Genomic DNA, 288358 nt, shown 5'->3' on the forward strand with positions numbered 1-288358 from the left:
GGACACGAACTCCAAACTGGCTTTATGTGGGGATGAGAAATACAAAACACATTCATATTTTAAAAGATACACAATAAGGAACTCATTATTACAAATTTGGCTTAAAATTAAAAAACAACATTATATGAAGATACCAAATTGGCTAGCACCGGCAGAATCAATTAGGCACCCAAATTTAACAGATAAGACAAAAATAATTAGATATAAAGATATAATTGACTATCAAGGCAAATTAAAGACAAAACAACAATTGGAGACAGATTTACACAGAGAAATAGACTGGTGGATTTATACTGAAATACAATCCAAATACAGAGAACATATAAAAACATATGAAATTTATAATCAAAAACAAGAAATAGATAAAATTATATTAGATTCAGAAAATAAATTAATTAGTAGAATTTATAAATTTCTTCTACGCTATAAATTGGAAGAAGAGACAGTCAAAGAAACGATGATTAAGTGGGCCCAAAATATTAAACACACAATACCTTTGGAAAAATGGGAAAAGTTCTGGCAGGCAAACCTAAATTTAACGAAAGCAACGGCATACAAGGAAAACCAACTGAAAATGTTTTATCGGTGGCATATGTCTTCAACCAGATTGGCAAAAATACAACCTAAAAATAGTCCGATTTGTTGGAAGTGCAAAAAGGCACAGGGGACTTTCTATCATTTATGGTGGACGTGCCCGGCAGCAAAGAAATTTTGGTCTAACGTCAAAAAATAGTTGGAACAAATAACAAAAACACAGATTGAAAAAGAACCAGAAACATTTTTATTAGGAATCTTTAACAAATCATACCCTAAGGATATCAAATATCTCACAATTCACATATTAACTGCTGCAAGAATAACCTACACAAGAAATTGGAAGCAAGAAAAAATACCAAGTGAAACAGAAGTAATAGGGAAAATTTTAGAATGCGCTGAAATGGATAGGTTAACCAAAGAATTACAAGAAAGAGAAGAATCAGACTATTATAAAATATGGAATAATTGGTACAATTGGTTAAAAATCAGAAATATACAAAAAATATAGGGGAAATATTACCGATTTAAATATATATATATATATATATATAATAAAAAATATTATTAGCTTAAGGAGAGGTGAAGGAATATATCATAAGTAGAATTGTAGCATGTCACTCTGAAAAAATGCTTAAGAAGAAATTACACTCTTTTTGTGTATATGTTGTATAAATGTTTGTTTTGTATATGTTACGTATGTCTTTTTTAATATTTATATTCAATAAAAACTATTTTAATTAAAAAAAATAAAAAATAAAATAAAATATGAATCTTGCTCCAAAATTTATTTGCTTTATCACATGTCCACTGTAAATTATAAAAAGTCCCTTCTTTACTTTTACACTTGCATCATTTATTTGACATACCTTTATACATTTTAGATAACTTATCTGGTGTTAAATTCAAGTGATACATCATCTTATAAAAAATTTCCTTTAAATTTTAGTTTAATGTAAATTTTAAACCCTTTGTCCACATAGTTTCCCATTGTTCAAGCATCACTTTATATCCAAAATTCCTTGCCCACCAAATCTTACAATGTTTTACATGTTCACTTTCCAAATTCAATTTCAATAACATTTTATAAATCTTAGCAATAATATGTTCATCACTTCCACACAATTTCCAATTCATTTTTTACAAAATCAAACCCTTAACTCTTTTTATCCAATTTAAATCTTTCTTTTAATTGTTGGTATGTAACCAATGACAAACATAACCTTCTGATTCAAGTTCTTCCCTCGACTTTAGTATAGGGTCACCAGAGTTGAAAGATAAAATTTTGCCATACGTCTACCAGTCTGGCTTCACCACCATTTCTTTTCTTAAAAAAGCTTCTTGGGTGACACTTCTGTGTGGAATAGGACAACTTGTTGCACCCAGCTAGCTTCCATCCCCAAGTCGCCTCTGCCATCTCATCATAGCCGAGTTGTCACAGGACAACACATCATAGCCAATTTGCCATGGGGTTAATTCACCATGGGCAGTTGGAGGAGAGCTAGGAGGGCAGGCAGAAGAGCAAGCTGGTGGGCAGCAGAGCAGTGGCAATGGCCAGGGGCTTCCCACTGGAAAGAGAGCTTGGCAGGCAGGAGAGCGAGCAGAAAAGGCAAAGCTCAAAGCGGATGGCAGTGGCTGAGGTCTTCCCATTTTCATACCCCGCTGCTACTGTTGCCATTCAGAGTTCCGGCAAGCTCTGGGCCATTCAGAGTTCAGGCCATTCACTGTCGGCAGTGTTGTTTGGGCCATTCAGGGGCAGCAATGGTGGATGCGGTGGGTGATGGGGAGGCAGTTGAGGCCAGGTGCATCCCATTTTCACATCCCCCCACCGCCAAATGGTCTAAATTTCAAATGGTCTGGGACTTGATGTGGTGACAGTGGTGGCAGAGGTGTGTGAAAATGGGGAGCCTCTGGCTGCCTCTGCCTCACCACCCACCACCGCCACCCCCAAATGGTCCAAACTTTGCCACTCTTGTTGAATGGCCCTAACTCCAAACAGCCTGGAGCTTGGTACAGCAGCAATGGTGCGGCAGCAGTTATGGCAGTTGTGGCCATGAGAAACCCCCGGCTGCCACCACTCTGCTCTCTGTCCACATGCTCATCCATGTAGCTCTCTCTCTCTGCTGGGAAGCCCCAGGCTTCTGCTGCCACTCTTCACTTTGCCCATTCACTCACCTGCCCAGCCTTCCTCCGGCTACCTATGGCTTGTTCCTGCAGAAATTGCTGTGTTGAGTTGTCCTGCCACTTGGCAGCAGTGAGTTGATAGAGGTGACTTGGCAGTGGCAAGCTGGCTGTGCCATGCTTGCTGAGTTGGCTGTGTCAAGTTGTCCTAGACTCACTTCCATAATATGTGGCCAATATAGTTATATGCTGAGGTGTATGTGATGCTGTTACCTTTCCACCAAAGTGGTACCTATTTATCTACTCGCATTTGCATGCTTTGGTACTGCTAGGTAGGAAGGAACTGGGGCAAGTAGCAGGAGCTCACCCCATCACATGGCATTTGGGTCTTGAACACAGGATGTCAGCTTTCTAGCTGACAAGTTCAGTGACTTTAACCACTAAGCCATACTATCTGTACATCAACAGTAACCCCAGATATTTTAAAAACAAACATTTGATAACTAACATGTAGGAGTTGTCAACATTTGGCAACATGTGACACATAAAAACTAACTCATGCCTGAGATACAGTATGTGCAGTGGAATCTCAACATAAATAAATCAATAAAAGTGAATGCACGCTATATTTGTGAGGTTTTGAACTGAAGAAAGGCACAATGCACAGCTAGTGGAAACCAACACAGGTGTATGACTTGGTCAAAAATGGTACAGCAGCAGGGAGCCTGCTTTTTCTCTATTTGTCAGCAAGGACTCTCAGGGTAAAAGATCAGTTCTCAAATTGCTAAGTATGCAGGGGACAGTGTTGAAACTAGATGCCTGCCTGGTCAGCCATTATCAGTACAAAAAATCACATGGTCCCTTGCTAGTTGGCCATAAAGCCCCTGGAAAGAAATTGCAAGATTTTGCTCTAATGTCATAGGAGATAAATTAGATAAATTGATATTTTTGTAACCCTTTGCATTCCTGTCATTAAAAAGACACTAAGCCAGTGTTTTTCAATCTTTTAAGATATGTGGCTGCTGCCTAGGGAATTTGGGGAGTTGAAGTCTACAAATCTTAAAGTGGCTAAGATTAAAATGTATTACTGCAAATGATTTGATCCAGGAAAAAAATATTTCTGGACATAATCACCTGACTGGGAGCTGCCCTGGGACTGCAGGAGGTAGGGGGCAGACACTCTAAATTATGGATGGGGATTTAGGCTGCTTCATTGGACTTGGTACATTTGATTGACTTCACACATTAGGCTAAGGTTTGATTTGTTTATGCATGGTTAACTAAACAAACACAATTGCTGGATTTATATGACACATCAAGCTATAAAACATGGTTTCAAAATCCCAATGGCTGAGGTCATGAAGAACTGGGAACCAAAATAACAATATTTAAAAAGGTTAGTAAAATTTATGTATGTGCAAACTCTTTCAAAGACTGAGAGAATGATCTGGACCATTTTTAACTTTTGAGGTTCCCAGTCACAATAATAATAAAAATATATCCACAAAAAGATTGAAATGAAATGTAAATATTTTTTTCAGTAAAAAAAAATAAGTGTCTCAATTTGAGGCCCAATTAGAATTTGATCTTCAAATGTCACTCCTTAACCCCTCCTTTCTTCAGATTTGCTCTATGAATGTTATTCCACTGGGGAGAATTATGGGCACACACCAGTGGTGGTATTGCTGGCTAGCCCCGCCCCACCCAGCCACTAATTACTGGCAGAGGTGGGATTCAGCCAGTTTGGCCCAGTTCGGTGAACCGGCTGATCCCACCACTGGCTGGCCCCTCCCCAGCACTCCTCACCTGTGCCAGCCTCTCCTAAGGCCATTGTGGCATTTCGGCGCTCCTCAAACCGCCCTCTCCCCCCACCCTCCTCCAAGCAAGGACATCTGCGCAGGCAAAAACCGAAGGCAGCTCTGACAAGGCACTCAGAGGGAAGGGCTGCAACTACAAAACAGGCGCCCAAGCTAAGTGCCTGAAAGACCCCATCTCATCATCGGGAGTCCAGGTGCGCCTCAGCAGGTAGCAGGTGAGGCCTCAGCTGAGCTCCTCGACAGACAATGGGTTTCACAGGGGGCCAGTCTAGAGCCCAGAGCCGCTCTGTCCTAAGGAGGCTAGGGGCATCATTGGGGTTCCTGGGAAGAGGGGCTCAGGCAGGCCCGGTCCCCATGTGGCACCATGATCCACGAGCTGCGGCTAGTGCTGCGTGGCTACCCAGGCACCCTCTTCATCGGTGGCGGCCTGCAGGTGGGCGCCCCTTGCCCTTTCCCTCCCAGGCCCAGCCAACTACTCCTTACCTGGCCTGAGAAGATAAGCCAACAGCAGGGGAGGGAGACCAGCAGCTCCCGGCCTGCCACGCTTGGCCAAAGTCATCTTGCTGCCCTGAAAATACACAGCGATCACTGTATCTCTTCTCAGGAAAGAGCTCCGTTCCCCACCACACACACAAAGACATACATTTAAACTTAGTGAAAAGTGACTTCCGCTGGCTCCGCGAGCTTTGAAAGACGTTCTTTTGAGAGCGTCTGCTCCCTGGCTCCGTTAAAGCCCCAGAACAGCCGACAAACGCTGTCTGGAGGCTTGAAATTCTCCCCCCGGGCAAAGGGGAGAGAGAAGAGCAGGCAGGTGGAGGTAGAACCCCCCCGAACGCCCTAGGAAAAATCCTGGGGCGCGAAGGGCGCGCGTTCCCTAAAAGCCTGTCAAGCCGCTCCAGACCAGGGACGTCTCCGCTAATTAGCTAATTAGCGGAATTAGAAGCCGCGACTAATCTTGCTGAATGGAAATGAGGGAATTAACATCTTGAACTAACAGCAGGCGGAACGAGCAAGGAGAAATCAGACTGCAAGTATTTTTTACCTAACTCCAATGCCTAGAGCCTCCTTCGGAAGTAATCACTTAGTACTTTGCAACAATATGGCGATTGAAGCTTGAAAGGGCGGGGGAAACGGAAAGTTACAGGAAAAGTTTCGTTTTGCTGGCAGCCCTTCGCTTGGAAAAAAAAAAGCTTTTGTGCTGACAGAAGGAGGACTTTAAACGTTAATTAACATTGGGAAATCTTTTGAGGAACTCTTCTTTTTGACTCTGATTAAATATAAAGACTAATTTCAAACTGGAAATGGCCTCAAAGTCTGTAAAAACTGTTCCTACTAAAGGAACTGGGAGTGCTGGTAGCTCCCCAGCTCATATTCCTAGATCACAAGTTTCTGCTCCTCCAGCGGATCCACAGACTTTAATGTTGGAAATGTTGCAACAAGCTCTCCAAATCACCCAAAATAAAATTGTTGATGTGATTGATGAAAAAATTAAGGAAACTAATGAAAAAATTAAGGAAACTAATGAAAAGATACAGGCTGTGTCAGATGAGATTGCAATTCGCAATCAGGGGATTAGGGATGATATATTAATGGCATTTAAGTGTCTGGCAAGCAATATTGAGATGGTGGATGACAGAGTTGAGGAAATTAAACAATCTTCTGAAATTTTGGATAGCAAAATAGGAGAAGCTCAAAACAGAATTCAAAGGGCTGAAGACGATGTAATAATGGTACAATACAGAGATATGGAATTTGCTTTAAGATTTAGAGGGGTGAAGGAGAATAAACAAGAGAATTTGAGAGAAATGATGTCTGAGGCATTGGCACCGCTGGTGGGGGAGTCCAAAAATGATCTGGGCTGGCAGATGGACAAGCTGTACCGTGTTAACTCCTGGATTGCTAGACAGAAACATCTACCAAGAGACATTGTGATATATTTTACTACAAGGAGAGTACGCAACGAAATTTTACAGGCTACTTTTAAAAACAAGCTTCGGGTGGAAGGCCAGGAAGTAATGACAATGAAAGAAATCCCCCCTAAGATCTTGAGAGCTAGAAGGGAGTATGCCTTTCTGGTGGATGAACTGAGAAAACGTCAGATACAGTACAGATGGGAGGTGCCAACTGGACTAGTGGTGACTTATTCAGGAGAGAGATATCGGCTTAACACAATTTGGAAAGCAAGAGATTTTCATACTAATGTATTAAAGGCTGGCACACCCAAATCAACTAAATCACCAGAAGGCAAAAGAAAGAAAGAAGTAATGGAAGCTGAGACAGAAGAGCTCTTGACAGTAGTTCAGGGGGGAGCTTTGGCTGATCAAGAAGAAATACAGATTCAAATGGCTACTCAAGAGTTGGCGCTGATTGATTTCTCGCAGTTACCAAAGGATCAAAGACAGACCAGATCGGTGACAGCTAGACTCAAGGAAGAATTAAGACAGCAACAATCCCAGATGGCAACTCAAGAAATGATTCAAGATACTACTAGAACAGGAGCAGTGGGGGGAGCAAGACCTAAAACTCAAATGAGATCAGAGCATCAGGACTTGCTTCAGAGGCTCCAAAGGCCCAGAGATGGGAATTAGATTTTTGACTTGGAACGTTAATGGCTTGAATTCTCCACAGAAAAGAAGAAAAATATGTGGGGGGGTGGGGGGGTGAAAATGTTTGTATTTTTCATAAAACTTTTCAATAAAAAAAAAATAAACTTAGTGAAAAGTGAAAAACATGTACAGGAATCAAGAGGCTTTCTCTGTCTCTTCTCCCACACCCAGCGCTCTTAAACCGGTTGCCATGAAAAGGAAACTGGCGCACGTTCCTCCACCCTCCATAAACCCTCACTACCAGTAATAAACTCTCTGTGCAGAAGCGGATGAAGTTCCTCAGAATCGTGCCATATGCCAAAAATGCAGCTTCTGAGGAATTGTAATGTGCTGGCTCTGCAAGTTGAGGGTCAGCTTGCCTGGGCACAAGCCTGGCTGGTGGAAGCACTGCCTACGCTCCTCAAACACAGCATGCTTGGAGAGCACTGTGCACTGAAAGTGAAGCACAACCTCCTTTCTGGCTGTAGTGGAGCCAATGAGTCAAAAGAGGGCCAGGTGTGAGGGGCAGTGAGGGCTCTGTGAGCAGGGGGGAACAGGTGGTGAAGGTGAGAAGCAGCACGAAGTGAGAAAGGTTTTGTGTGCGTTGTGTGTTGCTCTGCCCTCTGCCTTCCTAGCCAGGCAATGAAGCAAACTGTACGCAGCTGGCAGCATGATTTTCACTCATCTTTTTTTGGGCGTGGAGCTTCTGCTTGTTAGCACCGGCAGCAGGTAGAGGCAGAAGCATGACGGAGGCACGGCCGTAGGCAAGCTTGTTCAGTGAGGCCTCAGGCAAGCTGAGAGACAGTGGGATGGAGTGCTGTGGACACCCCTTAGTCGCTCCTTTGCCTAGCTTCCCTCCTCCCACTGCTTGTGCTCTCCCTTCCCAGTCTACCTTGACACAGGCAGAAGCTCACAGTTCTCCTTTCCAAGCCCGCTGTTGGTGAAGCTGGGCGCTGGTGAGGGCTGGCTTTTTGCCTAGGTTTGTCCGGCTGTCGGGGGAGGGAACAGACAGGGGGCTGGGGATTTTCCCCCCAACAGCCAGACAAACCTATCTGAAGAAGCTTCTTGGATGAGAAGTGAAATATCTTCAAAGAAAAACCACAAAGTCCAGTTGCCTCTTGAAAAAGTACCTTTGCTGGTTCTCAGAACTTGCTGGATTTCACCCCTGCTTTACAGGCATATTTGGACCCTTTAATACTGGATTTCTCAACTTCAGCTACTTTAAGATGTGTGGACTCCAACTCCCTGGGGAATTCTGGGAGTTGAAGTCCCCACATCTTAAAAGTGAACATGGTTGAGAAACGCTGCCTTGGAAAAAGAATCCAAGTTGCAAAAGGGATGTTTTCTACTGCCTCGAAAGATTTTCCCCAAAGATTGCACCGCATATCTGAAAGGGAGTTTGGGAAGAGCATATAGGAGAACTGGAGCAAACGGGACATTTGGGGAAAAATTCTCGCTCGACAAGGAAAGCTAACTGGAGATGATCAAGTCCTGCAGAAGTGGCTAAATGGAGGGCAACACTTATCAGATATATATTGATGGTCGTGCTCATTTGGTTCTATGAGGAAATTATTTGGTCAATAAGGTTCAAAAGGTTGTTTTTATTATTTATAAATATATACATGCATACGATAATGAACAGGGTGTCCTGTTACATTTTTACCCTAACTGTATGACTCAGATGTTGAGAGGAGAGAGAAGTTCACGTATTGTCTCGCTGAGAGATAGATGAGAGAGAGAGAAAAAGGGAAGATATCCAAGTGGTTTCTAGGTAAGAGTCCAATAAAAGAGTTCATTGGCTGATATAGTCACATGTGATGTCTGTACAGACTTAACCCCTTCTAGTCTCTGGTGCATCATATGCAGGCAATATCTGACAACACTCACCGAAACAGATCCTCGAGGCCAGAGCTGCAGGAGGCTGCTGAGAAGCAGCTTCATTATGGTGTTTCCCAAAGAAAAGAGCAACAACAGAAGTTTGGGGCTTTCAGGTTTCTACCATAAGTCTCGGATTGGAAGAAACCGCGTTTTCCAATCCGCCCCCTTTTCTAACCTTGGGGGGTGGGGAATTTTTTTTTTTTTAATTTGATTTATTTGCCACCCTTCTCCGGAGACTCAGGGCGGCTTACAATGCGCTAAGCAATAGCCTTCATCCTTTTGTATATTTATACAAAGTCAGCTTATTGCCCCCACAATCTGGGTCCTCATTACAAGGAACAAATCAATTGCAGCAGAAAGGAGAAAGTTGCAGACTTGTAACCAATGGCAGGAAAGAGGGAGAATTTTGCAACAGATAGAAATTGGAGCAAGTCTCTCACTTTTCCAGTTCCACTTGATAATGGCATTGTTCTCTTGTAAGTGATAGTAGGATTTCAGAAAGTGGCTTTCAGATCAATGGGCATGCTGATGTTTTCCCATCTAGAACACGTTTTAAGTTATTTTCCAAAAGTGGTTTATGAGTGTTTCTGGTGCATTTCTTCCTTTCCCTTTCTTTTACCTTTTAAAAGGATTTTTTACTACCGTTTTGGGCGAATAGGTAGTAAAAAAAATGCTTTAAAAAGTAAAAAAAAAAAAAAAAAGGCTCCGATGATTGTGCAGCACAGCTGTGATCGTCAGAGCCTTTTTTTACTTTTTAAAAGCATTTTTACTACTTATTCACCCAAAACGGTAGTAAAAAAATGTTTAAAAAGTAAAAAAAAAGTTCCGACGATCAGCTGAGTGATACACGATCTGAACTTTTTGTTTTTTACTTTTTAAAGCAGTTTTAACTACTGGTTCCAGAGTTCTGACGATTGCATGTTGCTCAGCTGATCATCGGAATTTTTTTTTTTACATTTGCTTAATACCGGTTTGGGGAACCAGTAGCATTTTTTGCTACCATGTTTCTCTGAAAATAAGACCCTGTCTTATATTTTTTTGAACCCGGAAATAAGCGCTTGGCCTTATTGCCATGCACTCAAAAGCCCGATTGGGCTTATTATCAGGGGATGTCTTATTTTGGGGAAAACAGGGTACCGGTTCAGGCAAACTGGCCTGAACCGGTAGCACTTCACTCCTGGTCGTGAGTCTGTGAGCTCCCAACTTGTGCATTGGATCCATCTGGGGTAGTGCAACTCTATCCAGAGTTAATGATGATAAACAGCTGGATCTAAAGGTCTGCTGCATCCACAGCCATTCCATCTTGCCTATTGTCCCCCATCCAGACACTTACAGGAACTGAGAAAGAGTGGATTACAGCATTGCTTGGATCACCAGGGATGGAGATGTAAAGCTGTGTAGCATCCGCATACTGATGATATCTCATCCTATGGTGTTGGATGAGTGGCTTCATGAAGATGTCAAAAAGGACCAGGGAACACACCAAGATCTATGCCCCCAACACACACAGGAGTGGCCATCAGCTGCACCTCTCACTTCCTATTAACAGTAATTGAGACTGGCCTTGTTGAAAGAAATTGAACCAGCACAATGCTGGGCTGCCCAGCACCAGCCCCTCTAACCAGCCCAAAAGGATACCATGGTTGATGGTATCAAAAGACACTGTGAAGTCAAGGAGAGCAAGAATGGATTCCCTACCCCATCCCACTCTCACCAGAGATCATCCAACAGCACAACCAATGCTATTTCTGTCTTATAACCTGGTTTGAAACCTGACTGAAAGGTGTCCAGATGATCCATTTCTTTCAGGACCCACTGGAGCTGCAAGGCAATCACTTTTTTCACCATCTTTCCTAGGAAGGGGAGGTGAGAAACTGGACAGAAATTGTCCCGAGAGCTTGGGTCCAATGATAGTTTCATGAGGAGGGGGCACATTAAGGCCTCCTTAAATGATGCCAGAAACACTCCTTCTGCAGCTCTGTGTTAATCACCACCTGCAAGTCATCATCCTGGAGGCTTTCACCAATCAGAGGAACAAGGATCTAATAAATAAGTAGTTATCTTAACTATCCGAGTGATCCTGACTATTTCCTCAGGTCCAACAGAATCAAACTATTCCCAGATAATCTGGCAAATTCATTCCCTAGGCATGTCCAATGGATCTGCTCCATGCTTGGTCTCAAACTGAAAATAGATCCCAGCACATTTAATTAATCAGGTATTTAATTTCTCACACGGTGTATTGGTGCACTAAGCCAAATCTCCGAACACCAAACAGATTAAGCCTGTTGCTTGCCACCTATTGCTTGCCAGAGAATTCCTATGTATCCACTCCACTTCAAAGGATATAAACATATATTTAAGGCATATGTTCAATTCTTATTGGATATTAACCAAGTTCTTTGAATTCTATAGTCAATATTATTGTCAGGTATTCAATAAATTCCTCTGCATGGCCCTGTAAATGATCATCCTCCTTCCCATCTCCAAGGAGGGACCAGATGGACTTCAACAGAACTGTCCGTTCTGGATGCAATAAGACCGGAGCAATATTGACATTTTGCAGCTTTTACTGCCACAAGATAGGTCTTAATTATGGTTCTAACCCATGTCCAGTTGAATTCATTCTTAGTTTTTCTCCAGTGGTGCTCTGGCCGTCTTTTGGCAGCCTTAACTCCTCCATAAACATGCAGAGTTTTGGGACCAATAAACCCGGAGAGGGCACACAGGCATGATCCTATCAAGAGTCTTTGCCTCTTTCTATTCTAGGTTCTCGTCAAAGCCTCCACAGGGCCATACAGCAGCTGTACCTGGGATGTCTCCCAGCCCCTTCTGAAACCTGAGTAGGTCCATTAGTCACCAAGAGTAGACCATTTGAATAGGTCCTACCTCACTGCGGCAGAGGGGGGGTTGAATTGGGAAATCTCACAGCCACTTGGACTGTGATGGCAAACCTATGGGACATGCCAGAAGTGGCACGAAAAGCCATCTCTGTGGGCACACGTGCCATCACCAGCTGCTATTCTGGTTTCTGAAAAACGGCCCAAAAATGGCTGAAAAACAGCCTAAAAAGCCTAAAAAACAGCCTGAAAATGCCCCAAAAGGTTTCACATCTAGAAACTTATGGAGCACCTCAAAGACCAAAAGAGATACCTGACGATAATATTGACTATGGAATTCAACAAGGCCATGCAGAGCAATTTATTGAATACCTTACAATATAGACTATGGAATTCAAAGAACTTGGTTAATATCCAATAAGAATTGAGCATAAACCTTAAATATATGTTTATATCCTTTGAAGTGGACTGGATACATAGAAATTCTCTGGCAAGCAACAGGCTTAACCTGTTTGGTATTTGGAGATTTGGCTTAGTGCACCAATACACCACGTGAGTAATTATGGCACTCGTAATAAACTATGGTTAAGCAAGGTATACTTTATTGCAAGGGACCTAAAGGAAGAACATATGCAATATAAAAATGAAATTTAGAGAACCGTTATGGCAAAAAATATAGAAAGAGATGGAAAATTGGAAAAAACTACAATTGTCTTTGCTGGGAAGGATAGCCGCAGTAAAAATGAATGTTTTACCAAGGTTTTTATTTCTTTTTCAAATGATACCTATACTTAAAAAAGATGAAAATTTGAAGGAATGGCAGAAGGGCATCAATAAATTTGTTTGGGCAGGGAAAAAACCGTGAGTAAATCAAAAGATAATGCAAGATACACGAGAAAGAGGTCTTAAAATGCCCAATTTAAGATTGTACTATGAAGCTGCTGCCCTCTCAGCAATTACTGATTGGATAAATTTAACGGAGGAAAAGATATTAATTATTGAAGGATATGGTCTGGTCTACAGCTGGCATGCTTATTTAGTGTATGATAAGAAAGTAGATAAGATTTTTAAAAGTCATATATTAAGAAATGCTCTATTGCGTGTCTGGAAAAAGTATCAATACAAATTAAATGATAAGTTACCAATATGGACAGTACCCAGACACACGATAGAGAATATAAATTTGGAGCAAAAGCAAGATAAGACTACATACAAGGAACTCCTTTATAAAGGAGGAATTAGATTACAATTAAAACCTATGGAGCAATTAAGAGAAGAATGAATAATTAGAACTTGGTTTCAGTATGGGCAGCTGCAGGCCAGATGGAGAGAAGATCAAAAAATTGGTATTTTGCAACAGGATGAGAATTTGATAAAACAAATAAAGAGACAAAAGTCAAATGCATATAAAAAGGTTGTATAATGTGTTAGTGGAAATAGATTCAGAAACAGAGCTAGTTAAGGACTATATGATAATATGGGCACAAAATATAGGAGAACCAATAATGATGGAAACATGGGAAAAGATATGGGTTAGAAATGTAAGATTTACACAAGCCCAAAACTTAAGAGAGAACTTTTATAAAATGTTTTATAGATGGCATTTAGATCCAAAAAACTAGCCTGTATGTATCCAAACTTACAACCTAAGTGCTGGCGATGCGAATGTGAAGATGCTACGTATTTTCATATATGGTGGACATGTAAAAAAATTAAGGCTTTTTGGATAAAAATATGGTGGATTATTCAAAATATTAAAAAAAAAAGATTAAATTTACACCACAGTTTTTTTTGTTGGGAATAGTTATGGACTGTACTGTAATAGAAACTAAGTTGGTTTTGAATTTAATAACAGCTGCCAGGTTACTGGTGGCACAGTATTGGAAGAAGGAAGATCCACCTACTATTGAGGAATGGACACTAAAAGTTGTGCATTTGGCAGAGATGGCAAAAATTTCATCATATCTTAAAGACCATTCAAACGAAAGATACATATCGGAATAGAGAAGATGGATCGACTATATTCAAAACAAGTATCAGACTAAGAAGATTCATATAGCTTATGAGTGAAACATTTTCTTTTCTTTTCTTTTTTTTTAATATACTTTATTGAGTTTTCTAGTATTTAAAAAGACAAAATACAATCTCAATCTTGATCCGGGGTACGGTGTTTACACATTTCATAAGTCAAATATTGGATGGATTCCATCCATAACTATCACTATACATTATATTATACAATACTATATAATTCTCTACATTTCTATACAATTGAGTCCATTTCTGGTGTTTAAGCAACTATAGCCTATTATCATACTTTTATCCTATTCTTTAACCAATTATACCAAATTCCCCATACTTCATAGTGCTTTGAATTTTCTTCATTTTTTAGCTCGTTTGTCAGTTTAGCCATCTCTGCGCACTCTAGGATTTTATTTATTAATGTTTCCTCAGAGGGGGTAGATTTAGATTTCCAAAGTTTCGCAAAGGCTATTCTAGCCGCAGTAATAATTTGAATTGCCAAATGGGTTTTATTATTGTTGAGACCATCTTCCGTCATACCTAAGAGAAAAGATTCCGGGGCCAGGACTATCTCCTGTCCCATTATTTCAGAGAGCCAGAGTCGGATCTTTAACCAAAACTTTTTGGTCTCAGGACAAGTCCACCAAAGATGATAAAAGGTGCCGACCGTTTTTCCACATTTCCAGCATAAAGCAGAAGAGTTTGGGAATATTTTAGCCAGCCTGTCCGGGGCTAGATACCACCTATGCAGCATTTTGTAGTGGTTTTCCCTGAATGTTGCCAATTTTGTTATTTTGAGATTCCTATTCCAAGCTGTCTCCCAGTCATTGAAATTAAGGGCATATCCTAAGTTTTTCTCCCAAATGCTTAACTGTTTTTTAGCTATCGTCTCCGCTCTATCCTCATCTAATATAAAGTTATAAATTTTGGATAGCATTTTCTTTTCTGGACCCCAAATAATTTTGTCAAAATATCCATATTTCATTTCAATACCCCTTCTATCTCTATCTTCTTGAAATCTAGATTTAATTTGGAGATAGTTCCACCAATCCAGATTGAACCCCTGGTCCCTCAATGCTTCCAAAGGTTTGAGCTTCCCTTCTTCGTCCAAGATATCCTTATATGTGCCCAGTTTATAGTTTCCTCTCCTATTTGGGACCACTAGAGCTTCTATAATCGACAACCAACCATGATCTTCTAATTCTTTCATTTGTAGGTTTGTCATATTTTTCACGATTATTTTAGTTTTGTTCTTATTAAGTTTAAGGCCCGCGACTTCTCCATAGTTCTGGACTTCCTGCATTAATTTTGAGCCGGTGTCTAATGGGTCTTCAATTATAAAGGCGACGTCGTCCGCAAAAGCCTGGGTTTTAAATATTTCCTTCCTAATCTTTAAGCCTTTGATATCTTCATTTGCTCTAATCTTTCTAAGTAGGACCTCTAGTGCTAGAATGTAAAGTAAGGGGGATAAGGGACATCCCTGCCTGACTCCTCTTTGGATCTGAAATGTCCGAGTTCTGTCTCCATTCACTAGTATGTTTGCCCTCTGATTATGATAGATATTCTCTATCATCCTCCTAAAGTTAGTCCCAAATCCCATTAAATCTATTTGATTTATCATGAAGGTCCAGTTTAAATTGTCGAATGCCTTTTGGGCATCAACAAACATTAAAGCCATCTGTTTTCCAGGGTGTTGTTCATAGTATTCAATAGTATTTAAGACTGTTCTCAAGTTGTCTCTAATCTGTCTCCCAGGGAGAAAACCATTTTGATCCTTGTGTATCCATCGGTTTAGAATTTTCTTAAATCTCTCCGCAATTATAGTCATAAATAATTTATAATCTGCGTTGAGCAGTGAGATGGGTCTATAGTTAGAAATCTGTTTCGGGTCGGCACCTTCTTTCAGAATGATCGTCAGATAGGCTTCCCTCCAGGAGTCTGGGATTGTTATACCAGCAATAACATCATTTAAAATTTCTAGCAGTTCCAATTTCAGGGCATCATCAAATTTTTGATATAGTTCCCCAGGGAGACCATCAGGGCCTGGGGTTTTATTCTTCTTTATTTTAGATAAGGCAGATCTTAACTCCTCTATGGTGATCTTTTCATTTAACATTTCCTTTTCTTCTTCCGAAATTTGAGGGAGGTTGGCTTCCAACAAATACTGTTCAACCTTATTTAGCTCAATTCCTTCGTTTTTGTAAAGACACTCATAAAATTTTCTTATACTTTCTAATTTATCTTCTTCCTTTGTCAACAAGATGCCCTGCGGGTCTTCTAAAGCTAATATTTGGTTTTTTTCCTTCTCTTTTTTTAATTTATACGCCAACCATCTCCCCGACTTGTTAGCATTCTCGAAACAATAATGCTTAGATCTTCTTATTTTTTGAGCCATCTCCTCCTGGTCCAATAAATTCAATCGGTGTCTCAACATCAACCACTGTTGTTTCGTCGCCTCATCTCCCGGTCGTTGCTGTAATTCGGCCTCAGTTTGTAATAATTTTTGAGTAAGTTTTTCTCTACTCTTTCTTTTTTCCTTATTTTTAAAGGCAATATATGAAATAGCTATTCCCCTGACATACGCCTTCATAGTGTCCCACACCACTTCTTTGGCTGTCTCTCGATTCCCATTTTCTAAGAAGAAGCGTTTGATTTCTTCATTCAATTTTAGTGTAAACTCTTTTTCGTTTAAGAGATTGGTCCTTAAACTCCATCTCTGTTGTATTTTCTTCATATCGTGGGACCAACTGATTTCTAGGAGCTTATGATCTGCCCAAGTATTAGAGCCTATATTAACTTTCTTAATTTCTAAAGCCAATTTTCTGGTAGCCCAAACCATATCAATTCGGGACCAGGAGTTCTGTGGGATGGAATGAAATGTAAATTGTCTGTCCTGGGGATGTAAGGTACGCCACATGTCAATTAAATTTATCTCATCTACTAAGTCAAAGAAAGTCTTTGGTAGGGGAGATCTTTTATTCTTTTTTGTTGTATCGCTCTTATAGTCAAGCTTTGGATCCACAATTCCATTAAAATCCCCTAGCATACATATTTCAAGATGTGCCCAATTTGCCAACTGTTCCTGCAATTTCCTGTAGAATTTCCCTTGTTTTTTATTTGGTGCATAAACCCCTACCAATAACAGCCTAGCATTGCCTCTCGTTATTTCAAGTATAAGTATTCTCCCTTTTCCATCTTTATATTTGCATTCTGCCATTATTCCTTTCTTAACATAGATGGCGACCCCCCTTTTTCTTTTCTCAGCTAATGAGGAGAATACTTTACCAAATTTACAATAATTTAGATAATCAGCCTCATCTTTTTTTATATGAACTTCTTGGATGCAGATAATATCAGGGTTTTGTTTCACCAATTTTGACAATATTATCCTTCTTTTTTTGTAATCATTTAAACCGTTCACGTTTACCGATATGATCTTAGTATCGTTCATTTCTAAAATTAATTTCTAGTCTCTTGTTCTTATTTGCCTTTTAAAGTTACGGCTCTCACTGGTCTTGATTTTTTTCCTCTTTCCTCAGTATCCTCCTTTTTCTTCTCCTCTTCTATATCTTCTCTAGTAATTTGCTCTTGGGATATCTCTTCTTCCGTATTTACTATCTCGTTATCCACCTTACTAGTTTGTTCCTCCTCTCCTCCCCTTAGTTGTTCTAAAAAGTCCTGAGCATCACTTAGACAGTCAATTCTTATTTTCCTCCCTTGCCAGGAAATTTGCAATCCTTCTGGCAAAAGCCACCTAAAAATTATATTCCTCCTGTTTAGATGGTTTGTCAAGAACCTATAATTTTTCCTCCTTTCCCTCACTCTTCTCGGAATTTGTTTCAGAATATTAATTTCTTTTCCTCCATAGGTAATTTTTTCCTCCCGGGCTATGTTATACAGGATGTCCCTAACTTTTTTCCTAGCAAAACGCACATGGACCTCCCTGGGGAGTCTGTTCCTTCTTACGTAATTCGTCTGGACTCTGTACACCTCGTCAATCTCAGGGATTATTTCCTGCTTATCTTGCTGCAGAGTTTCTGCAATCAATTCCGCCATCTTATCACCTAAGTCCTCCTCTTTTTCCTCCGAGATGTTCTGGAAACGCAAGTAAAACGAGGCCTTATCCATCTCAAGTTGGATCAGCGCATCTTCTGTTTCTTTATTTTGTGCCGACAAGGTTTGGTCCACTGTGTCCAGTTTTTTCTCATTTTTTTCAATTCTTTGTTCTGCTTTTAGAATTCTGTTTTCGTTACTAGCAATAGCATTTTGGATTTCGTTCATTTTAAAATCAAGAGCATGGATATCTGATTTTAGTTCAGAGTGGCTATTCAAGAGTTTTTCTTGCATCGCAAGCATTGTTTCTTGGATTGACTGAAGGGATGTTTGCACCGTTTGCAATGTAGGAGTTGCAGGGGGTTTGTCTAGTTTCTGAAGACCTTCCACTGATTTCTGGGTAGCTGGGGAAGACATCGCTAGGGTAGGTATAGATGTCGCTTTTTTACCGGTTTTCGCAATTGTGGAGGTCAAACTTGCCATATCTTTCAGGACCGATTTTTGGTCTTTTAATATCTCCTCTATCTTTCTCCAGATTCTCATCCAGTGGCCCTAGCCACTTTTTCTCTGAGGAGCTTTCTTATATCTTTATTTCACTCCTTTGTTGGTCCTCCCTACACTCTCAATAATTCCCACTTAATAGTAAGTTCTAGGTTTCTAAGTTACTGTGGTAGACTACTATACACTTTCCAGCGATTAACAGTCACTAATTATATAATTATGTAATTAAAATTATATAGTTCTCCTCTAAATAGATTAAACAGAATATCAATCCTAATCAATTAATCACTTATAAAGGTCTAAATTCACTCTTAATATAAAATAAGTAATATAAATAGATTGTACAAATAATTATTTTAAGTTAATAAATTCTAAGTTCTAATCCTAGTAAAGAGTATTGGTGTAGGTAAATACAATAAGTTAATGAAGTCTGAGTTCAGGTCTTAATAAAAATTGAATATAGATAAATATGATAAATATAAATAGGAATAGATTACAATAAATATAAATAAATATGAAATACTATATAATACTGTACTATGAATATAAGCACTATATAATGATTAATTAGTAGGATACAATTCCCGATTCTTGTATATGATCAGACCCTTTTTTTTTTTTATCTAGTAATACTTATAGAGGTCTGAATTCTCATATATAATCAACCCCCTTTTTTTTATATTAAATATATATATATCTATATATATGTAATTTTTTCCTTTTGTTTATATCTATAAGATAGCTTAACAAATCTAATTTTTAATATTTATCAATTTGAAAAGAGAAACAGAGTTCAATTATTACTATCCCAGATATTCAAGAGAAGGATAAAGAAAATGTTAACATATATGGAAATGTGGGTATAAGTGTGTTATTTTACGGAGTTATGGGGTATAAATAGGAGGTCTTCAGTTTCTTCAATTTCCCGCTTTGCTGGGATCCAGCCAAACTCTATGATATTAGTCTCTGCCAGAACGTCTTCTTGTTCAACCACTGCTCTTCCACTCTTCCGGATTAATGGACGTACTTCCTGTTTGATAGGAGCCTCAAACAGCCAGTCACTGTATTGCTCCTGCTCTCTTCCACTCGATCCCGATATAAAAAGCCAGTCCCAGCAATGGACTTTCTTTTCTCCTTTGCTCCCTCGCCACACCGCACCTTCCAAAACTCCTTACAGATACGATCCACTCCCTCGTCTGCTCTTCGGCTTATCAGATCGGATCGCCGGGAGTACAGGCTGCTCTGTCCTCTCTGTCACTGCCTCTCGCCGCTCTGAGCGCTCCTCTCCCAGCTCCACCGACCTCCTCTTTACCGCACGATCTCAGGTATAGGGGAATAGGCTTAAATCCGTCACCGCACCTCCGATCTTCTTCTAAGCTTCCTGTCTTTGTTGGTTATTGCTGCTTCGTGCCCGCCATGAATGGCCGCTCACCGCGTTGGCTAGGCAGAGCCGCCTGGTCCAGCGAGAGGTGATCGCACCCACCTCCCGCTCGTCCGGCTTCCTCTTTTGCCCGCAGGGCTCTCCGGGTCCCGCGTCCCCCAAGGGGATCCCCAAAACGCGATGCTAAAGGGTGTTGAGGAGCAGCAAGCACTCACTCACACCCTGTCACAGCAAATCGCCAACCGGAAGTCCCTCGAGTGAAACATTTTCAATCTTTAGCTTATGTTTATAGTGTTTGAGCTATAAGGAGTTAAAGACCTAGAAAGAATTTGAAGTCAACAATTTGTTAGCATATTTTAGTTTTATGTTTGTGAGTGCTATACCCTGTGCTTGTTCTGGGAAGTCTAGGGAGTGGGGTGGGGGGAAGGGGGATGGGGGATGGGTGGGAGGGCAAGGGGGAGGAATGGGGGAGGGGGGAAGGGTGGGGGGGAGAAAATGTTTGTATTTCCTATAAAACTTTTCAATTAAAAAAAATGAAATTTAGAGGAATTATTTGAAGGTATATACACATAGCAGTAAATTTGTCCCTTGAAAAGGCAACTAGCAGGACATCAAATTTTCAAAGAATGCTGCTTGTGAAGTAGAAAACAATTACTCTCTCTGCAGTGTGTATTGGATGTAATTGGCATACAAAACAATATAATTCAGGGGAACAAATACATAGAGATTAAAGCAGTTACAAGGTTTCCTATATGTCATGCTAAAAATGTGGCAGGATTTTTGAATTGCTATACTTCTAGATCTCAAATATCTCTCAGATAAAGGCTTTTCCCTGTTATTGCAGGAATCAGTTTTATAGAAATAGACATAGTCCTCAGTTGCCAATGGTAATTGTGACCTAAGTGCCCTTAAATGCAATCATTTAAGGGAAACATGTGACCACATCAGACCTATAGCATCGCTCCCACTGCAATCATTAATCAAATTACCCATGCTTCATTAAGCATCAAGTGATTCCAATTTGGGTGATCGTACTGTCAGATTCTGTTGACTTCACTTATTGGAAGTCAGCTATGAAGTGGCCAAATAACAATCACGTCACCATGGGACCCCACAATGATCATAAATGTCTGCAAAGCTCCTGAATTATGATGACATAACTCCAGGTATGATGGTTGTTAAGTCCAAGGACTTCTTGTAAAGTTACATTTTTGATTCTATCACAGCTTTAAACAGTTGCTAAACAATTATTAAGCAAGGACTACTTGACCTGCTAGGCAGTACATTTCTTACCAGTTCAGTATTGTTCCAGCTTTCCTGCTTTCTGCTCTAGATCCTATTGGATAGCCTCATTTTTGTCTCCAATTCCCATTGGCCTGGCTCATGCATGTTTAGCTGGATGAGGTTTGTATGGTTTTGACTTAGTGTCAAAAGCATCTTATGCCAAAACAGTGTTGGAAGAAATCTCCATCTGGGTTCAGTTCTAAGTGGGGAGAAAGATACTGGAAACATGGAGGCTATTTGGAAAGATGGTTTAATGGTGGACACGACCACATGATTTGAGGTCCTGGGCAAAATTAGCACACGGGAAAGAGAGAGAGATTTATACCCTCTTTTGGGCCCCACCTTGGAGCTTCCTGTTCCTGTATTCTGATTGGTTGTCAGACTCCCATGGGACCATGCAGGGGTAACTTTGTAGTGTCTTGAGTCCCAAGCTTGGTTGAATCTTGCTGGGTGATGCAATCCCCCCCCGATACCATGTGGTGAGTTCTGTTGCTAGATGGGTAGAGGGCTAATCCTATCATGTCCTGAGGGCCATGTCTTAATCCCATCACCCTGTAGCTGAAGTGGGGGGGATAGGGAGCTTCTTTGTCTTTAAAACATGTTTTTCCTTTTCTCATCCAGGGAAATATAATAATCTGTCTTTTTAATATTTCCTAAAATATTTCGTTCTTGTAGGAGGGGGTGGGTGCTAACTTTCTTCAGTCCCCCCTTTGGGCCATAAAAGTGTAGGTTGAACACTTTTTCAGGCCCAAAATTAGGAATTGACCTGATCAGAGAGACTTGATGGGTGTTTTTAATTTTTCTGGTGCAAAGGGGAAGACATTGATAGAGGCAGCAGAAAAGGATTCCTTCAGTGGCTCCCAAAAGGAGAGCTTTCAACCATGAAGGTCTGGCAGCAAGGGCAAAAGTTCTGGAAAAAAAATTACAGTATCCAATTTTCTATGCGAATTATTTTCAGAGGTGAGGTATCATTTTCTGTGAGCTTCCAGTCAGATTTCAAGCAAGCACAAGACCCAAAATTCTTCGCAGCCATGGTTTTCCTTTAAATAACTACAGGCTGCCCACTTCCAGGGATCGATTACTGAACCTGCCCTAGCTCTTACTTTAGTGCATCCAGGACTTGAGAGTCCAAATTGAGGTTAGCCATTGTGCAATCCAGACTATTTAGTATTTTTAAAATTACAGACAATGAGTTGTGGGACTCCTACTAATGAGACCACCAGCACAACTTATCCTACTTAACTGAGCAGCTGGGCAGCATCATTTGTGAGTCACAGTCGGGGCTTGGGTTTTGGAGATCTCTTCTGCTATTTCTTCAAGTGAGGGAATTGCCTGAGGGGATGCCCCTCCCCCATGGAATTAGCAGGGAAATATGACTGCTTCGGCCTTAGTGTCACAGAGCAAGCTTTGTGTTGGAGGTAGGTGAAGAGGATAGTTTCAGTCTAATTCTGAATTGTGTGTCTCTGTGTGTGTGCTTATGTATGCATCAACTTCTAAAATACAGGCAATACAGACATTCTGGACAAATTTCCCTCCCACCAGACTAACGTTCAAGGTGTTCAGAACTTGCTGTGGCAATCATTCCCAAATACAATCCCCCAGAGTCCATTTAACTGACTACAACATAAATGAGACAAGAAAGAAAACTTTACAATGAATTTCCATCCTCCCCCATACTCTTTCTAGCTGTCTTCTGGTGATTGAAAATAGTCTCTTAGTCTTTTACTTGTCCATTTCAGGTCCTTTCTTTCATGTCTGCTGAGTGACATTAGGCTTGACTTGGTGGTAAGGGTGGTCAGTCAGGTTGGGAAGGTCTGCTCCACTCTGGTTGCTGTGATGACTTTCTAGTGGAGGGCTGGATCCAAATTCAATTCCTGGCTCAAATGGATGGAAGGTCTCCTCTGGAGGCAGCATCTGGGTCAGCTTCCACAGGTTGCAGAGTCATCTGTGCAGGGCTGAAAGACATGAGAACAAGACCCTCTCCCCCCTTTGTGGGTAATCTTCCAGGAAAGACACTGTAAAAGGATTAGAGATGGGGGGGGGGTAGATAGCTTGCAGGCAGAGTTTGGGGGTGGGGGAGAAACCATCAATACTACAGTTATTAAACACATAAAGCAATTATAACAAAAAGGGCGTTGGTCCTACCTGATACGCCCGTTCTTTCCTGCGGGAGGGAACGGCAGGCAGCGCTGGGTAGGCTCAGTCTGTAGAACAATCAGGACTGGGTCTGCAATGATGTTTAGCCCCGCCCTTCCTGCTGCTCTCTCCAGTTTATCGGCAAGGTAATCACTGCAGACTGGTGCGTGTCTCCTGCTGATAGTAAGAAAAGATAAGTACGACCCACCCCGCCCCGACACCCGAAGGCTCAGCCCCAAAAGGGAGGGGGCTGCCTGCTGTTCTCTCCCGCGGGAGAGAACGGGCGTATCAGGTAGGACCAACGCCCTTTCTCCTCCCTGGTTGGGAATGGCAGGCAGCGCTGGGACATACCAAAGCTTGATGTTCCACGGGAAGGCAGTGCCAGGGCGAGCCTCAAATCAGGAAGGATGAACCCGTTGCAGAACCCGTCTGCCGAATGCCGCATCAGCCGATGCGTAGACGTCCAGACGGTAGTGTCTAATAAACGGTGTCGGGGTAGACCAAGTTGCCACCTTGCAGACTTCCTCCAAGGATGCTTGGGTAGCCCATGCAGCGGAGGTGGCCGCACTCCTGGTGGAATGAGCGGTTATGTGGCCGGGAACCGCAAGTGATTGCGACTCATATGAGAAGGCTATAGTGGCACGGATCCAGCGGCCCAAGGTCAGAGCAGAAACCTTGTTACCCATCGTGGTAGGTTGAAATGAGACGAACAGGGCCTCGGTCTTACAGAAGGAAGCAGAACGAGAAATGTAGATCCGTAAGGCCCTGCGTACGTCGAGAGTGTGCCACAGCTTTTCAAGTCGGTGAGACGGGCGAGGACAAAAGTTGGGCAAGGCGATTTCCTGCGAACGGTGGTAAATAGAGTTTACTTTGGTGATAAACGTAGGGTCCAAACGGAGGACCACCTTGTCGTGATGGAAAACACATAAGTCTTGTCGGATTGACAGAGCGGCCATTTCGGAGATCCGACGGGCAGAGGTCACCGCCACCAGAAACGCCACCTTAAAGGAGAGAAGTTTCAAAGAAGTTGCCCGGAGAGGCTCGAACGGGGATTGTGTTAGGGAGGCCAAAACCTTTGAGAGGTCTCAAGAAGGGAAACGGTGAACGACAGGTGGACTCAGGTTGGAGGCACCCCGCAGAAATTGGCAGATCAAAGGGTCCTTGGTGACAGAAGTCAAGGAAGCACATGCTGAGACGGAAGCCAAGGCCGCAACTTGTCGCTTGAGAGTGGACGGGGCCAGACCGGAATCGAAGCCGTCCTGGAGAAAACCGATGACATCAGCCACCGAAGGAGAAGTTGAAGAGATGTGGCGGGCCAAGCACCATAATGCAAAGGAACGCCAGGTCGACTCGTAAATACGAGTGGTAGACAGGCGCCGAGAGGCCTGGATGGTCCTGATGGCGGCAAGTGGAATGTTGGCTCTCGTTAGGAAACCCCGCTCAGTCTCCAGGCGGTTAGTTGTAGCCATTGGGGCTCGGGGTGGACTGGGGCCCTTTGCTGAAGGCAAATCCGATCGTCCGGGATTCGCCACGGACTGGCCGTGGACAGGGAGACCAGGGCCGAGAACCTGGGCCGGCGAGGCCAGTGCGGGGCTATGAGAATCAGTTCCAACTTCTCCTCTAAGAGCTTTCTGAGGACCTTGGCGATGAGAGGCAGAGGAGGGAAAGCATAAAGAAGTACACCCCGGGGCCAAGGGGACCGGAGGGCATCCACCGCTTCCGCGCCTGGAGCCGGAAATCTGGAAAGGAAACATGGAACCTGATGGTTGACGTGGGAAGCGAACAAGTCCACTGAGGGATGGCCAAAATGGTCAGACAATTCCAGGAAAAGATCCGGATGGAGCATCCATTCGGAATGGTCCACCAAATTGCGACTAAAGGAATCTGCCTGAATGTTAGATTTGCCAGAAATGTGAGCCGCCATTAGAGAGGCCAAATGGGACTCGGCCCAAAGGCTGAGACGAAGGGATTCATGGAGGAGCTCCCGAGAACGTGTGCCACCCTGCCGGTTAACATGGGCTTTTGCAGAGACATTGTCAGTTAACACGAGCATGTGCTGACCTCGAATCAAGGGCTGGAAATGTCATAAGGCGAGAAAGATCGCCCGCAGTTCTAGAAGGTTGATGGAAAAGTCCTTTTCCACATCAGACCAAAGCCCTTGAACCATATGGGAATTCAGGTGCGCACCCCAGCCAGAGAGGCTAGCATCGGTAGTAAGAACCAACCGATGGGGCTCCCTAAACAAAGTACCTTTGGCAATGGCCGGAGAAGACCACCACAGCAAGGAGTCCAGAACTACCGAAGGGAGAGAAACCTTGCGCAACGAGGAAACGGAAAGGGACCATTGAAAGGGGAGTAGGAACCATTGAAGGTGCCTGCTATGTAACCGGGACCAAGGCACAATGTCGAAAGAGGACACCATTTTGCCCAGAAGACGAGAAAGAGCGAGAACAGACAGAGGCCGGCCTTCCAAGCCTTGAGATGCCAGGTCAGATAAACTGGACTGGCGAGACGGGGAGAGGAAGACCATGGATGAGACAGTGTCGATGACAGCCCCGAGATGCTGGATACGGGTTGAGAGGGTCAGAGAACTCTTGGCCCAATTGATTAGGAAACCATGAGCTTCAAACAAACGGATAGAAGTAGAAACATCTTGCTGAGCCCTGGAAAGGGAGGAGGAAAGGAAAAGAATGTCATCCAGGTAAAATAAAATACGAATGTGGAGGGACCGGATATGAGCAACAAGGGCCGCCATCAACTTAGTAAAGACTCTGGGTGTAGAAGAAAGGCCAAAGGGGAGAGCCCTATACTGATAATGGGAGTCCCTATAATAAAAGCGGAGGAATTTACGGTGGGGAGGAAAAATGGGAACGTGCAAATAGGCCTCGGTAAAGTCCACCGAGGCAAGGAAGTCACCCTGACGAATGCACTCCAAAATGGTGTAAAGTGAGTGCATCTTGAACCGGTGGTAGGTTATGAACCGGTTCAAAGATTTCAGGTCCAGGATGGCCCGCCAGCCCCCCAAGGACTTGGGGACCAGGAACAGACGGGAGTAGAAACCGGACCTGCATTCCGAAGGAGGGACAGGTTCAATGGCCTTGATCTGAAGAAGATGGGCAACAGCAGAGGCCATACGGGCACGGGAGGGGGGGTCATGAGAGAGGGAACAAGGAACAAAAACCCGAGGAGGAGGAGAACTAAACTCCAAACGAAGACCCTCCCGAATGGTAGAACGAACCCAAAGGTCCGAGGTAGTGGCATCCCAAGAGGCCGAGAAAAGGGAAAGACGGCCCCCCACCAGGGAGTTTGGAAGTCGGTTAACGAGGTTTGCGGAAGGGGCGGCCTCTGCCGCCATGGAAGGACCTCCTAGGGGGGAATCTAGAATTGAATCTGACCTGGAAGTCTTGACTGTGTGAACCTCTGGCGGGGAAGCTGCGAGAGGATCGGTTGTAGGAGGAGCCACTGTCAGATGGACGAAAGGACTGGGTCCGATAGGGTTGTTGACGAAAGTCCGACCTACGAGATACAACTGGGAAAACCTTCTTGTGATCTCTGGTTTCAACCAAAATAGGATCGAGAGAGGAACTAAACAGATTAGTACTCTCGTAAGGAGAAGCTGCTAAACGCCATTTATTCCTGGCATCTGCTTGCCAGTGGCGGAGCCAGAGGAGCCTCCTGGAAGAAACAGAGGATCCAATGGCCTTGGCTGCAAACGGGCCGTATTAAGGGTCGCATCGGCCGAGAATTCCACAGCAGCAAGGATTTTATTAATGTCTTGGTGAGAACGTGTGTCCGAGGCCGGAATGCGATCCTGCAGTTGCTTCAACCACAGAATGGAAGCTCTGTTGAAGAAAGATGCCACCGAAGCGGCTCTTACCGCCCATGCAGAGGCTTGATGGCCTTTAATCAGGGCTCGCTCGGCTCATTTGTCTTCAGGACGCAAAGATTCATCGGGAGGACCAGCCAGGTGAGTGGAAGAAGCTAAGGCTACAACTGGTGCATCCACAACTGGCACCTGTAATAAGTCAGAAAATTCATTAGTGATAGCATAAAGCTTCTTGTCCTGAGAATTGGGCAAGGGGCCAGTGCCCGGAGAAGCCCATTGCCTCTTCACAACGTCGGAGAACATTTTTGGTGCAGGCAAGGTATCCACTCTGGTAGGCTGTTCTGCAAAGAGAGAAGCAGATGGATCATCAGTGGCTGAGGCCGCCCCCTGGGAAGCGGAAGCAGGTAACATTTTGGTAACAGAGAGAGCCTTGAAGAGCAAGGAGCGGAATAGGTGGGGTTTGAAAAGGCCAATGAAAGCCGGCTGATCAAGACCTCAAGACCTTTGTCATCAGACCACTCCTGGTCAAGGGCAAGGTCCTCAGCAGAAAGAGAAATCTGGCTAGCAGAGGCTGGGGAGGAAGGCCTGTCCAGGAGGGGCGAAACCTCCCTCCTGTGAGATAGATGGCTGACATGACTGGCATAGTCCGACACCTCCGACTCTGCATGCTGGTTGAGGCCTTCTGATATCCCCTGGCGAATAGCTGTTGCAATGAGGGAAGCCAGAGCAGGTGAAATAGTGGCAGGAAGAGAATCAGAAGTAGCAGGATCAGCAGGGGGGGTGGAGGGGAGGGAGGAGGAGGAGGAGGCGGAGGCGGAGGGGGAGGGGGCTGGCAGACAGATGAGGCTGTGTCCCCTCGAACTTGAGAACCAAGGTTGGAAACATTGCCATCTTGGGGCAGCGTGGCAAACAAAATGGCTGTTGTGCTGGAAGGAGGAGAATCCCCCGTGTCAAGCCTGTCCGGTGAAAGAGAGGTCCTGTGAGAGGCCTGGGCCTGGGCATGGTGAAGGGGTGCCTCGGAAACAGGCTCCTGAAGGGAGGGCTGAGATGAAAGAGCCATGGCATTTTTTGAGGCTTGAAGCTGCGCCCTCTGGACAGCCCTCTCCAAGGCCCTATGCCTGCGCTGCTCGTCCTTTAAGGCCTGCACTGTTTTAGGCTGAGGGACAGAAGCCACCTTGGTCTTTTTGTGGCTGCGCTGATGCCCTGAGGTCCCCTCCCCGGGATCGCTGTTATGGCGTTTTCTCGAGTTGTGGGAAACCGCCCCACGGCCAGTCTTAGAAGGACGGGAATCCGCCATCTTGGAATAGGCCTTTTGGCGCCAAAAACAAAATGGAGGGAGGCCCCTGGTTACTCACTGTGCTCCTCACGGCCGGGAAGAAAGGCAAACCAGCGGCAAGCAGATCAATCAGTTCGGAGCCGCTAAAACACTTAGAGAAGGGCTGCTAAGCAAATGCTTTGAAAATGCAGCCAAAAGCTCGCCAGAAGCAGCGACAAAGCGAGCGCGGTGCAGGACAGGGCTACGGAGCGAACTCGTGGGCCCAGTCTGAGGGACTGCTCGCAGGCAGTCTGAAGCCTCTAGCGATCGCCTGGGAAGCCAGGGAATCCTCCAAGCCGAAAGCGCAGCCAATTAGCTCCGATAGCTCTTAAAAGAACTGTTGTAGTAATATTTCTATTTTCTTTGTATGCAGAAAGAAGCAGGAGACTAAACTGTCCAAGTCGACTGAGTCGATAAACTGGAGAGAGCAACATGAAGGGCAGGGCTAAACGTCATTGCAGACCCAGTCCTGATTAGTCTACAGACTGAGCCTACCGCTGCCTGCCGTTCCCAACCAGGGAGGAGAATGGAGACATCACAGATGAGGAAGGAAAAAAAACTGGATTCATATGCTTCAGAAAAAGGATAGAGAGATGAAACCATTTAAACACACAGTAAATGCAAGAATGATTTTTTTTCTTGTAAATGAACTTAAAACATTTCCTCATAAACTTGGGCTGTACTTAAGGGTAAAGAGAGGGAAGGAGAAAAGAAATAAAATGAAAAGTTCTCTTTACTCTGTTCTTGTTGGCCAGACAAACACAGGGCAAAGGCTCTCTTTCTCTCCCCCCACCCCTTTTATTGTTTCAATCTTTTTTCCTCCCCTAACAATTTAAAATTCTCGTCTGTAGGGATCAAATATATTTAACAGTTACAATTACCTCAAGGGCACAGAAAGACTTAGACATACATGTTAAGGATATTGGTGTTGTGTTACCAACCAGCAGAGTAAATGCACAAGGAAACGTTGCTGAGAGCAATGAATAAGAGTTATGCAAACTGGTTTATCAAAAGCTTACTTTATAGTGGAAAAACAATCTCATAGTCTTTAAACAAATTCCAAGTCTTTGCCAGTTAAATCAGTCCAGTAGTTACAGATATCTTCTTACCAAACAGACAGTAGCTGGTTAGAATAACAAACTCACTCTGGTTCACAAACCACGATGGTTGCAGATCCATCCAATGATGATTAGCAGATATCAACTCCTCTCAATGGTAGCTTATCATATCAGCTCCATACACAATGGCAGCATATCATAGCAGCAACTGAACACATTACAATACCTTGCTTAAATACTCTCACAACCAGTGATTACCTAATTACAGTATGACTCAGCATTAAAGTCACATAATACATTTACAGATATATTGTATCTGTATTTACAGATATACAGTACACATATATTGCCTGGACAACTAGTTAGGCTCAAACCATATCCTAACATTCTCCCCTTTGGACAGGTCAATATATACAGTTTAGATTCTTAATCCGTAGCTTTCACAACATGTTTTATGTTTGATAGCACCTTGCACTTTGGTAAAATTATCAGCAATATAGTCTTCCAACATACAATATTCCAACTTAATCATGTTGCTTTGAATACACTGACGAACTTTCAGATACCTAATGTCAGTATACTTAGATCTAGTTTTAACTGCTAAATTTGTTGCCATTTTTATAGCAGCTTGGTTGTCCTCATATATTACAATTGGATAATCCATCTTTAAACCAATATCCATCATTAATTGTTTGTAATAAATCAGATCAGTACAAACTAATGACAAACATGAGAATTCTGCCTCCATAGTAGAAAGACTAATGTGTTTTTGACGAATTGATTTCCAGCCAATCAAACAATTGTCTAACATGATAGCTATACCCGATGTGGACTTTCTTTGGTGGTCACATCAGTAGCAAAACTGGCATCAGCATATGCTCTCAATACTAAGTCATTGTTAGGTTCTAGATACAATGCATAATGCATCATCATTTTCAGATATCTTAATATACGCTTTGCAGCCTGCCAATGCCTATCAATTGGCTCTGCATTATATCTCGCTAACTGGTTTACTCCAAATGAAATATCGGGTCTTGACCAATTGCTTATATAAGATAGACTACCTATAAGAGACTGTAGATCTCCTTACTAAATTTAGGACTTTGGATTTCTCCTTGTTGAAAATCCTGTGCCATAGACGTTTTAGCTGGCTTACATAGCTCCATGCCATAACGTTTCAACATTTGGCTTATTTTGCTAGATTGAGATATTTTATAACCTCTAGCTGTTTGATCGATATCTAGACCCAAATAATGCCTAATATTTCCTAAATTTCTGATCTTAAATTTGGTTTGTAACTGTTTAACAATATCTATGGCTTCATTGTCAGTTTTAGTTATTATGGCAATATCATCTGTAAACAATAACAAGAATGATACTACACCATTATTTTCTCTTTTAAAGAGACATTTATCCGCTATACCTTCATGAAAACCGATCTTATTTAGTTCTTTCACTATACATTAGTTCCACTCAAACCCTGATTGTCTCAAACCATAAAGGCTTTTATTTAACTTCCAACAATCAGTGTGGTTTTGTGTTTCAACTCCTAAAGGCTTCCTCATATAGATGGTGTGTCTCAATGGAGCATGCAAGTATGCTGTCTCTACATCTATATGGTTAATACTATATTTATACTTAGCTGCCCATACTAGCATTGTTCTTAAAGTACTAGCTCGTAAACTAGGAGCAAAAACCTCATCAAAATCCTTTTCGGACTGAGAAAAACCTTGAGCTACAAGGCGAGCTTTATGGGTTACTGTCCCATCTATGCTTTTCTTAATTTTGTAAACCCATCTACAACCTATTAATTTTTCACCAGGTGGCAATTTCACAGTTTCGTAAACACCTAATTTAGTTAAAGAATTAATTTCCTTACTTATTGCCTTCTTCCAAGCATTCTGCTCCTTTTCAGGATAAAGCCTGATATCTTCATAATTTGAAGGTTCAATGTTAACCTGGCAAACTATGGTTGCTTTATATCGATCAGGTGGATGCCTTTCCCTAGTAGATCTTCTAGGTAATATAGGACTTACAGCAGATAATTCATCTGACTCCTCCCCTAAAACTGCATCCTCTAAACCTACTTCCTGTTCTTCATCCTTGATAGAGAATTTTACATCATCTAAATTCTCAGGAATATCATCAGGAATATGATGTTCTATACTAACAGTATTATTATCATGTCTATAATCTGCACACTCTAGTTTATCTCATCCTTCATGCTCTAGAAATGTAGCACTTGCACTACAGTAAACACTAGTAGTTCCCTGTGCCCAAAATCTAAAAGATCTATGATTTGATTCATAGCCAACAAAAAACATTTTTCTGGCTCTCTGTTGATCCTTTCTCCTTAAACTAGATGGAATATGTACCCAAGATGGGGTTCCAAATGTGTGTAAGTAACTAAGATTTGGTTTCCTCCCATGCCATAAGGTGAATGGTATTTCTCCTGTAGAGGAATTAACCACGTTGTTTAACACATGGTTAGCACACATAACAGCCTCACCCCATAAATTTTCAGGCAAACCAGAATCTGCCAACATAGTTCTAGTCATGGCTTGTAATGTTTGACCTCTTCTCTCGATATACAAATTGTGTTGTGGAGCAGACCGTTTACACTGGATCCCTGCATCCTGCAAAAACTTTTCCAATCTTTGGTTGGTAAATTCTGTACCATTATCAGTCACTAAGCATTTAACCTTAAATTTCTGTTTCCTTTCCACAAAACATAGCCAGTTGTTAATATGCTGGAATGTTTCACTTTTTGTTTTCATTAGATAACAGAATCCGTATCTTGAATAATGGTCTACTATGCTCAGGATATAGCAGGCACCTCCTATGCCGGGTTTCTTGGGTCCAATTAGGTCTACAAACACTACCTCTAATGGATTTTTGGTTTTAAAACCATTAACACGGTTTGCTGGTGTAACCCTACTTTTCTGCTGACTACAGGCATTGCAATTCAGATATTTACTACATGCTTTTAATTTTATCCCTTCAGATAACTGAACTGTTTTCTTTAACATCCTGAAATTTAAATGCCCAAGTCTCCGGTGTAACAGATGAATACATTCATCATGTGGTTTAACATTCTTATAAACAGACTTAGACTTAGCCATCAATACTGGGTTATCCCTTAAAATAAATAAATCATTTTCTAAACTTGCAGTAACAACCTTGCCATCTTTCTCAATAAATCACTTATCATTTTTAAATGTTACTGTAAACCCAAATTTCAATAATGATTTAACAGATAATAAATTGAATTTTAACCCAGGAATATATAACATAGGCAATGGTTCATTACTAAATGACCAACGAGCAACACCCTCTCCAGCTACCTTAACCTTCCAGCCATTTGCTAGTTTAACCTGTTGGTTACTCTTCTCCATTTTAACAAAAAAATTTCTATTTCTAGAAATAGATTGAGAAGCACCACTGTCAACAACCCAACAATCCTGGTTAACATCAGTAGTTGAACTGGATATAGCTAAATTACAACCCTTCTTGGGTCTAGTATTGTCCCTAACAGACATTTTCTTATTCTTATAATACTTAGCTATATGCCCTTTAGCCCCACAAGCAAAACAACGTTTTACAAAATAGGCAGTTGAATACATTTTTTCTTCTTTTGGTTGTTGCACTCTCAACTGATCCCTTTCTTGTCTTCTTTTGGATTCTTCCAATAACCTACCGGTTATGCCAGCCAATGTCAGTTCATCTCTGGACAAAACCTCTAACGAAGAAACATAGTTGTCATAACTATCGTCCAAGGAAGAAAGAATTATATAAACTTGTTGTAGTTCTGAGAAAACAAATTCCTTTTCATGCAGCTCCTGGAAAATTCTGGTCATGGATTCCAAATGAGCCATCATATCTCCACCTTTAAGAAGATTTTGTTTAAATAATCTCCGTGAGAGATAAATATGAGCACCCACAGAGTCATGAACATATAGTCTCTTCAACTTGGTCCAACACCTAGCAGCAGACTCTTCGCCACGAATATGGACAAGCTGCTGATCACCCAGTGTTAGTCCAATAATGCAAAGAGCTCGTTCATTGTCTCTGTTATACTTGGCTATTTTCTTCGCATCTTCCTCATCAACAGGATCCCATGCTGTTACATCCGGTGGATTATTAACTATATCCCACAGTCCTTCTCTACGCAGAAGTAGATTACATTTTGCAGACCAGGATACATAGTTTGTTCCATCCAGCCGGGTTATCATGGAAAAATTTGCTGCTTGTTCTAGTGCCATCTTCACTTGGATTGTTTATCACAAACACAGTTTGTACTATTCACATTAACTCTCAGTTTAGCTTTTAACAACCCTTGTTAGTTCTGGTTGGCTCTGGGCCCATAACCAATGTTAAGGATATTGGTGTTGTGTTACCAACCAGCAGAGTAAATGCACAAGGAAACGTTGCTGAGAGCAATGAATAAGAGTTATGCAAACTGGTTTATCAAAAGCTTACTTTATAGTGGAAAAACAATCTCATAGTCTTTAAACAAATTCCAAGTCTTTGCCAGTTAAATCAGTCCAATAGTTACAGATATCTTCTTACCAAACAGACAGTAGTTGGTTAGAATAACAAACTCACTCTGGTTCACAAACCACGATGGTTGCAGATCCATCCAACGATGATTAGCAGATATTAACTCCTCTCAATGGTAGCTTATCATATCAGCTCCATACACAATGGCAGCATATCATAGCAGCAACTGAACACGTTACAATACCTTGCTTAAATACTCTCAAAACCAGTGATTACCTAATTACAGACTCAGCATTAAAGTAACATAATACAGTAAAACAGATATACAGTACACATATATTGCCTGGACAACTAGTTAGGCTCAAACCATATCCTAACAACACACACACACACACACACACACACACACACACAAATAAGGAAGAAAAAGGAGGAAAAAAGAACTCTCTGGTTTACACACACACACTGGTCATTCCCACCATAAATCTCAGTTAAATTAGGGAAGGCACAAATCTTAATAAACATACCACGTGGTTGCATGGAAGACAGAAAGGAAGAGAGAGAAACAAACAAGCAGACAAATAAACAAAACCCCCAACATTTTCTCTTTTCTTTTAAGTACCTTTATTTTGCCAAATTGGTTTTCCAGCTTCACCTTGTCCCTGAGCAAAGTCCACTTCTTACACAACCTTTTTCTTTTTTCCTTTGTCATGCCCACCTGGACAGGCAATTGCCTCTTTTCGTCCTAGGCATCAAGCAAGTCTTTCATTGGGGAGTCTACCATGACCCTCGAGCTACAGCATCCCATGTTTCCCCTCCGATGTAGGGATTCAATTTAGCTCTGCCAGGTCCTGGCAAACTGAGTCTCCTAGTGAGACAACTGCCCAGCAGTTTTCGGATCAAAAAAAGAGATGCAGGAGGACTCTGGTACCCTATCAGAGTATGGACACTTCCTGTAGGGATTCTCCTACCTAGCAGTTTTCAGACCAAAAAGGGATCTGGGAGGACTGCACTGGTCTCCGCAGTGAGTATGGATACCTCCTGTCACCAGCTTTTCCCTCGCTCACAGTTTTCAAACTCAGGAGAGTCCGGAAGGACCTCTGCTTGCTTCCAGAGGTAAGGGCCCCTTCCTCTCACAGGGCTTTTGTTCAGTGACTTCCCTGCTGGTTGTCCAAATTTAACTCTCTCATTCACTATTCCATTCCATTTCCACACACTCTCTCTCCTTTCCCTAACAGGAGGTCCTGTGCTCTGGCCTGACCTCCTATACTTTCCAGGTTCTCACACACAGGAAGCAAGATCCAGCTGTGATTGGGAGAAGGATCCCCTCACTCACACACATGCAGGCATACACACATTTCTCATGTTTTTATGGACTATAAAATTAAAATTTAGACATATCCACCTTCTTTCTAAGCAGCCTTTGAGCTCAACACTCAAAACCCTTTTAAAACCTTTGTTCCAAATGGCCAAGGTCCAGAAAAACTCACCCACAGGTCTGTGCCGGCAAGGGAGGCTTATCAGGGCTAGGTCCATTGGTTTGGTTAGGTTAGCTTGGAGTTCCATCTTTGGGAGCCAATTTGTTGGAAGAAATGTCCATCTGTCCATTAGTTCCAAGTGGGGAGAAAGACACTGGAAACATGGATGCTATTTGGAAAGATGGTTTAATGGTGGACAGGACCACATGATTTGAGGTCTTGGGCAAAATGAGCACATGGGAAAGAGGCCCCACCTTGGCTTCCTGTTCCTGTATTCTGATTGGTTGTCAGACACCCATGGGGCCATGCAGATGTAACTTTGTAGTGTCTTGAGTCCCAAGCTTGGTTGAATCTTGCTGGGTGATGTAATCTCCCCAGGTGCCATGTGGTGATTTCTGTTGCTAGATGGGTAGAGGGCTAATCTTATCAAATCCTGAGGGCCATGTCTTAATCCCATCACCCTGGAGCTAAATGGGGGGGGGAGGGAGCTACTTTGTCTTTAAAACATGTTTCTCCTTTTCTCCTCCAGGGAAATATAATATTCTGCCTTTTTAATATTTCCTAAAATATTTCATTCTTCTAGGAAGGGGGTAGGTGCTAACTTCAACAGCAATCCCCAAATCTTCTCACCTTTACAAAATTATTGTTATTCCTTCAGGCATTTGGGACTGATTGATTCTGGTATCCCCTCATGGTTGGCTTGCTGTGAACTTGGTCACCATTTTACATTTTGTATTTATCTACTATATTAGCTGTTTATAGTTATTTTGTTTTTGTTTTTTCTTCTTTTTGTTTGATACTGTGTACCTCACACTGTTTGAGTTGGGTATCTTATAAATCTTAAAAATGAATGAATGAATGAACAGATGTCTATACACAATTGCAATGTGTGATCCAGTGTCCTCATTAGAGCTTTAAAGTTCCAGAGACGGGACTTCCTGCTTGCTTCTTGTCGCTGCCAGATGGTCCCTCGGGACCGCCAGCCCCATCGCCTGTAAAGAGCCGCCTTTACAACAGAAAGGCGGCTCGAAAAACTCCATTTCCAGGAGGAAATGTGAGATAGAGCAGGTGAGTGTAGGTAGAGCTTTCCGTGAAACCCCCAGAGTTTTTTTTTTACTCTTGGGGGCGAGCGGATGAGGCTCTCTATATCACTCGCCATTCGCTCCAGGCGTTGGGAGACCTCTGCTTTTTTGCAGAGCAAGGTGATGAAAACAAGCTTTTCAAGATAATTAACAGACTAAGTAAAGAGGAGGAGATCTGGACCTGGACCTGTGACCCTAAATCGCAAGTATTTACATTTATTTTGTAAAGGATACTGAACAAAGTAAAAAAGAACTTTTAAAATGGCGACTGCCGAAGTTTGAGCAGGGAAGCTGAAAAGGGAAAGTCCTTCCATTTCTTATTAAGCCACAAAGTATCGGAATAAATACTCCTGGCTACAATTGAAGAAAAAGCTCCACTTTTGTGTTTTCTCTTTCCTGGAGATTTGGTATTGATCTTGTTTGGAAAGAAGCTTTTTTCTCTTTCTTTGTTTTTCTTTTCTTTTCTAAGAGAGTTTGTCTGTGTGGAAATATGGTGTTCAGACTTACAAAGCTGGACAAACAAGCAGTGAGGGGGTATTCCCCCATCTATAAACTACATGAGCAAGTTCTAAACCTACAGACTCAGAAAACTGATTTTAATATAATTGAATTTCTCTTGGAGGAGATTGTAAGAAGGGATGAGATTGTGAATCAGAACTTTGAAAAATTTAAGCAGGAAATTAAAGAAATGGTGCAATTAAAGTTTGATACTTTGCAACGAAAGATTGCAAAAGTGACTAATGGTTTTTCAGAAATTGTTATGAAGTTGGGTACAAATATTGACTTATTAGAGTCTAAAATGGAGGAAATTGAGGATAATTTGGACAATAAAATACAAAGAACTGAAAATGATTTGATAAACACTCAAGATAATAGCTTAGAAGAAAAACTTAAGATGGAAGCTGATTATAAGACTTGTAATGCAGAAAATATAAAACAACGGATTGAAAAAGAAGTTTTAATGATGCAATATAATCTCACAGAATATGCGATTAGACTGAGAGGATTACAGGAAAGCAACAGAGATGACTTAAGAAAAATATCTTCTGAAATTCTGGCTGGGATCTTAAAGGTTCACCCTGAGGAAGTATTTTGTAGGATCGATAGAGTTTATAGAATAAACTCCTGGATTGCAAAGCAAAGTCAATTGCCAAGAGATGTGGTGATTTATTTTACAGACAAAGAAATAAGAAATAATATCGTGCAAAAATCTTTTAATTCTACTCTGCATTTGTTTGGAAGAAAGATTTGGATATACAAAGAGCTACCACCTAAGATGTTATTGGAAAGAAAGAAATTTGGTTTTCTGGTGACTGAGCTTAAAAAGAGAAATATTATATTCAGGTGGGACACTCCAGTTGGTATAATATTGAGATATCAAGGAGTAAGATATAAATTAAATACTGTTGAAAAAGCGGAAGAATTTTACCAAAAAATTTTGAAAATGAGTCCAACATTTTTATGCACAACACAAGATAAGCAGAAGGAGTTGGAAATAAAGGAAAAAAATCGAGCTACAGAGGCCTCTGTAGATGAATTGCCTTTGGATTCTTTAGATACCTCAGCTGGATTATCCACAAATAAAAGAGATGTGGCATTGGATTCTAATATGATGATTCATCAAGTCACAGACAAGCATGGAAATCAATCAGTTGATACACAACTTATAGAAAAGAAATATGAGTCACAAAAGCAAAACCAACAAGATCAAGCTATAAATCAGAATGAAAACCGATCAGTCGATATACAACTCGTAGAAAGGAAATTAGGATGGAGACCAAACCCACAACAAGTCAAGAAAAAAAGAAATAGATCTTGCAAAAACAAAAATTTCTAAAATAGGCAACAGTAAAGCCAGTTATTTAAAAGATGACTGAATACATGAAAAGATAGTTGAGGCGAAGTATTGGTCAATATTATCCTGAGGAGAGTGACAGACCTCTGCAGTGCTGTAATTTTGGGATGTGAAAAGGGCCTTAAATTGTTGGATTGGAATTATCCATTTTGGATTTTTTTTTTTTTTTGATAAATATATCATGCTTATCCTGAGCTATATGGCAAGAGAGTTATGCTGGGGCATGCAGAAGATCTGGTTGTTACCCCATTATGATGGTGGGAATTAATAATCCTGAAGAAATCCACTACTACAGATATTATATGGAATATAATTATAATGTCACTCGGGTGGTTGTTTTCCTTTTTTATATACATGAAGATATTTATTGTTGATGGGGGCAGATGATAACTGAGGATTTTTTGAACACTCTGTTGCAATCAGGATGCTATGTTACCCTAATATGGGCAATGGAGCTAACAATCCAGTGGAGAGACATCAAAGAAGATATTATATTATATGGATTATAAGTTTAAAGTCATTGATTTTATCTATATAAGGGAATATATTTTTTAGTAGGGTGGGCAGAAGAATAAAGATATTAAGAATTGTTATGTATGGTAATTTTGTAGGAAAGTGGGTGGAGACAGGTTAGTTTATTGATTGTTTAGTTTAAGAAAAGGGACATTTAAGAGATACATTTATGGGAGTGGAGGAAATGGATAGAGCTGAATAAATGTTAAATTAGGATTTATTATATAGCTTTTTAGGGGAAGGCTGCTTTGAAATGTTATATTAATATACATTAAAGATTAAATGTTAAAATAGGATTTATTATATAGTCTTAAAGTGGAAAGTTGTTTTGAAATGTTATATTATGTTATATTATAAATGTTATATTAATATATAGATATATGTATGGGGAGGAGAAAAAGGGCAGATTATTGCTAAATTGGGAGTTAAAATAATGTTATTATGCTAAACTAGAAGTTATTATACAATGTTACAGTAGAATGTTATTTTGAAATGCATGGTAAAAGGGGGATGTAATAATACTATTAGAAAGAAAGGGTCAGTATTTGAGGGATGGAGCAAGGGGATGGTAAAATATTATATAATCTGTTACGAAGTTGGATTTTATTTTGAAGAAGTCACAGGGGGACGGGTGGTAAGGGGGGGTTAGGGAGGAGGGGGGGAGAAAAAAAGGGGGAAAATTTGTATTTGAAAAACTTTTTCAATAAAAAAAAAAAAGTTCCAGAGACAAAATGGATGGAAAGCTAAAAATGTTATGTGCCTTCTATCTGCATCTCAAAAATTTAAGTCCCATTGACTTCAGATTGTGACTAAATCTGGTTCTAATTTATTCAAAATAAGCAATCTGTTCAAACAAAATCCTTAACATGGTGCCAATTTACTAAATACCAGCAATCATTCTTTTAAAATTTTCAGACAATGACATGTAAGCCTACTTGGATACCAGAGACCTATTTTTATGGGGAAATTATACTGTGCTGGCATAGAAACAGTTATGAAATGATCCTAGAATGTGCAAAGATCCTAGAATGTTATACAAAGAAGGCCTGGATGCTAATGTATTCATAGTAAAATTCTGTTCATCTGTGTCCTGCTTAACAGTTGCCTCCAGATTTTTCCAGTGCTATTTGGCTCCTTAACAGCTGGAATCTGGCTTCCTGCCTGGCTCCGCAGCTTTGAAGACGCTCCTTTTTGAGCGCCCGTTTTCTGGTTCCGTAAAAGCCCCAGAACAGCCGAAAAACTGCTGTCTGGAGGCTTGGAACCCTCTCCCCGGGCAAAGGGGAGAGAGAAGAGTTGACAGGTGGGGGTAGAGCCCCCCAAGTGCGCTAGGAGAAATCCTGGGGCGCAAAGGGTGTGGGCTCCCTATTGAAGCCTGTCAAGCCACTCCGGACCAGAAACGACTCCGCTGAAGCGGAGCTAGAAGCTGCGACCAGAATCTGCAGAAAAATCAACAGGGGGGATTTTTAACATCTTTACTTCGATCGCAGACGGAGCAAATCAGGAGAAAACAAAAGGAAATTTGCAAGTAACACTTTAACTCCGCTTTAATATGCAGAAAATGGCGCCTGAGGGCGGGAGGAAGAAACTACCAGGGGAAGTGCTTGTTAATGGCTTGTTAACACTTTACAGCTACTGGATTACACCCTAAGAGAAAGTTTTAAATGGAAGCGGCCAGGAAAAGAATTTGGTATTGAGGAAAAGAATTTGGTACTGACTTTAACTAAAATCTGGTCTTTATACTGTGTGGAAAAAAGTTGAATTGTTCTCCTGATAGCTGGATAAATACAAAGTAGCTGAAATATGGCTGACAACAGGGCTGGTGAATCAGCAAATTCCCAAGCCGTGACTGTCCAGGCTTTTCAAGAACTTTTAGACTTTTTTACCTCAGCTCTGCTGAATACAATCGAAAGGGCTTTTTCAAAAAATAGCTTGGGAAATTATAAGCAGGAAATTATTCAGAAGAATTTGTTTTTGGAAGATCAGGAAATGGACAGGATTAAGAGATTGGCTGGTACAGCTGAAATAAAGGTTTTGGTGGACGTTTCCATTCCAATGACAGAAAAGCAACAAATGGTTTCTTTATTGCAAGCTGACAATCTTTATGGCAACAAATTTTGGCTATATGGACAAAGAAATGGATTGAATGATTATACAAACCAGAAGAGACGAGATGAGGATTTTAAGTTAGAAAAGCTGACTTCAAGAAGAGAGAGAGTATTTCAGAAACATCAACCTCAAATCACTATTTTAAAAGTTTCCAAAATAAAACTGGGGGGATTGTTGAAAGAATTCATAAAAAAAAAGGATTGGAAAAAATACAAAAAGAAGTGAAGAACAGAAGATTAAGAAAGATATTCTCCTGTGGATTTTGAAATTGGCAACGGGCAAATATGTGTTTTAATGGTATTAAAAGATTTTTAAAATGTTTAACATAAGGTTATATTATTCTACAAGATATATGAGATAAATTGTATAAGCTTTTAGGATGTTTAACCCTTTGAAGCGAAGAGGATTAATGTTAAACTCAGAATTTTATTGTAAACTGATAATTAGTTTTGGATAGTTAAGCGTTGTTCTTTTAAAAAAGTTAGAGGTATTAAGACGGTTAATTGAAAAATTGAAAGATACCCTCCTATAGATTCTGAAATTTATATTTGGTAAATAAGTGTTTTAAAGGTATTAAGAGATTTTTAAAATGCTTAACATTAGACTATATTATTTTAAAAGATATATGAGATAAAATGTGCAAGATTCTAAGATGAAAATTTTTTTTCTGGTATAGAAATGGAATTTATTCATGATTTTTATTGCTTGTAAGACTGCTAAAGTATTGGATTATGCATTAAGAAAAAGGTTTTTTTTTCTTTTTTTTCTATATAAGTAGGAAGAATGAATTTAATTTAATTGGTATTGAGAATTTATAAAAGGGAGTTAAAGAACATGTGGGAGCTTTGAACTTTATAATTTGTTAGTTTATTTTAGCATATGTTTGTTAGATGCTATACCCTGTTTTTGCTCTGGGAAGTCAGGGGTGGGGTGGGGAGGGGGAGATAAGGGAGGGGGGGGAAAGTGATGAATGTTTTAGCAGAAGAAAGTGTATTCTATAATATAGAAGTTGCTCAGATACTAAAGGAGGAAAATATTTCACAGCAAAGAAGTTAGAAAGGAGAGAGGAGGAGGGGGTAGGAAGAGGAGAGGGAGGGAGAGGAATGGAAGAAAGGAGAGGAGGAAGGGAAGGGAAGGGGACAGGAGTAGGAGTGAAGGCAGAAGGGGGAAAAGAAGAGAGAAGTGAGGGAAAGGGAAAGGAAGTAGGATGAGGTGGGAGAAGAGGTAGGAGGGAAGAGGAGGGAGGGATGGGAAATAAAGGAGGAGGAGAAGAAGGTTTGTTGTGGAATGAGGGAAGAAGGAGAAGAGCAACTCCGAATATAATTAAAATGTTTTATTTTAATGCTTTCTTTAAGGGAAACATGTATATGGAGGATTTCTTATGTATAAGAAAATGTATAATTTATGTGGGGAAGGGGAAGGGTGGGGGGGAGAAAATTGTTTGTATTTCTTATAAAACTTTTTAATAAAAAAAAAACAGCTGGAATCTGTTCAATACACAGGATTTGAGATTTTAAACAATCAGTTTAAAAGGACACTTTGCAGGATTGCTTTTATATATTTCACTGAGCAACACTTATAAGCAACACAACCAGGGGGACTCATTTCAAAATGAGCATGTGTCAAATTCAAAGACATTAAACTCAGATTGTACTTCTTTTGTTAGCAATGATGATTTAAGCAATTTGTTTTATGAGCATTGTTATAAGCAGTTTGGATACTAGTAGGGGTGAAATGCTCCCGGTTCAGACCGGATCAGCCGATCTGGTAGCGAGCGTGGCGGGTGGTTTGGAGAACCGGTAGCGATCCTGGCACGAGGCTCCGCCCACCCGCCCAGTTGTCGTTACTTCCTGGTTTTAACCAGGAAGGAATGTGTTTTGTACCCTCTGCACATGCATGGGTACATGCCAGAACTGGTAGTTAAAAATTCTTTAAAAAGTAAAAAAAAAAAGATCCGACATCGCTCAGCTGATCGTCAGAACTTTTTTTTTTTTTTACTATTTAGGCATTTTTTTACTACTGGCTCAGGCAAATAGGTAGTAAAAAATATTTTGAAAAAGTAAAAACAAGGCTCCGACAATCATAGCTGTGCCGCACGATCATCGGAGCCCTTTTTTTAAAAAAGTTTTTTTTTACTACCTATTCACCTGAGCTGGTAGTAAAAAAAAACTTTTAAAGTTAAAAAAAGGCTCTGAGGATCACAGCTGTGGCGCACGATCATCAGAACCTTTTTTTAATGGGGGTCGGGGTTGTGTTTTTGAAAGAAAGAGAGAGAGAGAGAGAGAGAGAGAGAGAGAGAGAGAGAGAGAAAGAGAAGAAAGAAAGAAAGAAAGAAAGGAGGGAGGGAGGGAGGGAAGGAAAGAAGGAAGGAAGGAAAGAAAAAGGAGAGTAAGGAAGGACTACAAACCTGGCGCTAGACGCAGCTTCAGAGGATAATCCAGGGCTGGAAGGGACTTGGAGGTCATCTAGTCCAACTCTACTCCAGCAGGACATTCTTAGTGAGTTTTTGTCTTTAGATCCCCCAGTCACATGTTTACATAGCCATGCCCACCCAGTCACATGACCCTCACCAAGCCACACCCACCAAACTATGCCCACACAACCGGTAGGAAAGAAATTTAGATTTTACCACTGGATACTAGTAATGTTGTTAATGCTGAAAATCAAGCCACTTGAGTAAAGCCATAAACCCTAAAATGATTGTAATATTATTATTGTTGTTGTTATTATTATTATTATATTACTCCTATTAATAGTATGGTAGTTGTAGGTACAAATATTTTTGGGCACAGATGTTTTTGTATGCAAATATTCCCCAGTGTACAATCCTTCAATGTCCTTCATCTTATGAGACTGTAGGAGCCATACTGTTTTCTGTAGAGATATCAAGGCCAGTATCCTACCCATAATTTCAACATGGCAGCAAAAATAAGGCATAAACAAGTAACATGTTGTTTAGAAATGAAATATATAAAGGGCTAAATCAGTTTTTCAGTCTTGGCAATTATGTGTGGATGGCAATTCCCAGAATTCCTCAGCTGGTATGAGTTGGAATACTCACATCTTCAAATTACCAAGGTTGGTCTACAATCCTAGACAGGCCAAGTCAAAAAATGCCAAGGAATTTCTAGAAGCCTGGCACTCTGACAAATCAGCCATCAATAGACACATAGACATTAACAACATCTATAGACTATGCAAAAGAGACAATAAAAAGGAAAAAGGGAAAAGGCTCCAGCACCTCTCCCCCAGGAATCAGCACTCAGATCAGCATTGATTAAGTCCAAGGTCAACTTCAGACCAACAGTCAAGTAAGCAACACCCCAATCAGGAAACTGCCAAAGAGCCATCAGTAAACAGCCCAACTATAGAATCTCTAAGACCACCCACACAGACAGGCAAGACACTAGAATATAACCTGACAGCAAATAGCAATCCTTAGCACTGATGAGGTTACCTAGTTAGGGTAATGAAATGTCTGCAAGAAAAATATTGGCAAGACATCAAAAAAATTATTGAGGAAATAACGAATTTACAAGTTGAAGATAGTCCAGAATTCTTTCTATTTGGCATGATAACAGCACAATACTCCAAAGAGATTAAATACTTTATTACACATATCCTGACAGCAGCACGATTACTATTTGCTCAAAATTGGAAATTAGACCAACTCCCAACCAAAGATAAAATTATCTCAAAGATAACAGAATGTGCCGAGATGGACAGATTGACGCTGGAATTCCAGGACAAGGAAGAAAGTGACTACTACCATGTGTGGCACCAATGGTACCAATGGCTGGAAAGGAAAATAAACATAACCGTAGACGATAACAACTAGGGTGAAAGATTACAAATAATAATAATAATAATAATAGTAATAATAATAGTAATTATTATTATTATTATTATTATTATTATTATTATTATTATTATTATTATTATTATTATTATTTTATTTCTATACCGCCCTTCTCCCAAAGGACTCAGGGTGGTGTACAGCCAATTTAAAAACACAAGACACAACAATAATTAAAAATTAAAATAATTAAATAGATTTGGCCGATTTAAAACCCCAAAAATTTAAAATACCCCAATTTAAAATTATTATGTTGATAGCCCGGCCTGGCGGAACAACAGGGTCTTCAATGCGCAGTGAAACGCCCGGAGGTCGGAGATCTTACGTATTTCCGGGGGCAATTCATTCCAAGGGCTGGGGCTCCCACAGAGAAGGCCCTCGCCCTGGGTGTCGCCAGCCGACATAACTTGGCCGATGGCACCCTGAGGAGACCCTCTCTGTGGGAGCGGACTGGTCGGTGGGAGGCTATTGGTGGCAGAAGTCGGTCTCGAATATTTAACATGTATTGCAACTCCTATTTTCTTTTTGTGTGCGAGTGTTGTATAGAGTGTCCCTATTTTTGCATTATCTAACAATATACTGTACTCTTTTTTAATATGCACTTCCTGTATGTATATCAAGTCTGCCTCCAACTTCCATAATTTAGCAAATGTTTGTGTTCTTTTTCTTGGTATATTTAATCTATTTATATTTACAGAAAAGAGTTTAATTGCCTCTCCCATTATATATATATAATATCACATATATATATATCTGCAAGAAAACAAGCAAGCTCATAGTAAGCGTATGTTTTCTACCTTCCCCTTTCTCCTAGTCCACTCTTACTTTCCTGCTGTTTGAACTTTTTTTGTCTGTCTTGTCTCTCTTTGTGTCGTCGCTGTTCCTCCTCTTCCTCGGTCCTCCTTTCCGTTCTTTCTGTCACTTTTGCCTTCATCTGTTCTCATATTATCCTCTTCCTGAGATCCTCCAAACTTCTACTTTCTACCTCCCCCTCCATATCCAAATCCGCCATATTAAGTTGTTGTTCAAAAAACTCTTTATCATCCTGCAGGTTCCTTATTCTAATTCGTCTATCTTGCCAAGTCACCAGCAGTCCTTCCGGTATGAGCCAACGGTAGGGGATTGCATTCTTTCTCAGATGTAAAGTGAGAAATTGGTACCTCCTTCTCTGCTCTCTGACCCGTCTCAGAATTTGCTTTAGGATCATCACATGATGGCCCCTATAAGTAATAGTCTGGTCTCTCATGCGTCGGAAAAATTCCTCGCATAAGGCCTTCTTATTAAAACGCACATGAACTTCACGGGGGAGATTGTGCCACTTCGCATAACTAGTAAACACTCTGAATACTTCGTCGATATCACATTGTACTGAGGCTCTGTCTACTTCCAGGACTCCTGCTACCATCTCCCCCACGATCTCGTCCAGTCTCTCTCCCTTATCTTCTACCATGTTCTGGAGCCTAAGGAAAAAGGAGGATCTTTCCATCTCGAGAAAGATGATCTCATCTTCAAGCTCCCTATTTGCCATCACTTGTTTTTTTCCCCATCCATCTATCCATTGTTTACACCTTTCTGTCCTTGTCTCCACCTCTTGCATCCTTTCCTCCTGTTTAATTATTGCCTGTTGCAGTTCTCCAAGCTTCTCACCCATTTGTTTAACCTCTTCTCTGACTCCTCCCATTTCACTCTTAACATCCACTCTCAAATCATTGAAATTCCTAGACATCATTTCCTGATTCTTGGTCATTGAATCTTGGAATACAGCCAAAGCAATGATGAGGGGATTGGCAATTAAATATTTGGCTGGAAAACATAAGGCTCAAAGAAAACAGAGGGAAGCCTTCCTGAGCAGCTTACAAAAAGTTGAAGAGGCAATGCAAAGGGGTCAGGAAACTGGAAATTGGATAGAAGAGAGGAATTTCTGGCAACAGCAAATTAGACTGTTGGATCAGGAAGAACTAGCCAATAAAATAAAATGGGCAAAGCAAAATCACTTTGAGAATGCCAACAAGCCAGGGAGGTGGTTAGCCTATCGTTTAAGAAAGGAGAGAGAAAATCAAAGAATAGAGGGGTTAAAAGATCAGGGTGGAAGGTTGCATGTTAATATGGAAGGTAAGAGAAGGGTGGTGTAAGAATTTTTTACTCAGTTTATAAAAGGGGTGAAGAAGGAGAGCAAGACATTTGGACATATTTGGAGAGCACAGATTTGCCAAAAATCACTGGGACAATGAAACAATTGCTTAACGCAGAAATTACTGAGGGTGAGGTAGAATTGATTATGGGAAAACAAGCGAATGGGAAGCCGCCAGGGATGGATGGATTACCTGTAGAAGTATACAAGATGGGTTTTGAGGTGCTGGGTAAGCACATGGTGGAACTATTTAACGGGGTGTTGAAAGATTTCCAAATACTGGCATCTTGGTCAGAGGCCTATATATCTATTCTACCGAAGGAAGGCACTGATTTGACACTTATTAAAAACTACAGACCAATTTCATTGCTTAATTCGGATTATAAAATATTTATGGCACTTCTAGGCACGAGACTTGGATGTTTTCTTAACCAATTTATTCACCCAGATCAGAATGGATTCCTGCCCAACTGACAGCTACGTGATAGTATGAGAATGGTGATGAACATTTTAGAGTATTATGAAAATTGTCCGGACAAACAGTTATCCTTGATTTTTGTCGATGCCCAAAAGGCGTTTGACAGAGTGAGCTGGGACTTCATGATTTCCCAAATGAAATATATGTATTTCGGTGAGAAGTTCATGGGAGCAGTGCAAGCAATCTACCGCGAACAGACAGCAAAAGTATTAATCAGTAGGGAGGAAACAGAGAAGATTTGGGTTGGTAGGGGTACACAGCAGGGTTGTCCACTTCCTCCACTATTATTTGTGCTAACGCTAGAACCATTGCTTAGAGAGATTAGGAGGAATACGGAAATAAGAGGAATGAGGGTTAGGCATGAGGAGGTGAAAGTTCAGGCATAGGCAGATGATTTAGTCTTCATACTGGAGGACCCATCAGAATCAGGACCAAAACTATGACAGGTACTCAGGGATTATGGGAGAGTAGCAGGATAATTAATTAATGAAGAAAAAATGAAAATATTAGTTAAGAACATGACACAGAGGCAGAGATGCCAGTTGGAGGGACTCCTGGGGATGCAGATAACTAATAAAATAAAATACTTGGGAATTTGGTTGACACCAAGGTGTTCTTCGATAAAGGAGGATAATTATGTTCCCCTTAATAATCAGACAGTCAGAGATTTGGAGAGGTGGAAAAATTTATAACTATCACTTATGGGAAGGATAGCTGCCGTCAAAATGTACATCCTCCCCAAATGGTTGTTTTTGTTCCAAACTGCCCCGGTAAGTCTGAATAGGGAATTCTTCAACACCTTGAACAGAGTTATTTCTAAATTTATTTGGCAAGGTAAAAAAATTAAGGATTAATTTTAGGATGATGCAGGAACCTAGACAGAGGGGGATTTGGACTCCCAAATTGGAGCTTTATCATCAGGCAGCCATTCTGATATGGGTGAAGGATTGGATCACCCTGAAAAGCAGGCGGCTATTGGTGGTAGAAGGCCATGGCCTTCAACACGGTTGGCATAACTTTTTATGGCTAGGATAGTCAACCTGACCGAGGTATTTTTGGAATCATTATTTACGTAAGACCCTAGGGCAGGGATAGGCAAACTTGGCTCTTTTACACCCTGTCAGACAGCTTGGCTGACTCAGGGATTCTGGGAATTGAAGTCCACAAGGTATAAAAGAGTCAAGTTTGCCTACCCCTGCCCTAGGGGATACCTGGGAAAGACTTAGGAGAAAGTTGTATCTGAAGATACCATATTGGATTTCGACCCAGGAGGCCCTGGTATATCTGATGTTATATAAAGGAGAGAAGATCTTGACCTATGAAGACATTTTGGATGCTCAGGGCAGACTGAAGATACGGGAACAATTGAGGTCGGAGGGGTGTAATATAGACTGGTGGGCCTACACCCAAATACACTCAAGGTGGAAGAAAGATCAGGAGAGTGAACGGATATATCATGGGAAACAAGAATTGGATAAAATATTGTTAGGTAATGACAGGAAAGTTTTATCGAGATGCTATTCTTACCTATTATCATTGAAAGTGGAGGAGGAGGTCGTCAAAGACTCCATGATTGCCTGGGGGCGAAATATGGGTTATTCATTGGATTTTCAAAAATGGGAGGAGATTTGGCTTAAAAATTTAAAATTAACTATGGCATCCTCTTATAAAGAGAATGTTTATAAGGTGGTTTATAGATGGCACCTACCTCCAGCAAGATTAGCTAAAATGTTCCCCAGGACATCTCCACAGTGCTGGAAATGTGGGCATAGCAATGGAACCTACTTCCACCAATGGTGGACATGTCCGCTGGCAGCTAAATATTGGATGAAAATACAACGATGGTTGCTTGAAATTACACACTGTAGAGTGGAACTGAAACCTGAAACCTTTCTGCTGGGGGTTAGACCCGCAAATATTGGATTGACTAAATGGTATCTGATGCTGCACATAATCACTGCAGGGAGACTGACATTCGCACAAGAATTGAAGAATGAGGACTTACCAATGGACTCAAAAATAATTTATAAAATAATGGAATGTGCGGAGTCCAACAGACTTACAAAACTGATGAAGGGTAAAAGAGACTCAGAGACTTTTATAGTAGTTGGAACATGTGGTATGATTGGATCCAGAAACGATGGGAGAGAGATAAAGGATAATGTTGGATTATAATTATAGATGATGGTATAATTATGGTAATCAATAAGTATTGGAAATGTAAATTTGTCAGATAAATTTAAGGACACATTGATTTAGCTTTTTAAAGAAATTGTTGTCTAATCTAGCTGGTGCTGTATAAAATAAATATGTCCATTTTGGGAGGATATAGGATTTTATAATTGCGATCCTACCTAATAGAGACGTCTGAAGGTTCTTCCATTTCTCTAAGTCCTGTTCTGTTCGTTGAAGTAATTTCAAGTAATTATCTTCTTTGATTGTTGAGCATTTGGCTGTTAATATAATACCTAGATATAGTAATTTATTGACAATTTGAAATCCCAAATTCGCTTTTAGTTCCTTCCCCTGCTTTGTTGTCAAATTTTTAATGATAACCTTAGTTTTTTCCTTATTTATTTTTAAGCCCGCTACATTTCTGTATTTTTCTAACTCATAGATCAAATTTGGGCCCAATAGAAAGAACGTTGTCTTACCTGAACGTTCCTTTCCAGGGCACTGCGACTGCAATCCATAGCTGGGTTGTTTCCTCATTGCTTAACTTTGACTGGGTGATATTTTTTCTATTATCTCTCTCTGTGCTGTGGCCACGCCCCTCTTTCCCATAATGCCCGTCTTTGAAACGAAAGTGCGACCACCTATGTAAGGAATCAGAATAAACGGTAAACAGTAGACGAACCATGAGAACAGGAACCAGGGCAAAGACCAATAACAGAGAAAAAAAGGGGGGGGAATGGATTGCAGTTGCAGTGCCCTGAAAAGGAATGTTCAGGTAAGACAACGTTCTTTTTTCAGTGCACTGCTCCTGCAATCCATAGCTGGGATATACCCAAGCTCAGATCCCAAGGGCGGGAGACAGATTGCTCCGTAAGTCCTGGACCACATGGACACTCTGTAGGACTCGACGGCCAAAGGAAGCCTCGGCGGAGGCAAAGGTATCAACCCTGTAGTGTCTTATGAATGGCATTACAGAGGACCAAGTGGCAGCTCGGCAGATGTCCGAAACCAACGCCTGCGTAGCCCAGGCAGCCGAGGTCGCCGCACTGCGTGTAGAGTGAGGTAAGATCCCGGTAGGAACTGGCCGTGCCTTTTGTTCATATGCCGTAGAAATGCACGCTTTAATCCATCCAACTCGTTGCGCCCACGTGACACCCCTCCTGCGCGAGCTACACTGGCTCCCAGTGGTCTTCCGGGTGCGATTCAAGGTGTTGGTCACCACCTTTAAAGCGCTCCATGGCATAGGACCCGGGTACCTTCGAGACCGACTTCTGCCACCAATAGCCTCCCACCGACCAGTCCGCTCCCACAGAGAGGGTCTCCTCAGGGTGCCATTGGCCAAGTTATGTCGGCTGGCGACACCCAGGGGGAGGGCCTTCTCTGTGGGAGCCCCAGCCCTGTGGAATGAACTGCCCCCGGAAATACGTAAGATCTCCGACCTCCGGGTGTTTCGCTGTGCACTAAAGACCCTGTTGTTCCGCCAGGCCGGGCTATTAACATAACGATTTTAAATTGGGGTATTTTAAATTTCTGGGATTTTAATTGGAGCCTAATTATTTAATGATTTTAAATTTTAATTGTTGTTTTGTTCTGTGTTTTTAATAGGCTGTACACCGTCCTGAGTCCTTCGGGAGAAGGGCGGTATAGAAATAAAATTATTATTATTATTATTATTATTATTATTATTATTATTATTGTTGTTGTTGTTGTTGTTGTTGTTATTATTATTATTATTATTATTATTATTATTATTATTATTATTATTATTATCTGCCCACGGTGGATGGAGATATCTTTTGGCCCAAGGAAGTTGGATGAAAGAAAACCAGTAGGGCTTCTGTCCTTTGGAAAGATTCCATCCTGCGAATGTAGCGACAGAGAGCCCTGCGAACGTCAAGGGTGTGCCAATCTTTCTCACATTAGTGCTTGGGTGATGGGCAGAAATCAGGAAGGATGAGCTCCTGAGCGCGATGGAAATAGGAGTTCACTTTAGGCAAAAAAGCAGGATCCAGGCGAAGTATCACAGTGTTAGCCTGGAAGATGCAGAGGTCCTTTCTGATCGACAAGGCTATAAGCTCTGAGACTCTTCTGGCCGAGGTAATTGCCAAAAGAAAGGCCATCTTAAAGGACAAATACTTGAGGGGTACTGACCCCAGAGGCTCAAAAGGAGGAGACATAAGCGCCTGAAGGACAAGAGAAAGATCCCAGGTCGGGTATCGATGAACAGGCGGCGGGCGTAGGTTCATAGCCCCATGTAAAAAGCCTTTAAGCAGCGGATGCAGAGACAGCGAAGAGTAAGGCGGACACCTAATGATAATGGAGAGCACAGCAGCCTGTCGACGAAGAGTAGATGGTGACAAACCTCTGTCCAGGCCGGATTGCAAGAAGCACAGAACGTCAACAATCTGAGCCGAGGTAGGGTCCACCAGGTTGGTAGCGCACCAGGAGCAGAAAGTCCTCCAGGAAGACTCGTATATTCGCGATGTCAAAGGTCTCCGGGAAGCCTGGATCGTATCTATGACAGAGTCAGGGAGATGGTCCTTCCGCAGGATGACCCGCTCAAACGCCAGACGGCCAATTGGAGCCACCCTGGATCTGGGTGGCTTATGGCCCCCTGACGTAGGGAGAGACGGTCCAGCGGAATCACCCACGGATGAATGACGGACAGTGACACAAGGTCTGCATACCACAGTCAACGTGGCCAGTTGGGAGCCACTAGGAGAAGGTCCGCCTGTTCCTCCAAAAGCTTCCGAATCACCTGAGGAATCAGGGGAATTGGAGGGAAAGCGTACAAGAGACCGGAGGGCCAATGGCATCTGAGTGCGTTGTGATCCTCCGCCGTCTGGCATGGGTAACGAGTCACAAATCGAGGAAGCTGGGTGTTCGACAGGCTGGCGAACAAGTCTATGACAGGCATGCCGAAGATGAGGGTAGCCTCGTGAAATAGACTGGGATGTAGCTGCCATTCTGATTGGTCAAGACGTCTGCTGAGCCAATCGGCTCGGACGTTGTCTACACCCGAAATATGATCAGCCCTCAGCGAGAGAACATGACGCTCCACCCAATTCAAGAGCTTCTCCGCCTCCAACATCAGTGCTCTCGACCGTGTGCCTCCTTCTTTGTTTATATGGGCCTTGGCTGTAATGTTGTCCATGAGGACAAGGATGTGACGGCCTCTCAACTGAGGTTGAAAGTGACAGAGGCCAGTCGAATCACCCTCAGTTCCAAGAGGTTGATGTTGTGACCTCTTTCTGAATCGGACCAGCGTCCCTGCACTACCTGATTGTGGAGATGAGCCCCCCAGCCTAGAAGGCTGGCGTCTGAGATCAGTGTCAGTCATTTCGGGAGCAGAAAATATGAGCCCTGCTGAAGTGCCGGACCTATCCACCAGTTGATAGGCGAATTTGAGGTGGAAGCGACACCTTGTGAAGGGAGTCGCTGTGGCCTGTCCGTTGGAAGGGGAGCAGGAACCATTGTAACAGTCTCGTGTGTCGGCGAGCCCATGGCACAATTGAGAAGCACGAGACCATTTTCCCCAACAGTTGGGAGAGGTGGAGAAGGGGGACGGAACGAAGTGACAGAATTTGATGGACCAATTCGCAGATGCTCTGGATTCTGTCCGGGGAGAGGAAGACCTGTCCCTGAATCGAGTCGATCACCGCCCCCAAGTGCTGTAGAGTAGTGGACGGATAAAGGTGACTCTTCGGAAAATTTATTGAGAATCCGTGGTTCTGAAAGATCTTGATGACGAGCTCCAGATCCCGAGACGCTTGACTCCTGGAAGACAGAAGCAGGATGTTGTCAAGATAACACAAGACCCTCACTGGTATCCTTCTGAGAGAAGCCGCCACAACTGCCACTAACTTGGTAAAGGTCCTTGGAGCTGAGGACAAACCAAAGGGCATGGCGCAATATTGATAATGGTTGTTCCCAATCTGGAATCACAGGTACTGCCGGTGTGCAGGCAGTACCGTGACATGTAGATATGCCTCCCAGAGGTCGACAGATTGGAGGAAGTCCCCTCGTCGTACCCCTCCAAGAATGGACCGCAGGGAGTGCATCTTGAATCTGCGGTAATAGACAGACAGATTCAGCTGCTTTAAGTTCAGGATGGCCCTCCAACCCCCCGAGTGTTTTGGAACCAAGAATAGAGTTGAGTAGAAACCCTTGCCACGTTGATCCAGTGGAAACAGTTCTATTCCATTGATACGCAAGAGGTGGAGAACTTCCTCCCGTAATAGACGCTCCTTTTCGAATGAGAGGGAAGGTGGACAACAGACTGGCGAGATGGAGGGTGACCCAGGAACTCAATGGACAGGCCGGAGGACACCGTACGAAGAATCCACGCATCTGTGGTTGACTGTTCCCATTGGTGTCGGAAGAGTTGCAGGAGACCTCCAATAGGATCCTGCAATCTGTAGTCATTTTCCCCAGCGGGATTGTCGGAAACCTGAACCTTGGAAGGGTCGTTTGGCCGTAGAGGTGTTTCTGGGCCTGTCCCGAAAATGCTGTCGATCTGAGGAACGGTCAGCTCCGTGAAAGAACGAGCGCTGTGAATAGGGATTACCAGACCCCGACGAAGCCCGAAAGGGCTGGCGCTGGGAATAGGGTGTATAGCGCTGTTCAGGTCTGCGATACGAAGATGTTGGCATAACTTTCCGTTTGTCCTTGTCTTCGACAAGAACAGGGTCGAGGGCGGAACCAAAAAGGTTCGGTGCCTTGTATGGAGCCGCTGCTAGTTTCCATTTGGCCTTGGAGTCTGCTCCCCAATTCCTGAGCCAAAATAAGCGGTGCGATGTCACAGAAGAAGCTAATGCTCTTGAGGCGAACTACACCGAGTTCAAAGAGGCATCCGCTGAATATTCGGTGGCAGTCACGATTTTGTTTACATCTTGGTGAAGACGCGTATCCTCTGGCGGTAGCCTCTCCTGAAGTTGCCGCAACCAAAGCAGCGAAGCCCTATTAAAAAATGATGTAGCAGTAGCAGTCTTAATCGTCCAGGCAATGGCCTGATGTTCCTTACGAAAAGAGAGCTTCGATTTCCTGTCCTCTGATTTGAGAGCATCCAAGGAGTCTGTGGACAAAAGCGAAGATGAAGACAGATTCGCTATCGGCGGATCAACCACAGGCAGTGTCAACAAGGTGTCCAACTCTGGAGCTGCGCAATACAGTCTTTTGTCTAGACTATTGGGGCCCATCAACGAACCAGGTTGAGACCAGGGAGACTGTAGCACATCAGAGAAGAGTTGAGGACAGGGAATGAAGTCCCTGCCCGGCTTGGATGACAAAAACAAGGCCTCATGGGGAGCCGATGAGGAAGAAAGCTCGGAAGGTAACGAGGTTGAAGCACCCATGTTAGTGGTCTGGTGTGCTTTATGTAGAAGAGACTTGAATAAGGAGGTCCTGAATAAGCCAGAAAAGGCAGGGGCATCTGGTGTTAGGCCCTCATCTTCCGAAGATTCCAAGTCCTCCATTGCGTCGTCACCATGATCAGACTCATCCGATGAAGCAGGCGATAGGCGACAGGGAGACTTGGAACGAAGAGGAGCAGCCTAGTGAGAGACAGGTAGAGGCACCAACTGGGCCTGCTGCAAAGAGGACTGTTGAATACCAGCAGCCAGCAGGGAAGACAAGGCATTTGATAGCATAGCCTGGAAGTCTACCTAGGAGGACAGGAGCTGACCATCTGAGCCCCGAAGGCCTGCAGAAGTCGGGGTAAAGGTCGCCTCCGGCCAACGTATAGGCAGAGGATTAGGCTCAACAAGGCCCACTGCTGAAGCATCTGGTAACGATAGTGAAGCCCTCTTAGAAAGTCCCCTGGAAATACCTGATGGTGCCACAGTGGCAGCAAGAGCACGTGCCGGAGTGGAAACCGGGACTTGAGAAGCTGAAACATCAGGTGCCAAGGAGGAGTGTCCGTGAGATGGCAACGGATGGTCAGTTGCAAAAACGGAGGCCAAAGTGGCCTGTCTGGCCTTGGCATACTGACGCTCAAGCACCTTGTGGCATTGCAGGGTGTCCTTTTCCACCGCCAATGTGGATCTGGGCTGGCGAGAATCATTGGAAACAGAAGCAAGTCTCCCCCATGACTTTGACTTGTGTTTGGCTGGAGCCCTAGGTGGACTGGGCTTGTGGTCGAGGTCAGAAGACAGGGAGGAATCCGCCATCTCTAGTTCAGGTGTCAGAAATCACTGAGCCTCTTTATTTATTTATAAGGTTTTTAATTTTATTGAATTTATTTATTTATTTATTTATTTATTTATTTATTTATTTATTTATTTATTGGTAAATAAAATGGTATAGTAACAGGAACTATGTACAATCAGTCACCAGGAGTCCTGTGTGGTGATGGCTGAGATAATAATCAGCAAGAATCAACAACTGAGGCGGCTAAGAAGATTGACAAAGCTCAGGGATTTTCTCCAGGATATTAGAGCATGCCTAGGGACCCGACGCTACTGGGACAGCAAGGTGGCGGCAATAGTGAATGAAACAGCCGACGGGATGACACAAGTTACACCCCTGATCACGTAGAAGGTAAGTATCAGGCCGCAACAAAATGGCGGCCGACATTCAAGGTAAAATGGCTGGCGCAATAAAATACAGGCGATTCTGATCCGGTAGTTGGCAGGGATCAAGCCTCAGCAAATGGCCGCCGAAATCCAAATCAAAATGGCAGCTGCAATCAAAACCAGTCACTACGGAACAGCCAGATGTCAGGGGCGAAAGCTGCAAGTGAGGGAATCCCCAAATGGTTGGCAGGTGATCAAAGGTGAGAATTAAATAATGGCGCCGCCCAAAGGATGGGCGCCCACTGCGCTCACCACTGGCGGGTATCAAACGCCCTTGGGCGATCCTGGCGGTGACAACACTGTCTCCCAAGTCAGCCGATGTTGGAGCGGAAAATCTTCGAACAAAAGGTCAACGCCGGAAAAGCAAACGCGGCAGAGAGGTCTCCCCTCAGAACTGAAATGGCGAAAGAGACAGTATGTCAGAGCCTGCAGGGCGAACCAAGCGGTGAGCTCCGGAGCTACCTCTAAGAGAGCCAGGAAGCCTTCAAATGTCGAGAAAAATAGGCAAAAGGTGTGGGAGGGTATTACGGTGAACCGCAGACCCCGTGCTCACACCAGCGGCTGGAAACAGACGGGGAACCGCCCCGAAGGGTCGGAATCCCCGAGCTGCGGTCTGACAGCTGTCAGAAGTCCGTGCGAGGGACGGACTGGAGCCCGGGACACGTCTCGCGCGCCCTGCAGCTATCTGAATAGGCTCTCACCGAATTAAAAAAATAAAGAAAAAAACCTAAGTGCAATAAATCTAAAATAACACAAAACTTTCACCACGAAGAGAAATCCACACCAGTCCTGTCAGCAACTGAGTGAAAAGACTGGGGAATTATGGGAAAGAGGGGCGTGGCCACAGCACGGAGAGAGATAATAGAAAAAATATCACCCAGTCAAAGTTAAACAATGAGCAAACAACCCAGCTATGGATTGCAGGAGCAGTGCACTGGAAAATAGGATCTTCCAATATAAATATTAGGTCATCAGCATATGCTTGTACCTTATATTGTTGATCCTTAATATGCAATCCTTTTATCCCTGAGTTGCGCCTAATTTCCCTCAATAAAAGTTCTAATGTTAGGATGAATAGCAACGGAGAAAGCGGTATCCCTGTCTAATTCCTTTCTCGATGCAGATTTGTTCAGATACATCTCCATTAATTAAAATTTTGGCAGACTGCTTCGAATAGATTGTTCAAATTGCCCGGATAAACCTTTCCCCGATTTGCATATGTTGTAATAAGCCCACTAAAAAACTCCAGCTCAGGTCAAAGGCTTTTTGCGCATCCACAAAAACCAAAGCCAATTGTTTATCAAGGTGGGTTTCATAATGTTCCAAAACATTCATGATTATTCTCACGTTGTCTCTAATCTGCCTACAGGGTAAGAAGCCATTTTGATCTTCGTGTATAAATTGACTTAGGAAACCTTTTTGCCTCTCTGCTAATACTGCCGCAAATAGTTTGTAGTCTGCATTAAGGAGCGAAATAGGTCTATAATTCTGGATTAGGGATAAATCACTACTATCCTTCGGCAAGAGGGTTATTAATACTTCTGACCAGGAGTTCAGGATCTTTCCCTCCCTGATTACCCCATTAAATAGGTCTGTCATATAAGGGTTTAAGACTTCCCAAAGTGCCTTATAATATTCTATCGGGAGACATCCGTACCGGGAGTCTTTCCTGTTTTTTGTTTTCCCATAACCCTTTCAATTTCCCCTTCCGTTATCTCCCTGTCCAGTATTTCCCTAGACAGATCCGATATTCTGGGTAGGTCAGATTCTTCTAGGTATTTCCTTATTTCCTGCTCAGGCTTATCTTCTTTTCTATATAAGTCAGTATAAAATTCCTGCGCTATTCTTTTCTTCCCTTCTTCCCCTGTGATCCAATCACCATTTCCATCTCTCAAGTTGTGAATTCTACTCTTTTCCTTTTCTTTTTTTAATCGGTATGTAAGCCATCTTCCCTGTTTATTTGCATTTTCAAATTGTCGTTGTTTCATCCACCTAATTTTTTTTTCTAAATCCTCTTGGTCTAGTATTTCAATTCAATTTTATTTATTGATTAGCCCTTTGGGCCATATCAAGTGCAGAATTACAAAGACAAATCATTACAAAGGTTTGGTAAAACAAATTAAGTAAGATTGGAATAACTTGCAATTAAAATACAATTAGAATAAAATACGATCTAAAATAAAATCGGGATAAAATACAATAATTTAAAGCACCATTTAAATATAATTAAAATTATATTATAATGTCGCCCCTGCATCTACCCAATCAGTGTTAACTGCTCTTAAAATTACATTGTTAGATCAAGTGATCATTCTTACAATCTACCACATTTTGCTGCACCAACTTTGTCCTCCTTCCCATCAACTTTACCACAAATTTAGCAATCCATTTTACCAACTGCAAGTTGGGACCTAACAAACAATATCGCAAAAAGTGCTCTTTAGACTTAGGGGTGCTGGTATAAAAGATCCTGCCCAGTTGATGTTCCCTCAGGTCTGAATATAGGGGACAATCAAAAATTACGTGGGACGTTGTTTCGACTTCCCCCGTCCCACATAGACAGACCCTTTCCCTTACAGGAATACCCTTATATCTACCCCAGAGTATATTTGTTCCAAGTTGGTCCAACCTCAATTTTGTAAAGAATCTTCTCAGGACGGGAAACAAAGGCACAGCTAAATATTTTTCTATTTTGAAAATTTGTTTATTGGCTGATAACCAGGGGCAAACTTTTACTGCTGTCACCTTGCAATATCTGATTGGGCACTTATGTCCTTAAATCTCTGTGCAATCCAATTTTGGATCTGCCTATAGTCGTACTGCTGCCAATTTAAAGGGATACCAGAGCTAGATACCTGCTTCAGAACTCTTGATAACCAGTTATTTTTATTACTTGAGATAATCTGCTCCATTAGCGCTAATTTTGGTAACCTCCCTTTCTCCATCTCGATTATTCTCAACCAATAATAAACAGTCTTCAACAAGGCCCTAGTGCCAGTCGCATGGACTCCTGTTTCTGCCCTTACTACACATGCTGGGGTTCCGGGGGACACTGCCAAAATTCTCCTCAGGAACTTATTTTGAGGGGTTTCCAGCCCAGGCAGCTTAACTGACCCCCATATTTCTGTCCCATAGGTAAGTACTGGTTCGATTTTCGCCTGGAAGACCTTTAGCACTGGGATTAATGAAGATGGAGTTTTCTCTAAAATAAGTTTGTTTAATTGAGCCATCCGAGCCATGGCCTTCCGAGCTCCAGCTTTTACCTGCTTATTCCATTTGCCATTTGTTTGAAATACTAGCCCTAAATAGGTAAATGACTCAACTTGTTCTATTCTTCTGTCATTTAAAACCCATCTCCTTATATTTTGTTGCCATTCCAGGGGAGAATCCCCAAACAATGCCAAAACATCACGGCTAACCGGCAGGGAAAGGGGGGAGGATGCCCGACCCACTGTTGAGTGCAAAGGCTGGCAAAATCCGTCAATCTTCTGTTGCTTTTGAGGATTGGTTCCACCTTCCTTACTGTTTGGAGAGCAATATGCCATCTTTCTTTTCTTCCCCTTGGGAGAGGCCATCCAGACTCCAGTCAAACACAGCTGCAAAGGTTCTTCCCTGGGGCAAATCAGTCGCTATATGACTAAGCCACAGTCAGGGATCTTAGGTTGTCTGAGCACTGGATGGCTGCCATGGATAGCTGGTTTGCTTAGTAGGGAAGACTTACTTCCTCTCATTCACTAAATGCTTCACCAGCTGGAGTAAAAGCTGAGGTAAAAAGCCGGGATAAAAAGTGAACCTTTCAAATAGTAAAATTGATAGCTAAAAGTTAAAAAGTTAAAAATTAAAAATTAAAATTGAGAGTTAAAAATTAAAAATAAAAATAGAGAATAAAAAGTAAAAAGGGGAAATAAGGGTTAAATTTGATTTAAAAGTTAAAAGAGTATTTTAAAAGGATTTAAAACGGATAAAAATAGAGAGTAAAAAGGAGAGCAGGCACAAAGCTGCTACTCACTCCTCTTGGTCTAGTAAATTAATTTGGTGTTGCACTAATTTCAAATTTATATTAAGTTCTCTATTGTTTGGGTCCTGTTGCAATGCAACCTCACTTCTTGTCAGGTCTTCTAATAATTTGTCTCATTTAGCCTTCTCCTTCTTCCGTTTCCCAGCTGTATAATTTATCACTAAACCCCGAAACACTGCTTTAGCTGTTTCCCATACATTTAAAAAGTTTGCATCTTCATTATTATTTTCCCGGAAGAAAAAACCCATCTCCTTCTTTACATAAGTTAAAAATTGTTTGTCTTTGAGGACCCTCATGTCCATTCTCCACCTAGGCCTTGTTTTCAACCCTCCCCATGATATCCAGAGTGGATTATGGTCTGCCCACTCATTGACACCTATCTCTACTTTCTGTGTTCCCTGCCGCAATTCCGACATCCAAGCCGCATCTATCCGCGACCAAGATGAGTGCCTGGCGGAGAAGTATGTGTATTGTCTATCTTCTGGATGTTTTTCTCTCCAAATGTCTTTAAGTTCAAACTCCTCTTGTATTTGATGGCAAATAATAGGCAGTCTTTTCTTTACAGAGCTCTTTTTCCCCTCCTGTTTCCTGTTTCTAGATATATAGTCTTTATCTTTATCATCTATGGCGTTAAAGTCCCACACTACACAAATGTGTGAGTAATCATATTCTACCAATTTACTATAGAGACTCTGAAAAAAGTCTTTCTGATTCCCATTGGGTGCATAAATACAAACCAGTAAGCATTTTTTACAACAAATTTCTACTTCAATCATTAGAAGTCTCCCTTCTTCATCTGCAAAAATTAATTTCGAGTTTATATGCCTTTGGACATAAATTGCTATTCCTCTTTTTTTAGTTTCCGCTAAAGACGTATATAATTGACCCAGTTTGGTATAATTCAATAAATAAAGATGATCCCTTTTCACATGTACTTCTTGAAGGCATATTATATTCAGACGTGCTTTTATTAATTTATTAAAAATCTTTTTTGTCTTATTTGGGCTATTCAGCCCATTGATGTTAACTCCCCCATCCCTTCTCCCTTCTGTTGCCCTTACTTGCCTTCTGCTTGGAGTTTCTTTTTTGTTTGCCTTGTTTCTCTCTGGCTCAGTCCCTCAACTCCTATCTCTGCCTCTATTTGCGTCTGTCCTCTTCCTTTCTTTCTCCTGCCTAGCTGTTCTGGTTCCCCTCTCTCTTCCTCCTCTAATAATTCTTCCCCACTCTTGCTCTCCGACTCTTCTCCCACATCCGATTCTGAGGGGTTCATATATCTGATAAGAAAATCTCTGGCATCTCTAAGGTTGTCAATTCTCACTTTTTTATCTGCCCACATAAATTGTAACCCTTCCTGTAATAGCCACCTATATAGCACTCTGTGTTTTCTTAGTTGAGCAGTTAAGAAATGATAATTTCGCCGTAATTCCCATACCCGTCTGGGGAGTTGTTTCAGAATTATTGGTTGTTTGTCTTTATATGTTACCGTTTTGTCTCTGGACTTCAAAATCACTTCTTCCTAAGTGTTTTCTTGGATAATCTAACATGGACCTCTATCGGAAGTTTCTGCCTCCTGGCGAAACTCGTATGTACACGGAAAACGTCATCAATATCTCTCAGAACATCTTCCTTAGCTATCTCCAGAATCCCAGCCAGAATGTCTGCCACTATATCTCTTAGAGGCTCCCCCCGTTCTTCCACCACATTTTGTATCCTCAGATAAAAAGCTGATTTTTCCATCTCGAGAAAAATAATTTCTTCTTCGAGGGCCCTATTCACTGAGAACTGCTCTCTTTCACTTCCATCCAGTCTCTCCTTACATTGTCGCACTCTCTTCTCTACATCTTGTACTTTACTCTCCTGTTGTGTCAACGCCCCCTGCACACCTTCCAGTCTCTCGTTCAACATTTTAATATCATTTCTGACAGCTCCCAGCTCCCCTTTAAGATCTGATGTTAAGTCCTCTAAATAAAAAGCCCAGAATTAAACTTAAAATGCTTCAAGAGGTGAAAGAAAGAGGGGGATTCAGTTTACCAAAATGGGAATATTATTATCAGGCTGCAAACTTAGTTTGGATAAGGGAATGGATCCTGCTGAGAAGAAGACGATTGTTGATTCTGGAAGGTTCAGAATTACAACAGGGTTGGCACTATTTTCTTTGGCAAGATAAGGTTAAAAAATATATGAGCTTTGCAGGTCATTATGTAAGGAACATCTTAATTGAAACAAGGAGAAAAATCAAGGGTAAATTCTACTTCTTGACCCTGTCTTGGTTGGTCCCACTAGAAGCTATAACATATAGCTCACTTTACAATAAAGAAAAACACCTATCTTCCCGGGAGCTATTGGATGCTCAAGGCCATTTAAAAACAAGAACTGAGTTAGATCTTCAGGGAATAGAATTGGATTGGTGGTTTTATGCCCAGATCAGCTCTAAACATAAGAAAGACAAGGAAAAAGGTGGCATAGATATGACCCAGCTAGAAATAGATAATATTATATTAGGAAAGGAGGAAAGAATGTTATTCAAGATTTATAAACTCTTAATAAATTACTAGATAGGGGATGAGATTGTTAAAGATTCAATGATTGCCTGGGGGAGAAATATTGGTTACTCAATTGAGTTGGTAAAATGGGAAGAAATATGGACGAAACAACTGAAACTCCTGATGGCAACCAATTACAAAGAAAACTTGTATAAGATGGTGTATAGATGGCATTTCCCTCCTACCCAACTATCTAAAATGTTCCCAGTACTCTCCCCAAACTGTTGGAAATGTGGGGAGATAGGTACTTATTTTCACGTATGGTGGACCTGCCCCAAGGTAATTGAGTTTTGGAGAGTTATACAGGGATGGATATTAGAAATCACTGGATATAAATTACAATTGAAACCAGAATACTATCTATTAAATATAAGGCCAGATGAGATAGGCACGAATACATGGTGTTTGATTGTATATATCACAACTGCAACAAGAATATGTTTTGCTCAATATTGGAAGGGGAAAGACTTACCGGCTGAAGATTTGATTTTGGGAAAAATTATGGAATATGCAGAAGCTGACAGGTTAACAAAAATTTTGAGAGATCAAAAGGATTCCGCATATTTTCAATGCTGGGACCCAATGGTATACTTGGTTGAATAATAGAATAAAAAGAAGATAAGGTTAGTGTAGATTTTATATCTTACTTGTATATTTTGACTGAAGTTAATATATTGTGTAAAGCTCCCGTCGTGATCTGTATATGAGTAAATACTTTGTTTGTAAAGAAATAAATAAAAATTTAAAAAAAAAAAGAAATATAAATTTGTATATAAGAATATGTAAATAGTTTCTATTTATACTTTCTGATTATTGATGAATATATACAGGGATATTTTGGGGATGTTACACCATGACAGAAAAATTATTATACATTTGTTTTTGTTTTTTTGAACTGTAATCAAAATTTATTAATTAAAAAAAAAAAACAAGCAAGCTCAGTAAGCATCAAGGACCCCTCATATAATCTCTCTTTCCCTCCCTCCCTCCTCTCTCTTTCATTGGGAGATAGCCATTTTCCAAAGACACTCCATTTGGGAAGCATGGATGCCTTCCAGTGATGGGATTCAAGTAATTTAACAACCAGTTCTCTGCCCTAATGATTTCTTCCAACAACCAGTTTGCCAAATTGCTCAGAAAGTTAACAACCGGTTCTCCCGAAGTGGTGCGAACTGGCTGAATCCCACCACTGATGCCTTCCCTCCTGACTGATGTATTACTGATAGTATTACTGCTATCTGCTGATGCTTTAGTTCTACACATTTGGGGATAACTTTGCTTTCTAGACAGATTGAGTATGAATACAATATAAAGATGATGTCTTTTTAAAAATCTATAATATTGAACCTCTAATGAGGTTAATGATGGCATCTGTATATATGTATATATTCAATGCAAATTGGTGTCTTCGTTGTTGGCAATGCATAAATATCATACTCCAAATAGTAATTTCTTCATAATAAAAACTCCATTGGAGTGATGGCCTGATGCAGATGGTTTAGTGATGTACCTCATGCAAATTTCTAGAATTCTGATTGTAAATAGTGAATGACTCCCTTCAGGCTTTATTAGAAGGATGTTGGAATTTTTAATTCTTTAATTCTATGTAAATAAATGTGGAAGAATATAAGGAAGCTTTTGAAATATTTTTTTCATCATATTCTCAAAATAACTCTTTACTAGTTGGTTTTTCATTTCAGCACCAAAGAGTTCAACTATAGCTGCACTTACTTATCTGTTTGTGTATTACACTGCCCAATATTACCATAGTTTTTGCATGCACATTAACAGTTAGACCTTGAAGAACCTAACAAGGAGTTCATATTTCAAAAAACAAATGAGGAAGTACCCCTTGGGCTTTATACAGAACTTCAGAAATGGTCTGCAAATTTATTTGCCTTTTGGAGGATTGCCAGCTGCAAACATCAGGGTGAGACAAAACCAATGATATACATCTTGCTTAACAAAGATTACAACCCTCTTAAATTATTATATTTAATTATATTTTTCTGGTTCAACATCTTTCTTTGTGGCAGGTCCCAATCAGTATTGATGGGGAGTGAGAGGTGGTGTACTTTCTCCACTCCTTTCTAACATCTGTATGAAACCTCTGGGTAAAATCATGTCACCATGGGTTGACATATATACTGTATGCTGATGACTCCCAACTCTATATATCGACTCTTGGTGACCCAAGTGTTGCACTGGTCATCCTTTCACGGTGCCTACAGGCTGTGGTGGCCAGAATGGGGGTTAGGCTTCAACTAAATCTGGGTAAGACCAAATGGCATGCATTTTGACTCTGGATGAGGTGATACTGCTCCAGAAAGACACAGTCCACAATTTGGGTTTTCCTGGACTTGCGATTCCAGTTCGAGGAACAGGTGGCAGTCGCAGCTAAGAGAGCCTTTGCACAACTTCGTGTTGTGCTCCAGTTGCATCCTTTCCTGGACCTGCACTCAGTCATTCAGTCCCTAGTAATCTCATGGTTTGACTATTGTAATTCACTCTACATGGGGCTACCCTAGAAGAGCAATTAGAGCTATAGCTGGTGCAGAGTGCTGCAGCACAGCTAGTTTTGGGGGATCCAAGAATGGCCCCTATAATATCACTGCTCCACATGCTGCATTGGTTACCAGTCTGGATGCAATTCAAAGTGTTGGTGATCACCTTTAAAATCCTTCATGGAGACCTCAGTCATCATGGAGCGGCCAAGGGAACGGAGCTCCATACCCAAAACCTGAAAATCATCATGGAGCAGCCAAGGGAATAGAGCTCCATACCCAAAACCTGAAAATTCTATGTCAGGAGCCCTTTAAGGGCAATACTGATCCCGGAGAGATAGGTAAAATAAAGAGGAAACTCTGAAGACGCCAGGTGAAAAATGATATTCCATGCGGATGGGGCAACCGGCAGCGAAGGAATCAGCCTTCAAGGCAGATCTGGAGTGATGACAGCCGCATGAGCAGGAAGCAAAAAGTGGAAAACAACAGCTTCATTTGGTGGATGAGAAAACCCCAGAAAGGAGGTGAGGACTGTTTTGTGGACTGAAGGTGTGGAAAGAGTTAGGCTCTAAGGAGACGAGCAGAGTGTGTCCAGAAACAGCAGCGACTAAAATGGAGTAGAACAGAGAGTGGAGTGACAGAGTGGAATGAGATTAGTGTGAAGAAGTGAAGAGCCCAAACAGTGGATTGTACAAAACGTGAAAGATTAAAATTAATTGTCACAGGATTATAAAGGAGTAAAAAGACTATAAGAAGTGGAGAGTGGAGAACACGAAGATAGACAATTGGAGGAGATAAGCGGTGATTAAGAGTCTTGGAAAAACTGACTATATAGGACTAAAAACAGACTTTAGAAAAACGGAGAAAGCTAATACCTGGTATTGAAACTTTCTGTGGGAGAGAGAACATTAATATAACTATTATGGATATATAACTATGAACTATCACAATTGAGATTACTGGAATATTGAATATACAGAGGCAAAGAAAGAAGGAAGAGGCGCCATCTTGTGGATTTGATCAATAAACTGTGTGAAAAACAGAAAGTAAGACTAATGCAATATTGCAGCATATGGACATAAGCAGAAATTGAACAATAAGAAGAAAAGGTGTGAGAATAAAGCAAGAGCTTTTATAAATACAAATACTGAAGAGATAGAAGGAAATGAATTAATGCAACTGAATAATTACAATAATAAGTAATTGAATTGAGACAATAATTGTAATATAGTAATGAAATATAGATGAAGTTGATTATTTAAATTTACTTATAAACGTATATAGGACTGATATTGGCTGAGATCTAGAGCAGTGATAAAATACTGGGATTCTAGAATAATATATTTATATGCACTGTGGTTAGAGCTATAGTATTTTATATTAAATATACTAAGTGTATCATTAACTATATAATATAATATTAGGATAAGAAAAGATATAATTTTATATACTGATGTTATAGGTTTATACACTGCTGAATAATTAGATATATATATAGTATATTTATAAAATAAGTATAGAGTGTATTGATTGAAAATTAACTCAAATTATAAAAATAATTTGTTATTAATCATTATATGTTATTGTGGAGAAATATCAGTCAAGTGATAAAAATGATGAGCACAATGACCATATCTAAGGTAGGGGAAAAAACAGCTACAAACCCCATACTTATGACAATGTCGCCTTCAAATAAAAGAACACTAGAGACATGTTGGGAAAAGAAAAATCAGAGTCGGCATTGAATGTTCAGAGTATGCAGTTCACCCTGAAATTGATTCAAGGAACGATGATGAAGCCGGAAGAGGCAATAGCAGACAACCATGAGGAAACGAAAACACATCATAAAGAAATTAAGAATGAAATCAGAGAAATGAAAGGTGATATTAAAAACATGAATGACAAAATAGGGATTATTCAGCAAGCTATGATAGAAAATGATCAGAAAATAAAAAGGGCAAAACAAAAATGGACAATATTGACTGTAAGATGGAAATGATGGAACAGAAGTCTATGCAAGTGAACAGAGAATTGGCCGAGTCAATAGCCTTCCTTGAGATGGAAAAAGCGTCTTATTATTTACGATTTCAAAATATTACGGAGGAAAAAGAAGAGGATTTGGATGAGAAAGTGATGGAGATACTTGCTGAGATGTTGCAAAAAGATAAACAAGAAATAAGAAGAGATACAGACAAAATTTACCGAATGCATACGAATTATGCACGAAGGCATAGATTGGCCAGAGAAGTTCTCGTACAGTTTACTAAACGAACAATAAGGGATGAAATATATATAAAAAGCAAGAAAAGAACCGATAATATACAAGGGCAAAGAAATCATAACATTGAAACCAATACCACGTAGGATACAAAATCAGAGAAGACTGTTTTTGTTAAAGAAGAAGAATTTTTAACAACCCAATTAGCAAGATCTAAGGTTATGTTCAGATGGCTGGTGCCGGAAGGTATACTTATAACTTGACAAGAAAATTTTTTTAAGATAGATACACTGGAAAAAGCGCAGGAGTTTTATGAACACTATTTCACACAAGAAGACCAAGAAAGCAGGGAAGAGTCGGAAAGTAGAAGTCAGGAAGAAAATCAAATAGAGGAAGTAGAGCGAGAAAGAGAAGCAAAAAAGACACAAGAAAGAGAATGAGTAGAAAGAGAAGGCGCAAAAGTAAGGGTATTAAGAGAGACCAAAAAAACACAAAAAAGCAGCTTAAGTAAGAAATGGGAGAGGCAATTAAACTCTTTTCTGTAAATATAAATAGATTAAATATACCAAGAAAAAGAACACAAACATTTGCTAAATTATGGAAGTTGGAGGCAGACTTGATATACATACAGGAAGTGCATATTAAAAAAGAGTACAGTATATTGTTAGATAATGCAAAAATAGGGACACTCTATACAACACTCGCACACAAAAAGAAAATAGGAGTTGCAATACATGTTAAATATTCGAGACCGACTTCTGCCACCAATAGCCTCCCACCGACCAGTCCGCTCCCACAGAGAGGGTCTCCTCAGGGTGCCATCGGCCAAGTTATGTCGGCTGGCGACACCCAGGGGGAGGGCCTTCTCTGTGGGAGCCCCAGCCCTGTGGAATGAACTGCCCCCGGAAATACGTAAGATCTCTGACCTCCGGGTGTTTCGCTGCGCTCTGAAGACCCTGTTGTTCCGCCAGGCCGGGCTATTAACATAACGTTTTAAATTGGGGTATTTTAAATTTCTGGGATTTTAATTGGAGCCTAATTATTTAATGATTTTAAATTTTAACTGTTTTGTTTCTGTGTTTTTAAATAGGCTGTACACCGCCCTGAGTCCTTCGGGAGAAGGGCGGTATAGAAATAAAATTATTATTATTAATTATTATTATTATTAAAGAAAGAATAAAATTCAAATTAATATATTCGGATGAAGAGGGCAGAATTTTGATGTTAGAATTGGAAGTGGAGCAAAAACTTTTATTTATGGTAATATATGCACCAAATAAAAATCAATATGAATTCTTCAAAAAGATACATAATAAAATAATGGACTTGGAATATGAAAATATTTGTATAATTGGGGACTTTAATGCAATAGTCGATGTTAAAAAAGATTATAAAAGTAATAAGAAGAAGAAAAAGAAAAAGAAAAAGAAGAAAAATATACTACCAATATCATTTTTCAATATGGCATCAGAACTGAATCTTCAGGATGTTGGAGAGAGACACATAGGACAAATAATCAGTACACATTTTACTCACATCCGCATTAATCTTGGTCCAGGATTGACGTGGCCTGGATGACATCAGAATTACGAAATGGGATAGATGAAATAGAAATAGGAATCAATGAGTGGGCAGATCATAACCCAATAAAAATAAAATGGAAAGGCCAGAAACAGAAAAAGAGATGGACAATGAATCAAAGCTTTTGTAAAGATAAAGAATACAGACAGATGTTAGAAAAGGAATTGACATTATTTTTTATGGTAAATAAAAAGGAAGACACTTAGACACAAAACTTATGGGACACTACAAAAGTTTATATACATGGATTGACAATAGAGTATAAAGCCAGGAAAAATAAGGAAAGGAAATTTCAACAAGAAAGACTACAAGAGGAACTTAAAAAAGAATATGAATTACAGAAGGACCCCCAAAATAGTAAGATAAAAGAAAAACAGGGAATTAAAATCAATTCAAGATTTGAAACAACAAGGATTAAATATGGAATGGTAGTCGTATTTACAAATAAAAACCAGATTCAAAAAGGATCAGGACCAATATGGCATATACAGAGAACAATTGGATATAGATAAAATTTTATTAGGATCAGGGAAAAAATGATCACAAAAATTTACAATTTCTTATTAAAATACAAAATGGAAGATGAAACCGTAAAAGAAACGATGATCTGTTGGGCAAAAAACCTTGGGCACAATATAGAATTAGAAAAGTGGGACAAATTGTGGGATAGAAACTTATTAAAGAAGAATATAAAGTCCAAGCATTCACTAACAATTTGGTATTTATATTGGAAGACTGACTAGAATCTGGCCTAAAACTGATTCAAAAAGTAGAAGAATTTGGTGAGGCAACAGGGCTTAAGATCAATAAAAATAAATCCAAATTAATAACCAAAAACCTTACAAAGAGACAAGAAATTGAATTGGAAGATAAAATAAAAATGCAAATAACCAAGAAAATAAAATACCTAGGGATTTGGCTAACAGCTAAGTGCTCCTCAATCAAGGAGGATAACTATGATAAAATATTACAGCAAATAAAAAAAGATTTGGAAAAATGGAGAAATTTACAGATTTCATTTCTTGGGAGGATCGCAACTGTCAAAATGAATATACTGTCGAAAATATTATTCTTGTTTCAGATTATTCCAATAAAACTAGGGAAAACATTCTTTGAAGACCTAAATAAATTAATTACTAAATTTATATGGCAGGGGGAAAAACCTAGATTTAAATTAAAACTTTTACAGGACACTTGGCATTACCGGAGTGGGAAATATACTATCAGGCATCTATTTTAACTTGGTTAAAAGATTGGATGGAATTAAGAAATAAAAAGGTTTTAGCTATAGAAGGACACGATCTGCAAGCAGGATGGCACACATTCCTTTGGGATGAAAACTTTAAAAGTCATAGCTACTTTCAAAGGCATATAATAAAGAATGCTCTTTTACAGACTTGGCAGAAAATTTTTAAAAAGCACTATATAAAAATTCCAACGTGGTTATCCACAATGGAAACATTGAAACATCCAAACTTAATTAATATAGATAAGGTAATTAGATATAAGGATTTGTTAAATGAACAGTGCTGCGTCCAGGCTCTCCTCCAGTCTACAGACGCAGCCGTGCTCTGATTGGCTGATATATCTTCAGGTTATTTACATGTCTAGATAGTAAATTGACAGGGAGAGATATATCAGGTCTGGTCCAATTAGCTATATAAATAAATATAGAGCAATGAACCGATTGTTGATTGATATAGTCTATTTTCATTAAAAGTTTCATCATCATTATACATATTTCTTATAAAATCAGCCTGCATAGGCATATCAGATAGTTTAGCATTGGTCATGTTGCATTTTAATAACAATTCTAAAAAAATTTCTTTTTGTGATAGTATGAAACCATTCTCAGTTTTGGTAATTTGAACTCCCAGGTATTTATCAATCTTTCCCAATTATTTTAGTGAAAAATGTTCATTGAGTTTTTGAGCAAATTGATCACACTTGGATTTACTTTTACCGATGTATAAAATATCGTCAACATATACTAATACCTTTTCATAGGAACCCTGATCTCTCCTGACAAACACACATTTGTCAGCTGATGTGGCAGTGAAACCTATCAGCCCAAGTTTTTCAGAAAGACAATCGTACCAACGCTTACCCGATTGTCGCAGACCATAGAGACTTTTCTTTAATAACCATGTTTTGCCCTCATCTTGGTCAATTCCTGGTGGTGCTCTGACATAAATTTCTTTATTTAGTTGTGTGTGTAAGTACGCTGTCTGTACATCAAATTGAAACACATGTTCATTTAGAATTGATGCAATGACTAGTGCAGTTTTTACACTTTCTGACCTGACAGTAGGAGAAGTATGTGACATAGCCTCAGAGTCTAATAACCAGTAATTTCCTTTCTTACCCCTGTTAAGGATGGGATCAATATCCCTGAATCCGTTTACATATTGACTATTGTTCCTATCTTTTTCTCTTTCGGATACTCTACCCCTTCTTGGACTAGGTGATTTCTTGCCCCTTGAGTTAATACTTATTCTTTGATTACTATGAGTCCTGTCATAATATCTCTGCCTGGAATTAGATCTCTTTCTATGGGCATTGATATTGTGTGTTCAGACATATTCATTAATTGGTCTTTCTCTAAAATTTCTTGGGCAATCTTTCTTAAAATGATCCTTTGAACCACATGTATAGCACCCTTGTAGGACATTTACTTGCTCATCAAAATCCACCCTCCTTGTATTTCTGTTTCCCCTACTCATTAATGCTCTATCCCTTCTGAGGTTATCCTCAGCTATTAATCTTCCAGATAGACTTTCAAGAGATAAATTTCTGTATTCTGGGTTATCTAACTGATTAAGAAAGTTGTCCCAGGATGAATCGAGGGAATTGATAATAATACTAATAAAACTCTCTTCAGATATAATTTCTCCCCTTTGTAATGCTATGAGATCTCATAGCATTTAATTTAAGCAAATGTTCATTCATGCTCACAGCTGGCTTTAATCTGGCAGAGTGAAATTCTCTAGAAATTCTAGAGGTAGTACTTCTGTTTTTGCTGTGGAAAAGATTACAGATTTTTTTCCATATTTTGAATATTGTAGAACTATTGGGTATAATGTAGTAAATAGCTGGTTCAAGTGAGCTTAGCAATAAACATAATGCTTTATGGTGGACGCAATCCACTTCTAATGACCACGGTTTTTCGGGTGGACTCAATATGAGGAAAAGTGTGTTTTCTCTCATTAAAGCAATTTTAAATTGTTGGGCCCATTCTATTAAATTATTACCTGTGGCGCATAATTTAGGGAAACCGTTTGGCAGAATGTTAGGTTGTGTACCACTGTTATTCACAAATTATTGTTGAAGGTGACCCTGAACGCAGGGGTGAAATCTAAATTTTTTTGCTACTGGTTCTGTGGGGGTGGCTTAATTAGTGGGCGTGGCTTGGTGGCAAGGTGACTGGGTGGGCGTGGCCAAGTCAATGTCACTTCTTTGCCCTTTTTTAACCTACAAAACACAACACAACACAACTGGCTCACTGTCACATATAAATGCCTAATATATCCATAACACCCCTTGTTCTATATTGTCAAGGTTAACACCCACTTTCTTATTTCCATTACCACTCCCTCTTACATTTGACCACGCCTCCATGGTATATAAGGGGCATACGCGAGGCACTGGCTTCTTCTTCTTCTTCTTCTCCACCTGCAAGTAAACAGAATTGGATAAATAAATAATGATTGATACATACCATTGTCTCTGAGTATTTATTGGGCTAGATCCTTGTACATTAACACTCACCCACAATGTAAAAGCAGCTGTGCTAGACTCAAAATGGCCCCGCAACAAGCAGGAACCTCACACAGCCACAAAAAGCCCCCCAAAAAAACAACTTTCACACTTTACACACACACAACACAACACAACACAACTGGCTCTCCCACAATGTAAAAAGCAGCTGTGCTAGACCCAAAATGGCCCCTGCAACAAGCAGGAACCTCACACAGCCACAAAAAGCCCACACTTTACACACACAAAATTCCACATACAGCTTTGTGAGATTTTGTGTGTTTGTGTAGTTAAGAGTGAAACACTACAGAAACACACTAAATCTCAGAAAGCTGCACAAATATTATTTTATTTTTATTTATTTTTATTTTTATATAAAAGCAGCTAAATTTAAAACTTCCTAAACTTTAAATGGCTAGGTCTAAAAAAAGAACAACTAAAAAAAACCCCAATTAACTATTTTTTTAAAGCTCCCAAAGGGGAAAAATCTTACCCAATAGAACAGGGGTCTCCAACCTTGGCAACTTTAAGACTTGTGGACTTCAACTCCCAGAATTCCTCAGCCAGCTTTGCTGGGAGTTGAAGTCCACAAGTCTAGGCAGGAAGGCAGGAAGGCAGAAAGAGCTGCTCACCGATGAGCTTGATTGCAGGCAGGGAGATTCAGTTGCTTGCTGATGCATGGATTGCGATCATCATGTGATCAGCAGCTAAGGTAAGCAAGCTGGAGGCTGGGGAGGGGGGAGAAAAAAAGAAACTTTTTTTCTTTTACATGGCTCTGGCGATCCAAGCTGAGTTGCCTGATTAGCAGGCAACTCAGCTGGGATCGTCAGAGCTTGGCTGGTCAGAGCCATTTAAAAGGAAAAAAAGGCTCTGATGATCGTGGGGCTCAGCTGGGCATGGGGGGTGGGGAAGGGATTTTTGCTACCGGTTCTCCGAACTGCCCGCCGCCATCGCTACCTACTCACCCGAGCCAGTCTGAACTGGGAGCATTTCACCCCTGCCTGAACGTGAGAATATTGACAGAAGGGTATGGGTATACATGTAGTAAGGTTTGAAAATTCTGTTGGTCTTCTTTCTTGACAGGTGATCGAATTTTGTTGAAGTATACAATGATTTATCTTGTGTTGATTGCTGATTGGAGATATTCTCTGTGTGGTTGCTGTCAGATGTGGCATTTCAGAAGATTGTTGAATGTTTGGATTCTCACCTTTCAAATTCAGTAGAAAAGGATTGTTGCCTGAAGATTGACTTTGTTTAGCAGGGTAGAATCTTTGCATATAATAATCGCCCTGTTGATGTAGATTGGATGACATCATGGGTACAGTATTATTAGGTATGCTTCCATGAATGGTTTGATCTCCTGAAGTAGTTGCAGTCATTGCTTGAGGTTTTGTTGAAAAAATGCGATAAAACTGAGAGATATCTTCAGTAAACATTGTATTCATTCTGAGAACCTCAGCTGAAGCTGGGTCGTTGTTTACAATGTTGCTTTTCGAAGACGTTTTTGTCTGAGTTTTCTTTAAAAACCTGGCTGCTTCTTCTGTCTTCTGAGCTGTTGTTAGTGAGGTACCTGAATAGCGATCTGCTTAAGTTTCTCGCCAAAATGGAGGCTGTGCATTCTGAGGCAACTGAACAGAGGGGGACACAGTGGAAGAAGAGGAGGGAGATGTAAATCGCCTCAGCCAACCCAGAGACCGGAAAGACAATAAGGAAAAAACAACAAGCCAGATGTCCTGCCTGAGCTGTGCAGGACAACACACGAGAGCTACCTGCAAATTTCGGAACACAGACTGTCTGAGGTGTGGTAGAAAGGGCCATTTAGCTAAGGTGTGCAGAGCCACACAACCAATTTCAAAACCTTTTGAGAGGCCAACCAAATTTAAAAAATTACAATTCAAAAATTTCAACAAGGGTGAGGACTGCTACACTGTAAACAAGGATAGCTACCTCCCTGAGAATATAATTGAAAATGCAATTGAGAACAGGAAAAAGAAAATTTTTGTCACTATCTGATTTGAAGGGTCCCCATGTAAAATGGAGGTGGACACAGGGTCCTCCATGTCCCTGATGTCCTGGCCTACAATTAAAAGACTAGTTCCTAATTTTTCCAAAAATAACATTAAAGCCATAGGCACTAAATTAAGAGACTATCAGGGCAAAATTATACCCATTCTAGGGACTTGCCCCTTCCATGTTCAATATGGAAGTTTTTCAGGATTTCTTCCCACCATTATCGTGGAAGAAGAATGCCCCAGTCTCTTAGGCCTGGAGTGGTTTCATTCCCTGGGCCTCTCTATTTCAGGCATACATCAAATACAAGAGCCCCTTCTTACCAACCTCATACACGAGTTCAGCGATGTCTTCACCGAAAGCCTCGGTAAGTACAAGGGCAAACCCCTTTCATTTAATTTAGATCCCCAAATAGCTCCTATCAGACTTAAATCCAGGAGAATGCGTTTTGCTTTCAGGCAAAAGGTAGACACCGCCCTAGACAAATTGATTTCTCAAGGGATCCTTGAGCCTATAAACTATTCCAAATGGGAGACACCCATCGTCACCCCAATAAAACCAGACGGCTCAGTCAGAATATGTATGCACATTAAATAAAGTACTCCAAAATTCTGCCTAACCAGTGCCTGTTGTTCAACATTTGCTTCATTCATTAGGCCGAGGCAAAATCTTTGCTAAATTAGACCTGACACAGGCTTATCAGCAAATTCCAGTAGACAAAACAACAGCAGAGGCACAAACCATAGTCACACACAAGGGCGCCTTCAAATGTAATAGGCTCCAATTTGGTGTCATTGTGGCTCCAAGGTATACCAGGTGTTGTTCCTTATTTTGACGATATTCTGATCACTGCTAAAGATACAACTCAATTAAGAGATCGCCTGAGAGCTATCCTAACAAAGATTCAAGGTGCGGAGCTCACTTTAAAGCAAGAGAAATGTCAAGTAGCTGTAAAGGAAGTAGAATTTCTGGGATACAGAATAGATGCCTCTGGACTGCATCCGACTGAGGCTAAGGTCAGGGCTATTCACAGGGCCCCTATTCCAAAGAATAGAACAGAGTTACAAGCCTTTTTGGGCCTCCTAAATTTTTATAGTCTGTTTCTGCCTCACAAGGCTTCAGTAGCACAGCCTTTACACAGGCTCCTCGATTCCAAAAGACCTTGGTTGTGGGGCTCTCGAGAGACAGCCTCCTTTAAAGCCGTTAAACATCTTCTCACCTCTGACAGCTTACTAATACAATATGACGAACAGCTTCCATTGATTTTAACATGTGATGCCTCCCCTTATGGCGTAGGTGCTGTTCTAAATCACAAGCTGCCTAACAACCTAGAAGCCCCTATAGCATATTTTTCAAGAACCATGTCCCCCACAGAGAGGAATTATGGATAAATTGACAAGGAAGCCTTGGCCTTAGTCACCGGCATCAAGCGCTTCCATGCATACTTGTATGGAAGACATTTCACTTTGGTAACTGATCATAAACCATTACTTGGAATCATTGCAGGAAACAAACAAACACCCCAGATACTATCCCCAAGAATGACAAGGTGGACAGTCTTATTAGCTGCTTACGATTATACCTTAGAACACCGCCCCGGAAAACATCTAGTACATGTGGATGCCCTGAGTAGATGCCCATTTCCCACAGCTGTAGAGGACCCCATCCCTGTTTGCAATGTGTTACTAATTGAAGAAATGCCTACACCACTGATGGCTAGAGACGTGGCTAGACACTCTGCCAAAGATAAGATAATATCAAAGGTTTTGGACTGGACTAAGAGATGTTGGCCATCAGGACCAACATATAAACCTTACAAGGAAAGGCAATTTGAACTGTCTACAATGCAGGGTGTTCGTTATGGGGACATAGGGTTGTCATTCCTATCACACTACGGAAGCAAGTGCTAACCTCATTACATGACAGCCACCCTGGCATAGTTCGAATGAAATCCTTGGCCAGAAGTTACCTGTGGTGGCCAAAACTGGACCACTACATACATAGAGACCAGAATGGGTTCTTGCCACATAGTCAAATAAGGAATAATGTGAGGATGATAATAGATACAATGGAGTACTATGAGACGTTTTCGGATAAAGAAGTAGCATTTATTTTTGTAGATGCTCAGAAGGCCTTCGATAGGGTTAGGTGGAAATTTATGTTTGCCTTGTTAGATAAGATGGAATTTGGAGACAATTATATACAGGCGATAAGATCGATTTACTCAACTCAAATAGCTAGAGCTTTAATAAATACCTCTTAATGGAACATGCCACCCCTTGCCCCGACAGTAATCTAAGCCCAGCTGAACTCCTGATGGGAAGACGCATAAAGACAAACTTGGACAAACTACACCCAACATACGCACCCGACACAACCAGGGTAACCCATCCAGGCCTCAGAAGTTTCAAATCAGGGGATTCTGTCTATGCAAGGAATTACTCAGACCCTCCACTATGGCTCCCTGGGATAGTGACACAAGTTACAGGCCCCAGGTCGTGTGTAATAACCCTGGGGGATGGAAGAATGTGGAGAAGAAACATAGACCAATTAAGGAGGCGAAACATTGACTTAAATGATTCAAATAATAAAGCACAACCACCAGATAAAAGGTTTCTTACAGATGAGTCCAGCAAGCCGGAGTTGAAAGTCGAGGACTGCGATGCAACTCGAGGCGAGGACAACTTACTGGGACCCGAGACTTTATTCCAGCGACGGCACCTGTCCAAGCCGAAAAAGAACCTACTGACACCACTTCAGGGACTTCTTCGGTGCTTCCACCTAATCCACACGAACCAGAAGGCCTTTGGAGGTCAGGACGTGTCAGGAGAAGGCCGGCCTACCTCGAGGACTATGTGTGCGTCCTCTAGTGACGGAGGGATGCTGCATCCAGGCTCTCCTCCAGTCACAGACGCAGCCGTGCTCTGATTGGCTGTTTCAATTCAGGCACGAGTATAAGCAGCTGTCAAAGGCTGACAGCTGCTGCTCCTGTTAGCCGAGCAGCCTTGCTGGTCACAATGCTAACAAACCTGTTAGAACAATGTTAGTGAAATAAATCCTATTAGCTTTTACCTCAATCTGTCTTGCCTCAGTCTGTTCGTTCCTAACAGGGACATAACAAACAGGGAAATTTGAAAACAAAACAAGAACTAGAGCAAGATCTAGGTAGGGAGATAGACTGGTGGACATATACACAAATTCACTCTAAATAAAAAGAGAATATAAAATTATATGAAATTCAAAATGGTCAGCAAGAATTGGATAAAATTATACAAGGAACAGAGGAAAAATTAATTAGCAAAATATATAAATATTTATTGAGATACAAGATGGAAGATGAGGTCAACAAGGAAACAATGATAAAATGGGCACATTTTTAAAGATATAATATAGAATTGGAGAAATGGGAAAAAATGTGGGAAACAAATATAAAATTGACTATGTCTGCGGCACTCAAAGAAAACCAGATCAAGATGTTCTAGAGATGGCATCTCCCACTGGCAAAGCTTGCCAAGATGTTTCCAAACATTTCACCAATATGTTGGAAATGTAAAAAGGCGTATGGAACATATTATCATTTTTGGTGGACATGCCCATCCGCAAAAAGGTATTGGACCAAAATTAGAAAATGGTTGGAAGAGATAATCGAGCAACCGATAGATTGGAAACCGGAGATATTCTTATTGGGAATATCCACCAGGAAATATACCAAAGAAATACAATACCTAATTTTGCATATAATAACAGCAGCAAGGCTAACATATGCACAGAACTGGAAAAATAATATTTTACCGACTGAGGAAGAACTGATAAGAAAAATTCTGGACTGTGCTGAGATGGACAAATTAATGAAGGAGATAAAAGAAAAGGAGGATACATCAAACAGTATAAAACACAAAACATAAATAACAACATTATATAATGTTTTACAATTTTCTGCATCGGCAATTATCTTTAGTTTTGAATTCAATCTTCCTAATCATTCTCTTATTCTTGTATAACCATATTGAGCATTCTTATAAACTAAATTGCTATATATACTTACATCCTATTTATTAACATAGTCAATATTTTATCCTTGCCAGTATTCAATACTCTTAGATTCCAATTAATCAAATTTCCCAATTTACATTCTTATTTGGTTTTTTGATTTCTGTTTTCTAGCCACGAATAGAATTTATTCCACACTTTATATTAGTCCGAATCATCTCTTTCTTTAATCTCTATTGTTATTTTATCCATTTCAGCACATTCGAGGATCTTTTTAATTACTATTTCTTCAGGTGGTGTATTGATCTGTTTCCACATTTGCGCCAGAGCAATTCTGGCCGCCGTTAGTATATGCAATGTTATGTAGTACAAACTTTTCTCCATTTTCTTTTTTTTTTTTTTTTATTGAAAAGGTTTTCAAATACAAATTTTTCCCCCTTTTTCCCCCCCCTCCCCCCCCTCCCTAACCCCCCTCCCCACCCTTCCCCCCCTGTGACTTCTTCGTAACAAAAAAAAAAACCCTAATTCATAACAGATTACTTACTCCCTCCTCAAAATACTGACCTTTACTTACTAAAAGTATTATAAATCCCCCTTTATCCATACATTTCAGAAAAGAAGAAGAGAAAAAAAAACAAAACAAAAAAAAACAAACACATTATACTATAACTATTATAAAATAACTCTAATTTAGCATAATAGTGTTTTATATCTATGCATTATTGCAACAATTCAAAACCACCTTCCACTTTAAAACTATACAATAAGTCCTACTTTAATAACATTTCAAAGCGGGCTCCCCATAAAATCTAATTTAACATTTATTCCACTCTATCCATTTCCTCCACTCCCCTAAATGTATCACTTAAAAATCCCTTTTCTTAAACTAATCAGTCTGTAGCTAGCTTATTCACCCACTGTCTTACAAATTTACCATACACAACAATTCTTGATATCTTTAATTCACTGCCCACACTACTTAAAAATATATATATATATATATTCCATTATATCTAAATAAAAAAAAGAAAAGACAATAACTTTAAATTTATAGTCCATATAATATCTTCTTGAAGTCTTTCCACTGGATTGTTAAAACCAACATCCATAATAGGGTGACATAGCTTGCGGATGCAACAGTTTATTCAAGATCTCCAATCATATCTGCCCCCATCAGTAGTAAACATCTTCTTATATATATAAAAGTAAAAACAACCACCCGAGTGACATTATAATTGTATTCCATATAATAATAATTGTGGGTTTCATCAGGATTATTAATTTCCATCATCGTATTGGGTAACAACCCGATCTTCTGCATGTCCCAATGTGATTCTCTTGCCTTATAATTCAAGATAATTATAATATATTTATCAACACAAAAAGAAGTTTCAAAATAGATAATTCAAAACCATCAATTTGAGGCTCTTTCCATGTCCCAAAATTACGGCAATGCAGAGATCTGCCACTATCCTCAGGATGATATTGACCAATATGTCGCCTCCTCTATGTTTTCACATAATCATTCATATTTTAAAATCACTGGCTTCACTGTTGCTTGGGTTAGAAATTTCTATTTTTGTACAACCTATTTCTTTTTTTGTTTTCTTTTTGTGGGTTTGACCTCCATCCTAATTTTTTGTGTCTCGCATTTCTTTTTTATCCCTTGTATATCCTCTAATTGGTTTCCATGCTTGTCCTTGCCTTGATAAGTCGTCACATTAAAATCAGATGGCACTTCTCTCAAATTTGTAGATAATCCAGCTGGGGTATCCGATAAATCCAAAGGCAATTTATCTGGTACAGTCTCTGTCTTTAGTTCCAGCTCCTTCTGCTTATCCTGTATTATATCTGAAGACGTTAAATTCATTTTCAACCTATTTTGATAAAATTCTTCCGCCCTTTCAACAGTATTTAACTGGTATCTTTCTCCTTGATATCTCAATATAATACCAACTGGGACGTCCCACCGGAATTGAATATTTCTCCTTTTTAACTCAGACACCAGAAAGCCAAATTTCTTCCTTTCCATTAATATCTTAGGTGGGAGTTCCTTGTAAATCCAAATCTTTCTTCCATACAATTGCAAATTAGAATTGAAGGAATTTTGCACAATTTTATTCCTAATTTCTTTATCTGAAAAATAGATTACCACATCTCTAGGCAATTGCCTTTGCTTGGCAGTCCAAGAGTTTATTCGATAAGCTCTGTCAATCCTACAAAACACTTCCTCAGGTTGAATCTTTAAAATCCCAGCTAGAAATTCAGAAGATATTTTCCTTAAGTCATCTCTGTTATTTTCCTGCAAACCTCTAAGTCTTATTGCATATTCTGTGAAATTATATTGTATCTTTAGAACCTCTTTTTGAATCCTCTGTTCCAGATATTCTACATTACCAGACTTTTGGTCAGCATCCATTTTAAATTTTTCTTCTGAACTATAATCCTGAATATTTAACAAATCATTTTCAATTTTTTGAATTCTATTGTCCAATTTATCTTGAATTTCATCCATTTTTGACTCTAGTAAATTAGTATTTGTATCCAACCGAATCATGAATTCTGGCAATTTTAAAATTTTTTGCTGCAAAAAGTCAAACTTGGATTTCACCAATTCCTTAGTTTCCTGCTTAAATTTTTCAAGTTGCTGATTCACAATCTCATCCCTTCTTTCAATCTCCTCTAAGAGAAATTCTATTATATTAAAATCAGGTTTCTGGGACTGAAGAGTTAAAACATATTGCTTTAAATTCTTGGTGGGGGAATCCCCCCCACCTATTTGTTTGTCTGACTTCACAAGCCTCAGTGCCATGTTTCCGCCTAAGCAGGCTTTGTTAGAAGAAGAAAAAAAAAAAAAACAAGACAAAAGACTTCCAGCCAGCAACACTCAAGCCTCCAGGGAAAAAAGAGAAAAACAAAAACAGGAGCGGAGTTTTGTCTACAAATGTAGCCAGTGGTATTTATTCCGCTACATTGTAATAATAAAAAACGGAAGAACTTTCCCTCTCAAACTCTTCTCCAGCCGCGGCAGACGCCATTTTAAAAAGAAACTTTTTTCCTCTTTCTCTTCCTCTATTCTCTTAAGTAATTTTTAAAAGATAAGTAAAATACTTGCGCTTCAGTATTACAGGTCCAGCTCACATTTTCTTTGAGTAATCTGTCAAATTCGCAAGCTTGCTTTTGACGCCTGGCTCTGCATTAGCAGAGGTCTCCCAAAGCCCGGAGCAACGGCTGGGGATATGGGGCATCTCATCCGCTCCATCCCAAAAGTAAAAGAAAAACTTTTGGGACTCTGCAGAGAGTTCTACCCACCCCTGCCGGCTCTATCTCCGTTTCCTCATGGGAACGGAGTTTTTTCGAGCCGCCGTTCCGTTGTGAAGGCGGCTCTGACAGGCAGTGGAAGCTGACGATCCCTAAGGAACGTCTGGCGGCGGCCAGCAGCAAACAGGAAGTCCTTTTCTCCATTTTCTTATCAATCATTCTTAGAAGAAACAACTCAGGTTTGAAATCAATCTTTTGGAGTATAATCTCTTCTAATCACCTTCTTTTTTCTTTTCTTTTTTCTTTTTCTTTTTAGGTTTTTTTTTTTGTCTTTTTCTATTATGTTTTTGGTTCTAAAAATGTAAAATATTCAATAAAAATTATTTTTTTAAAAAAGAAAAAAGCAGGATACAGAACACTATGCAGTATGGAAAAAATGGTATAGTTGGCTGGAGATTAGAAATAGTAAATAAGAACGAATGAGAAAATGTCACAAAACAGATAATGTTTGTAAAATAATATATAGATATAATATTATAAGTTATATACAGAAATAAGGAATAAAGGGACTATAAAGATAAGTATAGTTAAAGAAGAGCGGGGGGAAATGTAAATAATAGAAGAATACAGTTATGAAACTGTTGTAAAAAGGAAATATATGTTTTATGTTTGTGTTTGTCATGTTCTGTCCTTTAAAAAGTAATAAAAAGACTTAAAAAAAATAAAGTCCTTCATGGCATGCGTCCAGGTTATTTGAGGGACTGGCCCATATCACTCATGCTGGCAGAGGAGGCACACTGTGGGTCCCAATTATCAAGCCCAATTATGCCAGTTGGTGGGTCTAGGAGGAGGGCCTTCTCTGCTGATATTCCTGCCCTCTGGAATATCTTGCTCCCCAAAGGGAGATTGGTCCCAGCCCTTCTATTTTATCATAATGGCCAAAAGGCTTTGCCAGTCAGCTTGGGGCCCCAGTGAAGGAACAGTGCAATGAAGGTGGTTGATTAATAACAGATCCCACCTCTCCCCTATCCTGCCCTCACCATGTGTTCTTGATTTTAATAATGTGAAGTATTAGTACCAGTGGTGGGATTCAAATTTTTTTACTACCAGTTCTATAGGCGTGGCTTTCAGCAGGTTCTGACCAGTTCTGGAGAACCGGTAGTGGAATTTTTGAGTAGTTTGGAGAACTGGTAGTAAACATTCTGACATTCCGCCCCCATCAATTCTCTGCCTCCCAAGTCCCAGCTGATCGGGAGGAAATGGGGATTTTGCAGTAACCTTCCCCTGGATTGAGGAGGGAATGGAGATTTTACAATATCCTTCTCCTGCCACGCCCACCAAGCCACACCCACAAAACAGGTAATAAAAAAAATTGAAACCCAGCACTGCTTGGTGGGCGTGACGTGGCTTGTTGGGCGTGGCAGAGAAAGGATACCGCAAAATCTCCATTCCCACCCCACTCCAGGGGAAGGATACTGCAAAAATCTCTACTCCCACCCCACTCCAGGGGAAGGATACTGCAAAATCCCCATTCCCACCCCACTCCTGGGGGAAGGACTTTGGAAAAACTTCAGAAAAGAGCAACTAAAATGATCAAAGGCCTGGAGACTAAAACATATGAAGAACAGCTGTAAGATTTGGATTTGGCTAGTCTAAAGAAAAGAAGAATTAGGGGTGACATGATAGCAGTATTTCAGTATTTGAGGGGCTGCCACAAAGAAGAGGGGGTCAAATTATTCTCCAAAGTACTGGAGGGCAGGGCAAAAAACAATGGTTGGAAATTAATCAAAGAGAGAAGCAACCTGGAATTAAGGAGAACTTCCTAACAGTGAGGACAATTAATCAGTGGAACAGCTTGGCTCCAGAAATTGTGGGCGCTCCATCACTGGAGGTTTTTAAGAAGAGTCTAGAGCAGTGATGGCTAACCTTTTTGCCATCGTGTGCCAGGAGGAGGGGCGGGAGAGGTTCACATGTGCACGTGCCCACACTCATAATTCTACATGCCCCGCCCTGCGCATGCACGTGCAGTCTCCTCTCTCCCCCTGCTCCTGGCATGCGATGGCCCGGTAGGCCTGTTTTACTTTCTCACCTGGCTCCAGATCCTCTCTGTGCATCTAGGGAAGGCGAAAACAGCCTTTCCCATTCCCTTGGAGGTCTGAAAGGGCCCATTTCTCAATTCCTGGTTGGACAGGAAGTGACATTTTTTTCCTGTCCCTAGCCTCCAGAGGCCTCTCTAGGAGTCTCTGGAGGCTGGGGACAGCAAAAAACATCACTTCCTGTCCCACCAGGAGTTGGGAAATGGGCCCTTTCAGCCTCCAAGGGAATGGGAAAGGCTGTTTTCGCCTTCCCTAGATTCAGAGAGAAAATCTGGAGCCAGGTGAGAAAGAAAAACAGGCCTTCCCCACCACCCCAGGCTCTCCGGAGGCAGGAAACGGATGTTGCTTACCTGAACGTCCCTTCTCGACGCGCAGCTGGAGAATCCAAAGCTTCGGGTAGTTCAGTAGTTGGGTAGCCTACACTGAGTGTGTTCCTTTAAGAATTTCTCTTCAGACACGCCCACTTGCTCAACAGAGTCCCAGTTTTGTTCACGAAGTAAGGAGCAGTAGAGCGTAAGGAAGAAATGTTCAGCAGCCCAGCTGGGTGGGTTGGATTCTCCAGCTGCGCTTCGAGAAGGGACGTTCAGGTAAGCAACGTCCGTTCTCCAACGCGCAGCTTGGAGAATCCAAGGCTTCGGGATTTACCCAAGCAAGTTCAGACAGGGGGGGAAACTGGCTGCTGCACGTCATCTGAAGAGTTGCATACAGCTTGGAGCACCTGGCGGCCAAAGAATGCCTCCGCCAAGGCAAAGGAGTCCACCTTGTAGTGCCTGATGAAGGGATTTAAGGATGACCAGGTAGCCGCTCTGCAGATGTCGGAGACGGAGGCATTGGTGGCCCAGGCGGCCGTGGTGGCTGTGCTCCTGGTGGACTGTGGAAGGATCCTCTGCGGAACCGGTCTGTTCCGAGCCGAATAAGCCCTGGAGATGCAGCATTTAATCCATCTCCCAACTGTTGTGGAAGAAACCTTCCGGCCCATGGAGGCGGGCAGAAAGGAAATGAAGAGCGATTCAGATTTTCAGAAATGTTCTGTTCGCTTAATATATCTGCGCAGAGCCCTTCGGACATCTAGGAGGTGCCAGTTTGCTTCCCGAGGATGTCGAGGTTCCGGGCAGAAGTCTGGTAGGATCAATTCCTGGGCTCAATGGAATGAGGAATTTACTTTAGGCAGAAATGTAGGGTCTAGTCTCAATACAACACGATTAGTGTGAAAGACACAGAGGTCGCTTCTTACAGACAAGGCCGCGAGTTCGGATATACGGCGGGCCGAAGTAATTGCGACCAGAAACGCCACCTTGAGTGTCAGAAAACGGAGGCTGATGGAAGCGAGAGGCTCAAATGGGGGATGCATGAGGGCCTGAAGGACCAGAGACAAATCCCAGGTCGGGTAGCGATGAATAACTGGTGGACGCAGGTTGGCTGCTCCTCGAAGAAAGGAGCGAATCGTAGGGTCCTGCGGGAGAGGAAGGGTTGCGGAGGCAGAAAGGACAGTACTCAGTGCAGCAACCTGGCGACGAAGAGTGTTAGGTGTAAGGTGCTTGTCCAGACCTTCCTGTAGGAATCCCAACACTTCAGGAACGGATGCAGGCGTTGGGTCCAGGTGGGATTTGGCACACCAGGAACAAAAGGAAGTCCAAGTTGCACTGTAAATGCGGCACGTAGACGGCTGCCTGGACGCCCGAATAGTGGGAATCGCATCGCTAGGCACGTTGACTCTCCTCAGCAAGATCCGCTCAAGCGCCAGGCGGTCAACTGCAACCATTGGGGATCTGGGTGCAGAATGACCCCCTGGCTGAGGACAACCCTGTCCCCTGGAATCCGCCATGGCCGTGCCACCGATAGGTCCATCAAATCCGCAAACCAGGACCTCCGAGGCCAGTGAGGTGTGACCAGAACGACGTCGGCCCTGTCTGCTATTATCCTGCGGATCAGACGAGGAAGGAGTGGTAGAGGGGGAAAGGCATAGAGGAGACCTCTGGGCCAGGTAGAGGTGAGTGCGTCGACTCCTTCCGCCTGGGGACACTGATACCGGGTGAAGAACCTGGGAAGGTGTGTGTTGTCGCGGCTGGCAAACAGATCGACCAGAGGCATGCCGAATCTTTGAACAATCTCGGCGAACAGATCCGGGTGTAGGCGCTACTCGGCGTGGTCCAGGTGTTGCCTGCTGAGCCAGTCCGCTCTGATGTTCGTGGTCCCGGCGATGTGCTCCGCTGTCAGGGACAGGACATGCGCCTCCGCCCAGATCAGAAGCAGAGTCGTTTCCTCCATGAGTGGTCCCGAGCGGGTCCCCCCTTGGCGGTTCACGTGCGCCTTCGCTGTTACATTGTCCATGCATATCAGGACATGATGCCCCGACACGATCTGCTGGAAACGTTGGAGGGAGAGGCGAATCGCACGGAGCTCCAGCCAGTTGATCCCTTTGCGGCGATCCTCTGTTGACCACATACCCTGGGCGACGTGAGAGAGAAGATGACCTCCCCATCCCGTCAGGCTGGCGTCTGTTGTCACCACCAGACGCTGTAGGTTCTGAAAGTAACAGCCCTGCTGTAGACTCTGGGAAGACCACCAGAGGAGGGACATTGAGACGTCCGGTGGGAGGGATACTCGAGTGGAAGAGTTGCTTCGTCTGGTCCTCTGAAATGGGAGGAGGAACCATTGGAGCTGGCGGGAGTGAAACCTTGCCCAAGGGACGACGGACAGGCAGGATATCATTTTGCCAAGTAGGCGGGACAGGAGCAGCAATGTCACCCTCCGAGAGGAAAGGACCCGGGATGTTAATGACTGGAGACTGGAGCACCGATCCGTCGACAGGAACACCTGGCCCTTCACTGAATCTATTACTGTCCCGAGGTGAAGAATTCGAGTAGTGGGCTGCAATTGGCTCTTTGGAATGTTGAGGGAGAAGCCATGATGACGAAGGCAGCGACACACCACTCCTAGGTCTCGAGAGGCCCGGGCCGGGGAAGGGGAGAGTACTAGGATATTGTCCAAGTAGCAGTGGAGCCGTACTGGATGTTGACGTAGGTGGGCTGCCACTGCTGCCAGGAGCTTCGTAAAGGTTCTGGGGGCGGAGGAGAGGCCGAAGGGCATTGCCCTGTATTGGAAATGCCTGTTATTGTAGGCAAAGTGGAGGTAACGACGATGGGACCGTCGTATGGGCACGTGGAGGTACGCCTCTTTCAAATCGATAGACGTCATCCAGTCTGATGGTCGAATGGAAGCCAGGATCGAGCGAAGAGACTCCATTTTGAACTGATGGTAGATGATAAAGTTGTTCAGTCTTTTGAGGTCTAAGATGCCCCTGTAACCCCCAGACGCTTTGGGAACCAGGAAGAATATGGAGTAGAAGCCGGTCCCGCGATGATGGGGGGGAACCGGTTCTACAGCCTGGATTTGGAGCAGGTGATGGATCTCTGCCTCCATCAATTGATGCTTGGCGAAACTGGACGAGAGAGGACATTGGACGAAGCGAGAGGGAGGACGGGAACGGAACTCCAGGGTAAGGCCTAGACGGATCGTTTGGAGCACCCAGGCGTCCGTTGTCGAAACCTCCCACTGAGAAAGAAAATGGGTCAAACGGCCGCCGATGGGAAGGTGAGTGTAGTCATTTTCCTCTTCTGAAGGCACGGGGGCCCGTACCTCGGAAGGGCCGTTTGGGCGCTGGAGCCTTGCGTTCTCGGTCTCTGAAGGAAGGCCTATTGAAAGATCGATCAAATCCCTGAGAGTAGGATCTGGAAGAGAAGGACCCGGAGGGTCCGGCATCATTGCGAAAGGGCTGCCTGGTGGAATAAGACGAGGATTTACGATCGGTTCTTCTATAAGAGGATGGCATGACCTTTCGTTTATCCTTGTCCTCCAAAAGGATGGGGTCCAATGCGTCTCCAAAGAGGCGGGAACCCTTGTACGGAGTTGAGGCAAGGCGCCATCTGGACTTTGCATCAGCCCTCCAATTTTTAAGCCATAATAAACGGTGCGATGTAACAGATGATACCAGAGCGCGTGAAGCGAACTTCGCGGCATTCAGCGAAGCGTCCGCCGTATATTCAGTAGCCGCCACCAGTTTGTTGACATCTTGGCGGAGGCGTGAATCATCGGGAGGGAGGCGCTCCTGAAGTTGGCGGAGCCAGATCAGTGACACGCGGCTGAAGAAGGAAGCCGAAGTGGCGGCCCTCACTGCCCAGGCGGCCGCATTGTGTGTACGACGAAAGGTAAACTCAGCCTTCCGATCTTCCGAGCGCAGGCCGTTGGCGACGTCGTTGGAGATTACCGAGGAAGCAGTCAGATTGGCCACGGGGGCATCTACAGTAGGCAACTGAAGAAGATCCTGGAGACTAGGTGCTGAACAGTAAAGTTTTTTGTCCAGACCCGATGGAGCAGGTAAGGAGGAGGGTGTGGACCAGGAACGTTGGACAACCTCAGAAAAGAGTTGCGGGCACGGAATGAAGTCTGCTTCAGGCTTGGGCGCCATGAACAGGGCCTCGTGTTGTTGAGAAGGACCCGGTTGATCGACCTGCGGGGCCGGATCTGCCATTTTCATGGTCAATTTTGCTTTGTGCAGAAGGGATTTAAATAGTGAGGGCCGGAAGAGTCCAGAGAAGGCCGGCTTTTCCGGTGGCATATCAGCATCATCGGATAAGTCCATATCTAATAGGTCGGCCTCGTCCTCCTCCGAGGACGACTCCCCACCATGTCCATAGTCTGGATGTGAAGTATTCCCATGTGTCATGGGGGAATACTGGCAAGAAGCCTGCTAGGAGGCCCGAGACAGATGCGGCGGCGGAGGATATCGTGGTTGAGGCCAGGCTGCATATTGCCCTGGATGTTGAGAGTTTGCTGCCAGAGTGCGGGATACCGTCTCGGAGATGATCTGGTGAATGTCATAAGGGCAAGGCGGTGGGACCGGCCCCGTGGCACGCAAGCCAGCGGCCGTGGGGGTAAATGTCGCTTCCGGCTGAGCCCTTCGAGTATGGGATGTGTTGCAGGAGAGATCCACCGGTCCCGTGCAATGGGCCGGAATTGCTCCAGAAGAACAGTCCATGCCAGGTTGTTGATACAAAGGCTGCAGTGGTAGTGGATCGTCCTGATGGAAGGGCTGATCGCTTACTTCAGCCACAGGTGAAAGTGAGACTGGTAGACGAGAGGACGAAGCTTGATCGGACTGTTTGCGAGCCTTCTCAAATTGTCGTTCCAGAGCCCTGTGCCTCCTGGAAGCGTCCTTGACTGCAGCAGATGTGGACCTGGACTTCTTAGAAGATGGGACATCAGATGAAGTATGCGAAGAACGTTTGCGAGACGTCTTACGCTGCCTGTTCTGCTCTGGGCGACGTTCTGGGGAACTCTGAAGATCTTCCAGGTCAGAAGAGAGTTCACGTTCTGCCATGATGAGAACAATGTGGGACAACTGGAACAAGGTTGGTTGTTATTATTATTATTTTTTTAATTAATTTTTATAACTGAATGTGAATTAATTTGGTTTTTTTTTTTAAAGGTATAAACAGATGCTGAGACAACAGTAGAAGAACTAAAGGTAAGCACAGCAGGTAAGTCCAAAGAGAACAAATGAGAGAAGTAGTAACTATAACAGTTTCACCACAGAGGTAATGCCATTAACACTAGATATTGCTAGCAGAAGGCTTTTGGCTTCCAGCAGCCAATTGCGCATGCGCGAAGGCAGTTGCTGGGCAGAAAAAGGCAGCCATTGATTTCCTTGCACAGAGGGTGGAGGGAATGGCGTCAGGAGAGGGCTGCAGAAGGATAGATGATTTGCGTGACAGGAATCCCTTGCTTATCGTCTCCCCTGCTGGTGGAGGCGAGGTGCCAAGCTTGTAAAGAGGATTTAACGAGGCTCGCCGGAGGGACAGGCAATCTGGCATGAGCTGTCACAAATGGCAGCTCTGAGCGCTGAGGCGGGTGAAATAGGCGCGAAAATGTCAAAGTCCCTTAGCGCCGCCGCCCAGAAGCGAGAGGACGATGAGAGGAACCAACGACACGAAGAAAGCAGCTGAAGCCTCAGAAGAACTTCCAGCGCTGCGTGGGACGATCGGAGGCGTGAAAAACTGCTTGCGGTGTCAAATTGCGGTTGACGATTGAAGGATCGGCAAGGGGAAGTTGCGGCGCTGTCCCTGTGCTTCCCAGGCGCGCGATCGCTCAGAAGAGTTCCCAGCGCCAATAGCCAAATCAAATTGTAATGAGAGAGTGCCGCTGAGAGCAGGGCAACAATCTCAAGCCGCTTATGTCCGAAATTAAAGTCCAAGGGGCGGGGGCGGTGTTACCGGCAGGCCGGGAAACCTACCCACACGCCAGCGGCTATAAAGTGGAACGTAGATTCAGATAATTGGCCAGGCCCCGGAGAAGGTAAAATGTCCCAGACAGCCTGCCTGAGGCAGCAGGCAAACTCACCCCTGGCCAACCAATCGAAGAGGGAAAAATCCAACAAAAATGCAGAAAAAAATACTTAGAAGAATCCAAAGCTTCAGGAACAGTTTAGTAGAGAAAAAACAGAGAAAAATTCAGACAGTGTCACAGGCTCAACTGAGTGAACTAAACTGGGACTCTGTTGAGCAAGTGGGCGTGTCTGAAGAGAAATTCTTAAAGGAACACACTCAGTGTAGGTTACCCAACTACTGAACTACCCGAAGCTTTGGATTCTCCAAGCTGCGCGTTGGAGAACAGCATGTTTCCCTACTTCTGGTGGGCCTAGAAGGCCCGAAAATCAGCTGGCTAGTGCGCACATACACGCCAGAGCTGAGCTGGCATGCCCAGATATGGCTATGCAAGCCACCTGTGGCACGTGTGCCATAGGTTCGCCATCACGGGTCTAGAGTCTGTACGATTGGAGTTTGTGTTTAGTACATGAAGTGTATAAAACTGTTAATGTAACTATAAAGTAAGGAGAGTTTCCCCCCCCTAAATAGTAGTTTCAATAAAAGTTATTGGTATTCCCTTTATTTTGTGCACATCCCTGGGAATACTTAATGACAGCATCTACAGTGTGATACTAATTTCTTGAAACTAGGATTTTTAGCTAAAGACATTGGAGAAAGAGGAAATAAATGAAAATGGCTGTATAAAAATCTCCTACGAGATCTTTGCCAGTGAAGTCTAACAAATCAAGAAAGGGGAATTAAATATGATTTTAGAGTCTCCCTTGTTCACTACCTGTATTTAGCTCCTTTCTCCCTTTTTATTAGCTTATTTATCTCAGCAAAATGGAGTTTGTACAAGCAATTAATTACATCAGGTATAAAGGAGCCACATTCATACTTTTTGCATCCTCATGTATAGCAATATAATATCATACTGACTTTGGGGTATTTCTTGTTATTAACGAGAACAAGCAAGTTGAAACCACATTTGGCCTGTTCACAAATTGTAATTTAAATCAGTCATTATTATTATTGATATCATAGGGACCCACCTTGGGCCCCTATGATATCATATAAAAAACATTCATACTTTTTGCATCCTCATGTATAGCAATATAATATCATACTGACTTTGGGGTATTTCTTGTTATTAATGAGAACAAGCAAGTTGAAACCACATTTGGCCTGTTCACAAATTGTAATTTAAATCAGTCATTATTATTGATATCAATAATAATAATGACTGATTTAAATTACAATTTGTGAACAGGCCAAATGTGGTTTCAACTTCATTATTATTATTGATATCATAGGGACCCACCTTATATAAAACTGAATATTATTAAGATTCAAGGACAGAGTGTGAGACTTGGTCCTTAAGTTTTCTTTTATATCTAACATGAGACAACATGAGCAAGATATGGCAATATAGAAGGGTTACTTTGGTATATTCCTGTATGATACACCATGATTTTGAATCAGTGATGTTGTAGAAATAAGGAGCTGAAGCACATTCCTGGGTCAGACTGTTTATTTGTGCAAAGATTCAGGGCTATGTTTGAATTTTGCAACCTGAATGAAGATGGATCATTTTTCTATTACTTAAATACGTTTTCAAGACAAAGAGTTCCATGAGCCTTTTCCGGCTTCCATATATAGTTACATTAAAAATACATTTCACTTACATTACACTTTACTAATTATCAAACCATTACCTACTACTTAATACAATTATTTTGGCTATACATTTTCACTACTCCATGATTAAACCATTACAACTCTAACTAACCCATCACTTTATGTTTTACAACTGTTCTTTAAAAGCTGTAATGTGTAAATGCAGAAATTATGATTATACTTTTAAACAGTAAATAACCTTTTGCATCCCCTGTATCCGTCCAGATGTTCACATTTGATTCTGTTAAGAAGATGTATAGAATCAGAGAGTTTGACACAGGGCCATAGGTCAAGTGATTATGGGGGACATCCATGAACTAATTGCTTAGTTCTATTCACCAAACTCCACTCTTAACTTTTCTGCTGGATGACAGTTGAGCCTCATCAGAAGATATATTTGACTAATAAGGCAGTCCAGCTGCTTTTAGCCAGCACGTATCCTTAAGTGAATAGATGAGTTCATTCAAAGGTTGCTTAGAGTTCATAGGATTTGATCTGACTTTATATATATCTGACTTGGAATGATTATTTCTTTTATTCACCTTTTATTTTCTCTTATTTACCTTGATTCCATCTCAGTGATAGAAGGGGAAGAGGTTCTATTTCTGCATTTTATTTTGTTATTTTTAATTCTGGCCAGACAAGAATCAGGAATTTTCCACCTGATTCTGCTTCTCACCTCTCTCAACATGGTGGACTGAATCATGTGATCCACACATTAAAATAGTAAAAAGTTTATGTGTATAATACAACATACTCTAGTGCAGTATTTAAACCAAAACACAAGTCAACTGATTGGCATCTGTTGAAACAGCACTCCAATAGGGCCTCTTTTGGTGTTATTGTATTGTAAAGTTTATTGTCATTGTACGTATATACATAATATATCCACACAACGAAATTCACATAACACCCAGAGACCAAGCCCAACACACAGAGATCTATATAAACCATCCTTATATCTTTGATGCTGCAGAATAACTGATTTATAGCCACTCTCATAAGTGAGCTCATGCTCCTGATCACTTTCAACTTAATTTACATAATTAGAATTTTTCTTTCATTTTCATTGCTTGACTAAAAAGTCATAATATAATTACTGTTGTAAACTGAGCTGCAATTTTGTCAGAAAATAATTGCTAAGAATAACAATGAAATTTAATTTTAGATTATATAAGCATTTGTCCATAATTTATAAATTTTGCCTCTGGCATTTTTATGAGCTTAATAGTTGTGGATGATACTTTCTATACATAATTTATTTACAAATTAGAGATATAATTTGTAATAGGTGCTTAACATAAAATTAAGCATCATTCACTTTACAACTGCCTTATTCAGCAATGGAAATTCCGGTCCCAATTGTAGTCGTAAGTTAAGGCCTACCTGTAGTGTCATTGGAGTCGTAAATCAGACTTTTATTCTGCTGGGACCCAGAACTCCATCCAAGTTCCACCAAAATCAACCTTCTAGTTATTACAGGTAGTCATTGATTTACAAGTTTGTTTAGTGACCATTTGAAGTTACAACGGCACTGAAAAAAGTGACTTATGATCGACTTTCACACTTATGACTATTACAGCATCCTCATGATCATGTGAGCAAAATTCAGATGCTTGGCAACTGATTCATATTTATGACAGTTGCAGTGTCCCGGAGTCATATAACCCCTTTTTGTGACCTTCTGACAAGCAAAGTAAATGTGGCAGCCAGATTCACTTAACAACTGGGTTACTAACTTAATAACTGCAATGATTCATTTAACAACTGTGAAAAGAAAGGTTGTAAAATCAAGCAAAACTCACATAACAATTGTCTCATTTAGCAACAGAAATTATGGACTCAATTGTGGTCAAAAGTCGAGGACTACCTGTATTAGGACAAAGGCTTAGGAAAGATGTCTTGCATCTAGATAAAAAAAGATACATCTGTTCATTACTTCTGGAGTTACTCAGCAGGGGAATCCTTCTGAGATTTTTCACTTATCTAAAACTGATTTAATGAGTGTTAGCTGAGAAATCCAGCAGGCATTATTTTTGTTGCATTGCGTTCATGAAGAAAAACAGGAAATAAACCTAATGAACAAATAAATAATAAATAACCCTTTTCTAAATATTATGCCTGGGTGTACTTGCTATTCATCAGGATATCTAACTATTTTCCTTATTAAATGGGAAAAGTTTAATTATTCTTTCCTGCTTTACAAGAATATGTAATTTTAGGTAAAGTGGGATAAAATTATGTACATTCTTACTGAAACAGTGTTACATTATCAGGATTAAGGAAATGATAAAATTACTGTACCATAATAAAGAGTAGAAGTTAGGAAAGACAAACCTCTTATTTTTTAAGTATTACAATACATAACTTTGACTGTACAGACAGAAAATCTGATTCTTTCACAGATAAATAAAAACAAGTACATTATAGTGCCAGTTCATCGTACACACATTTCCTGTAACTAGTACTAAGAGGATTATAGATAATTAAAACTAGAGTTGTGCTATAAATATAACTTTGAATATAACCAGTGTGTCAAGTATGAGAGAAAGGTAAAAGTGGAATTACAGTTGTTTATACTCCCCAGTGTTTACAGCTGATTAGTTTATTGACACAGACTTTATAGGCAGGATCTGTGCACAATGACAGGAACAGAAATTCTAAATGGAAACACTGATTTGTGTATGAAGCTAATATTTCTGTATGCATTTTTCATAATCCCAATTATCATATCATGCACTAATACTCTACAAATGTTTTCTAGATAACTTCCTACATAAGAAAACAATTACATATTTTCCAGTATTTTACAGAATAAAGATGTATTAGATGTTGCTAAATTATACCAATCTCAAGTCTTGGACTCTTTCAATCACTAAGCATATTACCAACCTTCTGTTTTGTAAATATGTTGAAGAATTTTAATAAGGGCAAGGGACATTCTGCTTTTTAAAACAGATGCCCATAAAATTAACTCTTAAACATGCAAATTTCAGCATTCTTAGAAATATTCAGCATTAGACTTTATGTAATCATACATCAGTTCATATTACTATTTCATGTATGGAGATCTTTAACTTGGATACATTTATAGAGGTGTTTTAAATCTAATGCTGAGACATCTTTTCGCAAAAATGGTAGCAATCTAAACTACAATTCTACACATCCCTCCTAGCCTTTCAGTCTGCCCTGGACACTGGGAACTGTGCCCCCAATGCCAGGCCTTACTATCAACTTTTCCACCAGCAACCTTAGTTGCGTGAAAATCAATGGGAAGGAAGGAGCAATACTGTCTGTGGAGCAATCTACTGCTCCATGGCTCCATGGCTATTAACAATGGCTACCTTTACAACATTGTATATGAATACTGCAAGAAGTTAGCACCCACCCCTTTCCTGGAAGAGTGAAATATTTTAGGAAATATGAAAAAGGCAGAATATTATATTTCCCTGGATGAGAAATATGAGAAGCATATTTTACAGACAAAGCAGCTCCCACCTTCCTGCCCCCCACCCTTTGTCAATGGGCCATTAAGGCCTGGGCCAGTCTATTCTACATAACAAAGATCTGCCTCCTTCAGGCAGAGCCATAGTAGGAATTGCCAAAGATAGGATTAGCCCTCTACACAATAGCAGCAGAAACTCACCACATGTGACCTGGGAAGCATATGTGACCATCAGCCAGCAAGGCCCCCACCCCCTGGGAGTCTGACAACCAATCAGGATACTCTTTCGGGGCCCCAAGAAATGCAGAGCCAGAGAGCATAAAAACCCGTGGACTCGCTGTATTCCTCCCTTTTCTGTTCAGGAACTCAAGCCATGTGATCCTGTCCACCATTAAACCATCTTTCCAAGCAGTCTCCATGTCTCCAGTGTCTTTTTCCCCACTTGGAGCACAACCTAGAAGGATGTTTCTTCCAACAATACCACAGCAGATTGATGCTTCCTAGTACCGTGATGGTGAACCTATGGCATTCGTGCCACAGGTGGACATGCGAGCTCAGCTCCCCAGCTGATTTTCGGGCCTTCTGGGCCCACCAGAAGGAGGAAAACAGGCTGTTTCCTGCCTCCGGAGGACCTTGGGGGGGGGTTCTCTCTCTCCAGGCTCCAGAGCCTTTCTAGGAGTCTGTGGAGGGTGAAAACGGCCCATTTCCCTACTTGCAGTCCCACCGGAAGTTGGCAAACGAGCCGTTTCTGGCCTCCAGAGGGGTGGGGAAGGCCGTTTTTGCCCTCCCCAGACTCCTAGAAAGGCTCTGGAGGCTGGGGAGAGCAAAAAATGGGCCTAGCGTGCCATCGCGTGCCAGGAGCGGGGGGGGGGTCACATGCAAATGCACAGGGGCAGGGTGCATAGAATTATGGGTGTGGGCACGCACGTGTGCGACCCCCCCCAGTCCTGGCAGTGATAGCAAAAAGGTTAGCCATCACTGTCCTAGTATAAGAATCTTGTGAGGAAATGGAACTCTATTCTTTTCCATTCCAATAGGCAGAATCATTGTGTATATCCATGGATATCATCTGTTTACAGGTCTGCACCTGCATATGCGTGTATAGCTTCTTACTGCATTTGGCCTTTACACATGAAATAGAGTGTACTTTATTTTCTTATTATGCGAATAAGCCTTGGGCCCATGCACTCATCCTTTTCTTTCTTCTTCCTTCTTCTGGCATGTCTGTAATGAAACTGAGATGTTTATTGGGATAAACTACTGGGATAAACTAAAATACTTTAACTGTGGGTGCTCCGTGTTTGGTTTTTTCCCTGCAGACATTTCATTATCAAACTAGGTAACATCATCATTGGAGTTTGCTGTCTATTTATATACTAGTAACTTGCTCTGGGAGTGTTCTTGGTGGTTCCTTGAAAAGACTGTTTACTGTTATATTATTTGTCAGAGTTAGTAGTTCCTTGATTGGGGTATTGTTTACTCCTTAACTATTGAGCTAATGTTAATTTTGGTGTTATTATATGCTTATATGAGTGTTGATTGCTGGTGAAGAGATATTTTGGTCTTTTTGTTTCCTTTTTGGCTTTTTTGATTGCCTCTTTTGAAGTGCATGAATTCCTGGAAGCCTGGTACTCATACAAATCAACCATCAATAGGCTTAAAGAGATTAACAATATCTACATACCATTCAAAAGAGACAATCAAAAAGACCAAAATACTTCTCACATCAATCAACATCCAGATAAGGAGAGATTAACCCTTAACACCAAGATTAGTCCTTACAGCAGCGGTTCTCAACCTGGGGGTCGCGACCCCTTTGGGGATCGAACGGCCATTTCACAGGGGTCGCCAAAGCCCTCTCTCGCCCCCCCCCACGCCTTCACTCACCCTCACCCTCTGCCTCTGTTGGATCGCCCGGTCGCCGTTCGCTTACCCCGCCCACTCCCAATCTATTGCTGCCTCCGGAGTCCCAGCTGATGGCTAGAGGGAAAAAAAACTTGCCGCGGGGCTTCAAAGAGCTAGCTGCAAAGAGGTAAATTCCTGGAGCAGATTTTTTTTCCCCTAGCTATGCTGAAAAAGCGAAATTGAAAGTAAGCAGGCTGCAACGTGACAAAATGAGGCAGAGAGATTTCTTTTTCTTTTTCCATACCAAAAAAGGTAGGTGCAAAACTACAAACAATGGGAAATTTAGGGCAAAAGAGGAGAGTTCAAGATTTTAAAACACAAAAGAAAAAAAGCTTTATTTAAGTAGGGAATTGTAATAATTGAGATACTATTAATTGTATATTGTGTTGAAAGCAGAAATGGTTAAGTTGTGGTTAGGAGGAATATATGGGGGAAATTATTTGGTTTATTATTATTGGTAAATATAATTAATTGATTTGTAAGAAATTGGATTGCATGGAAATAATTGGAATATTCATGTTCATATTGATTAATATACAAAAAAGATAGTTATATAACTAATTGATTTATATTAAAATGTTGAATTTGTATTAAACAACTGTATTACATAATTAACCAATGTGAGGATGGATATAAAAATAGATGACAATGCGAAGGGGTATAATATAGAATAGAAGGGAAAAATTGAATTTGATTAAGATTAGAGATGAGTATGAAGGGTAACATTGTTTTTTTTAAAAAAATAGATGAGGAATAAATATGGTAAAAAGGAAATATAGAAATTGTAAATTTAATTGAAATAACTAAATACTGTGTTGGAAGAAATATCCTTCTGGGTTCTGCTCCAAGTGGGGAAAAAGACACTGGAAACATGGAGACTGCTTGGAAAGATGGTTTAATGGTGGACAGGATCACATGGCTTGATGGGGCCCATTGTGTTAGTTTCTGTTGCTATTGTGTTGCAAATGTCCTTTGACAAAGGATTGACTTTCTGACTCTGGCCCATTAACAAAGGGTGGGGGGCAGGAAGGTGGGAGCTGCTTTGTCTGTAAAATATACTTCTCCATTTCTCATCCAGGTAGGGAAATATAATATTCTGCCTTTTTAATATTTCCCAAAATATTTCATTCTTCTAGGAAAGGGGTGGGTGCTAACCTCCTACAACTGTTTAAATTTGTGAACCAGCCAAATACTCTGTTCAAAGAAAATACGTTGTATGTTTGTATGTGTGTTTCTAATTATTGCTATTTATTGCTATTTGTTCTCTCTTATTCTTTAAAGTTTAACAATTCATTCTTTATCTTAATATCTTAATATTTGTTTGGGGTTGGCTTTCTTCCCTTTCATCTTTTTTATTGAACAGCAATCTTTCTCCTCAAACCTACCACCTCTCTCTTTTCTTTCTTTCTTACTTTCTCTTTCCCCCTCTTCTTCTTCTCCCTACTTCCTCTTTCTTTCTTTCTCCTCCTCTCTTCCTCCCTCTCTTACTTTCACTCCTACTCTAATTTCCCCTCCCTTCCTTCATCCCTCTCTATTGCTGTATCCTTTTATGCATATGGACTACTCAGAGGGCTGAAAAAGTTATTTTTGACTGGTCCTCGCACTTTTGACCAGTCCTCAAATTTACGACTGTCCTCACATTTTACGTTTTTTGCCCTATCTTATACCATGTTGAAGAGAAGCAGTTGTGAAATGAGTGACATGGTTGTTAAGAATGCTGCACAGGCATAAATGTGAGGATGGTCATAAGTGTGAGGACCAGTCAAAAGTGCGAGGACCTGTCAGAAATGACTTTTTTCAGCCCTCTGAGTAGTCCCTATACACATAGCCATGGCCACCCAGTCACATGACCAGCTAGCCACGCCCACCCAGTCACATGACCTCCAAGCCACGCCCACAAAATAAGCCACTCCCACAGAACCGGTAGTAAAAAAATTTAGAACCCACCCCTGGTTGGGGGTCACCACAACATGAGGAACTGTATTAAAGGGTCGCAGCATTAGGAAGGTTGAGAACCACTGCCTTACAGCATTGATGATGTTATCTAGTTTGGTAATAAAATGTCTGCAAGAAAACAGCCAAGCTCAAAGTGCGTCAAGGATCAAGAACAAATTATGATTTCTAGCTCTGATCTTGATGAAAAACCAGTAATCAATTTAATATCAAAACACCTTCTCCCTTCTGACCACCTACAGCTAGATTGAAGAAGACAAAACTGCCATGTGTTTACAGATAACTAAAGCTCAGCATTATGTTCAAACTAGTCCAGGATGTACAATCGGTATAAAAGGCAGCTAAATTTATAGCTGCAATATGAAGCAACATGTTAGTTTGAAATTATATAAGATCTTACCAACTTTATTACAATATATTTTAATTTATTTAGCAGATTTCAGGAAACTGATAAGACTGTTCTCAATGGCAGACTTTTGCAAAATAATCTCTTCAAATGCAGTTTTTTTTATGTTTTAATTTTGTTTGTATTATTTTTATAAATAACCCAAAGTGATGAACATTCCTAATATATCTTCCTTCTGTTTTCTCTACATCAATAACCCTGCAAGCTAAATTGACTTGAGAGAGTGATGGGCCCTAAGTCACCCAACTGGCTTTCATGCTTTAAGGTAGGATTAAAACTCAGTTTCTTAATCTCTAGCCTGGTTCTTTAAACAATACATCAACCTGGTTGAAGAACCAAACAGTTCTTTAGAAATGATCTGAAGTAAAAGATATTTTTGGTTAGTATTCATGAATTTCAGAAAATACTAAATTGTCAGTATTTAAAATGCAAAATATATGATAATTAACTTAGAAACATATGCAAATTAACATTCATATTATTATTTCTTTTGCAGTTTTATATGTGATTTCCAAATACTCAATATTTTACCCAGTTGATTATTAAAAAAAATATATATGTATATTCCACCTGATTCATCACTCTAAAAAAATTTAATGGGTTTTTAAATCTGCATATCAAATCTACTTTTCATTTCTCTGAGTACTGTGCTTCTCTTTAAAGATGGCAGATCTAATGCATGCTTGTCTCTCACATCAAATTAAGCATGGAAATGTCCAAAGCTGTTTTCACTAGGTGTCACTGTGGGTAACTTTATTGTGGCCTTTTTCTTCTTTTCTCTAAAAAATGAAATACAATATTTGCAATAATGATGCCTAGTATGTAATAAATATATTGCCATCCACCCAAAACAAATCTCTGTCTCATTATTTTGTTTCTACTCAAGCCTGGCAATATTCACACACGTTGCTAAGCCAGGATTTTTAAACTCTGACTTTTGAACATAATAATCTGGTTTCACATATAACTCTGATGTATAATGGACTTGTGTGGTAAATAAAAAAATAATCAACCCATAAATCAGCATAATCTATAAACATAGCTATGTTTGGAAGCACTGTTTCATTTTGCTGTTTCTCTTAAAAGATTTGAAAGTAGGAAACCAAATTGAAGCCCTTGACCAATCAGAAACATCATTTTGATGATTTCAACTCACCCAGTTCTCCTAAAAGAGTCAATTTCAGAACAGTTAGAAATGCTGTTTGCAAATCTTCTTAGTTATCTATTTTTATCTCTACATTAACTAAAAATATCTTCAGATTTTGCAAATAACATAGTTTTATCAAGTCATCCTGCAACAAGAACTAAAAATGATCATAAGCTAAGATTCTCAGAAATGAATGTTCTGTTCTTTTTTAAAAACAGGCTATTGGTACTGATTTGTATTAAATTAATAAATAGTATTGTTGAGTTGAACATAGCTTTCCTCCTGTTTATTTCTATTATGGCATTTTATAAGGCATTAGCATATATTTAAACTATATAAATTGTTGTGATCAAAAAGCCAAAGTCGATACTCTTAATGACATAGTTTAAGAAGTGATATTCTGTCAATTATGCTTTGCTGTTAATTATAAAAAACTATACGTGATAGATTTACAATTGTTCCTTTTTTCTTCTATTTTATTTATTTATTAACTTTCTATGCTGCTCATCTCACTCATGTAGTGACTCATATTTTAGCATTTCTATACAAAAATATAGTTACCTCTTTAAACCGTCATATGTCTTAAACAAGATATGCAGATTCAGTTCATACATTTTAGAAAAATCAGTTTTATTATGTTAGCTTAATAAAGATAGCCATAATAAGGACAAAGCCAGGGTCTTATTGGGATGTTTTTAGCCTCTTAATTGTTCCCAAATAAAGTTCGTAGGATGATAGGCGAACAATGGATAGTGGATAGTTTTTTATTAGACATAAGGAAATATTTGAAAGAAAGTTAGTGTCAGGTTTTCAGGCCGTCAAGATGCATTTATCCTAGTGCTGACAGCTAGCATATCTTTTAAGATCTGGAAGCCCAATTGGAAGCCCCTATCAAGTATCATGTGAATAGTGCAGCTGTTACTTTTTTCATTGTAGCATATTTTTTGAGACAGACATTTGAGGGGGAATCTCCTTCTCATAGAGAAAGGTTTATAATGGCTTAATTATCAAGTGTCATTAGATTTCATCTCTATATACTGTGGGAGATATCCCCACAATTTGTTTGGAAAATCAGAATGAACAAAAGTCTAATCTCCATCAGTGCTGATATTTCCATTTTAGGATTTATCACTTGGATTTTGCAGTGTAGCTAGGTAATAGGGAAGTCTGGCTTTGAATTTGTAATTAACTTATAAAATAACTTTTACAATGATTCAAGATACATTCACAAATGGTAAAACTAAAAAACCATACCCGCATTAGGATAATTTTGCAGAAGCTTTATTTGTTATGCTTTTGAGAAATTCAAAGACCAATTTATTTGCTGTAAATTATACTTTACCTTATAAAAACTGTAATTACTAAAAGTTTAAAGTAACTTAATACTGAAATTATGTATTACTAAAAAGGACAGACCATAGATTAATTATAAATTGCCTAAATAACAGCTACAAGCTCTGTTGCCGTAATTCGAGGATCGGACTCAATGAAGAATTCAGAATTATATTATTCAAACAAAGTAAGGTTTATTTACAGAAGGCATTCTATATTCACTGAGTGATTGTAGATAGAAGCAAAGAAGGAGGAGTGTGCATCCCCTTTTATATCATTGAGGCGGGATTAGGAGGTAGGAGTGGTTACAGAGGAATACATTAGGGAAGGAAGAGTAAATTAACCCTTAGTACTCTATGAGCATATGTCTCTTTCATTTGAGAATAAGGCATTTATCCATGACAAATCCCCCTCTAAATGCCGATTCGACATACAGCAATAATTACATTCAGATTCAGATTCAGGACAATATAAAACATGCAGTTTTGAAATTAAATATTTATGTTGTTTTGTTTGTAAAGGTTTAGTCAATATATCAGCTATTTGTTCTGTGGTTTCACAGTGAATAGCTTTAATAAATCCATTTTGAGATAATTGTCTTACATGTTTGTATTTGATATCTATATGCCTAGATCTCTGACCAACGGCATCTGCTCTGGATATCTCTATAGCAGCCTTGTTGTCTTCATGTATAATAAATGGTAGTGAAGGACTTTTCCAAACATTGGTTAATAGATCATTGAACCATATGAGATTATTAGAAGCTTTTGACAAGCATATATACTTTGCCTCAGTAGTTGAAGTAGCGACTAGATCTTGTTTTCCAGTATACCAGTAGACTGGACAATTGTTAGGAAAGAATATATAGCCGGAAGTACTCTTCCTGCTTTTAGTGTCGCCTGCCCAGTCAGCATCAGCGTAACAAGTGAGAATAGGCTCTTTAACATTGTTGGGCTCTAACAATAGGCAAAAATCTAAGCTGTGTTTCAAATACCTTAACGCTCTTTTAATAGCTTCCCAATGATAAATTAAAGGCTTACTGACATATCTGGACAACAAATTGAGGGGTAGAGCAATATCGGGCCTGGTCCAATTAGCAATATATAAAAGGGAACCAATAACTGATCTGTAAAGTGTATTATCATTAAACTCAGGGAATGATTCATTCATATTCTTTAGAAAGTCAGCATGCATTGGGGTATCACAAGGTTTTGCATCATTCATATTGCATCTATTCAAGAGTTCAATAATTTTGTCCTTCTGGGACAACCTAAATCCTTTTTTAGTTTTACTAATCTGTACTCCAAGATATTTATTCACTTTCCCCAATGATTTCAATGAGAAATGTTCTCCCAATTTTGTTACAAATGTATCTCTCTTATCTTTATGTTTACCAATATACAAAATGTCATCCACGTAAATTAACACAAATTCTAATGAATCACCATCTCTTCTAACAAAGAAACAATTGTCTGCAGTTGTGGCATTGAAGTTCATAGTTTTGAGTACGTTGACCAAACATTCATACCAACGTTTACCGGATTGCTTTAATCCATACAAACTTTTGTTTAGTAACCATGTTTCATTTCTATTTGTGTTCTGACTATGAGGAGCTCTTACATATATTTCCTTATTGAGTTTTGCATGTAGGTATGCGGTTTGTATATCGTATTGAAAGACTTCAAGATTAAGGGCTGAGGCTATTACTAAAGCTGTCTTAACACTTTCAGTTCTTACAGTGGGAGAATATGTGTCGGTATAATCCTCAGGATATCTTTGGGCAAACCCCTGTGCAACCAGCCTTGCTTTATATAAAGTGTTACCCTCTTCTAAATTCTTAATTTTAAATATCCACCTAGTGCCTATAATTGTTTTATCTTTTGGAGCTGGCATTAGAGTGAATACTTTGAGTTCTCGTAAACTGTCCATTTCTTTGGCCATGGCTAATTCCCATTTCTTTCTTTCTTCTGTGGGAAGTTTCAATACATCTTCATATGTATTAGGTGTTGATGTATTATTATTTATATGCATTATGTAATCCTTATATCTTTTTGGTACTTGATTCCTGTTACATCTAATTGTTCTTTGTGGTCTGCTGTTGTTATCATGTAAATATCTTGCTTCCTTTTGTGTTAATGAGTCTGTTTTGATTTTGGGACAATTTCCCATCCATGTTTTGGTGTTGCCCATTTGTGTACTGTAGTTTTGTCCTTCTCTTTCTGTTTTATTTTGTGTCTTAGTATCTGGTCTTGCTGTTGGAAGTATCTCATTAAGATGTATCTTAGACCAATTGGCCTGTTCGTGAAATACAGCTGTCCTAGAAATTATGAATTTGTTATTATTGTCAATAAATCTATATCCTTTTGTGCCTGTTTCATAGCCCATGAATCTGAGCCTCCTAGATACATTATCTCCCTTACGTCTCAATTGTTTCGGTATATGTACATCTGCAGTAACTCCAAATACATGCATGTGGGCTATCTTGGGTTTTTTATCATACATCAATTCGTATGGTGTTTTATTTATGACACTAGACCAAAGTCTATTAAGGGTATAATTGGAATATAATAGTGCTTCTGACCAGAAATGTTTGCCTAAACCAGCATCTTCTAATGTACATCTAATCATGGTTTGTAGTGTCGAGTTTCTTCGTTCTACTACTCCACTTTGAAAAGCAGAGAAAGGGCTAGAGGTGAAATGTAACATCCCTTTGGCCTTTAGCCATTGGGAGAAATCCTTTGACATGAATTCAGATCCTCTGTCTGTCATGATCTGTTTTATTTTTATGTTGTGTTGTGTTTCTACACGTTTATAAAATTCTTTAAACTTTTGAAATGTTTCATCTTTGTGTTTTAAGGTGTAGACAAAGCCATAACGACTATGGTCGTTTACAATAGTAAGAAAATATTGTTTTTTGTATGTAATTGATGGAGTTAATGGGCCAACTAGATCCATATGAACCAGGTTAAAAATATGATTTGATGTTCTTGTTGCCTTTTTGGGTCTGGGCTTGATTCTGAGCTTTGAGGACTTACATACTGAGCATTCCAAGTAATTTTTACAATCTTTTATTTTAACACCTTCAGCATGTTCAATCATTTTTTGTATTACAGGAAAACTGGCATGTCCTAATTTTCTGTGTAATATGTGTGCACATTCATCATGGATTGGTTTTCCAATTATTGGTCTTTTGTTAGTATGTGTATTACTGATAGATAAGGTTTCATCATTATGTTCTTGTTCATGTTCCTCATTGTCACTGTCATTGTCATTTTCATTCTCTATGCTATTGTCATTTTCTATGTTTGAATCAATATTGTGTAGCCATCTTTCCTCTGTGGTTAAATATGGTAAATCTCCTTTGGTAATTATATTACTTATGTTTATTTTGTTTTTCTCTAGAGTTACTTTTCCCTTTGAGAATATTATATTTATGTTAGAGTCCCTGCTTAGCTTTATTGCACTAAGAATGTTGTGAGGTATTTTGGGTATTAATAGGACCCCCTCTATTTTCCCTAGACCGGGTAATTCTACATTTCCTCTTCCAATGACTTGGACTTCTTCTTGATTAGCCACTTTAATTACAAATTTATCTTCTACGAAGGAAGATAATATTTTCTTATCATGTGTTGTGTGATTTGTTGCCCCGGAATCAATGAGCCAGGCATTATTCTTTGATTCTTGGTTTTTGGTTATAGTGTACTTGTCTAACCCATATAATGATCCAGATTTCCTATCTCTTGAGTTATCTCTGCCCCCTCTATGTTCTCTAAAGTTTGGTGAGTTTCTGTGTCTGTATCTGTCAATAGATGATTGCCTGTCGTGGTATCTGTTTCTAGTGTCATGTCTTTGTCTTTCCCTAGGAGGTTTTGGACAGTCCCTTCTATAATGTTCTTTGGATCCACAATTATAACACTCAATTGATTCTTGATACCTGTCTTGAAATACTACCCTTTTGGTCTGTCTGTGTTCTTTGTATGTACTGTAGCGGCTTCTTCTCAAATTATCTTCAGCTATTAATCTATTTGATAAACTCTCTATAGATAGATATCCTAAATTAATTGTATCCAAATGTGATATGTAATTATCCCATGATGAGTCTAATGAATTAATGATAACGCTTTTCATTGTCTGATCAGATATTATTTCTCCCCTTAAATGAAGTTCTGCTCTAGTTGAGTTTAGTGATAGTAAATGTTCACTTACAGTAGTTCCAGGTTTTATCCTGGCTGAGAAGAAATTTTTAGACATTCTAGTTGTGGTTGCCACACTTTCACTATGAAACAATTTAAACATACAATGAATTATTTCTGAGACAGTTAGATTATGCTTAATACTATGATAGATAGCAGGTGATATACTAGATATTAGTAAATAGAATGCTCTGTGGTGTAAGCAGTCCAATTTTAGGGTCCATGGTTTTTTAGGAGGGTTAGTTATGAAAAATAATAAATTCTCTTTTAAGAAAACAACCTGGAGTTGTTGACTCCATTCCTGTAAATTAATACCGTCTATTCTCAATTTTGGAAAATCATTAGGCAAGTTTCCAATGTTATTTGTTGCATTACTTACAACTGGAGGCTGTCCATGGTCTTGTAAATGCTGATAATTGCAGAATGGTGTAGGTATACTCGCGATTAGTCTGAATGGTTCTCTCTGTTCTTCATTGTCTCTATATTCTTCTGGGCGTATTTGCGCATGCGCGTTGTTCATTTCGTTCCTGAAGCTGTCGGAAGAGGTTCTCGTCGTCGTAGCTCCCTTGTAGTGCTCCTCCTCCGATGATTCGCTCTCCGGTTCGACTTTGGGTGTCCAGGTGATGATTGGGGCTTGCTTCTTTTCATCGTGGTCGTCTTGGTTGAGGCCTCTGGCTCCCGGAAGCGTTTGCGGTGTGGGCGAATACTTGCAAGGCTCTCTGGGTTCAGGCGTTAATGTTCTTGTCGTTCGGGTTGAAGTGGATGGATGTCGAAACGTTTGCTTGCTTGCTTCTGCATCTTTGCCTTTGGATTGTGCCGTTTGTCTTTTCTTTTCTGTTTGATCGGCTGGCTTTGGTATTTTCGTTGATTTCTTCGATATTTTTAAATTTGGACCGAAAGTTGCAAAAAGTGTTTTCATAGCTGTTTCGATTTGTAGTTCGGTTGGTGTTTCTTCAGTGCCAGTATCAGATTCTTCTGATGAATAGAATTTTTCTTTTTTGTTTTTTATGCTGTGTAAAGCTTTTTGCGCCACCCATTTTGAACTCTGCTTTCTGATTGGTTCTGAGTCAGCCATTTTGCTGGGCTGACAAAGCCAAGATGGCTGCCATTCAAAATTTTGCGCGGGACCGTTAGTCTTTCTTTTAGTTACACTCTCATCTATAGGTAATTTGCTTACCATTTTGTGGTCTTTAGATTCTGGTGCGTTGGTGTGATTTTCTCTCGCTGCTCCGCTATCTTTTATGATGTCTTGGAGGTTCGCGATGAGATTTTTGTCGTCTTTTTGGCTTTTTAGCAGTCTTAATATTTCTGATCTGAGTGTGCTGTTTTCTGTCTCGCTCGCTTCTTGTTCATCGATTACCTCTTCGTTGTCTATAGTGAAGTCTTCAGATTCTCTTACCATTATAGTTGTAGATTCATCGATCATTTCTTGATCTGTTTCCATTTCTTTGTTATGTGCCCTGGTGTTGGGTCTTTCTCTTTTGTTTCTGAAGTTTTCTTTCTTTGGCATGTCTTTTTCTTATTGAGTCAGCCAACCATCCTCTGCTACCAGATTGTTGCCGTAATTCAAGGATCGGACTCAATGAAGAATTCAGAATTATATTATTCAAACAAAGTAATGTTTATTTACAGAAGGCATTCTATATTCACTGAGTGATTGTAGATAGAAGCAAAGAAGGAGGAGTGTGCATCCCCTTTTATATCATTGAGGCGGGATTAGGAGGTAGGAGTGGTTACAGAGGAGTACATTAGGGAAGGAAGAGTAAATTAACCCTTAGTACTCTATGAGCATATGTCTCTTTCATTTGAGAATAAGGCATTTATCCATGACAAGCTCACACAGCCTCTTCAATCCTCAGTCTCAATATACAGAATCACATTGTTTGTTTTGTTTGTTTGTTTTTGTTTTTACTAAATTTGTATACCGCCCTACTCCCGAAGGACTCAGGGCGGTGAACAGCCATAAAATAAAACATATAAATACAAAATTTAAAATAGAGATAAAACAAATTAAATAAATTTGGCTGAACATTTTAAAACCCCAATAATTTAAAACCAAATTTAAAATTCCCATTTAAAAGAGGAAAAGTTTAGGTCAGGCCGGCTTGCTGGAATAGGAATGTCTTAAGCGTGCGACGGAAGGTACGCAGATCCGGAATCCTCGGTATCTCGGGGGGGAGCTCGTTCCAGATAGTAGGTGCCCCCACAGAGAAGGCTCTCCCCCTGGGGGCCGCCAGTCGACATTGTTTGGCCGACGGCACCTGGAGGAGCCCCTCTCTATGGGAGCGTACTGGTCGGTGGGAGGCTATTGGTGGTAGCAGGCGGTCCCGTAAATAGCCAGGTCCTAAGCCATGGAGCGCTCTGAAGGTGATGACCAAAACCTTGAAGCGCACTCGGAAGACCACCGGGAGCCAGTGCAGCTCGCGCAGGAGAGGCGTTACATGGGAGCACCACGTCGCTCCCATCACCACCCGCGCGGCCGCACTCTGCGCCAGTTGGAGCCTCCGAGTGCTCCTCAAGGGGAGCCCCATGTAGAGAGCGTTACAATAGTCCAGACGGGAGGTGACGAGGGCATGAGTGACCATGCGTAACGAGTCCCGATCCAGAAGGGGACGCAACTGGCGGATCAGGCGAACCTGATGAAAAATCCTCCCAGACACGGCCGTCAAGTGCTCTTCTAAAGACAGCCGTGAATCCAGGAGGACACCCAAGTTGCGAGCCCTTTCCGTGGGGGCCAATGCTTCGTCCCCAATAGTCAGCGATGGCACCAGCTGACTATATCGGGACGTCGGAAACCACAGCCACTCGGTCTTGGATGGGTTGAGCCTGAGCCTGTTTCTCCCCATCCAGATCCGTACGGCCTCCAGGCACCGGGACATTACTTCAAGGGCATCGTTGGGGTGGTCTGGGGTGGAGATGTACAGCTGGGTGTCGTCAGCGTACTGATGGTACTCCACCCCGAAACCACGGATGATCTCGCCCAACGGCTTCACATAAATGTTGAACAAAAGGGGCGAGAGGACCGATCCTTGTGGCACCCCACATATAAGGGGCCTCGGGGTCGACCTCTGCCTCCCTGTCAACACAGACTGCGACCGGTCGGAGAGAAAGGAGGAGAACCACCGTAATACGGTGCCTCCCACCCCCAACCCTTCCAACCGGTGCAGCATGATACCATGGTCGATGGTATCAAAAGCCGCTGAGAGATCTAATAGGACCAGGATAGAGGAAAACCCTCTGTCCCGAGCCCTCCAGAGATCATCCACCAACGCGACCAATGCCGTTTCCGTGCTGTACCCAGGTCTGAAACCCGACTGGAACGGATCTAGATACGTCGCTTCATCCAGGTACCAGGGAAACTGTCGTGCCACCACACTCTCAACAACCTTCGCCACAAAGCGAAGGTTGGAGACTGGACGATAATTAGCCAATATTGCCGGGTCCAGGGAAGGCTTCTTGAGGAGAGGTCTCACCACCGCCTCTTTCAAGGCGGCGGGAAAGACACCCTCACTCAATGAAGCATTTATAATCCCCTGGAGCCAACCTCGCGTCACCTCCCGGGAAGCCAGCACTAACCAGGAGGGGCACGGGTCCACAAACATGTGGTTGCATTCAGTCTACCCAGAATCCTGTCCACGTCCTCAGGGGTCACAGAATCAAACTTATCCCAAATAACATTCTCAGGACCTGCCTCCGTCATCCCTGCTGGATCTACCCAGTCGGAGTCCAGATCTTCCCGAATCTGAGTGATTTTGTCATACAGATACTGAACAAAATCCTCGGCTCTTCCCTCCAAGGGGTCCTCCCTCGCTTCCTGGTGGAGCAGGGAGCGGGTCACCCTAAACAGGGCGGCCGGGCAGTTATCTGATGACGCAATAAGAGCAGCAAGATGAGTGCATTTCGCTGCTTTTATCGCCACTAGGTAATTCTTAATATGAGATCTTACCAGTGTCCGGTCAGATTCAGTGCGACTGGCCCTCCAACTACTCTCTAGACGTCTTTTCCAGCGCTTCATCTCCCTCAGCTCCTCAGTAAACCAAGGAGCCAGGTGAGATTGGCGCCGGGTCAGAGGCCGCAAAGGCACGACTCGATCCAGAGCTCCAGTGGCCGCCCTATCCCAGGCGGCCACTAAGTCTCCAGTCGAGGCGTGTGCCAGGACCTCAGGCATTGGCCCAAGCTCCGTCTGGAACCTATCAGGTTCCATCAGGCGCCTGGGGCGGTACCATCTTATCAGTTCCGCCTCCCTGCGGCGGGGTGCAGCGGTTCGAAGGTCAAGGCGAAGGAGAGAGTGATCCGACCATGACAAGGGCTCGATGACTATGTCCCCTATCTCGAGATCACTCAGCCACTGTCCAGAGACAAAAATCAAGTCCAGTGTGTTTCCCCCCATGTGCGTAGGGCCATGAATTAGCTGGGTCAGATCCATAGCCGTCATGGAAGCCATGAACTCCCGAGCCACCTCAGACGTCTCACCCACGGACGGCAGGTTGAAATCCCCCATGACCATAAGTCTGGGGGTATCAACCGCCACCGCGGCGATAACGTTGAGTAGCTCGGGCAGGGCTGCTGCCACGTGGCAGGGAGCCAGGTACGTGATCAGCAAACCCATCTGAACCCCATGACCCCACTTCACAAGGAGGGTCTCACAACCGGCCGTCTGAGGAACAGTGGCCTCCCTCGGTCTAAAACCTTCTCTAATAATAACCGCTACTCCCCCGCCCCTCCTGAGACCTCGGTTGATGGAATGCGTGGAAGCCTGGTGGGCACATTTCTACCAGAGGGGACCCCTCCCTCCAGGCCCAACCAGGTCTCCGTAATACCTGCCAGGTCCGCTCCCCCCTCCTGAACAAGATCACAAATGAGGGGGGCTTTATTTACTACGGACCTGGCATTGCACAACATCAGCCGAAGGCCCGGGCCCTGAGGGTCTGTGCAACCTGGAGAACGAGTGGAGCCTTGGGGGCCGGAGCACGCTACCGCATGAAGACAGCGGATGCGCGCTCCCTTAACATGATATGGCCCCCTGCTCCCGCCATATCTACCCCTCCCCCTCACAGTACCGATGGTAAAAACACAATCTGGACAAGCTCGACCCCCATTTCCTCCGGAACTCTCACCCCCCCGCCGCGTATAGTGGCCAGGCCTGACCTTCCCCTTGGTGGGTTATCCCCCGAACCCACTACCCTAGTTCCAATTTTACCTCCCCCCCGGGACCCCTTAAAAATTTTTCCAAAAATTTACATAAAAAACCCCTCAACCCCCTCTTCGCCGCATGCCACCTCTCTGGGTACCAAGACCCATCATTGAGGTAGGACCTCGATAACGTGGAGGGCCAGGCTTGCAAGAGGGGGGAGTTTCGCAATGCAAGAAGCTGTGCCCTTAAGTACATCTAAGCTCTGAGGTTAACATTAACTTCCTGCAGAAGTAGGTACAGTACATTTGTTTTTATCAGTAGGAAGTTAGCACCCAATCCTCTCCTAGAAAAATGAGGTATTTTAGGAAATATTAAAAGGGCAGAATATTTCCCCTAAAAGGGAGGTAAAAACTCAGCTCCCCCACCACCTTTGTTAATGGGCCATTAAGGCCTGGGCCAGTCTATTCTATATAACAAAGATCTACCTCCTGCAAGCAGAGCCATAGTAGGAATTGCCCTCACCCAAGATCCAACAAAGATAGGATTATCTCTCTACCCATCTAGCAACAGAACTCACCACATGGCACCTGGGGAGATTGCATCACCCAGCAAGGCTCAATCAAGCTTGGGACTCAGGACAGACTATAGAGTTGCCCCTGCATGGCCCCATGGGAGTCTGACAACCAATCAGATTACAAGATCAAATTCAAAGCCCAACAGCGGGCATAAAACCAAAACACTCTCAGCATCTGACCCCTTTTCTGCTCAGGAACTCAAGCCATGTGATCCTGTTCATCAATAAACCTTCTTTCCAAGCAACTTCCATGAATCCAATGTCTTTTTCCCCACTTGGAACTGAACCAGAAGCATATTTCTTCCAACAATTTGGCACCCAAAGATAGGACTCCAAGCTAACCTGACCAATGGACCTGGCCTGCGTAAGTCTCCCTTGCCGGCACAGACCCCATTGAGTTTGTAGGTGGATTCTTCCCCGACCTTGGCCATTTGGAACAAAGGTTTTAAAGTGGTTTTGGGTTTTGAGCTCAAAGGCTGCTTGGAAAGAAGGCGAGTATCTCTTTATTTTAACTTTAAAAGCCCAGGAGGTAAAAGAGAGTATGTCTCTCTCTGTGTGAATGTGCTTGAGGAAAAAATCCCTTCTCTGCCACAGCTGGATCTTGCTCCCTCTGTGCCTTTCCTAGCCACAGAAAGGATCTGGTTTACCAACAGAGCCTGGAAAGTATAGGAGGTCACGACAGAGTGCGAGACCTTCTGTTAAGAAAGGGAGAGAGTGTGTGGGAAGGGGTTGAAAGGCAAGTGAGAGGTTCACTCTTGGGTGACTTGCTGAGCATCATTGAAAGGTGGTGTTGGAAGAAATATCCTTCTGGGTTCAGCTCCAAGTGGGGAAAAAGACACTGGAAACATGGAGACTGCTTGGAAAGATGGTTTAATGGTGGATAGGATCACATGGTTTGAGTTCCTGAACAGAAAAGGGTGAGATACAGCAAGTCCCCAGGTTTTATGCTCTCTCTGACTTTGAACTTCCTGGGGCCCCAAAAGAGTATCCTGATTGGTTGTCGGACTCCCAGGGGGTGGGGGGGCCTTGCTGGCTGATGTAATCTTCCCAGGTGCCATGTGGTAAGTTTCTGTTGCTGTTGTGTTGCAGATGGGTCCTATTGTCAAAGACTGAGTTTCTGCCTCTGGCCCATTAACAAAGTGGGGGAGGGGAGGCAGGAAGGTGGGAGCTGCTTTGTCTTTAAAACATGTTTCTCCATTTCTCAACCAGGGAAACATAATATTCTGCCTTTTTAATATTTTTTAAAATATTTCATTCTTCTAGGAAAGGGGTGGGTACTAACTTCCTACAGTGGTACCCATACTATGAGTAATTTTGGCAGACAGAGTCCTCCCAGGCCACTTGCCTGAAAAACTAAGGGGTTGACCACAGGTTAGAAGGTTCCTTCACCTGTTGGGGGCGGTGTATTCCACGGTTGCGAGGGACCCAACTAAAAAAAAAGAGAGTAGAGCCTTGGAGTCTTGTCGCGGACAGTGGGAAGAGCAGACCAGGAAATGGGAAGCTCAGAGTCTTGGATCCCACTGAAATCTCCCCAAGGGAGACCGATTGAGGCCTGGGCTTGGGACAAATTGTCCGTCCAGGCAAGAATGAGGAAGACACGTGTGTGCAAACTATGTGAGAAATGGGCTCTGCTCAGGGATGAAGCTGGAAAAATTTGGCTAAATAAAGGTACTTAAAAGAAAAAGGGAAATGTTGGGATTTTTGTTTGTTTGTCTATTTGTTTCTCTCTCTTCCTCTTTGTCTTCTATGCAATCACGTGATATGTTTGTTAAGATTTGTGCCTTCCCTAATTTAACTGAGATTTATGGTGGGAATGACCAGTATGTGTGTAAGCCTGAGAGTTGTTTTCCTCTTTTTTCTTCCTTATTTGTATGTGTGTGTGTGTATGTCTAAGTCTTTCTGTGCCCTTGAGGTAATTGTAACTGTTAAATGTATTTGATCCCTACAGATGAGAATTTAATATTGCTGTCCATTTAATATCTGTCCATCCTTTTCCTGAAGCATGTGAATCCAGTTTTTTTCTTTTTCATCTGTTGTGTCTCCATTTTGTTGAAACTGATTTATCTATTTAGTAACTGCAATACTGATGTGTTGTTGTTTTTTCTCAAACCCTGCCTGCAAGCTATCTACCACTCCGATCTCTTATCCTGCAAACAGGGCCTTTCCTCACCAGCAAAGGGGGGAGGAGACCCTGTTCTCCTATCTTTCAGCCCTGCACAGATGACTCTGTAATCTGTGGAAGCAGAGCACATGGATCCAGATGCTTCCTTCAGAGGAGACTTCCCATCCATTTGAGCCAGAAATTGGGTTTGGATCCAGCTCTCCACTAGAAAATCATCACAGAAACCAGAGTGGAGCAGAGCTTCCCAAGCCTGACTGACCAGCCTTACCACTGAGCATGTCACCCAGCAGACATGAAAGAAAGGACCCTGAGATGGACAAGTAAAGACTGAAAGACTCTTTCGATACCCAGAAGACAGTTAGAAAAACTATGGGGAAGGGTGGAAATTCATTGTAATATTTTCTTTCTTTGTTTCATTCACAATTGTAACTGATCAGTTAAATGGACTCTGGGGAAATTGTATTTGGGAGTGGTTGCCACAGCAAGTTCTGAACACCTTAGATCTCTGTATGGTGGGAGGGAAATTTGTCCAAAATGTCTTTATTTGCCTGTATTGTTAAAGTAGCTCCATACACATGCACACACACACAGACACCCCATTCAGAATTAGACTGAAACTATCCCCTTCACCTACCTCCTCACAAAGCTTCTCCTTTTTGCTCTGGGGATCTAAAGCCCATGCAGTTATATCTCCCTGCTAATTCCATGTGGAAGGGGCATCCCCCTCAGGCAATTTCCTCATTTGAAGAGATAGCAGAAAAGAGATCTCCAAAACCCAAATCCTGACTATGACTCACAAATGATGCTGCCCAGCTGCTCAGTAAAGTAGGATATGTTGCGCTGGTGGTCTCATTAGTAGGAGTCCCACGACTCATTGTGCACAATTTAAGAAATACTAAATAGTCTGGATTGCACAATGACTAACCTCAATTTGGACTCACAAATCCTGGATGCACTAATGTAAGAGCTAGGGCAGGTTCAAGAAACAATCCTTGAAATGGGCAGGATATTTCTTCCAACATATCACTGGAAAATATAAGAGTTTACTTGGTATTCAAGACATTGCAAATTCTGAATTTCGCTTACTTTCTCTCTAATGCTATACACTTAAGACCTCTGGATATTATATAGCCAAGTTTCAATATACAAGTAAAATCAGGACTGTAAAACAACAGCAATCCCCTGTACCAAAAGAAATCACAGTGAGATTGACGTCACTATCCCACACATTATTGCTTTCGCTGCTTCCAATAAATAATTTTTTTTAAAAAAATGAGAAGTTTCCAACTGGCAGAATACGGTGCTTCTCAACAGCTTTTTTCACTCTGGGATCCTACAGAAATATTCTAATCCTAACTTCCCAGGCGCATGCTAATATGCTTTGGAATTGTGGGAATTGTAGTCCGATCATTTTGGGAAAGCACCAGGCTAGGTAGAGCCCCGTATAAAGTAAACATGAGTGTCCTTGAATTTATGTACGCTACATTTCACTCTTCGTCCTTACGATAACTATCAGGAGTAAACGGGACCGAACGGGACCGCTTTACTGTATTTTCAAATTTAGAACCATGGATATATTTCTCGGGACAGAAGTTACGTGCTGTATTCTTTGCCCTCCCACCCAGGCGCCCAAAATTAATTCGCTTGAACGAGTCTGAGCGGATACGATTGACACAAGGCTCGCGGGTGAATCGGCGGTTGATTTATAAGTTCCTTCCGCTCTCTAACATGCTTCCAACAGAACACAGTACAGGTTTGGGTTTCTCCCCCCGTCCCTCCCCGCCTTGCAGAAACTGAACTAGCCCTGTTCTGCACCGAGAAAAGCTTAGCTTGCTGATCGGCCGGTAGCAACTTAAAAGCATAAGGCTGCGGAGGGAGGTGGGCAAAATACGCGCGAGTCGGATGGGCCGACGCTTGCCTCATCCTAGGGGCCGAAGCGCGTGCGAACCTGCCTTCTTACTCCACCCGTCCGAAAGGGTCGGGTGCTTTACCTCCGGGACTGGCAGAGGGCGGAGCAGAAGGCGGCCGGAGTTTCCCCGCCTCCCACCTCTCACGCCATTACGGCGACAAGGCAGTACAAAAAGAGCGAGCGAGCGGCTGCGCAGCGGTGCCGCCCCCTTGCTTCGCACTTGAGTGAGCGCGGGGGAATCGGGCCGAGGCGGGGAAGCGGTCTCACGGGCAAGTGGCCGGCTGCGGCCGCTTTCCTCGCTTTCCTGTTTGCGGGAAGGGAGAAGGCGGAAGGATGGCGGAAACTGCGGGGCTGAGCTCTCAAGCCGTAGCTTCAGCGGCGCCGTCATTCCGCGCCGCGGTTATAGCTGCTGGAGCCTTTCCCGTCACTGCTTCTAAGATCCCGCAGAGGTGGAAGCGGCTTCGCAGCCCTGGGGCCGCTAGCTAAACTACCGCTTCCTGGTGCTTTGGCGCTCGGGCTGGAAGGGCGAGCGGTGGACATTTCGTTCTCTACTCTGTCTCGCCGGCGGATCCCACTGAAAGGAACCGCGGGAGAACAAGGAAGAAAGAGAAGGTGGTAGGGAAGGAAAGACCATGGGCGCTAAGCAGAGCGGCCCGGCGGCCACCAACGGCCGAACGCGGGCTTATTCCGGGGGAGACTTGCCGTCCGGCAGCAGTGGCGTTAACGGGGCGGGCGGGCGGCCGATAGGCGGAGCGATGAGGTACACACACCTGGCGCCTGGAGTGCACCACGCGGTCTCCGGCTCCTCGACCAGCAGTGGGGCGGGGACGGCGGCTCGCCCTTTGGCAGCGCCCAGGAGTAGGTCTCTAGGCGGACCAACCGCCTCCGGGACTCAAACGGCTCACTCTGCCTTCAACATCCCCAATAGCAGCGGCCTCTATGGCTCCCAAGACTCGGTCAGCAGCACTCCCGAGGAAGGGGGACGGGAACGAGGCACGGCGAGTGGAGGCGCAGAAGGACCCAGCGAGAGAAGCGGAGGACCCCGGCTGGTTATCGGTTCGCTGCCCGCACACCTTTCGCCTCATCTTTTTGGAGGTAAGGATTCCTGCCCGGCCATAGTGATCAGGGCCCGTGGGAATGGGGAACTGTACCATTTGGTGGAAGACAGTAGTGCTCGGGGGTTATTAGAAAAATGTAGGGAGAAGAAAAGGGAAAAATTTTCATAGTTAATTCTCCAAATGTTGGGTGGTACCAGATTATTCAAAAGCTTGATCTTGGGACTCCCAATCTGTCCCAAGTGGAAGAGCGATATTCCACGTGAGAGATAACAGCAAAGTTTTCCTTGTGGACAGTAGAGCTCTAATACTATTGGTTAAGACGCTCTGTTTAACAAAGTTAAGCTACACTGTGTTCAGAAGGTTAAATCTCCTGTTTAAGTACTGAATAGCTGCATAGATTCATACTGTATGCAAATCTGTTCAAAGTAAGAGTGTACTCAAACGGGAGTTACTCCCAAACAGGTCCACCTGAACACAACACAGACTTGGAATTACATTATTAAAGCTGGTAGCCTTTATACATGCAATTTAGAGCTGGCTGGATTACCATTGCATATGCTACAGTGGACCACTTCCTAAGTAAGTGGTTCACTATAATACCTGACAAACTAATGACACCATTGGGATATACGGTAAATGATCAACAAGTGCTTTTGGGCTAAAGAGTCCTACTTATTTGTAAACAGATTTTTTCCTTAAAGTGGTAAAGCTTGGATTTTAATTGCTAATATATAAGGAATATTGAAGCATTGGTGGGTGGGGGTAGGACATTAATTTATGAATCAAAATCACACAGGATATTAACGATAGAGCTTGATTTACTTGTACTTTTTATTTTGTTCTTCAGGAAAAAATTACTAAGAATGTTCCAGGTTGAGAGGATTTGAATTAGTTTTTTAAACTTTTTTTTAAAAACAAGTTTTATTGGGTTTTTTTCTTTTCTCCTCTCCCACCTTCACCCACATCTTTCTTTTTTTTTTTGTTTTTTTGTTTGAACAGTGTTGGTCTTTCTTATCTTATACAATTAGTCAAATTCAAATACATTTTACTCAATATCGTCTTCCCCCTTCCTTTTTTTTGAATATACCTCAGTATTTCTATACCTGCATACATAAACACCTCCTTCATTTATCCCTAAATTCTAACTTTACTATTTGTACATATTTGTACTCTCTTATTCTTAAACAATTCATTCTTTTTCTTAATATATTTATATTTGTTTGTTCAGAGCTGCCTTTCTTCCACTTCATCTTTTTTTTTATTGTACAGCAATCTTTCTCCTCAAACTAGCCTCTCCCTCTTCTCCTTCCATTTTTCTTTCCTCATCTTCTTCTTCTCTTCTCTACTTCCCCTTCCCTTCTCCTTCTCCTCCTCTCTTTCCTCCTGTCTTACCTTCTTTCCTACTCTGCTTTCCCTTCCCTTCCTTCCTCCCTACTCTTCCGTCCCTCTCTCTCCTTCCTCCTCCCTTCCAATTCCTTCATCTCTATTGCTGTATTCATTTTCTATTTAACGTTTTCCATTGTGGAGTTCAGGCAACCCGATCCCTTATCTTTCTAATTATTAACAATATATTTCATCTTGTTCTCTTTTTTTCTTCAAATCTTTACTCAAACAATTTTCTAATCCCTTATCTTTTTTACTTTTACCAATATATTTTTTCTGCTTTACTTCTTGCAAGTATAACATTTAAATCATTTTTATCATTTCAATTTCATTCAGTTATACATGCAATTTCAATCATTAAATATATTTCTCAAAACATCTTAATATGTTTCCACTTATTCAAATATATATTTATAAAGCGCATCTTAATCCTTTTTCATTTTACCCAATCCGATTAGTTCTTAACATATTCTTAATTTATCTTCTTTTCTCTTTTTAATTATGTTTCAAATATATAGTTTGAAATATTCCAAATATTACATTTCCCCCAACTGGTTCATTCATATTGTTAAAACTTATCATTCTATAAACCTCGAATATTATTGAGCATATGACATTTATTACAGTTTTCCCTTTGTTTCAACTTTTCTTTTTCGTATCTTTTCATTATTAATATTTTGTATCTTAAAATCGTGAAATCTTTGCCCTTTATTTCCCATTATTTTCCATCCCTTTTCCCTCTTTGTTATATTTCCACTGTAAATCCCAGTGTAATCATTTATGTTTTTAATATTTTTTCTTCTCCACCGTTTTTTCCTTCTTTGCCTTTTGTTTTCCCTTCTTCTTTTCTTTTGTATTTTAAAATTCTGCATTCTCCTATTCTGCCCTATATTTCCCATCAGGGTGGATAAAAATCAATGATTTTTTTTAAAAAAATCAAAAAAATCAGATTTTTTTTTATTTAAATCGGATATTTGTTTTAAATCAGATTTTTTTGATTTTTATCGAATTTATTTTAATAAAAAACTTTTGGGGTAAAAATTTATTGTAAGATAGTTTTCTATTTAAGATATATAAATAATTTAGTTTATTCAGCATGAAATGGAGCTTAGCTATGTAGCATGAGGCTGTATATTCTGCAACACTGGGTCTATTGGTGAGTCAACAGTGGGTCAAAGGAGTAGCAGAGATGACAGTTGCTCTTTAAAAATTATGATTTAAATCGAGTTGATTTAAATCAAGCCTTTTTACTAGTGATTTAAATCATGATTTAAATCGTGATTTAAATCAACTCGATTTAAATCAAATCCACCCTGTTTCCCATTGTTACTCCTTTCTCTTTCCTTTTTTGTGTCTTTTCATTGTTAATCCCAATTAATTTATTTTGTATTTTAAAATCATAAAATCTTTTATTTTGTCCTTTATTTCTTATTATTTTCCATCTCTTTTTCCTCTTTCTTATCTGTCCACTGTAAATCTCAGTGTAATCATTTAAGTTTTTTATATTTTTCCTGTTCCACCCTCTTTTTCTTCTTTGTTTTTTTCTTTTTGTCCATACTTAATATTACAATTGTTTAATTTTCCAGTCAGTCTCATTGTCTTTGTCTTCTTCATTATCCATCCATTTTATAATCATCAAAGTCTATCCTCTTCTAGACAAAATGTATCCTCCTTAGTTCTCGCCAGTTATCTTTTTAAAAGTTCAAGGTTTTATTTTTTCCCCCCTCTCATTTCTTCAAAGGTTTTCTCAAAGTAAATTATTCCATGTCATGCTCTTCCTTCTCCTGAAGATGTCTCTATAATCCACAGTTCCACTCGACTAATTAACAACTCGCCATTTTATTTGTAATCCACATCCGTGTTTATCGAGTCATAAAAGAGAAATAAGCCAGTTTTCACATCTTTCACCTTTATATACCACCAATCAGTTTATAATCCAATCCAAATTGAATCCAAGTTCCAGATTTACATTTTCATTTGCCAATCACTTTTAATTCTTTATTCAGGTTTTCTGTGGCACACTTGTCATTCTCACTTTCTCTTTCCATCCGCCATCTCCCCCGCCGCTATTTAACCGCAATTTTCACGCCGGGTTAATTTTAGTAATAGTTTAGTAGTTAAAAATATTTACAATTTTCTTTTATTGTCTGTGAGTTAGCTAATCACTCACCCAACACCAGCACTCTGTCCAAATCTTCCCTCCTGCACATCGCTTGCTCCAGAGGCTCCAGTTTCATGGCGATTCACTCTGATCGCGGTCCCCCCCCCCGTCACTGGCTTGGAGAGAGTTTCTTGGGCTATCCAAGGGACTTGCCTGTCCCTCTAAAGACACCGAGCTGCCTCTCTTTCTTCACTGTCCCTACAGGACAGCTTCAGTCCAAAGGACACCCCCCACCCCCCCACCCCTGTGTCGGTTCGTCTGGCTGGTTTTTGCTGAGCTCATCAGAGCCCGGCATTTTCCTAACCAGCCACACTGCGCTGCTTCCGGATTCTCCAGTTTTTTAAACTTATTTTAAGAGGAATTCAAAGAACTCAAATCTGTAATACCTCAGTTAATACAAGTTTCTGCCTTAATTGCTTTTGGTTTATGAAATATTTTGCCTAATAACTTAGTATTTAAAACATTCTTAGTAATTCTTTAAGTGAATAATATTTTTTGTCTATGCATGCATTTAAATGTGACAAAGGACTGTTTAAAAACATAAAAACATAAAATTTGGAATGTGGTTAATGAATTTTTATTCTTGTTTTTTAACTTAAGTGTTATGTTAATTTTATTAGTGTGAAATAAAAGTAAGCAAATGCATTCAGATGACATAAGAACAGCCATGGTAGTATACAAACCAATTAGCAGTGATGGCAAATCTAAGGCATGTGTGCCAGAGGTGGCACTCAGAGCCCTCTGTGGGCATGCATGCTGTTGCCAGCTGCTCTTCCAGATTCTGTTGCGCACATGCGTGCCAGCCAACTGGTCGGATGTGCATGTGCACCGACCAGCTGCTCTCTTCCATGTTCCAGCGCTCTGGTGCGCGCTCCAGTTTCGGCACTCAGTGCCAAAAAGGTTAACCATAACTGATATAGAGCATGGGTATCCTACCTTTTGGTTTGCCTGGACTACATTGAGTGAAAAGAAATTGTCGAATTGAATGAAGAGAAATTGTTTTGGACAGTATATAAAATATATAATATTTATATATAATTTCTATAAATAAATAAATAAATAATCCAGTATTCTAGTAGAATCAATAGATACAATATTGTTTATTAGATGCAAAACCGCCTAAAGATTGGCTATTTCAATAACTATTGTATTGGTGCCTATAGCCTTTCTAGATTTAAGTAATCAAAATGTTAGATTTGAGACTGTGTTGCCTTCTTTTTATACATTTAAATTTGTATGTGAGAATCTCTACATTTATTATATAGCACTACTTTGAATTAAAATTGTTAGTCTTTAAAATGTTTCAACATATACAGTGGAAGTTCAACATTGCAAATTATAAATATACATATACATTAGCCAAGGGAGTGGGATGGCTCAGTGGTTAAAGACACTGAGCTTGCCAGCTGGAAAGCTGACAGCCCAGATTTGAGACCCGATCCTTCATGAAGGTGTGAGCTTCAATTACTTGCCCAGTTCTTATCCACCTAGCAGTTCGAAAGCATACAAGTGTGAGTAAATAAATAGGTACCACTTTGGTGGGAAGGTAACAGTTAGCCACATGACCATGGAAATATCTTCTAACATTTAGCTCCCTTGGCTAAGAAATGGAAACAGATGAGCACCGCCCCCTAGAGTTAGACATGACTGGAAATGGGAACCTTTACATTAGCCATAAGCCAAATCCTGTGTGAGAATTCTCATTATGTGCAAATCTCATGCCATCGATAGTAATCAAAATTAATAAAATGTTTTTGTTCTGAGCAATCTGCTAATTTTTATGGAGATTATACTGACTTTCATCTTTTCCCCTTTGCATATAATAGCTCATAAGAGCCTGTTACTAAATAGTAATTTTCAAAATGCCATCAGCTTCATATGGAAAAGCACCTTTCCAGTCATTGCTATTATACTGTGTTTTCCAATCACTTTGGTAACAGTTTATTAAACTATTTGCTTATATTTGATCTTGAAGCAATTGAAATGCTACTAAAGTTTATCTCTATAATGAGTGAAGGGCTGTTTTTAACAAGTTCAAGCTACAGGAACCATTTGTGTTTCAGTTTGAGATGCAGGCAGCAGACTCATTCCCAACAGCCTGCGCCTAAGCTCAATAGTGAAGGGACACAGCAGAAAACATCCTGCAAAAAGCACATCTCCATCTTCTGAATGAAAGAATTAGACAGATTAATTTCACAATTGAGGTTTTAAAAAAGAGAGTGCAACATATACTCCAAGAGCTGAAATCACTTCTATCAACAGAAGTATTGGAACAGGTCACAGAATTTATAAAGAAGGCACAACTAACACAACACAATAAGAGCAAAGAACGACAAAATTTTTTCTACCTTATAAGCTTAGATAGGAAAAACCACACAAAACAGAAAAACCAACACAGATGGACAGGAATATGTCTCAGAAAACTGATCGATGGGTGAGAAATCTGTCTGACAGAGATCTTACCCAAACAGAAAATAATGTTTTGGCCAAAGGACTGAATTTTGCAGTAATACCAGAACAGCTACCAATTGTAGATCTCCTCACAGCCACAATAGTTCTCAGCCGCAGAGTCATCCATTAGGAACAATAAACTGGCAGAACCAAAAGCAAAACAATTAAGGATGAAGGTATCTGCAGCCCTCGCCAGTAACAAAATACCCCCTTCTCACAATTCAAGAAAAGAGAGCAGTGACATCTCTAGGAAGAGATCCAAACATCATCATCCTACCACCTGATAAAGGAAGATGCACAATCATTCTAAACACAGATGACTGCAAGGCCATGGTGAACAATCTTCTGAAGGACATTGCTACATATGAGACTCTGAAGAGAGACCCCACAGCAGTTACAAGAAAAAGATCACTGATTTCTTGCAATACCTACTGAAGGACAATGCCATTGACAAGCCACAATATTACCATCTTTGCCCTGGGGAAGCCAGCCCATGCATATACAGACTCCCCAAAATCCACAAAAAGGGAACTCCACTAAGACCAATTGTCAGCAGCATCAACTCTCACCTACCACATTGCAAAACATCTAACCACCTTATTGGCTCCTTGAGTTGGCAACACCACTCATCACATCAACAATTCACAGGACTTCACCAACAAGGTTTGGAAATTAAAACTGGACCTGGATGAGACCATGGTTTCCAATGATGTGACTTCTCTCTTCACTTCCAACTACCAAAGCTGTCATGGTAGTGAAAAAATGACTTGCTACAAGACCGCACTTTACCAACCTCAGTCCAGAACACATATGTGTCATGCTGGATCTCTGCTTGACCATTACCTATTTTAAATACAATGAAAGTTACTACAGACAAAAACACAGCTGTGCCATGAGTTCACTGGTGTTCCCCATTGTAGACAATGTCTACATGGAAAAAATAGAAACCAAAACCCTAGACTCCTTCACAGAATCCCACCCACTCACTGCTATAGATATGTGGACAATACTTGAATCAAGATCAAAACACAGGAATTGGAAGCATTCACCAAACATATCAACTCTGTGGACAGATAATCAAATTCACACGGGAAGACATTAAGGAAAATGGTCTAGCCTTCCTGGACTGTGCAGTACACATTAAGGAAGACAGAAGCCTTAACATTGAAGTTTACAGAGAACCCACTCGCACAGATCAATATTTACATTTTGATTCCCAGCACTCACTGGAGCACAAAATGGGAGTCATCAGAACCTTACATCACCAAGCTGAAGGCCTGCCTACCAGCAAAGATGGGGGGGGGGGGAAAGACTGTTAACACACCAAGGAACCCCTCAGAACGTGTGGCTATCCCAAGTGGGCTTCTTCAAATCTCAAAAAAGACCCTACAGGAACTCCTCTCTAACAGACACTGACGAGAACAAGAAATGAAGCAACGTTGTCATTCCATATGTTGCAGGCATATTGGAAAAGCTCAAGAGGATTTTCAGCCAATATAACATACATGCACACTTCATACCCAAGAATACACTAAGGCAGAAGCTTGTCCACCCCAAGAATAAAACACCCAGACAGAAACTGAACAACTTGGTATATGCAGTACAATGCAGTAAGCCATGTGCAGATCAGAACATTGGGGAAATGAAGCAACCATTTCATAAACACACGACACAACATAGAACAAACACATCAGGACTATATTCAGCAGTCCATCTGCATTTAAAAGACACAAGCCACTCTTTTGCAGACAACAAAGTCCATATTTTGGACAGAGAGGATCGCTGGTTTGAAAGAGGGCTTAAAGAGGCCATCTATGTCAAAATTGAACAGCCCTTTCTCAACAGAGTGGGAGGGATATGTCATCATCCATCTCCAATCTACAACACAGTCCTTTCAACAATTCCAAGAAGGCTTCACACCAATTTGCACCACTCAGGTGACTGATCACAGATAAACCTCCAGGTGACCTTAACGACCTGCTAAAAGAATGCAAATGAGCAGCAGTCTACAAGGAATATGAATCCTTCCATTTCCTACCATCCATTCAGAGTTGAAGAAGCTTATTGGATGAGAAGTGAAACTTCTTCAGAGAAAAACCAGAAAGTCCAGTTGCCTCTTGAAAAAAGCACCTTGGGGATAGCCATGACCTGGATGACTGAGAATCTCCATGGATATCTTCAGTATATAAGTTGAATAAGGAAGGTGAAAGAATGCAACCTTGCTTCACTGCTTTTTTTGTCTTGAGCCAATCAGTGTCTCCATGAGGCATTTGCATAGTAGCTTGCTTATTTTTGTGCATGACTGCACCAACTTGATCAGATGTCTTCTTACCCCAGGCCTTCTAGGGCTTTCCACAGGCTGTCATGATTGATACAATCAAAGTGTTTTTTGTCAATAAAGCAGATATAGATGTATTTTTATATTCTTGATTTTTCCATTATCCATTGTAGATTTGCAGTATAGTTGTGAGTGTCATAATCTCATCAATTAGTTTTTCTAATGACAACTCCAACTGTCTAATTGTTTCATGGTTGCATTTATTTTGTTTGATGTAAAATTGAATAATTTTCCCTGAGCTATTGTTGCATTGGAAAAGGTATACTTCTTATAATAATTTTATATTACTTTATACTATGCATATCATGTATGTAACATTTCTTATGTCCTGGCTCAGGTATACTCAAGTATATCTATTATTGAGTGAACAAGTTTGAATGACATAAGAACCCATAAATAGAACTTATTAGTGAAAGCTCCAGTTTAAGCTTGTTGGTTCACTTCAGTTGGCTAGATAGAAAACATTTGTCTTTTAATTTGATGATACTGTGTACTTCTGAACACTATTAACTTTCAGCCTCAGGTGGATTCTCTGATAAACTATACTTTTGGATTGTGTTCTCATGGGATTGATGTCTTTAAATAGCTTTTGAGCACGAAATGCAAAACAAAGATGATATTAACAGTAGGATCTGAAGAAACAAAGTCTCTCCAGATTTTTATGGGATGAATGTGATTGAGTTTCAGTCTTGTTAATGCATACACAGTGTAAATTGAAAATATGTGTGTACATAACCTTTATGCCATTAGTAGACACATCAACAGTGAGAACAATCAATGGAAAAGCTTGCCTCCAGATGTTGTGGGTGCTCGATCACTGCAGGCTTTCAAGAAGAGACTGGACAGCCACTTGTTTAGAATGGCACATTTCCAGGGTCTCTTGCTTGATTAAGGGCTGCACTAGAAAACCTCCAAGGTGCATTTCAATCCTATTTTTCTGTTTTCGATATTCTAATAGGGACCTATAATTTTTATTAGTCTTAAGTAGTAGAGACGTGGATACTATACTATGGTGGGTGTTTCAAGAAAAAAACATTCATTTGTCCAAAGCTGAAATGATTACACAGAATCATAGTTGCTCCAAATTAGAGGAGGAAATTGATATTAAATTTATTGTTTTAGATAAATGAACAAGGAACTTAATTAAAGTGGCCATGCTTCCTAGCAATGAAAGTATTTGAACTAGTGTGCAGCTGTTTATTTTAATTATTAATTGGCAGTTTTAATTTTTTAAAAAATCTATAAAGGTGTACAAGTTTTTTTAAAAATAATATATAGCATTCCTTGGTGTAATTTACAATATAAATTGCGAGTAAAAATATCAAGGCTGCAATGTAACAGCAGCAGCAGTGGCTTTGATGAGTATGAATATTGAATGCCTCTGGCTGCTGCTGCCACTCTGCATACTGTCCACCTGCTCACTCACCTGCTTGTGGTGCATCCATAATAATCTGAAACTGAATATGCTTAAAACTCTAGATATGAGAATGGATTTTAGGAAGAGCCTTTCTATTCCATCACTTCTTATTACATTCAACAGTACAGTATCAGCAGTAGAAGCCTTCACATTTTGGATTTTCCAGGACTTGAAATGGACTCTTAACATTAGAATCACCATTAAAAAGGCACAATAAAGAATGTTCTTCCTGGATGATAAATTTTTAAAATGTCAACAGGAGATAGATGATAAACTTCAAAAATCACATCAGGAATTTATGCAGGAAATTAATGAAGTTAAAGATATGGTGAAACAGAATCAAAATAAGGTGACCAAAAAAATTTCAGAAGTGGTGTCTGGCCTGGCAGAATTTATTGGGAAAGTTGATTTTAAAGTTGAAGAATTTAAATCAGAAGTTAATGTCAAGATGAAAGATAATGATTATAAAATTGATGAAGTTGACAATAAAATGCAGAGAATTGAAGATGAGATTGTTATGATACAATTCCGGGCGATGGAATTCGCCATACGGCTTCGGGGAATTCGAGAGGGGGAGAGACAGGATTTGAGACAAGTTTGTTCTGAAGCCTTGGCCAAGATTTTACAAGTTAATCCTGATGTGGTATTTCACAAAATAGATAAAAGCTATAGAGTGAACTCTTGGGTGGCCAGACAAAGACAACTGCCTAGAGATGTGGTCATATATTTTACAGATAGAGGAATTAGAAATGATATCCTGCAAAAATCTTTTCATACTTCTGTACAAGTGGGGGGTTCACGACTTGAAATCTTTAAAGAACTACCTCCTAAAATGTTGAAAGCCAGAAAAGAATTTGGTTTTCTTGTTAAGGAATTGAGAAATTTACAGATACCCTTCCGGTGGGACGCTCCTGCTGGGATAATTTTTAGATATAAGGGAGAAGGATATCGGTTGAATACCGTGGAGAAGGCACAACACTTTTACACTACTATTCTTAAGGAAAGAACACCATCTCCACGTACATCCACAGTTTTGGAGATTAAAGAGAGTGAAGAGAGGCAATTGCAAGAACAGTCTAAGCAGGAATTAGAAGTAGTGCAAGGTGCAGAAGGAGGTTTTCTGAGTGAGCCCTTGTTTGATTCTTCTCCAATTTTGGATTTGATTCAGTTGACTGAAGTTAAAGATCAACGTATAACTAGAGCTCAATCTAAACTACTTAAACAAAAGCAACAACAACAACAGGAAAGACAAGACAAGAAGGCAGTTAAGAGTACTGTACAAGAGAGTGGAGCGATGGGAGGAGCGAGATCGAAGCTTTCGGATGATCTTCAAGCATTTTGCTCTGTGCTCCAGAAAGAGGCTGATGACCTTTAAGTGTTTATCTTGGAACGTCAATGGGTTGAACTCAGCACAGAAAAGGAAGAAACTATTTACATATTTGAAACAATTTAATAATGATATAATATGTCTACAAGAAACGCATATTACAACTCAAGATCAAAAATATTTGATAAACTCAAAACTAGGAACACATTTTATATCTTCAACTTCGCAGAAAAAGAATGGTGTGGTTATTTATGTAAATAAAAAGTTAACAGCTAAAGTTATAGAAGCAGATCAAGATGGTAGGTTTGTAGCAATTGAATTGTTTACAGCAAATGGCCAAATTCTTTTGATTGGAATTTATGCTCCCAATCAACAACAGGACTATTTTTATAAGATGTTACATACTAAAATATTGCAATGGGACTATAGATCTATTTTAATTATGGGAGACTGGAACGGAGTAATTGATTCTAAACTAGATAAAAAGAGTTTGGCAAAGTCTAGAATTAGACTACCACAGACTTTTTTTGATATGAAAGAAGATATGGAATTAAAAGATGTTTGGAGAATACATAACCCAAAAGAATTGGATTACACTTTCTTTTCTGATAGACATAGATCCTTTTCTAGGATTGATTTTATCCTGTTGTCAAATGATCTACTTGTTAAGACAAAAAGAACAAAGATTTTTCCAAGAACTTTGACTGACCATAGCCCTGTATGGATAGAAATTGAGATGGATAAGGTTGAGAGACGTTCTTGGAGATTAAATGAGAACTTGTTTAGATATGAAAAAAATACAATAGAACTTAAAAAGCATTTGAAAGAATTTTTTGAAACAAATTTGAATAAAGGTACCCCAATTGAAATTGTTTGGGACGCAAGTAAAGCTTATATGAGAGGGGTACTTATCTACATGAACTCTAAACATAGACTGTTCCGACAAAAGAAAAGATCTGAATTGGAAACGGAAATAAAGAATAAAGAACAGTTACTTATTAAAAACCCAACAGATGAAAGAATACGAAGTGCTATAAAACTTTTGAAAGACCAATTTCAAATGCTTATGGCGGAACAAGTTGCAACAAATTTACAATATGCGAAGCATAATACATTTTGCAACGCTAACAAACCGGGCAGATGGTTAGCTTACACATTGAGGAAAAAACAAAGTATACGGACTATTGATAGTATTGATATTGGAGGGAAAGAAATTTCTCAACAAAAATTAATTAAAGAAGCTTTTGTGGACTATTATACCAAACTATATGCCAAAGAGGAGGTGCAGAATGGACTTATAGAAAAATATTTAAATGATAAGAGAGTTACAAAAATTACTGATCAACAAAAGGAAAGAATGAATCATCCTATAACAGAGGAGGAGATAATAGCAGCAATTAAACAGTTAAAAACAGCCAAAGCTCCTGGCACGGATGGTTTGACCGCAGTGTATTACAAAACTTTACAAGCTGAAATGGTGGGACAACTTAGAGATTTATTTTGCAATATTCAACAAGGGGGTAAAATACCCCCATCATGGACAACTGCTTATATATCTTTGATACCAAAAGAACAAGTTGGTCCTAAAAAACCAGAGAATTATAGACCAATATCTCTTTTGAATACAGACTATAAAATCTATGCGAAAGTATTAGCCAACAGGTTGATGCCAGTAATTCAAAAGGTGATTCATGAGGATCAAGCGGGATTTATTGAGGGCAGATATATGAAGGACAATGTAAGGCAAGTAATAGATTTATTGGAATATCTTGATAGGAATAAACAGACTCCTGCAGTGCTGGTTTTTTTGGATGCAGAGAAGGCCTTTGATAGAGTGGATTGGAATTTTCTACTAAAGACTTTAAAAAAGATGGACTTTGGGGACCAATTTATACAGGCGATTTCAGCAATTTATCAAGAGCAAAAGGCACAGATTATTATTAATGGAAGTCTGACGACAGAGTTTAAAATTGAAAAAGGAACAAGACAGGGATGTCCGTTGTCCCCACTTTTATTTATTTTAACATTGGAAGTCTTGCTAAATACAATACGGGACTCTAAAATTTTGAAAGGCATAATGATAAGGCAAGAGGATTATAGAATAAAGGCATTTGCAGATGATCTGGTTGTTACCCTATCACAACCAATGGAATCAACAATCCTGATGAAGGACATTATACAAGACTATGGTAGAGTTTCAGGTTTTAGACTGAATTCAAAAAAGACTAAAATGATAGTTAAAAATATGACACAAGATCGCAAACATGAGCTTGAAAGGAGGGCAGGTTTTGAAATTGTACCTAAGGTAAAATATCTTGGAGTCCAGGTTGCAGAATCAAACATGAAATTGTTTCAAAATAATTATGAGGTGTTGTGGCGAGAGGTTCAGAAAGACATGGAGACTTGGAAAAAGCTGCAACTGTCTTTACTTGGAAGAATAGCAGCAGTTAAGATGAACATTTTGCCAAGATTTCTGTTTTTGTTTCAAATGATTCCGGTGCTTAAAAGTGATAAACAACTGAAAGTTTGGCAGTCTGGTGTGAATAAGTTTGTCTGGAACGAGAAGAAGCCGAGAGTGAAATTGAAAATTATGCAAGATGTTCCAGAAAGAGGAGGCCTTAAACTCCCAAACCTACAGTTATATTATGATGCAGCAGCTTTAACTTTAACAAGTGATTGGTTTGGAAGTAAAAAGACTGGAATATTGAATGCAGAAAGTTTTGATCTTGAATTTGGATGGCATGCTTATTTATTTTATGACGACAAAGTAGATAAAGTATTTAAAAGTCATATACTTAGAGACTCTTTGATGAGAGTCTGGAAGAAGCACCGACTCAAATGGGATTATAAAATACCGCTATGGCTGGATCTTGGTCATACTTTGTGGAATACAAATATAATGTCACTCGGGGGGGTTTTATATAAAGAGGTTCTTTTCACAGATGCGGGCAGATGGCAGCTGAAGACATTACAGACACTGTTGGATGAAGGGTTTAACTTAACTTGGTTACAATATAATCAATTACAACTGAGATGGAAAGAGGACCAAAAAACTGGTATTATGTTGCATGAGGAAGAATTGGTTAGACATATAAGAGAGAAAGGTCCAATGCATATTAAAAGGCTTTATAATGTTTTGTTAGAAAGAGATTCAGAAACGGAATTAGTTAAAGATTGTATGATTAAGTGGGCACAGAATTTTGAAGAACCAGTGATGCTGGAAACTTGGGAAAAAATTTGGGTTCAGAATGTTAAATTTACACAGTCGCAAAACCTGAGAGAAAATTTTTATAAAATGTTTTATAGATGGCATTTAGATCCTAAAAAGTTGTCATGTATGTACCCTAATGTTCAGCCAAAATGTTGGAGATGTGAATGTTTAGATGCTACGTATTATCATGTTTGGTGGACCTGTAGGAAAGTTAGGGCTTTTTGGATAAAAATTTGGTGGGTCATGCAGAATGTTTTGAAGAAAAAAATTCAATTTTCTCCACAGTTGTTTTTATTGGGTATAGTTAAGGGTTTTACACGGGGTGAAATAAAACTGATATTGTATATGATAACAGCAGCAAGATTGTTGATAGGTAAATATTGGAAGAATGAAGCTTTGCCCACTATCGAAGAATGGACTTTGAAGATGGCTAGTTTTGCAGAGATGGCGAAGATTTCAGCATATTTAAAAGACTGTCCACAAGAGACTTATGAATGGGAATGGAAAAGGTGGATAGAATATGTTCAGAACAAATACCAAACTAGAAAGTATCAAATAGCTTTTATTTGAAAATAATGTATTAGAAATATTTTAATGTAAAGAGACAAAGAGGAAAAATTACACAGGGGGAGGGATGGGTTCAAGCTTATATATCAGTGTTATTAGTTATAAGTACATAATAGGGAAGTCTGGGGGGGGAGGGTTAGGGAGGGTTAGGGAGGATGGGAAGTTTGGGGAGGGAGGTGGGGGGTGAAAAAAGGGGTGAAAATGTAATTGTAAAACTTTTGCAATAAAAAAAAAAAAGAATGTTCTTCCTGCATCATCTCAGAAATGATGCCCCAGGAGCTGTTGATACAGTGTTACAGAGGAATCATTAATGTGTCATTTTACTTCTATAACTATCTGGTTTGCTACAGCGATTAAACGGGACAGGTACAGATCCCAATGGATTCTTAAGACTGCCAAAAGAACAATTGCATCCAGCCTGCCTTCCATAGAAGTCCTGTATATTTTTTGTGTGAGTCACTGAGACGATGTCTGCAAAACACACACACCCCCTTGCATTTTGGACATAAACTGTCTCAATCCTCCTCTCCTCTTGGGTCAGTGTATGCCAAAACAACTAGACACATGAACATTTTTTTCTTTGTGCCATCACTCTGCCGAACATCTTATTCTCACAATACTATCTAATGTTTATGTGTATGTAGTATGGCTGTGGTATTATGATTTATCCTTATTTTCTTTACTCCCTCCCTTTTATTGGTGTTATTATATACCATATTTTTCGGAGTATAAGACGCATCTTTTTACCCCCCAAAAGGGGGTGAAAATTTAGGTACTCTTATACATCGTAGCCCTGCCCACCCACTGGCCCCCCACCCTTTGGCCTGTGCCTCGCAGCAGTTATCTTCTTGCAAGCAAACAGCAAGAAAAAACAGCCCCTTTCAGCTTCAGCATAGGTTAATTAGCACAAGTTGATTAGATTGGCCTCTCGACCCTCAGCTGATTAGCTCTCAGCTATTTGCGCAGGGCTCTCCTGCTTGCTGCAAAGAGTGCTGGAGCAGATTTTTTTCCCCTACCTATGCTGAAAAAACAAAACTGAAAGTAAAGCAGGCTCTGCTGCAATGTGACAAAATGAGGCAGAGAGAGATTTCTTTTTCTTTTTCCTCACCAAAAAAGGTAGGTGCAAACAATGGGAAATTTAAAGCAAAAAAGGAGAGTTCAAGATTTTAAAACACAAAAGAAAAAAAGCTCTATTTAACTAGGGAATTGTAATAATTGAGATACTATTATTTTATATTGTGTTGAAAGCAGAAATGGTTAAGTTGTGGTTTGGAGGAATATATGGGGAAAATTATTTGGTTTATTATTATTGATAAATATAATTAATTGATTTGTAAGAAATTGGATTGCATGGAAATAATTGGAATATTCATGTTCATATTGATTAATATACAAAAAAGATAGTTATAACTAATTGATTTATATAAAAATGTTGAATTTGTATTAAACAAATTTGTATTTAATTTGTAATATTAAATAATTAACCAATGTGAGGATGGATATAAAAATAGATGACAATGGGAAGGGATATAATATAGAATAGAAGGGAAAAATTGAATTTGATTAAGATTAGAGATGAGAATGAAAGGTAATATTGGTTTTTTTTAAAAAAATCGATGAGGAATAAATATGGCAAAAAGGAAATATAGAAATTGTAAATTTAATTTAAATGACTAAACACTGTTTAAATTTGTGAACCAGCCAAATACTCTATTCAAAGAAAATACATTGTATGTTTGTATGTATGTTTGTCTAAAAAAATTAAAAAAAAAAATTAAAAAAGACAACCAAAAAAGGTAAGTGCGTCTTATACTCCGGTGCGTCTTATACTCCAAAAAATATGGTATATCTCTGTTTTTATTATTTTATATAAATAACTCAAGCGAATACATTCAACACATCTTCCTCATATTTTCTGCAGTTTTGTTGTGGGGAAAATATGAGGAGGAAGATGTGTTGAATATATTCACCTGAGTTATTTATAAAAAATAAAAATAGTTTTTCTCTATGAGATGAGTTGGGCAGAGAGAGTGAGTAACTGGCCCAAGGCATAGTCCTGGTATCTAGTATTTTTGCTCTTTCATGGGATTATGAAAGTATAAGAACTAGGAAATTCTTCCATAATCTCCCCCAGTTTTCAGAATATGATGAATTGCTCTGTTGGAGATATCAAAATATATAAAAGCCTAAGAAAGTAGTTCTAGTTCTATAAAATATGTAGAAAAAAATATTTTCTTAAAACAGGGAATATAATAGGAATTTAATAGGGGAATAATCATTTTTGTAAGTACACAAACACATTGGAATGGAATTTTTGAAAAATTTATCTTGTAGAATCATACTTCGGCTTTCCTAGTAACTTCAGCGTGTTATATGGAGATGTATATTACAGTATTAACTATAGTACTATAATATTCTGCTGGAAACTCATTCAAAATCGGGAGGGTAGTGTTATCCTGAAAATAGTATCTAACTGGCGATCTTATCTATTTGCATAAGCATTGATGTCTATTATGATTCAGGTTTTTCTGATTCTTTCTGAGCTTATGCGTCCTAAGTTACAATTTTGACTGAGATTGCAAAATGTTTGAAAGTGAGCATGAATGAAATTGACTCAAGATACTGCCAGTTTGTTTGTTGTTTGATTTGTTTATAGTGGTAGGGTGAGGGGGTTGGTGCCTTTCATTTTTTGCTAATGAGAAATGAATATCAATTGCCAACAGTCTTAATAGAATATCTGTTGCTATAATAGCTGCCCAGCCTTTTTATAAATGTGTGTGTGCTACTTCCAGACATGACATCTTAATTAGACCTACTTGTGATTTCCTTGAATATAACCTGGAATTTCCACTTTCATGATTTTGTGTAAGGATACTTTGAATTTTAAACAATAGTAATCTCTATTGTGGTACAAGTTGTGTAAAATATAAATGTTCTGTGCTTAAAAATATTTTTACAAGGTTTGCTCAAAATAAAATAAAAGACAAAAGTTATTTGGCATTGGCTAAACAAAGGTAAGAAAATATTCTATAATCTGTATGGTCTCAATGCATGTATTTATATTCTGTACCAGGGCCTGAAAATAAATGGAAGAATGAAAATACTCAAGAGATTGTACTAAGTATTTGAAAATATAATTTGTCACCACAACATTCTGTTATCTTTGTGAAAGTACAATAGCTAAGTGCTTCAGGCTCTACCCTGTAAATATAGAGCGGATCAGAATTTCATCTATCTCAGGGCTCCCAGGCAAAACGCAGCAAAACACAGAAACAACCAAGTTCAGCTCTTTGGTAATGCTGGTTTAATGTGCGCTGGCTCTAGGTACACGCTGCAATCAAAAGTGAATTTAATTCGGCGCTACATCCGTTTGGCGTGTGACGCTTATATAGCCCTTCCCCTATTCGTCACGCCCATTAGAGTAGGCTAGGCTATCCGGTCCCAATAATTATTCATCAGCGGAACGCTGGTCGCGAGTTGCCAGCTCCTCCCTTCAGCCGCCGGTCTCCACAGCCGATAGCAAATCCAGACTACTATTCCTAGCTCCGTCGTACACGCCCGCCGCACCCGCACACGGCCGCCTAGCACCCAGTGCCACCACCATACCTATATGTATGCAGGTTTGTCCCCGTCTCCCTTTTCATTTCGCGTCAGCGTTGTCGAGCGCGAGGCTGGGCTCGACAATCTAATTCATATGTATTTTCCTTTCATATAGATATTTGCTTTTATGTTTATTGCATGTGGAAGATTATATCTGAAAAAAATCAGGAATAGCCACATTCCTTGTAAATTAATGTATCTATAGGGCAGAAAAGACCTACCGTATATACTCGAGTATAAGGCGACCCGAATATAAGCCGAGGCACCTAATTTTACCACAAAAACTGGGAAAACTTATTGACTCGAGTATAAGCCTAGGGTGGGAAACGCAGCAGCTACTGGTAAATTTCAAAATAAAAATAGATACCAATAAAATTACATTAATTGAGGCATCAGTAGGTTAAATGTTTTTGAATATTGATTTCAAAGAAAAACAGTAAACAAGCTCTGTAAGTGGAAAAGAGGATCAACAAAAACAATATGGTATCAACAATAACTTTAAAAGTACTGTATATGAGTTGGGTAGCTATATAAATTTGCTTAATAAATACAATGGGAAAGGTCTTCGGGGATTCCAGAAGTTACATGGCTTTAATTGGATTTTTGATCTCCCTTTTATTTTGAGACATAATAGACTAGTTTTACACTATAAAAAATTACACAAGACAATTTTGCTTCCAGGGGGCTGCAGGGAGTCTTGCTAGGCACCCCCCTCATGTCCCTAGCAAGCCTCCCTGCAACCCCTGGGAGCCAAAAAGGGGCACGGGGGAGGGGCGCCGCACCCCTCCACGCCCCATTTTACCTTTAGTGAGCCTCCCTGCAGCCCCTGGGAGTCAAAAAGGGGTGCGGGGGAGGGGCGCCGCACACACCCCCATGCCCCATTTTACCTTTAGCAAGCCTCCCTCCCTGGGAGCCAAAATGGTTGCAGGAAAAAAGGCATTTTTTCCTCACTCGAATATAAACTGAGGGGGGCTTTTTTCAGCATAAAAAATGTGCTGAAAAACTCAGCTTATACTCGAGTATATACGGTAAGTTAATTCAAAAACTTCAGGGCTCTTTAAAGTAGTGTGAAGTCAGGTAGATCTTTGAAGCTATTACTTGGCAGTAACAGTGGTAAGAGGGATTCTAAGAAAAACTTAACAGTAATTTATTTTAGCCCTTAGGTTTATTCACTTCATTCCAAATCTTTTTGCTAGAAGCCTTTATATAATGAATATTACTATTCAAATGGGAGTGACATATGAACCTCATAATACCCCAGTAGGGTGACTGTTTTGTAATTATAGGCAATAGTATAGAAGTATAGAATATCTGTAGCTATTTAGAAGATATTTTCTTTTTATTAGAAAATATATACGCTATAATATACTTTATATGTGTTTACAATATTATGAACTATTTTCACATATGAAATTTGGGGGAAATGTGATTTATATGTTATTGAAATGTAGGAAGATAATATTATAGATAATATTTATATAAATCAATTATCAGATTATTGAAAGGTAAATATTGTATAAAAATCTAAAAGCTTTATCTACAGTGAATTTAAAGTCTTATGTTATTAATAATAGAATTAAATTTGATTTTTAAAGAAATATTATACAATCAACTTTGTATCTAAATAAATCACTTTCAGATTAATTCCAAACTGCGCTATTATTCCAATCCCCAGAATAGTAATTTTTTATCAGTAATTGTTTATCATCAATAGTTCATAAAGTATATTTAATTATGAACCATTATGGATTATAATCCTTCAAATGGATTTGTTCAGTCTCTGAAATTTGGGTTTCTCTCAGGGTGGATAAAAATCAATGATTTAAAAAAAATGGGATTTTTTTTTATTTAAATCGGATTTTTTTATTTAAATCAGATTTTTTTGATTTTTATTGAATTTATTTTAATAAAAAACTTTTGGGGTAAAAATATCATAAGATAGTTTTCTATTTAAGATACATAAATAATTTAGTTTATTCAGCATGAAATGGAGCTTAGTTATGTAGCACAAGGCTGTATATTCTGCAACAATGGGACTATCGGTGAGTCAACAGATCAAAGGAGTAGCAGAGATGACAGTTGCTCTTTAAAAATCATGATTTAAATCGACTCGATTTAAATCAAATCCACCCTGGTTTCTCTAAACATAATTGTTTACATATTAGAGCTTGTCTGATTCTTTAAAATTAAGAATATATTTTCAGATTATATAGAAACTCTTGCTAATGATTAATTGATGATTCTTACTATATTAGTTCTTTTGATTTGAATAAAGCTTTTAAAGTAGTAAATTGATATAAGATCACTTTTTTATGAAACAATGATACTTCAAAAGCTTTTATTCAATAGTATATGACTTAAAAAATTTTCAATTTCCTTTTTGCTTTGCTGTTTTCTAACTTTTCCTGTCCTTTTTTCTGCGGTGTTTCAAATATATACTTTTTTTTTAAAAAAATGCCTGTATAGAAAGTATCAAATATAGAGAGATTGATCATCATTCATAAAACTTTGCTTCCTTTATATATTTAAAAGCATGCAAAGCAACACATTAAAGTCAAATATAACATCAACCCCTTCAAACACATTCACTTACAATATAAATTCTTAATTCAAAGCATCACAGAATGATTGCTCCATGTATTTGCAGCTGTACATACGTATAATATAACTTAACAGATGTTTAAAATAGTACTTTAACTAGTAGGATAAGTCATATTAGAATGTTGTGCCGTGGGTTTGCAAATTTATTAAATCAGTTGTATAATTTATTCTAGATCGTATGCTAAAATTATTTACATCTAAAACTTCACGGGAAAAATCCTTCCTAATTACTATTTTCTAAATCTCATTCATTATTGAATCAAATTCTTTGTCACTGCATTATTACAAGTAGTCATCGACTTTTAACAGTTTGTTTAGTGATCATTCAAAGTTACAACAGCACTGAAAATGTAACTCATGATCGTTCTTCATACTTACGACACGATCAAAATTCAGACACTTGGTTGAGTCATATTGATGACGGTTGCATTGTCCTGGGGTCATGTGATTAACTTTTGCAAACTGCAAAGAAGCTAAGTCAATGGGGAAGCCAGATTCACGTAACAACCGTGTTACTAACTTAACAAACTCTGATGATTCACTTAACAACTCGAGCAAGAAAGGTCATAAAATGGGGCAAAATTCGTTTAATAACTGTCTTGCTTAGCAATAGGCTCAATTCTGACTACCTGTATTTATTTGATTGACTTGTATAGCTGCCCAATTTGCAAAAGTGATTCTGGATATCCTATAATTGACTAGAAACGTAAACAAAAGTACTTGGTATACGATTAATCAAGAATAATCAAGAATAATCAAGGCTGACAACATTTCAAGGTATTTTAGGCAGATGATTCTATAGCATAACCCAATGCCCAGGGAAGAATCAGGTTTCATGGCCTAACATAAAACCAACAGATTAAGGCAGGGGGTATCTGAATCTCATTCCGTAACACAGGCATTGTGACAGAGAAGGTATGCCTCCTGGGTCCCACTAGTTATTTTGTAGACAGAATTCAAAGTATGCCCATTCTGCCAGATGCCGTAGGACAAGCAGAGGTAATTGGAAATAGGTAATGCTAAATATCCTGTCCCTGTGCATGGAGGCTATACAAGTGATAAATTTATTTTATTTATTTATTTATTTATTTATTTATTTATTTATTTATTTATTTATTTATTTATTTATCCTATTTCTATACCGCCTTTCTCCCGTAGGACTCAAGGCGGTGTACAGTCAAGAAAAATATAGACACCCAAACATCATAAAATTGCTAATTAAAATTGTTACTTAGTTTGGTCAATTAAATAAAACCCAGAATTAGATAACATTTAAAAAATCATTCGCATGTTTGTATGTTTAGCCCTGCCTGTTGGAACATCAGATCTTGAGGGCATGGCGGAAAGTACGGAGATCAGGGATATTCCATATCTCCGGGGGCAGTTAATTCCAAAGGGTTGGAGCCCCCACAGAGAAGGCCCTCCCCCTGGGAGTCGCCAGTCGACATAATTTGACTGACGGTACCCTGAGTAGTCCCTCCCTGTGAGAACGAACTGGTCGGTGGGAGGCTATTGGTGGCAAAAGACGGTCTCGTAGGTACCCAGGTACTAAGCCATGGAGCGCTTTAAAGGTGATAACTAACACCTTGAATCGCACCCGGAAGACCACTGGGAGCCAGTGCAGCTCGCGTAGGAGAGGTGTTACATGGGCGTAACGAGCTGCGCCCATAATCACCCGCGCGGCTACGTTCTGGACCAGTTGGAGCCTCCGGGTGCTTTTCAAGGGGAGCCCCATGTAGAGAGCATTACAGTAGTCCATACGGGAAGTAACTAGGCATGAGTGACCGTGCGCAAGGCGTCCCGATCCAGAAAGGGACGCAACTGGTGGATCAGGCAAACCTGATAAAAGGCACCCCTGGCCACGGCCGTCAAATGATCTTCTAAAGATAACCATGAATCCAGGAGGACACCCAAGTTGCGGGCCCTCTCTGTGGGGAGCAAGATCTCATCCCCTATTGTCAGTGATGGTACCAGCTGACTATACCGGGACGCCGGAAGCCACAGCCACTCGGTCTTGGAGGGGTTGAGTCTGAGCTTGTTTCTCCCCATCCAGATCCGCACAGCCTCCAGGCAACCATTTGGTTGGTTCCGTCTCCCTGCGGTGGGTGGAAGTGACTTGAAAGTCCATGTGAAGGAGAGAATGATCAGACCATGACAAGGGCTTGATGTCTATATCCCCTATTCTTAGATCATTCAGCCACTGATCAGAGACAAAAATCAAGTCCAGAGTGTGATTCCCCAAGTGGGTGGGGCCTTGAACTACCTGGGTCAGGCCCATGGCCGTCATGGAAGCCATGAACTCCCGAGCCGTCTCCGACATCTCACCAGCAGATGGCAGGTTAAAATCCCCCATAACAATAAGTCTGGGGGTTTCCACCGCCATAATGTCGAGCAGCTCAGGCAGGACCGCTATTACGTGGCAGGGAGCCAGGTACGCAATCAGTAGGCCCATCTGAATCCCCTGACCCCACTTCACAAGGAGGGACTCACATCCGGCTATCTGAGGAACAGTGGCCTCCCTCGGGCAAAGACTTTCTCTAATGATTGTTGCCACTCCCCCACCCCTTCCCTGAGTCCTTGGCTGATGGAATGCACGGAAACCTGGTGGGCACATTTCCACAAGGGGAACTCCTCCCTCCTGGCCTAACCAGGTCTCCGTAATCCCTGCCAGGTCAGCACCCCCCTCTGAAATAAGATCATGAATGAGGGGGGCTTTATTTACCACTGACCTGGCATTACATAACATCAGCCATAGACCCAGGGTCTGAGACTCTGAACAACCCTGCAGCCGTCATATCTGCCCGTCCCACTTACTATACTAATGCCCATCGCTTCATCCCCTTGCATCCTTGTCAGATTTCTGTCCCCATCCTCCCCACCATGATTATCAGACCCATTACCCCTTTCAATGGATTTATGGATCCCCCCAGATCCATTCCCACAATCCCTCCCAGAACCCCTTAAAATAGAATTTAAAGATTTATCTAAAAATCCCCAAAGCCGTTGGTTTTTTGCAAACCACCTCTCAGGGTTCCAAAACCCATCCTCAAGAGCGGCCCTTGATAACTGAGAGGGCCAGACATGCGAGAGGGGGGAATCTCGCAGTGCAAGGAGCTCCGCAGTTGAATACATCAAAGATAGGAGCGAGTTGAAGGAGATGAAGGATCATTTTCTTCTAAGAGTGTTAGAGATGGTTAAGACAGGTAATTTAAAATAAGGGAGGAAATAGATGTAAAAGGGAGACCAGTATGTTACAAATGTCAATACATCGGAACATCATCGCCCTCTCACGACGATGGGAAGTCTTGTGGTTGTAGTAAGTCCATCCAAAGGAGGTGGGGGTAGAGGTCTCAAAGGGTCGTCCTCTTACAGCGACCAAACCATTTGAAACAAAGAGAAGGTGGTCTATCTCCCCATAATCCAAGACTCTCGATGTCTGTATCTCCTCCAGTCCTGATACCAGCGATGGCCGAGGATTAGATCAAAAAAGTAAGGCAGAGCCACTGGACAAAGTATTCAGGGTTAAATAATCAGGGTAATCTTGGGGGAATAGGTGGTAAATAAAGCTGCAGATCGATCTAAGATTGCAAGTTAACGCTGAGTGGTCGTAATAGATCTAGATCTGATAAAGGAGAGAGGGACAGTTGAGGGGGAGAGTAAGTCATCATCTCCAGTTTGTAATCCTCAGTCCCTATCCATCACCTTGCTCAGGCTACTTAGTTCAATTAGTTTAATAAGTCCTCAGAGTTTCAAGAAAGAGGAGTGCAACAGATCCCTAGAGGTTGAAGGGATCCTAACATTTATAGCCTTTGCAGCATTGCTCTCTCCTCTATTAACAACGAGGGCTTCCTTGCAGCCTCCTGGTGTTGCCGTCGCCGTCGCTGCCATTAGCGCCATTCCCCTCGCCATTGTGGTAACCCCCCTTGCCATAGACATCGTCGCCGCCATGTTGCTACATGCAGCGCCTATTAGCCCAGGCATCATTATCAACACCCTATCCGGAGTCGCTGTTGCCACCGTCTCGCCAACCATTTCATCAGCTGTATTAGACTCAGTGGTTGACCCGGTCATGACAGCCAGGTTTTGATGTTGACATCCTCCCCACCGCCCTCAGTCTTTTTACTGACAAACAGCTGATCTTCGGGCTCGGCTCGGGTTTTATCCTTGGGCTCCATCCACAGCTCTATTGAGCGGAAAATACCTCAGCTTGCTGGGAGGGGGGTATGTGGATGGTTAATTGACCCCCACACTCTTGAAAATGTCGAAACATCTCCCTCCTAGCCTCGGAGTTTCAGCTTTGAGCTGCCATTTTGTTTTGCAACTGTCAACGGAATCTCAAATTGAATTTCACTTGGAAGCTTGTGGGTAGAATGTAGCTTGCATAGGGAGCCAATGCAGCCTTTACTTTTACTTTTTACTTTGATTTGATTTGTATACCGCCCTACTCCCAAATGACTCAGGGCAGTAAACAGCCAACAATAAAATACATACATACAAAATTTAAAAAGCAGAAATAAAATCGAATTAAATAATTTGGCCCAGACAGATTAAAACCCCAATCAATTTAAAACAAATTTGAACTTTGAGGATTAAAAATATTTAAAAAAATATTAAAATTGTTTAAAAAGAGGGAGAAAGTTAGGCCAGGCCCGCCTGGTGAAATAAAAAAGTCTTTAGAGCGCGGCGGAAGGTGCGCAGATCCGGGATCCTCTATATCTCCGGGGGGAGCTCGTTCCAGATAGTAGGTGCCCCCACAGAGAAGGTTCAGCCACTACTTGCAGAATCTAGCCGCACTTCGGCATACGTCTGCTCAATGCTGAAAGGTAAGGCCAAAGGGCACGGGCTGGTGGGGGAGGTCTAGCTGGCAGAGGGGTGATGCGCGCTGGGAGGGAAGCACGCGGGAGATCATGGCACCGGAGCCCTTCCCAAGTGTTTCCCCAAGCTGGCCTGGCCTGCGAGGGAAGCGCGTGGGAGATCGTGGCACTGGAGCCCTTCCCAGGTGTTTCTCCAAGCCGGCCTGGCCATCTGGTCTTCAGTACGTGGCTCGTCAGCCTCTGGACGTCAGATTCCCACCACCCAGCACCAGTTCAGAGTTCCTCCCCACCCCGGAACAGAGAGAGTGGGGGAGGGAAAGAGAGACAAGAGACACACAGAGAGAGGGAGGAGGGAAAGAGAAAGAGAGACAAGAGACACACACGGGGGAAGAGAGGAGGCGTGGCCAGCGTCACAGTGATACGATGGGTTCTTCGAGACTGCTTGAAGAGCCGTTGATACCTCTGTTGTCCGGGAGTCCCAAGTAACCTAAAGTCGCCCTTTAGGGATGACAAAAAAAGAGGAGCATGCACTGACCAACACAGGGAGACCACAAACTGCCTGGCTGGATCGGAAGAAGCTCCTCAAACCAGGCAGCAAAGAAAGCGACCTTAGAAGTTGCTAGGAAGCTGGGGCGACTGCAACGAAAGAGAGGAAAAGAAGACTGCATGTGACATCAAAGTGAGAAAGACTTTGATTTTTGGAAAAAAAAGGTTTCTCTTCAAACCCACTTTTAATATAACGGTGTGGAAAAGAAGATTGAGAGTGAGGAGTGAGAACGGTGTGTATTTGCTCTCACTTCCGGCATTTTGGTGCCGAGGAAAGCGAAAGTGAAAAAGTTTTTTTCCCCTCTGTTGATTAAGAAAAAGGAAAAACTTGGGAAACCTTTTAAAAATTAAAAATTGAATAACCAACTGGTGAAGATTGAATCCCATTTCATTTCTAATGTGATGAAATAGTGATAATTGACTGAACTAAACTTTGAATAGTTTTAATTAAAAACAGAAAAGGGCACTGAAAGTGTTGTGCTTTACTGAATAAATAAGCCTGCAGTGCCATCTAGTGGCAGAAGGGGGAAAAAAAGGACTTTGATTTTGAAGAAATTCTAGCTAACGCTGACCTTGACAATTGAATGGTTGAATGATAAGAAAACAGATGTGGAGGGGAAGATTGGACTTTGAATGTTGTTTTTGGCTTTTAAATTTTTATTTTCTCTTTTTCGTGCCTATGTTTTTTATTTACCCATTCATGAACACTTTGAAGTACTCAGTTTGAATTCTGCTGTGGTGGATAAGCAAAAGACATTTTACCCCACGCTTGGTGTTTTGCTTTCTTTCTTTCTTCTCTTTGGTACGTTTTTTCAATATATGCTTTTTTGCTATTGGTTTGGAAAAGAGTTAGAAGTTTTAAATAGAAATATTAGGCAGAATGAAGAGATAAAAAGGATGAAACTTAAAAAGGAAGAATATAAACTACAAGCCTTTGCACATGACTTAGAATTCATTTTGGAGGAATCTCAAACAACAGGCTCTAAATTATTAGAACAAATAGAGAACTATAGAGAGGTGGCTGGCCTAAAAATAAATAAAGAAAAAATGAAAATATCGGTGAAAAATATTACAGAAAAGCAAAAAAGAGAAATAAAGGAGAAATTAAATATACAATCTAACCCTGTAGCACCCTCGGGATGGTGCTACAGGGCATTGCAGGCCAAAAGGGTAATTTTTTTCCCTCAGGCCATCACTGCTGAACATATAATTCTCACAGTGCTGTCTTATGTCTATGTGTATTTGCCTAATTACTGTATTTCCCTGAAAATAAGACCCGGTCTTATATTTATTTTTGCACTAAAACACATTAGGACTTATTTTGGGGGGATGTCTTATTGCCTACTTGGTGCTGCAGGTGCTGGGCTACGGGCTGAGCCCAGCACTCTTTGGGCCCTGGCAGGCGCTGCAGCTCTCAGACCAGCTAACGAGGTGGGCATGGGGCTGTTTCTGGCTACCCTCAGCTTCTATCTGACCTGTGGCTGCTCTGCTGCCAGCTGCTGCCACCCTCTCACCTTTTGCCTGGCCTGCCATCAAGCCCCAGCTGTTACCCACTACCCACTAGCCTCCACTGCCTCCAGCTGGAGCTGTTCCATACACCCTGTAGGCAGGGCAGTGTGCTCCTCCCTTGCCCCTGCCCTGTGCAGCTTTCTGCGGGTGTCTGGCAGGCAGAGGGAGGCAGGTTCACTGCTACCTGCCTTGCATTATTTTGTGGCAGCAGCAGCAGCCTGCTGGACAGGCCAGGGTTGCCAGTGGTGGAAGCTGACGGCAGAGCAGCCGCAGATGAGGTACAGGCTGAAGGCAGCCAGGAGCAGCCCCACGCCCACCTCACACAGCCAGCACAAGAGCTGCAGAATCTCAGCTATGGCTGAGCCCAAAGAGTGCTGGGCTCAGCCATAGCCGGTGCCTGCAGCACTGAGTAGGCATGTAGGCTGGTGCTCAGCAGCCCAAAGGTGGTGGTGGGCGAGGCGATGCAAGCAGTGTGGGTCTACTAGCAGATGCTGGTGGGGCCCCTGGCATTCCGGAAATTGTAGATCTGGGCTGACTCGCCCTGCGCCAGACAGGAGCAGCCCAAAGTGGGTAAGCGGCCACCTGCCAAGAGGGAGACTACAAGGACAAGGGCCTGTTTCTCCCAGACAGGCAGGCCTGGGGGCAGTGCTGTTGCAACTGAAGAAGAACTGGGGCACCGATGAATGACAATATCTCACTGATGAGATACTGTAGCAGCAGCCTGAGCAAGACCCGAAGTCCAGGCCTGGTAGAACGCAAACTGTAATCGCTGCCTGCTCCAGTACCACAAGGTGAGCTGTGGTAGAGAATGGCCCTCAGCAACAAGGTTGCTTGCCAAAACAGGCAGGGCCAGAGCTGGGAAGCGTGCGCGAGAAACAACTCCAGGTGCCTGGAGAGGTGGAACAAGAGGAAGCTCCTGGCCCTCGCTGGTTCAGCTGATTTGCAGGGCTGCAATTAAGGGGACAAGTTGGGTCCAGGCTGAGCTTGGGGTGGTGTTTTACCCACATTGCCGATCCCACCACTATGCCAAGTTGTGCCGTGCGCCCCCTCCCACGCACAGGCAGCGCTTGACACCAAGGCCTGGCCACTGGAGTCATGCTGGTGGGGCAGAAAGAGGCTGAGCCTCTATGAGGTGACCAGAGAAGGGAAGGAGCCACTGTGCTAAGCATCACCTCAGGGATTGCTGTCCGTGATTGTAAGGGGACACATGGTTGGGTGGGTGATTGGTTGGTCCTGGCCCAGAGGGCAGAAGGGAATAAGTTTTCTCCTCTAGCTTCTTCGCCCCCTTCTCGGCCAAGGGGAGCAGGTACAGCTTCGACTCAGGCCTGTGGGCTTCTGAATCGATATACCCAGAAGCGAGATAAAACACCCTCCCTTCAGTTTACCTTTTTTGGTTTTTTTGCCATGTTTTATTTTCTATCCTTGGGTCGAACGGTGTTTGGTCAATTTATACATCTGTGGTGACTGCCCACTCCGTTCCACTGTCTCTCTGCTTGCCCTTGGCTGCTGCTGGATACCGTCGGGCCCCCCACACTCACTGCCTCCTGTGCTGGCCACGCTCACCCACCCATCCGGGCTGATGATGATCTTCACTAGGGCTTATTTTTTGGGAGGGCTTATATTAGGCACACACTTAAAAATCAGCCTAGGGCTTATTTTCTGTTTAGGTCTTATTTTTGGAGAAACACGGTAGTATGGCTAAACATTATTATTTATCCTTATTATCCTTCTTACTCAATTGGTCAATTAATAAATTATTCTATTCCATTCCATTTCATGTATTGCTTCTATGTGGGATAGAGAAAAGTTAGAAAGCAGTATGATGTTCAAGCATATTATAATTTAGGGAAATTTGATGTAGTACCAACTTCTTTTCTTTTTGCAGTCAGAAGTTCAATTTCTTACCTAGTGGTATTTCTTTTAATTTGTCATTTTATGCACTCCTTCATATATATGTCAGTAATGTACAGAATGACCGAATCAAAGCAATGCTTGCACACAATTTTTCTTAAACAGAAATTCTGCTAGGCAATTTCAAAAAAGTAAAATGAACTCTGACACAGTGAAAAAAAGTAAGTGCTGACTCTTTCCACTTCTTTCTATTGAATTCCAGTGGATTCCAAAGTCCAGTGGAGTTTACTTATCAGTAAAGAATAGTCAGAAATTGGAAAGCTGGTCAGATTATACATTTAGACTTTAGATTCATTTCTCCTTCAAGTTTATTTTTGCATTGAACCTTTATAGTAATAGATACATTATGACTTATTGCTTCTTTTTCAAAATCATGTTGTTGTTTACATTTTACTTTTTATTCATAGAAATTAGGATAATGAGTCACATATTGTAATACCATTGGATTGGTCGTTCATGTTTATCATTCTTGGTTGTTGGTGAACCACCACAGTCTGGAATTGACCATGTGAACTATCCATTGCTAGCAGTGCTTCCTCAAAAGCTATCTCCTCCCATATATTTTGCTTTCCCCTTGATATTTTACTTAATCTTTTTCTGAAGCATGTCCATTTTGGAAAGATGCAAACATTTAAATTTGATTAAGTAAGCTGTGAACAGAAAACTTAAGAAACAGATCAGATTTGGTCTTAAGCTTTCTTTTTTATTTAAATCTGATTAATTATGATAAAAAGACCAAAGACTTAATGATTATAAAAAAAGACTTTAACTTGTGACTTAACAAATGGTTGCAAAATTGAACATTAAAATTTAGTAATTGTTAATTTCAAGCATCTAAATTGTAATAAATGTTAGTTAAATTAAGCATTCTGGTCTAAAGGGAAGTTGCGCGGGGGGGGGCAGAGTTTCTTCCTAATGTATTGAACTACCTCTCATATTCCTTTGCAGAGTCCTACAATTCTTTGTCTATCTCTCCTCAAACTTATGCAGAAGTGCTGGAGAAAGTGCAAAACAACACTTGTGTCCCAAATGAAGTTTGGAATCCTCTCCACCCCTGCAAAATTTCTTCTCTTTAAAATATCACCCTGGCCTATTCCTCTCTTTGACCTTTTACTATTTCTCTACAAGAGCAAAATATATGTTATGATCTTAACAACTTTCCTCTACTTATCCATGTGTAGTACCTTCTTGTTTTAGCTTGCTAACCATCTCCTATGTTTCGTAACTGATATAGAATTCAAAAGAGAATAGAAATGGGTCAAAGGGAGGCAGGGTTCTGATTCTATGAGGCAAATAAAGATTTATACTTCCGACATGATTCATTTGGACAAACAGAGTTAGATAACAGATAACAATAGTAATTTCATAGAATTTGCTTTGGTGATTTCTTTCAGGTTATTTCTGTTCCACAATCTTTCTTCATGCAGATCTATACCTTGTATTTTCATGCATCGTTGTGCCGACATTCCTCAGTTATGGGAACCTTCACTCCTTTGATTTGTTTTACTGAGTGCTTGTCAAATATTTATCTCCCTCTGCAGTATGGTTCCGCCCCTTCCTTCTGCGCATGCTCAGTCTTTTTCACTCAGTTGACTCAATAGGTCTAGAGTGCTTTTTGTTCTACAGATAATCTGTCTAATTCATCATCATTATTATTATAATTTATTAGAGGGCTGCGTTAATGGCTTCTGTCTTGACAGCTTTACAATTGTTTAAAAAAAAAAAAAGATCGCTATTTAAATTGCGGCGTTAAGGGGCTGCTAGCTGCCTTGCCGTTCAATCAACAACGACCTGCAGAGGTTTGGAAGCTGTCTGATTAATTTGCTGTCTGTACTGAAGTAAATTTTTTCTTGCTTAAAGTTACGGCGCTAAGGGGCTGCTAGCCGCCTTGCCGATTTAAATTGCGGCGCTAAGGGGCTGCTAGCCGCCTTGCCGATCTGTCAGCAGCGATCCGCTGTGGTTTGGACGCTGTTTCTTTAATTTAGCCGAGGTGTTTTTCAGCTGCTGAATAACGTTAATACTATTGCAGCCCTCTCTTGCTTATCAGCGGCTACATAGTTTCTAAAGTAACTTTCAGTCTCATGTGGAAGTTTCTGTTTTAATTGAGCTACATTGTAACGCTTGAAAGCTGCTTTGTTTATTTAAGCCACAGTGTTTTCAGTATCCAATAACACCTTTGAAGTTTCGTTATTTATTAGTGGCGAAGGAGTTTCTGATGTTGGATTCAGACTCCTAATGAAAGAATCTATTTAAATTTAAAGAAAATTGACAGACTATTTAAAGTTCCTGCCTGAGCCAGGCATACTTATTTTTGAAAGTTGTGATTTTTTTCTCAAGTTATACACTCGAGTGTTATACTATTAATATACCACAAGAGATCAGTTCGGAAACGTTGGGCTCGAGGAATCTTCGTTAAACTGACAGTTGCTGAGGCAAGCAACTGACAGCGCAGCCATTTTTTAACTGTCAAAACTTCGTTCATCATTTGCTTACATCAACTGACAGAAGTTCATCTCAGGGAAGTTGCTCTAATTAATTGTTGTTTGATAAAAATATTATTATACCTTGAATTAATTAATTAATTAATTATATTTTTTTAAAAAATTAAAAATTAATTATTATTATTATTATTATAATATTGATTGAATACAATCTTTAATTAAATATGGCAGACGATAATCTATCATCTGACCTGGAACAGGTCGCTTCTCCTCCTAAAGTACATTCTCCTCAGCAATTTAGAAAAAAACAAGCTAAAACAAAAAATGTGACACAGCTTCAACAGTCTGCCAATTCATTGTCTGATGACATTATTAAAACAATGAATAAGATGGAAACACGTAGACATAAAGCTTTAGAGCGTCAATTTACCAAAGCCAAGTGTGCTGCACAATCGGCTTCTAACACATATCATTATGAAATGTCTGATAATAAACAACTTATTGATGACAATAATCAGATTAATGAGGAAACTGAAGAAATTCAGTCACAAGATTCTATGTTTAGAGAACAACAAGGACAATTTATGATAAATATTCCTAGAGGTTTGGCTCCTCAAGGGCCTAATTTTTCAGGTCTTAATTCACTAAATCAAGGTCCTCCTGAAGCCACTTTCACCCCAACCGCTGCTGGGCTTAGGGGGGAAGATATTCAAAACAGTAGTCAGGAAGTGGATTTTCAAACAATGGTTACACATGCCATTTCTAAAATATTCCAAGCAGGTTTGCAACAAACCAGCTATCCTTGTCATTCTGGTGCAGTTACCAGTAATCAATATCATTCTCAATCAATTCCTAAACAGCAATATTTTAGCTGTGGGGATGACACAGAGTTAGAGGAATTTGAATTATCAGAGGATGAAGAAGACATGACACCAGAAAAACCAGCATTTCAAGGTCTTTTCAAACCATCTTTATTTAAGTCACTGCTACATAAAGCAAAAGTAGCTACTAATATGGGTCTAAATTTAGATAAGTCATCTGATCCTAATACTCAAATGAACCCCAATGATAATTTGTTTAAAGTACACAAGTCTGATTTGGACTTTGTTCCATGCCCAGATCTATTTTCACAAGTTATTAAAAAATCTTGGGATCATCCCAGTTCAACTTCTGGCCCTAATAGCTTTGATAAAAAATTATATTGCTCTCCACCAGACTTGGATGAATTGTTGCAATTGCCATTAGTAGATGAACCGGTGGCAACACTTACGTCATCTTCTGTGTTAGTCAGTGAAGTTGGAGAAGGTCTTAAAGTTGAAGACAAAAGAGCTGAAATGACATGTCGCAAAACTCATCAAGCCGCGGCATGGGCAATTAGAGCTGCAGTTTCTGCATCATTTTTTAACCGGGCCTCTCTTATTTGGCTAAGACAATTAAGAGATAGATTACCACCTGAACAATCTAGGATTCAACAAGATGTATCAAAAATTATTGCAGCTGCAGAGTACTCTGCAGATGCTTCATTAGATGCTGCCAAATTTGCTTCCAGAGCATTAGCATCTTCTGTAACATCAAGAAGAATTCTTTGGCTACGTCACTGGAAAGCTGACTCACGGTCAAAATGGAGGCTCACATCAGCCCCTTATAAAGGCCAGTCTCTATTCGGAGAGTCCTTGCAACAGGTTCTGGTAGAAGGCAGGGATAAAAAGAAAATTTTACCCTCCTTGTATAGAAGACCAGAACGCAGATATTCTCTCTTTCAACGACAGTTTTTTCGATATGATCAAGGGAATTCAAATACCTACACACAACGTGGTAATTTTCAACCCTACTATTCCTCATACTCGAGTAATAGAAATTCCTTTCGAGGAAGAGGCAGCCGCCAATCATCGTTCAGAAGACCTTTTCGAGGAGCGATGTCACGTCAATCTCGTAGAGGCAAGTGACTCGAATTCTTCCCTTCCCATTGGGGGCAAACTTCAACTATTCTATCACCAATGGGAGGAATCAACAACGGATGCATGGATCTTACGTACTGTAACCAGTGGCCTCACTTTGGAATTCACCTCAAACCCGCCTATCAGATTCATCCAATGTCCTTGGTCAACTCAACCATTGCAACAAAATCTGATGAATCTTGAGATCAAGCACCTGAAACAAATCAAGGCGATCGAGGAACTTCCAAAAGACCAAATTCAAACCGGTTTTTATTCGATCTTTTTTCTGGTGCCAAAAAACTCAGGGGGTTGGAGGGGAATTCTGAATTTGAGGCAGCTGAATGTGAATGTTCTATACAGAAGATTCAAGATGCATTCACTAAAGTCAATTCTACAATGTGTAAGACAACGAGATCTCATGCAATCCATAGACCTCAAAGAAGCATATTTACATGTGCCCATCCACCCAAGGTACAGACAATACCTCAGGTTTGCATATGCGGACAAACACTTTCAGTACAGGGCAATGCCCTTTGGCCTTCTGCACCAAGAACATTTACGAAATTGTTAGCGGCAGTAGCGGCCAATATCAGGTCTATCCCAATACGTCTAGTATGTTATCTGGACGACATTTTAATTTTGTCAACGTCAAAGGATCAGGCATGTCGGGACAGAGAATTAGTCATCCAATCTCTACAAAACCACGGTTTTACAATCAATGTGGACAAAAGCCACTTATCACCGACAACTCGACTATTGCACCTAGGTGCAATCATAGATTCAGAACTGGGATTAGTTTACCTGTCTCCAGACAGACAAAACAGCATCAAGAGTTTAGTTCTGCAAGTAATATCTCAGAAGAAAACTGCACTATTAACACTGTCTCAACTTCTAGGCAAGTTAATATCTGCAATTACAATAGTGCCAGGGCTCGTTACCACACGCGCCATCTTCAGTGGTTTCTGTTACCCTTTCAAAGGCAAAGACGAGCGGATTCTCTTCACAAAGTGGTGGTACCAACACGAGTAAAAATATCCCTACGTTGGTGGATAACAGGCAATTCAGAAGGGTTTTCTGTTTCTACAGTCAGAACGAGTAACGTTAACAACGGATGCAAGCCTTTATGGATGGGGTGCACATATCAATTCATTGATAGCACAAGGGATTTGGTCTACGTGGGAAAAAAACCAACCAATCAACTGGTTGGAATTACGAGCAGTGCGCCTGGCGTTAATTCAATTTCAACATCAAGTGACCAACAAACATGTCCTGATTTTAACGGACAATATGACAACAAAGGCACATTTGAATCGTCAGGGAGGCACAAAATCAAAAATTCTAATGGAAGAAACGGATCGCCTCATGTCTTGGGCAGAGAAGCATGTCTTATCGATAAAAGCAGAACATATATCAGGAGAAATAAATGTACAAGCAGACTGGTTAAGCAGAGGCAAAATAGACCAATCAGAGTGGATGTTAGATCCCAAGCTGTTCAAACAGATATCTCTCAGATTCGGTCAACCAATAGTGGACCTATTTGCTACAAATCAAAACGCCCAGTTAGCAAGATTTTATTCGCGTTTTCCAACTCAAGGAGCAGAAGGCCAAGATGCTCTAAGGTCTCCTTGGCCGCAAGGACTTCTGTATGCATTTCCTCCAGTCCCAATAATTCAGAGTGTAATTCACAAATTGAGGGAGGAAAGAGCAGACATGATATTGATAGCACCTTATTGGCCTCGCAGACCATGGTTTGCAGACCTCTTAGACCTTTCAATAGAAAACCCTTGGAGAATTCCTCCAAATCAGATAGTTCTACTTCAAGGAGAAATAAGACATCCAAAGCCAGACTGGTTACAATTGACCGTCTGGCGCTTGAAAGGTCCAGATTAACAAAAGATCATATTCCTTCAGAAGTAATCGCAACTATTCAAGCAGCCAGAAGACCATCTACTACGCGTATTTACAATGCGTCTTGGAAGGCATTTGTAGAATGGTGTAGTACAAATCACGTAGATCCTACATCAGCAACAGTACTTGAGGTACTATTATTTCTTCAATCTGGTTTAGACAAAGGTCTGGCTCCTTCAACATTGAAGAGACAAGTAGCAGCATTGGCTACAGTCATAGATGGACCAAGTAAGAAGTCTCTTTCACAAGATATGAGAATTAAATCCTTCCTAAGGGGAGCTATGAATTTAAGACCTCCTATTGTTCACAGATATCCTTCATGGGATATGAATTTAGTATTACAAGCATTAACAAAAAAAACCATTTGAACCACTGGCATCTATAAGTATGAGATATCTAACTTTAAAATTAGCCTTTTTAATAGCAGTAACATCTGCACACAGAATATCAGAAATAGCTGCTCTTTCAATTAGAAAAGATTTATGTATTTTTTACTCAGACAGAGTAGTACTTAGATTAGATCCATCATTTATACCAAAAATTAACTCATATTTCCATAGAGCTCAAGAAGTAATTTTACCAAACTTTTGTCCAGATCCTAAACATCCTAAGGAAAAAATGTGGCACACACTAGATGTACGTAGATCATTAAGGCGTTATATAAAAAGAACTGAATCATTTAGACAAACTGAAGCACTATTTGTATCATACTTACCTTCTACAATGGGTAAGAAAGTGTCTTCTAATACAGTGGGGCGCTGGATTAAAGCATGTATATCAGTGGCATATAGTTCACAAGGGGAAAGTTTACCTGGAAGAGTGTTACCACATTCAACATGCAGTGCTGCAACTTCTGTTGCATGGGCTACACAGGCATCTGTAGACGAAATATGTAAGGCAGCTACATGGTCATCTATTTCATCATTTGTTAAACATTACAGATTAGATTCTTTTGCATCAGCTGATGCAGCGTTCGGGAGAAGAGTTTTACAATCAATAATCTCCCCACGAAGCCAGGACAATGACAAGGAGTAATTCCCACCCTAAATTATTAAGCTTGGGTATATCCCATAACTGAGGAATGTCGGCACAACGATGCATGAAAATGGAACATTGGATTACCTGAATGTCCATTTTATGATCGTTGTGACGACATTCCGTCCCACCCTTGGCGTATTGCCTGGTGGTCATGGGGGGTGTCTTTCTTTTTTCACCTCTGCAGTTAAAGTTCCGTTGAGTATATTCTTCAGATCTGATGGAGTTAGACTTCGTGAAAAGACTGAGCATGCGCAGAAGGAAGGGGCGGAACCATACTGCAGAGGGAGATAAATATTTGACAAGCACTCAGTAAAACAAATCAAAGGAGTGAAGGTTCCCATAACTGAGGAATGTCGTCACAACGATCATAAAATGGACATTCAGGTAATCCAATGTTCCAATTCTGTAGATCTGTTTGTTGATGCAAAATATCAGCCAAATTGCCTTATGTAGGGAAAGATTGGGGAAGAGTTAAAACGCTGTTAAGTCACTTTTTCTCTTGCTAGACCAGCTGAAGCCTAGAAGGTAGGAACTGGGATAAAAATAGGTCTCTCAAACAAGGAAATGTATTGCTCATAAAAAGCTAGAGTGTTTCAAAGATTAGTTTTACTGTGGTTTCAGATATATCACATATGAGTCAAAAATAAGATGTTTCACTTCAGTGTTGCAGTATGAAAACCTTGAGCTAGTTTCACAGTGGTGCACAATCCTTATGTAGTATTGCCCTATCTATAAAAACAATTTTTCAAGAAACTTAAATCTTAGGAAATGTGAATTCTGTGAATATATTGACCTCTGATATTGCATATTAAATTACCTGGCTGTTTGTTAAGTTTATTTAATCATTTGATTTGCTTTGTCACATATTGGATCTTTAGGATCTCAAAGAGGAATATCATTTATCTTTGCTAAATAAAATGCAAATATACCATGTTTAACAATGATGACTTCATCATTGATATAGTCCCACAATACCCTACTCTTCAATTCAAGATAATTCCTTCAATAAGAAACATTCCTTTTTCCAATCAATCAAAACAATTTTACTTATACACAAAGTGTGACATGTTACCATTTAATATGCATGGGTTGTCATTTCATGATATTAGGTTTGGTTATTGATGGTGGTAAAATTCAATTTTTTCCCTACCAGTTCTGTGGGCATGACTTGATGGTCATGTGACTGGGTGGGTGTGGCTTGGTCATGTGACTGGGTGGGCAGGCGTGGCCAAGTCAACATCACTTCTTTGCCCTAATGACCTACAAAAAGAAGATATACCAATTATTTTGTACATTTAATACTTAAATAAGAATAAATGAAGTACACAAAACAATAAGAGATACACAAATACTTACACAAGAGCAATAAGTGTTGTCTTCAACATCACTTTTTGCACCAATGATAATAGTGACCTACAAAAAGAAGATATACCAATTTAAGCATTTAATACTTAAATAAGAATAAAAGAAGTACACAAAACAATAAAAGAGGTACACAAATACTTAGATAAAAATGTTAGTAGTCTTTAACTTTAAGATGTTTCCACATCATTTTTTCATTGGCACTCCTCACTTCCACTTTTCTTGATCTTGATTCTCAGATCATCGGCTATGGATGGTATGCTCTTAACCACTTTTTCACTGCAGGAATAGGGTCCCATTTTGCAAGAGTAGGCCAGTAACACTGATAGTCATGAGGTTGGTTAAATTAGAAACGGTTAGGTGACTTCTGCTCTCTGAACGTATGATGTTCATTTTTGGAAAACCCTTTTCTACTTCTGCAGAACTTACAGCAATTGTTCTGACAATATCTTTAGCTTTTTTAATACTGTCAGGAATTGCATAGTTCTTGGAATCTTTTAAAACATTCTCCACAAAATCTCTTATCGTCATTGATGTTAATGTTGTAATTAAAAATGTCACCAAATGTGCGCAATTGTTCCTCAGCTGCTGTCCATGGAACTACTACTACTGCAATATTCCAGTACTCTGACGCCAAAAAATTTAGAAATTGTAATTTATTCATGGTGTCTTGCAATTGGCTACCTGTTTTTAAATGTTCACAATCCATTAGTCTTTTCTTCAAATTTGTTATGATGCTTTCTAAAAGTCTTTCCCGATGAAGTCCAACAAATCAGTGATTTTGTACAAATTTTATATTTTTAAAGGTTTCTGAAGTAATTAATCCATCAGCTTTTTTTTGTATATAACCTTTCCCTTTATAAGCAGTTCAAATGTTTTCATTGACCTTGTCACCAGTTTTTCAGCCTTTATGATGTCTGTACTACTTGCTTGCAATGCACTTGAAAGAAGTGAGATTTCTTCCAGAATATCGATCATCAGTGCCATATACAATATATACATAAAATATACATTTTTAAAATGTATATTTTCCAGATGGGCAGCCATACCTGAGTATTTTTCATTCTCATGAAAATACTGATGTAGCGCTGGATAAGCACGCCACACAGCTAGAGTTGCCCTTAAACTGCAGGCAGCCCATCTTGGTCCAAAAACTCTACCAATCTTTATGATGTGAATATCAAGTTCTTCAGATATTTTGTCAAGTTCACTTAGGTTCTTATTGGATTTATGGAAAATACTGTATATCTTGTCAATATTTTAGAATGATTTAGTTGATGTCCTTTATGGAGTCATCTAAAACAAGTTGGAGGTGATGGTTTAAGCAGTGCTATATGATGTTTGGAAACTCTTTTGCTATTCTAGTGCTCACTCCAGATTTTCTCCCAAGCATAATGCTGGCACCATCAGACCAAAATGTTATTAAATTTTTTTGTAGGTAGTTCTGGGTAAACCCAACCTTACATAAATTTTCCAGAACTGAAGAACATATTGTCTCTGCATCTTGTTTCTTCAATTCAACAAGCTTGACAAAAATTGTTGATGGATTCTCTGAGTCCTCAACTTTTACAAAAACTATCACAACTGGTTTGCAGGATACCGTTGAGGCTTCCTCAATGATCAAACATATTTTCAGATTCTGTTCTAATTTTTTAATTTTTTAAAATTTCGTTTGCAATGCACTCAACTATTTTCACTACAGTTGGCCTTGAATGCAAACATATTCCCAGATCAATTCTTCTATGCTTGAAATTGGTCTACATGCTTTTGCCAGGCTTTACACAGTTTTGAACATTTTACAAGTGGTGCCTAAATGTTTTTCAGACATCTTGTCAATTACTTTTGTTGTAGCATCCAGCTCCCCTTGTTTTGTGTTCTCCCTGCAAATGGTGTGAGCTTTTGATGTAAAATGTTCTCTCATTTTCTTCCTTAGATACGCTTGCTGTACTTGTTTATTTTTCCCAGATGCCTCAATCTTGAAATGCTTCCATCCTTTGGACACATGAACACTGTTCTCTATTGAGAACTCATGTTTTGCACAGTACTTGCAACCTGATTTCTTATTTGAAATTTCCAGTCCCTCATACTTTTCTTGAAAGTTTCTCAACTATTGCAATATCCAACAGTCAGGAAGATTAATTTCAATTTCTGACTTGGGAGACTCAATACTTGACTTGCTGTTTTCTCCAAGTTCAAGTGGTGGAAGTGGTGGTCCTGGTGGTACTTGTGATGGTTTTGGATCTCTTGGATCCAATTCTGATGGTGGTTGTTCCAGTTTTGGTTTCTTGGTGAAGAAACTGGCCACACTCTGTTGCTGTTTCATCCTTCCTGTTAAGGGCTATTACTGCAAAAGAAAAAAAAATGTGCTTTGTAAACTGAGGACTAGTGTTAATGGAAAGGATTTCTGTTTTCACTCAACAATGTACAGTCTATAAAAGAAAACACCAATTATATAAGGAAAGTTCACTAAAATGGATAAGCAAATATTACTGATCATTATTGTATAGGAAGTTATAGGGAGCATACACACACACCTCAAAACTAGGACAGCGCTAGGAAAACACCAAAAGATTAAAAACAGTTCTCCAGCGCGCTGCTTGGAGAATCCAAAGCGTGGGTTATTCACTGTCTATTAGCCAGAGATTGAGTGTGTATTCCTTTAAATTTCTTGGTCACGCCGCCTGTGCTCAGCTGTGGTTTAGTTTTATTCATTCAGGCGAGCTGAAGAGACTGTTTTAGCTTTGCTCTGGTGAATAGATCTTTTCCACGCTTTGGATCCTTCAATCCACATTCTAGGAGCTGTTGTTTGCGTAGCGTTTGAGGAGGTGTTTATTGACTTGGACATTGTGGTCCTTTGATTAGTATCTCCGGAGTGATTGTTTCCTCCTCTGCTGGTGGTGGTGGGTGAGTTGCCCCTGAGGCTCCAGACCGGCTCCCCCTGCCTAGGATTATTCGAGGCAGCCGTTTGTTCGGAGCTCTGTCCCCTCAGGGCCATCTCTGTCTCCTGATTATTGCTGCTGGTGTGTGCACTGGTTCCCCGGCTTGCCGGCACAACTGCCACCACCATTATGCTCCTCTCTCACCGGGGTGGCTCCAGAGTCACTGCCAGCTTACAGAGCATACTCTGAGTTTATTTCTGGCTTCGCTGTGCTGGAAGCGTTTTAAACTGCTCATGCGTTTTGGCTCGACCGTGATGGCACTAGAGATCAGTTCCCCGATCTCACGCCATTTTGGATTTTACCAGCCAACGGAGAAGGCGCTGAGGAACAGTTTCCCGCTCTCACACCATTTTGAAACTTGAAAGGCTGACTACGGAATCCCTGAGGAGCTGTACTTTTTCGCGTCTTTTCTACTAATGACACTTTGAACCGCATTGTCAAGGTGTAAAGGATTGTGTTCCTGTCACTCTCTTGGGGACATTAGTGAAGCAGCGCTCATGAGTAACGTTTTACTCCAGCGCCTTGTCAGCCAGCATTTCATCTTTGGCCACTAGCTGTATCTCCTACTTTCAATCGGCTTTTGCATAGCTGCCAGCAAGCCTGTCATCAGACCCAGACATCTTCTGTTGGGGACTTACATTGAAGAGGGCACTGCGCACATCCTTGGGTGCACCCTCCCTCCCCACTAAAAAAAAAAGACATTAGTGTTTTTTTTACCATTACTTCTCAACAAACTTCTTCAGGCCATTGATTGCCTTTCCTGCCTCAATTAATATTCCAAACTGAACTGTATTTTCCCACTCAGTTTCATAACATGGCTGACTCAGATCTATCATCAGACCTGGAACAAATCTACAGCCCCCCCAAAGCCCTTCTGCCTGCAAAGCCAACATCTAAAGGATCAAAAAAACACACCAAACACGCCTCGACCATGTCTGCATCATCTACTTCTCGGACCTCCAAGCAGTTGTCTGCCAAGGGCAAGGATGCACAGTGGAGGCATAGGGCCTTGGAAAGACAATTTGAATTGGCTCAGCAAAAGGCCCAGTCCTCCAGTCATCAGCGGTCGGCTGCATCTAGTGCATCCGCCCCGGGATCCATCACTGGCCCTCTGACCTCACCTGATGTACCTCAGAGTCAGGATTCGGGTGTGGCTGTTACACAGCGAGCTGATATTGCATGCTCTCATGCGGACCCAGTAGGTATGCCGCTTCGTCCAGGGGCGGCTCCTTCCATACAACCGGCTGCTAGCTACTCCACTCTGGAGGCCACATTTACCCCCACCACTGCAGGGCTTCGCACGGGGGAAGGGTTACAGTCGAGTCTACCCTTCGATATCCAGACTCTGGTTACGGAGAAGATCTCCAGATTTATAGCTGCTGGAGCTCGTCATACTGCTCACTCTTCTAGTTCGCAGCCAGCTTCTCATTCGCAGGCCCCGATGCATGTGGACCACCATCCAGACTATACCTCCCAACAGGATTCCATCCATAGTGAGGATTCCTTGTGGGATGATGACGACCACAGGGAGTCGGAGTTCTCAGAGCATGAAGGGCTCTTACCAGACAGACCACCACTTACCAGACTTTTCCATCCATCCCTCTTTATGTCCTTATTGCCTAAGGCCAAAGTTACAACTAATCTGGCTTCCTCAGATGATCAGTCTGACACTCATGATAATCCTTGCCCGCATGATGGGCTGTTTACAGTTCCAAGGGCGGAACAGGAATTTATACCCTGTCCACAATTTTTCTCTGAAGTTGTTCAATGTTCATGGGGCATTTCTGGTTCCCTGGCTGCACCGAACGGCCTGGATAAGAAACTTTACTGTTCAGCACCTAATCTCCAGGAGTTGCTGCAGCTGTCTTCTGTGGATTCCCCTGTGGCATATTTGACCTCCTCCTCTGTATTAACCAATGAAATTGCAGATGGACTACGGATGGAGGACAAAAAGGCAGAACTCACCTTCCGCAAAACACACCAAGCAGCCACTTGGGCTATTAAAGCAACTACATCGGCTTCCTTCTTTAATTGTGCATCATTAATTTGGCTCCGTCAGTTGCAGGACTGCCTGCCTCCTGAAGACACGAGGCTCCACCAGGACATAAATAAGTTAGTGGCGGCCACTAAATATTCTGTGGACGCATCATTGGACGCTGCGAAGTTCGCTTTCTGGGCCCTAATTTCAACGGTGACTTCTCACCGCCTCCTGTGGTTACGTAATTGGAGGGCGGATATAAAATCCAAGTGGAAGCTGGCATCGGCTCCATATAAAGGATCCAACTCGGTTCGCCTGATTCGCCAGTTGCGTCCCTTTCTGGATCGGGACTCCCTACACAGTCACTCATGCCCTCGTCACTTCCCGCCTGGACTATTGTAATGCTCTCTACATGGGGCTCCCCTTGAGGAGCACCCGGAGGCTCCAACTGGCGCAGAGTGCGGCCGCGTGGGTGGTTATGGGAGCAACATGGCGCGCCCGTGTGACACCTCTCCTATGCGAGCTGCACTGACTCCTGGTGGTCTTCCGGGTGCGCTTCAAGGTTTTGGTTACCACCTTTAGAGCGCTCCATGGCTTAGGGCCTGGTTATTTATGGGACCGCCTACTACCACAAACAGCCTCCCGCCGGCCGGTACGCTCTCATACAGAGGGGCTCCTCCGGGTGCCGTCAGCCAAGCAGTGTCGACTGGCAGCCCCCAGGGGGAGGGCCTTCTCTGTGGGGGCACCCACTATCTGGAACGAGCTCCCTCTGGAGATACGGAGGATCCCAGATCTGCGCACTTTCCGCCGTGCTTTTAAGACCCTCCTATTCCAGCAAGCCGGCCTGGCCTAATTTTCTCCCCTTTCTTTTAAATTTTTAAACTGAAATTTTAATTTGTTTTAAATTATTGGTATTTTTAATTGTCTTGGGCTAAATTATTTAATTTGGTTTTAAATTGTTTCTAACTTTTGTATTTATGTATTTTATTCTGTGCCTGTTCACCGCCCTGAGTCCTTCAGGAGTAGGGCGGTATATAAATTTAATAAAACAATAAAACAAAGAACAACTTGTTTGACGAAGCACTGTATCCAATACTGATGGAAAACAAAGATAAGCGAAAAGTTACGCCTTCTTCGTACAGACGAGCTGATCATCAGTATACGCTTTATACGCAAAGGCCGCCCTTTCGGACTGAGACCGGACCCAGCGGGTCCTATTCTAACCGGCCCTATACCCAAGGGTTCGACAGATCCTCTGACAGATCCTCCTTTCGGGATTGAGGTAGGCGCCAGCCCCCAGTCAAGCACTTGTTCAGAGGGACGGGCAATAGGCCCTTCAGAAGAGGCAAGTGACTGTCAAACTGTTGTTCCCATTGGCGGCCATCTTCATCATTTCAGAGACCAATGGGAACTAACCACAACGGACGCCTGGATCCTCCAAACGGTGAGGCTGGGACTCACCTTAGAATTCCGTTCCAGCCCTCCAAACCGCTTCATTCAATGCCCAGTTTCGGCCAACCCAGAGAAGAGGTTGATGAAAGCAAAAATCCAACACCTCTTGGACATTTACGCCATAGAGCTGGTTCCCATGGAACACCAAGGGACCAGCTTCTACTCCATCTTTTTCTTGGTGCCCAAAAGTTCCAGTGGCTGGAGAGGGATCTTGGACCTCAAGGAGCTAAACAAACCTATTATGTACCACCAATTCAAAATGTAATCCCTCAAGTCGATCTTGGGTTGCATCCGAAAAGGGGATCTGATGATGTCAATATGTCTGTCTGTCTGTCTGTCTGTCTGTCTGTCGGTCTATCTCATATGCCACCCATTTCATCAAAACTAATTCTAGCTGGCTAACAATAAAAACACCAATATAAAAGTGAAAAGATAGAGACATTAAATTTGAATTAAAATTGACCAAGATGGAGAGGAAGGGAGGAGATAAGATTCTTCTCTGATCTATTAGCTACCTCCAGAATTACATTCTCCCATTAGGACCCCAGGCCAGTTGGCAAAGCTACCCTTTCAGAAGGGTGGGTGTGAATCTCACCTTGGAGGGTACAATGTTCCTGAAGTGGAGCTCTGGCAGAAAAGACTTTTCCTGGATCCTGCCAGTTGGAATTCCTTGACCAATGCGGTCTCTTGCATGGTCCTTCTGCCAGCATGTGTGGGGTGGGCTAGTCCCAGTATGGTGAGATGGTTCTTCAGATAACATGGACCATGCCATGAAGGGCTTTAAACATGATAATCAGCACCTTGAATTGAACCGGGAAGCAAACTGGTAATCCACTGTCTTTACTAAACGTTGAATAAAATATATTTACCACTATATTGGCTGAATGTATAAGGAAGTGCATTCCCAAATTGATACACACAGATCAGACGGGCTATTTTTTAAAAGAGAGAGATGATGGACTGGACTGGACTGGACTGTATTGTACTTGTACTTGTACTTGTACTTGTACTTGTACTTGTACTGTAGAAGTATTTTAAATGCATTAGCAATAGCAATAGTACTTAGATTTATATACCGCTTTGCAGTGCTTTATAGCTCCCTCTAAGTGGTTTACCTTGTCAGCATATTGCCCCCAACAAACCTCAGAAGGATGGAAGACTGAGTCAACCTTGAGCCGGTGAGACTCAAACTGCCAAACTGCTGGCAGCCTGCAATCAGCAGAAGTAGCTTGCAGTACTGTATTCTAACCAGTGTGCCATCACAGATCTTAGAATATATCAGTGGTTCTCAACCTTCCTAATGCCACGACACTTTAATACACTTCCTCATGTTGTCGTGACCCCCAACCAGGGTTGGGTTCTAAATTTTTTTACTACCGGTTCTGTGGGCGTGGCTTATTTTGTGGGTGTGGCTTGGAGGTCATGTGACTGGGTGGGCGTGGCTAGCTGGTCATGTGACCGGGTGGCCATGGCTTTGTGTCTAGGGACTACTCAGAGGGCTGAAAAAAGTCATTTCTGACAGGTCCTTGCACTTTTGACTGGTCCTCACACTTATGACCATCCTCACATTTATGCCCGTGCAGCATTCTTAACAACCATATCACTCATTTCACAACTGCTTCTCTTCACCATGGCTTAAGATAGGGCAAAAAACGTAAAATGTGAGGACAGTCATAAGTTCGAGGACTGGTCAAAAGTGGGAGGACCAGTCAAAAATAACTTTTTCAGCCCTCGGAGTAGTCCATATGCATAAAAGGATACAGCAATAGAGAGGGGTGAAGGAAGGGAAGGGAAATTAGAGTAGGAGTGAGGGTAAGAGGAAGGAAGAGAGGAGGAGAAGGAGAAAGGAAGAGGAAGTAGGGGGGAAGAAGAGGGGGGGAAGAGAAAGTAAGGAAAGAAAAGAGAGAGGTGGTAGGTTTGAGGAGAAAGATTGCTGTACAATAAAAAAGATGAAAGGGAAGAAAACCAACCCCAAACAAATATAAAGATATTAAGATAAAGAATGAATTGTTAAACTTTAAAGAATAAAAGAGAACAAATATGAATAAATAGCAATAATTAGAAACACACATACAAACATACAATGTATTTTCTTTGAACAGAGTATTTGGCCAGTTCACAAATTTAAACACTGTTTAATCATTTCAATTAAATTTACAATTTCTATATTTCCTTTTTGCCATCTTTATTCCTCATCTATTTTCTTAAAAAATAGATGAGGAATAAATCATCCTCATCTCTAATCTTAATCAAATTCAATTTTTCCCTTCTATTCTATATTATACTCCTTCGCATTGTCATCTATTTTTATATCGATCCTCACATTGGTCAATTATGTAATGATGTAATACAGTTGTTTAATACAAATTCAACGTTTTAATATAAATCAATTAGTTATATAACTATCTTTTTTGTATATTAATCAATATGAACATGAATATTCCAATTATTTCCATGCAATCCAATTTCTTACAAATCAATTAATTATATTTACCAATAATAATAAACCAAATAATTTCCCCCATATATTCCTCCAAACCACAACTTAACCATTTCTGCTTTCAACACAATATACAATAATAGTATCTCAATTATTACAATTCTCTAGTTAAATAGAGCTTTTTTTCTTTTGTGTTTTAAAATCTTGAACCTCCTCTTTTGCCCTAAATTTCCCATTGTTTGCAGTTTTGCACCTACCTTTTTTGGTGAGGAAAAAGAAAAAAATCTCCCCCCCATTTTGTCACGTTGCAGCAAAGACCCTGCTTTACTTTCAGTTTCGCTTTTTCAGCATAGCTAGGGGGGAAAAAATCTGCTCTAGCAAATTTACCTCTTTGCAGCTAACAACAGAACAGAGCCCTGCACAAAACAGCTGAGAGCAAATCGGTTGAGAGTCGGGAGGCTGATCAAATCAATTTACGGTAATTAACCTATGCTGAAGCTGAAAGGGGCTGTTTTTTCTATTTTTGCAGGTACTGGTCTACTCATTTGTTTTCTTTTAACACTGATCAGCTGTAGGGCGGCCCTTTGAAGCCCCACGGCAAGGATTTAAACAGTTGTTTTCCCTCTAGCCATCAGCTGGGACTCAGGAGGCAGCAATAGATTGGGAGTGGGCGGGGTAAGTGAAGGGCGACTGGCGATCCAACAGAGGCAGAGGGTGAGGGTGAGTGAAGGCGTGGTGGTGGTGGTGAGAGAGGGCTTTGGCAACCCCTGTGAAATGGCCGTTCGACCCCCAAAGGGGTCACGACCCCCAGATTGAGAACCGCTGGAATATATCAATACTAAGAAAAAGAAGGCATGAAAAAGTTCTTTGAAATTTTAATTGTTTACTTTTACTAGGGGTTTTAAAGAAAATGAAATCTGGAGAAGTTAAAATATAGAGTAAATATAAGCAACAGATAGCAAAGATTGTATTGAATGGAATATTTTTTGCAAGTTTCTCAGTATGCAAAAGTATAAGGCATAGGTGTCTCTCCTTTACTATTTGGTGAACTGAGCAGAACTGGTGAAACGATTAGCTGGGCCGCGTGGTGAAGGCAACATGTATAGGGCAGGGCAAGCAGCCAGAAGGGGTGAGCGACAACCGGCTGGGCATGGGTGGGGCCAGTCGGGTGGTATTTACCGGTTCGATGAACCAATTCAAATTGCCACTACAGGTTCGCCCGAATTGGTCCGAACCAGTTGAATACTACTCTTGTTTATACCATTGGCAAGTACAAACTTCAGTCACAAAAACAAAAATCATAACATCCATAGGACTTCAATTCCTATGGAATTGAATTAGTATTGGAAAACAATAAGTCTTTATGGTTAGATCAAATATTGGCTCTTTTTTGCTTGTCAAAATGTTTTTGTTTGCAAGTAATTTACATTCAGCAATCAATTTTGTCTGCTTATTTTGATTGTCTCACACTTTTTCCTGCCAAATGGGCTAAGGATAGTGATTGCTGCTTGAAAGTTATTTCTGAGAATGTTATATACCCATGTCATAATCATAACAAGGATGTCATTCCAGTCAACAGGCAAAAAATCCAAGTCACAATCCTTTCATATTACAACAGCTTTTAAATAGGTTTCATGGTGATTACTTCTCAAAAAAAGGAAGTAATCATACTCTGAGAAAGCAAGATAGGAGCTGAGCTAAAAGCAAAGTCACCAGTAATAATTAACAATGCACAGACTCAACCTCACCTCCTGACTCCCCAGGCCTGGTGATAAATTTTTGGAAAGAAATAATGAATTATTCTTGCTCTCGATTCCAGATTTTAAAGAGCTTTGCCTTATTATATATCCTTTCAAGTTATTTTGTATTTTTTATGCCACAGCTACCTATGAAGTTCAATAGCTATAATTGTTCCTTTTATCACTAATACTCTGCTGTTCAGAGCTCTTATCTATTCTGTTATCTATAACAGGAAGCTTGCTCTCTGTTAATTTGGCTTGCTCTGTCTTAATTTGGAGAGTATTAATTTATCTCTTTTGAATCTTGTAGAATTTTAAATCTTATTTTTTTCCTAATCCATATAAATCTGTTGACTGTTTTGTAAATTCGGCAGTTTTTGTCTGAAATTCAAGTCAGTGTCATTTGAAATACAAAGTTCATTTTGCATAAAATTCATTTTTATTGTTGCAATAAATCCTTTTCCAACTTCTACCATTGTTCAAGATCTCATTTTATTTCTTTCCATAACCTATATACTACTAAAACTTTCATTACTGTAACATTTTAACTGCAAAACGGTTATAAGGCAACAATTTTTGAACCAAAGTACCTCAGATGAGTTAACTTAGAGAATGTGTACAAAATCTGGTACCCAAGATTCCAGCAGAATTAAAATTAGGCAAATTTTATGCAATATTTTATAAAAATTATATTAAAACCGTTTAATCATACAAAATGTAATAAAACATTTCCTGTGTTGGTGTTTAACTGTACTGTATGGTTCAGTGTGGGCTATTTTCAAGACAGATTCATCTCTTGAATATGTCCCAGCTTTTCCAGTGAAGACAGTACATTAGAAGGTTGAGGAATCTGGTAAAGAAATATCTCTGCAAGAAGTATCCAAATGATCAGTTGTCTAGTTCATTATGATTGTCTTGAAATATCTTTATTGCTTCCTATTAAATAGAACTCTAGGTCTTTCACTGAGTGTATTATCTTACAGTGGTCTGCCTTTTCAGAAAATTTTCTTCATAAAAGCTTGTCTTTTACTATTATTTAAGTTTTTATTTATTTTGTATTCAAAAAAGCAACCAAAGTCTTTAATTCCTTTCAACAATTCCAAGAAGCTTCCATACCCATTTGCACCACTCAGGTGACCCTGATCACATAGATAAACCTCCAGGTGACTTTAATGACTCGCTAAAAGATTGCAAATGACCAACTGTCTGCAAGGAGTGTAAATACTTCCATTCCCCACTATCCAGTCAGAGCTGAAGAAGTTTCTTGCAAAAATAAAAACCAGAACGTCCAGTTGCCTCTTGAAAAAAGCACCTTTGGGACAACCATGACCTGAATGATTGAGAATCTCCATAGACACTGTAATTGTTTGCAACAGCTCCCATATAGAATTTTATGGTTACCTAATTGTTAACAATATCATTTGCATAATACATCTTATATTCTTCTCTTTGAATTTTGATCTATTTGTCTTCTCACATCTTGTTTGCTAGAACTTTCAAAGAGATTATGCATGCCACCTCTTCGCCCTTCCCCTTGAGTCGGGGGCCGGGGCCCAGGAATACACCATTCCCGGAGCCACCACCCACTTGCCACCCGCCTTGGCCGGGTTGGGGAATGCACCATTCCCCACGTTCGGCCTTGCCCCGGAGCCGCCATCCGCTTGCCACCCACCTCGCTCACCTACCTTTGCACCTGGGGGGAGGGACATGGCGAGGCTTGGCTGCCTTTCGCACCAAGAAGCCTCCGGCTGCCGGCGGTCATTTTTGGTTGCCTCCTGAGCAGCTCTGCTGCGACGCCATCCCTCTGGCTGCTTTCGTTCCCCTGGCTGGGTCCAGCAGTGAGCGGCACTGGCAGGCAATGGGGTGTGCATGTGCCGCTGCCACCCTGTTCCATGAGTGATGTCAAGTTGGCCACGCCCACAGAACCAGTAGGGGGGAAAATTGAATATCACCAATGGGTATAAATACTCAATTCCGTATATTGTTATATAAACAATAATCTATCTTAGATACATGGCCTATTATAGCTGTGAATAAGCCTCTGCTGAAATCACTGTGATGCAAAAAAACAGCAACAAAGAAATTAGAGATACAGTTAATAAAGCAATTTTCTGTATTTCCTTTCTTTTTAGGATTCAAATGTCCAGTTTGTTCCAAGTTTGTATCTTCAGAAGAAATGGATTTACATCTTGTGATGTGTTTGACAAAACCAAGGATAACCTATAATGGTAAGGGATAAAAGTTTATAATTGTGTCTAATAATTAAATTAATATAAACTTTGCAATTTTAATGTATTTCTTCAGGTTAGATTCTGAATGTAAAGATCTGGTTCCAAGAATTAATATCAATATTGAACATATCTAAGCTTTATGTTGAATTATCTGATACTTTCTTTATTTCAACTACGGTATTTTTCGGACTATAAGATGCACCTGACTATAAGCCACACCTAAATTTAGAAGAAGAAATAATAAAAAAAGTTTTTGGCCTCCGCGGGCCCCATTTTCGGGCCTTTTCCAGCCTTTTTTGGCCCATGTTCTAGGCTTTTTTCTGCCCATTTTCTAGGCTTTTTTCAGCCCATTTTCTAGGCTTTTTTCAGCCCATTTTTGAGGTTTTTTTGGCATGTTTTTGAGGCTTTTTTGGCACATTTTTGAGGCCTTTTTCAGCCCATTTTTGAGGCTTTTTTCGGACCATTTTTTCGGCTTTTTTCAGAGGTCTCAAAAAAAGGTCTCGAAAACAGGCTGAAAAAATCCTTGAAAATGGGCCGGAAAAAAGGCCTGAAAATGGGCCATATGGAGGCAAAAAAACGGCCGGCGAATGGTGGGGGTTCGGCAATATTTGATGTATAAGATGCACAGCCATTTTCACCCTCTTTTGGGAGACAAAAAAGTTTGTCTTATAGTCCGAAAAATACAGTAATTTTCTCTTCAATGCTTCTAGATTATGTTTTTGTTTTCAAGAATCATGATTAGTCTTTGAAAATTACTTACCAAGATAACTAAGAAATGATTACAACATACATTATTTAATACTTTGAAGTTAAGGCAATGGCTTGTCTAGCTCATTAATAGCATTAAAGAATTTGAAGTCAGTGATTTCTTCCACTTTGATATTTATTTCTTGGCTATTCTTGCAATGAATTGAAGAATTAAAAGTGAAGGATTTTAGAATAATCTATTAAGTAATGAATTTTTAAGATGATTATATACTTCAAGTGTGCAGAATAATCAATCTCATAGGGCATGTGAAGAAAGTTGATGTGGTTCAAGACAATATTAAGTTCTTGGTTGTGTATACAATTCAATATGTATTTCTTTACATCTACTTTTTATCAGAGTACCCTAATATTGTGGCAAAAACATACATACACACAAACACACTGCTAAACTGATTACTTCCAAGATATGTATTATAATTTGTTTTAAGCAAATAATTTTAAGTTAGATTTGTTGGCATATTTGTCCATCACTGGTGGTGAGGCAGAATTGAAGGAGTCCGTAATTCTCCTGTGCGCTGCTTGGAGATCCAAGCATGGGTTAAATTTGTCTGATTGAGACTGAGTTGGAAATTCTTTGGCCACGCCTCCTCCTCCTTCAGTCTGGAAGAGAAACTTGTTTGAGATGGCTCTGGAATTGGAGAGATATATATAGAGAGATATATATCTCTATATATATCTTGGCGAAACGTCACTAAGACACTTCCAATTTTACGCGGTCTTGGCTGTGTTCTGATTGGTTGGGGGTTTGGCTGTGCTCTGATTGGATGGGGGGTTGGCTGTGCTCTGATTGGCTGGGGGTGTGTTCTGTTTGGGTGGGGGCTTGGTTGTGCTCGGGTTAGTCTGAGTTGCGGGGGATTTGAGCTGCATTGCTGTTGTTTGGCTTCGCGTTCGTGGTCCTGCCACATCTTCATGGTGGATGTCAGTTTGCTTCATGTATGGTTTGGAGGGGTTTAAAGTGGCTAATGATGCAGCTGTGGTCTGGCTTCTGGTTTGTGGTCGTGCCTCATCGGTGTGGGTTTGCTTTTTGCGTGGATGTGTGGTGGTGACATCCTGTGTGGTTTTCGTGAGTGTGGGTCTGGTGTCATTCTTTGTGTTAGGGACTCGTTTGTCAATGAGGGCGGGTTTCCAAATGTCTGATAGGCGGAATATATCATCTCGTTTATTCATGCTGTGTGGGCGTTTTTCTCTCTCGATGGCTTCTCTGATTATTCTGTTGTTAAAGTGTTCAGTTTTGGCGATAGTTCTGGTCTTTTTAAAGTCAATATCATGTCCTGTGGCTTTAAAGTGTTGGACCAGGGAAGAAGTTGGTTCCTCTTTTCTGACTGAGTTCTTGTGTTCTTCAACAACAATTATTACAAACTCTTCTGCGCATGCCCAAGATGGCGGATTTGAGCTGAGACGCTCCCGGGAGAAAGGGGCGATTCCTGGCATTTTGGGGACCGCGGGGGCAAATTTGATCATCCTGGCCCCCAGTCCTAGTGAAAGGGGCTTCCTCCCAGCATATAGAGGGATTTCTCGCCCTCCGGGACACCAGGACTGAGGAGATACGGCCGTCAGAAGGCGCCGCACAGCTATTCAGCGGTGCTTCCCCCCCCACTATGGTCGGCGGCGGTCGGGACGGCGGCGGCAGCTTTGCAGCAGCGGCGGCAGCAAAATGGGGGTCTCCCCAGCTGTCCGGTCTCTCTGGGGTCTTTCTTAAGGCCCCTGGCGTTTCTGGAGCGTGGTGGGAGCCCTGGTGGAGATGGCGGCGGCTGCGGCACTGGTGCCTACGAGGCTTGGACTGCCTTGGACGCTGGTGGAGGCGAGGGGGCAGCAGCCGAATGTGGGGAGAGGCAAATTGCCAACAGCCCGGACCTGTCAGGGGCTGGCTCTACGGACCCATTTCCTGGCCGAATCCGGAGGCCCCCCTGAATTGGGGCTGCAGACTGGGGATAAAAATGACTAAAGACCAGGGAGTGGGAGAGGCTGGAGGATGGCTGAGGGCTGGCCATGGGCTGCCTCGGGCCATACCCTCCCCCCCTTTTTTGGCTTGTGTAGGCCTCATTATAGTCATTACCCCAGCTGCCTTTTGCCTCGTAAGCCACTTTTTCCATCTTTCTGGGTGTCATCGAACTCTGCCCCTGGTCTTACTATCTTCTTTTGCCTTCTGGACTGGCTTATTCCATCTGCCCCGGACTATATGACAAACGGACAGCTTGAAGTGGGTTCCCAGGGAGTCTGGGTTACTACTACCATCCCTATTAGAGGGGACAGCTTTTGAACTTCTCCATAGCACATTCCATCTGGCCTGACATCGTGAGAGGATGTCTGGGAGGAACATCCCCTAGATTTATCGGAATGGCATGGGACTCTCAGTCGTGAGAGGACAGTGGAGTCCAGTTACTCACGTTTTTGTTGCTGCCTTTTGTCCTTAGGACCTTTAGACTTTATGGAACCCTGGCCAGACGCCATCTTCACCCTTTCCCATTCGGTGGATGTATTCAACCATTGAGCTTCTTGCGCTGCGAGACTCCCCCCTCTCGCAGGTCTGGCCCTCCACATTATCAAGGGCCTACCTCAATGACGGGCTTTGGAACCCAGAGAGGTGGCATGCCGCGAAGAGGGGGTTGAGGGGTTTTTTTAAGTAAATTGGGTAAATTTTTAAGTGGTCCCGGGGGGGGGAGGGAAAAATTGGAACTAGGGTTGTGGGTTTGGGGGAAGACCCACCAAGGGGAGGGTCAGGCCTGGCCACTATGCACGGCGGAGGGGATGGGGGATCCGGAGGTGATGGGGGGGTCGAGCTTGTCCAGATTGTGTTTCTATCATCGGTACTGTGAGTGGGAGGGGTAGATATGGCGGGAGCAGGGGGCAATATCATGTTAAGGGAGCACGCACCCGCTGTCTCCGAGCGGTAGCGTGCTCCGGCCCCCAAGGCTCCACTCGTTCTCCAGGTTGTACAGACCTTCAGGGCCCGGGCCTTCGACTGATGTTGTGCAACGCCAGGTCCATAATACATAAAGCCCCCCTCATTTGTGATCTGGTTCAGGAGGGGGGAGCGGACCTAGCGGGTATTACGGAGACCTGGTTGGGCCCGGAGGGAGAAATGTGCCCACCAGGCTTCCTGGCATTCCATCAGCCGAGGTCACAGGGGAGGGGCGGGGGAGTAGCAGTTATTATTAGAGAAGGCCTTAGGCCGAGGGAGGCCACTGTTCCTCAGACGACCAGTTGTGAGACCCTCCTTGTGAAGTGGGGTCATGGGGTTCAGAGGGGTTTGCTGATCACGTACCTGGCTCCCTGCCACGTGGCAGCAGCCCTGCCCGAGCTACTCAACGTTATCGCCACGGTGGCGGTTGATACCCCCAGACTTATGGTCATGGGGGATTTCAACCTGCCGTCCGTGGGTGAGACGTCTGAGGTGGCTCGGGAGTTCATGGCTTCCATGACGGCTATGGATCTGACCCAACTAATTCTTTTTTTTTTTTATTGAGTTTTAAACAGAGATATAAAGACAATACAAAAAATACAAAGACATTACAAAGACAAACGAGTTCCCACCACCAACCTACCCACACCATACTTTACATATATGTTTTGATCATCATCAGAATATATATTGCTTTATAAGTTAATATATACGTAATACATTGTCAATTCAGATGTTTTAGATTAGAAATAATCTTGCATCTCTTCTTTATTTAGTTGTTTCTGGTTTTATTTTTTCTACCCTATATTCTTTCATCTATATTTGTACTGATTTTCTTTTCCAGCCATTGATACCACTGGTGCCACACAAGATAGAATTCACTTTCTTCTTTATCTTGGAGTTCTAGTGTCAGTCTATCCATTTCGGCACATTCTGTTATCTTTGAGATTAATTTGTCTTTGGTTGGGAGTTGATCTGATTTCCAATTTTGCGCAAACAGTAACCGTGCTGCTGTCAAAATGTGTATGATGAGGTATTTTGTCTCTTTGTTGTGTTGTGTTGTTATCATTCCAAATAAAAAAAATTCTGGAGTGTTTTCTACTTGTTGGTTTATTATTTCTTCAATGATTTCCTTTGTGTCCTTCCAGTATTGTTGGGCCTTTGTACATTTCCACCAGGCATGGTAGTATGTCCCCTTTTTTGTTTTGCACTTCCAACAGCGTGGGGAGGTGTTTGGATATATTTTGGCTAGTCTGGCTGGTGTTAGGTGCCATCTGTAAAACATTTTTATGAGATTTTCTTTGTAGGGTATGGCTCTTGTCATTTTGATGTTCTGTTTCCACAATTTCTCCCAGTTTGCCAGTTGGATGTTGTGCCCTATGTCCCTGGCCCATCTTATCATATTTTCTTTTACTGTTTCTTCCAGTAATTTATATCTAAGTAAGTAGTTATATAATTTGGTTATCATTTTTTGTTCTGGGCCTTGTAAAATCTTATCCAATTCGTTCAAATTATTCGAGATTCCATATTGCTTTTTGTCTGCTATGTGTCTTGAGTATATTTGAGTATAGGGCCACCAATCGATATTTATGCCGGAGTTTTGGAGTTGCTGTCTTGAAATGAGTTCGCCTTCATGATTCAGTAAGTCTTGGTACCTCATCATTTTTCCTATTTCGAGAGTGTTCGGGTATATCAATGCTTCCATCGGGGACCACCTTTTTGGTATTTTAGTATAGTGAGTTCTCTTAATATCCTGCCAGATCTTGAATAATGAAGCTCGAATTATATGACATTGGAAGTACATGTGTCTCTTATCCGATCCGTCCCATAAGAAAGCGTGCCATCCTCTTATTAAGTCAAAGCCTTCTAAATATAAAGTTTTTTTGTTGTCGAGTTCCATCCATTCTTTAATCCAGGTCAATCCTGATGCCTTATAGTAGAGTTCCCAATCTGGTGTTGCTAGGCCTCCTTTGTCCCGTGAATCCTGTAGGGCTTTGATTTTAATTCTGGCCTTCTTTCCCTGCCATATGTAGTTCATTGTTGTTTTGTTGAGGTTCTTAAAGAAATCTCTTCCGGGGTGTATTGGTATCACTTGATATAAATATAGTACTCTTGGTAATATATTCATTTTTATTGAGGCAATTCTGCCCATCAATGAGAGTTGTAATCTACTCCAAATTTCTAAGTCTTTTTTGATTTGTTTTAACAATTTGGTATAATTATCTTCTTTAATTGTAGTTGCTTTTGCTGTCAACCAAATACCTAGGTATTTTATTTTCTTTACTATTTGAAGTCCTAATTCTTGTTCTAATTTCAACTGTTGTGTTTGGGTCATATTCTTCGTCAATACTTTCGTCTTCTGCTTATTTATTTTGAGGCCCGCAACTTCCCCGTATTCCTCTATCATTGTCATCAACCTGGTTCCAGATCGTATTGGGTTTTCCAATATGAAGATCACATCGTCTGCAAAGGCAAGTAATTTATACTCCTCTCCCCGGATCTTAAGGCCTTCCACGTCTTCTTCCTTCCTGATTTCCGTTAATAAAACTTCCAGTGCGATTATAAATAATAGAGGTGACATGGGGCAACCTTGTCGTACGCCTTTCTGGATGTCAAAAGTTTGTGTCATGTCACCATTTATTGCAATTTTGGCTGTTTGACAGGAATAAATCTTTCTTATCAATTTAAGGAATTTCTCTCCGCAATTCATTAATTCAAGTTGTGATGTAAGAAAGGACCAATTTAAATTATCAAAGGCCTTCTGGGCGTCGAGAGATATTAAAGCTATTTCCTTATCTATTTTCTTATCGTAGTATTCCAGTATATCTATAATCATTCTCAAGTTATTTTTAATCTGCCTCCTGGGTATGAAGCCGTTTTGGTCTGTATGTATGTATTTATGAATTATTGTTTTAAGTCTCTGCGCTAATGGTCTTATGGTCATGGGGGATTTCAACCTGCCATCCGTGGGTGAGGCGTCTGAGGTGGCTCGGGAGTTCATGGCTTCCATGACGGCCATGGACCTGACCCAACTAATTCATGGCCCTACGCACACTGGGGGAAACACACTGGACTTGGTTTTTGTCTCTGGACAGTGGTTGAGTGATCTCGAGATAGGGGATATAGTCATCGAGCCCTTGTCATGGTCAGATCACTCGCTCCTTCGCCTTGACCTTCGAACCGCAGCACCCCACCGCAGGGAGGCGGAACCGGTAAGATGGTACCGCCCCAGGCGCCTGATGGAACCGGATAGGTTCCAGATGGAGCTTGGGCCAATCCCGGAGGTTCTGGCTCACGCCTCATCTGGGGACCTAGTGGCCGCCTGGGATAGGGCGGCTGCTGGAGCCCTGGATCGAGTCGTGCCTTTGCGGCCTCTGACCCGGCGCCGATCTCGCCTGGCTCCTTGGTTCACCGAGGAGCTGAGGGAGATGAAGCGCCGGAAAAGACGCCTAGAGAGCTGTTGGAGGGCTAGTCTTTCTGAATCTGACCGAACACTGGTAAGATCTTATATTAGGAGTTACCTAGTGGCGATAAAAGCAGCAAAATGTACTCATTTTACTGCTCTTATTGCGTCATCAGATAATCGCCCGGCCACCCTGTTTAGGGTGACCCGCTCCCTGCTCCACCAGGAAGCGCGGGAGGACCCCTTGGAGGGGAGAGCCGAGGATTTTGTTCAATATCTGTATGACAAAATCACTCAGATTCGGGCAGGTCTGGACTCTGACGGGATAGATCCAGCGAGGGTGACAGAGACAGGTCTTGAGACTGTTATCTGGGATGAGTTTGATCCTGTGACCCCAGATGACGTGGACAGGATTCTGGGTAGATTGAACGCGACCACATGTTTGTTGGACCCGTGTCCCTCCTGGTTAGTGCTGGCTTCCCGGGAGGTGACGCGAGGCTGGCTCCAGGGGATTATAAATGCTTCGTTGGGTGAGGGTGTCTTTCCCGCCGCCTTGAAAGAGGCGGTGGTGAGGCCTCTCCTCAAGAAGCCTTCCCTGGACCCGGCAGTTTTGGCTAATTATCGTCCAGTCTCCAACCTTTGCTTCGTTGCGAAGGTTGTTGAGAGTGTGGTTGCGCGACAGCTACCCCAGTACCTGGATGAAGCGTCGTATCTAGATCCGTTCCAGTCGGGCTTCAGGCCTGGATACAGCACGGAAACGGCATTGGTCGCGTTGGTTGATGATCTCTGGAGGGCTCGGGACAGGGGTTGTTCCTCTGTCCTGGTCCTGTTAGACCTCTCAGCGGCTTTTGATACCATCGACCATGGTATCATGCTGCACCGGCTGGAAGGGTTGGGGGTGGGAGGCACCGTTTTACGGTGGTTCTCCTCCTTTCTCTCTGACCGGTCGCAGTCTGTGTTGACAGGGGGGCAGAGATCGACCCCGAGGCCCCTTATATGTGGGGTGCCGCAGGGATCGGTTCTCTCGCCCCTTCTGTTCAACATTTATGTAAAGCCGCTGGGCGAGATCATCCGTCGTTTCGGGGTGAAGTACCATCTGTACGCTGATGTCACCCAGCTGTACATCTCCACCCCGGACCACCCCAACGATGCCCTTGAAGTGATGTCCCAGTGCCTGGAGGCCGTGCGGATCTGGATGGGGAGAAACGGGCTCAGGCTCAACCCATCCAAGACCGAGTGGCTGTGGTTTCCGACGTCCCGATATAGTCAGCTGGCGCCATCGCTGGCTATTGGGGGTGAATCATTGGCCCCCACGGAAAGGGCTCGTAACTTGGGCGTCCTCCTGGACTCACGGCTGTCTTTAGAAGAACACCTGACGGCCGTGACCGGGAGGATTTTTCATCAGGTTCGCCTGATTCGCCAGTTGCGTCCCTTTCTAGATCGGGACTCGTTACGCACAGTCACTCATGCCCTCGTCACCTCTCGTCTGGACTATTGTAATGCTCTCTACATGGGGCTCCCCTTGAGGTGCACCCGGAGGCTCCAACTGGCGCAGAGTGCGGCCGCGCGGGTGGTTATGGGAGCAACATGGAGCTCCCATGTAACACCTCTCCTGCGCGAGCTGCACTGGCTCCCGGTGGTCTTCCGGGTGCGCTTCAAGGTTCTGGTTACCACCTTTAAAGCGCTCCATGGCTTGGGACCTGGTTACTTACGGGACCGCCTACTACCATCAACAGCCTCCCACCGACCCGTACGCTCCCACAGAGAGGGGCTCCTCCAGGTGCCATCGGCCAAACAATGTCGGCTGTCGGCCCCTAGGGGGAGAGCCTTCTCTGTGGGGGCACCGACGATCTGGAATGAGCTCCCCCCAGAGATACGGAGGATTCCGGATCTGCGCACCTTCCGCCGCGAGTTGAAGACGCTTTTGTTTCATCAAGCTGGCCTCGCCTAAATCTTCCCCCTTTTAAGTGTAAATTCTAAATTTTTAATGGATTTTAAAATATGGGTATTTTAAATTGGATATTAATTCAGCCAAATTTATTTAATTCATTTTATTCGATTTTAAATTTTGTATATTTATGTGTTTTATTTCATGGCTGTGCACCGCCCTGAGTCCTTCGGGAGTAGGGCGGTATAGAAATTCAATAAATAATAATAATAATAATAATATTGACATGAATAGTTTGTAGTCTACATTGAGTAATGAGATGGGTCTGTAATTCCTAACTTGGGTCCGGTCTAAATCTTCTTTGTGTATTAACGTAATAATGGTTTCTGTCCATGATTTTGGGATTTCAGCTGTCAATAATGCTGCGTTGAAGACTTGTAGCAATATTTCGTCTATTTCTTGTTGGGAGTGTTTATAAAATTCAGTAGGAATTCCATCTGGTCCTGGAGTTTTATTGTTCTTTTGTTTTTTACGAGCTTCAATCAATTCAGTCATTGTTATGGGGCGATTCAGGGTCTCTCTATGTTCTTCTTCGAATTGTGTAATATTCACTTTACTAAGATATTTTCGAATTTGGTCTTCGGGGACATCTTCCTGCCGATAGAGATTCTGAAAGTATGTTTTGGCTATGTTTTTCTTATCTACGTGTGTATGGAATAAAGTTCCTGATTCGTCCTGGAGTTGGTGTATAATTCTTTTGTCTGTTTGCTTTTTTAATTTATGGGCTAACCAGCGTCCAGTTTTATTTGCGTGTTCGAAGTTGGTCTGTTTTGCCATTTTTATTTTTTGTGCCAAGTCAGCTTTTGTAGTCAAATTCAATTTGTGTTTAGCCAAATTAAGTTTTTGCTGTGCTATCTTATTATTAGGATGCTGTTGTAATTTAGTTTCTTCTATCTTGATTTCTTCCAATAAGTCATTCCTGATTCTTTGTTTCTCTTTTTTTCTCTTTGCTACGTATGCAATGGTTAGGCCCCTAATATATGCTTTTGTCGTATCCCATAGATTTTGTAACGACGTTTGGTCCTTTGTGTTAATTTGGAAAAATATCTTAATCTCTTTTTCCATCATTTGTAGATACTCTTTTTCCTTTATAATACTTGTATCCATTTTCCATCTTTTTTGTTTTCGGGAGCCTTTCCAAATTATTTTGATGGGGTTGTGGTCAGCCCATATGTTAGGCATAATTTCTATGTCGTGTGTTTCTTTACTTAGTTGGGGTGTCATCCAGGCCATATCCAATCTTGACCACGATTGATGTGGGCCAGAAAAGTATGTGTACTGTTTGGTTGTAGTATTTAATTCTCGCCAGGTGTCATGTAGACTCATTTCTTGTACCAAGTTCTTAAATGTTTGTGGCAGTGTCTTCCTTTTGATTTTATTCTTCCTGTTACTATAGTAGTCTTCTCGTGTGTTGACAATTGCATTAAAATCTCCGACAATGCAGATATTTTCATAATCCAGCTCTTTTAATTTATCGTGTAATTTTTTATAAAAGTCTATTTGGTTTCCATTTGGGGCGTAGATGGCTACTAACAGTATTATTTTTGTTTCCAGTTTTACTTCTATTATTATGACTCGACCCTCTTTGTCCACATATATCGGCTTTGTTCTTATATGGTCTCTAACATATATTACCACTCCCCTTTTTTTACAGTCGCCTAAGGATGTGTACATTACTCCTAATTTTTTATTTTCGAGTAATTTTTTCTGTTGTTTTTTTATGTGTACCTCTTGTAAGGTGATTATATCTGCTCCTAATTTTTGCAGTTTAGTGAATATCTGATGTCTTTTGCTTGGTGAATTTAGACCATTTATATTTATAGAGATGAGTTTTAGTTCTTCTTCCATTCCTGGTGTTGTTTATTTGTCTGTTATTTTGAGTTTTGATGTGTTTCTTGTGACTCTTTGTGTGATCCCTGTCATTTCCTCCTTCCCCAGCTTTCCCTTCTTCCGTTCCTTGTCCTCCTTATTTATTGGTTGCTCTTCTTGGTCACTGGGGTTTGAATCTTCTCTGCCTCCTCTGCTCTCCTGTTCTCCTTCATATCCTAAATGTTGGTCTGTGAAGTCCTGGGCTTTTTCTATGGTGTCGATTCAAAATTTTCTTCCTTCCCAAGAAATGAGTACTCCTTCTGGTATAAGCCATCTAAATTTAATCTTGAGTTTATTTAACTGTCGGGTTAAGAAGTTATATTCTCTTCTCCTATCCCTGGCCCTTCTCGGTACTTGTTTTAGCGTTAGAACTTCCCTCCCTTTGTACATGACTGTCTCCTCTCTCATCTTTCGGTATATTTCTTCTTTCATTGTTTTTTTTGTAAATCTGATGTGTACTTCTTTAGGGAGTTTGTTTCTTCTGGCATAGTTTGTGAAGGCCCTGTAAATTTCGTCGATACCACCTCTTATTTCATCTTTATCCTTATGTGTCGCCTCTGCCAAGATTCCAACCATAATTTCACCCAAGTCTTCCTCTCTCTGTTCTTCTATATTTTGAAATCTTAAGTAGAAAGATGCCTTTTCCATTTCAAGAAATGTCAGTGCATCTTCTGTGTCTCGACTTCTTGTTGCTTGTTGGTTCTCCATCTGTTCCAACCTGGTAGCTGTGGCTTCCGCCTTTTCCTCAACTTTATGGATTCTCTGTTCGTTTTCGGTTATATTTTGTTGAATTTTCTCTATTTTTTCATCTATATTTCTAATCTCATCTTTAATTTTCCCTACATCCAATCGCATTTGTTCATGGTTCTTTTTCGTTTCATCATGATTCAGGGTCATCTTATCTTCCATCCTTTTCATTCCCTCCTGAATCATTGCAAGGGCAGCTTGGATGTTTTGAATACCTATGTTGGTCTTTTCTTTATCTGTTGTTTCCCCTGTCTTCTGCTGGACCGGGGAAGCCACCAATAGTGTTTGGGTTGGGGGTATTTTCTTGGTTGATTTAATAGTAGTTGGTATGTTTGAGGTTGCCATATCTATTATGCTTATTATTTTTGCCCACAATTTCATAAAATTCTCACGTCTAATGTTTATAACCTGGATGCAGGATTATTTTTACAAGGTTTTTTCAGAGTATTACTGATTAGTAATACGATATTGGGAAAACAGCAAAAAGGAAGGCGGGGGGGGGGAAGCAAGAGAAGGGGGAAACAACGGGGAAAAAATAGGCTTCTAACAATTCATTAGTTACCTTATTCTTCAATTACTTACAAAATAAAATGTATTTTATTATAATAGTTCTAAAATAGTATCAATATCAATTTAATTATTATAATTCTATCTAATTATTTAAAATCATTTACTGTATATGAATAAATTAATTAAAGATAATTAAAGATAATATGCTATAATTGTTTAATTAATTTCCAATAGACAAATTAGACAAACTACTTCAGAGAAAAACTAATAAGTTATTAAAGGTTGTTTTCCGGGTCTAGTATCTTATGATATATAGTAGAATAGACTTAAATCGAGCTAAGCATATATATATTGTCCATTAATTATAGTCTCTTATCTTTCTTGGTGTTATATAAACTTATCTTTCTTCCAACCAAATACAGTTCCAAAGGTCTGAGTCACCCTATTCACTTTAATTATTCCACAATCCAATTTAATCTATAGTCCTCTGTATTCCTGTTGTTAGAATCCACATCCGATCCCAAGAGTGTAATGTTGTATCCTCTATTTAAGTCCTTATCATCTGGTTCATCAGGTATTAGTCAATATTTAAATTGTTCAATCCAAACAGTTCAGTCTCTAGTAGTCAAATAAACAAAGTCCCTCACACTTTGTATCAGTTTTGTATCCTAATCTTCGCAAGAAGTATTACTAAAAGATAGCTTGTATAAATCCACTCCAATCAATTTTACCAGGGTTTATCCCAACTCTCCGCACTCTCCCACAAACTTTTTCTTCTTCGAATTATCTAACTCAATCCACTCTGGCCACTCCACATCAGTAAAATCCAATACGATCAATTTATAAATCCACTCTGGCCACTCCACATCAGTAAAATCCAATACGATCAATTTGTAGAGATCCATCCAGGTTCCTCTCCTCTCCTCCGATCTCCGGCACTCCACACTGCACACGCTCTCTCCGCTCGCTCCGATGCTGCACGTTCTGTTCTTATTTGTCCAACTCTCTCCGCTCAATCCAGTCCACACTCATAAAGTCCAATAATAATATCAAAATCTTTTTAAATTATTCACTATTCTCGTCGCAGTGTTCCTAGGGATTACCTTCTTCCGTTCTTCCGCTCTCACTGTACACTCAGCTGTTCAGATTTTTGCGCTGTCACTTTGCTTTCAAAATGGCTCCATTCCGATCTATCTTCCGTCGCCGCTTATCCTCTTTCTTTTTTCAGGTTTCTCTTCCACCAGCGCTGCTTCTTATTATCAGGTAGTTTTTTGGGTTTTCTAGATAATAGTCTTCTGTTGATGACCTCTTATAGTTTTCAATCTTCGCTTCCCTCTTATACAGTTATCAGCGCCTCTGGCCAGTCCCGTAAGGCTGGTTTTTCCTCACACTGGATTAAGGGCTTAATCTTGTACCTTCAGAGAAGTTGCGATCTCCTCTGAGGTCCTAAGATGTTCCCCTTTAAACTATTGATCACTACGAGATCAATAGCGCCTTTTTCGGCTCCAGATGCGGGATTGTTAGGAACTCAGGAGCGGAGCATCGCCCCTTTCGTCCCTAACGCGCTGAGATCGCCCCTGACCCAACTAATTCATGGCCCTACGCACATGGGGGGAAACACACTGGACCTGATTTTTGTCTCTGGACAGTGGCTGAGTGATCTCGAGATAGGGGACATAGTCATCGAGCCCTTGTCATGGTCAGCTCACTCTCTCCTTCGCCTTGACCTTCGAACCGCTGCACCCCGCCGCAGGGAGGCGGAACCGATGAGATGGTACCGCCCCAGGCGCCTGATGGAACCTGATAGGTTCCAGATGGAGCTTGGGCCAATTCCTGAGGGTCTGGCTCACGCCTCGACTGGAGACCTAGTGGCCGCCTGGGATAGGGCGGCCGCTGGAGCTCTGGATCGAGTCGTGCCTTTGCGGCCTCTGACCCGGCGTCGATCTCACCTGGCTCCTTGGTTTACTGAGGTGCTGAGGGAGATGAAGCACCGGAAAAGACGCCTAGAGAGTAGTTGGAGGGCCAGTCGAACTGAATCTGACCGGACACTGGTAAGATCTCATATTAAGAATTACCTAGTGGCAATAAAAGCAGCAAAATGCACTTATCTTGCTGCTCTTATTGCGTCATCAGATAACCGCTCGGCCGCCCTGTTTAGGGTGACCCGCTCCCTGCTCCACCAGGAAGCGAGGGAGGACCCCTTGGAGGGAAGAGCTGAGGATTTTGTTCAGTATCTGTATGACAAAATCACTCAGATTCGGGAAGATCTGGACTCCGACTGGGTAGATCCAGCGGGGATGACGGGGGCAGGTCCTGAGAATGTTATTTGGGATGAGTTTGATTCTGTGACCCCTGAGGACGTGGACAGGATTCTGGGTAGACTGAATGCGACCACATGTTTGTTGGACCCGTGCCCCTCCTGGTTAGTGCTGGCTTCCCGGGAGGTGACGCGAGGCTGGCTCCAGGGGTTTATAAATGCTTCATTGGGCGAGGGTGTCTTTCCCGCCGCCTTGAAAGAGGCGGTGGTGAGACCTCTCCTCAAGAAGCCTTCCCTGGACCCGGCAACATTGGCTAACTATCGTCCAGTCTCCAACCTTCGCTTTGTGGCGAAGGTTGTTGAGAGTGTGGTTGCACGACAGCTTCCCCAGTACCTGGATGAAACGACGTATCTAGATCCGTCCCAGTCGGGTTTCAGGCCTGGGTACAGCACGGAAACGGCATTGGTCGCGTTGGTAGATGATCTCTGGAGGGCTCGGGACAGAGGTTGTTCCTCTGTCCTGGTCCTATTAGATCTCTCAGCGGCTTTTGATACCATCGACCATGGTATCATGCTGCACCGGTTGGAAGAGTTGGGGGTGGGAGGCACCATATTACGGTGGTTCTCCTCCTTTCTCTCCGACCGGTCGCAGTCTGTGTTGACGGGGGCAGTAGTCGACCCCGAGGCCCCTTATATGTGGGGTGCCACAAGGATCGGTCCTCTCGCCCCTTCTGTTCAACATTTATGTGAAGCCGCTGGGCGAGATCATCCGTGGTTTCGGGGTGGAGTACCATCAGTACGCTGATGACACCCAGCTGTACATCTCCACCCCAGACCACCCCAACAATGCCCTTGAAGTGATGTCCCGGTGCCTGGAGGCCGTACGGATCTGGATGGGGAGAAACAGGCTCAGGCTCAACCCATCCAAGACCGAGTGGCTGTGGTTTCCGACGTCCCGATATAGTCAGCTGGTGCCATCGCTGACTATTGGGGGCGAAGCATTGGCCCCCACGGAGAGGGTTCGCAACTTGGGTGTCCTCCTGGATTCACGGCTGTCTTTAGAAGAGCACTTGACGGCCGTGACCGGGAGGATTTTTCATCTGGTCCGCCTGATTCGCCAGTTGCGTCCCTTTCTGGATCGGGACTCATTACGCACGGTCACTCATGCCCTCGTCACCTCCCGTCTGGACTATTGTAACGCTCTCTACATGGGGCTCCCCTTGAGGAGCACTCGGAGGCTCCAACTGGCACAGAGTGCGGCCGCGCGGGTGGTGATGGGAGCGACGTGGCGCTCCCATGTAACGCCTCTTCTGCGCAAGCTGCACTGGCTCCCAGTGGTCTTCCGAGTGCGCTTCAAGGTCTTGGTTATCACCTTCAGAGCGCTCCATGGCTTAGGACCTGGCTATTTACGGGACCACCTGCTGCCACCAATAGCCTCCCACCGACCATTACGCTCCCATAGAGGGGGGCTCCTCCGGGTGCCGTCGGCCAAACAATGTTGACTGGCGGCCCCCAGGGGGAGAGCCTTCTCTGTGGGGGCACCTACGATCTGGAACGAGCTCCCCCCGGAGATACCGAGGATTCCGGATCTGCGTACCTTCCGTCACGCGCTTAAGACGTTTTTATTCCATCAAGCTGGCCTGACCTAAACTTTTCCTCTTTTTAAATGGAATTTTAAATTTGGTTTTAATTTATTGGGGTTTTAAAATGTCTCAGCCAAATTTATTTAATTAGTTTTATCTCTATTTTAAATTTTGTATCTATATGTTTTATTTATGGCTGTTCACCGCCCTGAGTCCTTCGGGAGTAGGGCGGTATACAAATTTAATAAAATGAAATGAAAAAATGAGAAATCAAATTGAAATAGACTTGGAGAAATAGAAAAATTTGCAATTATCACTAATGGGAAGAACATGTTGCCAGTGTGGCATGATTTCTAAAGTTTTGGACTGTGCAGTGAGTAATTGTGTAGGCTTGCCTAGTTATCTCGACAGCTCAATTATATATTGTTTAGCTTAATACTTCATACAATAGTGGCAAATACTAGTGATTCTGAGAGATCTTCCACTAGTCAGCATCAGGCTGACTGTTCTACAGCTAAGAAGGCTAGATTGCATTCTAACAAAGCCTCTACTTGCACCCAAGCCAAGCATTCAAAATTATCATCTGCAGCAGCCAAAAAAGATGCTCAGAGAAGGCAAAAGGCCTTAAGAGAAGCATTTTGCAAAGCTCAGCAACAGGCTGGGGCCCCTAAATCTCCAGAGCTTTCTAAGGGTCAGAGTGGGCTTACTAACCCCTTAACTCCGGCTTTGCAAACACAAAATGTGCAGGAGGATCAGCCTAACTGGTCTACTGTGCCTCAAGAATCAGGTTTTCATGCTGTTCTGTTTCAGGAAGGGATTGAGCAGACCCCTATTCAGTCTACTTCAGGTTCCTTGTAGGGGCCTGGCAAAGGGCGTTCTATGCCATCTGCCACGTTTACGCCCACAGCAGCTGGACTCCGCCCCATGGAAGTGGCAGATCAAGGATTGTCTGCAGAGTTATGATATGCTATTGTGCAAACTATTATTCAAGGCATTGATGAGGCACTGGCATAAAGAGGGTTGATGGCTCCTTTACATTCAGGACCCTTAAGGCTTGAACCTCTGCATCACCCCTTGCATGGCAATAGAGGTTATCTTGAGGAATCACATCATGCCACTGTTTCTGTTCACAGCAAGGCTTCGCTGGAAGGAGAGGAAGAATTAGGGGATTTTGAATTTTCAGGTAATGAGGGGATTGCCCCAGATAAACCCACCTATTCTGGTTTATTCCGCCCCCATCTTTTTAAAACCTTATTATTGAAGGCCAAAATGACTGCTAATATGGGGCGGATGGAGAGTTCCACTGTAGATACTATGGAATCTCAGGATCTTTCTGCTAGTCTGTTTACAGAGCAGGTCACCACCCAGGAAGTTATTCCTTCACCAAAAATTTTTGTTGATGTAATTCAAAGGCAATGGAAACAATCTGCCTTGGTCTCAGCACCAAGTGGCATGGATAAGAAAATGTACACAGCTGAAAAGGAGCTTGAGGAGCTCCTCCAGATTCCAGCTGTTGACACCCCTCTAGCCAATTTGGCTTCTGCAGCATTCTCCCCTCTGATAACGTGGAAGGGTTGAAAACTGAGGATAGGAAAGCGGATTTAGCTGCCCGCAAAACTCATTAGGCAGCAACTTGGCCAATTTGATCTGCTACAGCAGCTTCTTTCATTTCTAGAACATCACTCTTATGGCTGAATCCGATGCTGGCCACGGCTTGGATACCCGTCTCCAACAAGACATCACTAACTGATAGCTGCAACAGAGTACACTGCTGATGCGACCATTAATGTGGCAAAATTTGCCTCTAGGGCTCTAGCTTCCAATATCACCTCCAAACATTTGTTATGGTTACGCCAGTGGCAAGCGGACATGAGGTCCAAATGGCATTTGGCAGCTGCTCCTTTTAAAGGAGTCCAGCTGTTTGCGGAGGTGTTAGATCCTATCCTGGTAGAAGGTAAGGATAAAAGGCAGGTCCTACCTCAGTCAGCTAGGAGATCAGACAGGAGATCTATTCCTTATTACCACAGGCAGCCCTTTCGGAATACTGAGGCAAGGTTCTCCGCCTCGCAATTCCACAGACAATATTCCCACAGTTTCAATAGGCACAAGACAGGTCAGGATTTCGAGACAGATCTCGACAGCCACAATCCAGACAACCTTATCGAGGATCCAGGGGACAGCTTTACCGTCGTTCGAAATGACTCATGGACTCAGATCCCTATTGGCGGCAGATTAAAGATGTTTGACGACCAGTGGAGGGAGACAACCACAGATGCATGGCCCTTACAAACTGTAAACCTTGGACTGACCCTGGAATTTTGTTCCAGCCCTCCACAACGATTTATCCAATGTCCCATACCTGGAGATTCCACCAAGAAAGCTATGATGGAGGCCGAGATTCAGCACTTGCTGGATATCAAGGCCATAGAGCCAGTGCCATTGGGGCAGATGGGGGGGGTGTTTTTTTTGTTGTTTTTTTTTGCTTTAATTTATATGTCGCCCTTTTCCGGAGACTCAGGGTGGCTTACAATGCGTTAAGCAATAGCTTTCATACTTTTGTATATTTATACAAAGACATCTTATTGCCCCCATAATCTGGGTCCTCATTTCACCTATCTTTGAAAGGATGGAAGGCTGAGTCAACCTTGAGCCTGGTGAGATTTGAACTTGCAGTAATTGCAAGCAGCAGATATTAATAACAGTGCTTTAGTCCACTGTACTACAGGCTCTTCCTAGTATGGGAGTTTACTCCATACTCTTCCTAGTTCCCAAAAGTTCGGGCGGCCAAAGAGCTATCTTGAACCTGAAAGAACTCAACGTTCATATAAAATACAGAAGGTTCAAAATGCAATCCCTTTATTCGATCCTGAGTTGTCTCAGACAGGGAGATTTTTTAACATCTATAGATCTCAAAGAGGCTTACCTCCATGTTCCCATAAGGTGATCCCACAGGAGGTTCCTCAGATTTGCATTTGCAGGCCGCTATTGGCAATACTGGACGCTTCCCTTCGGCCTCTCCTCAGCCCCGAGAACCTTCACCAAGTTGCTGGTCATAGTAGCAGCACATCTGAGGGAGCGCTCCATACGCCTGAAGTGTTATCTCGACAATGTCCTAATTCAGGCATCGTCCCTCAGGCAGGCAGAACGGGATTTGTGAGTTACGATCCAGACACTCCAGGACCACGGGTTCTCCGTGAACTGGGAGAAAAGCCATCTGACACCATCCACCAGGCTTACCCATTTGGGTGCAGTGATCGATACTCAGTTATCACAAGTGTTTCTATCTCAGGGGAGAAAGGACAGTATCAGGGAGATGGTAGATCAGGTGCAGACCTTGGGATTAGTGCCCCTATTGCTTCTTTCCCAGCTATTAGGGAAAATGATTTCTTGTTTAGCAATAGTTCCATGGGCTCAGTTACATACCAGGGCCTTGCAATGGCTACTTCTGCCCAGTCAGAGGTCAGGACGCAGCAACTCCATGTGCAAGGTCAGGGTTCCTCCACAGGTTTTTTCCCTGAACTGGTAGAAGTCAGCAGCCATGGACAAGGGCTGCTTATTTCGAGATCCTCCCAGGCTGGTGCTAACATCAGATGCCAGCCTCTTTGGTTGGGGGGCTCATCTGAATTCCAATGTGATTCAAGACGGTAGTCTCAGCAGGATTTGCTAAATGACATCAATTGACTGGAGCTGAGAGCAGCCCATCTGACGCTATGCCACCTTCAAAAAGAGTTGGCGAATCAACACGTCCTTTTGTTGACAGACATGTCACCGCCAAGGCGCATGTCAACAGACAAGGGGGCACTTGTTCCAAGCTTCTCATGCGCAAAGCGAGGAAATTGGGTCTTTGGGATGAGCAACACCTGCAGTCACTAAAGGTGGAACACATTGCCGGGAAATCCAACTCCACGGCAGACTGGTTGAGCAGAACAACAATAGACCAGTCCGAATGGCGACTCCACCCAGACCTTTTCCACCTCATAACGGTTTGCTTTGGGACTCCGGTCATGGACTTATTTGCCAGCCCACAAAACACCCACCTGCCTCGGTTTTTCTCCCAGTATTGGACATCAGCAGCCGAGGGGACCAACGCTCTTCGTTGCCAATGGCCAACCGAACTGCTGTATGCCTTTCCTCCCATTCCGCTGATCCAGAAAGTAATCAGGAAAATCTTGGAGGAAGAAGCAGAGGTGTTGTTAGTGGATCTCATTGGCCGCAACGTCCATGGTTCGCGGACCTGATGTCACTGTCCATCTCACATCCCTGGATATTACCACCACACAGTCTCCCTCAGCCAAGGGGCCCTCCAACATCCAGAACCCCAGTGGTTCAAGCTGGCCGTTTGGCCCTTGAGCAGGAGACCTTGAGGAAGGAACATTATTCACCAACTAATTTCCACTATTATTGCTTCTAGGAAACCATCGACAATCTGGATTTATAATGCCACCTGGACGTCATTCTGTCACTGGTGCACCAAAGAGAACCTGGTCCCTACATTTATAACTGTTCCACAGGTCTTGGATTTCCTGCAACGGGGCCTGGAGAAAGAGTTGTCTACCAATACCCTCCGTCGCCAGGTTGTGGCCTTGGCAACCATCTTACCAGGTGATGGGCCTGTTCCTCTGTCTCAACATCCAAAGGTTCACAGCTATTTGAAAAGAGCTGGCAACTTATTACTTCCAACAGTCCACAGATACCCAACCTGGGATCTATTGGAGGTTTTACAGTTTCTCACATTACCACCATTCGAGCCTTTAAGGACCACTACTCTCAGACTGTTCACATTTAAAGTTGCCTTCTTGGTTGCGATTACATCTGCACTCAGAATATCTGAACTTGCAGCTCTTTCTGTGCGCCGGGAATTTATGCATTTTTCACCCGGACAGGATCATTCTTCGTTTAGACCCAACATTTGTGCCAAAGATAAATACTTGGTTCCATTGGGTGCAGGAAGTTATTCTACCAGACTTCTGCCCCAATCCGACACATGCGCATGAAAAACGCTGGCATACCTTGGACGTTCGCAGGACTTTAAAGAGGTACATTAAACGCACAGCCTCTTTCTGATGAACGGAATCCTTATTCGTATCCAGCCCATGTCTCTGGGGAAGAAAGTATCACCATCCACCATTGGATGTTGGCTCAAGGCTTGTATTGCCATAGCTTATGAACAACAGGCCTGGCCCATGCCTCGTTGCATCATGGCACGTTCTACCCATAGTGCCACCACTACAGCAGCCTGGGCTACACAAGCCTCGATTCTGGAGATTTGCAGGGCTGCCACTCAGGCTTCTTCTCCATTCATGCGGAATTACAAATTAGACCAGTATACATCTGCCGAAGCAGCATTCGGGAGACGTGTTTTGCAGAGTCCTGCCAGCCAAGGGGACCCTGGACCAATCTGTCTCCCACCCTGTAACAATTTAGCTTTGGTATATCCCATGCTTGTACTCTCCAAGCAATGCACAGGAGAATGAGCGTTGGACTTACCTTGAACGTTCTTTCTATGTGCACTGCAGGAGAGTCCAATCCCACCCTGGCTTGTTGTGGTCTGGGGTCCAGGAGTGGTCAATTCTTCGATTGGACTGCGTCTTCTTCTGTTCCTGGTTTTGTTTAAAAAAACTGAGGCTCGGCCGGGAGAAAGATGTGTGGCCAAAGAATTTCCAACTCAGTCTCTGACTAATCAGATGAATTTAACCCATGCTTGGACTCTCTTACAGCGCACATAGAAAGAACATTCAAGGTAAGTCCAACGTTCATTTTGAGAACATATATTCTCTTCCCATAAATGTTGAAATAAAAACATTATTGATCTTTTAATTAAAAAATCTTATAGTTTAATTCTGTCATGGATTTTGTCAAGTAAGGAAGCATCCACCATTTGGTCTTTAAGATGACCATAGCATATGGCCAGTGGTGGGATTCTACTGGTTTGGACCAGTTCAGCCGACCAGTAATTCCCACTTCCTGCCGAGAGTGAACCGGTTCTCTGTGAAAGTGGATCCGACTGACCGCCCCTGAGTTATACTGGCGAAGCGCACGCTCAGCAAACCGGTTTTTCAACCAGTAGGATCCCACCCCTGCATATGGCCCATATTGATCAATTACAACATGCTCAAGTTGAAAATATCACCATTATTGTGAAGTACAAAGTCCAAATTCAATTTGAAATTGGGAAAAATCCTTAGAACAGCCATTATGTAATAATTATTTTAATGTGATACTAACTTCCACCAAATTTTCCAATAGAACATTTTACCACAAATTTTCAAAGTAGAATTTTTGAAGAATTAAATATTAATAAGTATCACTGTTAAAATCTATTCTACATCTTAAGATCGCCAAAATATTTCTTAAAGGATTACCCACAAAAGTACAAATGTATTTTAGGGGATAGACAAATTAATTATGTTTTAAATTTTGAATTTTCTTTACAGTGTAAATTTATATATTCTCGAATGCCTTTTTTTCCCTTGTTTTACTTATTTATTTTTTGTTTATTCTGGGTGGTTACTTAGTTTGATATGATAATTTGATCTTTTCTACTAATTGAAATTATTTTCCAATTTTCACTCTGTTGATAATTGTGTATTTAATTATTTTGAATGTTTAAAAGTAGAAATCTTGCTGTAATTTTAAATGAAAATATTTCCATTTCTTAAAAATCTTTAAATAGCTGATAATTTCATAGTGTAGGTCAAGGGTGTCAAACTGACGGCCCGTAGGCCAGATGCATCACACATGCAGGCCACGCCCACCCCAGCTCCATGAATGGGAAAAACATTGCAAAACATGATGCCGCAGGTTGTGGTATAGGTACCACGGTACCACCCTCAACTTACAACAATAATTGAGGCCAAAATTTCTGTTGCCAGGTGAGACTGTTAAATGAATTTTGTCCCATTTTAGGACTTTTCTTTGTTGTTAAGTAAATCACTTCAGTTGTTAAATTAGTAAAATGGATATTAATCCGGCTTCCAATTGACTTCACATGTTAGAAGGTCACAAAAGGTAATCGCATGTCCCCAGGTTACTGCAACCATCATAAATATGAGTCCTTTGCTAAACGTTTGAATTTTGATCATATGATTATGGAGATGCTGCAATGTCACAACAATCACTAAATGAACTGTTGTTCATTGAGGACTATATGTAGTTTCATTTTATTTTCAAATCTAGAAAATATATTACAAATGGACTGTTTTGATATGCTAGTTTAATGGTATATATTTTAGCATTTTTATTGGTTTCTAAAACTGATGTATGGATCATGTAACATATACTGCTCAATATCATATTTGCACTCAGTTAAGCAAAATTTCCAAATAGGTTTTACTACATGTGTATATAATGTTAGATTTTTCATTGTTTGCATATGTATGCATGAATGTGTGTTTAACTTGATCTTATTTATTTATTTATTTATTTTATTAAATTTCTATACCGTCCTTCTCCCGAAGGACTCAGGGCAGTGTACAGCCAGAAATAAAACCATGACAATAGAAAAATTAAAAACAAGTTAAAACAATTAAATCAATTGGCCGAAAATTCTAATAAAACAACCCATTAAAATAGTAAAAATATTATTATTATTTAGGCCAGCCCTGCTTGTTGGAATAGTAATGTTTTTAGGGCACGGCGAAAGGTACGCAGGTCGGTAATCTTACGAATCTCCGGGGGCAACTCATTCCAGAGGGTAGGGGCCCCCATAGAGAATGCTCTCCCCCTGGGGGTCGTCAGCCAGCATTGTCTACCTGACGGCACCTGGAGAAGCCTATCTCTGTGGGAGCGTACCGGTCGATGGGAGGCTATCAGTGGCAGAAGGCGGTCTTGTAGATACCCAGGGCCCATGCCATGGAGCGCTTTAAAGGTGGCAACCAACACCTTGAATCGCACCCAGAAGACCACTAGGAGCCAGTGCAGCTCGCGCAGGAGCGGTGTTACATGGGAGCGTTGGGTCGCTCCCATAATTACCCGCATGGCCGCATTCTGGACCAGATGGAGTCTCCGGGTGCTCTTCAAGGGGAGCCCCATGTAGAGAGTGTTACAATAGTCCAGATGGGAAGTGACGAGGGCATGAGTGACTGTGCGTAAGGAGTCCCGATCCAGAAAGGGACGCAACTGGTAAATCAGGCAAACCTGATAAAAAGCCCCCCTGGCCACAGCCGTCAGATGGTCTTCCAGGGACAGCTGCAAGTCCAGGAGGACACCCAAGTTGTGAGCCCTCTCTGAGGGGGTCAAGATCTTACCCCCAATAATCAGTGATGGAGTCAACTGACTATGACGGATGCCAGAAACCTCAGCCACTTGGTCTTGGAAGGGTTAAGTCTGAGCTTGTTCCTCCCCATCCAGATCCGTACAGCTTCCAGGCACCGGGACATCACTTCAAGGGCATCATTGGGGTGGCCCGGGGTGGAAATGTACAGCTGAGTGTCATCAGCGTACTGATGGAAATCCACCCCGAAGCCACGGATGATCTCGCCCAGCGGCTTCACAAAAGCGTTGAACAGGAGGGGCGAGAGGACCGACCCCTGTGGCACCCCACAGACTTGGGGTCGACCTCTGCCCCTCTGCCAACATAGACTGCATACGGCCGGAGAGGAAGGAAGCGAACCACCGCATAACGGTGCCCCCCATTCCTAACCCCTCCAGCCAGCACAGCATGATACCATGGTCGATGGTATCAAAAGCCGCTGATAGATCTAACAGGACCAGGACAGAGGAACAACCCGTCAACAGCCCTCCAGAGATCATTAACCAATGCAACCAATGCCGTTTCCGTGCTATACCCAGGCCTGAAACCCGACTGGAACAGATCCAGATAATCCGCTTCATCCAGGTGCTGAGGAAGCTGTCATGCCACCACACTCTCAACAATCTTCGCCACAAAATGAAAGTTGGAGACAGGACGATAGTTTGATAAAACAGCTGGGTCCAGGGAAGCCTTCTTGAGGAGGGGCCTCACTACCACCTCTTTCAAAGCAGCGGGAAAGAAATCTTCACTTCTACCAACTACTTGGACAAATCCATGCATTTTTATTTGCAACATTTTCTGAAGTATTTTTTATTGGGCAGTTTGCCTCCTTCCTAGGGCTGACAGAATGTAACTGGCCCAAAGTCCTCTATTTGGCTTTGGGCCTAAGGCAGGATTAGAACACAGTGTTCTTGTTTTTAGATTGGTATCTTAACCATTATACCAAACTGGCTTGCAATAATTTACTGTTATTTTATTTTTTAAAATCCTAATATTTTTATGTTGAAAAGATTGTAAGAAAATGACAAAGAACATAATATACATGCAACATAAGGTATAAGTAATAAGATATTACCATTAAACAAAATTCAGTTCATTTAAAATGGTATAAAATGTTTTGATTTAGAATTTTAAGGGATACTCATTATTTTTTGCAGTCACAATTGGGTTCAAGAAAATCAGAAGAATGAAAAGTAGGATAGAAACCAGATTAGAATGGTTTAAAACAGGGGTGTCAAACTGGATTTCTTGGCTGGATCAGCATTGTAGTTTTTGGGGGGGGAGTGGGGGGGGGAGAAGGGACCTCAAGCAGCACTTTACCGGCCAAAACGGGGCACAGGGGGGGCCACACGTGCCCTCCCCCGCACCACATTTTCACTCTTCCCCAGCCTCCAGCCACATTCTGCCGGCCAAAAACGGGCCGTGCAGAGGGTCTTATATTTTTGTTACAAAAGACCTATTAGGGTTTATTTTTGGGTGATATCTTTTTTTTCCCCACATAGGCGGGCTGCCGCTACAAGGCAAGGCAGAGGGTGGGGCTGATACCACACGGTGGCATCCGTGCACTCGCTGTCTCCTGTATGAAAAAGTAAGACAAAGCGAAAGACAAAGTGGGCAGGGTTTGGAAAAAGGTCCGTCCAGGAAAATGCAAACAGAAAGGCAGAATGAGCTAGGTGAAAAGTCACACCATTCTGCCCACCAGGACGCTTCACCCTTCCAGAGAGAAGCCAAAGTTTCGATCTCACTTCTGGGGTGAAATGCAGAGCAAGGTACACATGCAAACTGCCCTGCGAATTGCTGATTGGCCTTCTCCACCAGAAAGGAGACCATTGTCTCCCGCCACCCTTTCCATCCTTCCTGCAGCTGCAACCCTCCTTGGGCCCCACAAGGCTGCTCATCTCCATGCAAGCCCTGTCAAGATGGGTGGCTAAGGATACTGTTGGGGTGGAGGGGCCTGCAGAGTCCTGATGCTGGTGGGAGCAGCCGGAGCAGCCCCTTTCCCATCTCACCTACTGGTGAGGCACCTCCTGCCACCACTCCTGTTCCATTGCTGGTTGCTGTGGCAGTAGCCGGGAGTCCTGCTGCCACCACCGCCGTGTCACCACCGTTGCCTTACCCCGCTGTCAGCCTTGCAGGTGGTGGTGGCCACCTGCAGCAAGCGCACATGAGGGGGCTTAATTTAATGCTTTTAATTTGCTAGTATGAGCACCGCTGGAGGATGATGTTGGATGGTGGGGCCCAAGGGTGCAGAGGCTGCGGTGTGGCTCACTCCTGTCCCGCCCCAAGCCTCACCTGATCCATTTGGTGGTAGCACTGCAGCAGTTCGCTGCCCTGAGTGAACTCGGCACACCCTCATTAAACTGCAGAAAAATCAATCCCCTCTCGCCAAGTTGGTGTTTGGCGCAGCAACAGACAGAGCCTTGGAACGAACAAGCTTAGAATAGGCAAAGCTAGAGGAGTGCTGGAGGACAACGTTGGATGGCGGAGGCGGAGCACACAGGTGCCATCCCCGCCTCCTGCCTCGCCTGATCCATTCAGTAGCAGCACTGTACAAGCTCATCAACAAGAAGATTGCCAACAGAGATGCCGAGAAGAAGGAGAGTAAGAAGGAGAGGAAAGATGACAAGAAAAAGGAGACAGAAAAAACTGAGGCCAAGAAAGAAAAGAAGTAGTAGTATTAGTAACCAGGTTTTCTCTTTATAAGTTAGAGCCTGGTGGCTCAGCAGACTAAAAGCATTGTGATTAACACCAGCTGTCTGCAATTACTGTAACTTCGAATCTCACCAAGGTTGACTCAGCCTTCCATCCTTTCTAAGGTAGGTAAATTGAGGACCCAGTTTGTGGGGGCAATAAGTTGACTTTGTATAAATATACAAAAGTATGAAGGCTATTACTTAATACATTGTAAGCCACCCTGAGTCTCCAGAGAAGGGCGGCATATAAATCAATTTTAAAAAAAAAAAGCATTAAATTAAGCCCCCCTGCGCCTGGTCACTGTTTCCTGTGCTGGCCATGCTCATATCCACCATCAGAGCTGACAATCTTAACGGGGGTTTATTTTGGGAGTTGAGCTTATATTAGGCGCGGGTTAAAAAACTATGCTATTGGGTGTTATTTTCAGGGAAACACAGTATTTATCTGCTTGCATTTACATTCTTTCGAATTTCTAGGTTGGGAAGAGTTAGTACAAATTGACAGGAATTCATTTAGTCATGCTGCTCATCTTCTGAGGTTTACAATTGCCAAGCTGTCAACCTCTCGATTGTTTTCTGACTCAGTGTCCTAACCACATGAGTCACAACAACCCCATGCCCAACACTCCTGTAGTCATTAGATCATGATCTGGGTGCTTGGCAACCCATTCACACTTACGACTAGTTACCAAAAGCTTCACAATCACATGGTCACCATTTGCAACCTTCTATGCTGGCTTCCCCAGAAAGTCAAATGGGAAGCTGGGAGGAAAGATTAAGTCACTGGGATAAATTTCTTCCATCCCTGCACCCTTCCCCAACCTCTTTGTGCTCATCTTTGGTTGGCCACTCTTGCACCCTTTGCAAACCATGTGGCACTTCCTGCACATACCCTTGTGCACCCTCAATCCACACAGTGCCTCACATATCTTGTCACACACCCTCCCTTACTTGCATGGAATGTCATGTACTTTGTTGTACACATGCACCCATGTACTGTCCCCACATTGCATGATACCTTTCATCTACCCTTGTTCACCTTCCTCGTGCCACTCATATATACTCCCACACCTTCCCCATGCAGTGCCTGTTGTGCACTCTCTCCAACCTCCCTGACATCTCTTGGCACCTGTGTCTTGCAGCACCTCTCATACACCTTCCTCAACCCTTCCCCATATCCCCTTCCACCCTGTTGCTGCCGCCCCTACTCATACCTGCCTGCAGACCTGGGATTACAACTTCCTGCTAGCTTCCACACTAACTTTGTTGAGGGAAGCTGACAGGAAATAGCCTTGCTTAACAACCATGGGATTCATTTATTGACAGCCACTGGGACTACAAGGATTACCATTGCTAAGCAATGTGATTGTGCTTTAAGGCTGTGTCACTTATTGATGGAAATTACAGACTCAATTGCCATTTTAAGTAGAAGATTACTTGTCTATACTTGTAAAGTATTTTATATTCAGATTTTTTTCTATGGTGTTGAAATAAGTCAGTTCATTCTTGATATTCTGGAGCAGTAGCCCCCAACCTTTGGGGCACTAGGGACCAGTTCCACAGAGAAAGATTTTTCCACTGACCGGAGGGGAAGTAGTTTTTCATGCTGCCTGCATCCAGTGGGTGAGGCTTTGCTTGTTTGCGCTGCCAGGTTGCTGACATGCCATGGCCCAGTGGTGGCCCATGGACCAGAGGTTGGGGACCCCTGTTCTACAGTCTAGACAGGTGGGTATCTCATTTGGATGCTTTTGTTAAATGTTTTCTGGGAGACAGATTTTGTTCTGATTGGTTTTGGTACTTGCTTTTTATGCTGTCTTGACATTATAGACATTTCAGTAGAAAACCTTGGATTTATTTTGCACTTGAGGTGGGTGAAACAGACACTTCAAGGCTTGATAAAATGATCTACAGAAACTCCTAATACAACTAGCTATTCAGAATGTCTCACTGTAACGGTAAACAGAATTTAGCTATTTGGCTAATAAGTAACACACCTTAAATTGTATCACAACAAGCAGCTGATATTTGAAGTTGAGCTAAGCAGGACCAGATCAAAAATTAAGAGCTTGGATAGCTGTGGTAGTTAGCAAATCCTACTATTTTCTTTTCCTCCTTGAGAATAGGCAATGACTTTATGGCTGCTATAGTAACTTCAATTTGCTTTAAAAAAAATTTGCATCAGGTTTTTTCTGCACCTGTTTTTTCTAGGATTTTTTTCTATAATTATATGCAGAGGAGTGGACAGGGTTGTGATTGAAATTCTGACTTCAATGTACTGACTGGTAGTCAATCTGTTAAGTAATAAATATGTCAAATTATCCAGAGTACAATCTAATCTTTGTTTATCAGTAGCTGTGTCTTGCATTACACATGAGAAATATTAATAAATACCTATATTCTTTTGTTATACAAGATGTACTAGTGATAGTACATCACTAGTGATAGTGATAGTTAAAGAGTACTTTTGTATTATTGAGGTCACCTAATACAAAATTCACTAACCAATATTTACTTATGTTGACTCAGAGTTTCTAGAAAGCAAAATATCTGGAAGTTAGCAATGTTGAAAGGGAATTTGTACTAATGTTACTGCATGGCATGTTCTTTAGGAACATTAATGTGAATTTCACATGATTATTTTTATTAGATTTATACAGTAAGAAAGTTTACTATAGTAAAAACCATTTCTTAATCAATGAACTGACATTGGTTTGTCTGCTGAATAGCGTTTACAGGTAGTCCTCGGGTTATGATCACAGTAGAGTTCAGAATTACAGTTGTAAGTTGTGATTGTTAAGTGAGGTGCCCACATAATTGCCTCATTCAATGCAGGATTGTTGAGAGAGAGTGGATTGCCTTGAGGTAGGAGAGGCCCAGTTGTAGGTCCAGGCCTGCACTGAAACATTTTCCTGACTCGCTGCACCGCCAATCCTACTCCTGGGATCATTGTATGTTGATTGGATAAAACTGAGTGCCCATCATTTTTCCTGCAGCCTTGGCTCCGCCCACAGTGTCATTGCCCCATCAGTCTTTTTCACTCAGTTGATAGGAGTACACCTGAGTGCCTTTTCTCTTGAGTGATTTGATTGTTATTGAGTTTTTACGAGATTTTTGACCTGGGTATATTTGTGTAAAATTGAGAGAGCTGCGATAGGAAGGATTGGAATTTTTTCGGAGCGGCGGTTTTTGGCGTTAGCTTCAAATGGCTGATCCACCATTTTCCTTTTCCCGCCTATCAGTTTGAGGCGCAAGTGGTGGTTTCGGCTAAGTAGTTAAACTGCCGACCCAGCCAGCCTCTATTTAGCTCCGAAAGACAGCTGAGAGGCGCTATTCAATTTTTGCCCAGCTGAAGGGACAGCACACAGGGAGCTTGCAAAAGAAGCGGAGCGTCAGCTTTGGTGAGGGCTTGCCTTGCCGAGTCGGCAATTCCTTTTTGATCTCCGTGAGGACAGCTGGAGGCGTATTTGGTAATTTCGCCCGGCTGGGAGGCGCGTTCCTTTGTCCCCCGTGGTGCCACAGGTGGTGGAGCTGGTTTGGTTCGCCGTATAATCACCCCCACCTACGCAGCTTCTCTCTCTTCAATGGCGGCTCCAAGGTCCCTGCCCATCAGTGGCATACCCTGAAGATATGAGACGATATGAGACAGTTTTGTGGCGGTTGGATTTTCCTGCCTCGTTTAAATTAACAGCCTTTTCAGGCTGCTGTTTGAATTTACTGGCATTATTGTTTTTTTGCTGCCTGATAATTAATTAACTACTTGACAGTATTGTAACTGATGTTTGTGTCTCTTTTCCTTCATGAAAGGTGGCATAGCTGAATTTTTTTCCCAAAGCCTTGCTCCGGTCGCCATTTTGCTGAGGGGATTTCTTTGACAGCTCCCAAGATCGTGAAGCGTGGCCTGCTGATAAAGTTCCTGCAGCCACCTGTCTCATCTTTCAAATTATTGGATTGGCGTTTGTTTGAAGGGAAGTAGTTCTTGATTGTTCTTGATATTAATTGATTGTTTATATAAAAAAAATTAATAATAATAATAATAGCAATATCTCTGTCAGAGTTATGGCGGATTCCCCTCTGTCCTCAGATATCGAATGGGAGGTTTCCCCTCGTGGGGCTCCCTCCCCTAAACCTGCGGGGAAAAGAAAGGCTAAAACCAGAGGTGTTGCAAAAAAGACAGTGGCTCAGCTTCCTCAAGTTGAGGGTTCTATGGACAAACATGCTGCTAGATACCACAATGCTCTGGAGAAGCAGTTTAACAAGGCTAAAGCTACTATGCAATCTGAAGAGCCTACTCCATTGAATGTTGAGGATAATGTGGCCCAGTATCCTGTGCCACCTGTATCTATTCCTCAAGAGCCCAATATCGTGGCTTGGCCACAGGGTGACATTATTCTTGTGCCTCAGGGCCACAATTTACTCTGTAGTCAGGGTGATCATGTTCAGCATACACCTCTGCCTGCGCAGTTGCCTTCTGGTGCATCAGACTCTAACTCTGCTGTCCCTGTTTCGCAACCCCAAGTGATGGGTACTACTAATTCTGGTCAGGTGATTGACTTTCAAACTGCTTTCTCAAGCATTTGCAAGTTTTTTGCAGTCTACTTTACAACATAGTACAATGCCTTCCGTACCTGTGCCACCAACGAAACCAATGCATTCTGTCTCAGTGGCCTAACCTTCTATGTCTAAGTCTGCTACTTCCCAACAGGGCGTAGAGGGATCCGAACCTGATGACGACTATTTTGATGACTTTGATATGTCTGAGGATGATGAGACTCTGTCTGACAAGCCTGCCTTTCCGGGACTGTTCAGACATGCTCTTTTTACTTCCTTGCTGCATAAGGCTAAGGTTGCCACTAATATGGGCAAGATTATTGACCCACTTTCTTCTTCACAGGAACAACCTAATATGTCTGACTCTTTATTTAAAATGCCTCAACCTGAGCATGATTATATTCCGTTCCCAGATTTATTCTCTCAGATGATTCAACGCGCTTGGGACTGACCTGGTTCTCTTTCTGGCCCTTCTGGCCAGGACAAACGAATGTATTGTGCTGCCCCCGACCTAGAATCTTTGCTGCAACTACCTTCGGTAGATGAACCTGTAGCTAGTCTCGTCTCCTCCTCTGTCTTGGCTGGTGATGTTGGAGACGGTCTACGAATGGAGGACAAACGAGCTGAGATGTCGTGTCGGAAAACACATCAAGCGTCTGCTTGGGCAATTCGAGCTGCTACTGCTGCCTCATTTTTTAATAGGGCATCCCTTATATGGCTTCGCCAATTAAGAGACAGAGTGCCCCCAGAGGAGGCCAGAATACAACAAGACATAACCAGACTGATTGCTGCAGCCGAATTTTCGGCTGATGCATCGCTGGATGTAGCAAAGTTTGCTTCACGGGCCCTCACTTCTTCTGTAGTTTCTCGCCGTTTGTTGTGGCTTCGTCATTGGCGAGCTGACACAAAGTCTAAATGGAGGCTCACTGCCGCACCATTCAAGGGGTCTTCTCTCTTTGGGGCGGCTCTGGATCCCGTTCTGGTAGAGGGCCAGGATAAGAGGAAGATTCTTTCTACGTCATACAGGAGACCGGATCGCAGATCTTCATCTTACAGCCAGCAGCCTTTTCAGACTGATTCCAGGCCCAGCGGGTCCTACTTCTACCAAAGTTATGGTCAGGGATATTTCTTCTCTGGTCGACCTACCTTTCGTGACCGCGGAAGACGTCAGACCAACTTCAAAAGGCCCTTCCGTGGCTCCGGCTCGTGATCCTTCCGTTGAGGCAAATGACTTTCTGTCCTGCCTTCCGGTAGGGGGATGGCTTCAGGCATTTTACCATCAGTGGGAGACCACCTCCACGGATGCCTGGATTCTTCACACTATCACATATGGCCTCAAATTGGAGTTCACCTCCCCCCCTCTGGATCGATTCATTCTGTGTCCCTGGTCAGAGAATCCCCAGAAACGTCATCTCATGCTACTCGAGATTCAACACTTACTGGAAATAGAGGCGATAGAACCGGTTCCCAACGATCAACTTCGGACCGGCTTCTATTCAGTACTCTTCCTGGTACCCAAAAGTTCGGGGGGTTGGAGGGGTATTCTAAACCTCAAGGAACTGAACCTCTTCATTTTGTACCGACGTTTCAAAATGCATTCGCTCAGAACGATTTTAGCATGCATTCGACGCGGGGACTTGATGCAATCTGTGGACATAAAAGAGGCATATCTCCATGTGCCTATTCATCCAGATCACAGATGGTTTCTCCATTTCGCCTTTGAAGGGCGCCATTTTCAATACAGAGCCATGCCATTTGGTCTATCGTTGGCACCGTGGACTTTCACGAAAATTCTAGCGGCTCTAACGGCATTGGTGCGGGAACGGTCCATCCGTATGGTCTATTATGTGGACGATGTTTTGATCCTGTCATCTTCCAAGGCACAAGCAGACAAGGACAGACAAGAGGTACTTTAGGCCCTACAGGGCCACGGATTTGTCCTCAACATTCCCAAGAGCCAGTTGATTCCAACGTCACATATTCTCCATCTAGGCTCAGTTATAGATTCTCTTCAAGGAATGGTTTTCCTGTCACCGGATCGTCAATCCAGTATCTGGGACTTGGTGAGGCAGGTGATTCTTCAACCAAAAGTGACTATATTACTACTCTCCCAACTGTTGGGAAAATTCATTTCCTGCATACAAATAGTGCCGTGGGCTTGTCGTCATTTTCGCCAACTGCAATGGTTCCTACTACCATTCCAACAGACGGGACAGGCGGACTCTCTGGACAGGGTAGCAGTTCCGGTCAGAGTCAAGAAATCTCTGCAGTGGTGGGAGTCCACTGCTCTACAATGTGGAATTGTCTTTCTGGAACCGGATCGAGTCACAGTAACGACGGATGCCAGTCTTCATGGCTGGGGGGCATGGGCTACCCAGGCGTCTGTTGATGACATTTGTAAGGCGGCGACTTGGTCTTCATTATCTTCCTTTGTTCACCACTATCACTTGGACACCTTTGCTTCTGCTGATGCCGCTTTCGGCAGACACGTACTGCAATCGGTAATATCCACCCATGGTCAGCCAATGGGTCGGCCCCTCCCAGGGAATCAATGAACTTGGGCATGTCCCAGGAGTAGGATTGGCGGCGCAGCGAGTCAGGAAAATGGACGTTGTCTTACCTGAACGTCCCTTTTATGCTCGCTGCGCTGCCAATCTGGCCCACCCGCTGGCCGACCATTACTGCTGTGGGTGGTGTGTTTTTTTGCTTTCTTTCCTCTGCAGTGTTGGCGATGCTTGTTACAATATTGGTCTTCAGACTGCAGTTCCTGGAGAAGAGTCGGTGTCCCTACGGGTATTTGCTTCGTGAAAAAGACTGACGGGGCAACGACACTGTGGGCGGAGCCAAGGCTGCAGGAAAAATGATGGGCACTCAGTTTTATCCAATCAACATACAATGATCCCAGGAGTAGGATTGGCGGCGCAGCAAGCATAAAAGGGACGTTCAGGTAAGACAACGTCCATTTCCCCCCAGCTCCCATATGTGGCCTATGCCTGGCCTCCCAGAGTTTTCAAATAGAGGTCAAATGTCTCTTCATTCAGCACTGTCATAATTTTGAACAAATGGTTGTAGGTTAAGGACTACCTAGGTAACTGCATAAATTGTAGTTTTATTTATGTCTATGTATTAAATTCAACATTTGTTACGTGAAAAAGAGATTGGGAGGAATGGGTTGATGTGCACGTGTTCAATATGGTTTCCTTACTTCAGTAGAATAGGCATAGTAAAGTGTGAATGTATCTTTATAAAGAAGTAAATTAGAATAATGTGTAATGAGATTAAATGTTTACAGTGTTTTGTCAACTGAAGATTTATAGGTGATCTGGATTTCTCACATTATGTTTATTACTATGTTGGACATAGCTTTTTCACTTCATTTTTCTTCAAATGTTATGGTAATTTCATTAGCTTGTGATTACAATACAGGGAAAATATTAAAATATTTTGTAACAGAATTAATTCACTAAGGAACCAATAAACTGGAGAGTTTATTAGTTCAAATTAGGACATTATAGTAAATAATCGATCTTATTCCAAGCAGGACAAAGGCAAAAAATTGTTATGCTATGTTGATACTATATAGAACAGGGGGGTCAAAATTGATCATGTCATGTGACGTATTGTGATGTATCACAACATTTTTTGCCTTTGTGGAGCTGGGGTGGGTGTGGCCTGTGTGTGACACATCCGGCCCGTGGGCCGCCAATTTGATAGGCCTGATATCGAAGATTAATCAAAGATAGTTTCAGTATACATAGGGCAATAAAGGAACACATATACATTAAAGTTGGTAGGATTGAAAGTAGCATAAGCTGGTAATCTTCAACGTAATAGCAGAATTGACACATTCCATAATAGTTGCCATTTAGGGGGCTCTTCCGGTTGGCGTCACTGGGACACAGACGGGGAAATGGCGAGCTCCGCTGAGCCCTGCCAAATCCCCTCTGCTAAGCTGCTGCCGATAGGTCTGCGGACCTCCCCTGTCTTGTAGGGACAGGGGGACAAGAAGGAACGCCTTGGGCGGCCGAGAGGAACGGGCGGGTTCCTCGGGGCCGGAGGCTTCTCCTTCACGCCGGCGGCAGTGGGACAGCAGCCATTGTGGCTGCCCTGAAACTGCGGCAACCAGGAACAAGGATTGTGCTGGAGGAAGAAGATGAAGAAAGAGCAAAAATCAAGAAGCCAGGTGAGTGACACCAACCCAGGCAATAACGTACCTATTTGGAATTATTGGAAAATAAGACCCCAAAATTAAAAGCGGCTGTTGGACTGCGGGGCTTAAAGATTGAAAAGGAAAAAAAAAATGGGTAAAAGACCCAAATTGAATTTTGTTGCAGTAAACTTAAACTGGATGATTTGGTATTAATAAATTTCTGAAATTTGACTGTGCCTTTAACTGGAGTGGAGAGGAGAAATGGATATTCCTGAGAATTAATGCCTCTAAAAGAAACTGAAGCTAATGAAGATAGAGAAATAGCCATGGAGTCTGCAGTGATTAAACAGAGAAGTGGATTAAAGAGATTTCCCTTTCTGGGTGGAAAAGAAACATGTTAATTGGCTTTTTACCTTGGATTACTTGAAATTAATATTGGATATAAGGATTTTGGAGATTCCTACTCTGTCCCAGATAATTTTAAGAAAGAAGAAAGAAAGAACATTTTGGATTTTAACAATGGAGACTGACAAAACTAGGTGTGGCGTAGTTAACAAAGACAGGAAGCTGATGCACTACGCTTGGATCAGACATTTTAAAAGTTTTAAAGGGACATACAGAAACTCTTTACTTTGAACTGATGAACCTTGAAATAGAGCACTTTGGACAGAGAGGAAAAGGAAGAAAAGGAAGAATTAAAGTGGATAAATTTAAATGTGACTAACTGAAATGTAAAGTTTAAAAGCCTATGTATATATGATTTTTGGATAAAAACAGAAAGGGTTGTGAAATAATAAAAATAGAAAATAAGAGGTGGCTATTAAAATAGTGGATGATATCAAGGGGACAAAAATAATAAAAAATGTACTGTTTGATGTAATACGTTTTAATTTTAACTTGCAAACAAATGTTAAACTGATGAATAAGGATTGATTGAACAAAATACAAGATACACAGATGCTAGTGATTGAATTAAGGTAATACAAGTTGGAAATGATGACTATTATGACATATACTGAGATTTAAATTGAAAGAGCAGGATGGAAAAATGATATAAAACAGATAATTATATTACAGTTAAAATGTGTGGGATGGATACCAACTAGATAAGAGTTTGAGACTCGGTGGAAATACGTTGGAAATTAATTCAAAATGCTGGAAACAGCCAAACAAATAGGAGGAGAGTTGGAGGAGACTATGCTGGAAATCAGCCAAACAATGGAGGGAGTTAAGGAGGAGACTATGCTGGAAATCAGCCCACAAAATGCTGGAAAAAGTCAAACAAATAGGAGGAGAGTTGGAGGAGATTGAGGAACTATTCTAAAATCAACTAAATAGTTGGTGTTTTGGAGGGGATCAAGCTGAGAATTAATCAAATAGAATAAGCTGGAAGATTGTTAAATATTAGAGGGAGATATAGTGGAAAATATATTAGAAAATGGATTAAATAAAATATGCCTTTGAGAGAAATCTGTGTAATATGTAAACTGGGAGGAAAAAAAAACCTAAGGTAAACTGATTTGAGGATAAGGGTCAAAGGATTAAAATTAGATAAAATGTTGTTTTATAAAATACAATAAAAATGGAGTGGTATTGAATTGAAACTAAGAATAAATGATAATAAAATTGTAAGGTAAACACTTAATAAGAGGTTAGAATATTGTAAAAATTATTTTGATATGACTTGTATAAGATATAAGGTAAAGAAGAATAAAGATATGTTTAGAATTGTTATGCAGATGTAAAAATGAGTGAAAGTGAATTTGAAACTAATTTTGGATAGATATATAGATGAAAATGTGAAATTTGAGATAAAATTGTTTTTTTTTCTTAAGTTTTGAATTTCTTTTTTATCTTCTTTTTTTTTTTTTTGTTTATTTATAAAAGATGTAATGGAAATTGTGAATTGAGCTTGTGAAAGGAATGTAAGCGTGGTAACCATCTATGACCGGATCGAGATTTTTGCTCTTGAAAGTTATGTTTTTATGTTTAAATTTGAAAAAATAAATAAAAAATATTTACAAAAAAAAAAATAGTTACAGTTTAGGTGACCAACATGTTTCCTTTATGAAAGGCCTCAGGAGAAGTTATATAAATGTAAGAGTTTGCATGTACTTGTACTAATAAATACAAGTATTTGATTTTATCATTGAATCACATAATTCAACCTAAATTCTATTCCTGCTCTCCACATTTCCCCATTTCTCTTATACAGGTAGTCTTTGACATATGACCCAAAATTTATGTTGCTAAGTGAGAAATTTATTAAATGAGTTTTACCCCATTCTACGACTTTTCTTGTCACATTTGTTAAGTGAATCACTATAGTTGTTAAGTTAGTAACACCATTGTTAAGTGAATCTGGCTTTCCCATTGACTTTGCTTGTCAGAAGGTTGCAAAAGAGGACCCAGGACACTGCAACCATCAAAAATATGAACCAATTGTCAAACATCTGAATGTAAATCATGTGACTATTGAGATGTTACAACCATTATATGTGTGAAAAATGGTCATAAGTCACTTTTTCACTGCTGTTGTAACTTTGAGTGAAGTGTTGTAAGTCGAAGACTACCTGTACTGTTATACCGTATTTTTTGGAGTATAAGACGCACCGGAGTATAAGACGCACCTACCTTTTTTGGGTTTTTTTTAAAAAATTTTTTTTTTATTTTTTAGACAAACACACATACAAACATACAATGTATTCTCCGAAGGAAAGAAACGCCAGTCAGACTAGGTTATCGACCTCATCTATGCAGCATTGACCGAGTCTACTTCAATTTGAATAGCTCCGCCCCTTCAGGCCCAGTGTTTCGACTCGGTCTATGCTGAATAGTCGTGTCTTCCAGCTTGTCTGTAAAATCCTTCCCTGAAATCAGCCATTTAGCTTTGGGGACAGCAAATTTGAACTTTATTTCATGATTTTAAGTCTCCTGTTCGCTCGGCTTGCCTGTTCTGCCGCCAGCCGGGGCTCCGGCTTGGAATCTGTCGGCTGACAGATTCCCCTCGTCAGCGGCCATTATCTGCCTCCGATCTCCTCAGCGCTGCGTTTTAACGGCGATTAGCCTAGCAGCTGCCTCGATCAAACTGCTGCCGCCCCTAATCACAGTAATAGCCTAGAGCTAGCAATAGCGGCGATTTCAACGTCCAGAGGACCCGGCCTGCCTGGAGCTTCATCTCTGTAAATCTCCATCGGATTATTCTAGCTATTTTTGGGCGCGAATTTATGGCAGCCGCCATTTTGAATATCCAATACCATCTTAGAATGGCAGATTCCTCTAAGAGCCGCAAGGGCCATTCCAAGACTTCCTCCTCCAGCCATGTTCACCATGCCCCGGACCCATTAGAGGGCTCATTGGGCCAGGCTCCACCTGCCAAGAGGGCCAAAGGCAGGGCAGCCTCTTCTACCTCATCCATCCCTAATTATTCCAGGGACGACCAAAGGCGCCATAAGGCTATTGAAAAGGCCTTTACCAAGGCCTCGGCACAGGCTCGGCCTGCCTCTCCTGCGCACCTGCCCCAGGCCCATTCCAGGCCTCAATCTGTTGTTGAGGATGAGGTTCAAAGCGTTAGAGATTTATCGCCTGACCGCCGTCCCTTCCTGGGACCTGCACCAACCCCTGGTAAGGAACCTCTATTTCAGACGGAGGCTGCAGTCCCCTCTTCTTCTCCCTCTCCTCCACCGACCCAGGCTGTTCCCCCTCCTAGGCTGTGCTTCCCCAACTGCCAGAGGAATTTGGGATTCTGTTATCAAGAGCCATTCGCCAGGAGTTTGCGCAGTGCATGCAACAAGCAGGTTTTCTACCTGGTTCTCAGGTTTCTGCCATGGCAGCGTCTGAAGGCCAGCAACCTGCCCTCTCGGTGGATCAGGTATCTGACATTGATCAGGCGGAATTAGACCATTCAGGCGATCAGGCCTCGGTCTCCGAACCAGAGAAAGCCCCTGATTCTGCCCTCTCAGACAATGAAGGACTAAGTCCAGACCAATCTCTTTTTATTGGCCTCTTTAGGCCGCAAATGTTCCACTCCCTTCTGTACAAGGCTATCGCTAATACCCGCTTGGGAGAAGTTCCACCTCCAAACACTTCTAATTCAGCGGCTGACCCGGCTTCAGCCCTATTTGCGGAACCAACTATGGCTCCTGAGACTATCCCGGCTCCCAAGCTCTTTCTTGATGTCCTTCGCCGACAATGGTCTGTCCCTGGCTCGGGTCCTAGCCCCAACAATTTAGACAAACATCTATACAATTCAGCTTCCTCCATGGCGGATCTCCTGCAATCTCCAACGGTTGATCCTCCAATCGTGGCCTTAGTTAATCTATCCCATCCAACGGGTCCTCCTGAGGACTCCCTTCGGCCTGAGGATAAACGAGCAGAGAAAACCCTGGTCAATGGTCATCTGGCCTCTGCCTGGTCTATCAGATCATCATCGGCAGCATCATTTTTCAATCGAGCCGCCCTTCTCTGGCTCAAACAGCTGCAAGACCACTTACTTCAGGCGGATTCCAGAGTTTGACAGGACATCAACATGATATCAGCGGCTCTGGAATATTCAGCGGACGCGACCCTCAATGCGACCCGCTTTGCGGCCAAGGCTCTGGGCTCCTCGGTAGCTTCGCGACGGCTCCTATGGCTCAGAAATTGGCAAGCTGACATGTGAAGCAAATGGCAACTAACCTCCTCACCTTACTCTCCTGGTAACCTGTTTGGCGCTCCTCTGGAGCCACTCCAGATAGAGACAAAGGACCGGTGCAAAATCCTCCCATCTCAGCACAGACGCTCTGATAACTGCTACTCTCCTTATCCTCGGACCCAGTCCTTTCGGACCTTCAACTCCTCTTCATTCCAGTCCCGCTACCAGTGTCCTATCCCAACCAGATCTTCCCAACTCGACTCTCAGGTCAGATCAGGGGGTAGATTTCCTCCCAAAAGGTCCTTCAGGGGGGGCAGGGGGCGTTTTGCCCGGAGGGGAAGATAGTTCAACTCAGGATCCCCCCATTGGGGGCCGCCTCTCTCTTTTTTATGATCAATGGCGGTCCTCCATATCAGATGCTTGGGTTTTGTCCACCATTAAATCCGGCCTTTTATTAGAGTTTAATTCTCCCCCTCCCTCCGTTTTTCTCTCCTGTCCCCTGTCTCACGATCCTGTTAAGCAGGCTCTCTTTCTTCTGCCATTGACCACCTCCTATCTATCAGAGCTGTCCAACCCGTGCCCGCTGAACAACGGGGCCATGGGTTTTACTCATGACTGTTTATTGTGAAGAAATCTTCATGGGGTTGGCGAGCTATATTAGACCTTAAGGCCTTGAACCGGCACGTAATCTATCGCCGGTTCAAGATGCATACCCTGTTCTCCATTTTGGAGTGTCTCCGCCCGGGGGATTTTCTATCTTTAATTGACCTCATGGAGGCATACATCCATCCCCATTCACCCTTCTCACCGACAATTCCTCCGTTTTCACTACAAGGGAGCCCACTTTCAGTACAGAGCTCTCCCCTTTGGGCTCTCCTCGGCCCCCAGAGTTTTTACAAAGGTCATGGCCTCCCTTATAGCCCATATCCGATCAATTCCAATTTGGCTTCAATTCTACTTAGATGACATTTTGGTTATTTATTTTATTTTATTTTATTTTGAATTTGTATACCGCCCTTCTCCCTGAGGACTCAGGGCGGTGAACAGCCAAGTAAAAACATCAAGTACAAATATTAAAATACAGTTAAAATATATATATATAAATTTGGCCCCATTAATTAAAAACAATAAACAAAACACTTAAAAACACTTAAAAAATTAGGCCAGCCTGGCTTGCTGGATTCTTGGAGTCTTGGATTCTCCTTATCTCTGGAGGCAATTGATTCCAGAGGGTAGGTGCCCCCACAGAGAAGGCCCTCCCCCTGGGGGTCACCAGCCTGCACTGTTTGGCTGATGGCACCCCGAGAAGGCCCTCTCTGTGGGAGCGCACGGGTTGATGGGAGGTCGTCGGTGGCAGCAGGCGGTCTCAAAGATAGCTAGGCCCTATGCCATGGAGCGCTTTAAAGGTGATAACCAACACCTTGAAGCGCACCCGGAAGACCACTGGGAGCCAGTGCAGCTCACGCAGGAGCGGTGTTACATGGGAGCGCCATGCTGCTCCCGTCACTACCCGCGCTGCTGCGTTCTGAACCAGTTGGAGCCTCCGGGTGCTCCTCAAGGGGAGCCCCATGTAGAGAGCGTTGCAGTAGTCAAGGCGAGAGGTGACGAGGGCATGAGTGACTGTGCACAGGGAATCCCGATCAAGAAAGGGCCGCAACTGGCGGATCAGGCGAACTGACAAAAGGTCCCCCTGGTTACAGCCATCAGATGTTCCTCCAAGGACAGCTGTGTATCCAGGAGGACTCCCAGATTGTGAGCCCTCTCAGTGGGGGCCAACGACTCGCCCCCAATAGTCAGTGATGGAGTCAACTGACTATATCGGGATGCCGGGAGCCACAGCCACTCAGTCTTGGAAGGGTTGAGCCTGAGCCTGTTCCTCCCCATCCAGATCCGCACAGCCTCCAGGCACTGGGACATCACTTCAGGGGCATCGTTGGGGTGTTCCGGGGTGGAGTTGTACAGCTGGGTGTCATCAGCGTACTGGTGGTATCTCACCCCAAAGCCACGGATGATCTCGCCCAGCGGCTTCACATAAATGTTGAACAGGAGGGGCGAGAGGACCGACCCCTGAGGCACTCCACATATAAGAGGCCTTGAGGTCAACCTCTGCCCCCCTGCCAACACGAACTGCGACCGGTCGGAGAGAAAGGAGGAGAACCACCGTAATACGGTGCCCCCCATCCCCAACTCTTCCAACCGGTGCAGCATGATATCATGGTCGATGGTATCAAAAGCCGCTGAGAGGTCTAACAGGACCAGAACAGAGGAACAACCCCTGTCCCGAGCCCTCCAGAGATCATCAACCAATGCGACCAATGCCGTTTCCGTGCTGTGTCCAGGCCTGAAACCTGACTGGAACGGATGTAGATAGGATGTTTCCTCCAAGAATTGTGGAAACTGTCGCGCGACCACACTCTCAACAACCTTCACCAGGAAGTGAAGGTTGGAGACAGGACGATAGTTGGCCAATATTGCCGGATCCAGGGACAGCTTCTTGAGGAGAGGCCTCACCACCGCTTCTTTTAAGGCGGCGGGGAAGTGACCCTCACTCAACGAACCGTTGATTACACCCTGGAGCCAGCCTCGTGTAACCTCCCGGGAGGCCAGTACCAACCAGGAGGGACACGGGTCCAGTAAACATGTGGCCGCACTAAGTCTCCCCAAAATCCTGTCCACATCATCGGGAGTCACAGCATCAAACTCCTCCCAGGTAACATTCTCAAGACTATTCCTCGTCACCCTGCCCTGATCTACCCAGTCAGATTCCAAATCCCCCCGGATCTGAGCGATTTTGTCATACAGGTATTGTCTGAAATCCTCCGCCCTGCCTTCCAAGGGATCCTCCCGCACTCCCGGATGGAGCAGGGAGCGGGTTACCCTGAACAGGGCGGCCGGACGATTCCCTGATAACGCAATAGAGGCGGAAAAGTAATTAAACTTTGCCGTCTTTATCGCCACTAGGTAGGTCTTAATATGCGACCTTACCAGTGTTCGGTCAGATTCAGCGAGACTGGCCCTCCAACCGCTCTCTAGGCGTCTTTTCCGGCGTTTCATCTCCCTCAACTCCTTGGTGAACCAAGGAGCCGCGAGGGATCGACACCGGGTCAGAGGCCGCAAAGGCACGACTCGATCCAAGGCCCACCAGCCGCCCGATCCCAGGCAGCTACCAGGTCCTCGGCCGAGTCGTGTGCCAGATTTCAGGAATTGGCCCAAGCTCCATCTGGAACCTATCAGGATCCATCAGGCGCCTGGGGCGGATCCATCTAATTCTAATTATGTCCTCTTCCCTGCCTCTAGCCCAAAAGGATCTTTCTACCGTTCTGACTCTTCTCCAGAGTCATGGTTTTTCGGTTAATTGGTCCAAAAGCCACCTTTCTCCTTCCATCCGCATTCTCCATCTGGGGGCCTCTATTGATACCATCTCTTCTCAGGTGTCCCTTTCTCCTGATCACCAAGAAAGTCTCAGGTCCTTAGCTACTCTGTGCATATCACAGGACTTCACATCCCTTCTCCAGTTATCCTGCCTTCTCAGCAAAATGGTTTCAACTTTTGGCATCGTCCCCTGGGCCCAGTATCACTGTCGTGACCTACAGTGGTTCCTTCTGCCCCATCAACGATCAGGCCACGGCACATCTCTGTCCCATATTCGTCTTCCTCCTTTGGTCATCTCTTCTCTCAGATGGTGGACTTCGGAAGCTATCTCCAGAGGTTCCTTCTTCAGGGAGCCACATCGTTTGGTCCTCACCACGGATGCCAGCTTGTCGGGTTGGGGAGCCCACCTGAGTCATCAAATGGCCCAGGGACTTTGGTCTCAGCGGGACCGCAACTGCAACATCAATTATCTGGAACTTCGAGCTGTGTGCCTAGCTCTTCTACACTTCCAACCCCTGGCGGAGGGCAAAGACGTTCTAGTCTTGACCGACAACATGGCCACGAAGGCCCATATAAACAAGATGGGTGGCATTCATTTCAGGTCCCTTCTGGCGGAAACAACTCTCCTCTGTCGCTGGGCCGAGAAACATCTCAAGTCCCTGAAGGCGGACCACATATCAGGGACAGCGAACACACAAGCGGACGCCCTCAGCAGGTCCCTGATAGACCACGGAGAGTGGAGCCTTCCTCCTCGTCTCTTTCAAGACATCACTGCCCGATTCGGAACCCCGGTACTCGATCTCTTCGCCTCCTCTCAGAACCACAAGCTTCCAAGGTACTTTACCCAGTTTCTGGATTCTCGGGCCAAGGCAACGGACGCCCTTCGCAGCCCCTGGCCAGTCGGGCTTCTATATGCCTTCCCTCCTCTACCCCTCATTCCTCGAGTGCTACGGAAGATGCTGGATGAAAAGGCGGAGCTTCTCCTCGTGGCCCCGCACTGGCCTCGTTGTCCATGGTATGCGGACCTGATCGCCTTATCGGTCCAGGACCACTGGCGCATACCGGACTCCAGGATGGACCTATCCCAGGGGTCTCTTCATCATCCGGATCCCTCATGGCTCCAACTAACCGTTTGGAGGCTGAGTGGCGCCTCTTGACGGAGGCCAACGTTCCATCCAGAGTAATTTCCACCATGCAAGCAGCTCGCTGTCCCTCCACTTCATGCATTTATGAAGCAACATGGCACTCATTTTCAAACTGGTGCAGACGATCCTCCATTGACCCAATGTTGGCCTCGGTCACTCAGGTCCTGGTTTTCTTACAAGACGGGTTTGAGTCGGGCTTAACTCCAAATACCTTACAACGCCAAATGGCTGCCATAGCCTCCATCCTCTCCTGTAATTCTCCGGATTCTCTCTCCCATCATCCTTTCATTCGCACCTTTTTGCGCGGAGCTGTCAACCTCTATCCCCCTACCATTCATCGTTATCCTACCTGGAACCTGAACAAAGTCCTCACCGCCTTGACTTCGTCTCCCTTTGAACCACTCCGTCAAGTATCGCTTCGTTTCTTGTCCTTTAAGGTGGCCTTCCTTGTCGCCATTTCTTCGGCTCGTCGAATATCGGAGTTAGTGGCCCTCTCGGTCCGCAGTGACCTTTGCATATTCCACAGAGACAGAGTGGTTCTCAGGCTGGACCCAGCATTTCTTCCGAAGATTAACTCTGTATTCCATCAAACACAGGAGCTTGTCCTTCCAGACTTTTGTCCCCAACCAGTGCACCGACTTGAACGTTTCTGGCACTGTCTCGATGTTCGTCGGGCTCTAAAGATTTACATCAACAGAACGGCCCCTCTTCGTAAGACGGAAGCCCTTTTTATATCATTTCAGCCAGCTTCCATTGGAACTTGAGCTAAAAGCACCACCCTAGGCCGCTGGATCCGGGCTACCATAGCCACGGCCTATCAGCAGCTGCAGCTCCCAGCATCGCGCCATGTCACGGCTCATTCAACATGAAGTGCGGCGACTTCAGTGGCTTGGGCTACCCAGGCTCCTCTTGAGGTCTGCCGAGCGGCTACATGGACTTCTATTTCACCATTCATCCGTCACTACCGGGTTGACACTTTCGCTTCTGCAGATGCAGCCTTTGGCCGTTGAGTCCTGCAGCAGGTCCTTGACCATTGAAGCCTTCGGGCCGGAAGTCCCCTCCCTGGTGACATGAAGCTTTGGTATGTCCCCAGTCTGACTGGCGTTTCTTTCCTTCAGAGAATGGACGTTGGTCTTACCTGATATGTCTGTTCTCAAGCTGAAAGAAATGCCAGTCAGCCCCTCCCTTGTATACCGGCCCTCTGGCTGGGGGCTGGGGGGGTTGAATATTAATTCTTTCTCGTTACAGGAAGACACGTCAGTCTATGCCTTCGCCCTCGCCGAAACACTGGGCCTGAAGGGGCAGAGCTATTCAAATTGAAGTAGACTCGGTCAGTGCTGCATAGATGAGGTCAATAACCCAGTCTGACTGGCGTTTCTTTCAGCTCGAGAACGGACGTATCAGGTAAGACCAACGTCCATTTTCTTTGAACAGAGTATTTGGCTGGTTCACAAATTTAAACAGTGTTTAGTCATTTCAATTAAATTTACAATTTCTGTATTTCCTTTTTGCCATATTTATTCCTCATCTATTTTTTTAAAAAAACAGCATTACCCTTCATCCTCATCTCTAATCTTAATCAAATTCAATTTTTCCCTTCTATTCTATATTATACCCCTTCCCATTGTCATCTATTTTTATATCCATCCTCACATTGGTTAATTATGTAATATTACAATTGTTTAATACAAATTCAACATTTTAATATAAATCAATTAGTTATATATAGTTTTGTATATTAATCAATATGAACATGAATATTCCAATTATTTCCATGCAATCCAATTTCTTAGAAATCAATTAATTATATTTACCAATAATAATAAAGCAAATAATTTCCCCTCTTACGTTACTCATTTTCACATCTTAAACTCTCCCAATAACCCACATAGTTTTGCCCATATAATCCTCCAAATCACAACTTAATCATTTCTACTTTCATCACAATATATAATTAAAAATATTTCAATCATTACAATTTCCCTAATTAAATTTAAAAATGTTCTAGCTGTTATCCAAGCTACAACTTAATCCTTTTTACTTTCACCACCATATACCATTATAGGTATTTCAATTACAGTTTATACTTATTCATATTTCTAAGAAAAAAAGAAAAACTTATCATTGTCTAGATTTCAAAAATACAAAGACAAATATTCCAATTATTATTCATTTCATTTTTACAGTCATGATTTTCCATTTATTTCTTACTACTATTCATATTTCAATTCCAAATATGTATAACATTTTTCTCTTTTTCTTTTTCTCCCTTCCTATTTTTATTTTTGCCTTTCTCTTTTTCCTTTTTTTCTTTTGTGTTTAAAATCTTGAACTCTCCTCTTTTGCCCTAAATTTCCCATTGTTTGTACCTACCTTTTTTGGTGAGGAAAATGAAGAAAAAGAAATCTCCCTCTATCTCTGCTTAATTTTGCCTCGCTGCAGCAAACAGCCTGCTTTACTTTCAGTTTCGTTTTCAGCATAGTTTAATTAGCACAAGGAAAAAAAATTGCTCCAGCAATTTAGCTCTTTGCAGCAAGCAGCAGAGCCCTGCGCAGAACAGCTGAGAGCAAATCAGCTGAGAGTCGGGAGGCCGATCTAATCAACTTGTGCTAATTATGCTGAAGCTGAAAGGAGCTGTTTTTTCTTGCTGTTTGCTTGCAAGGAGGTAACTGCTGTGAGGCACAGGCCAAAAGATGGGGGCCAGTGGGTGGGCAGGGCTACATTCGGTGTATAAGACGCACCTAAATTTTCACCCCCTTTTGGGGGTAAAAAGGTGCGTCTTATACTCCGAAAAATACGGTAATTCATGAACAAATGGTAAAAGGATTTGGGACCTTCAGGTGATGTTTTCTCATCCTCTCTATTGTTGCAAGTCTAGATCTGCTATGATGAGAAGAAACTATACTAATGTAAGACGAACCAATAGATAAAATACAAAAGAGTAAGACCCATGTCCTCATGACTTGTGAAAGCTTCCCAGGAGGTGACAGGCGGGTAGACTCTGCTGGTGATTAATGCTTCCCTACAGGAGGGGGTAGTGCCCCAGCACTTTAATGTGGCTGTGATCCATCCTGTTCTTAAGAAGCCATCGCTGGATTCCACCCTGTTTGATAATTTCCGACCTGTCTCCAATCTCCCCTTTTTGGGGAAGGTTATTGAGAAGGTGGTTGTGCGGCAGTTCCAGAGGTTTCTAGATGAAACGGATTATCTAGAACCCTACCTGTCAGGATTCAGGCTTGGATATGGGACTGAAACATTATTGGTCTTGCTTTTGGATGATCTCTGGAAGGAACGGGATGGGGGTAGTTCATCCATCCTTGCTCTACTTGATCTCTCTGTGGTTTTCAATACCATCGACCATGGTATTCTTCTGGAGCAGCTTTGGGGGATGGGAGTGGGAGGCCCTGTGCTATCCTGGTTCACTTCCTTCCTCTGCACCATTCTCAGTGAGTGTTGATAGGAGGAGGGAGATCCAGCCCTCGCCCACTGCTTTGCGGGGCCCCACAGGGTTCAGTACTCTCTCCGTTCCTGTTCAACATTTATATGAAGCTGTTGAGTGAGATCATCCATCACCATGGACTGAGGTATCGTCAATATGCTGATGATACTCAGCTGTATGTCTCAGCCTGTGGTGAGTTAAGCGATGCTCTGTCCTCTCTCTCGCAGTGCCTGGAAGCTGTTAGGGGCTGGATGGGGAGCAACGGGTTGAAACTCTGTGTGTGTGTGTATTCTCCTTCAAAATCCTTAATGTCTGGGTCAGTTTACTGTATACAGATCTTGATAACGATGATATTAAATATACATAATAATACTCTCAGCCTCACAGATTTACATATACATTGTAATTATAATGTATTCTGTTTTGTGGCAACATATAAAATAATGTTTTTTCCAATTTCTACTTTCTATGTCTTATTAGTAGCCTCTGATACAACAATTGCCATATTAAGAGGTATTATGTATCTATCCATCAGCCCTTATTTTTTACTTTTTAAGGCTCCATAATAATAATCTTGACTTCTAACAGTTACTTATACGTATTAACTATAATAGCTTTCTATCATCATGATGGCGAACCTATGGCACGTGTGCCCGAAGTGGCATGCAGAGCCATGTTGCCTGGTACGTGTGGCATCGCCCGTTCCTCCTCCGGGTTTCTGGCGAACATACACACATGACCGTCAGCTGGCCTTTGTGCGTGCGGCAGTGCTGGAAACTGAACTTCCATTTTCCTGCGTGAGCATGCGCACTGGCCAGTTGATTATGCCGTGCGCATGTGTGCCAGAAACCCGGAAGACAAGCTGGCTGGTGCACATGTGCACGCCGGAACCCGGAAGTTCATTTTCGGGCGCTGAAGACCTGATTCTGCCAGTAGGCCTGGGGAACCCAGAATGGGATGAGCCCATTAAATGGCTTGTTTGATGTGTTTAGCCGAGGTGGGGGGCTATTATATTACTTTATTAATTTATTATTTGATTCTTTTTTTCTATTAGTTTTATTATTTATATGATGTTTTTATATTCCTGTAAGCTGCCTTGAGTCGACATGTGTGAATAGACAATAATATACATTTTCTAAATAAATAAAATAATAAATAAAATATCTCTTGTGAAATTGAAAGTAATCGTGACAATGGAATGCAAACATTTTTTTGCTGCTGAAATGGAATGGAATGTCCTTGAAGAACATGTGGTGGATGAGCTGAACAAAGAGTGTTCCATTAACAAAATCATCTTGCTAATGTCTTTGTGAAGTATTATGTTTATTGTAAGCCAAATTGCAGTATAACTTTGTGAATAACATCATTAGATTTCAAACATGAACCATTTCATTTTTTTAAAAAACAAAGTATCATTAACAAAAAATATAACTATTGTGTCTATATTAATTTTTCTGTTTCTACAGAGGATGTGCTGAATAAAGATGCTGGAGAATGTGCAATATGCTTGGAGGAACTGCAGCAAGGAGATACAATAGCACGATTGCCTTGTTTATGCATATATCATAAAGGGTGAGTGTATACAAAATATAATTCAAGAACTAATTTTTGGACTATGTTTAGAGACATGTAGGCACCTGTAATCCATCAAATCTACCATGTCTTTCCTTTTATCTGTTTCCATATTATCCCTCCTCCATAATTTATGGAGTAACTCCAGATTCTTCAGACAGATAAGAGTGGAAGGAAGGTTTAAATGTTCTGTTGGTTTGTGGCTGTATGTTATGTTTTTTCTAGCCATGCCTGCATTAAATGAACTGTCAAAATTAACTCCTACAATTATGATCATGCAGTATCTGTTGCATTGGTATAGTTAATATTTCAGTTCAAACATAATTATGTCTTTTTTGATACCTGATAATATAATGCAGAAAGATACTGTAAAGTAAAAGTTGTAAAGGTTTACCTTTATAAATATTGACACATTTATTTCAAAAATATTTTTTATTTGTCCTGTTTTCTTGTAGACCTTATATATATTTGAAACAATTCAGAAGATTTATCCACCCTCTCTCTCCCTCCCTCCCTCCCCCCTCTTCCTCCTCCCTTGCACAATTGAAGTTTTAAAAAAATACTTAATACAAGTCTTAAAGAAGATACTTGCTATCTCACTACATTGCAGAAGTAGCTTTAAAATATTGGTGGCTGCATTTACAACACATGTCTGAAGCATGGGCAATATCTCAGTGAGTGATGGACTCATTGGACTCTAGTGGACAGAAGTGAACTACAGTGAACAGAACATTGATGCGATCACTTCACCAAGATTGCGGGATGCTTTTCTACCTTTTTATTTCCCATCAGGAACTGTGCTGCCTTTCAGTAGTTTGCTGTTAAATTTCTGCGCGTGATCTAGGGAAGTTCATGGAACTGCAAGAAAAAGTGGATTCTGACGTGGTGGGTGGATTGCACCTCGCCCTACTTTGCACTTAGTCCTCAACTTAAGATTGGTTACTTAATGACCATTCAAAGTTTCAAGAGACTCAAAATTCTGATTGCCATACCATCCCCACAATCATGTGTTAACATTTTGGGTGGTTGGCAATTGGCTTGCAGTTGCACTGATAACGCAGCCACATGATTACATTTTGTGACTTTTTGCCATTTTCTGGCAAAAATACTGCTACCCACTTATAACCACATGAAAATATAGGAGGAAGAGGATGTGTTCGCCACCTTGAGTTATTTTAAAAATAATGAAGCGGGATATAAATAAATACATAAATTATTGTGTGATTTGGTTAAAGATCATCATAAAAATGTTCCTAACATTGTTTGGTCACATGATGATTTGATTTAATTGCTACAATGATTTAGAAATAAATTTCCATTCTCAATTGTGGTTGTAAATCAAGGACTACTTGAATTGGATTAGGCATTAAGGCCTACAAAACTTGTTCAGCGAAACATGGCTATTTATGAATGCAGGAAATACAACATTATTTTATTTATTTTTTAAAAAAACAATTTATGAAAAGTCATTTATTTATACAGTTTTCCTAATGCTACATAACAATAGCAAAATATTCATTTGGAAATCAATGCCATATAATTGACACTTTCAATTGTCAATTTTAACAAAATTTAAAATTTATTATAAGTAATTTTTCCTCACATTTAAGCCTGATTTTTTTTTCCCTTTTGTCACTTCTTAGGTGCATAGATGAATGGTTTGAAGTAAATAGATCTTGTCCTGAGCATCCTTCAGATTAATCACCAAGTTTGCTGTTTTTAAACGTAAGCGTTACCTTATTACTCTTTTTAATGTAATGTGGATTAATAATTGAGCTACTATTAGCTCTCTTTTGATTTACAGGTAGTCCTCAACTTGCAACTACAAAATTTCTGTTGCTAAATTAAACATTAGTTAAGTGAGTTTTGCCCCATTTTATAACCTTTCTTGCCACAGTTGTTAAGGGAATCACTCCAATTGTTAAGTTAGTAACATGGTTGTTAAGTGAATCTGGTTTCTCTATTGATTTTGCTTGTCAAAAGGTCACAAAAGATGAACACATGATCCTGGGACACTGCAATTGTCATAAGTATGAATCAGTTCCCAAGCATCTGAATTTTGTTCTTGTTACTATGGGGAATGCTGCAATGTAAGTGTGAAAAATGGTCAAAAGTCACTTTTTTTCAATGCCGTTGCAACTTCAAATAGTCAGTAAATGAATTTTGTTAGGTCAAGTATATTGTTCTGTTTGTAATGGTACACAAAGTGTATATAAAACAATGGAATACACTGTATTTCATTGTCATAAATTCCTTATGCCAGTTGATTTTTTAAGGAATGTCTTACAGTAGAGATGTTGTCTGAGCGATATCAATTAGCCTATTCAGAACTGATTTGTAATCCCTAAGATCTTTTCCATGGTTTAATTAATTTTCCTTGTTAGGATCACTGTCATATTGAAAAAAAAAATTCTCTTTTTTTTAAATTTGAAAACTTACACTCTGAAGGAAGAAAACAGTATATTTGAAATGAGAAATTCCTATTTTGAATGCCTGCTGCTGTTTCTGGTACAGTAGTTATGTAAAAAAAAAGTTTCAATTCAGGTACAATACAATTTTATTTTAGGTTAGCATCCCTTTTAATTGTAGGCTCTGTAATTACATTGTGTATATCCTAGATAGGTAATTGAATATAAAAGAAGCCATATATGTATCACATGGATGTTTTGATTGCCATGGTTTAAGCCTTAAAATCAGAATAGAGCTAGAAGAAACCTTGGAGGTCTTCTAGTCCAACTCTCTACCATTTCAGACAGGTGGCTATCCAGTCTTTTCTTAAAAACCTCCAGTGATGAAGCACCTACAACTTCTGAAGACAAGTTGTTCCACTGGTTAATTGTTCTCATTGTTAGGAAGTTTCTCTTTAATTCCAGGTTGCTTCTCTCCTTGATTAGTTTCCATCCATTGTTTCTTATCTTGCCTTCTAGTACTTTGGAAAATAAGTTGATCTCATCTTCTTTGTGAAAGCCCCTCAAATACTGGAATACTGCTATCATGTCACCCCTAGTCCTTCTTTTCCCTAGACTGGTCATACCCAATTCCTACAACTTTTCTCACATGTTTTTGTCTCTTAATTATTTTAATTGCTTTTCTTTGCACTTTTTCCAAAGTCTAATCAAAAGAGAAAGAGAAAAAAACTCTTGTTTCACTGGTATTATTTACTATTATAGTTTTGATATCCAGTGGCAACAAAAAACATAGAGTTAGAGATGTAAACTATTGATGCTGCTACAAAAAAGAGCTGATTTAGTCTACTGGTTAAGGCACCAAATAGAAACTAGGAACCTTAAGCATAAAGGCTGTGTGGGGTGACTTTGAGCCAGTCAACTCATTTCACAGGGTTGTGGGTAAAACAGTAGAGGAAACATATATGTATACCACTTTGACTAATTTATAAAAATAAAAAAGGCAGGAGATAGATAAACAAAAAAAAAAAAACCACAAATAAGCGTGAAAGAATTTTCAACTATTGATATTTTAATGGAATTTTGTATTGTTACTACATTGTAATATTGTATTAGTGGTGTATTTAAAAAAAAATACGATGGCAGTCCTAAATAATATATGGCAGATTATCAATAACCAATACCTGTTCTTTATCTAGTTTGGTAGAATTATCTACCCTTAAATATAGAAAGTATAGTTATCTAAACATATACAGCTATATTCAGTCAGTCAGTTTCTTTTACTTAGCCAAAGATTGTGTTTGCAGTTAAGACAACCATAAGTTTTACTAAATAAAACAAATGTACTTCACAAGGTTGTAACAACCAAATTACCAGAACTTTCTATACCATCTTGAAGCATACACATATCCCCATAGGGTTCCAGTACTTATAATGCAAAAAGCCATAATTAATTCAGAAGTATCATTTGTTTCCCCGAAAATATGACATGTCCCAAAAATAAGGCCAAGCCTGATTTTTGGGGTGGGTCTAAATATACGCCCTCCTTCGAAAATAAGCCCTAGTGAAGGAGTGGGTGTGGCCAGGATAGGAGGCAGCCCTTCCCTTCCCAGTCACCTCAGGGCTTCTTGGCCCCTTAATCAGATCAGCTGAGCCACTCTGGCCGCCATTCACAAAGCAGTTGATTTGCGGGTGCCGCTCAGGCTGCCTCCTCCAGCAAGTGTGGCCACTTTTGCAGCCAACTGTGGCCACAAAAGAAGCCAGAGGCCAGGCGATGCACCCTACACGCCTTGCACCCTCCTTACCTAACAGTGACAGTCACAGCAGGCAACTCCATCCATGGAACAGCTGCCTCATAGGTGCTGCTCAGGCCACTGCCTCCAGCAAATGCGGCCACTTTTGCAGCCTATGGTGGCTGCAAAAGAAGGTGGAGGCCAAGTGATAAACCCCACACGCTTCCCGCCCTCCTTACCTCATGGTGACAGTCACAGCAGGCAATTCCATCCACGGAACAGCTGCCTCGTGAGTGCCACTCTAACCAGTGCCTCCAGCAAGTGCGGCCACTTTTGCCATCGATTGCGGCCACAAAAGCAGCAATGGCCCAGTGAGTCGGGACGAAATAAGGGTAAACAAAATTGTGGATAGCTGCTGCTTCAGTACCCTTTGGAAGGCTGGCATGAGGCACGAGTCTCCTACTGCAGAAGTGGCTGCACCTGAGGAGCGCTTTTGGGAGAGAAGGCAAATGGGAAGCGATCAGCTTCACCCTGCCCCTTGCCCTCAGCTCCCCTTTGGCTCTCCAAGGGTCTCTCCCAGAACTAAGCTCTGGCAGAGCTCAAGCAGAGAAGTGGCCCGCAGGCTTTCAGGAGCAAAGCTTCGCTGGAGAAACCGCCCCATGCCAGCGCAGGCTTCCTAAATCTCTCACTCCCCAGATCATCCCCCTCCCCTCGTGAAGAAAGCCCAACCCAATACAAACGCCACCTCCAGCCATCTCTTCATCCTAGTGAAACTCCTCTTTGAAAGGATGATCTGCAGGTGTGCGTGTGGGAGATTTCCTGCACATTGGCAGCGGCGTCTCCTCGCAAGGCTTCTTCCGATGTTCCAAGTGTATGGATTTTCATGCCTTCCTTTACAGGAGGTCGCTTCACGCATCTCAGTCTCCCCGGCCCCACCTCTCTCCACCTGCCACCCCCAAATTGCATCCAATTTGAGCAGGGGCAGGAAGCCCTGCCATGCCCGGTGAGGGGGGGGGAGAAGAGATGGCAAGAGGAATGAGCCTTGTCTTGCTCCACGCGTCTCGCTTCTCCCCCATCCCACCTACCACCACCACCCCCGGTAAAGAGACAGCGGGGAAGGGAAGCAGCCAGGCTGCTGTTGTCATTGGGGCACATGGAGCCGTTTTACCTGCTTTCCAGCTCCGTCATGTGTCTCGCTGTTGTGTTGAGGGAAGCCGGTTGTACGGTAAAAAAGAAGTCTCACAAGTTCGAGAAGTTTGATTGAACTCGCAAAATGTTTTCTTTTACTATACAATGTGCTTACCCCCACACAAAGGCGAGACACATGATGGAGCTGGAAGGTAGGTAAGATGTGCATCTCACATCCCCCCGGCCCCTGGCGATGGGGAGAGAAGAGACGGCAAGAGGAGAGATCCTTGTCTCACTCCACGCGTCTCACTTCTCTCCCACCCCATCTGCCACCCCCCTAGATAAAGAGCTGGGCACTGTGGAAAAGGGAGCCGGGTGGGCGTGGGCTTTGGGCAGCTGGAGCTGCTGGGGGTTACCCGGCGGAGAGGCGGGAATGGGACAGGAGTTTACAGGTGAGGGGGATGGATGCAGGTGAGGGGGTTGCAGGTGAGGGGGAGACAGGCAAGCGCCAAGGACGCCAGGGAGATTCCCACCTTTGGTTGCCCTGACGAACAGCTGATGAGTGGCTGTGTTGCACTGCCACAGCAGTGGCAGTGAGGAGGCCACGCTTGCCGCCTCCTGCACCTCCAAAATAATAAGAACCACACACACACACACACACACACACAATTATAAGGCCAAGCCCTTATTTCAGGGTTCAAAAAAAATATAAGACAGGATCTTATTTTTGGAGAAACACGGTAGACATTTCCTATTTTAACCTTTATGCTTAGGAATTTCCTCTCAATGGAGACCAGGTCTGTTTTTTTCTTCTTGGTTTTAGAAGTGCAATTAAGATCTAGTTATTTCATTTAACATTGGAGTAGAACATGTTTGAGGAAAGGTGGGTCGACTTTATTTTCTTTATATTACATGTGGAAATATCTTATACTGATCTTGATTGTTATCTGTCCAGATCAGAGCCTTTGGGAATAGACCACATACAAATAAAGAAGCTGTGTTCAAAGATATCAGTCATATGCTGAAGTGAAAGTAATTATTTCTCTTACATTAAAGAATACATTCAAGATAATTAATTAATTATAATTATGTTAAATACCTGAATATCAGATGCCCTGATTGATACTGCTGTGATTTAGAAAATGTATTTAATTCTCAAGAAATATAATTGTATGTTTGTAAATCTTTTATAGTTTCTTACTGCTCACCAGAAGTAATAGATGTGAAGATCCATCATTAGAAGTTAATCTCAAAGTGAATTTATGCTCATTGTGGAGTGGGAAAGAAGAAGATGGAACAAGCATGGAACATGATGCAAAGCAGGCTCCTCAGTGTACCAAATGCTCATGTAAAAACAACATAGGAATCTTGAAAATGCTGCAGATCCTGGAAAAATTCTCTCCCATAAACTTCATAGATATTTTATATTTACATGCCAAAGTTAACTTTCAGTTTTTTTCAAAGCAATGTACAGAAACAGAATTTCTGGCATCATTACTTGAACAGAAGCTATATGCTTTACATCAATCTGGAACATTATACAAGGAAGATGCCATTTTAGAGTTGGAATCACCAATTCTTTTTTCTCACAGTAAAGGAGAAGACAAACTATGAGATACAGTGATTTTTTATCCAATATGCTGTTCATATTTTTTATGGAAAATAATGCAATGTATTTCTTTGGATCTTTGAAAATTTTATAAGTAAAGCTTTGTCACAGTTCAGTCCAAAGAACAAATGCAATCAAGGCTAATTCTGAATTAATATTCTTGATCCAATTAGAGTTATTGAAATCCATAATCTCTTCTCATTTCTGCATAATAAAATTTTTCTGCTTGTAAATATCAGTGCAGCAATTTGGAAAATGCATAATCTAGGAGCTATGCAATATTTTTTAAAAAAGAACCTTATAGGGACATGCAAATAACATCTTTCAGAATGCTGCCAGTTGAGCTAATTTAACGGGTATTATATTTTTAATGTTTCAGGTAGTTATTTTCTTATACTATCACATTTACCAAGCCATCTTTCCTCAGTAGTCACAAAGATAGGCAAGATGAATATTTCATTGGGATAATATCTGGCCTTTTTTTTAACTTTTGAATTAGAGATTATTGTATCTCAATGGCTGATCATAGCAGATTATAGTAATTTGCATCAATGTCATTGATATAGTAGCTGTAATCCTACACCCAGTCATATGTGCTTCTTGTCTGATAAAAACAGGCTTCATATTTTCTGGGTTTAGGATTAACAACATTGCCTGTATTCTTGAATCTGTAATACCTTGCTACACAATTGTGTCTTATCATAAATTGTAAAAATGAGCTTTCTCTGATAGGGTAGAGAAGAAGCTCATCAAATAAAATTATGAGTTGTTAATATATTTGAGAATGTTTTTGGAAGCAATTAAAGTATCTTGTACAAGTATTTAATAAAGGTGATGGAAACTTAACATGAAACTTAAAATAAAAATAAGATGTGTATCAGATTATTTCATTATATTTGTGCATTCTGTTTCCCTAAGATCATTTTACAGACAAATTTCTGCTATTATTGTTATTAACTACTGCTGTTACATTGTGCATAATTCATATGCATATAGAAATATTTGGTACATTGGTGTACATTCGCAACAATAGATTAAATATTAAATATTAAATTCATGAATCTTTTGCAGTGTACATATGTATTAAATTCAATAGCCAGCAAACTTTACCTCCTTCAGAAAGAAAAATACTGTATTTTCCTTCTCTGGTTCAATATTACATAGTGGTCAGAAATTGATGCTCAGCAAGCATGAAAAAAAAAAATCCAGAAAGGGGCATTTACAGGGGAAAAAAGTCACGAGGGACAAGTCACAAGAACCTTAGTTTTTTCCCATTCACTGGTTTTTCTCTAAAGAGTTTGTTTCAATTTGTACAAAAAAAACCAAAAACCCAAACCAATATGAAAGATTTTTCTTCTATTCAGAACATCTAAGATTAATTAAAATTGCTGGTATCCTTACGATTTATATTGATATTGTTTCCTGATTGCTTATTTGTACCCTATGACTATCATTAAGTGTTGTACCTTATGATTCTTGATGAACATATCTTTTATTTTATGTACACTGAGAGCATATGCACCAAGACAAATTCCTTGTGTATCCAATCATACTTGGCCAATAAAAATTCTATTCTTTTTTTTTTACTTTTTTACTTTACTTTTATTTGATTTATATATTTATATTCTATTCTATTCTAAAACATAATATTAGCTGTGTAGTGTGGAGATAAGAGAACTTTGCAATTATGAGACTTAATTTGTTTTTTGTTTTTTAATTAGACCAACTTTTAAAACCAGGTGCAAAATACTGAGATCAATCAGAGCCAAGTACAAAGGACTAGAACTAGAAATAAAACAAAGTTTTGGATACAAAATACTTTTGAGAATCAGAACCAAAGTTAGCTTTTTCAAATAAAGATTTTTTCCTACTGTAATTATCTCATCCCTTCATTTTATTTGTTTCAAATAATTTTATTAATAATTTTACATGTAAAAGATAGAAGTTGATACATACTACAAAAATACAAAAAAGTACCAAAAGAGGAGGGAGAGTGAAAAACGGAAAGCGGAAAAAGGGAAAGAGAAGAAAAAAGGAAGTAACTTCCCCTTTCATCCCAGGAGGTAAAAAAAGTTTAATAGCTTATCACCACTTCTAAATGAAACACACTCTCTGCTCCCATAGCTCATCTCTTAGATAAGGAAAACAAAATTCAAATGCTCCATCAAGGATTTCTGCTTCATTTTCCTTAGTGTCCAGCCTCCCAGCTTTCCTTATTTTTTTTAAAAAAAAGCCTCTGAAAACAAACTCCATTTTCTCATGAGAAAGTATCTTCTAAATAATTTAAAACTATAATTTCAAATATCTTTGGCACCTTAATGCGTTACTAATTTTCCACACTCGTATATTAAGTACACTTTTGATGCATAGTCCAAAATATTTTTAAAATCTTCAAAATCAATTTTATACCGTCTTTTAAGGAGAGAAAAACTTACCTGCTGAATACAATAGAATCTTGCAAGTCCAAAATTCTCAATCTGTTTAATATGAAAGGATTAAAACAAAATCCTCAAATGGGATCAAGATGCAAATCTCTATAGCATCTTTTTTTCTTTGTGCAACTCTCAAATTGAGCCTGGTCCCCAAACCAATGCCTTATAAGGGAAGAGAATTTGGCAGTTATTTGAACTGCCACTATTTTCTAAAATCTGGTATTCTGGTTTTTTGACGAAATCCTACAAAAAAGAAATGTGAAAGTTAAATATACTCTCTGCTCACTAGACTTAAAAGTCAGAAGGCGTTGTAAATTAATTCACTAATAAAATGAATTTGAGATTACAGTTTTAGGATAAAACCACGTAAATTAGAAGATCAGGCTTTCAGTATAGCACAGTTCACTGGGTGAACTATAACTGTAGTGATAACTTCTCTGTGATCAAAAGGTACATTTTTTTCATGAGAAAGTTGTCAGAAGCCACAACTGGCTGAGCTGATGCCAAATTCCAAGTGGTAGATATTACTTTTATTGTTTCCTCCTTCCTTTTCATTATCACTTCTTCACACATTACCCATTTATTCATTAAAACAGAAATATGTGCAGTAGTGGCCAAAATTGTGGAAACCTTTTGGGAAAAGTGTATTTTTGAGGTTTGATGGCTAATAACACCATCTTTTTTTTGGAGTAGTACCATAAAATTATATATCAATGGAAAGATAATTTAATCAAGAATGTAATGCAACAAAGTTTGTTCAATTATCTGTATTTTATGAAAAGGTATAGCCAAATAACCAAAAAATGGAAGTATAACTTACTTAGGTTGATATCAGGTAGCTTTCCTTCATCTGATTGTAGCCAATGATCATGAGTGTTTAGAGAGCCAATCAGGTGTCATCTTGTTTTGGCAATGAGCCAATCAGATCACAGTAGGATTCCGTTATTGAAGTCATGTATTGAAGCTGAGAGGAGGACATTTGTTTGTTTTAAATCAAGTTTTATTAGTTCCCCCCCCCAAATATACACCTACATATTTTATGAAACAGTATTGACCATATCATATCATATCATATCATATACAACTTATCATATCCAAATATATTTTACTTAGTTACAATTTCTGACAAAGTGTTCTTTTTCCATATTTTAATCAAATCTTAATATTTCTATTCTTATTTCTATAAACAGTATCTTCTTTTGCCCTCAAATTCTCTTTTCTCCATTTTTAATCATATATATTCTCTTTTAATATTTAATAATTCATTCTTTATCTTAATATATTTAAACATGTTCGGGGATGTCTTTCTTCCATTTCATCTTTATTGTTTTACAGCAATCTTTCTTCTCTTTCTCTTCCTCTCCCTCCCTTCTTTTATCCTTTTTACCTTCTTTCCTCCTCTCCTACTCCTTCTCTACTTCCCCTTCTTTCTCCCCCTTCTTTCTTCCCCCATCTAACCTTCTCTCCTACTCTTATTTCCCTTGCCTTTCTTCCTCTCCTCTTCCCTTTCTTCTATTCCTCTCCTCTCCTCCCTTCCTTCAACCTCTCTACTCCTTCTTCCATCTCTTTATTGCTGTATTCATTTTCAATTCAGTGTTGTTGTTTTTCTATGGTGTCCAGGCATCCCCGATTCTCTCCATTTATTGCATATATTCCTCAAGATTCCCATCCTGTTTTTTAATTCTTAACAGTGTATTTCAAGTTATTCCATTTTTACCCTAAAATCTTTCAAGTTAATTAACCTTCCACTTCTTATTTTTTTTAATTCCTAATTTCTTATTCCCACTTCAATATTTTATTTTTCTCTTTTCCTAATATTTCAATTACTTTCAGTTATTTTTACATATAGACCATTTCATATCTGCTGATCTATTTTACCTTGAACAATATACTCATTTTTTTAAAAAAAATCTTTCATATATTTCGTTTATTTGCATCATTTATTTACATCATTTACTAACATTTCAATTTTATTTCTTAATTTCAATTTCCTTTGTTTTTTCAATCTCTGGCACACATTTCTTTACCCTCAGCAGGTGTTTCTCTCCAATCCTTAAATCTCCAGACAACAAAATATAAATCTTTCTATCTTTCACATTGCTTCTGCTGATCTGTTTTATATTATAAAATATATTTCTTTTTTTAACTCCTTACATACCTTTCATTTCATCTTTACTTACATCATTTACTAACATTTCAATTTTATGTCTTAATTTCAATTAAGTATTCCCTTTTACAATAATCTATATATTTTTTCCAATTTGTTTCTTACATACAATTTCTACTACTAATACCATTCCCTTAAATCAACATGTTAATGCTTTAATTCCCTTTCTACTACATTTTTTTCCTTCCCCTTTTAACCATTTTCTTTTAAACTCTCCAGAATTCAATTTCTTAATATTTTCCTCCCTTTCTCCCATTCTCTTCTTTCTTTCTTCTTCTTTTTGTATTTATTGTATCTTCCTTCCTACATCTTTTCTCTAATTTTTAACTTTATTATCCTTTTAATTCTCCCCTCACTCTTTTCCCATTTCCTTCTCTTTTCTTCTTTTTTGAGAGATATTCCCCCTATCTATTTTTATTTTATCACTGTTAATCTCAGTGTGATCATCTATATTTTTTCCTTCAATTATTTTCTTTCCAACATTATATTCTTGCTTCTCACTTATCTTTTCTCTTTTTTTGTATTCTACCCAATCTTCCGCTTCTTTGTTCCCTTAAACGCTTCTTGCACCTTTTGCAACATCTCCCTCAACTCCTCATACTCATGCTCCCAATTCTCCATATTTTCAATTTAAGAAGAAATAATTTTTAAATTTATTATTATTTTGACTTATATATAGTTCCAATTCAAGTCCATTTGATGTCTTTCTTTTTCTTCTTCTTTTTTCTTTCCAAGTAGTGTCCAATTCAGCTAGTCATTTGAGTCTTTCCAGTTTGAGACTGTATTCTTTCAACTTCTTTTTATAATCTTACTCCAGCTGTTTAAACAAACACTCCTTAAAAGGCTTCTCATGCTGATTTGAGTGCAATGCTTCTTTTCCACCAGCAGATGTCTCTCTCCAATCCACAAATCCCCAGGCAAAAGTATCAATTATAAATCCACAAAAGTAGTACTTCCTGTTTTTCAATTAATTCCTTTTGTTGTTAAAAAATGCTTTCTCTTAATTTCTTTTTCCTTATATTATTCTTAATTTCTTCCAAGTCCAATTCTAAATCCAGGTGGTTAGTTCTCCTTTTAGGGCTTTCGTTTTTAAAGTTCCTCTTTATTTTTTTTCCCTTCACTTTGAATTCCCAAATGCCAATTAGCCGTTTATTTCAGGTATTTCTTTTAAAGTTTAAATTTTTTCTTCTTCTTAACTGTGAGTTGGCCAATCACTCACTTGGTAACAATACTCCGTTTCAACACCACTCCTGCTCAATTCTTAGTCTGGTTGCCGCTTGTAGCGGCTGTTTCAATGGCTGCTGCCCCCGCCACCGGGTCAAAGAGCTGCCTCCGACCTTTCAAGGAACTTGCCTGTTCCAATTGGTCTTCCGAGGTGCCTCTCTCTCTCCCCCATTCCTACAAGATGGATCTGGTCCGAAGACCCCCCCCCCCGACAGGGGTTTGTCAGTTTGGGTTTTCGCGAAGCTCAACAGAGCTTCGCTATTTCCCAACCAGTATTGCCGCGATGCTTCCGGTTTCTCAGGAGGACATTTGTAAGTGTTAAGTGATTGCTATCAAACTGGTTCAGGTTTTTTATGTTCTTTCATTTAGTGAGCTTGTAAAACATAATAAAATTAAAGTAATGGTGCAAAGAGTTGACTGGTCGCCCAGAAAGCTATGTAAAATAGCATTATTAAGTGAACAAGGCTACAGTGATAAAGAAATTAAAAGAAAAATTGGTGGAAACTTAACCAAAGGTGGCATTTCTAAGTTTTTGAAGAGGTATAAGGAGACTCAGTCACTACAGAACCACACCGGTAAAGGCAGGAAAAGGTGCACAACAGCAAGTGATGATAGAAGAATTAAAAGACTGTGCCTACGTGACAGAAGAAAATCATCTGGGTGTATACAAGATGAAATGGTGCAATGCAATGTGAAGTTGAGTGCAAGGACTGTTCAGCACAGACTGCAGGAATTTCACCTAAAATATAGAATTCCACGAAAAAAGCCACTTTTATCTCTCAAACAAAGGTTGAAAAGCATTACATTCTTGATTAAATTATCTTTCCATTGATATATAATTTTATGGTACTACTCCAAAAAAAAGGGCGGTGTTATTAGCTATCAAACCTCAAAAATACACTTTTCCCAAAAGGTTTCCACAATTTTGGCCACTACTGTACACACATTCTTGGTGGGACTTGAGGACCAGAAAACATATCTTTCTCCTGTGTGCTGCTTAAAGAGTCCAAGCAGTGGGTTTAATCTCATCTGATTGGCCAGAGAGAGAGTTAAAATTTGCATAAACACGCCTCCCTCCTTGGAGCTTCAGTTTGTTAACTCAGTTGGCCAAGAGAAACTTGATTTTTCTAGCTCCACTGCTTGGACTTCCTTTTTTTTTTATTAAAAAGTTTTATCAAATATTATAACATTTTTTCCCATCCCTCCTCCCCCCTTCCCTCCTCCACCCCCCCCATCCCTCATCCCCCCTCTCCCTCCAACCCCCCACCCACCCACCCTGGACTTCCCAGAGCAAATACAGCGTATAACATTTAACAAACATAAACTAAAATATGCTAACTTTCTGTAGGCTCCATACTCCCTCTTGCTCTTTAACTCCCCTTTCAACTAACAAAACTTAATTCAAAAAGAAAATGTTGGTTTCATTCATAAGCTATTTGAAACTTTTTAGTCCAATATTTGTTTTGAATATATTCAATCCATCTTCTCCATTCTGATATATATCTTTCATTTGAATGGTCCTTCAAGTATGCCGGTCGAGGGACCTTGAGATAGGGGATATAGTTACTGAACCCTTGTCATGGTCAGATCACTCTCTCCTTCGTCTCGACTTTCGGACTGCTGCACCCCGCCACAGGGAGGCGGAGCCGGTAAGATGGTTCTGCCCCAGGCACCTGATGGAACCTGACAGATTCCAGATGGAGCTTGGGCCATTTCTTGAGGTTCTGGCACACGCCTCGACTGAAGACCTGGTGGCCGCCTGGGATAGGGCAGCTGCTGGAGCTCTGGATCGAGTCGTGCCTTTGCGGCCTCTGACCCGGCGCCGATCTCAATTGGCTCCTTGGTTTACCGAGGAGCTGAGGGAGTTGAAGCGCCGGAAAAGATGCCTACAGAGTAGTTGGAGGGCCAGTCTTTCTGAATCTGACCGGACACTAGTAAGATCCCACATTAGGAATTACTTAGTGGCGATAAAAGCAGCGAAATGTATCTGCTGCTCTTATTGCATCATCAGATAATCGCCCGGCCGCCCTCTTTAGGGTGACCCACTCCCTGCTCCACCAGGAAGCGCGGGAGGACCCCTTGGAGGGTAGAGCTGAGGATTTTGTTCAGTATCTGTATGACAAAATCACTCAGATTCGGGAAGATTTGGACTCCAACTGGGTAGTCTCAGGGGGAGAGATAGGGGCAGGTCTTGAGAATGTTATCTGGGATGAGTTTGATCCTGTGACCCCTGAGGACGTGGACAGGATTCTGGGTAGACTGAACGCGACCACTTGTTTATTGGACCCGTGTCCTTCCTGGTTAGTACTGGCTTCCCGGGAAGTGACACAAGGCTGGCTCCAGGGGATTATAAACGCTTCGCTGGGTGAGGGTGACTTTCCCGCCGCCTTGAAAGAGGCGGTGGTGAGGCCTCTCCTCAAGAAGCCTTCCCTGGACCCGGCAATGTTGGTAACTTATCGTCCGGTCTCCAACCTTCGCTTCATGGCGAAGGTTGTTGAGAGTGTGGTCGCGCAACAGCTCCCCCAGCACCTGGATAAAACAACGTATCTGGATCCGTTCCAGTCGGGCTTCAGGCCTGGGTACAGCACGGAAACGGCATTGGTCGCATTGGTCGATGATCTCTGGAGGGCTCGGGACAGGGGTTGCTCCTCTGTACTGGTCCTGTTAGACCTCTCAGCGGCTTTTGATACCATCGACCATGGTATCATGCTGCACCGGTTGGAAGAGTTAGGGGTGGGAGGCACTGTGTTGCAGTGGTTCTCCTCCTTTCTCTCTGACCGGTCGCAGTCTGTGTTGACAGGGGGACAGAGGTCGACCCCGAGGCCCCTCATATGTGGGGTGCCGCAAGGGTCGGTCCTCTCGCCTCTCCTGTTCAACATTTATGTGAAGCCGCTGGGTGAGATCATCCGTGGTTTCGGGGTGGAGTACCATCAGTACGCTGACAACACCCAGCTGTACATCTCCACCCCGGAACACCCAACGATGCCCTTGAAGTGATGTCCCGGTGCCTGGAGGCTGTACGGATCTGGATGGGGAGGAACAGGCTCAGGCTCAACCCATCCAAGACCGAGTGGCTGTGTTTTCCGATGTCCCGATATAGTCAGTTGATGCCATCACTGTCTATTGGGGGCGAATCATTGGCCCCCACGGAGAGGGCTCGCAACTTGGGTGTCCTCCTGGATTCACGGCTGTCTTTAGAAGAGCACTTGACAGCCGTGACCGGGAGGATTTTTCATCAGGTTCGCCTGATTTGCCAGTTGCGTCCCTTTCTGGATCGGGACTCATTACACACGGTCACTCATGCCCTTGTCACCTCCCGCCTGGACTATTGCAACGCTCTCTACATGGGGCTCCCCTTGAGGAGCACCCGGAGGCTTCAACTGGCGCAGAGTGCGGCCGCGCGGGTGGTAATGGGAGCGACATGGCGTTCCCATGTAACACCCCTCCTGCGCGAGCTGCACTGGCTCCTGTGGTCTTCCGAGTGCGCTTCAAGGTTTTGGTTACCACCTTTAAAGCACTCCATGGCTTAGGACCTGGGTACTTGCGGGACCGCCTACTACCACCAATAGCCTCCCACCGGCCGGTACGCTCCCATAGAGAGGGGCTCCTCCGGGTTCCATCAGCCAAACAATGCTGACTGGCGGCCCCCAGGGGGAGAGCCTTCTCTGTGGGGGCACCTACTATCTGGAACGAGCTCCCCCCAGAGATACGGAGGATCCCAGATCTGCGCACCTTCCGCCATGCTTTAAAGACCTTACTATTTCACCAGGCCGGCCTGGCCTAATTTTCCTCCTCTTTTATAAAAGATTTTTAATTTTTAAATATCTTTTAGTATTTTATACGTTCAATTTTAAAGTGGTTTTAAAAGTTTGGGGTTTTAAATTTGTCGGGGCCAAAATTATTTAATTTGATTTTATTCTACTTTTAAATTTTGTATGTATGTGTTTTATTGTTTGGCTGTGCACCGCCCTGAGTCCTTCGGGAGTAGGGTGGTATAGAAATAAAATAAAATAAATAAATAAATAAATAAAATGCCAAAATTTTTGCCATCTCTGCTAAATTCACTACTTTTAATGTCCATTCTTCAATAGTAGGTAAGTCTTCCTTCTTCCAATACTACGTCACCAAAAGTCTGGCTGCTGTTATTAAATTTAAAATCAATTTAGTCTCTATGACTGTACAATCTGTAATTATACCTAACAAAAAGAACTGTGGAGTAAATTTTATCTTCTTTTTGAGAATGTTTTGGATGATCCACCATATTTTTATCCAAAATGCCTTAATTTTTTTACATGTCCACCATATATGATAATACGTGGCATCATCACATTCACATCTCCAACACTTAGGTTGCACACATATAGGCTAGCTTTTTAGGATCTATATGCCATCTATAAAACATTTTATAAAAATTCTCTCTTAAGTTTTGGGCTTGCGTAAACTTTACATTTCTAACCCATATTTTTTCCCACGTTTCCATCATTATTGGTTCTTCAATATTTTGTGCCCATTTTATCATACAATCCTTAACTAGCTCTGTTTCTGAATCTATTTCTACCAATGCATTATACAACCTTTTTATATGCATTTGACTTTGGTCTCTAATTTGTTTTACCAAGTTCTTCTCATTTTGCGAGATACCAATTTTCTGATCTTCTCTCCATCTAGCTTGCAGCTGTCCATACTGAAACCATGTTTGAATTATCCTTTCTTCTCTTAATTGATTCAAAGATTTTAGTTGTAATATACCTCCTTCCTTATTAAGAAGCTCTTTGTAAGTAATCACATCTTGTTTTTGCTCTACACTTATATTCTCTATTGTGTGTCTGGGTATTGCCCACATTGGTAACTTATCGTTTAATTTATACTGATACTTTTTCCAGACACACAGTAAAGCATTTCTTAATATATGACTTTTAAAAGTCTTGTCCACTTTCTTATCATATAATAAATAAGCATGCCAACCGTAAACCAAATCATATCTCTCAATATTCAATATTCTTTCTTCTGTTAAATTCATCCAGTCACTAATTGCTGACAGAACAGCTGCCTCATAATATAATCTTAAATTGGGCATTTTGAGACCTCCTCTTTCACGTATATGCTGCATTATTTTTTGTTTTATTCTCGATCTCTTCCCTGCCCAGACAAAATTATTAATACCCTTCTGCCATATCTTCAAATTTTCATCTTTTTAAAGTATTGGTATCATTTGAAAAAGAAACAAAAACTTAGGCAAAACATTCATTTTTACTGCTGCTATTCTTCCTAACAAAGATAATTGTATTTTTTTCCAATTTTCCATCTCTCTCTCTCTCTGTATTTTTTGCACAACGGATCATAATTATGCTTAAATAATTTCGCATTTGATGTCATAATATAAACCCCTAAATACTTAACTTTTTTTACTATTTCAAATCCTGTTAATCTTTCTAACTCATCTTTTTGATTTGTAGTCATATTTTTATTTATTATCTTTGTTTTCCCTGCATTTATTTTAAATCCAGAAACTTGTCGATATTGATTAATTATATCCATTAAACCGACTGTAATGGTTGGGTTAAAGTAACAACCAAGTCATCTGCGAATGCTCGTAATCTGTAGTCATACTGCCTAATGTTAATTCCATTAATTTTATCCGACCCACATATCTTACTCAACAAAAATTCCAAAGTCAAGATAAACAATAATGGAGACAAAGGACATCCTTGTCTTGTTCCTTTTTCTATATTAAAAGTATCTGTTAAACTACCATTAATTATTATTTGCGCTGTTTGTTTCTGATATATTGCCTTAATAGATTGTGTAAAATATTCTCCAAACTGCATCTTTTCTATTATTTTCAATAAGAAATGCCAATTCAATCGATCAAATGCTTTCTCCGCATCAAGAAATATTAGCACCGCAGGGATTTGGTTGTTCTTCCCCAAATACTCTAATAGGTTAACAACTTGCCTTACATTACTCTTCATTGTCTACCATTTATAAAACCAGTTTGATCATTATGAATCATTTGTTGCATGACTGTCATTAACCTATTTGCTAGTATTTTTGCAAAAATCTTGTAATCTGTATTTAAAAGTGATATAGGCCTATAATTTTTTGGCTGGGTGTGGTCTTGCTCCTCCTTTGGAATCAGAGAAATAAAAGCTGTCCTCCAGGATGGGGGTACATCTCCTCCAGATTGTATATTAGTAAATAATTCTTTGAGTGGTCCCACCATTTCTAACTCCAAGTGTTTATAATAAGCAGCCGTCAAACCATCCATCCCAGGGGCTTTACCCACTTTCAACTGCTTAATTGCAAACATAATCTCCTCGGAAGTTATTGGTTGATTTAGACCCTCCCTTTGCTCTTTTGTAATTATAGGGATATTCTCTTTCTGTAAGTATCTATCTATATCTATACTTTGAATTTTATCACTAGCATACAACCTCGTATAAAATTCTAAAAATGCTTTTTTAATCATATTTTGCTGCTAAACCTCTTTACCTTTATATTCTATTTTCCCTATGGTCCGTGACTTTTGTTTTTTCCTTAACAGATATGCTAACCATCTCCCTGGTTTATTAGCATTGCAAAAAGTATTATGTTTAGCATATTGCAAATTAGTTGCGACCTGATCCGCCATTAGCATATTAAATTGCCCTTGCAGTAAGTTAATTGCCTCTTTTGTTTTCTTGTCTGCTGGATTCAATATCAAAGCCTGCTCTTTTTTTTTAATTTCCTCTTCTAAATCCTTCCTTTTTCTTTCTTATTTACGTCTGTGTTTATTATTCAAATATATCAAGATACCTCTCATGTATGCTTTACTTGCATCCCAAACCATTTTCATAGATGTACCCTTTTGCATATTTATAATGAAGAATTCTTTCATACATTTTTTACATTCTTTTACATTTTCCTCATAGCTAAACAGATTTTCATTTAACCTCCAAGACCTCTTAAATCCCATTCCATACTCTAATTCCATCCAAACTGGACTATGATTCGTTAAAACTCTTGGGCAGATCTTCGTCTTCTTCACCCTAGAAAAAAGATCATTAGTAAATAATATGAAATCAATCCTAGAGAAAGATTGATGTCTATCGGAAAAAAAGGTAAAGTCTTTTTCTTCAGAGTTCCTCTCTCACCAGATATCTCTCAACTCCATATCATCCATCATTTCAAAAAACGATTTTGGCAATCTGGCACGCATTGAGATACTTTGCAAGAGCCCCTTCTTATCTTTTTTAGTGTCCAAAACTCCATTCCAATCGCCCAATAAGATGCATGATTTATAATCCCATTGTAGTAATTTGGAATGTAAAAGCTTATAAAATTTTTCCTGTTGTTGGTTCGGTGCATATACTCCAATTAAAAGTATTTTTTCTCCTTTTATTAAAAATTCAATTACTATAAATCTTCCTTGATCATCTACTTCAATTAATTTGGCAATTAAGTCTTTTTTTAGGTATATAACTATACCATTCTTCTTCTAGGGAGCAGATGCAACAAAATGTATACCTAACCTTGCATTTATTAAATATTTTTGATCTTTGCTTCTAATATGAGTCTCTTGTAGACAGATTAAAGTACAGTATAAACCTTCTAGACTTGTATTCAGTCTGGAAGCACAGCATAATACATTTCTCCTCTTTTTTCCAGAAATTACTTAAGGCTTTTTTAAAATGAGTCTTTGAGGTCGTGATGTATAATTATGGGGATTTATTGATTATTTTATAATCTACATATTTATAGTCATGTGCACAACCAAAGTCAATTGATTGGGGTAGGTATACAATTGTGTGCATTTGTGTTTATAAATGAGAAGCAGAATAGTATAGTTGTTAAATTGCTGGACTAGGACTATTTTTTCGAATACCTCCAAGGCTTGAACAGTAGCTGAAAGTTGTATTAAATCTTCTTGAGTAATCAAAGCTCCCCCTTTGGGCCTGTGCCAACAATTCTTCCTTCTCTCCCTTTCTTGCCCCCTCTGCTTCCGTCTTCCTTCTAGCTTCTGGAGACTGTGGGCATCCAGCCTTTATTTATTTATTTATTTATTTATTTATTTATTTATTTATTTATTTTATTTATTTTATTTATTTTATTTATTTTATTTTATTTCTATACCGCCCTTCTCCTGCGGGACTCAGGGCGGTATACAGCCAAGATAAAACATTGCATATAAAATTTAAAAACAATTTAAAAAACAATTAAATAATTTCAGCACAAGATTTAAAAACAACCCAATTAAAACCAAGTTCAATTAAAACTGAGAGGATGGGATCAAGCCAGCCCGGCTAGATGGAATAGGTGTGTTTTCAGGGCCCGCCAAAAAGTCCGGAGGTCTGATATCGTGCGTATCTCAGGGGGTAGGTCATTCCAAAGGGCAGGTGCTGCTACAGAGAAGGCTCTCCCCTTGGAGGTCGCCAGCCGGCACTGTCTGGCCAACGGCACCCTGAGGAGGCCCTCTCTGTGTGAGCGAACTGGTCGGTGGGAGGCTATTGGCGGCAGAAGGCGGTCTCGCAGATACCCCGGCCCTAAGCCATGGAGCGCTTTAAAGGTGGTCACCAACACCTTGAAGCACACCTGGAAGACCACAGGAAGCCAGTGCAGCTCGCGCAGGAGAGGTGTCATATGTGAGTGCCCTGTTACTCCCATAATCCCCCGCGCGGCCGCATTCTGGACTAACTGTAGCCTCCGGGTGCACCCCAAGGGGAGCCCCATGTAGAGAGCATTGCAGTAGTCCAGGCAGGAAATGACGAGTGCTTGAGTGACCGTGTGTAGGGAGTCCCGATCCAGAACGGGGCGCAACTGGCGTATCAGGCGAACCTGATAAAAAGCCTCCCTGGCCACGGCCGTCATGTGCTCTTCTAAAGACAGCCGTGCATCCAGGAAGACGCCTAAGTTGCGAGCCCTCTCCGTGGGAGCCAGTGGTTCGCCCCCAATAGCCAACAATGGTACCAGCTGGCTATATCGGGACACCAGAAGCCACAGCCACTCGGTCTTGGAAAGGTTGAGTCGGAGCCTGTTTCTCCCCATCCAGGCCCGCACGGCCTCCAGGCACTGGGACATCACTTCAAGGGCATCTTTGGGGTGGCCTGGGGTAGAGATGTACAGCTGAGTATCGTCAGCATACTGATGGAACTCCACCCCAAAGCCACGGATGATCTCACCCAGTGGCTTTACATAAATGTTGAACAGAAGGGGCGACAGGACCGACCCTTGTGGCACCCCACACGCAAGGTGCCTCGGGGTCGACCGCTGCCCCCCTGTCAACACAGATTGCGACCGGTCAGAGAGGTAGGAGGAGAACCACCGCAGAATGGTGCCCCCCACCCCAGCCCCTTCAACCGGTGCAACATGATACCATGGTTGATGGTATCAAAAGCCGCTGAGAGATCTAACAGAACCAGGATAGAGGAACAACCCCTATCCTGAGCCCTCCAGACATCATCCACCAACGCGACCAATGCCGTTTCTGTGCTGTGCCCAGGCCGGAAGCCAGACTGGAGCAGGTCTAGATAGACAGCTTCATCCAAGTACTGGGGAAGCTGCCGCGCCACCACGCTCTCAACAACCTTCGCAACAAAGCGAAGGTTGGAGACTGGACGATAGTTAGCCAATACAGCCGGATCCAGAGAGGGCTTCTTGAGGAGGGGCCTCACCACCGCTTCTTTCAAAGCGGCCGGCAGGACCCCCTCACTCAAGGAAGCGTTAACAATCCTCTGGAGCCAGCCTCGTGTAACCTCCCGGGAAGCCAGTACCAACCAGGAGGGACACAGGTCCAATAAACATGTGGTCGCATTCAGCCATCCCAGGATCCTGTCCAAGTCCTCGGGAGCCACAGGATCGAACTCCTCCCAGATAACACTCTCAAGACCTGCCTCAGTCATTCCGTCTGGACTTGCCCAGTCAGAGGCCAGGCCTTCCCGAATCTGAGCAATCTTGTCATACAGATACTGCGCAAAATCCTCAGCTCGACCCTGCAAGGGATCATCCCATGCTTCCAGATGGAGGAGGGAGCGGGTTACCCTAAACAGGGCGCTGGGCGATTATCTGATGACGTGATAAGAGCAGCAAAATAGCTAGATTTTGCCACTTTTATCGCCACTAGGTAGGTCTTAATATGAGACCTCACCAGTGTCCGGTCGGATTCGGAGTGGCTGGTCCTCCAACTACTCTCCAGGCGTCTTTTCCGATGCTTCAACTCCCTCAGCTCCTCGGAGAACCAAGGAGCTAGGTGAGTTTGGTGCCAGGTCAGAAGTTGCAAAGGCACGACACGGTCCAAAGCCCCAGTGGCCGCACTATCCCAGGCGGCCACCAGGTCTTTAGCTGAGTCATGAGTCAGAGTCTCAGGAAATGGCCCAAGCTCCATCTGGAACCTATCAGGATCCATCAGGTGCCTGGGGCAGAACCATCTGGTCGGCTCTGCCTCCCTGCAGCGGGGTGTAGCGGTTAGAAAGTCCAGTCGAAGGAGCGAGTGGTCCGACCATGACAAGGGTTCGATGACTATATCCCCTGTATCAAGGCCACTCGACCACTGACCAGAGACAAAAACTAAGTCCAGAGTGTGTCCACCCGTGTGAGTAGGGTCATGAATTAACTGAGTAAGGTCCATGGCCATCATGAAAGCCATGAACTCTTGAGCCACCTCAGACATTTTGCCGATAGATGGCAGGTTGAAATCCCCCATGACTAGAAGTCTGGAGGTACCAACCGCCACCTCAGCTATGATGTTGAGCAGCTTGGGCAGGGCCGTTGCCACGTGGCAGGGAGCCAGGTACATGATCAACAAGCCCATCTGTACTCCATGACCCCACTTCACAAAAAGGGACTCACATCCGGCTATCTGTGGAACAGTGGTCTCTCTCGGATCAAGACTTTCCTTTATAATAATTGCCACCCGCCCTGCCCTGAGCTCTCAGCTGATGGAATGCTTGGAAGCCTGGTGGGCACATATCCACAAGGGGAAACCCCCCCCCTCATGGCCCAACCAGGTCTCCGTGATACCTGCCAGGTCCACTCCCCCCTCCTGAATAAGATCGCAAATGAGGGGGGCTTTATTTACCATGGACCTGGCATTGCACAACAGCAGCCGAAGGCTCGGGCCCTGAGAGTCTGAACAGCCTGGGGTGCGAGAAGGGCTATGGGGACCGGGGCGCGCCACCGCTCGAAGATAGCAAGTGCGTGCTCCCACCACATGATGCGGCCCCCTGCTCCCGCCATATCTGCCCCTCCCACTCAACACATTGATAGAGAAGCCCTCGACAGAATGGACTCTGATGTCCCCCTTACCCCGGAATCTGCACCCTCCGTGGCCCCATTGACAGCTCGGCAGGACCCCTCCCCCCATGGGTTAACCCCCAAACCCACACAACCCTCCCGCCCCTTAAAATCTCTTAAAAATCTATCAAAAAGTTTCCCTAAAAAAACCCTCAATTCCCTTTTTGCGACATGCCACCTCTTGGGGTGCCAAAGCCCATCATAAAGGTAGGCCCTTGATAAAGTGGAGGGCCACACCTGCGAGAGGGGGGAGTCTCGCAGAATAAGAAGTTCTGTTGGCAAATACATCTAATCAATCAATTAATTAATTAATCAGGGGGAAGTCCACGGCCTGGGGGTAATCAAGATAGTCCAAAGTCTGGGGAGGGATATTCAATCAATTCCAAGTCAATAAATTCCACTGCTCTCTCACCGCAGTGGATGGAGTCTTAAGCCGCTTCGAGGCCAGATGTTGACACCAGCTGCCCTCTCATGAAAGCTGGGAAGGGCCAGAAACCGCAGTCATCTTCCGGCTCCATGCATGTACATCCAGTACATTGGTGTAAAAATCTCTTGCCTTCCACACTGAGTTAAGATGATATCTTTTTCCTGAATAGTTCACCACTAGTCCAGCTGGAATCTCCCATTTGTACTGTATCTGACGGTTTCTCAGTTCTCAGTTCTTTAGTACATTGGTGTAAAAATCTCTTGCCTTCCACACTGAGTTAAGATGATATCTTTTTCCTGAATAGTTCACCACTAGTCCAGCTGGAATCTCCCATTTGTACTGTATCTGATGGTTTCTCAGTTCTTCCACCAGAAAGGCATAATCCCTTCTGGCTCTCAACATTTTGGGGGGGATTTCTTTCAGTATTAAAACCTCCTGCCCCTGGACTTGAAGTTTGTTTTTAAAGGTGACTTGTAGGATTTCATTACGTGTTCTCCTTGTTGTAAAATTGACTACAATGTCTCTTGGTAGATGTTTCTGTTTGGCAACCCATGAATTGACACGGTAAATTTTGTCAAATTGCCATTCAAGATTTGCTTTTTGATCTCCCATTATTTGTGCAAATGCTTCTGAAAAAATATCTCTCAAATTCTCTTGCTTATTTTCTTTGAGGCCTCTTATTCTCTATACATATCTATCTTTTCTGGCTGTGAGATTACCCCGAAGCTGCAATGTCACAGCCAGAAAAGATAGATATGTATAAAGAAAGTCCAAGTACTGCTTGGACTTTCTTAGTGCATAGTAGAAATTTGGATTCTTTATACATATCTATCTTTTCTGGCTGTGAGATTGCAGCTTCAGGGGTGCTCTCTGTCCATGCACCAATGAGCTGAGCCGTGGGGATTTGAGCAGCGGCTTTTTATCATCGAGCGGCCTGACGACGTCAGGAATCGAGGAGCCTGCAATTTCGTGAGTTTGTGGCCAGATTGACGCGCTATGAGCCGTGGTGTTGGCTCAGCAATCACTCTCTTCCATCAGTGCAATCTCTTGCAGTCTGTGTCTAGTGGATTGGCGCATAGTGAGCCGTAGTGCCGGCTCAGCACTTTGCCCAGAGTGACATTTTAAAGCCAGTTTTCTAGCGTGTGAGGAGCTGTGGTGTCAGCCCACCGCTACTGTGACAGCTTGGCGTATTGCGGCCGGACTGGTGTTTTCAGAGCCATGGTGTCAGCTCAATGTTCTTTATCTCTGCCTGGGGTGATTTCTTTTTTTATATATATAATTTTTTTTATTTTTAAAACAAAAACATAAAACACATCTTTTCAAAGCTTTTGCTCTGGTCACAAATTAATACTAATCACTAACAAATCTTAATTTTCAATTAACACAACTTAATACTTTACACAAATATTTCCCTCAGATCTGTCTATTTAACTATGCCATTATCCCAAAAAACCCGTTACTTAAATCTTAAATCCAAACCAATTATCATTCAATTTTTCTCTTTCATTTGCTTAGATGGATCTATTTTAACTATTTTAAGATGGATCTATTCTATCTATTTTAAGTCATACAATTATAATAAACATTCATATAATATTTAATTTCAACATACTCATTTTATTTTTACTATTAAACTCAAAATTTATACTCTTTATTACTATTATTAAAACTAACTTATTCATTTTATTTTAATTATCCCTCTCAGCATACACCTCCTCACTTTAATTATCCCACCTCATTTTATATTTTGCTAAAAAGCCCAGCATTGTTATCTTTATATTTGTTGTTAAACCAATCATTTTTATTTCTTGACTGTTAAACACAGCTTAACCATTTTATTTTTAGCTGTTAAACACAGCATACCCATTTTTATTTTTTGGCCATTACACAGCATGCCCATTTTTGTTTGGCTGTTCAACACAGCATATTCATTTTTATTTTTTGGCCGTTACACAGCATATTCAGTTTTGTTTTGGCTGTTAAAAACAGCATAACCATTTTGTTTGGCTGTTCAACACAGCATATTCATTTTTGTTTTCTGGCTGTTACACAGCATATCTATTTTAACTTTTTGGCTGTTGAACACAGCATATTCATAGTTGTTTTAACTATTTGATCCCTACTTAATCCTTTCTTTGTTGTTTCCATCCATCTATGCATTGCTTATTTTCACTTAATCATATTTATCTTTGTCCTTTTTCATGACATTCATAACATTTTAACATTGAGACATGGTTCTTGTTTAAAACATATCTTTAGATGTATTTATCAATTTCTTTTAACATTTTCATTTAATCATATTGATCCTTATTCTTTTTCCTAACATTTAACATTTAAAACATAATTCTTGCTTCAAACATACCTTTACATATATTTATTAATTCCTTTTAACATTCATAAATTCTATAGAAACCTCCCTTTTATTATTACAATCCACCTTTGCTTTATTTTATTTTTGATCACATCATCTTCATTTCCTCGCCTGCAAACATATATTTCCTTCCATTTTCCAAAGTTTTAATTTTGTTCTCCATAAGTCAGCTTAATTCTCTTTCTTATTTTTATTCCAGATATAATGTATCAAATCTCTTTCTTTTGACCATGTGCCTAATCCTTCTTCTGTTCCTGCGCCAATATTTGAATTGTTATTATTTCAACTATAGGAGTTCCATTTTAGATTCCTTTTCTTTTCACCAAAATCAAACTGCCTGAAGACAGGAAAAAAAATCCTCCTCCACGAAATCCAGTAACTTTTATCTATAAAGCTCAAAGTTTCCCATAACAAAGAGAAGTTACAAAATTCCTCTTTAAGCCAGATGGTGTCTCTCTATAATCCACATTTTCCATTAGTCATGCAAGACTCCATTTTGCCATTATATAACCATCCAATTTATTTCTTCTTCTTTTAATTTAAAAAGTATCAAATCTTCTTTTTTCTTTTTAAAATCCATCCTCATCTTGCAAAAAAAAGGGCAATCTTGATCCAGAGACCCACATGCTAGGTCCCAACCAGCTGTTTCAACCTCTTCTTCATCTGCCTCTGTGAAGGATGCTCAAAGGCGCCAATGTGCCTTAGAGAAACCATTTGTCAAAGGCCAAAAGAGGGCAGAAGGGGCCGAGAGTTCTGCAATTCCTGAGTGTACCAGGAAGTCAATTGATTCATTGGATAAGGGCCATTTGGTTCAGGACCCACAATCAGATAACTTGGCTGGTCTCCTAATCAGTCTACTGACAGGCAGGATCTGCAGGAATTGAATCTGGATCCTACCTTGGGAACAAACATGCCAGAATCAAGTTCCATCCATATCTGCGGGTCCACCCAGAGGAAGGAATGGGGTCCTCTCTGTCACAGGAAATGTGTGACATAATAGCCCAAACTATTTCCAAGAGCGTCGATGCTGCCCTCATTCATTGGGGCATTCTGGGCCCATTACCATTGGCTCAGCCCCTTTTACGAGTTCTTGCACCCATGGGTCATTCAGGTGGGGAAGGCATGCTGGAACCTCATTCCCCCTCACCTTCACAACATATAGATATGTCATATATGGCCGAGGAAGATATGACTGACTATAATCTATCAGACAATGAAAGAGTCATTCCTGACAAACCAACTACCATGGGTCTGTTCCATCATGACCTTTTTCACTCTTTATTGTACAAGGCCAAGACTACGGCCAACATGGGGGCCCTTATTGGGCAACAAGAGGCATCTTTGGACCCTCTAGATCCCACTGCTCTCCTTTTCACCAAACCAGTCATGGAGCAGAAAGCCATTCCACCATCAAGGCTCTTTGTTGATGTTATCCAACGCCAATGGAACCAGCTGGGATCTGTCACTGCCCTTAGTCGCATGTATCAGAAGATGTATATGGTGGAACAGGAGCTTGAGGAGCTCCTGAAATTGACCACTGTGGATACTCCGATGACCAGCTTGGCCTCACCTAATCTTCTCCCTTCAGATTTTTTTTTTTTTTAAATTTCATTTATATGCCGCCCTTCTCCGGAGACTCAGGGCGGCTTACAATGTGCTCAGCAATAGCCTTCATCCTTTTGTATATTTATACAAAGCCAGCTTATTGCCCCCACAACTGGGTCCTCAATTTATCTACCTTAGAAAGGATGGAAGGCTGAGTCAACCTTGAGCCTTGGCGAGATTCGAACCTGCAGTAATTACAGGCAGCTGGTCTTAATAACCAGCTTAATAACAGGGTGCCTTAGACCACTGTACTAAGGTTTCTAAACCTTCTACTGAAGGTTTAAAAGCTGAGGATCGCAGGGCTGAAATCATGACCCATAAGACCCACCAAGCAGCTGCCTGGGCCATCTGATCCACCACAGCGGTGGCCTTTTTCACCAGGACATCCCTCATTTGGCTTCACCAAATGCAAACCCATGCATCTCCGGACAACATCTGTTTAAATCAAGACATCAATAAATTGATTGCAGCCACTGAATATTCTGTGGCTGCAATCCTTACCTCTGCCAAATTTGTTTCCAGGGCCTTGGCATCCAACATCACTTCCTGCCACCTTTTATGGCTGAGGCATTGGCAAGCGGACATGAAATTTAAATGGCAGCTTGCAGCAGCACCATTCAAAGGAGGTTCTGTCTTTGGAGAGGTCCTAGATCCCATCCTAGTCGAGCGTAAGGACAAAAAGAAGGTACTTCTCCATGCATACCAGCAAACTGAGAGACGGTCCACCTTCCCCTTTCGCAGGCAGTACTTTCGAGCCCCTACCCAGGGCTTTCCAAACCCAGGTTATCAAAGATCTTTTCCTCAGCTCGCGGATAGATTGCTGGAGAGACAGCCCTTTCGGGATCGCAAACCAGTCGTCCCTTTCGGGGAGCTGGCAACCGAACCAGATGAAGTGACTGCCCCGAGGGAGGCCCCATTGGCGATCACCTTCACCAGTTTGCCATCGCCTGTTAAGGAACTACTACCGATGCCTGGGCCTTACAAACTGTTTTGCTCGGCCTTACTCTAGAGTTTACTTCCGACCCTCCTTGGAGGTTCATACAATGCTCAGTGTCCAGAGATGCCACCAAAAGGTCTCTGATGGAAGCCGAAATCCGGCACCTGTTAGCCATTCAGGCCATGGAACCAGTACCCCTTCAATATCAGGGGCTCGGCTTCTATTCAATCCTTTTCCTGGTGCAAAAGAAATCAGGGGGCAGCAGGGCCATCCTCGATCTCAAGAAGCTGAATATACCGGAAGTTGGTGCCTGGCAAGACCGCGTGGGGTTTCTAGGGCTCCTGAAACTCCGCCGAGAAACTCCGCTGCTGAACAGTCCGAACTGGACCACACAGTCTCGTTTTGACTGTAGCAGTGGAGGGCACATCCTGAGGCTCCCAGGGACATCGCTAAGTCCCTGGTCAAGCCAGGAAAGCCCTTTTTCCAGCAGCAGAGTAGCAGCCATTAGGCTGCGAAGGCTGTGGCAACTTCAGGAAGGAAGATCAGAACGACAGTGACCAGGGCAGTGAGAAACTTTTACTTTTTTTTTCCTACTAAGAACACCCTTATTAATGCATGGAACTGTGATGGGCAGTAAATGAAGAGGAGTGGCGAACCTATTTTAGACTGATTTTATTTTTCCCAAGTATATATTTTAAAAAGATTTGAAATTGCCTAATTATCTTATTTCTGTTTTGGATAACTGGACTGGATTGAAAGCAGGAAAAACAGTATTGGGACATTTTTGAAATTTTTGGAACCTGTGGATTTTGGTTTGTAATATTTTCTGAGTTGGTGCATCTGGATTGGTACCACTTCTTTTATTTTTGGACTATTTAAAAGAAAGTTTTTCTTTCTTTCCTTTTTTTTCTGTTCTTTCCCTTATAAGGATAGGAGAACTAGGGGAGTGTGTAGTGCTGCCACCCACTGGAAGAGAAATTTTGTTGCAGAAGAAAGGAAACATTGTAATCAAAACAAGTACAGAGACTGAAGAGTTACTGAATGTTGTTTACACAGGTGCTCTTCTATCTAAGTTGTTAAAGCCTGGGAATATACTGGAAGGCTCTGAAGTTTTTTTATTTTTTTTTCGCTGAGTAATTATTTTAACCCCAATGAGATGTGTGGCTTGGAAAGAGGCAAAAGGAAAAATTACTCCCTGTAGGTTCTCTGGACATAAAGGATTTCCCCCCCACTTTTCCTTGATTTGTATACAAATATTGGATTAAGGCATTCAAGAGCCTGAAGAATTATTGTTAATTTTTTTTTTTTACTTTGGCTTTTTATTTGGAGCAGCATTTCAATTTTTTGTCTCTTCCTAATTTTCTTTTCCCTTCCTTTGGATTAGGGTTTTTGGAAGAACCTGAAGAATTGGAGAAATTATTATTATTTTATTATTATTGTTGTTGTTCCTTCTTTTTTCTTTTTTCCCCCTTTTCTACCCTATTTTTTCTATTTCTTTTTTCCCGCCCTATTGTCTAGTGGGACCTTTCGAATATCCTTTGAATTCAAAGTGAATTTAGCCAACTCCAAAATGAGCAAAAAAGTAGCGACGGTGGGAGCTGCAGCGACTACACCATCTTCATCACCATCTGAAGGCCAACACTCCATCCAGACAATGTTACAGCAAAAGAAAGAGAAAGAGACAACACAAATGATTCTACAAACACTTCAAAGAATGGAAAAACAACAACAAAGGATGGAGCAACAGTTACTTAAAACAGATGAAAAGGTGGTTAGCATACAACAAACAATGATGAAATATGAAGAAAGACTGGTTAAACTGGAGGAAAAAGATGGCCAAAAAGAAGAAAAAATGAAGGAAATTGAGAAAAGACTCGGAGAGGTAGAACAAGGAACATCTGGTTTAATTGGATGGGAAATGGGCAAAGCAGAATTCTACTTAAGATTTCAAAATGTTGCAGAAGAAAAAGGGGAGGACCTCGCCGAGATTATGAATATGATTTTAGCTGAGGCCTTAGAAGTAACTAAAGAGAAGATGATGGAAGGAATTGATGAAATTTATCGAGTCTACACTGGATATGCGATGCGTAATAAGCTTCCAAGAGAAGTACATATAAGATTTAAGAAATCAATTAAGACACAGATTCTTCAGGCTGCTTGTGACAAGGCTTTGGAATACAAAGGGAAGGAAGTCACAGTTTTGAGACAAATTCCAAGGTAAGTGAGAGAGATAAGAAGGAAATATCAATTTTTGACCAAAGTTTTGTTGCAAAAAGGGATTAACTACAGATGGCTGTTTCCAGAGGGAGTAGGCTTAACATGGAATTCTCAAAGATACAGACTGAATACAATTGATAAGGCAAGAGCCTTCTATGAGGAAGTTCTTAAAGAGACGGATGCTGATATGGAAGTTGAAACACAAGCAACACCAGCTCCAATAAAACCTGTTGAAGAGGAATTGATAACGCTGGAAGAAACAGAAGGAGCCATGGGTGGAGTTATGGAATACAAGGAGCAACCTGAAGCCAGATCAAATATGGAAGAAAGGAAATTAATTTCAATAAACATAAATGGACTTAATTCGGCCAACAAAAGAAGAACAGTCTTCCACAAATTAGAAAAATTAAAATTTGATATAATTTGTTTACAGGAAGTGCATATTAAAAAGCAATACGAACAATTACTGATTCAACCAAAACTTGGCAAAACTTTTCTATCATTGGCGCAAAGTAAAAAAACAGGTGTTGCTCTGTATATTAGAAATACATTTACGATTGAGCAGAAGTATGCTGATTCAGAAGGCAGAATTTTGATGGTGGAATTAATTGATAACAATACAAAATTACTTTTAGTAGCAATATACGGTCCTAACAATAATCAGAGTGACTTTTACAGGAAATTACATAACAAGATAATTGAAATGGAGTATGAAAATGTTTGCATGATGGGAAATTTTAATGGAATTATAGATGAACAACTGGACTATAAAACAAGTAGAACAACAAGTAGATATAGTAGAAAGATATTGCCGAGGACCTTCTTTAAAATGACAGAGAAAATAAACTTGAAAGACATTTGGAGGGAGAGAAACGGGAAAAATAGACAATATACTTTCTCCTCTGACAGACATTTATCTTGGTCCAGACTGGATATGATATGGGCAACAATGGAATTGACTTTAAATATTGAACAAGTGAATATAGATACTAATATATGGGTGGACCATGACCCAGTGATTGCTATTTGGAAAGGGCGAAAAGGCAGATCTAGATGGACTTTGAACAATACTATATTAAAAGAGAAAGATTTTACACAGAAAATGAAACAAGAATTGGATTTTTTTTCCAAGGAGAATAAGAAAGAAACATCGATACAAAACCATTGGGATACCATGAAAGCCTTTGCCAGAGGATTAATCATTGATTATACACAGAAAAGAAATGTGAAGAAAAGACAAACCCTTAAAGTATTGAGAGATGATCATAAAAGACTCGAAAAAGAATTCCGGAAAGATCCATATAAAAAAAATGTAAAAATTAAAATGGATACTATAAAGCACAAAATGGATCTACTGGAGAAGAAAGAATTAGCGCAAAAAATAAGAATTGCTAAACAGAATTATTTTTAAAATGCAAATAAACCTGGCAGATGGTTAGCATACAAATTGAAAAAAGAAAGAGAATCAAGGAAAATAACGCAATTAATTGATCATCAAGGACAAAGTAGATTTGGAAACAAAGAGATGGGGGAAATAATCCAGGAATACTGTACACAACTGTACAAGAAAGATGTGATAGAAGAGGATAAAGTGGCAAGGTATTTACAAAAAGCTAAACTACCAAAAATCCCCAAAGAGGTTGAGGAGTTATTGGATGGAAATATAATGATGATGGAGCTAACTGAGGCAATTAAGAAACAGAAGAATGGAAAGGGACCAAGTCCAGATGGACTGCCAGCTGAATATTATAGGACTCTACAAGAATCACTATCGATCCCAATGCTGGAGGTTATGAATGAAGTAATGATAAAAAAAGAAATACCCAAGACATGGACTGAGGCATATATCACTTTGATTCATAAAGAAGAGACAGACCCACAACAAATCAAAAACTATAGGCCAATATCCCTGCTAAACGCAGGTTATAAAATCTTTGTTATGATATTGGCAGAAAGACTTAAGAGATATTTGAATAATTTTATACATTCCGACCAAAATGGATTCTTACCTAAAAGACAAATCCGAGACAATATAAGAATAATCTTGGACACTTTAGAATACTACGAAGCACATCCTGAAAAGCAGATGGCTTTGATATTCTTAGATGCACAAAAAGCCTTCGACAATGTCAATTGGCGATTTATAATGTTACAGATGGAGGAGATGGGCTTTGGGAAAGAATTTGTTCAGGCAATTGAAGCTATATACTCAAAATAAAAGGCTAAGGTAATGATAAATGAAGAATTGTCCGAATATATTGAAATAGAGAAAGGCACTAGACAAGGATGCCCATTGTTCCCATTGTTGTTTATATTGACATTGGAAGTGCTAAACAGAAATATTAGAGAAGAAAAGGAGATAAAAGGTATGAAAATTCAGAAAGAGGAATATAAATTACAAGCTTTTGCAGACTATTTGATTTTTATTATGGAAGAACCTTTAACATCAATAAATAAATTGCTAGAAAGAATTGGAGAGTTTGGAGGAGTGGCTGGTCTAAAAATTAATAAAGAAAAGACAAAGATAATGACTAAAAATATGCTGAAAAAGCAAAAAGAAGAATTGATGGAGATTTCAAGTATGCAGGTTACGAATAAGGTAAAATATCTGGGAATACAATTGACAGCAAGGTGTAGCTCTCTCAAAGAAAATAATTATATTAAGGTTAAGCGATAGATAGGACAAGATTTGGAAAAATGGGGAAATTTGCAACTATCTCTAATTGGGAGAATTGCAACCATTAAGATGAATATTTTGCCTAGAATTTTATATTTATTCCAAACGATTCCGATAAAGCTGGACAAGGAATTTTTTATAGATTTGAATAAAATGATACTGAAATATATTTGGCAGGGGAAAAAGGCAAGAATAAAAATGAAGCTGTTACAAGATGCTAAAATGAGGGGTGGTTTTGGCTTACCTAACTTTGAACTTTATTATCAAACAGCTAGTTTAATGTAGATTAAAGAATGGATAACATTAGGAAATACTAGATTGTTAAATTTGGACGGATATGATTTGTTGTTGGGATGGCATGCCTTTTTGTGGTATAAAGGAACTAAAATACAGGGGTATTTTAGAAGACATAAAATACGTGAAGCCTTATGGTTGAACTGGGACACTATTTGAAGATACCAGTCTAGGTATCTACAATTGAAGCATTTTCGTATCCAGTGATGTTTAAAGGGAAACAAATTATAAGATATAAGGAACTATTGGATGGAAAGGGTGAATTTAAATTAAAGCAAGATATAGAAGATCAAGGGTATAAAATGGATTGGTTTACATATATGCAAATACTTTCTAGATATTGAGAAGATCTTAAACAAGAAGGTTTTTATAATGTATTGACTAATTTAGATAAGATTTTGATGGGTTCTGATGATCATGTAATTAAAAAGCTATATGGTTATTTGCTAGAAGTTAAATTGGAGGAAGAACAAATTAAAGAATCAATGATAGCATGGGGGAAGAATTTTGGCTATGGTATTGATTTAGAGAAATGGCAAAAATTGTGGTCACATAATTATAAAATGACAACGTCTACAGCATATAAGGAGAATTTGTATAAGATGTTTTACAGGTGGCATTTATCCCCATCGAGAATAGCCAGAATGTTCCAGAATAAATCGGAGAAACGTTGGAAATGTCATCAGACCCCAGGATCCTACTACCACATGTGGTGGACATGCGCAGAAGCAAGGAGATATTGGACTAAGATACACATGTGATTGGAAAAAATGATAAAGAGACACATTGATTTTAAACCAGAGATATTTTTATTAGGGATCGTACCGGAGAGATATTGCAGTTCTTCAATAAAGAACTGCAATATTTAATCATGAATCTCTTGACAGCAGCCAGAATTGTATTTGCTAAAAACTGGAAAGGAGAAAAGTTATCTAATGATGAAGAAATTATTAAGAAAATGATGGAATGTGCTGAAATGAGCAAATTGACATTTGAAATATGAGAACAGGAAGATAGACAATATTATTTGATATGGGATTTATTTTATCAATGGATAGAGAATAAGAATTGGAAATAATTATGATATAAATGGATGTTGAAATTTTTAGCATGTTAGCATGTTTATTGATAAATTTAAGAGAGGAGGAGCACAAAAGATGTCACCGACTGTTACACTGTCTTTCATTGTATGGAATGCACTCCCGGCATACCATTCTGGGCTGCATTCGACAGGGAGATCTCTTAACATCAATTGATTTACGAGAGGCTTATCTCCACGTTCCTGTCAGACTATCTCACAGGAGATTCCTCAGGTTCTGCTAAGCGGGGGCCCACTTTCAATATCGGGCACTGCCCTTCAAACTCTCCTCCGCCCCCAGGACATTCACGAAGTTCCTCGATGTGGTGGCTGCCCACCTGTGGGCACAGCCTATCCACCTATTGTGCTATCTTGATGACATATTGATCATGTTGTCATCCCATCACCAGGCACAACTGGACCTCCAGGTCACGATTCGACCCCTCCAAGACCACGGCTTCACTGTCAATTGGGAGAAAAGTCACCTGACTCCCTCCACCTCCCTGGTCCATCTGGGAGCACGAATCAATACTCAGACCTGCTTTGTCTTCCTTTCCAGGGAATGCCTCTCCAGCATCCATGCCACCGTAAGGCAAGTCACGGCATTCCAATGGGTCCCCTTGACGCTTCTTTCTCATCTGTTAGGCAAAATGATTTCTTGTCTAGCAATTGTACTTTGGACAAGGCTTCACTCCCGCCCTCTTCAGTGGCTTCTTTTACCCAGTCAGAAAGCCGGCCTCAGCAACACCACTACATGCATTCTTGTTCCTCCAAAGGTGCGCAAATCCTTGAAATGGACATCAGCGGCCATGGAGAAAGGGAGTTCCTTCTGGGAACAATTCCATTTCATCCTGACCACAGACACCAGCCTGTTCAGTTGGGGTGCCCATTTGCACTCTCAAGTGTCCCAAGGTCGTTGGTCACCAACTGACCTCCTCAATGACATCAATTGGCTGGAACTGAGAGCCACACACTTGGCATTACATCATTTCAAACATCAACTGTCGGGTCACCATGTGCTGCTGTTAATGGACAACATCACCTCCAAGGCACACATGAACTGCCAAGAGGTATGCGTTCCAGAGCGCTGATGAAGGAGGCAGAGGTGCTGGGCCTATGGGCAGAGAAACACCTCCTATCGCTACAGGCCGGTTTGGCTGTCAACACGCTCCACAGACAAATTGCTGCTCTGGCAACTGTTCTGCCTGGGGCTGGGGCGGAATCCCTCTCCAGTCATCTGAGGCTTCGTATTTTCCTAAAAGGTACATCCAATCTACGACCTCCGCCAGTACACAGTTTTCCTTCCTGGGATCTTTCTCTTGTGTTACAGGCTCTTACCTCCTCTCCACTTGAGCCTTTGGGAACCACCAGCTTCAAACTTCTGACCTTTAAGGTCACCTTTCTCATTGCTATAACATCTGCTAGGACTTATGTACCTTTTATTCCAACAGAGTGGTCCTCCATCTGGACCCCACATTTGTTCTGAAAGTAAATTCCTGGTTCCACAGGGCCCAGGAGGTTATTTTACCTGACTTTTGTCCATGACCCACGCATCCCAGGGAACAACGGTGGCACTCCCTGGATGTATGCAGGGCTCTTTTCGAAGCCATCCATTATTTGTCTCCTTCCAACTTAGCTCCTTGGGCATGAAGATGTCCCCTTCCACTATCAGCCACTGGCTCAAGGCTTGTATCTCCCTGGCCTACGATCAGTAGGCCAGGCCCCAGCTGTCTCACATCACGGCTCACTCAACTAAGAGTGCGGCCACAGCGGCAGCCTGGGTCACTCAAGCAACAATCCTCAAGATTTGTCAGGCGGCTACCTGAACTTCGCCTTCGCCCTTCATCTGCAATTACAAAATTGACAGGTTTGCCTCGGCTGAGGCATCCTTTGGGCGACAAGTCCTACAGCAGGTTCTTCTAGCCGAAGGGACCCTGGACGTTTCCGTTTTCCCCCCTAGGAATACTTAGCTTAGGTATATCCCACTGCTTGAACTCTCTAAGCAGCTCACAGGAGAAGGAACGTTGTACTCACCTGAATGTTCATTCTATGTGTGCTGCTTGAGAATCCAAACCCTCCCATTTTCCATGAAGGTCCAGGGTCTGAGAGCAAGTGTGTTTTGTTTCTTGTTACAGGTTTCATGCTCTCTAGATCCAGACCTCATTAACAAACTGGAGCTCCAAGGAAGAAGGAGGTGTGTTTATGCAAATTCTAACACAATCTCTGGCCAATCAGACGAGATTAAACCCACTGCTTGGACTCTCACGCAAACAGACATTCTGGTGAGTACAATGTTCTATCAGTTCCTTTTCCTGCAGCAGTGCATTGAGGGTCCCAAAGGCGCTTTTTCCAAAAGGTAACTGGACTTTCTTGGTTTTTCCTTTGAAAACATTTCACTTCTCATCCAAGAAGCATCTTCAGAAGAGAAAAACATTCTGAACAAAAGGAAAAAAAAGTCCAGTTGCCTTTTGGAAAAAGCATCTTTGGAACAACCATGACCTGGATGATTGAGAATCTTCATGGACAGTGCACCTGAGGGGTATAGTATAAAGGTCCAGAAGGTGTTAGAAGCAAAACCATAAGAGGGCAGCACCAGCAACATTATTCCAAAACTGGGTTACGTTATTTTTAGTCATTGTTTCCTGTTTGAGATGTACATGAGCTAGCCTGCTTTCTTTTCTCTGCATGATGATGTGGAAGGAAACTGAAATCTACATGTAAGCTAGTTAATTCCTTTGTGTTGATAGTGAAACTACTACTTCAACCTGTATAGTTCTAGCACATCTGGACAGCAACACTAAATTGTCAACCACTATCCCAATCAATGATAGTTGTTTCAGCACTCTTGGAGCCATAAAGTTGGAAAAGATTGTTATGAACAAATGCAAAGCAACTGTATTTATTTAGGCTCCTGCTGTGTATATTTGAAAAATTGACACAACAAGATGCACAACACAAGTTATTCCCCAAGGTAACATTAATACTGTGCAATAATTGTTTGCAGAAGTTAACACACCGCAGGTTTTTTTAAGCTATCATAGGTCTCCTATTGCTTCAGCATGATTATTTTAAATCTGAAGTCGAGATGATAGAATTTTAATTATCAACTAAAATATTGATCAATGGAAACTTTAAAGAGGCATTAATTAATTGGTGTAGCGAATTAGATTTGCTTAATTTTGAAATTAGAATGTCCTTCTAAAGAGTAAAAAATTTAAATCTATTTAGTTGTGAACTGTTCATTGAATTGAGTATCATGATTGCCTTCAATATCCTAAATGCAATTATATTGAGGTGTTAATAAGGCAGAGATTAAGAACATTTTAATTGATTTCATAGATTAATTTATCTAAAAGTGCCAATCAAAAGTTGGTTGTTCAGTTTATAAAATGCATCCTGCCTCAACACTTTTCCTTTTTTAAAAAATAATTTTTATTAAACAGTTTTTTAAAAAAACAAAAACAAAAACAGATATTTACATCTTCTTTTCAACATCTTCGCATCAGTAATCCATATTTATACATTTTCTCTTTCTTATCTTAATATATCTTTTATACATATATTTCTAGTATATCATATATATACCATTATAATATATTCTATTAATCTAAATATTTTATTTACATTTAACATAAACAGGTACCTAATTTCCTTTCCACAATTTTTATTTTTATGGGCCTACTGATTGCGTACCTGGCTCCCTGCCACATAACAGCGGTCCTGCCTGAGCTGCTCAACATTATAGCCAGAGTGGTGGTGGAAACCCCCAGACTTATTGTTATGGGGAATTTTAACCTGCCATCTGCTGGTGAGTTGTCGGAGACGGTTCGGGAGTTCATGGCTTCCATGACTGCCATGGACCTGACCCAGGTAGTTAAAGGCCCCACCCACTTGGGGAATCACACTCTGGACTTGATTTTTGTCTCTGATCAGTGGCTGAATGATCTAAGAATAGGGGATATAGACATCAAGCCCTTGTCATGGTCTGATCATTCTCTCCTTCACATGGACTTTCAAGTCACTTCCACCGACCGCAGGGAGACGGAACCAACCAAATGGTTCCGTCCCAGGTGCCTGATGGACCCCGAAAGGTTCCTGACGGAGCTTGGGCCATTTCCTGAGACTCTGGCTCATGACTCGACTGAGGATCTGGTGGTCACCTGGGACAGGGCGGCTACTGGGGCCTTGGACTGCGTCGTGCCTTTGTGGCCTCTGACCCAATGCCGATCTTGTCTAGCTCCTTGGTTTTCTGAGGAGCTGAGAGAGATGAAGCATCGGAAAAGACGCCTGGAGAGCGATTGGAGGACAAGCCGATCTGAATCTGACAGAACACAGGTGAGATCTTATATTAAGACCTACCTAGTGGTGATAAGAGCGGCGAAGTCTAGCTACTTCTCCGCTCTTATTGCATCTGCAGAGAACTGCCCAGCCGCGCTTTTTAGGGTGACCCGCTCCCTACTTCAGGTGGGGGTACAGGAAGATCCCTTACAGGGTCGAGCTGAGGATTTTGTACAATTCCTGCATGATAAAGTCGCTCAGATTCGGGAAGGCCTGGACTCCAATTGGGTAGATCCAGGGGAGGAGATGGGGGTAGGTCTTGAGAGTGTTATCTGGGAAGAGTTTGATTCTGTGGCTCCTGAGGACGTGGACAGGATTCTGGGCAAGCTTAACGCTGCCACATGTTTATTGGACCCGTGTCCCTCCTGGTTGGTACTGGCCACCCGCGAGGTTACACGAGGCTGGCTCCAGGGGATTATAAATGCTTCTCTGAGTGAGGGTGTCTTTTCCGCCGCCTTGAAAGAGGCGGTTGTGAAGCCCCTCCTCAAGAAGCCTTCCCTGGACCCGGCTATATTATCAAATTATCGTCCAGTCTCCAATCTTTGCTTTGTTGTGAAGGTTGTTGAGAGTGTGGTGGCGCGACAACTACCCCGATACCTGGATGAAGTTGTCTATCTGGATCCATTCCAGTCGGGCTTCAGGTCACAATACAGCACAGAAATGGCATTGGTTGCGTTGGTTGATGATCTCTGGAGGGCTCGGGACAGAGGTTGCTCCTCTATCCTGGTCCTATTAGATCTCTCAGCAGCTTTTGATACCATCGACCATGGTATCTTACTGCACCAGCTGGAGGGGTTAGGAATAGGGGGCACTGTGCTTCGGTGGTTCTCCTCCTTCCTCTCTGACTGTTCGCAGTTTATGTTGGCAGGGAGGCAGAGGTCGACCTCGAGGCACCTTATTTGTGGGGTGCTGCAAGGGTCAGTCCTCTCACCCCTTCTGTTCAACATTTATGTAAAACCGCTAGGCGAGATCATCCATGGTTTCGGGGTGAGTGTTCATCAGTATGCTGATGACACACAGCTATACATCCAGAAGCTATACCCCAGACCACCCCAATGATGCCCTTGCTGTGATGTCCCGTTGCCTGGAGGCCATGCAGATCTGGATGGGGAGAAACAAGCTCAGACTCAACCCCTCCAAGACCGAGTGGCTGTGGCTTCCAGCGTCCCGGTATAGTCAGCTGGTACCATCACTGACAATTGGGGATGAGATCTTGCTGCCCACAGAGAGGGCCCGCAACTTGGGTGTCCTCCTGGATTCATGGCTGTCTTTAGAAGATCATTTGACGGCCGTGGCCAAGGGTGCCTTTTATCAGGTTTGCCTGATCCACCAGTTGCGTCCCTTTCTGGATCGGGACGCCTTGCGCACATTCATTCATGCCCTAATCACCTCCCGTATGGACTACTGTAATGCTCTCTACATGGGACTCCCCTTGAAAAGCACCCGGAGGCTCCAACTGGTCCAGAATGTAGCCGCATGGGTGATTATGGGCGCAGCTTGTTGCGCTCATGTAACACCTCTCCTACACGAGCTGCACTGGCTCCCGGTGGTCTTCGGGGTGTGATTCAAGGTGTTAGTTATCACCTTTAAAGTGCTCCATGGCTTACGAACTGGGTACCTATGAGACCGTCTTTTGCCACCAATAGCCTCAGTTCGTTCTCACAGGGAGGGACTACTCAGGGTACCGTCAGTCAAATTATGCCAACTAGCGACTCCCATGGGGAGGGCCTTCTCTGTGAGGGCTTCAACCCTTTGGAATGAACTGCCCCCTGAGATACGAAATAACCCTGATCTCCGTGCTTTCCGCCATGCCCTCAAAACCCTGATGTTCCAACAGGCGGGGCTAAACATATGAACATGTGAATGTTTTTAAAATGTTATCTAATTTTAGGTTCTATTTAATTGGGCCAAACTATGTTATAATAATAATTTCAATTAGCAATTTTATGATGTTTGTGTATCTATATTTTTCTTGACTATACACCGCCTTGAGTCCTACGGGAGAAAGGCAGTATAGAAATATAATAAATAAATAAATAAATAAATAAATAAATAAATAAATAAATAAATAAATATCTTCCCATTTGTTTCCATATTCCTCCACCTAATTTTACCATTGTTTAGTTTTCTGTTGTCCCCCCTTTTTTTCCCCTTCTCCTCCAACCATTTATACCATTTCTCCCAGACTAAGTAATATTCTGTTTCATCTTTTTCTTGTATCTCCTTTGTGAGCTTATCCATTTCTGCACACTCCATATTTTTTCTAATCACATTGTCTTCTGATGGTATGTCATTGTTTTTCCAGTTTTGGGCGAAAACTATTCGTGCTACTGTAATTATGTGAATTATTAAATATTTTATTTCTTTTTTATATGACCCAGTAATTACTCCCAGTAGGAAAGTTTCTGGCCTCATTTATATTTGTTGATTTATAATTTCTTCTATCTGTGTTTTAATTATTTGCCAAAATTGTTTTGTCTTATGGCAGGACCACTACATGTGACAATAAGTTCCTTTTTGGTGTTTACATTTCCAACATAGCCTCAACACTTTTCCATGTTTTGACACCCTGACCATTAAACACTGGCAACAATCTCAACAAATTGTTTACACAAACAGCAAAGGTGATTTTGGAGAAATTATATATTCTGTGGTTTCCAGATCTGATTTTCAGATAACCTTTTTCCATGTTGACCTTATTTATTGCTTGCCAATGAACCACTGGGTTGTAGAGAATTTGGGAATGTGTCCTTCATTCATGTGAACAATTGGCTACCTCATTGTACAATGTTATGGTTTATATTCTATTAAATCATAGCATGCTTTCTTTGGTTTGGGATTTGCATGCTGTGTGAATTCAGACATTGTGATTTGCACACCATGGCTTAAGAATTACTGTAAAGTTTGAGACCAGCCAAATATTTAATTTAAAAACATGGTTAAACAAATCACAGTATAGCATAATGCGTATCTGGTATGTTTGATCTAGCCAGATTTTAAATGATAATATATTTATTTTTATTTATTTATTTTATTAAATTTCTATACCGCCCTACTCCCGAAGGACTCAGGGTGGTGAACAGCCACAGAATAAAACACATAAATACAAAAATTTAAAATAGAATAAAAATGAATTAAATAATTTGGCTGAACAAACTTAAAATACCCCATAATTTAAAAACAAATTAAAATTTACATTTAAAAAGGGGAGAAGATTTAGGCCAAGCCAGCTTGATGAAATAAAAAAGTCTTAAGCGTGCGACGGAAGGTGCACAGATCCGGGATCCTCCGTATCTCTGCGGGGAGCTCGTTCCAATATATAATATATATTATAGGCAAGAATTTATAACAGTAGGCAAGCTTCATTATAGAAAACTTGTCTTTTTTTAATCTTTATGATCATTGTGAAACTCCTAAAAAGCTTCCAATATTTTCTTGAAACTAAGAACAATTAGCCTTATATAGGCACTCGTTAAAGTAAAATTGAAATGTGATTTTGGTTTAAAAAGGACTCTAATGTCACCTCCTTACTAGCCTTAAATTACACATAATAATTTGAGAAATAATAGAGATATCAGAATATACATTTGAAGAAACTATATTGCCAAACTGACTTTTAAATGTGAGAGGACTTTTAAATGTGAGAGGATGATTAAGGAATAACTAGATTGGTGAAGAATATGAACTTTTTAACCCTCCCTGGAGCTATCTGGATGATTGAAAGAACCCACTGAAAATCAGCAGTTCAAATTAACCATTTCCATAAAATGAGAAATGAAACTTGGAGGATGAACAATTTAAGGATATTAAATATCCTTATAATATTTGGTAATGACAATAAGCAAGAAGGCTTCTTTCATTTTTCTGTTGATACAAGAATGTAATGGAGGACTTCTGGTTGGCGCTGGGCAGTGCAGGCGGGGAAATGGCTGGGTTCTTACGAGCCCCACAAAAACCCCGTCTGGTGAACCGCAGCCGGTAGGTCTGCAGACCTACCCTGTCCTGTAGGGACAGGGGAAGAGAGAGGGACCCCTTGGACGGCTGAGAGGGATGAGCAGGTCCCTCAGGGCTGGAGGAAGCCCTCTGAGCCAGCAGCGGGGGAGCGGCAGTCATGACAACTGCCTCAAAGCCCGCGCCAACTGGAGAAAGCACTGTGCAGGAGGAAGAAGAGAACGGGAGAGCGAGGTGTTCGGAAGCCAGGTAAGCAAGGCTAAACCCAGGCAGGAACAGCACTTAAATTGTGGATTACAAATGTGCCCCAGCTTTAATTAGCGGCTACGGAGTATCGGGGCAAGAAGAGTTACAAAATGGTTTTTAAAAGGGAAACACCCATTAACTTTATAAAGGTTTGCAGACTTTATTGCTAATTGGGAATGACTGATCTTTTGGGGAGCTATAAACAGCATTCTGCACAAACCGAAAAATATCCACCATCCTAAGGAACCCCAAAGACAAAATTGAGTTAGAAAATCAAGGAGTATATGAAATCCCATGCACCGCCTGCCCCACCACATACATTGGACAAACCAACAGACGAATAAGTGCACGCATAGAAGAACACAAGAACTCAGTCAGAAAAGAGGAACCAACTTCTTCCCTGGTCCAACACCTTAAAGCCACAGGACATGATATTGACTTTAAAAAGACCAGAATTATCGCCAAAACTGAACACTTTAACAACAGAATAATCAGAGAAGCCATCGAGATAGAAAAACGCCCACACAGCATGAACAAACGAGACGATACCTCCCGCCTACCAGCCATTTGGAAACCCGCCCTTATTGACAAACGAGTCCCTAACACGATGAATGACACCAGACCCACACTCACGAGAGCCACACAGGATGTCACCACCACACATCCACGCAGAAAGCAGACTCAAACCCACACTGATAATGAGCCACGACCAAGGACCAGAAGCCAGACCGCAGCTGCATCATTAGCCACTTTAAACCCCTCCAATCCATACATGAAGCAGACTGACACCCACCATGAAGAGCTCGCACGGCCACAAACACGAAGCCAAACAACAACAACGCAGCTCACCAGCTCAAATCCCCCTGCAACTCAGACTAAGCTGAGCACAACCAAGCCCCCACCCAAACAGAACACACCCCCAGCCAATCAGAGCACAACCAACCCCCCAGCCAATCAGAGCACAGCCAAGCCCCTAACCAATCAGAACACACCTCCACCCAATCAGAACACAGCCAAGTTCCCACCCAATCAGCTCACACCCCCACTAGCAGTTAAAAGGAAGAGACAGCTGCGATCTCACATTGCTCCTGGAAGCACGAAGCCGAGAACACCAGCCTGAAGATGACGAATGAGACTTCGTCGAAACGTCGCCAAGAAACCTCCAATTTTACGCAGGAGAAAACCCGAATAACCAAAGACCTACATACAAACACCCGCGAAAACCTCAGAAAACAAATATATATATATATATATATATATATATATATATCTTTTTTTGTTGTAGTTTTGTTTGTTCTTCTTTGTTACCTTTCAGGTTTTTTTGTTCTTTGTTCTTTCTTTTTTTTTCTTTTTGATACTTTCTTTGTTCTTTTCTATTTTTGTCTTCCCTCTTCTCTTCTTCTTTGCTTCCTTGTTTTTGCTCTTCTTTCTTTTTCTCTTTCACCTTCTATTTCCAATTCTTTTAAATTGGATTATATAGACAGATATACTTAGTTATGAAATGAGACTATAAGCGATTGAGTGAATATAAGACCTTTCTAAATGTTCTAAATGCTTAAATGAATTTTTGAGATTTAAAGTAAATATGAAGTAGATTATTTTAAAAGGAATTTACAACCTAGGAGAAAATGGATGAGAAGATATTTGTTAAAAACTATGCTGGGTTAAAATTGTGGCAATGAAAAGGCAATTTATGTTATATGTGAACTAATTAAAATGGAAACTAGCCAAAATAAAATATGCTGGAAATCAGCCCAACAATAATGGGAGGTATGGAGGAGACGATGCTGGAAATCAGCCCAACATAATACGTTGGATTTTAGCCAACAACGGAGGGAGGTATGGAGGTGACTATGCTGGGAATCAGCCAAAATAAAGTATGCTGGAAATCAGCCAACTAATAATGGGAGGTTTGGAGGAGACAATGTTGGAAATCAGCCAAAATATAATACGTTGGATACTAGCCAAGAATGGGAGGAGATATGGAGGTGACTATGCTGGAAATCAGCCAAAATAAAGCATGCTGGAAATCAGCCAAACAAAAATTGGAGGTATGGAGGAGGATATGCTGTTAATCAGCCAAACAATAAAATGCTGGAAATCAGCCAATTAGGAGGAGATAGGGAGGAGGACAGGGATTTTGAGATAAATTTGAGAATATGAAATATGCAAAACTAAAGGCAAGTTGACAAAGCTTTAAGGGTTAAAGATCTGATGAAGGGATCAAGAGATTAAGACATATGGACTGAATTTTGATTTATTATTTGAAATAAAAAATAGAGCTGTATCTAAGTTGAAACTACGATGTGTGGTTAGAAATTGTAAGGTAAATAATTAGACTAAGAGATTAGAATATTTTTTTTCTTTTTTTAATGTTTTAATATTGATGTTAAAAGGTGTAATGAAGAGAGCTTGGAAAAGAACCAGAGATAATTGAACTTATAAATGAACATAACAATGAATTAAATGTGTACTTGGAAATTAAATTGGTGGTGATATAATAGAATGATTCTGATCAAGATATTAGAGTTTATGACTAAAATTTTTTCTATGTTTTGACTTTGAATTTTAAAAGATATAATGGGAAATTGTGAATGGAGCTTTTTTAAAATGTAAGCAATTGTACCTATTCATGACCGGATCGAGACTTTGCTCTCGAAAGAGATGTATTTTATGTGTTATGTTGGGGAAAAAAATATATTTTTGGGGGAAAAAAAGAATGTAATTAGTAACATTGAATGTAAAATATGTTTGTAATTTTTTTAAAATGAGCTATATGATTGGTAAAAATTACTTGAGAATTTTTTAAAGGTACATCTTCTACTTGGTCTGGAAATATACAATCATGATTTTTATTTTACTGATTTAGGCTGTACATTTTAAGTAACATTCCATTTCTTTAAAATATGCATATGTTAATAAATTTTTGAAACATACTTTATTACTGAGTATCTTTTTGAATTTTATTTAAACATATACAGAAAACTGACCTCAGTAATTAAAACTGGCCTATAATAACTTCAAGATACATTTTGTTTCTTGTTCTTATGGATTTTTATTGAGTTTGTCATTTTTGTAATGAACAACAATGCAGTATATTTTAAATGTGTGATGCTTCATTCTTATTTCTATTCAGCTGCTGGTATGGAAGAGTGAACTGAATGGATTGTCCACAATATGCAAGATTAGTCTCGATAAGAATATTCTGTCTTCTACATGCCAAGAATCAGCAAGGATTCAATACATTTGTGACTAAGAAATCTTTTGGAAGAAATCTGTCTTCAATACAATATCATCATTCATCATCATTTTAGCCATTCTATATCCACTGCAGGATGAAGGCCTCTTCTGCAGGTTTCCAACCAATACGGTCCTGAGCTTTCTTTTGCCAACTGGGCCTGCAATATTTGCTGATGTCATTGATCCATCTTGTTTTAGGTCTTGTTCGTGGATGCTTTTTATCGTGGAATCCATTCTATGAATGCCTTGGTCCACCTGCCATCCGTTCTTCTTGCTATGTAACCAGCCCATTTCAATTTCAATTTTTTAATTCCCTTGATGATATCGTATACTTTCATTTGTTCTCTATGTGAGGTTTTTCTATTTTGTCTTGCAATGCCAAACATGTATTTTTCCATGGCTGTTTGCGCCACTCATAGCTTTTGTATCAATTGTGAGATTATTGTCCATGTTTCACTGGCATGTTAGAGCAGGTAGCACACTGATCAAAAAAAATTTCTTCAGTCATAGGGGGAGATTGTTCTTTTTTTTTTTTTATTGAAAAGGTTTTCAAATACAAATTTTTCCCCCTTTTTCCCCCCCCTCCCCCCCCCTCCCTAACCCCCCCTCCCCACCCTTCCCCCCCTGTGATTTCTTCGTAACAAAAAAAAACCCTAATTCATAACAGATTACTTACTCCCTCCTCAAAATACTGACCTTTACTTACTAAAAGTATTATAAATCCCCCTTTATCCATACATTTCAGAAAAGAAGAAGAGAAAAAAAACAAAAAAAAACAAACACATTATACTATAACTATTATAAAATAACTTCTAATTTAGCATAATAGTGTTTTATATCTATACATTATTGCAACAATTCAAAACCACCTTCCACTTTAAAACTATACGATAAGTCCTACTTTAATAACATTTCAAAGCGGGCTCCCCATAAAATCTAATTTAACATTTATTCCACTCTATCCATTTCCTCCACTCCCCTAAATGTATCACTTAAAAATCCCTTTTCTTAAACTAATCAGTCTGTAGCTAGCTTATTCACCCACTGTCTTACAAATTTACCATACACAACAATTCTTGATATCTTTAATTCACTGCCCACACTACTTAAAAAAAAAAATATATATATATTCCATTATATCTAAATAAAAAAAGAAAAGACAATAACTTTAAATTTATAGTCCATATAATATCTTCTTGAAGTCTTTCCACTGGATTGTTAAAACCAACATCCATAATAGGGTAACATAGCTTGCTGATGCAACAGTTTATTCAAGATCTCCAATCATATCTGCCCCCATCAGTAGTAAACATCTTCTTATATATATAAAAGTAAAAACAACCACCCGAGTGACATTATAATTATATTCCATATAATAATAATTGTGGGTTTCATCAGGATTATTAATTTCCATCATCGTATTGGGTAACAACCCGATCTTCTGCATGTCCCAATGTGATTCTCTTGCCTTATAATTCAAGATAATTATAATATATTTATCAACACAAAAAGAAGTTTCAAAGTAGATAATTCAAAACCATCAATTTGAGGCTCTTTCCATGTCCCAAAATTACGGCAATGCAGAGATCTGCCACTATCCTCAGGATGATATTGACCAATATGTCGCCTCCTCTATGTTTTCACATAATCATTCATATTTTAAAATCACTGGCTTCACTGTTGCTTGGGTTAGAAATTTCTATTTTTGTACAACCTATTTCTTTTTTTGTTTTCTTTTTGTGGGTTTGACTTCCATCCTAATTTTTTGTGTCTCGCGTTTCTTTTTTATCCCTTGTATATCCTCTAATTGGTTTCCATGCTTGTCCTTGCCTTGATAAGTCATCACATTAAAATCAGATGGCACTTCTCTCAAATTTGTAGATAATCCAGCTGGGGTATCCGATAAATCCAAAGGCAATTTATCTGGTACAGTCTCTGTCTTTAGTTCCAGCTCCTTCTGCTTATCCTGTATTATATCTGAAGACGTTAAATTCATTTTCAACCTATTTTGATAAAATTCTTCCGCTCTTTCAACAGTATTTAACTGGTATCTTTCTCCTTGATATCTCAATATAATACCAACTGGGACGTCCCACCGGAATTGAATATTTCTCCTTTTTAACTCAGACACCAGAAAGCCAAATTTCTTCCTTTCCATTAATATCTTAGGTGGGAGTTCCTTGTAAATCCAAATCTTTCTTCCATACAATTGCAAATTAGAATTGAAGGAATTTTGCACAATTTTATTCCTAATTTCTTTATCTGAAAAATAGATTACCACATCTCTAGGCAATTGCCTTTGCTTGGCAGTCCAGGAGTTTATTCGATAAGCTCTGTCAATCCTACAAAACACTTCCTCAGGTTGAATCTTTAAAATCCCAGCTAGAAATTCAGAAGATATTTTCCTTAAGTCATCTCTGTTATTTTCCTGCAAACCTCTAAGTCTTATTGCATATTCTGTGAAATTATGTTGTATCTTTAGAACCTCTTTTTCAATCCTCTGTTGCAGATTTTCTACATTACCAGACTTTTGGTCAGCATCCATTTTAAATTTTTCTTCTGAACTATAATCCTGAATATTTAACAAATCATTTTCAATTTTTTGAATTCTATTGTCCAATTTATCTTGAATTTCATCCATTTTTGACTCTAGTAAATTAGTATTTGTATCCAACCGAATCATGAATTCTGACACTTTTAAAATTTTTTGCTGCAAAAAGTCAAACTTGGATTTCACCAATTCCTTAGTTTCCTGCTTAAATTTTTCAAGTTGCTGATTCACAATCTCATCCCTTCTTTCAATCTCCTCTAAGAGAAATTCTATTATATTAAAATCAGGTTTCTGGGACTGAAGAGTTAAAACTTGTTCCTTTAAATTCTTAGTGGGGGAATCCCCCCCACCTATTTGCTTGTCTGACTTCACAAGCCTCAGTGCCATGTTTCCGCCTAAGCAGGCTTTGTTAGAAGAAAAAAAAAAAAAAACAAGACAAAAGACTTCCAGCCAGCAACAATCCTCCAGGGGAAAAAGAGAAAAACAAAAACAGGAGCGGAGTTTTGTCTACAAATGTAGCCAGTGGTATTTATTCCGCTACATTGTAATAATAAAAAACGGAAGAACTTTCCCTCTCAAGCTCTTCTCCAGCCGCGGCAGACGCCATTTTAAAAAGAAACTTTTTTCCTCTTTCTCTTCCTCTATTCTCCTAAGTAATTTTTAAAAGATAAGTAAAATACTTGCGCTTCAGTATTACAGGTCCAGCTCACATTTTCTTTGAGTAATCTGTCAAATTCGCAGGCTTGCTTTTGACGCCTGGCTCTGCATTAGCAGAGGTCTCCCAAAGCCCGGAGCAGCGGCTGGGGATATGGGGCATCTCATCCGCTCCATCCCAAAAGTAAAAGAAAAACTTTTGGGACTCTGCAGAGAGTTCTACCCACCCCTGCCGGCTCTATCTCCGTTTCCTCATGGGAACGGAGTTTTTTCGAGCCGCCGTTCCGTTGTGAAGGCGGCTCTGACAGGCAGTGGAAGCTGACGATCCCAAAGGAACGTCTGGCGGCGGCCAGCAGCAAACAGGAAGTCAGGGGGAGATTGTTCTTGAAAATTATGCTTAGGTTGCCAAATGCCTGCCAAACACATTTAACATGCTGTTCAATTTCCTTTATTGTATTACCTTCCATTGTGATCCGTTGGCCAAGGTATATGCTCTGTAGTAAATGTATTTATTTATAAATGTAAATATTTAGGATATCCATTTTTCCTGCATTAAAACATAGTCTACTTATGACCTTAAATAATATTCTGAGATACCACTTGCACTGTTGCCAATTTTGAACAGACGGTAGTAGGCAACCTGATACCTTTAGGATTATTTAGACTTCAGCTTCATAAAACACAGCCAATAATGTAACCCATTGAAATCTTCCATGAGAATATATCATAAGGATGTCTTCTACTGCTACTTTCCAGATATGATTGACTTTATGAATGCGGCCAGATGAAAACCTTCAAAATCTTTATAAATTGCAAGAGGCACTCTTTGACTTTCCAATACAATAATAAATTGAATGAAAATTACTCCAGTCTAGTTAAGTGCAGAAGTTCATGTGTAAAATTTAAATGAACACCTGTTGGCTCTATTTGCAGTTGATTTAAATTTCACTGCAGTATACTCTAGAATTGCCTTCAATTATAGTTGTGCTTCATTAGCCTTAAGTTAAGTTAGTGTGACCAATGATCATGGTCGGATCATTCCGTTCTTAGGCTTGACCTTCTAACCGCCACACCCCCCCCCGCAGGGAGGTGGAGCAGACCAGATGGTTCTGCCCCAGGCGCCTGATAGATCCTGATAGGTTCCAGATGGAGCTTGGGCCATTTCCTGAGGCTCTGACTCATGGCTCGGCTGAGGAGCTGGTGGCTGCCTGGGATAGGGCGGCCACTGATGCTTTGGACCGAGCCTGTGTGGCCTCTGACCTGTCACCGAGTCTACCTGGCTCCTTGGTTCTCCGAGGAGCTGAGGGAGATGAAGCGCCAGAAAAGATGCCTAGAGAGCAGTTGGAGATCTAGTTGCTCCGAACCCAACCGAACACTGGTAAGATCTCATATTAAGACTTACCTAGTGGCGATAAAAGCGGCAAAATGTAACTATTTTTCCGCTCTTATCGCATTGGCAGATAATCGCCTGGCCGCCCTGTTTAGGGTGACCCGCTCCCTCCTCCATCTGGGAGCGCGGGAGGATCCCTTGCAGGATCGTGCTGAGGATTTTGTTCAGTATCTGCACGATAAAATCACTCAGATTCAGGAAGGCTTGGTCTCTGACTGGGTAGGTACAGACGGGATGATGGGTGCCGGTCTTGAGACAGTCATTTGGGAGGAGTTCGACCCTGTTGCTCCCGAGGACGTGGACAGGATACTGAGGCGGCTGAATGCGACCACATGTTTATTGGACCCATGTCCCTCCTGGTTGGTGCTGGCCTCCCGGGAGGTTACGCGAGGCTCGCTCCAGGGGATTATCAACGTTTCCTTGAGTGACGGTGTCTTGCCATCCGCCTTGAAAGGCGGTGGTGAGGCCCCTCCTCAAGAAGCCTGCTCTGGATCCGGCTGTTTTGGCTAACTATCGTCCGGTCTCCAACCTTCTCTTCTTGGCGAAGGTTGTTGAGAGTGTGGTGGCGCGACATCTTCCTGGGTACCTGGATGAAGCTGTCTATCTGGATCCGTGCCAGTCAGGCTTTGGGCCTGGGCACAGCATGGAAATGGCATTGGTCGCGTTGGTGGATGATCTCTGGAGGGCTCGGGATAGGGATTGCTCCTCTATCCTGGTCCTGTTAGATCTCTCAGCGGCTTTTGATACCATCGACCATGGTATCCTGCTGTGCCGGTTGGAGGGGTTGGGAGTGGGGGGCACCGTTCTGCGGTAGTTCTCCTCCTATCTCTCCGACCAGTCGCAGTTGGTGTTGGCAGGGGGGCAGAGGTCGACTCCAAGGCGCCTTGTTTGTGGGGTGTCTCAGGGGTCGGTCCTCTCGCCCCTTCTGTTCAGCATTTATGTGAAGCCACTGGGTGAGATAATCCTTGGCTTTGGGATGGAGTTCCATCAGTACGCTGATGATACTCAGCTGTACATCTCCGCCCCAGGCCATCCCAACGATGCCCTTGAAGTGATGTCCCGGTGCCTAGTGGCCATGCGGATCTGGATGGGGAGTAACAGGCTTTGACTCAACTCTTCCAAGACCGAGTGGCTGTGGCTTCCGGCGTCCCGATATAGCTAGCTGGTGCCATCGCTGGCTATTGGGGGTGAGTTATTGGCCCCCATGGACAGGGCTCGCAACTTGGGCATCCTCCTGGATGCACGGCTGTCTTTAGAAGAGCATATGACAGCCGTGGACAGGGGGCTTTTTTTTTTTAATATACTTTATTAAAATTTTCCATTATAAAAGAAAGATATACATTCTCTACCTCCTTCAGAGGCACAGTGTTTATACATATTAAGGAATCATACATCAAATATACTTCATCCTTAGCTGTTCAAAATTATATACAGTATAGCTCGTCTTTCAAATGCATAACTAATCATATCCTAAGTCATGTTTTTGTCTTGTTCTTCAACCAATTATACCAATTTCCCCATACTTCGTAATGTTTAGATTTCTCCTCATTATTTATCTCACTCGTCAATTTTGCCATTTCTGCGCACTCTAGGATTTTATTTATTAACATTTCTTCTGGTGGTATGATTTTATTTTTCCAGTATTTCGCGAAGGCTAGTCTAGCCGCTGTTGTTATCTGGATTATAAATTGAGTTTTGTTGTTGTTAAAGCCATCTCCGATTATACCCAAAAGGAAAATTTCTGGAGATAAGACTATCTCCTGTCCCATTATTTCACATAGCCAATATCGAATTTTGGACCAGAATCTTTTTGTCTCTGGACAGGTCCACCATAAATGATAGAAGATGCCAACCACTTTTCCACATTTCCAACACATGGCTGAGAGATTTGGAAACATTTTCGCTAATCTAGCTGGCGCTAAATACTACCTGTGTAGCATTTTATAATGATTTTCTCTTAATGTTGCCGATTTTGTCATTTTATAGTTCCTATTCCAGGCCACCTCCCAGTCATTGAAATTTAATCTGTATCCCAAATTTTTTTCCCAAATATTTAGCTGGTTTTTTGCTATAGTCTCTGCCCTATCCTCATCTAATAAGAAGTTATATATTTTTGCTAGCATTTTCTTATCTACTCCCCAAATGATTTTATCAAAATTTCCATGCTTAGATTCTATACCGTATTGGTCTCTATCTTTCTGAAATCTTGAATTAATCTGCAAGTAGTTCCACCAATCTAGGTTGAAACCATGGTCCCTCAATATGTCCAAGGGTTTGAGCTTCCCCTTTTCATCTAGAATATCTCTATATGTGCCCAATTTATAGTAATCTCTCCTGTTTGGGGCCACCAATGCTTCCATAATGGAGAGCCAGTTAGGTACTTTAGTATAAATTCTCTGTCTAATTTCCTCCCACGTGTGTATAAGTGTCTCCCTAATTTTGTGTTTATGAAAGTAGGATTTTTTCTTGTTCTTTGTGTCCCACAGGTGAGCATGCCATCCTTCTAGTAGGTCATGTCCTTCTAATGTCAGTATTTTCCTGTTTCGTAGCGTGACCCACTCCTTAATCCAAATTACTTTCGCCGCCTTTTGATATGTTTCCCAATCGGGGAGCCCGAATCCTCCCATATTTCTTTTTCCTTGCAGTATCTTAAAGGAGATCCTTGATTTCTTACCCTCCCATAAGAAGTTTCTAATATGTTTGTTCAAGTCCAGAAAGAATTTTTTATCTAAAGTTATCGGAATATTTTGAAATAGATACAGAATTTTAGGTAGGATGTTCATTTTGATTGCTGCTATTTTACCGATCAGAGACAGTTTTAGCTTTTTCCATCTTTCTAAGTCCTGATATATTTTTTGCAGTAATGGGGTATAATTGTCTTCTTTTAGTGATGAGAATCTCACGGTGATCCAAATTCCTAAATATTTTATTTTCTTAACTACCTGGAAGCCTAATAAATCTTCCAGTTCCTTTTTTTGTGTATCTGTCATATTTTTCACTATTATTTTAGTTTTTTTCCTATTAAGTTTAAGGCCCGCCACTTCTCCATTGTTGTGGATTTAATAAGACAAACACAATTTTTTGATTAATCAGAGACAATTTGTATATTGCGCAATAGGTTCAAAGCTCTGTACATGAAGCGTTGAACAAAGACAGAAATTAGGTACAATGGTTTTATACCCTTCTAGACAAAGGATTCTGCTAACTCAGCAATTCATATGGTCATATACATTTGTCATTTTTAATTGACATTTCCTAATTACTGAGTTTCTTTGTAAAACAGTTATAATTCTTTTTGTAGATTACTGAAGCATAGACTCAAATCATCTTCTGGCGATAGACAACTTTTAACTCATGTGGATCCCCTTGACCTAACCAAACTTTAAGCTGTATGTCATTAGAATGTGCCTTTCTTCTGACAACTTAGAGGCCTCCTAGAGGTACCAAAAGGATTTTGGCTGAGTTTGTACTTTTTCCAACCGGATGCATTGCTTTTTAGAATAGAGTGAATAGAAAGTTATCCAGTGGTCATCTATCAGAGCCTGCTTCATTTACATTATTCTCCCCTCTGAAAGTTTTTCAATGCAGAAACTTTCACTATTCTCATATAAGTTTAACTTCTGAGTATACAAGGTTCCAATAAACAAATCTACCATATATAGGGTCTAACAAAATATAATTAATAAAAGTAAAGGATAGGTAGTTCTTGATTGTTTTTTTACTCTCTTGATTCTTGGGGAGATTCTCTACCTCTTTCTACAGGTTCCATTTCCTCATATGGGTCTGCCTCAGAATCTTTATGTTCTTCCACAGGATAGGGACCAAGTTGATTAAGAAAATGTTCTGTCAAAGCTAGTTCCTTTTCAACTTGAATCTCCTTTACTGCTCTTATTGATAGCTGTTTCAGCATAGGGATTGCACAAGGAATAAAAGCTAGGCCTGCCACAGCCATATTAATCCACCCGGATCCAGGCAACCAAGAAAACCACATGTTAGTTGTTTATAACCTCTGACCTATCTTGGAAGCCCTATCCTGCAATTCCTTGGCAATTTCTCTGACCACACCTGATTTGTTACATGTTCCTGTCCAGTTTGTTGGTAAACACAAATATGCATCCTTTCCACATAAGAAGATTTATGGAAAAGGCATGCACTCAGTAGTTCCTTGCATTAGTCCAGACCCCTAAGTCCCTGCCACAAACATTCCTGCCAGTGGTTGCAATGGGACTTCCAGTGAGGGGTCCTTCTGTTTATATCTGAGAATTGGTCCTTCAAAAACATATCGAGAGATAGTATTTCCAGGTGGAAAAAGGATACACAAACCTGATTTGGACTTTAAGTTGAACCAGAGCGGAAATTCTGAAGGTTGAAATGGTCTTGGACAGATTCCATCCACCCCACTTTCCCTTCTTAAAGTTTATTTCTGGTAGCCTTTGTTCTAACCCAGAGTTGTGGTTTGACAGGAACAGCATGATAAGATGCAGGGCTAGCAGATAAACATAAGCAGCATTTCTGACCTAGGGTAGGGTCATACTGTTTAACAAGATCTTGACTTTATTCCAAAATCCGTGATATATAGTCTCCTCTATGCAATTGTTGTAGAGGCCCATTTTCCTTATCTATTCCCCCCTCAGCTGGGAATGTCAATAGTGCAACCTTAGGTGGTGGAGTTGACTTAGGTCTAAAGTAAGAACCCCGTGCATAGACAATGCGTTTTTGGCGGGAGCGAACTTGACCTAAAGTGTCTCTACTTGGGGAATCAATGTTCATCTTATGTTCACTTGAGAGTCCTAGTGCGAATAATGTCCAAAGCCATAAACAAATCATAATCAACTATGGTGTGAAGCTCACTACGTCAGGGAGAGGGTTAGTGGTGCATGTGGTTTGGGATATAGCAGTAGCAAGAAAAATCCTAGGTCTATCACAAAAACGTTCCTTATATATGTAAAACAAAATTACTAGCAAGATTAGAAAAACAAGTACCCACAAAACGCACTCCCAAACTCCTAATAACATTAGCATGTGTAAGAAAGTGTTATATTAAAGCTAAGAAAATGTATATGTGCAATGTGAAGGTAGTTTCCTCCTGATGAATCTTCCGTCATGCGCTGGGAATCAGCTTCCGGAGTGATTCGGCAGGGCTGATGATCACCACCATGCGTAGAGAGCCCGTTGCCGGTAAGACTCAGCAGGGTGTATTCTTCTTAAACTTCCGCGCCAATGGCCTGTCAGTTTTTTGTTACCTGGTATCAGTCTCATCCAGTGGATCCAGGATCGTCCTCCTAAGATCTTAAAAGCACAATTACAAAACCAATACATCTGGGCGAGTGCGCAAAGGAATCTGAGCAGTTGTAGTCCTTTTCAGTTGGGAAACAGCATAAGCAACCACTGAATCCTAAGAAAGAAAAAATACAAAAATAGTCCAGATGATGAAGAACACTATTCCCACTGGTGGCTGCCTACCAGTCCCTTGGATCCTTTGGATCATCAACTTCACTGGACCTTCTTGATGAGATTGGGCCCGTTCACTTGGGGTCTAACTTCCATCCAGTTTGGATTAACATCCAATCATCGTGGTGGAATTTGTGGACTGGAAACTTCAAAGGTGGTGTTTGGGCTAATAGTCCTTGTTTCCTAAAAACTTCAAAATATCTGGACAGGTTATACACATATTGTTTCAATACTTTGTCTCTGGTTTCCAGGGAATTAATGCATATGCTTCCTGTAGTGAAAACTACTCCAAACAACAGTTCATATGATGATAATCTGTCTAGGTTGGGTAAAACTCTTGACACCACTGTTGCTGTAGCATTACTGCAGAGAAAAGCTGCAACCCACCCTGTGAGGTGGTTCACTATGACTAATAAATATTTTACACTCCCCACTTTTGGTAATTCTGTAAAATCCACATGAATACATTGAAATGGTCTTAAAGCTGGTGGTACCTCTTACCCATCTGTTGTTTTCTGACAGCATGTTCATTCACCTTTTTACAAACCAAACATTTGTTTATAATTGATGTTACTAAAGGATATATCCCAATACAACCAAAGCTTAGTTTAAAAGTTCATCTACAATAGCTTGAAGTCCCCAATGACTCCACCCATATTTTGCCAAATGATGTCCAGAGACTAAGGGTTACAATGCATTAAGCAATAGCCGTCATAAAGTCAGCTTATTGCCCCCCACAAACTGGGTCCTCAATTCACCTTAGAAAGGATGGGAGGCTGAGTCAACCTTGAGCCTGGTGAGATTCGAATTTACAGTAATTGCAGACAGCTGGTGTTAAATTACAATGCATTTGTCTACTGAGCTATCCAGGCTCCCTGTCCATAGAGCTTAATTTAATGAATACAATTCAAAGGTTTGAGCAGACCAATTTCGAGGCAATTTGTCTCCAGGGGGTGTCCCTCCAAATCAGGTCTTATTTTTGTATGGAAACCAATTATTTCAACACCATAATGTTCTCATCCAAGGTGATCCATTGATCTGGTGTTGGTTAAGAACTGTGCTTGATTCAAATTGTGATCTGTAGTTAAAATCAAATCTGTCTGCTGCATTAAAATTGTTTTATTTTTGTTTAGAATTTTGAATCAGATAACCACCACTGAAGGATAGTTCTGACTTGATGTGGGGTGCTTACAATGAGGGCTCCCCCAAAGGTCAATTTCCTACTTTCTGAGCCAACACCCCTCGTGCAATTCAATGTGTGTGTGTGTGTGTGTGTGTGTGTGTGTCTACAAAGAGACCGAATGGCTTTTCCAAATTTGGCAGACCCAATACAGGAGCCCTGGTTAAAGCCTGTTTCAAATTTTCAAGGCTTTCTCTTTCATGTCCCTCCCATTTCAAACTCCAAGGTCCAGATTCAATTAATTTTGCATAGAATTATCTTAATTCTTGCTTGTTTATAGATGGAGATGGAGACGCCACCCCTCCTTTCTATCAGGAGTGATTTTTTTTTTTACTACTCCTGTTGGGGGGGGGGAAGTCTTTCCCTTTAAAGATTGCTGAAAGGCAGAGCTTTCCCTTCCTGAATTCAAAACTCCTGGAATCAGTTTATTGTTCCTAGTAAGGCAAGCAAGAAACAAACACATCTTTTATTCTTCCTTTGTTGTGGAAAATAAGGTGGCGTCTCAGTTTCTTAATGGCCCATTGGCAAAGGTGGGGGCCGAAACTTTGCCGGAGTTTCTGTTTATTTTCTTTAGGGGAATTTCCCTGCTCTTTTAATATTGAGCTTCTCAAATCTTCCAACACTCCCTTCACTGATTAAGTGTATTCAAATGCTTTGTTCATTTAATCTGATCTCTGTCAACGAAAAACACCACTTCTCTTCTACTTCTTAGCACTTCCACATTTCATTCTGCCAACTTCCATAACTTTCCAAAAACACATCACATACTTTGTCCCTCCCATCAATTCTACTTTCTCTAACTCCTTCTTATACAATTCTCCTACCGCTGTCAGCACAAGTCTGTGTAGACAAACTTCTGGCTCCCACTAAACTTCCTCTCTTCCTTCAACTATTGTATATCCCTCTATAAACAAATTAGCTCCTCAGCACCAATATCTGATCTTCTTGTAAACTGAAGTGAACAAAAACAAGCATACTCTAGAGGCAGAATCTAACATTTTAGACAAAAATGCCACTGAATCTCTCTTACTACATATTGTAATTTCTAACTCATCATTGTAACAATTCCTAAAAGGGCAGTAACTTTAGCTGCAAAATGTAATTCTCTGCCTCCCGGAAAATGCAAGTCAGATTCAAAAAATCTTTCAAAATCATTTCTTTGAGATAGAATAAAAATAAGAATAAAAATAATTTTATTTCTATACCACCCTTCTCCCGAAGGACTCAAGGCGGTGTACAGCCTATTTTTGAAAACAAAACAAGACAAACACCAATTTAAAATAATTAAAAATATTAAATGGATTCGGCTCAATTTAAAACCCCAGAAATTTAAAACATCCAATTTAAAATTATGTTGCTAACCCAGCCTGGTGAAACAACAGGATTTTGAGTACAGGTTTAATTAAGCGTATTAAACCTCCAAAAATTGCCAGAAAAGAAAAAAATAAAAATAAAATCAAAATGTATTCAGAGCAGAAAGGAGAATGTATCTGCATAGCTTTCATATGTTAATGAAAGAGGCTTCGCAGAAAGAGGAGGAGGGGTGGGGGTGTGAGAGAAAGGAGAAAAAAAAGTTAAAAGGAACTGTTTCTCTCTTACAAAGGAAAAGGGGGGAGAGGAAAAAAATGTTTTACAGCACGCAAGGAAGCACGCCTCGCTTCCCTCCTCCATTCAGCATTCTTACAACAAAGCAACACATTCAGTATTTCTCTAATTTCTCACTTTATCAACACACAGGCTTTCACATTTGTACTGCAATCAGACTTCTTGTTTAAACCAATTTCACATACAAAAAAATTCCACCATTACAATCATCTCAAACATCTCCCACAGCCTCAAGCACAAATCTACTCACTTTGCTGGCAGCCACACATATCACAATCAATTCAATTCCATTCAATTTTACACACTATCATTATATATATATATATATATATATATATATATATATATATATATATATATATATATATATATATATATATACACACACACACACATATATATATTTAACAGAAATCACACCAAATTGATCAAGTCATATCTGTTTTCCCATTTAGACAGGCTTTACTTTTTTACTGCCTGCTAAACCCCGGGTGGGAAGAACAGTAAACAATGTCTTCTTTATTCTTAGTTCTTTCAGAGTTCTCTGGCTGTTTAAGAATGTCAGTTTATCAGAAATTTTATAACAGTGCAATTAGTTCTTCTCTTACCACACATAAGATTACACACAATACTTAGTTCCTTAATTCCAATACTTAAATACTTAATTCCAGAGACTTCAGGATGCCACCTGGTCCCCCAGGGGGTTGATCAAGCCCCACTCTTCTACCCCTTAAAGAGTAGGCACCTCTAAACAGAGAGACTTTAACTCTCTGATTTATACTTACCTGTTTTCTTTTCCTTTTTCTTTCTTTCTTTCGTTCTTTCTTATGTATTTATGTTGAGTCTCTGTGTCTGATTAACCTTCAAGGATTCTTGACTGGCCTGTTTTCGTCAGCAGGTTTATGGCACCTCCTCACTGAATCTCCGTGGACTTCAAAGGAGTCCTAATGGCCGGCCAGTGGATTTTCCTTGGGGAGGCGTCGATTCCTCTATAGTGATTTTTCCATTCAACATTTCCCTTTCTTCTTCTGTAATTTGGGGTAAGCTAGCTTCCATCAAATACTGTTCCACCTTGTTTGACTCAATTTCTTCATTTTTGTATAGGCATTCGTAGAATTCTCTTATGCTTTCTAGCTTGTCTTCTTCCTTTGTCAAAAAGTTGCCCTGGGAGTCTTCTAGTACCAATATTTGATTTTTTTTCCTTTTCTTTTTTTAGTTTATAAGCAAGCCATCTCCCCGACTTGTTGGCGTTTTCAAAACAATAATGTTTAGATCTTTTTATTTTTTGCGCCATCTCCTCCTGGTCCAACAAATTCAATTTGTGTCTCGCCATCGACCACTGTTGCTTTACCGTCTCATCTCCCGGATGTTGCTGGAGTTCATCTTCAGCTTGTACTAAATTTTTAGTATACTCTTCCCTAGCCTTCCTTTTTTCCTTGTTTTTAAACGCCGTATATGAAATGGCTACTCCTCTCACATAAGCCTTCATGGTGTCCCAAACAATTTCTCTGGCTGTGTCTTGTTTCCCGTTTTCTATGAAAAAACGCTTTACTTCTTCATTCTCTTTGTGAACTCTTTATCGTTTAGCAAGTTGGTCCTTAGACTCCATCTCAGTTGTTTTCTCTTGGTATCATGGTGCCAGCTAACTTCAAGAAATTTATGATCTGCCCAGGCATTTGTACACATATCAACCTTTTTGATTTCTAATCCTAATTTCCTAGTGGCCCAGACCATGTCTATTCTGGACCAGGAGTTCTGCGGCATTGAATAAAATGTAAATTGTCTATCCTGAGGATGTAAAGTACGCCACATATCTATTAAATTTACTTCGTCCACCAAGTCAAATAAACTTTTTGGTAAGGGAGATCTTTTATTCTTTTTAATTGTATCACTTTTATAATCTCTATTTGGGTCAACAATTCCATTAAAGTCCCCTAACATGCATATTTCATTATGTGCCCATTTTGCAAGCTGTTCATGCAATTTCCGATAAAATTTCCCTTGTTTTTTATTTGGAGCATAGACCCCTACCAATAACATCTTGGAATTACCTCTCGTTATTTCTACTATTAGTATTCTCCCTTTTTCGTCCTTATATTTACATTCTGCTTCTATTCCTTTCTTGATGTATATAGCAACCCCCCTTTTTCTTTTCTCGGCTAGTGACACAAATACTTTGCCAAATTTGGTATAGTCTAAGTAGTTGGCTTCATCTTTTTTTATATGAACCTCCTGAATACAGATTATATCGGGGTTTAGTTTCACCAATTTGGACAATATTAACTTCCTCTTTTTATAATCGTTTAAGCCATTAACGTTTAACAATAAGATCTTTGTATCGTTCATTCCTGGTGTTGGTATCTGGTCCCTAGTTCTTATTTGCCTTTAAGGTTACTGCTCTTACTGGTCTAGTTTTTTTTCCTTTTTCTTCTGTGTCTTCCTTTTTCTTTTCCTCTTCTATATCTTCCCTTGTACTTTGTTCTTGAGATGTTTCTTCTTCTGTGTTCACTGTTTCGATTTCCTCCTTGCTAATTTGTTCCTCTTCTCCTTCCCTTAGCTGATCAAGAAAATCTTGGGCAGTACTTAAACTGTCGATTTTAATTTTTCTTCCTTGCCATGATATTAACATTCCTTCTGGCAAGAGCCACCTAAATATTATGCTTCTCTTATTTAGTTGATTTGTCAAAAATCTGTAGTTTTTCCTCCTTTCCCTCACTCTTCTTGGGATTTGTTTTAGGATATTCACTTCTTTTCCCCTATACATAATTTGTTCCTCCCGGGCTATATTATACAGAATATCTCTCACCTTTTTTCTAGCAAACCGAACGTGGACCTCTCTAGGAAGCCTATTTCTTCTCACGTAATTAGTTTGCACTCTATATACCTCGTCAATCTCTCTAATTATTTCCTGCTTATCTTGTTGGAGGGTCTCCACGATCAACTCGGCCATCTTGTCCCCTAGGTCCTCTTCTTTATCTTCCAATATGTTTTGAAATCGGAGGTAGAACGAGACCTTATCCATCTCGAGTTGTATCAAGGAGTCTTCTATTTCTTTGTTCTGCACCATAAGAGTTTGGTCAACTAAGTCCAATTTCTTCTCGTTTTTCTCAATCCTTTGTTCTGCTTTTTGGATTCTGTTTTCATTACTGGCAATAGAGATTTGAATTTCATTCATTTTAGAGTCTAGTGCGTGTATGTCCATCTTTAGTTCAGAATGACTATTCAGTAATTTCTCTTGCATCGCAAGCATAGTTTCTTGGATTGATAGCAGAGAAGATTGTACCGTTTGCAGCATTGGGGTTACTGGGGGTTTATCTGTTTTCTGCAGACCTTCTAATGGCTTCTAGGTAGCTGGGGACGACATTGCTAACGTAGGATTGGATGGCACTTTTTTATTGGTTTTTGCAATTGTTGAGGTCAAACTTGCCATTTCTTTCAGAGTCAGTTTCTGATCTCTTATTGTTTTCTCTATATTTCTCCAGATAATCATCCAGTGGCACTTGCCACTAATTGTTCAGGGGCTCTTCCTTAAATCCTATCGTTAACCTCGTTTATTTATTCCCAATAGACTCTTAATAGATTATAGTTAATAGTTAATCAAATTATACTTTTAAATATTAAATATTAGAGTTTTACTTAATTCTGACCTAAGTCTATTAACAACTTAAATATATACGATAGATTCAATGTAATTAGATGCCTACTATAAAAATTCACAGAAGAAAATGTTTAAATAGAGTAATGGATTAGCTTTCTTAATTAATTAATTAATTAATTCCTAACAAAATAATCACATGTAAACATAAGCAATTAATATATTATGTGTGAAGGATCAGTATCTATATAAAAATATCAGTACTAAATATTATGTAAATATACTATAAATTAATCACGTTAATATAAATATATAAATATATAAGTTAAGTGTGAAAATAGATAGGAACCTCAAAATATTTCATTCATAGGGTGAGTTAAGCAGGAACCGAATAGCAATGTACTAATACATACAGTAACTCTTTTTTTTCCCCAATCTGAATCGATAGATTTGTTGCTCTTGTTGTTATTGTTGTTGTTGTTGTTGTTGTTGTTGTTGTTATTATTATTATTATTATTATTATTATTATTATTATTATTATTATTATTATTATTTTCCATGAAGCCTAAGCTCTGTAATATTTCTGTAATATTTCTGTAATATTTCTTAGAGCTAGACTGTCAGTGAGTCAGCAATTTCAATTGTTCTTCAGGCAAGTCTCTGCAATGGCTGCGCTTCCAGTCTCTGAGATATTCAAACACAATCCACAATCTCCTAGCAGCAGCCTCCGATCGATCTGGCACTCTAATTCACCGAGGAAAAAAAAAAGTATTTCTTATATTTCTTGTTCTTCTCACCGATCTTCTCCTTGTGCGCGTGTTTTCGCCACCTCAGTTTTTTTTTTTAAAAAAAGTTCCTCGCCGGCTTGTCAGGCACTTTATTTTTCCGATCAGCTCTCTACTTGTAATCGCCGCTCTTTCCCTCTCCGAGCTCTTCTCTCCTGGCTCCACCAGCTCCTTCTTCGGATGCCAATTATACCACAACAGGGAAATCGTCTTAAACACCTAGATCCATCTCACACTGCAGCCTCCGATCTCCAATGCTTCCTATTCAGTTGTTGGCTTCCGCAGCTTCAGGTCAGCCATTGACAGGCTGACTCGCGCATGCTGAGTCGACAGAGCTGCCCGGTCTTGCGATCAGCGTTGAGCTCTGCTTTCATGCTTGCCAAACTTGCTCTCTAGTCCACGGGGCTCTCCAGGCACCGCACCCCCGAGGGGATTCCCAAAACACGGCGAATGAAAGGGTTGAGGAGCAGTGGTCACTCACTCAACGCCATATCACCACGGGTCACCTGGGGGGGCTTTTTATCAGGTCCGCCTGATTCGCCAGTTGCGTCTCTTTCTGGATCGGGACTCCTTACGCACAGTCACTCAGGCACTCGTCACTTCCCGCCTGGACTACTGCAATGCTCTCTACATGGGGCTCCCCTTGAGGAGCACCTGGAGGCTCCAACTGGTGCAGAATGCAGCTGCACGGGGGATTATGGGAGCGAGGGGGAGCTCCCATGTGACACCTCTCCTGCGTGAGCTGCATTGGCTTCCAGTGGTCTTCTGGGTGCACTTCAAGGTGTTGGTTACCACCTTTAAAGCGCTCCATGGCATAGGACCTGGGTATTTGTGGGACCGCCTTCTGTCGCCGATAGCCTCCCACCGACCAGTACGCTCCCACAGAGAGGGACTCCTCAGGGTGCCGTCAGCCAGGCAATGTCGGCTGGCGATCCCCAGGGGGAGGGCCTTCTCTGTGGCAGCTCTTGCCCTCTGGAACAATTTGCCCCTGGAGATACGAAGGATATCGGATCTCCGGGTCTTTCGCCATGCCCTGAAAACTTTTTTTCTTTTTTTTTTCTTTATTGAAAAAGTTTTACAAAAACCAATTTTTCCCCATTTCCCCCCATCCCTCCCTAACCCCCCCTAATCCTCCCCTCTTCCCATGACTTCCCCAAGGTGAAATCCGTCCACATTATATTATATCATACTTTACCACCCCTCTATTCTCCCCTCTGTGCACTATACATTTCTACATAACAATATGCTATTTTGGCCCCTATATACTATGCATTTCTACACAACATTCAGCTAAAAGCTATCTGATACTTCCTAGTTTGATATTTATTCTGCACATAATCTATCCATTTCTTCCACTCCCATACATAAGTCTCCTGAGTCCGGTCTTTTAAATATGCTGATATCTTTGCCATTTCTGCAAAACTGGCCATCTTCAAAGTCCATTCTTGAATTGTAGGCATATCATCCCTTTTCCAATATTGACCAATCAATAACCTAGCTGCTGTCACCATATACAATATCAATTTTGTTTCACCCACTGAAAAGCCCTTAACTATACCCAATAAAAACAATTGAGGAGAAAATTGAATTTTTTTCTTCAAAACATTTTGCATAACCCACCAAATTTTTATCCAAAAAGCCTTTGCTTTCTTGCATGTCCACCATATATGATAATATGTAGCATCTAAGCAATCACATCTCCAGCATTTTGGTTGAACATTAGGATACATGCATGACAATTTCTTAGGATCTAAATGCCACCTATAAAACATTTTATAAAAATTTTCCCTCAAATTCTGTGACTGTGTGAATTTAACATTCTGAACCCATATTTTTTCCCACGTTTCCATCATAACTGGTTCTCCAAAATTTTGCGCCCATTTTAATCATACAATCTTTAACCAATTCATTTTCTGAATCTCTTACTAACAAAACATTATAAACCCTCTTAATATGCATTGGGCCTTTCTCTTTTATCTGCTTAACCAATTCTTCTTCATGCAACATTAATCCAGTTTTTTGATCTTCTCTCCATCTCAATTGAAGTTGATTATACTGTAACAAAGTTAAATTAATCCCTTCTTCAACAGTGTGTTTAATGATTTCAATTGCCATCTGCCCCCATCATTAAAAAGTACTTCTTTATATAACCCCCCCGAGTGACTTTATATTTATATTCCATATAATATGACCAAGATCCAACCACAACGGTATTTTATAATCCCATTTGAGTCGGTGCTTCTTCCAAACTCTCATCAAGGAGCTTCTAAGTATATGGCTGTTGAATACTTTATCCACCTTGTTTTCATAGAATAAATATGCATGCCAACCAAATTCAAGGTCATAGCTCTCAATATTCAATATTCCAGTCTTTGTCCTTCCAAACCAATCACTTGCTTGTGTAAACGCTGCTGCTTCATAATACAATCGCAGGTTTGGAAGTTTAAGACCACCCCTTTCACGAACATCTTGCATAATTTTCAGTTTAACTCTTGGCTTTTTCTCATTCCAAACAAACTTATTCACTCCTTTTTGCCATTCCACCAAGTGTTTATCATTTTTAAGCACCGGAATCATTTGAAACAAAAATAAAAATCTAGGTAGAACATTCATTTTAACTGCTGCTATTCTTCCAAGTAGAGACAGCTGCAGTTTTTTCCAGGTTTCCATATCCTTTTGTACCTTTCGCCACAACACCTCATAATTATTTTGAAACAGTTTTATATTTGAATCTGCAACTTGAACTCCTAGATATCTCACCTTTGATACTATTTCAAAGCCTGCCTTCCTCTCCAGTTCCTTCTTTTGATCAACTATCATATTTTTAACTATCATCTTGGTTTTTTTCTGATTCAGTCTGAATCCTGATACCATACCATATTTTTCTATAATGTCTTTCATCTGAATTATTGATTCCATTGGCTGTGTTAGGGTAACAACCAGGTCATCTGCAAATGCCCTTGTTCTATAATCCTCTTGCCTTATCACTATTCCCTTCAAAGTGCTCGAGTCCCGTATTGTATTCAACAAGACTTCTAGAGTTAGAATAAACAACAACGGGGATAACGGACAACCTTGTCTTGTGCCTTTTTCTATACTAAAATTTGTAGTTAAACTTCCATTAATAATAATTTGTGCTGTTTGCTCTTGATAGATTGCTGAAACCGCCTGTATAAACTGATCCCTGAAATCCATCTTTTTTAAAGTCTTTAATAGAAAGTTCCAATTCACTTGATCAAAGGCCTTCTCCGCATCCAAAAACACCAGCACTGCAGAGATCTGTTTATTTTTCTCAAGATATTCCAATAAGTCTATAATTTGCCTCACATTATCCTTTATATATCTGCCTTCTATAAATCCTGCTTGATCATGATGAATCACCTCTTGAATAACTGGCATTAATATGTTGGCTAATACTTTCGCAAAAATTTTATAATCCGTATTCAGGAGAGATATTGGTCTAAAATTTTCCGGTTTTGGAGAGCCTGCCTCCTCTTTCGGTATCAAAGAGACAAAAGCTGCTTTCCATGAAGGGGGTATTTTCCCCCCTTGTTGTATGCTACAAAATAAGTCTTTAAGATGTTCAATCATTTCTGCTTGTAGAGTTTTATAGTACACCGCAGTTAAACCATCCGTTCCTGGAGCTTTAGCTGTTTTCAGTTGTTTAATAGCAACAATAATTTCCTCAGCTGTTATTGGTAGACTCGTTCTTTCCTTTTGATCACTAGAAATTTTTATAACTCTCTTTTCTTCTAAATATTTATTTATAAGTTCATTCTGTATATCATTTTTGGCATATAGTTTGGTATAATAATCTAAGAAGGCTTCTTTGATTAGTCTTTGTTGAAATACTTCCTTCCCTCTATACTCTGTACTACCAATAGTCCGAGTACTCTGCTGTTTCCTCAGTGTGTAAGCCAACCACCTGCCCAGTTTATTGGCATTGCAAAATGTATTGTGTTTCGCAAATTGTAAATTAGTTGCTGCTTGTTCCGCTGTGAGCATGTGGAATTGATCTTTCAAAAGTTTTATAATTCCTTGTAATTTTTCATCTGTTGGATTTTTTATAAGCAACTGCTCTTTTTTCTTTATCTCCCCTTCCAGTTCTAATCTTTTTCTTTGTCGATTTGATTTATGTTTAGAATTCATATAAATCAGTACCCCCCGCATATACAATGTCGGCTGGCGACCCCCAGGGGGAGGGCCTTCTCTGTGGCAGCTCTTGCCCTCTGGAACGATTTGCCCCCGGAGATACAAAGGATATTGGATCTCCGGGTCTTTCTCCGTGCCCTGAAAACTTTTCTTTTCCATCAAGCAGGGCTGGCGTGAACCCCCTCCCCCCTTTTTAGTCTTTTTTAGTTTTTTAGTTTTTAAATTGTCATTGGGTTTTAATTGAATTGTTTTAAATTTGGGCCAGTTATGTAATTTGTTTAATAATTTTAAATTTTGTATTGGTATGTGTTTTAGTTCTGGCTGTGCACCACCCTGAGTCCACTAGGAGAAGGGCGGTATACAAATTGAAAATAAATAAATAAATAAATAAATAAATAAATAAATAAATAAATAAATAAAATAAATAAATAAAATGTATGTGTTAGATTTTCACTGACATTACATTACAAACTAATTAATGGAATTCAAAGTCACTTCCACTTCCAGCAGTGTCAGAATTCTTACAAGACACTTGCAGTGTTCATTTTGTAGTAAAGTGGAGTGTGGTAAGATCCTCAGTTTTTGCTCTCTGTGCTAATGAATCTGAGAGAACAATTAGTCTCTATTTGTTCTTCCAGTTTTCTTTGGATTTGACAGAACCTTTTTTGCTAAATAGACATACATAGATTTGACAAAACTCATTCATTCAAAGATTTGCCATAATTTTTGTATATGTTACTACTGGGGACTTAGAACACACTGAAAAGTAATGAAGTCCTGTATTAAATATTTTCTAGTGTGTAATTCTTCAATTTCATACTAAATGATATGCATCAAGATATTAAACATAGCCAAGAAGTTTGGTTCCAGAATTGCCTTTTGATTTTGTGCCAAGGCAGCACAGGGAGAAATATGGTAGCCTTTGCTGAGCTATGATCTTAACAGGCATGATTTCAGTGCCTGCTCAAACGAATAAACCATCAAGCTGCAAGAACTGCTGGCTTGGAATATGTTTTGGAGAGACATGGATGTAAAGTATATTTTCTATTTTCTTTCTCTCTAGAACAGTATTTCTTATTCTCAACAGCTTTAGGATGTGCAGACTTCAACTCCCAACATGCTGCCTAGAGATTCTGGGAGTTGAAGTCTGCACATGTTAAAGCTATTGAGGTTGAGAAATACAGCTCCAGAGCAAAGCTCCTTTTGTTCTTCCAATAACAATGGAGTGTTGGATACATGTATCTCACCATGTTCTTTCTTCCC

General features: G+C 41.2%; 1 protein-coding gene across 3 annotated transcripts; it reads left to right on the forward strand.

The window, feature by feature from the left end:
• Positions 1 to 114111: 114111 nt before the first annotated feature.
• ZNRF2 (zinc and ring finger 2) lies at positions 114112 to 226142 on the forward strand. 3 transcript variants are annotated; one of them, XM_034404023.3, is made up of 5 exons: positions 114112 to 117331; positions 168497 to 168592; positions 218280 to 218385; positions 220029 to 220110; positions 224845 to 226142. In XM_034404023.3, exons 1-4 carry the CDS (start codon positions 116869 to 116871, stop codon positions 220084 to 220086), a joined length of 723 nt encoding a protein of 240 aa, XP_034259914.1. In that variant the 5' UTR covers positions 114112 to 116868; the 3' UTR covers positions 220087 to 220110; positions 224845 to 226142. The 3 variants fall into 3 exon arrangements, with proteins under 3 accessions (XP_034259914.1, XP_087750350.1, XP_087750351.1); XM_087894224.1 differs by lacking the exon at positions 168497 to 168592; XM_087894225.1 differs by lacking the exons at positions 218280 to 218385; positions 220029 to 220110; positions 224845 to 226142 and adding an exon at positions 199331 to 204220.
• Positions 226143 to 288358: the final 62216 nt, after the last annotated feature.

The sequence above is a fragment of the Pantherophis guttatus genome, chromosome 4, assembly GCF_059756535.1.
Source record: "Pantherophis guttatus breed Tessera chromosome 4, ASM5975653v1, whole genome shotgun sequence".
NCBI lineage: Eukaryota > Metazoa > Chordata > Lepidosauria > Squamata > Colubridae > Pantherophis > Pantherophis guttatus.

What these genes read in the sequence shown, in the direction of transcription:
- ZNRF2 (XM_034404023.3), top strand. Translation starts at nt 116,869, where the DNA reads ATGGGCGCTAAGCAGAGCGGCCCGGCGGCCACCAACGGCCGAACGCGG. An exon ending in TTCGCCTCATCTTTTTGGAG is followed by an intron (nt 117,332 to 168,496) that starts GTAAGGATTCCT and finishes CTTTCTTTTTAG; the next exon opens with GATTCAAATGTCCAGTTTGT. An exon ending in ACCAAGGATAACCTATAATG is followed by an intron (nt 168,593 to 218,279) that starts GTAAGGGATAAA and finishes CTGTTTCTACAG; the next exon opens with AGGATGTGCTGAATAAAGAT.